The sequence below is a fragment of the Callospermophilus lateralis genome, chromosome 4 (genome assembly GCF_048772815.1).
Source record: "Callospermophilus lateralis isolate mCalLat2 chromosome 4, mCalLat2.hap1, whole genome shotgun sequence".
Classification (NCBI taxonomy): Eukaryota; Metazoa; Chordata; class Mammalia; order Rodentia; family Sciuridae; genus Callospermophilus; species Callospermophilus lateralis.
The window spans coordinates 19,264,854-19,553,211 of record NC_135308.1 but is presented as its reverse complement, the minus strand read 5'-3'; the positions used below and the strand labels follow the sequence as shown (position 1 = coordinate 19,553,211).

The 288,358-nt window shown below is 38.1% G+C and overlaps 1 protein-coding gene and 1 pseudogene across 1 annotated transcript; one reads left to right on the top strand and one right to left on the bottom strand.

The window, feature by feature from the left end:
- Positions 1 to 69,197: 69,197 nt before the first annotated feature.
- LOC143398175 (protein Wnt-8a pseudogene) lies at positions 69,198 to 89,378 on the top strand (annotated as a pseudogene).
- A 60,283-nt stretch (positions 89,379 to 149,661) lies between these two features.
- On the bottom strand, positions 149,662 to 266,463 carry Cpe (carboxypeptidase E). The gene is made up of 9 exons (XM_076853647.1): positions 265,946 to 266,463; positions 174,824 to 175,020; positions 172,357 to 172,524; positions 163,217 to 163,334; positions 161,857 to 162,039; positions 159,387 to 159,526; positions 157,117 to 157,216; positions 153,186 to 153,304; positions 149,662 to 150,457 (listed from the first exon to the last, which is right to left on the bottom strand). The coding sequence occupies exons 1-9, from the start codon at positions 266,250 to 266,252 to the stop codon at positions 150,359 to 150,361; spliced, it is 1,431 nt and encodes a 476-aa protein (XP_076709762.1). The 5' UTR covers positions 266,253 to 266,463; the 3' UTR covers positions 149,662 to 150,358.
- Positions 266,464 to 288,358: the final 21,895 nt, after the last annotated feature.

Here is a 288,358-nt window from a genome sequence, read left to right as displayed (position 1 = left end):
ATATCACCTTCTCCTCTGTGTACCTGTACCTTCTCTTCTGTTTCTTACAAGAACATTTATGAATGGATTTAAGGACCACCCAGATAATTCAGGATAACCTCTCCTTCCACAGTTTGCAATTAAAGGTCAGCAAAGACCCTTTTTCCAATAAGGCAACAATCACAAGTTTCAAGCATTAGGACACAGGCATATCTTTTTGAGGGCTACCGTTTAACCCACTAGAGAGGCAAGAGAATTTTAGAACAAGGTAGATTTTCAACTGTCTGAAATGATTTGGGTCTAGTCTCACTTGAAAAGCAGCAGATCACATTACTTTTCAATGTCATTTCTAACTAGTTTAATTCTATAACTTTATAATCATGTCAGAGTTTGGGTTTCCAAGACCTCAGCTGTAGAAGAGAAAAAAAAATTAAGCAAACTCTATCACAAGTAAAATCAAAGCCAAGCTATTCTATTTTCAAAAGTTTAAAATTCACAAAAATGATTTGAATTGTATTCAACCTGGAAGGTAAACTTTATTCCTTACATAGCCTGATGGCCAACTGATTAGAAGATCCAATGTAATGAGATTCAAACAAGGAACACATCTTAAAAGAAGAAACTTGCAAAATGAGGGGGAGGAGGGGATTAAATACACTTCTACTTCACAGTATTTCTGGGACCCAGCCTTGGAACTTGCTCTCTAATATTTGGAATATACAGCAATATTTCTGATGGGAGGTGCTCAAAAGATAACATTGCAAAATTCTCAGAATTTAGGATTAGAATTAGGAAAACCAAGAAAAAAGCACAAGCACATATAAGCCAGACCCTGTGTTGACACGTCTTTAAAGACTGACTCCATGAAGCACCAATACTGACCAGAAACCAGTCAGGATATGAAAATCTGTAATTTGGCAAACCAAAGTCAATTTACTCTGTGGCCAATTTAACAAAATTTCAAGTGCATCATATATATTTTCTTTCTAATCTCCTAGTTATTAAAATTCATGATCTCTAAAGCAAAGTATATAAGAATGTCTACCAGAGTGAAAAAAGAACATCAGTATATATATATATATATATATATATATATATATATATATATATATATATATTTTATCTTAACACATAAGAAAGAAATCAAAGTTACATTTTAAATTTAGAGTACCATCTTTTTATAATTTATAAATTTAAAATGTATATATTGAGATATATACCATAGTATTTTTACCTGTATGGATGTATATTTTTACTTATGTAGATGTGTCATCAAAAAAATTGGATGCTCTTGATTTAACCAAACTGGAAACAAATTGTCTTTCCTATAGAGAACAGATCCCTGAATTTATAGTTTTCTGTATCTGAAGTCTATATGGATATGAATCATATTCATTTAAATATGAGAATAAATTATATGAAAGGTCTTAGGATACTTCTTTTGGGTCATTGTTGGATAAACTAGGTCTCACATGCTCAAAAAACAACCCATTCATTCTAAGTTAAGGAATTTAGAAAGTTCAGAAAAAGAAAAAAAATACCTAATATTATCAAGTTCAGGGATTCCTTCAGACTTCATAAAAAGTATTTGCTAGTGTTACATATAGGACATTCTGCAATTTAAATTTTGCATGCTATAACACAGGGGTTATTAGATCCCACGTGTGAAATAAATTGCCTTTCCTTTGTTGACATTTCCAAGTCACTAAAAAAGCCTGTGACTTACCTAGAAATTGGTTCTAAGAATTGAACAATGACTTTTATGAGCAAGGACAGTCTTTCACTTGTCTTAAAGCTCACTGAAATAACTATTCTCAGCTGTCGCATCAGGACAAACTAATGAGCCATGTATCACTTACTAAAAGTGCCACAAACATTTTATTTGTAACCGTAGTTCAAGTACAGTAATTGAAGAAATAATCTGTGTTTTCTGTCTCCTACCATCCCTCCTAACTCTTCTAGTAGAAAATCCTTTTTCTCACTTTGTAAATTGTCTCCTACTCTTCTTGAGTTGTTTTCAATTAAAGGACCTGACTACCCCTCCGAGAGGCAGGAGCATGTGACAGGCAGTTCAGAGTACTCCAAATCCCTAGCCACACTGATTAATACAACAATGGAGGATTGGCCAAACAGGGTCACTAGGCCATTCGCAGGACTGAAATAAATATTTCCGGAGGCAGGGGCAAGGGTACTTTCCTTCTGAAATCATTGGTGCCAAGGACAAAATAAACCTGGTGTTACCAGAGCCATTTTTTTTTTGCAACCAAATGGAAATAATGTGCTTGAAATAAAAATGAACAAAGAGGAAAACACAGAGAGAGAGAGAAGAGATGGTGTCCAGTTTTACACCTATATTTTTCTATTACATGGGGCAATAAAGTCCCTTTGGGAATAGATTTCTAACAGATGCAACAGAAAAACAAAAAGGTTGGTATACTAGAATACATTCATTTTACTGCTATAATACTGTCACTTTCTGGATGTATACTAGAATACATTCATGTTACTGCTATAATAATTTCACTTTTTGAGCACCAAAAGGCAAATTTCCAAATAGTCTGAAATCAATTCTATTGTGTCTATAATCCCTATGTCAAACATGAGTTCAATACCTCATTACATGCTTCTTAATTCTTTCTCCCTCCCCTTTCTATCAGAATATTTCCCTACTACAGCTAACAGAGTCCTTCATAGAGCTGTACACTCAATAAGAAAAACAAATAACAACATAATGCTCAAATTTCTTGCAGTAAAATCTACTCATTGAATCACCTACTCATCCTACTTTGGCATTCTTTTATTTTCTTTCTTTATAATTTCTGATTGTCTATATCACTTCTTCTAGACTCTAGATGATTAAAAACCAATGAATTTTTTAATATATTGTGACTTAGTCTTTACAATGCAGAACCTTACAAAATGGAAATTATCATTGATCAAAAAATCAAACATTTGTTCAGGCCCTTAATCAATGTAAGATATTGTGCTAAGTCAACTGAATGAGTACTTCTCTTTGAAGAAAACCAACAAATGGCTTCACCTTTCTTTTAGATTACCTATTATTGGCATTTCTTAAAGAATAAGGCCCAAGGGGAGTTCACCTTTAAAAGTGAAATGGAGTCAAATCCTTTTCACATCTTTCTCAGTAGTAAAAGCTGCTTCTTCTATTAACCTTGGTCTCTCTGCTATGATGTATTATTAAAAATTGAAAGACATTGTTGATGGCATGTATTGTATAATAGCATTGTGGGATACCATTTATTTTATTTTAAGTAGAGTTCATTTCATCTTGGGCCAACTTGGAAAGCTTTTCAGAGGCCATCAGCACACCGGCTTTCTTCATGTTAGATAAAAGCAAGGACATTGATATGGAGTTATTCAAAGACTGAGTTGGGGAAGGGAGAATATCCTTCCTAGGTACAGAGTAACTTTCACATCCTCCATACTGCACATTCAAGAGCTGCAAAGCCCTTTTTAAACCGAGAATGTCAGTAGGAAGATTTCACGTTTTTTTTTTTTTTTTTAGATGTAAACTGGAAATGTGGAGGCAAATTTCATCAGAACAAAAAAAGAAATAAAATAAAAAATAAAGTTTAATGTCAACTTTAAATGTCAATATATTCTAAAAGTGTAAATACTGAAAACCTGGATTTAAATCATACCAGTTACTTGAATATCTTTAATTATTTGTAATTCCTAAGTTGTAGGTTAATATATTCAGCACTGTGTACTTATGGACTACTGAGCATATAGTTCCCAAGAGATAGTTTTCTGGAAAACTTTTTATTTAAATGGACAGATAATAAATATTTTAGGCTCTGTGTTATGTCCAGGCTCTTCTAAATTCTGCCATCATAGTGTGAACACATCCTTAATTGATACATAAACAAATGTGTTTGTTCCAATGAAACCTGACTTACAAACTCAGTGGTGAGCTGGACTTGGCCATCAAGCTGTACTCTACCACCCAACCCAGGCTCTGCATCAACACTAAATGATTCTATGAGTTCATGAGAATTAAATGGTTTATACACTTAATAAATAGAACATTTTCCTAAAAATCAGAAAATAAGTTCTCTTTCTAAATTTCCTAATAACATCAATCTGTGCTTTCTAAAAGCCTACTTGCCTTAGGTGGAGAGAAGAGAGAATTTTGTTTGTTTGTTTGGATTTTTTGGAGTGGAAAAAAGAGGGAATCATCAGTGAGGGAGGCTTCGGGTTCAAGTTTTGATTAAAAGCAGAAGAAAAACAACTATGCATTTGTCTACTTTATATATTTGAGTTGTGCAAAATTTCAAACAGAAGAAAAAGATTCTGCTTGGAAAGACTGGGACACCACTGCTCCAAGTCATTTACGTAAGTGACATCTAGCCCTTGCTTCCCACTTAAGAGCATATATATGTTTTAGGATCACAGAGACAGATGCTTCCAATGTAGGGATTCTTGTGTATAGAAAATAAGTATTTATTTGAGGTGAAATGACAAAGACCCATATATATATACTTATCAAGTGTCTTAACAGAAATTCTAGAGAGCCAACGAATGACAACAGGAGACATGTGCCAGTGATGTCAAGACAAGGACATATTTCACCATGACTTATCATGGCTGGCTTAGTGGGGAGGGGGCTGCACCTTGAGGTGTTGGGAAGCTGCCTCCCACTGATACAGATTTTAATAGGCATCATGTGGCAAAGGAAGCAGCTTTTCAGCAGTGCTCAGATCACATGTGACAGCCATAATTGAGTAAGCAAAGGAGGGGAGCTGAGAAGAGGGTAATGGACCATGCAGACGGAGAGAGAGCTAGGCAAGTACTTAGAGATGATTGTCGCCAACGGCAATGTGAAACCGGTAGGTGTATATTGAGCTCTAAACATCCTTCTAATCCATAGACTGAAGATACCATTATTTTGACAGGTCTGCAATCCATGGCCGTTGTCCAAATGCCATAACGTTCAATGAGACAGAATTTATGATGCAAATTATCCCATTTAGGCACACTAAAAGGATTGATATAGTAGGTAGAATTAGGAGCAAACAAAATATTTGAATTATAAGTGAAATTATTCACATACCAGTCAACCCTGGAACACAGGAATTTGAGGAGAGAATTATAATACTGATTCTCTGAGTAAACATAATTTTATGCTACTTCTGAATTTCCTCCTTCAGGCTCTGTGTTCACCTTTGATTCCAGCATCTCCTCCACAAACCTCATAGAGGTAGGAAAAACAATTCCTAAATCGGCCTTCCTGAAAACAGAATTCTACTCAACTGAATGAGTCTGAGTCAATTTTAAATCTCAAGAACTGAATGAGAAAATCAAAGAAGTGCAGATAGAGCCTCACTCTGAGTCGTGAGAGTGAGGAATGGTCTGTCACTTTGATGCCTAGCACAAGCCATGTGCTTTGTTTGAACTCCACCAAGTGAATAGTATCAATCTAAAAAGTGCACACAGGGCTGGGTATGTGGCTCAAGCAGTAATGTGCTTGCCTGGCATGCGCGGGGCACTGGGTTCGATCCTCAGCACCACATAAAAGTAAAATAAAGATGTTGTATCCACCGAAAACTAAAAATAAATATTAAAATGTTTTTTAAAAAGTGCATACAATCTAAGCATAACAGTTTTCTATAAATGTCATTTACAGATTTAAGGAGGTTATAGTATAATATCCCAAGTTAACAATATTTTTAGAAAAACTAAGCACTTAGAATAAATATATCAATATTAAATGCCATTAACAAAATGTATTTGATAATGAGAGACAGAGAGAGAGAGAGAGAGAGAGAGAGAGAGAGATATCAGTTCATGGTGTCCTTGGGGGTTCAGTAAATTTTTCACAGCACTCTTAGGACAAAAGAAATATCTAGAAATCCCATTTATCAACTACTTGGGAATCAACAAAATCTCTGCTTTATAAAGATAGAACTTCAGCAAAAGAATGCAGAAGGATCTAATGTTGAAACTGTGAACTGCCTTGAGCTTCCCATGGTGACCAGTGGGCCTTGAGCACTGCTATCTTCCCCTTGAAAACACAAAACATCTCACAGCATGCCTCTCAGCCAGTTCAGAAACTCCCGGCTTAGAGCAAACCAAGGCTGTATTCTGTATTTACTCTCCCATTCCAATGGTAGTTACCCAGAATATTCCCTATTCTCAATCTCTGCATTATCTAAAATTGACCATTCCTTAGAGTTTAAAAAGAAAAGCGCCATTTGAAATGGGTTTCACAGTGAGGCTTCAAATAGAACCAGGGGTTCTCTTAGATACTCTCTGTTTAAGATGCTTTTCTTCTTCAGCAGGAGACTCTCAACTGCCTACACACAGCTTATCTAAGAAAGAGTTGCATTCGTCCTTCTAAAGGTCAGAACCGATCATTCTCTTTTTTCCCAAGAAGCAAAAATGAGGAAACAGATGTAGCATATTTTCTCCATTCTGACTACATTACTTCATTAAAAAAAAAGAAAAACTAGATGACTATCCTTGATTGCTCAAGAAATTTCTCAACTAATAACCACCACGCAAGTAGCTTGTCATCCACATGGACTTTTATCACAGGTTCTAACGTATTGTAAGATTTCCACAACCCTCAGGTTCAGAGATAAGTAGTTCCTCCAGCCTTATGTGCCTCATCAACTCAGACTGTTGAAAACAATTTAAATAGAATACATTGAAGAACTTCACTTCTCCAAAAAATATAAGATACATTGAATGATACCCTCTAAGTAGAGAAGAATCCTGGATGCCTAGGAGGAAAAGCTGAGAGAGCAAGAGAAGAAGAGAACACATGTGTGATGCATGTAAAAGAGAAAGATATAGAAGTAAAAAAAAGATTCACATTCCTCAATGCTATGTGAATGTGAACTTGTGCTAATGTGGATTTGATAGAGTGAGTGTAGACAAGGAGGAGGTAGGATGGGCCGGACAATTGTGGGAGGCCAAAAAATTTTCTCAGATCATTGGCAGTGTTCAGACAGATCTGAAGTGATTCTATCAAAACATGTTCACTACCAGTGATAACCAAGGACAAATTACAACATTCCAACAGCAATTGGAGTTGGACTGCATCATCCCTTCCTCCCCACATTCCTTGGAGACCTTATCACAACAGCAACTGCGTGCAAATAAACAGTGCTACCCATCAACTAAGCAATTGGCTTCTTCCCATGCAGTGGTTTGAAGCTACCCTCTGCTCCCACAACTGGTAAGATGTTCCACATTAACTTTAGCACTGCTCTCTTCTGAAGGCAAAGATAGGCTCCTATGGCATTCACAGTTAGCCAAAGTGCTGCAAAGCCCTACTGCGAGCTTAAATTGGTGTGATAGTGTCTCTTGAATAGTTATCAGAACATCGCCCTCGTCTCTAAAACATCCTAGGGCATAAAGATGAACAAATCATGCTGCAAATTGTAAGAGTTCATAGGAAATTAATTATTAGATTATGTGCATTCAAACACAAACTTTAAAAACTGAAATAAACATGGTAAAACCATTAAAATGATATTCATTACACACAGAAAGATGTTTAGAATCAATGTTAAAACATGACTACATTGCCACTTAAATTTCTGAAAAAGAAAGACAGTAACTTAGATTTTAATAAATACCTATATTTAAAAGCCCATAGTTATTGGATATGTAACCTTGAATTAAATGAGACTAATATTTTACCGTGCTTTAAGTAAATGCTAATTAGTTGTCAAAAGCAATTTTTTTCTGAATCTTCTCACAGTTGAGTAACATATGTGTAACATATAGAAAGTGACCCGGGATGGGGTCTGGAAGATGTAGCAACCAAAAATAAAGCCAGATGTGAGTGAAATGATCCCAGTGCGAGCTGTCTGTTTTATTCTCTTGTTATTTCCCTGTTGTTGTGTTATGGGCTCCACATGGAGGGAACCATTATACTTTAACAGAAGGAACAACCTCAAAGAAACATCTTTCCATTTTTATGCTAACCCATTTGGAACTTCCTAGAAATAGTAATAGAAATATGATGAGAAATCTCAGAAGCTATAAGTTGTCAGTAGTCAAGGTAATCCCCCTCTCCATCTGGTGACTCTGAAAGGTATCATTGAAAACTCATGCATATCAGTATCTTTTTAAAGAAATATTTTCAAGGAATTTTCTAACTAGAGAATTATGGACTTTGAAACACCTATTCTTGGTTCGTTTACTACACTGTTTTAATTTCTTTTTCTATAAAATAGAAATAAGAATAATGACAATCTCATAAAATTGTTGCAAAGAGTAACTTAGAACTCACCTATAAACTCAGACACGTTTCTCAAAAATTAGAGGTATTATTTTTAATTTACAGAGATAATATACACATCACCAAGTTATAGAACATATTGCAGTCAAACACAATATTTCTGTAGCGCCTGTAGGATTTACCTTAAGTAGGAAAAACATATTAAATGAACTACAAATTCAAAACTGTCCCTGCAGGGCAGTTTCTGGCACTAAGTGAGTTCAGGTCACATCTGGTCTTGCTGCTAATTGAACATGAAAGAAACTTTTTGGATTTTAGAATTATGGACAAGAAATTGCAGACCTATATACCTGGAATGCCCAGACAGAGAGTATCTGGCATGTAGTAAGAATTAAGCATGTGCTTTCAATTGCTAAATTTTAGTTTATATTATCCAGTTTGGAAATTAAGAAGGATCTTCTTTCCTCCCTCCCTCCTTTCTTTCCTTCTTTCCTTCTTCATCTCTTTCTCCCTCCTCTCTCTTTCAACCAAGAACTAACCGGGATGTTTTACTGTAAAACATCTTTCCATATGATGAGTTAATTTGGGTAGCGATCACATAAAATACAATTTCTTTCCCTGGACTAAAGATCAGTATGATTCTTGAAAATATAACTTTTATTGCCACATAAATTGTTTACTACAAAAAAATTATAGCCTATGACTCAAACTGGCAGCTACAGATTTAACAAATCAATAATTGAGTAAAAGTAGCAAGTAAACAGCCGTCATTCTAGTTGCTACTATAATTGTTGCCATAATCTAACTACCAAGATTTTCTCTGATCACCACTTATTATAGAAAAGAAAAGTTTTAGAGCCTGGAAATTTCTTTAGAGTTAAGCTATTCTTAAAATTAATAACTAAATAATACATATTTAGCATATTTAGACCTCACTTTGATATTTTCCAAAGAATTTCTCCTTCCAATAAAATGAAAGGTTTCCAACCTAATTTCTAATTCAATAACAGGACTGATTTAGAGAGAGAGAGAGAGAGAGAGAGAGAGAGAGAGAGAGAGAGAAAGGGTAATACCCTATACTTATTCAAGGAGTATTGATCAAAGACAAATCCTTGTTAAATAATGTTTTACACTCAAAAGATGAAAATCTTCAAAGCATTCCCCAGTAATTCCATAAGAAAGTTACTTAGGTTTGGTCTAAATCTGAGCAGGGGAAAAAAAAAAAGAAAAAGAAAACCTCTTGGAGCAAAATGCTAGGTATGCCTTTTAACATATTAACAATCAATCACACCCCAGGGTCTCTCTAAATCCAATTCTAATTTCTAAATTTGACAGAACCTTCTACTGAAGGCGTTTTCACTATTTTCCCATTTGTTCAATTACTGTGTTAACATGAATGGGATGTAACTAAAAGACTAACCTTGGGCTTTCATTCTTTTACAGGTTTGCCTATTTTGAATATAATACGCTATAAAATGGGGGAAATTTACCTCCCAGAGTTATTGTGGGAGTGGAATTTAATTTCAACAAACATGTAATTGCAACTTACTACTTGACAATAAATACATACAAAGTGTTGTTCAACCTTCTGAACAATATAACATGGTAATATTCTTTACTGTTAATCTATTGAAAATGAAGAGAAAAAATATATATAAGCTCATTTTTACATATTTCCATTAAACAGTGAACTGTGGTGGATTCATTTTAAAATTCTTTGATGAAAAACTTACAGCCACTTATTAATCATATTCTATATAGTCAGATACAGGCTATTTTGCATGCATTATCTTACTGAGTTCCCCAAGTAACATCAAAAACAAAGTTCTTAAAAGGTATGTACTATCTATTCTTTTCTTAAATAGATGGAAAAGTTTAATAAAAGACACCAAAGCAAAAATTTTCCAAAGCCCCTTCCACTTGCTGAGCAAATGAGAAATGGCAGGCCATAACTGATATATACCCAATGTGGCATTCCTACGTGAGGAGTTCTTGGACTCTATTCCCTCCCTATTGTGAGCACTTAACTTCTCTTCAATTCTCCAGAACCTTCAAGTTGATAAAGGATGCAACCAGCAAGCAGAACCAACAAGCAGAATCATTCCCAGGGTAAATACACTATCCTGTAAAATGTCGCTATATTACTACACATTAGGTCTCATCCTTGAGCACTAGTAATCAATAGATCAAATCATCTCTCACCGGAGAGATCCTAGATCTGGATGTCAGGACATTATGTCTTTCCTGGGTTGCTCCAGTTGAAGCAATATGCTTCCTTGGGAAGACCCAGATTCACCTAAGATCCCAAGGTATCTCTAGAGCAAGGACTGGACTCAGTTCATCACTGGAATTGAATCAATTTTTGTCCTCTGGTAAGGTTAGAATCACCCTCTCCTCTTAGTTTTGCAATTGCACCATTACTGTGGCACATTTCATAAGAGCATAGAATACTGCAGTCGAATGAGCACTACAGAGCAACTTGACAGAGCACATGGGATCCACCCACCCAAAGATGTTGAGAAAAATGGCAGGTTGAAGAATACATACAGTTTTGCAAAGTATGATGTATAGATTAAAAATATGCAAAGAAATTTTTATATTCTATATGCATGTATTTTAATAAAAGTAAAAACATATAAATAAGAATGGTTGTACCTATGGGAAAGAAAGAAAGGGGTGACATCAGGGAAAGAACCCAGGTTTTAGATCAAATCTAAGATATCTTATTTCTTTAATATGAGTTATCTGGTATAAATATGGCAGAATGCTAAGATTTAGTTAAGCTAAGCATGGAGGATCACAAACATATTTTTAATTGTTATAGTTTTATGTTTATGTATTTCATAATTTTAATATAAAAAAAGAATGAATGTGTACATGATAGGGGAAAAAAGTGAAGAAACATGCTATAAAAAAGGCATTTTCTCTTGGAAACACTGGATTGATTACACATCACTGATTTGCTGATAATCTCTTTATCAGTAAAACAATGGCAAAATTTTCTAAAGTCAGGGGGAAAAAAAGGTATTACATGTTAGAGTCTGTAAACAAGTCAGGATGGCGCCTGGCATTTTGCCAGAGGGAGTTGTTTGTGAAGTAATGCCAGCAAGCCATTAAGTGGAGATTGCTTATTGGTTGACTGCTGTATCTATTTTAAGTTAATTAAGATAAGCTGTGTGGAATATATAGATACCCCTCCTGTCCTACAATAAAGGGCTCCCACTCCTGCTGTATCAATGTACACAAGTTGCTTGTCAACCCCCCGATTATTTTGCTGCAGCCGGACTGCGGCAGTTACGTTGAAAGCTAACTGTGACTCAAAGTCCATACTGCATGCTCTAATTTAATCATTCCAAAACTCTTGTGATGTAGTTATTTCCATTTTATAGTAAGGAGATTCAGATGCAAAGTTCTCTGCTAACAGTCATAGAGCCCTAGCAGAGCTGAGACTCCAATTCAGTTTAGTGAGTACTCTTTTGGGCAACCATAAAAATCAGGTAGAAAATCAATTCAAAATACTATCAGAGAAGCAAGTATTTTGAATTGATTGAATGGGAAGCACTGATCGGGCAGATTCATCTAGAAGCCAGTTCAGGTGGAAAAAAAAAATTTTTTTAAAGATGAAGTCTGAGTCATCCCTTAAAGAAAATCTCATTACTGAATTAGAAACAGTGTCAAATGGAATCCAGGTAGGGGAAGTTTAAAAAGGAGTGTGACTTCATGGGAGGAAAGGTTCGTTTCCCTGGAACATGAACGGAGTTAGAGAGTTAGATTTCCACAAAAGAGAAAATAGGCCTAATTTGAAGGAAATGGGAAATTTGAAGGAAAGATTCAAATCAGAAAAGAAACTAAATGATAGAAAGCATACAAAGACTATTAAGATATTAAAATAAGAAAGATTGTAAGAATCAAGCATTAGCTTCTGAAATTTGAATCATGCCAAATTGTTAAGGCAGAAAGAGGAGCTGAATCATCTGATTTCAAAGGTAGGAAAATTGGAACAAATTATTAAATTGTGAAAAAAAATATGGGAGCAGAAGTGTGGTTTGTTTATTTTTTTGGAGGTTAAGTCAAACCTTTTGAAAGATGTATTAAAAGCATCTGATTCCACATAAAGAACTTGGAAAAGTGCGACGGGGAAGGGAATTCTGCTTCTGTTTCCCTGAACCTTCTGTAAACACTTAGGTGGGTGTGTTTGGGTGGAAACATGAGCTTTCTCTTGAACAAGCTCTGATCCTCTCCCCCCAACCTGAAATCCTAAAGCTGTGTTTATGACAACATAATCATTTCTACAGTAACTAAAGAGCTGTCAGCAAAAGAGGATTACTGCTTAAGTTGAGAAATAAGCAACTAAAAAAAACTCTTAAACCACAAAGGACAGGTTCCCATGCCAATACTCAGAGTGACAAAGCCAAAGCAACGTAAATATGGAAAATGTTATGCACAGGGAAACCCCAACTGACCTTCTAGTGACTGGTCTTCAAACTTGTGGAAGGGTTCCCACAGTTAACTCAATTGTGTCAGACTTGGATACAGTTTGTTGACTCCTCACAGACGAATTCATCAATGGGTATCTCAATTCAATATAAGGCATCTGGTTTATATCCCATTTCCACCTCCACACCACCTACCAAATTCCAACTGAGTCATCTGGGCACTTTGAGATAAGAATTGCAAATTCTTTGTGAAGGTTTGAGATTGCCCAAACTCCATCAAAAAAATGAAGAACTCTTGGTTCAATGAATGTGGTCCAGGGGTTGTATGGAAAACGACTGATGTATTACTGTTGTAGGAAAGGTACCAGACCAATGTGGTAGCAGAAAAGATCTTTGACAGTGTATTCCCTTTCTTTCTCTTTGCTAATTTAATTTTGGAGTGCTTCACCCTTCTCTTTTTTCTATTGCTACTGATAAGTGTTGGAGCCGGCCAAAATGGCTATAGTGAGGCTCCCTCACCAGAGCTTCCTGGCAGGCTATGTTATATTTTTAGCATGTAGCCAAAGTCATGAATCAGCTATGTTATGGTTAGTGTGTAGTCAAGGTCATAAACACCCTGATTCAGTGTATATGTTCAAGGTCATAAACATTTTCTTGTGAGTATGTGCTCACTGATGTAACCTGTTGGCAATGTGCCTTCTTTGTCTGGCCTGGATGTTAAAAAGGCCTATGGAAATGTCTTGGGAGCTAAATGGAATGAGTGGGGGCTAAAACTGGAGCTGAGGGCTGGCTAGGGGTTATTGCCACCTCCAAATAAAGCATGTCTACTATCCCAACTTCATCTTGCATCTTCTTCTACTCACTGGGATCCTGAATCTGTTTTCTGGGTCTGAGCCTCCATCCAACAATAAGGAAGAGTTTCATATTTTTTACAACACATTATTTAAATGCTCAATAGGTTATAGATCAAGAAAAAAAAACCCTCATGATAAGTATGTTAACTCATGTCAAAGAAAAAAAGTAATTGGAAAAGATATGACTATCTGTCTTAAAGACAATGAATACTTAATAAAGAAAGCTGCAAATTTCCTACTTTATTTTTTAGCCTTTAAAACATATCATAAAGATTTCAATCTCCCAGACAGGAAGTGATAGGTTGATACAGGAGAGAACTGATAAAATGAAAATAATTTATTATATCACTGGAGAATTGAAATCTTCAAGGGATTTTTTAAAGAATTTTTGTGCTATCACTTACGTGACTATAAAATAAATGTAAAATTTAGGATTTTTTCTAACACTGAATAGATGCATTTAGAGTATGAGCCAAAAAAATATTAGAATTTCCTCCTCCTCAATTTTGGCAACTTAGGAATTGTATTTAATGTCTGCTGAGCCCCTGGGGTACATTTCATTATAGACAAGTTCCTTAGTCATTTAAAGAGAGAAGGATCTTTAAATGCTTCCTTTGAAAGTAATGAGAAAATGTTAGAGGGGTAGTTTTAAGAAAATCTAGAATCTTGTCTAACCTTAGCTACGTTTCCCAGCCAAGTGCTCTTAGTTAAATCAATCAGTACTCGGTTTCTTCATCAGCAAAGAAGGGTCAATATCAGCCCTGCTTCTCTCTCAGAATTGTGAGAATCAAATTAAATAGTCTTAAGTAGATTACCTAACTGCATGTATGTGTACAGTTTGCCTCAAATGTGTGTGTGTGTGTGTGTGTGTGTGTGTGTGTGTGTGTAAAATAACTGTAGACATTGAGGTGACAGTTCCAAATGAAAGGAAAAGCCAAAATATTGTCAGCATGTGGAAATGTACCCCCAAATTATGCAAAACAGTGGCTAGAAAGGAGCAAACAGGCCTGGTAATATGTCAAGAGTTCAAGAACCAAGCCAAGAGAAAGTAAAAGGAGAGCTTTGCAGGTCCTGTTGGGATCACTGGAAACATGAGTTACAGAGGGGAACTGATAGATCAAGAAAGCTCTACAATTCTGAAATTTCAGAGAAATTTCTCCAGTGAGACTTCATAAAAGTGTACACTGTAAACAAAAATCATTAGCATCCTCCCAACTACTTCGTTGGATCCACACAATGACAAATTTCATGGGGCTCTTTATTGTCATTTATCTTAGCATAGCACAACTTAAGGATTATCACATCAACTCACAATTTAATAGAAGCAAATTTTTGGTATATCAAATAAAAATGTGCAGGGCAGATAAACAACTACTGGCTTGCATGAGCATATATTTTAAATGTAACTGTCTAAAGCAGCAGCTCCTAAACATTTTGGTGTCAGGATGCCTTTGCTTTAAAAAGAAAAAAAATTTAGAGTGAGGACTGAATTATAGCAAATTATATACCATGCTTTTGTGATTATGTCAAAATGTATCCTAATGCTATATGTTAATAAAAAGAATTAATAAAAAAATATTCTCTAAAAAAGAAATTATCATGGGCCAAAAAGTCCTTTGTGAAACTGGAAATTCAGTTCCCTGATTGCATTGTTCAAATTTATACTGTGAGGATATACTCATGATACATCTTAATGTTGGGTTCCAGTCTTCATATTCAAATTTATTATCCATGGTTTTTGCAGGGTAGTAAGATGTTTATAATAAATCTGAATTTGATTGGATCCTGAGAGGCCTCTTTCAAACTTCAGTTATTAATGTCTCTCAAAATCAGCAGCCCTCATGTTATTAGTCATTTGGAAAAGGAGTTCTACATTTGCCAAACCCCAAATAGATAATATTGGTTTAAAGCTAAGAGAAATTCTTTGGTAAATGGTAGAGAGGAGACAGAGAATCAAGCACCAGAAACAGAATTCTGTGTGATCTCACACAGCAGTAGGTTGACCTTGGAATCTAGCTTTCTTAAAACTCCCTTATTCTTTTCAGCCCTCAAATTAGCAAATGTAAAAAAAAGTTAGTTATAAAAAATGTTTTTACTAAATTAGTATTCCTCGATTATAGAAAATGAAAAAAAAAATGCTTAAGTGTAAAAACATAATAAAAACTACTGCGTTAGTTTTTAACATTTTGTTACTTATCCTAGATTATGTAGATATATTTGTATAGAAAGAAACAAATATATGCATTGAAACTAGAACTAGATAGTAATAGAAAGATAGGTATATACCATGCTATATTTAGAGTTGTCTATTTTTAATTAAAATTTTATGAGATGCATTTCTTTTTCTGTCAATTCACAACTTTTCCCTTATCATTGGCCATTTGGATTACATGAGAACAATGTAGATCATTACAAGTGTAGAAAAAGTTAACCACAAAAAAGAGGGGAAGTTCAGTAGATTAGACAAAGGAGAATGAATGGAAGGGAGGACAACAAAGACAGTGGAAGGAAGCTAACATAATTCTCTGTGGATATACAAGAAAATACATAAGTGAATCCCACCATCATGTACACCCAAAAGAATGGTGTCCTAATTAGAATAAAATATATTCTATGCTTGCATAATTTTATCAAAATGGATTCTACTGTCATGTATAACTAAAAAGAGCCAATAAATAAAGAAATATAAATTATCATAATAAATATTGTAATGATCACAGAAAGTTGTGTTTGTTTGTTTGTTTTTTGCAATGCTGGGAATTGAGCTGAGGTCCTGCGCATATTGTGCAAGCATTTTACCACTGAGTCACATCCCCAGCCCCATAGAAAGATTTTGATATAACTTGAATATTATCGTTTGCTTTGAAAATGTGGCCACATTTTACATTGACATATGAGTCAATTGGACTTAGTGGAGAGAATAATTTATTTGAAAATAAATGCTTTGACATGTAACTTAAACAAGTCAATGGTTTTCTTAAAAGCCCACTACAGAAAAGCATAACATCTATAGAATAACTTCTCATCTTTTCTCTTACTCAATGTTGTTTCCTAATGAATTTTTCTAAATGGTTTGTCCTGTCTAATTTTATCAATCTAGTAAGAATCCATGCTTCAACTTCCCCTCTGCTCTAGGCTGAAATTCTGTGAGCACGTCACACGCATGAATGAATGGACAAATTGGCGTGGTGGGAGAGACACACAAAAGTGAGATGATGGCTGACCGAGTTCCCTAATTACTGAAGTTTTAATGAGAAGATAAAGGCCTTACTAAGGAGTTCCTAAGTTTTATTAAAGTCAAGAGTCTTTCCATTTGGAAAATAAGGGAGTCCAAGCTGATTCACAAAAGAGCAGTGTTATATTCAGCTTACAGTTGAGGGTCACCGTTGGTGCCAAGTGAAGCCATAATACACAGCACTGCTGAACTGCGAACAAAGCAGAGTTCCACGAAACAAAAGGGTTTAAAAGGGGAAGTGATCTCAGATGGTAAGTATGGAAAAACCATGGAGCCAAAATGGTTGAATCTCACCCTTCATTTAAAATAGTAGCACCCACCCCCACTCACACGGGCATCTAGACCAACAAAAGTTACTGAATTGTGTTAATTCCCTTCTAGCTCTATCAAAGCTCTTCTTACCAACCAGCAAAGATCTTAAGAATATTCATTTTTCTCATCTCACCTACTGTGTTTCACTCAATCTCAAAGAAATCCTCTGTCCCTGCCTGCCTTCCACCTTTACTATTAGTAGTTATTTCTTTCTCCATATTATCTCTAAATAAGGTAATTCCTATGATTTTCCTCTTGGATGTTGCTGTTACATAGCTTTACAATCAAGAATAGTTTTCATCTTTTTCTGACATCCTCAATATTTTTTTTCCAAATCAATGAACCAAGAACAAACAGGAAAACCAGGAAGGCAGCAATGAGTTTCCTTTATTTCTCCATTTTTCAGAATAATTCTTTCTTGGTAACATGGGGCATTTACTGGCTCTTATTTTTGGTTCAAAAGCCATTCTGCAGTGTATTGCAATTCTCTGCCCTGTAGATAAAGTGCAGACAAATATGCTGGCTCAAGAAAATTGAAAATGCTACATTGTTGTATGTTTGGATTTTGTCATCTTCCTTGAGTTTTAAGTTTTGCTCGTCAAGGCAGTGAATTGATTTCAAACTCTGCTTAATTCTTTTAAGGTTTGTTTTCAAACTTTGTTAGGGTGGGCTAGGGTTCCTTCTACTCTAAAGATAGATTAATCTTGTTCCTAAGTGATAGCCTACTTGAAACTCTACTGAAATCCTGAGTGTTTGCTGAGATCTCTTCATTCTGGTTAGTCAGAAATTAGGTATCAACATACCACAAAGTCGTAGTAATAAAAACAGCATGGTAATTTGCATAAAAACAAGCATATTGACAGTGAAATAGAAATAGAAAGTCTAGAAATACATCCATATATCTACAGCCAACTGATTTCCCACAAAAAAAACTATGAATACACATTGGATAAAAGACAGTCTTTTCAATAAATGGTGTTGGGAAAATTGAATATCCACATACAGAAGAGTGGAATCACACCCCTATCTCTCTCCAGTTACAATGATCAACTCAAAATAGATCAAGATTTACATTTAAAACCTGAAACTTGAAAACTATTAAAATAAAAAAAGGGTAAATGCTTTAGGACATTGGAATTGGCAAGGATTTTTTGGACAAGACCCCAAAAAGCACAGGAAACACAAGCAAAAATAGACAAATGGTATGACATAAAACCAAAAACTTCTTCATAGCAAAGGAAACATCCAACAAAGTGAAGAAACAATCTACAGAATGGCAAAATATATAAATTTGCAGTGTATACATCTGACAAGGGCTTGGTATCCAGAATATATAAGGAACTCCAAAACTCAAAGGCAAAACAATACAAAACAAAACAAATAAAATAAATAAATAATTCAACTTTTAAAAAGGACAATGGATTTAAATAGACATTTCTCAAAAGAAGACAAATGGCCAATAAATACATGAAGAAATTCTCAACGTCACTCATCATCAAGGAAATGCAAACCAATGAAATTTTATACCACCAGTAAGAAAGGCTAATATCAAAAAAGATAAAACATAGTAAGTGCTAGGGAGTATGTGAAGAAAAGGAAACCCCTGCACGCCATTAGTGGAATGTAAATTAGTACAGCCTTTATGGAAAACAGTGTAGCATTTCCTCAAAATATTAAAAATAGAACTGCCAAATGATGTAGTAATTCCACTACTGGATATATATATTCAAAGGAAATAAAATTAGTTCATCAAAGAGACATTTGCTGCACTACTCATAATAGCCAAGAAATGGAAACAACCTAAGAATCCATCAGCTGATGAACAGATCAAGAAAATGGAGTACCTATACACCATTTAATGCTATTCAGCCATAAAAAATGAAATCCTGTAATTTGTAACACTATGGTTGGTGAGCACTATGTTAAGTGAAATAAGTTAGGCACAGAAAGACGAGTAGCAAATGATCTCACTCATGTAGAATCTTAAAAGATTGATCTTATAGAAGTTGAGAGAAGAATGGTGGTTGCCAAAGGCTACAGAAAGTAGGTTTGCAGGGGTTGGAGTGGAGTATAAGGATGAGGGAAAGTTAACCAGTGGATACTAAGACAGAGTTAGGAAGGACCATGAAGATCTGGGGTACTATTGCACAATATGGTGACTATAGACAACAATTATATACTACCGATTAGAAGAAAGAATTTCAAAATTTTTCACCACAAAGAAATGATAAGTGTTTGAGGAAATAAATATGTTTAACCTGACTTAAACTTTATGCAATGCATACATGTATTGAACATTACATTTTTCTTTTTATTGTCATTTATGGTAGCTGGCTAGGGTGGGACCAATTTACCTATTTCAGAGAGCACATAAATAATATTTTCTTACAGCTAATTTTATCTAGAATGAATGTATGAAATGACTGGATTTTTTGTTCACCTTTTTGCTTAGCATTTGGTTTCCTCATCTATTTTAGAATTGTTACAGGCTTACTTTGGGTCTGAGAATTTTTATTACTCTGATTTCGCTTTCATTCTCTCCATACTTCTTCCTCCCAGCCCAAGGTGTTTCCAGTTCCAGGTCTCATGATGGTATTTTGTGTCAGCTGTCCTGAAGTGATATCCTAGACACAGAGAAGGAGGGTATCTTGGTTCACTCATGATCACAGGGTCTTAATGAGTCCCCTTGGCGGATAGCTTACTAAAAGTATAGCTGTAGAAAGCTATCAGAAACAATGGTTTTGCTAAGCCTTCTTTCATAAACTTTAGAGTCCTCCTATTTGCAGAATTCAAAGGCTTTCAAGCCCTGGTCCCTGTCCCCATGGGCATTTTAATCCATGTTACCCTATAAGAACAAAAATACTATTGTCATATGTTTGTGTATTTGAAGCCAAATAAATCAGCCTCTTCCATCATTGGTCTATAGTAAGCTTTATCTATTTGATTAGCCCTTCTATAATTTATCTATTGTTGCTATGTGTTTGGGGCAAAGCATACAATTATTGGCCATAAGTATTCAATAAATTCCCATAATTTGAACATGAGGCAAACCAAAGAGTTCTTACTTTATAGAGTAAAATTATTTTATAAAAATAATCAAAAGAATAACTAAATCAGGGCTGGGATTGTGGCTCAGCAATGGAGTGCTCGCCTAGCACAGGCGGGACCTGGGTTCGATCCTCAGCACCACATAAAAAAATAAAGGCATTGTGTTGTGTCCATTTATACCTAAAAAATAAATGTTAAAAAAATATTTAAAAAAATCATAACTAAATCATCAGATAGCATACCTTCATTAGAAATACCTGTATTATAAGAGGAAGAGAATCATCATGTAGATTGTAATCAAAAAGTTTATAAAACTCCAAACTGCTACTGCCTTTGTCTATTAAAATTATCCCCTTCCTTTCTGTGCTTATGATGAACTAACATAAATCTTAAAATAAGGTGGTTTAGATCACCATCATATGATTGGGCACCAACTCTAAAATCCCTCCTTTGCACCCAACACGGTGGTGCACTCCTGTAATCAGAGCAACTGATCAGGCTGAGGCAGGAGGATCATGAGTTCAAAGCCAACTTGGGCAACTTAACAAGACCCTTTCTCAAAATAAAAATAAATAAATAAAAATAAAATCCTTCCTTTGCTATTTATTCCTCTGGTATAAAATATTGAAGTTGAAATAAATCTGTTGTTCCTTGCATCTCTCTTGTTCTTTGTGTAAATCTATTGTCTCGACAGGAAATGTCCATGATGTCATAGGCAACGTTAATTCAGACATAAAAGCAGTATCTTGACAGGCCACAGCTCACTGGGGCAATCACAATCTCTTTGCAAGGATTGGCCTTTGACACAATTCTGGACAAAGAAACCAGGGGGGCTTCTGGGAAAGCTTTCCTCATTAACAGTAGGAGTTTAATAGGAACCATTTAATTCCAATATATTTTTCACCTTCATGTGACTCTCAGCCCCTTGGGATTATGGAGACAGTCAATAAAAAGAAAGCCAAAAGAAAGAGAATGGCAGAACAGAAAGATGGAAAGAACCAGAGAATTTGATGACTCCGGAAAACCACTGAATTAATCAAGCCTGGAATGACACCATCTGGAGCACTCTTGCTATGTAAGACTTTCTTTAATGTTTAAGGCACTGAGGGTTCAATTTTCTGTTAAGTACAGATTTAAAAAAAAAAAAAATCCTTACTGAAACATAAAAATGGCTCCATTTTAATCCTCCCAACACCCTAATATAAAACTCATAAGTTGTAGAGGTATATGATTCAAAGACAATTTTGTCTGACTCTAAAAGCCCTGTATTCTTAAATATCATGCTAAATTGACTTATTAATGATCCATTTGATATACAGAGTTAAAATGTCTTTACTTCCTTTATTTCTGTATGTGGACCACTTGGCTAGCTTTGACAGTCCATTTTCTCATCCTTTTGCTTTGTTTTGTTTTGGTTTGGTTTGGTTTGGGTGTGTTCATTCTTTTGTCTGTGTTCATTGTTACAGTGTTTTCCCACCATCCCCAATCTCTTAGTCTGATCCAAGATCTTCTCTTCTTGTGTTTTGTTTTGTTTTGTTTTGTTTCCTTTAGGTAGTTCTCACTTTCAAATTTTTCATACTAATGAGGCCAGGTAAAAGCATTTAAACCAGTAGGATATGCATACAATGTGCAAAATTATTCACTATTTTTTCCTTTATTAACATATGCACTAACATTTTTTCATTCTGTCTTGGACAAACCACATTACTGATCCTTAATGACCTCATTAACTAGCAGTCACTGGAACAGCTGCAGCTTTTTATTCAATGGGATCTTTTCTCGTATACTAAACATAGCCCAGAGGGGGACACGCCTCCAGGAGAAGGCACTTCCTTAGGAGAAGCCTTCTGTGACATTATTTCAGTTGGCACTTGAATCTTTTCTAAGTGACCTTGAATTCCTTCATTCTTTTTATTTTTTCTTCCCATAATAACCAGCAGGTGAGTCCCGATCAGTTTTTCTTGGGCCCAACATGAATTATCTTCAACTTTAAATGTGAAACTGGTGATGTGCATCCAGGAGATAGCCAACAGTCTTTGCAAACACTTAGCTGAGTCATTTTGAGACATCATGTGAACTTCCAGAAGTCCCAGCACGTGGCTCCTGGGAAACACTCATCCTTAGGACTTGAGTCAGACTGTCAGGATGAATTTGCATTCCATGCAATATTCATTACCCCTTCAACCCCAGAGAGGTGAGAAGGAAAATTCAGCATCTGTGCCAAAGGAGATTTGTCTACAAAGGAGTCACTTGTAGGCCATAGAGGACACATGAAAAGTAGTGGATGAACTGTCACGGTAAAAGAGGTGTCTCTGAAGGAGTTCTCAGGAGAAGAGGGAACTCAACTCAGCACCAGAAGATTCTTAGCTTATGTTATAAAAAAGTAGCTCAGCATGTGCCAGTCAGAGGCATAGAGGGTTATTTAGGAAAACAGGTACCTGTTCAGGCCATCTCAAGAGCAAGAGATGCATTTTGGAAGCTCCTGGTTCTTTTAAAGGAAACTTAGTGAGGGGTGGATACAGGAAGGCATGAAGAAATGATGTCAGTTCTGGTGCTGTGGTTAATCTCTAGATGTTCAGGCTGACATGGCCTTAATTATCTGATCAGTGGATAATGCTGGAAGGTTCCCTAAATTATAGGTTCCTCAAGATATTGTATCTCTCTTTGCTTAATCTATGGTGGTGGGGGGGGGGTGTGCACAAGTAGATTTATAGATTTTCCAGGATTTGGGGAATAACCTTTAAAAGAGACTGATTTAAAGACTGAGAGACCTGGAAAAGTATGTGAAATTTCCGCATTAAAATCTTATTTCCTTGTTCTTCTGTTATGTTTCCTTTCTACATATTTTCTGTTCCTTCTATTCCCATCTCAGTAATATATCTACCTGGAATCCCAACTATCTACACAATAGCAAAGATGGCTGTGGGTGCAGCTTGATGATGGAGCGCAAGCTTAGCATGCTTAAGGCCCTGGATTCAGTCTTATTTACCTTATTTACATCCCCCCATGACTTAGAATAAAAATAAATAGAAAAAATAAATGGAAATCAAGCTTAGCAAAGAATAGACTAATAAGAAAAAAGTTTCCTGAGCAAAAGCACCAAGTGTCTCCATATCACATTTGCTAAAAGCAGACAAACCACTTTCCAAGGAGACCCCGGATTCTTATTCAGAACCCAGACCTCAGGCATTATTATAATGAATTTGACCAATTTTTTCCTAATTCTAACAGGGAAAAAAGAAAAAACAAACTCACAATAAAGAAGGTATACATTGTCTGGAGAAAGAGAAGGAGAATGGTTTAACATGAATATTAAAGGGCAAAAATAGATTAAGAAAAAGGCATAGATACCAATTTGTTACCAGGCTATACATCTCCCTCAGTTCCTGTTTTCTTGAAAGATTTCAGTCAAGAGATATAGGCAGGAAAAACACAAAGGATTTAAGTGAAATGAAAGTATGTTCCAGGGAGAACATGGGGCTGGCTGTTTTTACATGTGGTCTGGAAACTCCCTCCTGTATGCATGTGACTTAGTGTCTCAGTGTTCAGCACAGACTGCAAAGTTGGAAAGTCCCTGAGGCTGGTTACACCCACTTGTTTTCAATTTTAGGAAGGGCGCATCAGGCCCTAAAGGAGGTGGTTTATAGGTGGGGTTTTTCATCATCTGCATGGAATCATCTTTTGTCATTCAAGGTGGAGCACGGGCCTCACTGGCCTATCCCCATAGCCCCTACTCCTGTCTGCCTCTCCATTCTAACAAATTCACAAACCATTCTGGCCTATATTCACTTAGGAAGTACCAACTTTCATGGAGATTTGAAATTTGCACTACTTTATGTCTAGGAATTATAATTAATATTCATAATAAAAACTTGGGATAAAAAGAAAAATTAACATTCAATATACATGATTTTGCTGCTTTGGCAACAATGGTAGGACAAATAGAAATTTATCCCACTACATCCACGTAAAATAACTTAAATAAGAAAATATTCATCATCAAAAAGACCAACAAGTTGTATTCACATATATATCGCTAAACAAATCTAATCATAGATCTATAAAAATATTTTTCAGCAATTAAAAAATATGAAAATAGGACTGGGGTTATAGCTCAGTGGTAGAGTGCTTGCTTAGCATGTGTGATGCACTGAGTTCAATCCTTAGCACCACATATAAATAAATAAAATAAAGGTATTGTGCCCATCTATAACACAAAAAAAAATTAAAAAATATTAAAATAATACAAAATTCCATGTGAAAAAGGCTTTATATAGAAAATATATGATGAAATAGAGAATAAATTTAATTCAAATAGAAATCCACTCAATAAGATTGCCAAGACAAATAATCAAAAGTAGAATCAATAAAACAGAAAATTGATTAAGGGGAAGAGGAGAAATTTTAGAACAGGGATCAAAAACACAAATACATAAAAAATTGGATCAGATATAATGTACTTTGAGACAGAATATTATATTCATATTGCCAATTATAGGAATCTCTAAAGATATCAAAATGAATGGGATAAAATCAACACTTGAGATAATAGCTTTGAGTAATAAGAGCAGTAAAATCAAGCATATTATAAGAAACAGAATATAATGAAAAAAAGTTTCCAAGCATTAAAATCCTTTGTGCAATAAAAACCAAAGAATATTTAGAAATAATACCAGAAAACAGTTGTAAATTGGTTTCAGAAATACCTAGGAATAATATACTATCCATATTAACTGAATGTGGACAAGTTAATCTTTCATCTGTTCACACAAAGGAAATACATTCTCAGGTATAACTAAGTCTTGGAAAATTTATGAATCAAGGAATTTTGTACAAAAATTTAGACTATGCACTCAAGACAACTAATGCCTGAACATTAAAAAGAATACACATCTAAAGATATTACTATTGAAGAGGTGGAAAATAATCACTAAATTGATATCGAATTGAACCTTTGCAGGTATGAGAAAATAGACATTCAAAGGAGAAAGATCACTGTTCAAAAATATATGGACTTTCTACATATTTTGAAAAAGTTATGCCTAAATATTTTTGGTGATCTCTTAGAAGTTGTACTTTCAATTTCCAACAGTTGATGGCTGGTATACAGAAATACCATTGATACTTTTATACTCAACATGTATCCAACAACCTTCCTACACTTACTAATTATAAAAATTCTTTTGCCATTGTCTATTTCTTAGAATAAGATAGATAATTATGTAGATAACTATTCTGTTCATTGCCACTTATTTACTTTTTTGCCATGCTGCCTGGGTCTATCACTACAATGTTGAAGAGGGATGGTAAGACAATGCTTCATTGTCTTGTCACCCATTGTCCATGGAAAAGAATTCAGATTTCACTAACTGCTATCACCAGCAGGGTTTTTTGGTATATTACTTTTTATCAGGTTAAGAAAGTTACTTTCTATTTCTTGTTTGCTGAAAGGTTTATCATGAACAGATGTTGAAGTTTGTCAAATGTTTTCCTGCATTTTTTAAATAATTCTATAATTTGTTTTTTCCTTAGTCTTCTGATTTGAATTTTATTGATTGATATTTTTAATGTTTAACCAATCAAAAAATAGCATGTACATTCTTGATATAAACCCATTGGTCATGCTGTATTATTATTATTTTATATTATTGGATTTTATTTGCTAATATTTTGCTAAAGATCTTTGTGTCAATAACTATGATGGATATTGGTCTTTGTTGTGTTTTTCTTTAAGTATCTTTGTCTGGTTTCAGAATTTCCTCATACAGTAAGTTGGTTGTCTTGTATTTTCCAGAAGAGATTGGGTATTATTGATATTATTTCCTTAAATGTTTGGTAAAATTTTCTATTAAAGCTGTCTAGTTCTGAAACTGTCTTTGTTGGAGATGTTTATGAATTGATTTTCTTTGAACTCGTCTGGTATAATACCAGATTTGTTTTTGTTTTGTTTTTGTTCTGGAGGGAGGTGTTTTGTTTTGGGGGTGTTTTTGTTTGTCTATTTGCTTGTTTATTTGGGTACTAGAAATTTATGCCACGGGTACTTTATTACTGAGCTATATTCCCAGTCCTTCTTTTAAATTTTTTATTGAGACATGGTCTTACTAAATTGCTTAGGGTCTTGTTAAGTTGCTGAGGCTGGCCTTAAATTTGTAATCCTCTTGCCTCAACCTCCCGAGTTACTAGGATTACAGACATGTGCCACCGCTCCTAGCTATAATACTTTTTGTAAAAACTATATTTTTCCACAGAAAGAAGAGATAAGCAACTTAGTATTTCCTCCTCTATGGTTAAGGGAAATTTGTTATATACCAGTGATAGGATGAATAAAACATGAACCTTCAGTCCTGTGATATTCAATTTAGAGTTATAGAATTTTGTCCTATTACATCAGAATTCTGATAAATTTTACAAAATTTTTTAACAGTTTCCATCAAAAAGCATGTTTTTTTTGCAAATACTACTTTATTAACCTACACTTTATATACTTATAAAAATATACTTTATTACACTTGATATTTATGTTTCATTTTTAATAGATGTCATTGAGAACCTATTCATCTATGATACTTCACATGCCTCATGTTTGGAAGCCCAGCTCAAAGCCTCATAAATTACCAACAATTTTTCTATCGTATGCTTGGACCTTCCCATTGTAGAATGTCACACATTAGACCCTGCACATTGATTGTGAATATAAATTTCTCAATTCTAACATTAAAAGGCAAAAGAGACTAAAATACTAAACCCAACAATATTCTGATGATGAGACAAAGATAAGCAAAGGCAGATGTAAAGCTAAATGAGCCACAAAAAAGAGAAACTAGATGTGGCAATATAACCATCAAATGTGTTATGAAAGATAGAATCACTGTGTATGACTTTAGAAGGCATGAAAAATAATAAAGACAAGTACATTAAAATGATACAATATGATAAGTAGTATAGCAAATTGTTAATTATAATCTTGTAGAAAGAAAAGAAGAACATAGAAACATAACTATGTCTATAATTTTGCCCAAGATTAACAAATTTTCACAACCAAACAAAGGACAATAAAAACTCTAATTAATAAAATGTAAAATTAATTTATCCTAAATTTAAACTCTGAACAAAAAATACATCTAATTTTCAAGTGTTTGTGAATCTTTATGAATTGACCATTTACAAAGGTACACAAAATATCAATTCAGATATATATGGTCACGTTAAATCTTACTTTAATGCAGTGATGACAACACATTAATTTATAAGTTTGCATAAAACTCTCTTAATGTCTTCAAATATTTCCTAATAATGTATCTAGACTATTTAGAAAAAGTTGAGAATGCTGAATGTAAATATAATCAGCTAAAGATAAAATGTTTTTACAAGAAAATTTTAAAATTTACATTATTTTGTTATTTAATGAGCCAAAATAATTCATACTCACAAGAGAGATAAGAAAATGTTATAATTTAAAATTAAAAGAATACCATACATAAATTTAATAAATAAAAATAAGAACCAAAAGTTCCTAGTAAATTTTTAATTTGGAGATCTATAAAATTAAACTAGAAACCTTGTAGAGAACTATTTAAGTATTAAAATATAAGTCATGCAAGAAATGCCAAACATAGTTGGGGAAGGAAGGGCAAAAAAATCTTTCAAGCTTTCAAATTGTTGATTTCCTTATAATATATATTATAAAACCTAGGAAAATATTATGAAATTATTTCATGAAACAAATGTGACTTTTCCCACCCAAAGCTGGTTAGGTCATGCCAACACACTCTTGCTTATGAATGTAGGTATGAAAAATCTATTTTTAAAAATGTTATACTAACATAAAGAATTTAGTTACACTTTATAAAAATAACCCTCTGTTACTACTCTTGGTTTATCTCAGAACTACAAAAATTTTCCAACATAAAGAAGTAATTTTAAATAACATTTAAGAAAAATACAATAATTTTAGTAGACGCTGAAAAGATTTAGGAACAGATTATAAGGCTTGACTCCACCCTGTCAAGAAGCCCTGGAGAGCAATAAACTGATAGGAAGTTTCCTAGGGCCATAAAAAGAGGGTTGTTGACCTGTATTAATTTCTGAATCATGGTACCAAGAAGAGGTAGTTGCCAGAATCTGCAAAATAAAGGCAGTTAGTTAGAGCTGGGAGTATAGCCAGCCATAGACTGTACTAAAAGGACTTGGTACCAAAAGGAATCAGAAAATTGGGATTACTATGTTTAAGATAGACAGAATGGAAATTTAGGTGGGCAGACTGAGAGGAACTTGATCTATAACCACAGATCCGGAAGGTTTTTCTTTCATGTGATCTTGGTGAGGAGTTGTTTCCTAAAATGACTGAATTATGTAATAAATTGCAATGCATCATCTGAAATATTCTTTAATATGGTAAAGAATACTTATTTTAAATGCAGAAATAGTATTTTAAAGGCATTTAATTTAGATAAAAACTTTGGGCCAGGGATGTGGCTCAATGGTAGAGCATATACCTGGCAAGCATGAGACCCTGGGTTCAATTCTGGAACCACAAAAAGAAATAATATGTGTATATAGATAGATAGATAGATAGATAGATTGATTGATTCATAATTCAAGATTATGAATTTGTTCTAAAAAATCTGGTTCTATAATAAATAACATAGTTTTAGTTATAGAACAAATGAAATAAACAATATTGGAAATGAGAAAAAAAACAATCATTTTCTATTATAATTATGACATATTAAATTTTTAAAAAATCAAATAAAACAAATTAATAGAATTATTGAAAGAATTTAAACATATCCAGATAAAAAAAAAGAACTGAAATGGATTTTGTGCATGTATGAGTGTCAGGATGAACCCAGCTATTGTGTATAACTACAAGGCTTTAATAATAAATAAATAAATAGATAGATAGATAGATAGATAGATGCACACATACATCAAGCATGAGTAATAGGTTCTAATATATTAAGAAACTATCCAGTTTTATTTAGAAAAATAAAGAATATATATTTCTGAATGTAAACTCTATGTAATAAAATATCAATTATCCTAAGTTAATGTATCCATTTAAGGCAAAAACCAACAAAAATTAGATGTAAAATAAATAGATATAAATACAGATATAACTATGGATACATATTTAGCTAGATAAATGGTTATAGGTATATCTGATTAAAGAAAAGCCAGAAATATCAAATATTATATAAAAGAAAAAATTTAAATATTTTAGCAACTTTTGAAAGCCTAAAGATAGACCTGATTATCTTTAAATATAATGATTTGACATATGATAAATTCACTGCAGAAATAAATAGAAGCAGTAAGGCTTATGCTTTTTTCATGAAATAGAATAACCCAACAAAAGTGTGGGAATTTTTCCCCCATAAAATATGTCATAAAAAAATGCAAATTCTTCTCTCCCCGATCACAAAATCCACACTTCATACTCTTACTCTAGAATGTGCCCTTGAACTCCATCATGGTCCCTGTGGCTCCTGGTCCCTCACCCTGGAATGGTTTGATAGACTTCTCTGTGCTTTTGGAGGTAATGACTTCAAGGCAGCCTGCCCTCAAGGAATAGGCATCATGACCACCCTGTCCATTTCTAATCTTGATTAATTCCAACTGCCAGTTTATTCCAATATGACAGAACACAGGCATATGTATTTTAAACTCTAGATCACTACATAAATGCTACCTATTAATATTATATCTTGATCAAGGTCCCAGGATCCTGAGTATGGCTGGAGATAGTACCAAACCTGAACTGTGAAATCATATTCTTTGAAGTCCAATGGGCACATTGCTACCTAGAACTTATTTCATCCATTTAGTATAGTGCTTTTTGCCGCAGTCTGGCTGGGCACAATTCAGGAGCCACTTGTCAAAAGAAACTAACTTTATTTTTAGAACCACACAAGATAAACAAAACAGCTCCTCAGGAAAAAACCCTCAGAGCCCAACTGCCACCACCGGCTTCCCACAAGCCACACACCCCAACAAACTCTTCCTCCCACAATCCTCCTGCTCTTGAGGCCGATTGGCTGGGTCGCATGGGCGGAGCCAAAAAAGTCCCCCAATGAGCAGCTCCGTGGTCTGAAAGGGCAGGGAAACAGCCCAATGAGCATCACCGCAGAGGAGCCAATCAGCTAGTTGTTGCTGGGGCCGCTGTGAGCCAATCATCAGCTGGCAGTCTGAAAGTTTGCTGGGGCCCCTTCAGCTCATCAGCTGGCAGTCTGAAAGTTTGCTGGGGCCCCTTCGGCTGTGGCTCTCAACAGCTTTTCATCATTTTCCCACAACAGTTGTTGCAAATATTTTCCACTTTCCTTAAATACTCAGGTCCACCCAATATCTTTTATTCCAGGCAGATGTCCTCATTTTCTATTTGACCAAGAACTTGAGGCCATATAAGCAAGGCTCCTTCCACTTTCTCTCACTATGCTTACAAAATCTCATTGGATATTCACCAGTCTGGTGCTTTTTTATACCTGAAGGAGAAAAGAAATATCTTTGTCAAAGTTAATCCACTCCACTCATTTTTAATCCTGTTCTCTACAACCTCCCTTGGGATTTTTTTCATCTCTTTTCTGCTTTCTTTTTTATACAATTTCAGTATCTTCCTTGAACCTGGCTTATTTCCCATACCTAATGTTCTTTTCCCTTCACCTTAAAAATCACCCTTCTTGATCATCAAACTTTTTGCAAGAGTAATCTCTTTTTTACCTTGATTCACATCCACACTGTAAAAACAGTTTACAACCTGCTCTGCTGCCACCGCCTTGCTGAACTCATAGATGAATCCTAAGCACCAAATTCAATTACCTTTTCCCATTGTTTATTCCCTTGGCCTCTTAGCAACATGTTAAACGTGCATTTATTTCCTGAAATACAGTATATTCCTTGTACTCACAAAAGATGCTTTTGTGTTTCCTCCCAGACTCATTTTCCTTTTCATTTCCACGCAAATGCTGATGTTTTCCCCAAGGCTCTGCATTTTTTTCCTCATTCACAGAGGTCATACTCAATGTATTTCAATAAGAACTCATGTTTTCTCAAAAGTCGCCATCACCAGATTTCCAATGCCTTATAAACTCTGTAGGTCATCCTGAAGCCCAATATCCTCAAAATTTAAATCTTCTCTCTCTAACCTGTCAGATTAACTTCAGACCAAATTAATTTTTTCCTTGAAAACACTTGCTAACTGAATGCCTCTGTATCAATTTAATCAAGCAACTCAAGGCCACTTTTCCTGTACTTACACCTGATCTCACATAGCCTAATCTTTTCCAAGTCTAAAGATATTTTTGTTTTACTCTGCTGAATGAATTCAGTAATAGTTCATGTCCTGTGACAGCAAATGAATCACCAGGAAAACTCTTGCTTTTTACTTTTCTTGATGATAAGCACAAGTTTATTTCAATACAATACATTCTACTCATTTCTTTCTTTCTTTTTCTTTTTTTTTTTTATATTCTAATTGTCCATGTGTAAATATCTATCTCCTTCCTATGACTATTGTCCTTTAGATTTGCATCTGCTGTCACCACACTGATAGTGTCTACTATGGCAGTGACAGCTGTGTTCACCAACCTGCTTCTGGGGTCACTATCAGGCGTATATTTAACAATTCCACCTTCTCCCTAATTTACAAAAAGCCCAGAGGAATGATTTACAACACAACTGTGTTAAATAATACTATCATATTATTTTTAAGACTTTATAACAGTACTAACATCAACTATCCAAACTGAAAGTGAAATTTCTCTGCTTTCCCTGGAATTATTCTAAATATATATGTGTTTTAAGATGTTGCCATTAAGAGACATGTTACAAAATAAAATCAAACTACTATGCTATTAGAAATGGGGAGGTTAGAATCTGTTTCTTTGTGGTTTAACATCATGATGCTTAGAAAATCAATTTTGTTTGCTGGTCATTGTTAATGATGATCCTCCAGTATGGTGAAAATGAAATAGAAAGAAATAATGAGCTTGGATACAAACTAGTTCCACATACTTTTGAGTTTGCAATTGCTGGCCCTTAGCAAGAGGTTAACATTAATAGAGTTCTACAAAGCCCAACTAGCCCACACAGAGCTGGTTTCTACAATGGCAGATAGAACAAAACTAGACAGAGGAGTTCAAGGATGCCCAGTGGTGTACAAGAGACAGCTGCAATAGATCCCCTCCAAGTGATTTATTGCCCCTTATGACCAGAATCTGGATTCCAGTATGAGAGATTAAGCAAGCAAATATGTTGCCTGGAGAATAAAGCTTGAACAAAGCCAGTTTCCAGTTCTGTTCCTCAAGAAACCCTATCACTAAGAAATAGTCTGCTATGCCATGCCAGGTGGGCTGTCTGTCTTTTGTGAGACAACATAGGTGCTTTCATTTTCCAAATGTAGAATCTGAGAAATGCAGACTCTGTCTCTTTAGTACTAGAAGAAACCTACCACTGAGACAGCAGAAACTTGAAGCTCAGAATATTTATCTGTGAATTGTCAAACATCACAACTATAAATAGAAGGACTGGGGCAGTAGCTGACATAGATCTAATTTCCTTCCTCCAGCTTTTGAGAACACACCTCATTTCATAAATGTTGTCTTCCTGGAACTTCTCTGGCTGGAAATAAATTGCCTGCATCCTGATCCCACCAGGCCACACCCACTATTAAAACCAAAGCTCTGCTATGGTTTGAATATTTTTTTCTCCTCCAAAATTCATGTTGAAATTAAAGTTCTTTGTGATGGCACTAAGTGAGTCCTTTGGGAAAGTGATAATGTCATTAGGGCTTTATTTCCAAGAACAGATTAGAGTCTTATCAAGGGACAGTGAGAACTAGCTGGGGCTTTTTTTGCCTTTCCATTTCTTCTGCCATGTGAGGACATAGCATCATTCCCTTTTTGTACCCTTCTGCCATGAGAGGATGCAACAAGAAGGTACCATCTTGGAAACAAGAGCAGCCCTCACCAGGCGGCTTGATCTGCTGACGGCTTGGACTTCCCAGCATCCAGAATTGTACACAACAAATTTCTACTGTTTATAAAGTTCTAAGTCTCAGTAATTTTGCTATAGCAGCACAAATGAGATAAGAGACACCTCTACCTGGGGATAATGCCTGACAACCAAGGCTCCAAACTTTGCAAAGCAAAGATTGTGCCACTTGAATGGAAGGTAACTAGCATCTAAAACTCCTAAGGTGTCGGGAGCAGTGAATAAATTATGGCCCTTGAACTGTCCTGTGACAGAGGCCATGCCCCTCTGTAGAACTCCCAATGTGAAGGCACTGATCAAGATAGCCCAGTTGCTATGGTGACCTGTTCAAAGGGAGATTCTGTGCCAGCCCCAGAATTGTTACTAGTTCAAACACTAGCTGCCCAAGGGTAGAGATTTATGGGTACAAACTGATAATTATAATTTAGGCTGCACAGAAATTTCTCCTTCACTTTGAATGCTTTGTAGAAACTTTCTCACAATAAATTCTTTTAATGATATACCCTATATGATTAACACGCTAAGCTGACTCATTGTCATTACACTCTACCAGAGTGTGGTGCTGCTTAGGTACCAGCTTTTTCTCTATTTGTGTGTCTGTTTGTTTTTTCTAATCCCCCATTGCTCCCCATTCATCATGCAGGTCACGACATTTAAGAGCTTTCTCCATAATTATAAAAAGTTCTGACTGTACCCAGGGAGGATCATAACTGTCACACTGCAGAAATGCCATGACACATGAACAACATGTGTCATCTTCAAGTTCATAGCCCAGATGACTGCCCTATAAAGACTCTTTAGCAGGAGTGGGCTATATGTCTCTCAAGTGGTCTTTCTCTCCAGAGAAAATGCCAAGAGAAAGCTGACAAAAGTCACAGAACCCAAAGTATTGGTGCTTTTTCTGAAAGTCTCTAACACTGTCTTCAAGCTAGATAGAGATCTAGTAGCCACATTCCCAAAGCAGAGCTCTCACCAGAACACTGGCTTCTTACTCATTGTTTAAATTTAGGAAATTGAATGAGAAGCTTCCTTTCTTAGAGATTTTGAAATCATCACTATACATTGATTCCCATGTGCTTGAACTGTCTAAAACAATGTTTCTAAACAGTAGTCTTGAAATAATTTATCCATCATCAAGTATTAAAAATGCACACTTGACATAAAACTCTGCTTTTGCTAAGCCCTGTGAAGGACAGCAGAATACATGAAGGACACAGAGCTTACCATCCTCTCTTCAGAGATATAAGAATAAGTAGCAAAGTAATTTGAAAGTCTTATACAAGTTCAAAGAATTATTCCTCAGTAAAGGCCTAAGGAATGGAACATTGAGAAATAATAAATGTACTCAATTCTGATGTCTGAGGAATACTCTGACAATCTGAAAAAATCAAGTAGAAATGATCTGACCTTATGCTCATTCTCACTAAATATCTATGTTTATATATATTTTTTTCTTCAAAATAAAACTTTAATAGATTTCTGTGCTGCTAATTGAACAATTATCAATTTCCTAAATACCATCCATGTGGTCTGTACTAGTTCAGTGAAACCAAAGTAAGCAACGGGTGAGTCAAAAGATAAAAATTTTTAATGAGGGAGAAAGAAAACTCTCAGCTCAAGCATTCCTAGTCTAATTAAGTTTCCAAATAATTTATTTAGACTACACTAACAAATGACAGGAATAAACAACCAATGTTTCTCTGAAAAATACACTCAGGATTTTATACATTATATATTACATCTATAATAAAGAACTGCAAAATATTTTTCAAATATCAACTTAGAAAATATTGATGTGATGTCCAAACTGTATTAGTGAATTTAGAATAGTACATAAGCTCTGTATAAATAATCAGATCTACTTTGATAATTAAGTTGAAAACATTCAGATAGACAGAGGTATAGAAGTTATATTTTACATTGGTCATCCTTTCATTATGTCTATGTCAGTACAGGAAAAGGTTACAAATGCTTCCCTAAAATTAAGCTAAAAATCTATGTGAAGAAGTCCATAGAAAGGAAAATATGTATATGTGATTTCTTTAGGAAAAATTTTTTATTCAGTTTAGAAAATTGGAGCATATATTATTTTATGAAATGTTTGTTTTTAATGTTCTTAATATTTACCCTTTACAGTTGAATTTTTTCCTGAGCATAAGGATCCTTAAGTGTGAGGAGATAAACATTGAGTTTCAGTCCTAAAAGTCTAGATCAACTTTAAAAAATCTATTTTATCTTTTGAAGATTTAATTTTTAATTTCTGTAATGGGTTGAATAATCTCCCCCAAAAAATATCATGTCTATAGAGAACCTCAGAATGCAACCTTATTTGGAAATAGGTCTTTGCAGATATAACCAGTTAAGATTCAAGATGAGGGGCTGGGATTGTGGCTCAGAGGTAGATCTCTTGCCTAGCATGTGTGAGACACTGGGTTTGATTCTCAGCACCACATATAAACAAATAAGTAAATAAAGATTCATCAATAACTAATAAAATTTTTTTAAAAAGATTCAAGATGAGATCACACTGGATTGGGAGTGGGGGGACTATTCCAATGAGACTGTCCTTATGAGAGACATTTCTGTCTATAAGGCCACATAGACCAAGGGAAGAGGGAAGAGGTTATGTGAAGTGGAAGTAGAAACTGTGGTCATGAACCAAGGAGTACTGGTAACCACTGAAAGCTGGAAAACACAAAGGAGGACTCTTTTCTAGAATTTTCAGAAGGAGTGTGGCTCTACTGACACCTTAATTTCAGATTCCAGCCTCCATACTAGAGAGAAAATAAATTCCTATTGTTTTAAGCCACGTTGATAGTAATCTGTTAGAGCAGTCACAGGAAACTAATGCAATGGCATTATCTACTCCAGTGCCTAAGTCCTTCGCTGATTAAGTCTAACTTGTTAGATTTACTGTTAGATTATAACACATTACTAAATTGATTGCAAATAACTTGTAACACTGGTGCCCAAGAATTAATTCTTCTTTCTGACATAACTTTCCTGTGTACATATATGATTATACCACAGTGAATCTATATCATGTACAACCACAAGACTGGGATCCTAATTAGGATAAGATGTACTCCATGTTTGTATATATAAATCAAATTATACTCTACTGTCATATACAACTAAAAAGAACAAAAAATTTAAAAAAAAAATAAGTAATTCTTCTCCTGAAGTTCCTCAGCTTGGGGAAGAGCTAGTTCACTAATAAGATACATGCCAGATCACTCTATCCATCTCTATTTCTTTGTATTTCTTCCTCTTTAAATACTTTTAAGGTTATTTTAAAGTTCAAAGTTAATTTTTACACATGGTAGACTTCATGAATTCATACTTTTCAAAATAGTGCAATTGACAATCCCAACTTTGCCTTCACATTTTACTACTCACGGCTATCCATTTGCTTCCTTTCTTCACTTACGTAAATGGTATTTTCTCTTCTCTTGAAAACCATCAAAGAGTAAAGAGCAAATTCAGCTCTACATTTGCCACAGGCAAGGTGATCTCAGCTGTCACTGTGCAGGTTGTACCTGTGACTTTATTTAATCATCCCTAATATTTTCTGTTTTATATAAAATGAATCAGACAGACTTTGCCATTCTGCATTCTTCCCTGTCCAGAAATCAACAGAGACTAACCCAATCTGAGTTCCCTTGGGATCACCTGCACTGTCAAGAGTGTCAAGTAGAGCAGGACTCCAGCATTGCTTACCCTTCATGATCTATTTTTCCTACTCACTATATTATTATTTTAGGTTGTGATCTAAAGGGCATGTCAGATTCACATCTAATTATTTTTTTATTGACTTTATTTTTTTAAATACACTACAGCAGAATGCATTACAATTCTTATGACACATATAGAGCACAATTTTTCATATCTTTGTAGATAAATTATGTTTACACCAATTCATGTCTTTATACATGTACTTTGTTTTTTTGCATTCCAATTCTTATCACACATATATACCACAATTTTTCATATCTCTGTTTGTATATAAAGTATGTTGACACCCAAGATTTACATCTAATTAGTCCTAAGCCACAGAAGAAAGAGCCTTTTAAAAAAATATCCCTCATGAAATCACAGAGTTGGTTAAAATTTGCTGCCTATAAAAACTACCAGACTGTATTATAAGTTCTATGAAAATCAAAACCAAAGTGATTCTTTTATCCAATTATTTGAGATTGATACAAATAAAAGAAATAAACATGGATTAGAATACTGAAAGCCAGATAAATATCTTGTTCTTCAAAACAGTAACAGGCCAATGACTTTAGAAGGTACTCATTGTTTCTGTGATATGAGTATCTAAAACAACTTTTCAGTTGGAATTTCTTCAATTGTATGAGCACAGGTAGTTCTCATCCTTCCAGAGAACTGGGTGTCTTACTACTGAGCCTCTGAGCACTGATGACTAAACCCAAATGAAAGTGTTCACAGGACCAAGGCCAAGAAAACCCAAAGGGAAATGGCACCCCTGCCTTGGGATCCTACAGTTCTCAGTGCAGAACAAAAACTTTGAGGACAGAATGCTGTCCAGAACAAGTTCTCCACTCCACACCACACTCTCCATCTCCCAAGCATCCCAGGGACCATTTTATGAATAGGAGAAACAGCTGATCCCTCTCCCATGAAATTCAAAGTATATGCCTGGAAATTGAGTACCAGCAGAAATAAATAGCACCCCAAGGGTTCTTTTAATCAACTGATTTTCTTTCTTTTCTCCTATGACTCGTTAGCACTGTCAATTGTTACCACATTTCAGGAGGTTAATCTTACACTCAGTAGAAACCTAGACTATAACCAAACTCCTAATGTAACTTGTATGATCCTTCATAATATGACCCCAATTTTTAGGTTTAATTTTTTCCAACTCCTGCCCTTGACTTCTTGCTCCAGCAAATCCAAAACTCTTTCTAGTTCAGAAGAGTTGTGTTGGGTGTTAGTTTATAGAAGTTGACTGAATCAAACACCATTTCTGTCTCTAAGAAAATAACACGAGTTATAACATATACAACAAGTTATAACATATACAACAAGAGCCACTACATTCACACACAGGACACCTAACCCATTCTAGGAGCCTTCTTGGAGAACCACCCAGAGAACATCCAACAAGCATTGTTTGTGAAGGAGAGAGCCTGTGTACATTCTCAGAGATCAGAAGTTCCTCACAAATACTCCGAACAGTCTTTAGTTTATTCACAGTCTCAATTTGTCCATGGAGTCTAGATGCCAATTATTGTGGGTGAACCTGAGATGAGTTCTCACCATGAATACTGACCACCAGTCCCCCATGCTATGAGCCTCTGAGTGTCACAAGTTTCCTGTGCCCAAATCAGTTATAGGAAAGCAGGATACATACCTATAAAAATTAACGCTCTGACAATATATGCACCATTTTGTGACTTGCTATAACCCGAGGACAATATTCTTCCCTAAACTTCAATGCCCAGCCTCCTATGGCTCTATTAATTGTCTTATTTAACTCACTGTTTGAATCGTTCTCACTCTTCATTAGATTGAAAAGCCTGGATCTTCATAAAAGACAAGTCCTGAGAGCAAACTTGGCTTTGAGCAGCTGTTTCTCTTCTGTAACCTTTTATACTTCATACAATTCAGCTTTATTGGCCTCCCTGACAATATCCTCATTCAAAACAAAGCAAAGCAGAAACAATGTTATCAACCATGCGTGCTAAAAGCATGACATCTCCCTACCTCCATATTGGCCTGACCCCTCTCATTTATCATTCCTTGGCCTCATTCCCAAGTTCTTCTAGTCATCCCCTAAGCTACTAGAAAAATATGTTGGATGAGAACTTAGCAAAATATGGCCCATCTTTAGCTAAATATACATGTGTAATACACATGTGTGTTCAGAATAGAAGGAGGCAGAACTAATTTCACATATACCACAGTGGCACCACATCTGGTCTCCATAAATGTCAGTTCAGGAGGAGAATTAGCTTGGAGTTGGCCCAGGGATGAGAAACTCTCATGTGCTCGATTCTTGGCATTTCTTTTGACTTATAATGTTATGCTTCACAAATATTTTACCCTTTTGGCACTCAATACTCCTTTTCTGTTAAGTGGCAATAATGGTCTCCTGGTCTCCATTCTCTTATTGGACTTCCTGATTACTATAGTTTTCAGTGATTATGAGAGCAGTTCATTTTAAGAGAAAAAGGAGATACAGATACAATTTTTTTTAATAGAGCTTTATCTTGTTCGTAAAACTACCTGATTAAAGTCAGGATAGAGGATACAAACATTGTCCATACAAGTCTATTCTGAGTGCAAAATCTGGTGCTGAAATATGTTCATATTTTACCTTTCATTCATGGTAGTTATTTTACTCTAAATGTTATAATTGTAGAAGTTTTTCAGGAAACATCAACATTCTTCAACTTAATTTTTTAAACAAATTCTTTTTCTAAGGCTCAAAAAAAAGACATGAAAACAGATCAATTGATTTTTTTTTAGTTCCAATTGTACATAAATTCTGATTCTAATTACCTTTCTGTGCTTCCTGATTTTGGAAAAAAAAAAACCTAGAGAAAAAAATTAACATAATTTAAAATGAAAATCTGTAGCAATGTTTTCTTTTGAAGAACTCAAATAAATCTAAAAATACTTCTTCAAGCGTTTGTTTTTCTAATTTTACATCATGCAAGAGTTACAAACAATTGTTTCTTGTAAAATTACTTCCCATACAGAGTTTAGTATCAGCTCTTTTAAGTCATTTCCTATGATTTCTGAATCATTGGAGAATAGTTATGCATCTGTGCGTAACTGAATGACCCAAATTACTTTAACTTCTGATTCATCACGCCCCCTTCCTAGTTTTATATTTAGCTCTATTTTCTCTCTGAATTTCAATGTCAACACAAAGCAAGGTTATTCATAAATAGTCTTCAACCTATAGCTTTATTGTTTCCTTCCCCAAAGAGAGTTTTGCATCTTTTTTTTTCCTGCTGAGTTTCTCTTATTTTAAGTTCTAAGCCATATGGTTACACCAGGTAAATATACAGGATCTTCAAGCTGGATAGACATTTTCAAGCTGACTACTTCAACTTCCTAATTATTGTAAAAATATCTTCTTGGACTCCTAGAAGGTAATCTAGACTTTGAACAGTTTCAGGACACAGAACCCACCAAATCACATTAAAAAAAAACAAAGAATGAAATAAAGAAAGAAAAATTTAATTCAAGAATTTTTACTTGTTTTGCTTATGCATGATAAAAATAACTTTCCTCCAGAGCTTTGCATGGCTACCCCCTAAATACAATGAGGTCTCTGTTCAAAAGTCATCTTCTCAGAGCAATGTTCCAGTCATTCCCTACTCTCCTAACCATCTATTATATCTTCATAATACTCACAATCACCTGACATTACACTATTGGCTTCTTATTAGTTGATTATCTGATACAGCACAGAAATATAAGCTAAAAAATAAAACCCACAGAGACTGAATTTTGCCCCTGAATCCCCAGTTCCTAGAAATACTGGTCACACAGTGAGCACCAGAAATATTTTTTGGTGGATTAAATATTGAAATGAGATGAGCATCCTTATCATTTTCATCCACTGGTCTCAATTCTGTTTTTTAGAATTCCATAACAGCAAACATAATTCCAAACATCCAGCATTCCAATATCTGAAAACAGCTTTTATTTCAGAACTAGAGCACATCAGGCAGTAGAAAGCATTTTCAGGAACATGACCTTCAATCTGGTTCTATGACCTCAAAGCAAATGACCAGAGAAATGAATGAAGAGAACAAGACTTGGGGCTGACAAATAGTAGAAAATATTGTTAAAGGTTAAGTATTGGGTCTTGGTAATGGGGGAAAAACATACTGTTGCTATTTTCCTTATTTAAAGAGTATTATAAATTAAAAATTAATCACTAGGCCAGTACTACAACTCTTTAACAGAGTCATACAGATTTCAACATGTTGTAGGAATAGGCACAGTGCTAATTCTTTGACAATGAAAAGTTTTCCACTCTATTAGGGGAATTAACCTCTAGTCCTTAGTTTCTTCATTTCTAATTTGAGAAGGGAGACAAGACTGTCTTCAAAGTTTCTGACAGCTTTGAAATTATCCTGATAACCAACTTCATGCAGTGAATCAGAGACATTGACAGAACACAAGTGTCCTGCTGAGATTGGAGATGAACAGAGAAACTAAGGATCTGAGGGACATAAAACATTCTCAAACTGACTGAGAGAACTTTAGAGACAATCCAAAAGAGGATGTGAAGAATCCACTGAAGGTGAGGAATAAGAGCCAGCTAAGAGCTGGCTAACAGCTCATAGACTGAGGGCTTTCTCTGCTGAGGTTCTGTGGACCAGAAGGAGGAGGGAAAGCATATTGCATAAGCGGCCAGGTCTGAGGCTGGGCAAAGCAGAGTCCTGAGACTTTACTAGAATCATGAGGGTGAAATTCTGATCGCGAGATACATCTTTTTTTGTGTGTGTGGGATTGGGGATTCAACCCAGGGCCTGTGCATGCTACGCAAGCACTCTACCAATTGAGCTATATCTCCAGCCCATGAGGTACATGTTGAGAGGGGAAATAATACCCAGAAAAGCATTAATGAATTGGTCAAACCAAGAGATATTTTATACACCAACAACAAAAATAATTACAAGAAATTGGAATATGCCTACAACTATATACCACATGAATTCATGTGATATATATTCCCTTATTCTTGCCCTCCATCCTTTTTTTTACCAGTTATGGCTCTCAAAATACTCTTAAAATATCTTAAATTCTTACTCAGAAGATAATCACTTCTAAAGTCTCATTCTTATTTGAAGTGTTATAACTTTTTAATTCTGATTTTTTTAAATTACGTTTGGAAAATTTTATTTCCTATTCAGGTATCAATAAAATATGAGAGTGAATAAAATTGTATGACACCCTGTAGATGTGCTATATATACCTCACCTACTCTGTTTTCAGTATTTCATATATATTTCTTACTAAAGGAATTATAACTAATTTTCGATAAACTACGATAATGGAAGATGAGACTAACATGGATAAACTAGAACTACAAACATCATTTTTAAGCTCCTCTTTGACAGATATTTTATTGGCATTCCTAACAGTAACAAAATTACAAAATTATTTGATTTTCTTTTTTATTTATTTTTCAGCACTGGAAATTTTTGAATCCAGGGATGCTCTACCACTGAGCTATGTCATTCATATATATATATATATATATATATATTTTTTTTTTTTTAATTGGTGTTTCAGTTTCATCTGTTTCCCAGGCAGCCAGGAATGGAGAAAAGTGCAATGTGGATAGCCTATCCTATGTCCTAGGTTCAGGAACAATGTCCACTTGCTCAACTGTGCCCTGCTTTCTTCCCTCCTGAAATACCTCATTCTCTTTCTCCTTCAGAAGAAGACAAGATTCATTAAGCAGGCTTCAGCACGCTGATCAAATTATTTACATTTTTACCTTCTCAATTTTCTCTTTAGATTTATTTCCATAATAATCCAATAGTTCCAGCACTGGTATCTCCAATTTATATGATCGCACACTTTTTTTCCATGTTTCTAATCCTCTTTGCAGATCTCATTTGTCGTTATCATTTTCCTTTTTCCAGAACAATGAGCACTGCTTTAAGGACGAGGCTGTGACACAGACTTCTTCACCTTTCCTTCCTTACAAAGATCCACATCAGGACCCTGTCACCAGAATGTTTACAGATTGCAGCAATTCCTTCCTCCTCAAGTTCCCCTGGAGCCTTCCTCCCCTCTGCCAACACTATCTTCCACCAGATAAAGACATTGTTACCTGGAGGAAACTGGCTTCCTGTCTGCAGTGTGCTGAGTCACATCTTGCTATCAGTCTGCTAGGATCACCCAGCTCTTTTTTTTTATTATTTTTTTTCCTTTTTGCACCAAATCCTACATATAATGAATCTCCTCATTCATTTCTTTGTAGCTTCCTCAGCCAGAACACAAAGTTGAACTTGAACATCTCGATGGTTCTTTCAACTTTCCACTGGCCATGTATCACATCAACATTCTTTTCCCACCTGCTCACCCACTGGCTCCCCTATTATCTTCTCCAGTATGTCTGGGAGCAGCATAAGTAAGCATGACCAGCCCACACAAAACAAAACCAAGGCCCTGACAAGATAATTAAGTTACCTAAGATTATAGACCAGACAAGCATTAATATATTCTAGGTGTTAGTGACTCACTGCAATCGTGAAAGTAACTGATGTTTTCACAACCAAAGCTGTTGGACAACTTCCGGTGAATGCATTTTACCAATAATTTGGTGAACACTTGGCTGACTTTCTACTGATTCCTCCCACATCTGAGCATAGGAGCTTAAATGGCCTTCGCCTCATTGCAAACTGCCCAGGCTAGAGGTGATGAAACTCAAGGCCATCATTGTTTGGCTCCCTTAGTTCTCCTGCCCCAGAATTCAGACATCTAGCCTAGGAGTGAAAATGATCATGTTCCTTGGAGCTGCTTGACATATACTTCTTCCTCATTATTTCACCCTCAACAGATTTCCCCTTAATCTTTTCTTCTCTCTTCCATTAAAAAAGTCTGTAGAAAAGTCAGCAGTGAAGTTTAGTATTCCACTAAGAGATCCCTCTAAAAAGATGGAGCATATCAGGGTATTGCTTTAGAAACCTCTGAGCCATGCCTCTTACTATTCTGCTTGGGTGTTCAGCTCTGTATTTCCTTAAATAAAAAATCATGATGAGTGGCATTTGATTTTAAGTTTTTTAAATAAGAGTCTTAAATTGTCTATATCCTAAAACGTCCAAATATAACCTAGGCAATTTTTAGGATCCATAATAGAACACAGAATCCTAAATCTTGTAAGAATAATTTGTATTTGGTTTTCCATTGCTGCATAACAAATTATCACATACTTATCGGCTTAAAACAGATCAATTATCTCACAGATTCAGGATCCTAGCACATTTCTGCTGAGTTCTCTGTTCATAAGTAGTCTCTCAAAGATGCAGCCAAAGTGTGAATCAGAAGTATAATTTTATCCAAGGCTTATGGTCTTCTTCCAGGCTCCTTGGTTTGGGGAAGAATTCAATTCCTTGTGGTTGTAGGACCAAGGTTCTCAATTTCCTGGTAGCTGCACTGGAAACCTGCTTTCAGTTCCCAGAGGCTACCCCAGTTTCCTACCATGTGGTCCTCTCTACAAATGGAAAATTGCTTTTTCAAGGCTGGCAGAATAGCACCTCTCTCTTTGAATCTCTCCTCGGTCTGCTAAGACAAAACCTTACATAATATAACATAATGGGAGTGACTGGCCTGTCACATTCATGGATCCCACCCACAATCAAATGGAGGGGATTGCATAGGACATGTACAGTTGGGGTAGGGAGGTGGGGGTCAGTTTTCCTGAGGCCATTTTGGAATTCCACCTGCCACAGGGGTTCAGGTTGGAATTGCTTCCAGAACAGACCTGAGTTATCATTTTTCCAAGGTTATCACAGTTGATAACTGAACAGGTTAAGTAAATAACAAATTCAGCAATCACGTTTGTCAATGGTCATTTTCCTAATACAGTGACCCCAGTAGAATACTCAAATTGGTTATAAGAGACCTTAGGAATTATTGGTCACAAATTAAATGCCACTATGGAAGTCCACAGGAGAAAGAAACTTTAATAGTTTATGAATGAGAACTAAGAATTTAATATTTTTTTTACCAAAATCTATTGAAAATTAAAAATCCGTTGCCTTAACCAAAGATTTTGAGCATGAGGAATTCTCTGTGCTGGTTAATTCTTGTTAATCTTTGGGGAGAAAATTCAAAAAATAGAACTCCAAATAGCCTCGTACTCTTAAGACTATTTGGAGCATGAATTATCAATAGTCTCCCATAAACTCTTCTCCACTAAAGTTTTAGGCTGTCTGAGAGATCACAGTATTTGAAAGAAAACCAAATAATAACAGTCTTCCTCACTAGTCTGAAAGTTCAGTCTAGCAAACCTCACAACTACTTAGTGTATAATTGCATACATAAAGATTAATAGAAATATGCCAGGAAAAAAACAATCTAAGTTACAAAGCTAGTGTCACATTAAGTAAAAGGCAGCATTTTTTCTGTTTAACTTTTTTTAGTTATTAAATAAAAGCTTCCACAAGTTCTACTGATAAGAAACAGTTTCTTTCCATAATTTTGGATTTTGAGGTTTAAACATGTATGGTTGGGATAGTGCCAACTAAGTTAATTAAAGCAGCAAGCTAATGTCTCCTTCAGTTGTGAGGTTGTATAACATTAAATGATAATCAACCTTCCCCACAGTACTGACCCTAATTCTTTTTCTACCAACTGCCAATTCATGTGTACCATTCCATGCATAGGCAACTCAGTGGGAAGAGAATGTTTTAGCACAAATCCATGAAACACTACCAGAAAATAACTCAATGAATCTGTTCAGTAGATACCAAAGCAGTAGCTTCATCTTTGAGTATGTCAGCATCACATTGATCTTCACTTTTATTGAAATCTGAAGTCAGGTTTCTTTTCATTAGTATTTCCTAATTTGCATAATTTGTGCCAGTTCAGTAATAACTGAGAATTCTGGCTGCTTCTCTCCTACTCTGCATAGGTTTTGGAAGCTCCTTCGGTACCTTGGAATCCATCATTGTCAAGCATTTCCTTCTAGTCAAGGTCTGTAGGGACTCATGAGCCAGAGATGTTGCTGGTCCTGGTTCCAAGGAGAGCCTGGCTTGCTGGCATTGTTCTTGGCTCTTCAGGAACTTCTCAACCATGTCCAGGTCTCTCTATCATCATCCTAATATATCCAGGCTTCCTGAGGGCTTCTGCAGTCTGTTTGACTGCCTTTCCTCTCTTATCTGCATTATTTAATGTCTTTGGTTTTTTTTGTGTGGTTATAGATCCAAAAATCAGCTTTAGATTACTCCTAGTAATTGTTCAGTTGATGGTAATCTTAAGTGTATATCTTTTGTTTCATACCTGCACAAATCACTACTTCTAAATCTTTATCTCTGGAAATGCATAATCCACATTCAGTTTCAGGAGGATAAGTCACAATACACAGAAGACAACATAAGCCTATTTTTCCAGGCACACAAATATTCTAGAAGGTTATGAAAAAAATAGTTACCAATATCGGCCTTTTGAGAAGAAGACCACAGAACTTAAAATGAAATATAAATTTATATACACTTGTTCCATTTGAATTTGTTTTGTTCCTTCATCTTTTTAAGTATTTGTGGATTTTTTTCAATTAAAAATTAATGAATGCTCAAAGCTCAGTGCTGCTTGGATTTTAAGAGGGGAATAGATAAGTTTCATCAATTTAAATTGACTTCAATTGGGGCTGAAATGGAAAATAACTCTACTTCAGTATCAAGAAGCATTTCTTCTTCATTTGATTAAGCCCCTGCTGATTACTCTTCTGGGTACTATGAAGATTCAAACAAAATACATCCTCATCATTGTTTTCTTCCAGGTAACAGAGATGTGACAGACTCATGAACCAGTGAGTACAAGTTAAAGCAGTTAATGGCTAAAGGCCAGAATCTCATTTTCAGGAACAAATGCATACATAATAAACTCAAACTGCTAAAGATTAAATTGGGTCCCTGCCAAAAAGATATGTTGGTCATAAGGCCTAGTACCTCTGAGCATGACCTTAATTGGAGATAGGTTCTTTACAGTGAAATCAAGTTAAAATGAGGTCCTTAAGCTGAGTCCTAGTCCAATATGATTGATACCCATATAAAAAGGGTAATTTAAACAAAGAGACACATGGGTGAAACAAGACATGAAGATCCAAAAAGAACCTCACTTACAAGCCAAGAACATGTAAGGCTCACAGAAGAGAAGCCTAAAATAAACTCTCCCTCCAGCTCTCAGAAGGAACTAATCCTGGTGATGCCTCAATTTCTGACTTCTATCCTCCAGAATTTTGAGACAAGAAAATTCCTGTTGTTTAAGCCACCTATTTGTGGTGGTTACTGCAACCCTAGGAAAGCAACTAAATTAACTAATGGCTAAAATGAAATTGAATTCATCCTTTCCACCCAACTGCCAAAATAGCCTTGAAAGTAGAATGTTGGTAGACCAAACTGTCATGCCTCCCCCACCCCACCCAGTGCTTCTCAGTCGGAGGAGCTATGCCACTCAGGAGGTGTTTGACAATGTCTGGAGACATTCTTGTTGTTGCAACAGGGAAAGTAATTGCTGGAATCTGGTGGGCCCAGGATTCAGGATTACAGCAGAACACTCCAATGCAAACCCAGTTGCTCACAGCAGAGACTTGTCTGGCCCAGAATATCAAAACCACTAGTTGCTAAAATCTGTTTCTGATGATATCATACAAAATCTTTCTTTATGTATAATCTATTGTTTTCATTCAACAAATTACTAGGTGCCTTCCATAGTTCATGTGCACAGCAAGAGACATTTCCCAAAATATACATTTGTTTAGTGCCATGAATAGGCCATCCAGTGTGGCACACCATCCACTTGGGTGGCACTCCTGTAAATGCCTTGCCCTTTTCTGTCTGCTATATCCAGTTTATTTCATGCATGTGAGGTTCATTACTCTGCTTCAGTTTTGCAATCTGGTTAAAGTAATTTATCACTCCTTCTATGCCATACCTTCTAAATCACCTCTAATAAATTAGCACATGACTGAAGAAAGCAACCACTCAGAAGCTACATTGGGATTCCCTATTATTTAAACCTTATGGGAAGTGACCCAGGCTTAGAGAAAATAAATGAATAGCCAGGCTCCTGCTGTATTCCAATCACTGGGACTAATGCCACATATTCTGTGGTTTCTCTCCTGCTCTTCTACACAGTATTCCTAAGATAGACTGTCTGTCTTACTAGTCCACAAAGGGATTAAGGCTTTTTATTTTCCATTTGAAATATATTTAAGTCCTTTTGTTCAACTGTCAGAAAAGTAAAATACCAAATTTTTCTTTAAAGACTATATATCTTAATAGATTTTTTTTTCCTTTGATGAGTTTGAATTCAGATCCCAACTTGAGGTGGATGGTAAAAAGATGTCTTGTGGTTTCATATAAATGCTCTTTTATCCACATTAACTACTGTATATTTGAACTTGATGGACAGTTTTTCTTAAAAAGAAAAGAGATCAGGCCCTAAATGTCCCATAGATCTGAATGAGACTCACTGATGGCTTTGCTCCATGCATATTAGCATTTGCTCATTTATTTACCATACAATTTCATAAGATATTTGACCAGGAGGAATCTGTCCAAACAGTTCATGCTCCCGATGAAAGGGGCCCTTTTCTTCCACATAAATGTTTTAGAGCCATTGACCTGATTAACAATAACTCTGCTGATGGGTTTAAATATTAAACTTCACAGGCTAATGGTTTATTGAAGACAAAAGAAGTTGGGTGCATTTAGAAACACAATGGAAGAAACAGCAGCAATTATATCAGGTCCAACAAAACTACCACATGAACCGAGATCTTATAACCTCATGTTACATTTCTACTTGCATATGATAGCAATGGAAGATATTATTCTAAGTTGCATGAAAACCTTAACGTTTTCTTGCTTGCAACCCTTGAGGCAGGATGTCCAAGTCTTTTTGTTGCATATGTTTATAATGCTTTTGCTGCAGCCTTGGTATACTATAAATAAAGGAAAAGAGAAATTTAAAATGCCCCTTAGAAAAAAAGCTTGTGTATGCCTGTTGTTTATTCATTTGTTTGCTTGTCTCTTGGAAGCGTGAGTTCCTTGAGGTCTTCTGTCAAAATACCTGTTTAGTTTCCAAAAAGCAGAGCTTCCTCGGGGAAAATAAGTAAATCCTTTCACTAGCACAGAGTCAGAAATAAACTGAAGGATGACAGTGACGTGTGGATGTGTAAGTTTTCATATAAATGTTGTCAGCATAAATTAGGTGTAGTTGGGAAGAGAGAAACCACAGTAGCACCAGAGAGACAGAATTATGTGCAGGTTCAGAACTGAGAGTGGATCAGATGCCGAAAAGACAATAGCTTGCAGTGTAAAGCTCAGAAAGGGCAGCCCATGGGGAAAGAAAATTTGCAAACATTTTATTGTAGTGACGGATTACAGAGCATGAGGGGCTGCAAGAAAAGAAGAGTTTCAAAGGAAAAAAGCCAACCAGAAATAAAACGAAGAGGACAAAGGAGTCCAAGGGTCCTCAGCAAAGACAGAAAGGCCTGAATAGAAATCAAATGCACCTCATCAGGAGTCGGAAAGCACTCTCCAAAACAGAGAAGGCAGCCCCCACAGAGAGAGATTGGCAGGTCACAAAAGCAGCTTTGAAATGCCAGCACTGCCAGCAGGGTTTATTCTGTCAATAACACTGGCTCTAGAACTACTATAAATTCCCTGATGAAAGGTATCAATGATTTTTGCGGGAGCTCAGGCAGAATTCAACCCAGGCCTCCATGCATACTAAAGCATTTGCTTTACCCCTGAGCTACACTCCCAGTCCAAGGGGGTCCATGATTTAAAACTAAACTGACACCTTTATTCAATAGTTCTAACTTATTCGTTTATATTTAAGTGATATCTTCATCAATTTAATTATTGCCAAGTTACCTATTTTATTTTAGTTTAGTTTTTGGTACTGGGGATTGAACCAAAGGGCATTTTACAAACTCTGAGCTACATTCCCACTCTATTTTACTTTTTATTTAGAGACAGGGTCATGCTAAATTGCTGAGGCGGGCCTCGAACTTGCCATCCTCCTGCCTCACCCTCCCAAGTCACTAAGAGTTACTGAGATAACAGGTATGTCCCACCATGCCCAGTGCAGAGTTGGCTCTTTTATATAAAACCATCTTCTAAAAATCTCTAATCAATTTAACATCTAAAGTAGAAATATTTGACCGGAGACTTTTGGCATCAGTGATGCTAGATAACCGTGCTACTTTAATGTTTTTTACACACTTATATAATGACTAAAACTGATAGATGGTAAAATAACTAAAAAATCCCAAAATGAATGACTACACAAAGCTTTGGTTGTTGGTTTTTTGTTTTGTTTTGTTTCACTTGATAACCTCCTTTCTGCAGAAGGTGATGAATTCTCAAGCATTTAGAGGGATGGAGCTGATTTGCTTATTCCCGTTGCACCCTGCTCCAGATTTTCCTTATCTTGTCGATTAGAGTCAAGAATTGCTCAGTGGTAGCTGACAACATGTGTATTATTTCTGGCACAGCACTAAGAACAACATGGAAAAGTTCCATCTGGGTTCTTCATGGCCAGTGGAAGCATTCTTGGGCAAATATTTTATACTCCTTCAGGGCTAGTTTTATAGCAGATAATTATTCATTCACTCATCTCATATTTATTGAGTTAAAATCTATGCTCTGGCACATACAGGGCAGTTTTTTTTTCTGTCCACCTGGGATCTGGACTCACATTTTCAATGCAGCTCCTCTTGGTTTTGAAAACTACTGATAAAGCATAAGCTAAATGCTATTTACATTCAAAGGAAGGAATAATCACTTCTAAATGGAAGTCTAGGAAGAGAGCCCAAAAGGAAAGATGGAATTGGTTGTGCCTCAAAAGACAGAAATGTGAAGAAAACTAATATATTACACATAGAAAGAATATAATATTCAAATTTTAGAGTTTGGAAAGCAAGTGTTTAGGAAGGTGCTACCTACGTTGCCCGAAGGCAGGATACGTGTGGAGAGAACAGAAGAGATAATACTGTCCAGAGTCCTAGGGTACCAAAGAGGCCAAGCCCTCCTCAAAAGAGCCTGAATCTTTTTTTTCTTTTTTTAATACCAAGCAGGCAAGGAAAAGCCAGTGAATGCTCCGAGCAAAGGATTGACTTTAAAAGGATAAAATTTTAACAGTGTTTTGAATGGACTGCACGGTGGTTCCTCCTATACTGTAAAATTCAATTAGTGGACCAGTCTAACAACCCAAGTGTACAGTTTTATTGGAAATGAAAAATGGACAAGTGGATTAAAAGCTGATGATGGCAAGATCATCACTCTTTTTACCCAAGGTATCAGCATATTCTATAAAGTCATAGTATGTCTTGCTAGTAAGCAATCAGTGGTTTAGGAGGTAGACCAGGAACACAGAGAGAACAATGAGAACCCAAGGCCAGTCATGGCTGCTGCTCTGACATCAAGAAGGACCAAGTCTGTGAATGACCACTGGATTTTACCAGTGACAATAAGGGAAAAATAATTAGTGCATAGAAGAAAGAGGAAGGGCAGAGAAAAATTGTTGAAGAAATTTGAAAAAGAAAGGATAAAGAGAGACTCTTTGGTAAAAGGTAGATAATGAATTTCTTAAAGGACACCTACCTGAGAAAGATCTGGCTGGAGGAAGAAAACCTGGTGTTTAGGTACAAAGAAGGCTCCAGCAAGAAAGCAATTAACCAGATCAATTAAATAGATAAAATTCAGTAATGAGTATTTGTTAAGCATCATCATAAGCTGGAAACTCTGCGAAATAATGGAGAAATGCACATGAAAATAAACAGTTCTGTTGCCACAGAATTTATAATCACACAGAGATACACAGGGCTAACACACAGTTAAAATGCAATAATGACTTTAATTAAGTTATTTACCAGTTGTAGTAAGAGCAGAGGAGGAATCAAAGAGTGCCTTGGGGGGGTTCTGGAAGGATCCATTTTCCCTTCTCCCTGTTAAATGAGTTCTTATCACCTTTGCAGAGTCATTCCCACTCCCTCGGGTCCACAAAGTTAGATACAGTTAACCATGATCTTTGGCTGCACATGGCTCTAGGGTAAGACACCCCTGAGAGTAACTGCAACTGATCTGGAAATGGAGACAACCCAGGAGAGGCAAATCAAATCCTTCCCAGAGCTTTTATCTGCTTTTGAAATGGCATCTTTTAAATACATCAGCAGTTTGTTACATGTCAGCACTCAAACTGAAAAGAAAAAGAGGTAGGGAGAGAAAGAGAAAAGAGAGGAGTGAGGAGAGATACAGGGAGGAATAAAGAGAGGGAAGGAGGGGAATTAGCAGGGAAGAAGGATGGAAGAAAAAGAGAAGCTAAGTCTAGTTGTGAGAGCATTTATAATAAAGGCCCCGAGCCCATGGAGAAGAGGATGGGAAGGGGGTATATGATACGGATGCTGATGTTCCTGCTAAAGAGGTCACTGTCCAAGTTTTGGGAAGGGAACGTAGAAGGTTATCTAGTTGGAGAGCTTGAATCTTAAAGAGATTCAATCAGAACAAAAGCCAAGTGGGAAGTCCTAGAAACAACACCACACACCACTCAGGAAAGCTCGCTTCCTTGGAAAACAGAGGAAGGCAGCGGGGAAGGCGAGGGCCTGGAGAGTGTGGTGCAGAGCATTTGAAGGTGTCAAGGAGTGTGGATTCCCAGTGAAGCAAGGAGAGTGTGAGAATACCAGCGGAGGACGCATTTAGAGGGAGAGATGCACAGCAATGCTTGAATCTGCTTCCAGGAAGGACTGTTAACTAGAGAGACTTGAACTTGGAATAGAGGCAAGAAATAAGAGGGTGAAATATCCAAATCAAACACGGGCAAATGATGTCATGATTAAGGGTCCTGTGGAGAATTTAGAAGAGAGCCACCTTGTCCTCTGAGATGGGACTGGTTTGTGTACACAGTGGTTTGTGTAAAAAGACGTTCTGAGTCGCTGAGAGGAGCCTGAAAGACAAGAGGGAATTCAGAAGCTCAGACCCGAGTAACTTAATCTTGTACATGACTTTACCCAGTCTATTCCCTTTTGATTGCCCACTCAACACCTGTTCTCCTTTCTTACAAACAGAACACTGATTTTATTCACGTTTTTCAGCCTCCGGCGAAGGTAATTCTATCTCAAAACCACAGGAAAATCCTGGTTAGTCTCACCATTTGTGGTTATCCCATTATCTTGCCAATGGCTGGCTCAGAGGTAGGCATGTAGCCCAATGTGGGACGCTCAGACAGACATAAGTGAGACGGCAGGACAGAAGGAAACACAAGAAATACCTTCTCATTCCTTAAACTAAGAAATGAGAAAATAGCATTACCTCTTCTTCTCTTCAACCTTGTTCTGTAAGAATACAATGCCTGCAACAAGGTCATCAGATGACCTTGAAAGAGGGGAGCCTAGGCACACATTAACTGAGAATGGCCTAATGGAAAACTAGAAAAAAACATGGATACTTTAATAGCATCGTTGAACCAATGAGTTAACTAAAACTAAAAACACTTCCCTCTCAACATTTTGTTATTGCATTTGCTTGTCTTCATTTGCAGCTTGAGATATCCTAATAGGAATTCCAATTGTATCGTATTTTAAAAAGTGTGACATGAAAAGAAGTTCAAGGTCACCACATTTGTAATATTCATGCACAACATACCCTTACACCACTTGAAAATCTGGTGTTGGCAAGTGACAAAAAAAATTTAAAGGCAATATATTACCTTAAATATTAAAGAGAGATTTCTGGCTCCAGGCATGGCTTAATCCGAGGGTTGAAGTCATCCAGAGACTTGACTTCATCACTGTGCTGTTTTCTTTCTCTCAGGCTCTGTGTTGTTCAAGATTGGGCCAACAGATTGTTTAGGGCACAGGTTGTTTTCCCAGTAGCTCCAACATAAATCCCTGAATTCACTTTAAATGAGCAAATTTGTATGTGTTCATCCCTAGACTGTGGCCATAATAATAGAATTATACTAATTGGTGAAACTTACTTTTATGTAACCACCTCTGGAGGTAGAAGTATGGCTACACCTGAGGTTAGACAGATGGATAGAGGGTGCAGGAGTAATTACCTAAAAGAAGTGTATGGAGCTGTTTATTCAGAAGGATGAATGGGGGGCTGAGCATGCAGACACTAAATATGCATTCTGGCTACCAACACCCCACACATTGTTCATCCATGAGACATCCCAATGGTCGCTAAGGCATTACATTTATGCTGACTCCATGTTCTCAGGTGATAAGTATCCCTCCAAGTCCAGTCTGGATGCAGATCCTTGTGGCCGAACAACCTTCATATTAAGTACAGACCACACCCTCTGTTGGATAGGAAGCATATCATGGGAAGAACTTAGGAGGGACCAGAGAGATAAAGCTGCTGTCTCCTGTTGTATTTTCTTAGTCCCAGTAGATGGAGGCTAAGACCTAGGATGCACATCTAGACTTTAGATAGACTTGTGGTCATTTGTGTGCAGGTGGTAATACAAGCCCCAGGAGTGGTAAGATTGCTCAAGGAAAGTACGAAGAGCGGAAAAAAATGGGATGGCAAGAATGGAGTGTACCAATAATTAGAAAGCCAGGAAACAGAGATCAATGAAAAGGGACAGTCAGGCAGAGGACAAATGAAGGAAGACAGGAAAACTAGGGAAGAAGGGATTTCATGACTATTGCCATTTCTAATATGCTAATAATCGAGAAGGAGATGAAAAGCAAGTTAGAAAATGCTATGATTATAATTTTGTAACTTTATAGATGTAAGTAATTATAAATAAAATTATACCTATATATATAATGTTTACCATTTGCCAGGTAAAGTTCTAATATTTCTCTCATGTAATGTACACTAAAATCCTATGAAAGTTTTATTATTGTTACTTTTTTATTGATAAGGAAACTGAGAAACACAGAGGCTAAGTAACTTGGCCACCATCACGCAGCAGTGCCACACAGTCTGTCCCCAAGTTCATGCTCTTAACCTTGGTGCCCTAATTCCTTTCTTCCTCCATGACAGAACTTACCATTCTAAGACATGTTTATATTTGTGCCTGTTTTCTTCCACGGCTGCACATACACAATAACTGACATGGTACACAGCAGAGATTTGTTGAATTGAATCCGTTGAATGGTCTGTTTAGCTACAACCTTGAAATGAAAGGGAGTCTCTTGTAAAAGAACAAGAGGTGTAAAAGAACATTTGCTCCTTTGCTGAATCCAGGAGGAAATGTTTCTGAGCAGGAAGTGTTTGGGCGAAAAAAGGAAAACCAGAAAGGAGGGAGGAAGAGAGGAAGAAAAGAAGGGAGAACAGGAGGAAGATAGGTTGGGAAGAAGAGAGGGATGAAATGATATATCAAAGCAAACAACTGTAGTAAATATGCATTTCCTATTCCCACTTTGTTAGACACTATCATTTTTTACTGTCTTTAGACATAATTTGGTGACCTTCATTGCTTCGGCTCTGTGATTCAGAAGCCCTGAAATTTTTTTTTCTTGGCTCTGCATTTAATTCATTTTGGAATATTACAAAATCCATCTGTTCCCTAAGTATTCCTCTCTCTCTGTTTTGCACCAAATAGGGGATCAAATGCTGATCCATGACGAAAATACTTGGAGATCCTTGGGGTAAAAAACATTATCTAACCACAAAGGAATATTCCATTGCTATACTTGTAGGCTATTGTTAAATGAACATTCAAAAAAATTAAAGCTGTAAATGGGTTGTGCAGAAAAGGAGCATGCGTTTATATGAAAATTTTGTCAGTCACTAAAAATTCCAGACAATTGGAAGACTCCTCTGTCTCTGTGTGAGAGTTTCCATTCATGAAAGCGTTCTTCAAGCACAGGTAAAAACTCAAAATAGCTAACAAAACTATTTTCACATTATCTACTTCTCTTGATGATATAAGACTTTGACCCTCATTTCCACGGTTCTACAAAATTGGCCCAAATATTAAACAAGCCAATATGAGAACAAATGTCTAGTGATTAAGAAAATATTAGAATATGCTGGGAGCAGTCAATAACTGTTATGTTAACAAAACTATAGGCAAAAAAAAACAGGTTACTTGGCAATTCTGGTCCTGGTTTAAGATGGTTAAAGCAGGAGCGCCCAAAACATTTGTGAAGGCAGAAAGGTACATTTTCCAGCTGCCCCACATCCCAGGAAGCCGTTTGGACATTGCTTCCTCGAGGGAATTACAGGAGAGATCATGGGTCTCCCTTGAGCATCCGTTTCAGTTTTTATTAACTTTGATTTTTGTTGTTGTTGTTGTTGTTGTTGTTTGTTTGTTCAAAGAGACTCATTCTTCCTTATGCTTGTCCTTGGGTCACTAATGAATGCATGGCACTTTTTCCTCTTTCTGATCCCACTCCTTGAGCTCACACAGACACACTAATTTCAACACCACACTCGTGCACATCCTCAGACTTCAGATCTGACCTCTGTCTTGAGCTCCACGATTGTAGGCACGGTATGGCATTTCTCCTTGCATATCTAGCAAGCCCCCATCTTAAACTTGATAGAGTCGTGCTCATATCATTGCATGTAGATGGTACTCCATTAGATTATATTGGGGCTGAAAAATTCCTCCCACAAAGTGACACAAGATCAGAGTGCAAAGCATTATCAGCCTGTGACGACACTACTGTCAACAAACCTACCATACTGCTAGTCATATAAAAGCATGGCACACGAATTATGTATGTTACATAGTACTTGACAATGACTACAAATTACTACTACTGGTTACATATTTACGATTCTATATTTTTTGTCATTTTAAAGTGCATTCCTACTTGCAAAAAGAAAAAAAGCTGTCATAAAACAATACGCCACATTATGCTGGAAGCAGTCTTATGCATCCATGTTTATCTGTCTCCAGATTGCGGTATTTTCTCTTGTGCTTGATTTACTCTCCTGTTGCTTTGTTCATCATGGCCATAGATAAAACCATACATACCAAATAGCCTGCAAGTGTGATAGGGTGTGCCACCTGGGTTTGTGGACGTGTGGTCTACCATGTTCATATGATAAAATTGCTGAGCAGTGTTATTCTCAAAAATGTATCCTTGTCATTAAGCAGTGCATGATTGAATCTTCAGAAGAAATATTTTGCTTTCCTCCTAGAGGACATCACAGCCCCAGTTGTCACCTAGTCACGCTACTAAAAAGTTTTAGAAATAATACTTGATTCTCCATTTTTGCTCCTCCACACCTGAATGATCAGCCCTTGTTTCAACTTCATTCTGAAATATAACCCAAATCGCTCCAGCTTCCATCACCTCTTGCTGTTGCTCTTAGTTCCCAAAGCCCACTGTAACCCATTCTCCAGAGAACAGCTAGAATAAGTTTAAATAGAAGAAATCAGATATTGCCATACTCCCTCTTTAAGCCCTCCAAAAGCCTTACTTAAAGAATAAAGCACAAATTCCTTATCCCAATCTCCTCGGAAAGCATTTAAGATGTACTACCACTTTTTATGTCTTGTGAAGACCTAACTCTCTTTCCTGATTCTGTGACTTTTTTGACCCACCATGTCCTACAATCCATGGATCCTCCCATCTTTCACTGTCTTTCACCTCCATCATCTCCTTGTTCACCTCTATGGTCAGTCTGAAGATCATAATCATTCATTATAAATCACCCTTTGCATGTATCTTCAAATTCTATGCTCCCCTCTTACAACCTCATACTTACTTGACAAACTTCTAATCTTGGTAAAATCCAATTCTCCAGTGTGCCGTACCTGCATCCACACAAATGATTAGGGCCAGAGGAAAGTAAATGCCCAGACCAATATATCCTCTACCCCATCAGAGGTGCCCAGGTGCTGTCTGGTAACTCTCTGATCCTCTGGTCCATTCCCTTTCTCATCTCTCAAGTAAAAAATCAGGCTTTATATTTCTCTTAAAAAAAAAAAAAGCAGAAGCAATCAGAAGACACTCTTCACAAACTTCCATTACGTCTCCCAAGCTATCTGTGTCTGTGTCCCTCTCTCTGCTTCTGTAGTGACTTTGAATAAATTGCCCATGGTCCTATCAAAACCCAAACACTCCATTTATGCATTACATTCTTTTTTCCTCCATTTACTTGAAAGCATTACTTCATGATTCTTCCTTTCTTTCCTGCATCATCAAGTTTTCCTTCTATACAGAATCTTTTCCAATAGTACATAAATATGTTATTATTTCTCCATTTAAACAAGACATTTTACTTGATCTCATATACTTGGCTACCTGCTGTTCCATTTCTCTCCTTCCTTTTAAAACAAAAGTGCTTTTAAGAAATTGATTGTTTTCAATATTCTTCATTTTATTCTCTTGAGCCCCTCTAATCATCCTATTTAACTACCATTCACACAAAACAGCTTTTATCTGGTTCTCATGTTACTTTCAAATTACTAAAATCAATGCTCAACTCTAAAATCAATGCTCAACTCTCCGCTTTTACATGATTTTCAGCATTGCTCAAGACCATTTTTTACTCCCTCCTTGTTAACATTTTATTCACTTCATGTTTGGCAAACTCATCTGCATTTCCTCTTATGTCACTAACTTCTCTTTCTCACTCTTCATTATTAGTCCCTTCTCTTCTCAACCTATTAACATGATGTATTCTGGGGTTGAGTCCCCAAATCATTTCTCTTCTCTTTCTACACTTGCTCCTTTGATGATCTCATCCAGCATTATATATCATCTATATGCTGATAATTCCCAAATTTACAACTAACCTGGACCTCTCCCTTCAACTCCAGATTCATACACCTTAACACCTGCTCTATCACTTTACCTGGATGTCCAGTAGGCCTTTAAAACTGATCTTTTTTCCAGACCTAACATCCTAAACTTCCCTGTCAGCCCTTCTCCTCCTAAAGTCTTCCCCGTTTCAGTACCTACCCACTCCATGGTCCAGAGGCCTAGATTGAACTCTATCATACCACACATCTAACCCATCAGCACTCGGCACAGCTACCACCCACAATACAAATGGGGCTTTCTTTGCTTTACCAACCACCACCATTTGTGTAAATTGTTGCAATAACCTCCTAACAGGTCTCCATGCCCATATATTTGTCCCTTCATCATTTTTTCTCAGTGAAGCAACCAAAGAAACCTTGTTAAAATGTGACCATGAACAAACCCTTTAATAGCATCCCATTTCAGTGAAAGAAAAATAGCAGCACAATTCACAATAGCTAAACCGTGGAGCCAACCTAGATGCCCTTCACTGGATGAATGGATAAAAAAAAAATGTGGCATATATACACAATAGAATTCTACTCAGCAATAAAAGAGAACAAAATCATGGCATTTGCAGTTGGAGAAAATAATGCTAAGTGAAGTTAATAATGCTGAATGTTTTCTCTGATATAAGGAGACTGACTCATAGTGGGGTAGGGAAGGGGAGCATGGGAGGAATAGATGAATTCTAGATAGGGCAGAGGGGTGGGAAGGGAAGAGAGGGGCAGGGGATTAGCAAGGATGGTGAAATGTGATGGACATAATTATCCAAAGTACATGTATGAAGACACAAACTGGTGTCAACATACTTTATATACAACCAGAGATATAAAAAATTGCCCTATATATGTGTAATAAGAATTATAATGCATTCCACTGTTATTTACTTTTTAAAAAAATCAATAAAGAAAAAAAATAACTCATTAAAAGAGGGGGAAAAAGAAGCGCCTGCAAGGCCTTGGAAGACCTGGCTCTCTCTACCACTCTCACAACCTGCTATATCTAGCACCCACCCATCTCACTCCATTCCAGCATATGGGTTTTATTTCTTCTGGAACATGCCAGGCATATTCCCACAAAAGATTTTTGTACTTGTAATTCCTCTTCCTACCTTACACGTTCCCCAGCTATGGCACACAGCTCTTTGGGAATTCTCCTTTGGGAATTTCTTTAATGCCAGTATTTAAAATTATAAAGTCCTCCCCCCACCAGTACTTTCTATTCCCCTTCTCTGCACTGTTTTTCTACATTATTAACTTTGGTCATTTCTAAAGGAACTTCTCTGGAACTTCCTTAGCTCCTAGGTGTGTGTATGTACATATTCAGTCCTCTAATCTAAATACAGACAGAGGGGAGCAGGTCTCTCCTGACTCCCTAGTCAATGGCATGAATTAAAATCTGCAATGTTTATTAATAATACGTATTAATAATAATTGCTTCCACTATTTTTGCAGATGAGACTGTCTCACAGAGACTTTAAGTGATTGACAGATGTTCTTTCAGTTAATAAAGAAGTCTGAATTGGAATTTCAATCTAGGATTTAATGACCCCACAGTTTATACCCATGATCACATTTCTAGCCTTTACTGTCCTAAAACCCTGCCATTTGTATAATCTATAACTTCTGCAGGAAGTCTCTTTTGAAATATACTACTTACTTAAGTTATTTTACCTAAGATTTTGATACATCATGACCTCTTTCTTCTTTATCCATATACATAATACTTTGTAATCATAGCCTGAAAACTCGACCATTCAAGAGAAAACACCGTTATACCTTCAGCACCACAAATGCTTATTTACCTTAACAGCTCACCCAACTCTTGTTGTTCTACTCATTAAACTCATAGTTGCATTTTATTAATTTAGGCTGAAATTTTATCTTTCACAGCCAACCAAGGTCAAATAATAGACACAGATTTGCATCCTGTGGAAATGAACTGTGATTCACACTTTCATCAATTTTTCCAGACTGTATTTGTAGAATAGTTAAAGACATCCAAAGACATTTCCCAAATATATTCCAAACCCCTTAGCTCCCTTCACCCACCACCAGATTGATGGCATTGATCTCTGTTTCTCATGCACTGACAAAGCAATGAAGACTCTTGCTGATACCTCATCTGGGATGCCACAAACCACCTTGAGGAAGACCAGGGCCAGTTCTGTCCCTTCTGATCAGATCTTATCCTTCCCTGCTCTGCATTTGGCACCTGTTCCCCAAGTTTTGGCTAACACTGATATGCTCTTGAATGCAAATGCCTACATACCTTCCATATTCTGGAAAAATAAAACGTTTCAAATGATGGGCGTTCCTGTGGTCTAGAATAAATAACAGTCTCTTTGCAGGTACTGAATTCTCCGTGGTAGCATATGTATATATGCTGAGCTTTAAGAGAAAAGCACTACCTAAATTCTTTGCCTGGAGAAATCTGTAAAATTGCTATTCCTCCCTTTCTTTGATTTTAACATTGAATTCTTTCTGTACTTACGTTTAATGTAAATATTTGTGAGAGAAATAAATGCTTTACTGCTAGTTTATCAGATGTCTTCATGGGACAGAAGTTACAGAGGCTGCAATAGGACATGATAGGGGACAATAATTTATGACTGAAAGGGGTAGAAATGTTGGCCCAGAAAAGGGAAATAGGACATGCAAAACGTAAATATGATTTCCTTCGAAAACCCCCTTCACTGGTTGATTAGATAGAAGAAGGAAGGAAAGAAGGAAAGAAGACCAAAAAGACTAGGGGCGGGGGGCGGGGGGCGGCATGAGGGTAATATAGTTTGAACTAAGTCCAACCCAATTTTAATGAATCTTTTAAAAGTTCTTGTTGTATCTTCTGGCTTCTCTGGTCTCCCCAGCAATGCTGGTGGACACAGTGCTAGCATATAGTCACAGCAATTATGAGATTCACTTTTTCTGTTCCTGAAATGTGCCTGAAGAATTCCTATGCTAGGATACATCTCCTTGGGCTTCCAATAGTCCATTAAGACCCCTCTGGAAGCTCTCAGAGACACACTCAGATCAGGCTCCAGCCGTCTGCACTGCAGCCCTAACTTAGAGCTATCTCCTCCTAGAGGAGCAGCCCTTTGAAAAACTCTCCAGTCACATGTTCTGCTTCTTTTAAGACTCATCTCTGTCACTCAGGAGCCAAGTTTAAGGTGCAACATCCACTAGCAGTCATTTTTCCAGAGTCCTGATATAAGATGACTATAGCTGCTCCTTTTCCTTAGAGTTGTTCATAACATGCTAAATGTGGATAGGAAAATAAGGACACACAAACCCCAAAACTACACTTCTTCATTCTCTCCTCCTTTCCCTTTTTCACTATGATCATGAGCTGGAAGGATGGATTCCCACTCTTTTTATATTCTGTACTTGAATTCTACCTCCTGGCCCACAGAATATTTTCTCTACCCAGTTGGACAACTGTATGAAATAATTTCTCAAGGATTGAATGTTGATGCTCTAAGAGGAAAAAAAAAAGAAATTAAGAAAACCTTCTCAAGAAAATGATCTGATTGGGAAAGAAATTGTCTGACTCTAAGCTATTTTGCATGTCAAAAGCTTAGTGATTTCATGTTCTTTGTTTGCATTCCTATCATAATAAATCTGAATTTCCCTTAGAAGAATAACTATCTGGAGACAATTAGGGCAAAACTCATGTGCTCACATTGGAAAAGACAAGCAGCACATTAATAATTTTCAAAATTATTTCAAATGTAGATAGAATTTCAGAGATAAAGCAAGAGAACTCACCTAATAAATATACCTATGCACATAACTTCTGAAACAATATAAAAGTTGTAGGGAACAAAAGAAAATTTGTGTAATACTTTCATAAACATATAATGAACTCAAAGACTTTTTTCTTGAGTTTTTCAAGAGTTATTTAAGTTTCAAGGCTCAACTGGAACTATTGTTCCAGTCTAGGCGTGATGGCGCACACCTGTAATCCCAGTGGCTTGGGAGGCTGAAACAGGAGAATCACGAGTTCAAAACCAGCCTCAGCAACTGCAAGGCACTAAGCAACTCAGTGAGACCCTGTCTCTAAATAAAATACAAAATAGGGTTGAGGAAATGACTCATTGGTCAAATGCCTCTGAGTTCAATCCCCAGTACCCAACTCCCCAATTTTTTTTCCATTGCTAGTAACTATCCTACCCACTCCATTTCAGACACCCAGGACATGAAAAGTTGGTATTAGGTATCAATTTCCATTCCACACTCACCCCTTCTTGGATTGAACTTCTACAGAAACACTGGCCATTTGCCCAAAGAGAGGTCAGATGCTTTCTACTTCTCCACTGTGCACAGGACATAGCAATAGCTTGAATTCTGGAAATCTAATCTGATTCCCTGACATCAAGGGAATTAGCTCAAAGAGCTTTGTGGAGGTCACATGAGCCTGAGCACTCCCTATGAGAACACTGGGAGAGACTTCAACCATCTTAACCTCGGTTTGCCCAACTCCTATCAGCTCTTTACTCTCACTAAAATTGTCTAAGGATTCACAAGCAGTTGGCTGTAAGGGGAAAAGATCCTATGTAAATACCCATGTTGTTTTTTCTATTTCCTTCTTCCAAGTACATTGGAAAGGACAGGATTTCACACAGGAAACACTTAATGATAATATTTGGAGGAAACCTGCTGACTTTGTAAGACAGAGTTGGCCAAAATTCAGGTCAGAAATACCCAGGGAAGTAAAAAGGCTCCTAGAATTACCAAGATGAGGTTTCTGCAAGTAATGAAGCCCTCTGCAAGGGACAAGCATAATAGCTCTTACAAAGGAGAAGAGGAAACCTTAGAAAGGCTGCAGGCAGCCCATGGGTGTGGTGCACAGGTGTGCCAAGACGCAAAGTGGGACTTTGCAATGAATGGAGGGAATGAGGGCTCTCAGACCTAATGTTAGTGGAAAAAAAGAGACAGGAGGTGGGAAAGGAGAATAAAAGGAAAAGACAGAGATGATGAAGCTGAAGACAAGAAAAATAATAGCCATCCAGAAAAGAATTCAGCAAAATAAGCTCCACATTCTATTGTTATTAGGATGATTCTCTGAGATGCCAGTCAAGAGAATTCTAGATGAAAATGCTTACAAGAGTACTTTTGAGAGTGTTCTTGCAGGAGTCATTAACATTATTGACAATTATAAAGTGCTGAGCCCATGGAGCAAAGTTATCACTTGTTTTGTTTGTGAAGGTATAAGTACTAGGAATGATGTTAATTTATTTCTTCCTAAAAGCATATAAAGAGAAAAATATTTTTTTGCCTATTAAACTCACTGGAGAAAAATTTCCAACTGACTAACATTGAAACATAGAAGGACATGTTAGATGCTTCGGCCATTAATTTTCTTTTTAAGTCAGAACATATCATAAGTATTCTTATGGGCTAAGAAACAAAGGCTAAATAGCAACCCAAGGTCCTATCTAGTTAAATGGAAAGATGAAATTTTCATATCCAAGTATTATGAGTTGTGACAAGTGGCATTATCAAGGTATTAGAGAGGGTGGCAGAGGAAAGCCTATTATTTTCTCAACCCCCTTCTGCAAATGGTGCCAAGTGCTAGGCTGAAGCCCAGGGAAATAAGGTAACGCCTCATGGACTCAGGGGCTAAGAGGAACATGAAACAAACACTGGTAACTAACAAGATCTATGAAGACACTCACGATGGCATGAAAGCATGTAGCTGGGTATCTATTTTGGGGATTCTGAAGGATGGTTATGATAGAACGGGTTTCAAAACAGAAATGGGTTTTGCCTTCCCAGCTCTTCAGGGAAGGCTGAGAGGAAGAAGAGGGAGTGTCCATGGAATATAGAGTGTTCCCGTCTGGACCCAGCAGACCTGTGATCCAGCATTTTAAACTGGCAAGACGCCCAGGCTCACAGCTGACAGGTGTGTGTGTCCAGAAGGGCAAAAGGAAGGCCTTCTCTGTGTGAGATTTCACACGCCTCACTCCTAAAATCCTTTCCCTGATGCAGATTTCAGATGTACAGTCACTGCCTCCGCCAACTCCTTACCAGGAGAATTAATTATACTGGTAACTGTTGGTCACATAGCCAGGATGTGACCTAATAAGCTTACGAAAATCAAAAGGATTCTTTCAAGCCCTTCCTGAGCCGTTAAAGAGTTTCATCTTTAATAATTTTACTAGTGGGGCATTGGGTTTTGTTAAGTGGTGAGGCCTTGGGCCTATTTAGTCCCAATAAGCACTACGAGATGGTCCTAAATGAGAAAAGAGTGGGCCTTTATCTTTCTGAAAATGTGTCAAGAGATTTATATGCATGTTTTGGTTGATATAGAGGAACTAGAATAGAAATCGCTGAAGAGATGAGGCTATGGAACTACTTTTAGTTTTGTATATAGGACAAAATAAATCTATTCTTCCTGGACCTCCTTAGTTCTAAGATACACGTATGGCACCTGAGATATGCTATCATTTTATGTTTGTGTGTATTTACACATGCATATACATGTATGTATATATCATCATAACATAAATGCAATAATTGAATGTGTATGTGTGTGTCTGTGTGTGTCTGTGTGTGTGTGTGTGTGTGTGACCAAGCACCACATGAGAGGGACTAGAATGGAGACAGTGCTTCGAAAAGGTAGAGATGCAGCAATGTGACCCAGTAAATGACAGAGCTGATGATCTCCATGAAGAAGGTGAAAAGGAGGAGATAATGTCTTCTACGTGGTTCTGTCAAAAGTACAATAATACATCTGATGACGTCTCATCAGATGACTTCATACCTGGTCATTTTTGCTGATAGATCATCCCTCAATAGAACTGAGCATCTATTATGTAGGGGGGAAACAAAGCCCAGAACCCAAGGAGAAATATTCACCTTTAGAGTTAAGAAACAAGTCCTAATAGCCCAATTCAGAGACAAGACTTTCACTTGGGAATGGCTTTGTTTGAAAAAGAAAGAATTTGTGTATCCTAAGGAACCAAGATGAAGGTTGGAAAGCAGAGACTGTAAAAGAGAACCAGAGTACATAGAAGGATGCTGGAGAAGACAAGATATCATCTTACTGCCCACTAGGAGGAGGGAAAGCCTTCTTGGATTAGGAAGAGCTGCTAGGGAGAAGCTAGAAAGGCTTGTGACATTAGCATAGGGCCTGTTTCCTTCCTCCATCTTGGGATCAAAATTTCAGAGAGAGGGTAGAGACACCCACATAGTTTCGTGATGCTCAAGCCAGACTATCTGAGATGACATAAAACCCTGCCAAAACTACCAAGGCAGAGCTAAGGCTCAGAAAGGGGAGGACAAAGGAACTCTGAAAAAAAGACTTAGCTACTCTTCAGTTTGGACAGAGCTCTCCACAGAGTCCCACCATCACCATCATATCAGCGGCAGCAGCAGCAGCATCGTTACCCTCTTTTTCTGTCTTCTCTTTCTCTGCCCTGCTTTGAAATATTGACTGATGGAGAGGACATCTATTCTGGTCTCAAGTTTTCATGAAAAGATACTTCACCTAGACCAACACTTGGATATTCTTTCCAGTTCATCCTCCTTCTTCTCCATGGATGAATATTAAATTATTAAATTTAATTATTAAATTATTTCACTGCTGAATTTGAAGAACAAAGCTCTGTATCTCTGGTCTTTCTCTCTGGACACTCTGCCTCTGGGCCAACTTAGGTGACTGTAGAAAAGGGAGGTAATATTCCGTCCATCAATGAGTGAATACACTTTCTTCTCAGTAGCACATGGATCCTTCTTCAAAATAGACCATATGTTATGCCACAAAGCAAGTCTTAGCAAATACAAAAAAAAAAAAAAAAAATAGAGATACTACCCTGCATTCTACCAGACCATAATGGAATAAAATTAGAAATCAATTATGAAATAAAAAATAGAAGCTACTCCAACACCTGGAGACTAAACAGTATGCTACTGAATGATGCATGGATAACAGAAGACATCAGGGAGGAGATAAAAAAAAATTCTTAGAGGTAAATGCGAACTCCGATACAACTTATCAAAATCTCTGTGATGCTATGAAGGCAGTGCTAAGAGGAAAGTTCATTGCATTAAGTTCATTCATTGAAAGAAGAAAAAGTCACCAAATAAACGACCTGACATTACATCTCAAAACCCCAGAAAAAGAAGAACAAACTAACACCAAAAGTAGTAGAAGACAGGAAATAATTAAAATCAAGGCAAAAAACAATGAAATTGAAACAAAAGAATTCAAAAAAACTGACAAGAAAAAAGCTTGCTCTTTGAAAAAATAAATAAAATTGGCAAACCCTTAGCTACCCTAATGAAAAAACTCAAATTACTAAAATTCTGGATGGAAAAGGAAATATCATGACAGACTACTGAAATACAGAAGAGAATTAGAAACTATTTGAAATTTATACTCCAGTAAAGTAGAAAATCTCAAAGACACTGACAAATTTCTAGAGGCATATGATCAACACAAACTGAGTCAAGAGGGTATACACAATTTAAACAGATCAATTTCAAGCAAGGAAATAGAAGCGGTGAGAGATGTATATGAAATTATGTGAATATTCTCCTAGGAGTTAAGAAATAAAATCAAGCTCATCATTTTGTGATGATAATCAGCCTTTTGCTTACACTGAGTCATTTAAAACTTGACACTGCTATCTCTTAAGGGGTCTTCATATTCAGAAACAACCTAGCTTTCTAAGTGTATATGTGTATTTGTTTGTTCATGAAGGCTGTTGCATTTGGATTGTATTGACCAGTGAGTGCACGCTTAAAGATCCTATACATTTAATAACAAACCAAGTGGCATCTGATAAAAGCTGAGTGTGCTGTTCTGTTAATTTGGGAGCACAAAGAGATAGAGACCACATAAAATGAGTGAGAAAGCAGTCTCTAAATTTAGCTTATTACCAAAACTATCAGCACTTTTTCAAGTACATTTTTTAAAACCTGGATTGTGTCCTGATGCTAGTTTTCTATACAGTCAGGAGCATCTACTGTCTATCAGTTAGAATCTGGAAGGTAAGAGGAAACTACAGAAATTACTAAATTTACAGATATTTGTATCAAAGATCTTCTGAGACACAGAATGCTGTAAATTACATGTGCATACAAAACCATTTTTGCTTGTTCTGGAAGAAGAGAACCTGCTATGGTATTCTTAACTTGCCTGTCAAGAAACAATTAAGGAGATATATACCATCTTGAAATTTCCAACTGATAATAGCAGAAGAAACTGAAGACAGATGGTCCAGGTGCAGCACCCTAAAGAGTAGCACAAGTTTCATTGCAATTTAGGAAAATATGACCTCACTGAGTCCCATTTGGAGCTGTGATTTCAGTAAGTCAAAAACCTTAAACATTTGCCCTGGCACACATTTCAATATGAAAATGTCTAGATCTTACACTAAAGGCTTGTCTTTTAAACTACAGGGTTCTTTGAAACAGATCTTTCACTAAAGTTATAGGATTGTCTGACCCACTTCCCAATTTTTCCCAGAAAAAAAAATCCAAAAAACCTAATTCTTGAGATGATGTTTTTCCTGGCATACCCATCTGGCAATGATAGTGAAGATGAGACTTAGAAAACCTCCAATCCAAGTTCAAAGGTTCAGGATTGATGCCATCCTAAAAATATATCGCTGTGGAGTGCTATGGAGAATGAATATATCATGAGCCCCTATAATGGAAGGAGTGAGGTTAAAGGGGCTAATTTAATCATTTAAGGCAAAAGCAAGACCCAATCCCAATCTCTGGCTCTCTAAGGCTCAACTTACACTGGTTGCAAAGTACAAAGGAAATATCAGGGCTATACAATTAATTTTATCTTTGTAGGCAAACAAATTAATTTTTTACTTGTTCAATTTAGACATCCCCAGGTTAAATTAATTGAATGTTGAAGTCGATGTCTACACGAAAGAAACTACTGTACTTAGACCTTAATAATAAAAATAAACTGAAAACATAAGAAATCAGTTAATTCAAAATCTTAAGGTATTTTGTCTATTTATCTTTCTATGTGTTAACTCATTAATTTATTCTTCTTTATTTGATGAAGTAAATAACTGTTTGGGTTTTTTGTTTTTTTTCTTCATCACACTTTGAGGCTCACAGTGTCAACAATATACACGTCACAGCATGAAGCTAGAGATCCGTAGTTGGATTCTTACCTGGACTTTGTGCTAACGATGTGACTCCCTCCTGTCCAGGCCTCATGACTCCACACTCTTCTATTTGTTATTCTTGTCTTCCTCCTCTGGGTATTATTTCTCAAGAGATCAGTTTCTAAGGCGTACGGCCTAGATTCAAATTTTGATTCTGTCATTCAGTTGTGTTTCCGTTTCCCTATTTATACTTCATGTAAGGATTACAGACGTCAATGATTATAAAGAACTTGGAACCACACCTGGCAGGTGCTAGCAATGGATGCTAGCAATTTCCATAATCTACTTCATTATCGATGTCATCTTATTACTATCTGCGTCTGCTTCCTTTGCCGTCATCTTAAGTGTAGGCAATTGGGAAACCATGGAGGCTGGCCTGTGTGTTTTTGTTTCTCTCAGTCCACCCTCACTATTCCCCATGGAAAAAGAGTGTCTTCTTTCATTGGTGAGCTTGGGACAAAGAACTCTCTCCTCTAACCTGTCTGCATACAGAAGATTTGTGCTTTGATTCACTCTCCCTTCCAAACCCAGGGACAAGTGAACATGTCTAGTGAATATAAAAGTTATCTACATCGTTTGACCCTGGAAATGAAGCTGCATTCTCCAATCAGCTTTACCAGTGATGAAGGTAATGTTTCCAATCCTGTCTGACTGCTGTGTCTGGCTCCACATTGGTTCCAAACTCTATGGAGGAAGATCCATGTCTATGCTGGATTTCTAAGGCCTCAGCGTTAGCTTATACCCAAGTTCTATTCTTTCTTCTCTGTGCTTAATCTACCTCTAGTCCCATCTCTCATCTAAGGACACATCTGCATGTTCACATCTGGGCTAGATCTTACCTAGCACTTCAAACTCAGTCTAAAACTGAATTCATACCTTTATCCTGACCACGATCTTCTTTATTCCCAGGCTTAATAACTTCTCCATTCACTGTGTCTCCCAAATCCCAAGAGTTCTCCTTGACATCTCTCTTCTCACTTCACATGTTTAATTCTGTCTCCCTTATATATACCATAGTGTTTTCATATATATGTATATATATAATATATTATATATATAATTTCTCAAAGGAGAAAAATATGATATTTATTATATATGATGTTCATATATAGAAAGAATATAATCTTATTCTTTCTCTTTTGTCCATTTACCTATCTCTTTTTTTTTGTAATTGTAGATAAACATCAACCCTTTATTTTATTTGCTTCATTTTTTTTTTTTTTTTGGTGCTAAGGATTGAACCCAGTACCTCATACATGCTAGGAAAGTGCTTTGCCACTGAGCTACAGCCGCAGTCCTCTAAGCCCTTATTTTGGGCTCTCCTCTATCACATACATAATAATCTCCCACATTTCTACCTTACCGCCAATTTTTCCTCTTTCTCTCCATTCTCTGACTTCTGTTAGGGTGATCTTACAACAGCTACAACCATTTCATCAATGCCACTTCCCTTGAAGGTAAAGTCTGAACCCCTCAGGCCGACAGTTTTCATTATTTGGCCCCTGCCTAACTCTCCAGCCTGATTCCTCGTGGCCAATCTCCCCGACTCTTATGCTCCATGTCTTCTCCATACTACCCCCTTTAAAGAGTGCTGAGGTTTATTCATGTGACTTATTTGAGGCATGAAACAGAAAAATAGCATATGTGATCAAGATAACATTACCATCATCAAAAGTCCTATCCAGCCACATCTGAATAAAAAGACTTCTGAGAATTTCAAATACATATTCAACTTATTTGAATCATTCAAAGGTAACCACAGACAAATCGAATGATAATGTGAAACAATACTTTCCTTTTTATCATATCAGTATTAACTTCTGTAATTATTCAACAACACACAGCATGCTTTTTAAAATAAGTTCAGTACCTTTTACTTTGTTTGGTGTCCTTCAAAAGAGCCTTTTTTAACCACTTTCTTTCCCTCAAACTAATTCCCAGAGCACACCTGACATTACCTTGTTAGGACATTAATTGCCTCTTTACCTCAACTGTATGCTCCCTCCAGTCTCCTTTGGTCAGGTCTTATTGACCTGGGAGTCTGCGACACTTAACATGGTGTTGACACATAGTAGGGGTGTTCAATAACCACACAATAAATAACTAGGGGAGAGTGCTTACATTGTGCTGTGTGTAATAAACACAAAAGATAGAAGAATGAGAGAGGATAGAGGGACATCAAACTAACTAAAAGGTACTGTACTTGCCTTAGAAAGCATATAATTTACTTTGGGGAATAAAATTAAGTGTGAAAGAGCAGTTATTTTAATTTCAACAGTTGTTTTTCAAAATATATTTTAATGCAGCCAAAATGATTTGAATAATTACTTCTATTGACAACAGGGAATCCAAAGAGAAGTCAGTAATTGTGCTTTGACTGTTTATTTCAAAATTGTTTATGGCCTTTAGGGTATTATTTCTCAAGAGATCAGTTTCTAAGGCGTACAGCCTAGATTCAAATTTAGGGCTCCTAAGCCAGCAAAGCACTCTATTTCCTTCAGCAGCCATATCTGTCACTGACTTTATTAAATGTGAGCAATACAAGCTCATTAAAGTTGCTTTTATGTGAAATGGGTTTACATTTAATTAACTTGGACAATAGCTGTTAATAATTTTCCTATGCTCTTAGCAATTCCACTATTGCAAAAACCCACAAATAATGTCACCTTGCCTTGGAACACATGGATTTGTGAACCATGCCATCTCAATGCTAATCATAGGTGATCATAATCCTGTCATTCATTCCAGGTGTTCATGTTTAACAGCTTGATAAAGCTGTGACTTCGAGTCTACCACTGGTTTAGCATATTGTTAGGACAATGCCACTGATTTTATCAGCACCAAAGAGTCAGTGTTGAATCATTTCATTTTTTGAACAGAACATCGTGAGCATTTTCCACCAAAACTTAATTAACCATGTTTTTAATCATTGCCTTGTTAAAACATGCACGGCAGAATGTTCTAGGAAAAACAGTGGGTTAGTCAGCTGGCTAATAAAACTCAATTGGTAAATTGCTGTGTTTACTTCTTGCTGTATGGACATTGAAGTCAGACGTTTCTAGCTCCTTAGACATGACTCAGAGACTGCAAATGTCCAGGTACTCACCAAGGACCACAGAGAATCTTGTTTGTTGTTGTTGTTGTTTCTTTTCTTTTTAACTTAGGGGCTCTGAACAAGTTGTGAAGATTGGGGGAAGTCATTTAGAAGGTCCCTTTCCCAGATGACAGCATGATGGCAGTGTGCTCATTGGGAGCCAGGGAAGGGGAGACCTGGAGTGGCCCACTAGCTCCATGGCCCGTTGAGGTTTATGTCCAGACTTGCAACCAACCTATTAAGTTGATCCAACAGGTTTCATACCTGTTTAAGTTTTCAGAGTACTAAACACAACCAACTCAGAGAAGTAAAATCCAGACAACATCTAAATGTTGCTGACTGATCTTTTTTTTTTTTTTTTTTTTTTTAACTAAGTATGACTCCCGCTTGTGAGAGTTACCAATTGATTTTCTCTCTTCTCAAAGCTTTGAGTCAAGGTAATGTATCTTCTACAAAGACAAGACTAATGTACCAAAAGGTCCCATTGTGCTACCTGGGATGAGAGAGTAAAGAGAGAAGATGATGAGAATCTTCTACATATTTACCAGATTGACACAATCTATAAATCGAAAATACATATATAAAGCTTATGATAATAATTTCCATGAAGACTATTATTATAGAGCTCAGTGGAGAACTGTTCTATGACAGATATTTCCTGTGTTATTTAGAAATAACAAAGTTTCACAAATGTCTCAAAATTTCTCAAATAGTACATGACTCAGATGAATCTGGAGGCAGCTGGGAAAACAGGCAAAGGCAATTAGAAGAAAGGTTATTAGAGTCCAAGTGAAGGGTGCTTTGAGAGTCATGGTTAGGGGTGTAAAAACGTTAGTAAGAGCTCTTTAAAGAAAGAGGTATGTAACTAAAGAACTCAAGCCTTGGGGCTGAGGTTGTGGCTCAATGGTAGAGCGCTCGCCTAGCATACACGAGGCTCTGGGTTCGATCCTCATCACCATGCAAGTGTAAAAAATATATTGTGTCCACCTAAAACTAAAATATAAATTTAAAACAAAAAGAACTCAAGCCTTAAAGATAAAGAGTATCATAAAGGAAGATTTCAGGGAAAGGACCCATGTCATACCTAGTGAAGTGACAGACTGTGTTTCTCAAATAGAGTCAGAAAAGGTCCACTAACTATAATGACCAAATACACAGGGAAAGGGAGGGAATACATAATTATTTAGATTTAGTCTGAATAATCATAACTAAAATTCACTAACATATACACACTTGGTTTTGGTATTATCCTAATGCCCATTCACTGGGGCTTTGCTGCAGAAATGTGTCTTTTTAAACTTTTTGCTGTTATATCCTAGCAGACCCCTGAGTTAAACGGACACAGTTTCTAAAGCCACACACCAAAATACTTCTTTCCTCTGTCCATCCCCGTCCTGCAACACATGGACAATTTCTAGATTTTTAGAAAATTGGTAACACAGGAACAAAATCCACTCCCATTTTAAAATTCAACAATACTGAACATTTTTTAATCCTTTTTCTTAGGATATGACCTTGTACACTGAGTGTTATTTCCTTTTACATAATTGTAAATTGGCATCACAAAGTGAAATGTCTATTTCATTACTGTCTAAATTCTCAACCGGCAATTAAGCATATTCCTTCTACAGCATATCCATAATTGTTTATAATCTGATATATTTGTCTCTCTCCTACTAAACCATCAGCTCAATAAGGGTTAAAAACATAAACTTCTTTGTATTCTTCATGTGCATAATAAAATCGTTTAAAAAAGAACAAACATGACCTGATTATTGTTGATTTAAAAAAAAACATTAAATAACAATAATTGGTTTTGTTCAGAGTCAGAAACAGTCTTCCTAACCAACAGGGACAGAAAAACCTCGAAAATAACAACTGTCTTTACACCTTCATTTTGTATCTTGGCAGAAAAAAGAGAATAGTTTTTAGATCAAAATGGTACCAGAACGTTTTAAAATACTTGTACACTAGTCCCCAAAGCAAATCTAAGAAGATATGTAATGGGGCATAAAGAATCTTGCCTGTTATATGAATGCTATTAAAATCTGATTGTAAAAGTAAAACATTTGGACATCCATATTACCTAAGCAAAGACTTGCTTATGCCAAGAAAATTGCATTAGTTTCCTAATAAATACTTTCCAAAGTTGTATGTGTGTGATTAGTACTCCACTTTAAAGGCATGCCTATGTTTCACAAAGATATGGAAATCACTATTAAGCTTGAATTTAAAAGTAGCCTAGTAATAACAATCAAAATTAGTATTTATTAGAGAATTCACAACATGTCAGGTAAAATTTTACAGGTATTCTAAAATTCTAAAACTTTCAAAGGTAGCTGTCTCTAAGTATCCACAGGGGATCGGTTCTAGGATCCCTATAAATTCCAAAATCCCAGTGTTCAACTACCTTCTATAATAAAATGTAGTATTTACATATAGCCTATGTACATTTTCCCATATACTTTAAATCTTCTCTAGACTACTAATAATACCTAATACAATGTAAATGCTCTGAGACTACTTGTTACATTTTATTATTTAAGGAATTATGACAAGAAAAACAGTTTTTATGTGTCCAATATGGATGCAATTATTTTAAAATATTTTTAATCCTCTGTTGGTTGAATCCACAGCTGCAGAATCTTCAGATACAGAGAGCCAACTATACTAACCCAATGTTACATACAGCAATCTTACAAATCTTTGCTTTATAGACAAGGAAACAGAAGTACTATTTAGGTGACTTGTTCAGGTCATACAGTTGATATGGGAGAGAATGTGACCTAGCCAATCTGACTCCAGCCCTCCCACATAACTACTCCACTATAATGCCTGAAAGAGAAAGGCATGATTTCAGAAAAGAAAGAATTAGCCACTTTACCCAAAATATTATGTAATAATTTCACAACATTCTGATATATGTTGAGATAGATAATGTGATATCTGAAGAAAAAAGGGCAATATGAGAGAAAATACTTAAAATTTGTCCATTAATACAATTTAAAATCATTTATTAAAAGAAACAAAATCAGGGAAAAAAATTCTCTTCTATTACTTTTTTTTGTTTAATAATTAGCAAAGCAATGTAGCTATAGATAGAACAATGTTATAAGAAAAGAAGATAATTCTCAGAGCTGCCTTCTCCTCCCCCACATCTGAGCCCACGCTCATGGGCAACCTCTTGAAAATCATTTAATAGTTCTATTTTTTGCAGTGTTTATCTCTGTGGTACTTTCTACTGGTATTTTGTTATTTTTCCATTCTTGAAACTCTCTACTGACTTTCTACTAATGTGCAGCTTTATCCTTTGTGAGATTCCGGCACCAGTGTTGAGAAGTGTAATGTCATTCTGATTTCTATGCTGCCTCTCCCTCTTTCTCTCTCCCACCTCCCCGTTGGTGCATAAAAGGGAGAGAGTGAAATAAAGTACAAACACAGAAAAGTATGCACATAGTAATTATGATTTTTTAAAAAATCACTTATCTGCCTTTCAACTTAAAGAAGAACATTATTAATGCTCTTTGAAGCTTTCCTTGGAACGTCTCTTTCAGTTACATCCCCCTCTTCTGCTCTGAAGATCATCATTACTTTAATTTTTTTGTGTTAATTATTACCTTGCTTTTCCACATAGCTGCTCCATGTATACTATATATGTGCATCCCTAAATAATGTACTTTTATTGTACTTGATGTTTATCCCTATATAAATGGAATTACACTTATTGTAGTAGAATATATTTTGGTAAGTTTTCAGATTTTTCATGCTATTGCTTTTAGATTAAGCTATTCATTTTTATTACTATATAATTTTCCTGTGTAAATATCACTCAAGTTTATTTATTGTTTACACTGTTAATGGATAATTGAGTTAATCCAGTTTTTACTGCTTTAACTTCTGGTGCGTACATGAAAGAATTTTTCCCAAGGAATTAGACATGAAAGTAGAATTTCTGACAGTTGGATATGTATCTTTAGTTTTACTAGGCAATTCTAGACTGTTTTCCATGTGGCTTCCACCAATTCACATTCCCCTGCTCATTTCCTATGTTCTCTGTTCTCTCCAGTCTTGATACTTTTCTATCTGCCTTGCACCTTCCTAAACTTGGCTGATATCTCTCATTTGTTGTGGGCTCTTTTTCCCTTGGTAGATTTCTACTTTACTTCTTTTGCTTTACTATCATTTTAATGGGCTTTTAGAAGGCAGCAGAAATAAATGAATGCAAAGAGTGTACCCCACTAGTCTTCATCCTTTATTTAAGGAAAATAAAACAACATTGGAAAAGAAAAATAACCTTTTATTTACTCTGTTTCTCTTAGGTAAATTTGAGACATTGAGATCCTCACAAGAGCTATTCAGACCAATGCTTTTAAGATGCAAACTTGACAAATCATTTTAGGGGTCTTGGTTGGGTATGGTCACTTAAAGAAATAAGAATTGCAATGGTTCATCAGCAGCCCACTTTATTTGCTGCTGCCCCAAAATATTGGAAGCAAAAGGTATGCTGTTCATAGAAGTGAATAAATAAATAAGTTTGCTATCTTTTGGTTTATGCTACATGCTTTGTCTTATTTTGAGTAAAATGCGACATGGATTCTTACATCATCCTTCCAAATGTTCCAATAGTAGTTCTGCATATTCTCTTTTATTACTAACCAAACTATTCTTCTGTAACATCTACATTGTATCTCTTTTGTCATATGTGTGTATATATATATATATATGACATACACACATGTATACATGGGTATATATACACACACTCATATACATACATCTTTTCTGTGAAATAGTTAAGTAGACCCTAGAGTAAGTCCCATGATGTTCCAATAAGAAAGAAAATGTATTGGCTCAAGTTAGTAAATGTGCCAGAAATGAGTTCTGACCCAGTGGTTTGAATCATGACAGTGGGAACACAAATGTTCTCGGTCCCTCACTCTTTTTCTGCCATTTTAGCATCATCCTTAGTTTTCTAATCAGTTCTTTTTCTTAGATTCATACTTGGACCAGCTCTTAGAGTAGCTTAATGGCTTCCAGTTCCAGAACTCACATCTGAAACAGAATATTCAGGAGAATACTGATTTTTTTCAGCAAAGTCTCCTTCCACCTCTTTAGCTCTGAATGGGCTCATCTATGAACCAATAAAATACTATGATTATTGTCTAAAGCTGGTAAGAACCCACTGGAGCTGGGATTGGGTGTCACCCAAACCCCATACCTGAGAATGGGGAAGGGAGTTTTCTCAAAGGAAATTCGAAATAGTATTAAGAAGAGGAATGACCCAGCTATTGCCCTTCTCGGACTATTCCCTGAAGACCTTAAAAGAGCGTACTACAGGGACACTGCCACATAGATGTTCATAGCAGCACAATTCACAATAGCTAGACTGTGGAACCAACCCAGATGCCCTTCAATAGATGAGTGGATAAAAAAAAAAAAAATGTGGCATTTATACACAATGGAGTATTATGCAGCACTAAAAAATGACAAAATCATGGAATTTGCAGGGAAATGGATGACATTAGAGCAGATTATGCTAAGTGAAGCTAACCAATCCCTAAAAAACAAATGCCAAATGTCTTCTTTGATATAATGAGAGCAACTAAGAACAGAGCAGGGAGGAAGAGCAAGAGGAAAAGATTAACATTAAACAGAGACATGAGGTGGGAGGGAAAGGGAGAGAAAAGGGAAATTGCATGGAAATGGAAGGAGACCCTCACTGTTATACAAAATTACATAAAAGAGGTTGTGAGGGGAAAAGGAAAAAAATTTAAAAAAAAAAAACAAGGGAGAGAATTAAATTACAGCAGATGGGATAGAGAGAGAAGATGGGAGGGGAGGGGAGGGGAGGGGAGGGGAGGGGGGATAGTAGAGGATAGGAAAGGTAGCAGAATACAACAGTTACTAATATGGTATTATGTAAAAATGTGGATGTGTAACCGATGTGATTCTGCAATCTGTATTTGGGGTAAAAATGGGAGTTCATAATCCACTTGAATCTAATGTATGAAATATGATATGTCAAGAGCTTTGTAATATTTTGAACAACCAATAAAAAAAAAAGAGGAATACTGGAGAGACAAAGAGCAAGAAACGCCTGTTGAAAGGCTGAGTTTGTCTTTTTGCTTAGATATTTGACATAACAAAAAAGTAAAGCCTTCCCAAGATGTTTCCAAATATTATTTTCCATATATCAGGACATCAATGGACTCCTAAGAAGCGGGAGCAATGAAAAAAATCTCACATAGCTAATTTAAAATACTGCCTGATCCACTTGTTGTTTGAGAATTGAGCCAATTTTATAGAACCATCTAAAAATGATTATGTACCTGATAAGTATGGCTTTTTAGGAATTCAAAAGAATGAGATCAATTAGAACACATTTTTCTTTATATATTTCCCTGTGCTAGAATGTCTCTTATCCTTCCAAGTAGCATTCATAAACTTCTTTCATACATTCTAAGATGCATGTCGGCGGTGATGTCTTTATTAAATAGCTGCTTCAGTTTTGGGTGTCCTTGTCAATTAAGTCAGCTCCTCCTTCCAGGTTAGGAGTTATTCCAAAAAGAGTTTCATTTAAAAATAAATTATTTATTATTCTGTCTTTAAAAGGACATTGTGCTGTGTTAAGTAAGCCAACCTCGAAAAGATAAATAGCATATAATTCCATTTATATAAAGCATCTATAGTAGTGAGACTCATAGAGACAGAGGAGAATGGTCGGGGTGGGGAGTGATGAGGAGAGTTTTTCAATGTGTGGAGCTTCCATTTTGCAAGATGAAAAAGTTCTGGAGATTCTTTACACAGCAATGTGAGCATACTTAATATTGTTCAACTGTGCCATTTAAAAAGGTTATAATGGTAAATTTTTATGTATATTTTCCCAGAATTTTTTTAAAAGAAGCTTGCTTCAGTCAAAAATTTTAAATGCTGAGAAATTAAGTGTCCAAGATTGAATGGTAACTAAAATATAATCTTGAAGAAGCAAAACAAGTGTCATCCCTTTCTTTGAACTGCTAGAGCAAGAACACTGGGGGCGGGGAGGGGGGCGGATAAATAGAAGAATCCTGACTTAAAAGATGGGTCAAAATTGCAAATAATGACTTTTAAGGCCCTGAATCTATTGTGAGGTTAGATTCAAGCCAGGATCATGTGCATTTCTTTTGTCATTTGTTTGGATGGCAGGCCTATTCGGAGAGCACCAGGGAGGCAGGAATGCAGACTTAACAGCCTCTTGTGGCAGCCTAGTGTCAAGGCCTTTTGAAGAGGTGGAGGGGAAGAAGTTGGAGAAACCAGAATCCAGCCACTTCACTGCTACCACCATGACTGTAGCCCATGGGGTTACACTCAGATTTCTCAGTGTTTAACTGTTCTCCCTGCTTTGGCTCTCGACCTCCTAAATAATAACCTTAAGAGAGACCAAAAAAGATACTGGTAAAAATGAGTTAGATCAGCTCACTCCTCTGCTCACTGTGCTTCACAGCCTCTGATCTCAGTCAAAATAAAATCCAAAGTCTTGCGATGGCTAAAAATCCCTGTTTTTCAGTCCTTCTTATGTCTCTGACAGGGTCTGCCACTGTCCATCCTGCACAACCACGCTGCCTTCCTCACTAGTTCTTGAATATGAAACAGGAGCGCATCCTACAGCTTCATCACATAAATTATGATGCCTTGGTTTATGGTTGCTTCCAAGACTGGTGTATAATCAGAAAAGGAATAACACCAACAGGGAGATAAGACCTATACACAGATCTTAAAACAGGAGGCTCCGTTTAAAAAATGATATACACAATTCAATTTTTTTTAAGTTTTTACTTTTGTTTCACAGACTAAATAAATGAGAGAACCAAATTTAAAGATGCAAAAATATGCATACACTTTCTTCGACACTTGAAGTTTTTAATTCCACATATCTTGAAAAGTACTAGAAGTTGGGCATAAGAAAGAGGTTTTCACATTTTAACGGGACACATTTATATTGTGTGAAGGAGATAACACATTAAAGAAAGCCTGTAATGCTATTGCAATGGATTTGACAGTACTTAGACACACACACACACACACATACACACTCACACACACACAAATGAAAGAAACTTACGAAGTAAACAATGCAAATTAGGACAACTAAGGGACAAAGCCTACCTGAAGGATTCAAACAACGGACATTTTCAAAGACTTTGCATAGGTAAACAATTTGTGGGAGAAATTATAAAGGTAAAATTGAGGAAAAGCTGATTATTTTAGTTTCCAAAGAGTTATATTGTGTCACTCTAAACCATAACTACTATCAATAATTTCCTAATTTTCCTGTGGGTTTAATTCACCCATCCAAGCACAATATTGTGTCTTATTTCTTCTGTTAAGGTCAAAGGGGACAGTGATCAGGGCAGCTGCAATTTTCTTGGTGATGAAGATTTACGGCTTCAGCGGGCTTTTCTGCCTCAGCTTGTTTGAGACCCGAGGAATACCAAAAGTAATTCCATTTATGTGACCTAACTAAAAATAGACATTTACTCTTCTAATTTTTACTTTCATTTTACTAGGGTAATTTGGACCCTTATTCTTACACACTCTGCTGTATGGCTTGAATCATCGATATGGAACCTGTCATGCCCTTCTTTCCAGAAGATTCCACCAAAGTCAGTACAGCTTCTTTTCTATGTGAACTTTGTCTCAAATCACAAGCATTAGTTCCACTAAAAACTGTGTCGCCCAACTCTCTCATTCTTCCCCTGGAAAAATGAGTGGTCAATTAATTTCTAAAATAAACAACCTGCATTTGTGTTAGCCATGGAGGTCCTCGGCTCTAATCTCCCTTCAAGAAAACACACTGCATGGAGGTAGTAGTTGGGCCTGCTTCCAAGTATGGCACCATCAATTGGCTAGAATGTTTACATGATAATTGGGCAAGGAGATTGGCAAAACTTGAACATTGCTTATCTGCAGTGATTTATAAGCAGTTTTTCTTGATAGACTGAATTTTTTCAGTTAGAGCCCTCAGCTCTACTAGAGCCCAGTTTATTTTAAGAAAATCACAGGCCAGGGTTGCAGCTCCACGGCAGATTATTTGCCTAATATGCACCAGGCCCTGGGAATATGGAAGCACAACCAAAAAAAAGAAAATTAAACCAATGGCTCAAGAGGCTGAGACAGGAGTATCACAAGTTCAAGGCCACCTTCAGCAATTTAGCGAGGCCCTAAGTAACTTAGTGAGAACTTGTCTCAAAATAAAGAATTTTTAAAAGGCTGGGGATGCAGCTCAGTGACTGCCCTGGTGTAAGTCCCCAGTCACAAAAAAAAAAAAAAAAGAAAGAAAGAAAGAAAATTAAAAATATACTTGCAGAGCTCCTACCCCAATATTTGCCCTCCACTCTCCACATTTGTAGCACATTTATCCTTCCTCCTGGGTCCCCCTTTGTAGCAACTCTTCTTCCTCCTTGGAACTCCATCTCCTACTCTATAAATATGTTGCTACCCACAGCCACACTTACAGTCCACTGTTTTTCATATTTTGAATACCCCTTGAGCAGCCTCCAAACACCCTGAATCATCCAGCTCTGTTCCCATTGCCATCTGAGATAGCAATTTTATTGTTTTTTGTTGTTAGTTCCATGGTTAATATTGAATAGGTGTGCATGTTATTGAACTATTATTTTCACCTCCAAACCTGCCTGTGTTTATTTCCTAATGCTGTGTAACAAACGCTCACAAACTCTGTGGCCTAAAACATGACTCATTTAGGGCTGTAGCTCAGTGGTAGAGCCCTTGCCCCTCACATGTGAGGCACTGGGTTTGAGCCTCAGCACCACATAAAATAAAATAAATAAATAAAGGTATTGTGTTCATTAAAATATATATATGCATGTGTGTGTGTGTGTGTGTGTGTGTGTGTGTGTGTGTATGACTCATTTATTGTTTCACATTTTCTAAAGGTCAGGAGTTTGGACAGAGGTTAGGTGAATCCTCTGTCCAGGGGCTCACAGGGTTGCAATCTTGGTGCCAGAGACACCATGGTTCTCACTGGAGCTCAGAGTCCTCTTCCAAGTTCATTCAGGCAAGGGGACAGGTTGTGGTTGTGGGGCTGTTGTCCGTGTTTTCTTACTAGCTGTTGGTGGAGGACCCCTCAGCTCCTACAAACTTCCTACAGGTCTGCAGTATGTGGCTCCCGTGGGCAGTTCAGGATGGAGGTACTTACCTTCTCCCAGGCAACAGGAGCAATGCCTGACTTCTAGTGCCTCTCCAGTTGGCTATATCCCAGTCTTGTACAGTGGTAAGGGAAGCCTCTCTCAGCATTAAGTGCCATGCAATGTCATCTGATGGAGGAAGAGACCGTCCCATTGTACTCACAGGTTCCACGCACACTCGAGGGTGGGAGTTGTATACAAGATGTGCACCAAGAACAGAGACCCTCCGAGGTCCTCTTAGAATTTCGCTGACCACACTACCCTTCTCTACCCTGCTCTGTGATATTGGAGCTAAAACTATGCAAGCCATGTTTCTTGCTTGTCAGCTGGCTCCCTCTGAGGTGCTGGTAGTGGACATAAAGGGAGAGAGAAAGGCTGGGAAGGGTAAGCGTCTCTGCCATTCTGCTTGCCCCCTGTTCCTATCAGCATTGCCTGGTAACAGCCCTTCACTCTGACGGGTACAGTGGGGTTCCATCTTCAATTTCTTCAGCATCCATAACAGGAACTTCAGCCTCCTCCCTCAGAGCTCTGCAGCTGTGTCCTCCCTGGGACATCTTCTCTGAGCTCCTGGAGTACCATCAGAAGTGAGGCAACCCTCGCACTCAAAGGTTACAGGTACCAGCTTCAGCTTCACTTAGCTCCTTCTAGTTTCCAAAAATCTTTTTTTTTTTTTTTTTTGCTTTTTCCCAAAATCTACGATGGGAGACATGTCCTGTTACTCTGTTTGAACCAGCTAGTGTTCTTTTTTTACTTTTTCAAGTACTTTTTTTATTTGTTTGATCAATTGTAACAAATTCTCCCTGGAAAGAGGCTGCATAGTTTCTACATCCATGATGACCCCCACTGATGCCATCGGTTTAGTACAGTCTACCCCACTGCTGTTTCCTAAGTCCTCTTATTTTAGTGAATGACATTGTAAAAAACAGTGTTTTCAGAAATGCATGTATTAGGTTATTGTAAAAATTCTGTAATTTACATTTTTAAAGACTGAAGATTCTTCTGTCATGTGTACATACTATAATTTGTTAATCTAGTCCCTCAAGTTATTTTAAACATTTTGTCATTATATATATAAACCCACAGCAAATACTCATAGATACAAATGTTTGCTTGCATTCCAGCTCAATCCCTACAACGAACTCTCAGAAGTTATGAGACTAAAGAATGAAATTGGTTTTAAGGTTTTGATGCCAAATTTTCCTTCCAAAAGGCTATAAAAAAATAAAACTTTACCACCCATTAATGAAACTAGCTATTCTTCTACACTCTTACCAACACGGTATTTTCTTTATCTGGTAAAATAGTTGACATGTTGATAGATGGAAATGGCAACTCATTTTAACTCATTATTAATGTCAAAATCTTTCCACATGTGCATTGGACATGTTCACGTCTTCCTTTGTGGATAAACTGTCATTGTGCCTTTTCTAATCACTCCAACCAGAAGTGATGTGTGCTCCTCTCAGCCTTAATAATACTTTATTTGTATTTGGTATTTACCATACTCTATTTGAATTTGGAATTTGCCATTTGCATTAGTCCAGCTTTGGTTATAGGACCATTTCTCTGTTTCTTTTCATCTTTATCAGAGTCTATTATTTTCCCCATGGGCTTACTCTTTACATTATTTTTTTCCATTTTACACCCTATATGGAAATAAATCATCATAGCAGAATTTATGCTGTAAAAATGACCCCTTCCTATCTCAGGACAAATGTAGAAATGGACTGATAAGAGCTAGACTACAAAACCCCTTAGATTTCTTCCAGTATTTGTGTTTTATGTCTCTGTCTTACTTCAGTTCCTACTCTAGTAAACTGTACTTTTCCAGCCAATTGACAGGTTATAAATGCAACTTATGCATTACTGTTAGAGATCTTTCTATTTTGATAAGTTAGCATGAGTACTTATAACACTAAGTGTACAGAAGAGGTACACTAAGAGGCTGCAAGAAGAATAAAATTTCAAAGTTGAAAACTTACCACTGATATCCTCTGAAAGCTAAGAAAAGAGATCTTATAAAAAGGGGTTTTCAGAGATTAAAAAGAGAGCTCTTCAATAGTATAACATGATAGAAGAAATTTTAAACACTAGTAGTAGGCTTGGGATCTAAACCTGAAGCGATTTTCCAGAAACAAGATGCAACGGAAATGAGAATTAAAGAATATTCCCAGGATAATATCTAGTCACCATTCTAAAGGTAACCTGTCCACACTAGCTTTAAAGACAGAAATGTTGAAGACTGGATTGTGAGTTCACCAACAAGACAGTTTCTCTCTAATTTGTTATTATTTTAGTCAGCTTTTGCATCACTGTGACCAAAACACCTGACAAGAACAACTTAGAAGTGGAAAAGTTTATCTGGGGCTCAAGGAGAAGTCTCAGTCCATAGAGGACCAACTCCACTGCTCTGGGCCCAAGATGAGGCAGCACATGATGGGGGAAGGACTCAGAAGAGGAAAGCTGCTCAGCTCATGGCACAGGAAGCAAAGAGAGAGGGAGGGGGGAAGACGCAGCCTTCCAGAATTTGTGCCCCCCACCATGACCCACTTCCTCCAGCTATGCCTCACCTGTCTGCGATTGGATTACTTCCCAGTAATTCAAACTAGGATAGACTAGATTAGACTACAGCTCTCACAGTCATTTCATATTCCTGCATTAACACGGGAGCTTTTGGGAGACACCTCGTGTACAAACCAGAACAGGCCTTTACCACGCATTATTTGTGCTTTCCATTTGCATTAGTCCAGCATTGACAATAATCAGGTGAGCCTGACCAATTTTGGTCTGACTTTGACTTGCCTGGACCATGTCCTGATGAAAGTTTTATGCTGCCCTTCATGCTAAGATGTTGATTCAGCTGACAAAACTCATTTCAACCCACAAAAATGCTCAGCTTTGAGCCACTTCTGAGAGCTGAAGGTTAGCCAATGTGAACCTGAAAGAGGGAATTCAGAGAAACTCAAATCCTCAACTAGATTCTCACTAGATGACCAATACCTGACTCATACCACATTTCTACCAAATGCCAGATTTTGGTGAGACCCATTCCCAAAGACCTATTCACTAATTTCTCCAAAAGACATTTTTGCAAACTCTCCAGGAAACTAAAGCCAGCTAATAATGCAGAAATTCTGTCCAGTTAAATGTCTTTGAGTTTTTCTTTCAAAAATTATTATCTTTTTCCACAACTTTGTTTATGCTTTAGTCTCGATTTTTTAACTAATCATTTTTTCACATTTGACTATATTTAAATATTTTTTGATTAATTAAATAATAATTTGGTTAAAAAACATACTAAGTCATAAAAAATATTATCAAGAAAAAGATAGATTCACAAGTTGAACCAAACGGAATGTCTTGAAGTGAAGAAAAAAGATGGAAATTAAAATTGGCAACTACAAATGGAGCAAATTATGTTATGTTTGCATATATGAATATGTTATGATTAATCCAACTATTATGTTTAATTATAATGTACTAATAAAAACATAGTAAAATAATTACTTAAATTTACTGCTACATTGATTAACTAGCAGAAAAGCCTTAGCTTAAAAAAAAAAAAAAGTTTTAGGAACTTCTACTCTCAGAATAATGGAATAAACTGTTAATCAATTGCCTCTCCTGCAGACATCCTGAGAAAACACAAAAACAACAATGACCTGAAGACATTGAAGAGTGAACAGAAGCAGGAATATTGTGGAGGACGACCTCAAAGGACCAGAATGGAGTGAAAATATCAACTTATTTGGCTTTCCACCTGTGAATAGGCTGCAATCTTAAAGCAGCTGAAACCATGAAAGTATACATGATACACAACGTGAGAACCAAAATAAAGATTTGAGGGGAAAAGAGGCACTAGAAAGTGAAGTGGAAAGACAATGGAGAAGAGAGCTAAAGAAGAGGAGCCCTGAATTCTGAGTGTATATATTCTGTCCAAATATATAGCTGCTCCTTGATTCATGTATACTCAAGGAAGACTGTGACAGTCCAGCTAAGGCAGAAAAAAAGTAAAATGATATTTTATCTTATTTCAAAAACCACAGTATGCCCTATTAGTTTGACCAAATTAATTGCCTAATAAAAGAAAAACATCAACATTGTTCAATGGACTATAAGAAAATCAACAATCTTCACATCATAACGTTTATAATTTTAGAATATAATCCAAAATTACTTGAAATATTTAAAAAAAACAGGAAAATATGAATCATTATCAAGGGAAAAGATAATCAGTGAACATCAATCCTGAGACATGGAATCTAGAAATAAGAATTAGAACATTAAGCAACTACTCTAACTATGTTCAACAAAGTAAAGGAAAATGTATGGAATAAAATATAGTAAATCTCAGTTAAAAATAGAAAATGTAAAAGAAAGCAAATGGAAATTATATAGCTGAACTGATATTTTAATATCTGAATTAAATTAGTCTTATGATGGTATGAAGAGAATCATGAAAATGTTAGGAAGTCAATGGCCTTAAGATAAGTCAATAGATACCATCCAATATGATAAATAGAAATAAAAAATGATTATAAATAGAAATTGAACCAGAGCCTCAAGGACTTGTGGGACATTATCAAAAGGTCTAACATACATTATAATTGGATTCACAAAAAGAGAGAAGAGAAACATGGAGAGGAAAAATTTAAAGAAAAAAATTTCCCATTTGAGAGGAGATATAAATTTACAGATAAAGAAGATCAACAAAATCTAATCAGGCCACCTGTGGGGAAAAAAAAACATACTAGATATCTAATAGCCAAATGTTGGAAAACCAAAGACCAAGAGGAAATCTTGGACATTTGTGGAGAAAAACAATATTCCAACTGCAGAGAAATATCACTTCCAATTACTGCTGATTTATCACAAGAAATTATGGGAGCCAGAAGGCAGTGGACCATATCTTTAATGTTTAACAGGGGTGAAGGGGACAGGGTGAGGGGAGTGAAATCCATCACCAATCCAAACACCCACAATCTTTTTAAGACATGCTCATCTCTATCTTGGTTTCTGTGTGAGACTGCTCTTGGGACAATGCTATTTGTTCTATTGTTTATTAGAGGGGATTTATAAAACCCATCCAAACATATTTAAATTATTAAAGGTTCTTTCCTTGGCTTACCTCTCTCTTCTATTTCTTTATTATAGGCAAAGAAAAGCAAGTTTGTACTTTTTATATTCTTCATGAAAATCTCCTCAAGAAGACTTAAGAGTTTTTTGGCTACTGTTTCTATTTCCATGTTATAACAGATGACAGTGAGAACCAACTTTCCATCCATATGTGACAAAGTCCCTAATATTTTTCTCATGTCCTTCAAGCCCTCACTCACAATAGTCTTCTTAAGATCTTTCCAGCTTCACTAACAGTTTTATGGAGACTCTTTTCTGCTTTTACTCACTGCCCAGTTGCAAAGGCAATTGTTTTAAGTTGTTTTTATAATGGTAGACCTAATCCCTATGACCATATTCTATTCCAGCTATTTACTCCTGTATAAATTCCCCTCAAAATTGATGGCTTTAAACAAAAACAACCATGTGATTACATCTCACATTTTTATAAGTCAGGAATTCAGGTAGAACTCACCTTTTATTCTGCATGGCACTGACTTGAAGTCACTCAATGGATTCTAGTTGATGGCGTCACTAAGTTGAGCTGCAGAGTACAAGAACAGATTCAGTTACTTGGCAGGGATGGCTTTAGGGCTGAGCTCAGCTGCACCCCTCTTCTTTCCATTTGGTACTTCAAACAAGACAGTTAGATTTCTAATGGCAACTCAGGCGCCAATACGCCATACTGGAACCTTCCAGTCTCTTAAGGGCAAAGCTTAGAACTAGCTAACGTCACCTTTATTGTATTCTATTGGTCAAACAGTCACAGTACAACTCAGCTTCCCAGGTAGGAGAAATAAGCCCCACCTCTTTGTGGAAGAAGTGTGAAAGAACTGCAGCCATTTTGATGCTATAATCAGAAGAAATTTTTTAAACTAATTTTATTTTATTATTTAATTTTTTAGTACCAGGGATTGAACCCAGGGGTACTTAATCACTGATTCCCATCCTTAGCTCTTTTTATTTTTTATTTTGAGATAGGGTCTCACTAAGTTGCTTAGGGTTCACCAAATTGCTGAGACTGGCTTTGAACTTGTGATCCTCCTGCCTCAGTCTCCTGAGCTACTGGGATTATAAGCATGAGCCACCATGGCCAATCAAAACTAATTTTATAAAAATCCTAAAATCTATGTTGAAAGGTTGGAAACATTTTATTTAAGATCAGGCAAAGCTAAGAGTTACAGTTCTCACCATTCCTACTCATTATTTTACTGGAGTGGAAAATATAGTAAAGTACAAATAAAATTAGAAGTCCCAGGTTGAGCTCACTTCTCTGCACTTGACCCTAACCTGGACATGGTCCCTAGGGGTAGGCAGGGTCATAGGGCACCTTTCTGTGCTGTGGATGGCCATGAGCATATATTGTGCCACGTTTGGTGCCTCTGCCTGCCCATCTCACCCCTACTACCAATGTGGGCTTGGGCACCCAGAGTGGCATTGAGCAGTATAAGTTCCTTTTTTTTTTTTTTTTTGTTATCATTGGAACTGCCCTGAAAACACTCTCCAGCTCACCACCCACAACAGGCTGAGAAGTGCCAACAGAGAGTTTTCTTTCATTCATGCCATCAGCTCTGCCTGAGTCATGTACACCATCACCAAATACTGTAGCATGGGTGACTTTGAAAACTGTGACTGTGATGAGTCAAAAACAGAAAAACAGGAGGCCATAACTGGATCTAGCGAGGCTGCAGGGACAATGTGGAATTTGGGGAAAGGATCTCCAAACTATTTGTGAACAATCTGGAGAAGGGGAAGGATGCCAAAGCCCCGATGAGTCTTCACAACAGGGCCTGCTGGCAGGCAGTAAGAGCCACCGTAAAAAGAATCTGCAAATGCCATGATATCTCAGAGAGCTGCAGCATCCAGACATGCTGGCTGCAGCTGGCTCACTGCTGGGAGATGGGAGACTACCTAAAGGACAAGCATGACCAGTCACTGAAAATTGAGAAGGATAAGCAGCAGCTAAGGGCTGGGAACAACGCTGAGGGTTGCTGAGCTCCCACTGAGGCTCTTCCTCCTAGCATAGAAGCTAAGATAATCATTTTAGAGAAATCTCCAGACTACCATACCTGCAGTCCCAGCCTGGGCATCTATGACACAAAGGGTCAAAAGTGCCTGCAGACCAGCCACAATACATTCAAGTCGGAGCAACACAGCTGTGGGCACCTGTGCACTGAGTGTGAGCTACAGGTGGAAGAGAGGAAGACTGAAGCCAAGAGCAGCTGTAATGGCAAATTTCAATGGGGCTGCATGGTCAAGTACAACCAGCATAGGCATGTGGTGAACAAGGACTACTGCATGCACTCCCCAGACAGTGCCCAGGCCTGATGCAACAGGACAGGCTGATAACACCCCACATGAACCGGTTTGACAGTGAAGGGCAACACCACTTCTCTCTTGGAGAGAGTAGACTGGAAAACAATTGGAAAATCACACGGATAGTTTTATAGTCCTCATGATATTTGCTATAGATGGGGAAATGGAGGCCCAAGACTATCCAAGATATTCCTGGCAGAGTTGATATTGGAACCTGAGCCTCCTGACTTGGGCAGACCCAATCTTTCCTGCGATTTCCTAGTACTTGTGCCTATACTTATTTTGCAGCTTGCTAAAAATTTGGTTTGGTTTGGTTTGGTTTGGGGCATCCACACCCAGAGAAATTCTTAAAAGTATTTGTTCCTTTAAGTTTTAGACCATGTTCAGCCCAGCTGTGCTGCTGGGAATCAGAGAGTAGAAGCAAAAAAATTCGAGTTCTGTTCAGATCCCTGAAGGAGCAATTTTCCACCACTCTGGCTGGGTCCAGAAAAACCAACTGCGAATTCCTGCAGATACATGAAATAGAGACTTTCTAGCTCCTACTGGGAAGATTTTAGAGTATTGAGTTTTTCATCTGAGCATGCACTTTTTAAAAACTCTTCCAACCCTAGTCTAAGGGAATTCAAGAGGGCTTTTTCAGCTCATAAAACCACCTGTGGTATCAAGGAGAGGGAACGGTCACAGTAAGCAGACAGGTGACCAAAGTCCTACAAGACAGACATTCCCCAGACAGCTATAAAGCCTCTGTTTTGTCATTTTCCCAGATTGGAAACTCAACTGCATTTTGTAATAAATGTTTCTAGGATATATCCAGCCGGGACCTTTTATTACTCTTCTTGGTAAACTTAGGGTCAGGAAGGGAATAGGAGCCCTGCTTCTGTGTTCCCATTACCCACCATACTAAGCAGGGGAGGTAGAATATCAAACTCACTTGATTTCAATGTTTGACAGATAATCAAATTGAGATCCAGGCATTGGCCAATAGGAAAAAAAATACAGACTCACGGATTCTACAAGAATTATTTTAATTAATGTTATTTTAATTCAGCCTAAGCAATTTGGGGACTTAAGTCGCCCATATTCACAATGTGTTTGCTCCCTTAACTTGAGCTTCTCGGGTACACTAAGACCTGGGCCCCAGGGAAAGAGACTAGGACAGTCATGGATTCCACTTTCCTCATTTGCATTTTTTACATCTTCTTCCAATGGTAATTTTTGGAGGAAGAGGAATTTCCTATGAAGAGCCCTGGGGGCTCAGCCACTGATTTCCTAAATATAAATATCTCAGACCTGAGAATCTCTCCTGTCTGCATGTGCCTGGTACTCTGCAGGGAATTTGAATAAACAAGTAAAACGACTGAACTCCAACAGTGGGTATTCACACCAAGCTCCTTGTTTTAAATTAGAAAATAATAAAAATTAATTTAAAAATAAAAATTTAAAAAAAACACAAAAAAAATAAAAAATAAATTAGAAAATAATCTAAATGTTTGATAATAATATAAACTATTTAAATAATGTAAATCATGCCCCTATAATGGAATCTTAATCTCTAAAATAATATGCTTGAGAAATATTTAGTAACATGGAAAACACACAGGATATTAACTGAACAAAGTTGATTACTAAATATCATGTTCAGGATGAATCCAATTTTGTTTTTAAAAATGCAAAAATATTTGCCATCATGTAATAAAAAACTTGAAATGTTTGTTTTCCTCTTTCATTTTTCTACTTTGTTTTAAATATATGTGCCTACAATAAACAAATATTTTTGTCATCAAAAAAAGAAAAAAGAAGATGTCTTAGGTTAAAAAATAACCAAAAAAAAAATACTGCCATATAGATAACATGAGAAAAATTAAAAGAATCATGAATAAATTATTAGAATTAAAAAAAAAATGTAGCAATATTTCTGAGTAGAAAGTCATATTGAAAATGTAATTAAAATGTAATCAATTTAATAGTCTAGCAATAGCAAATTAAATAGTATAATTTTTGATTATGCAATCTATAACTACAAATAAAGTATTAAGTCCCTAGGACTTCAAAACATACATATACTTTTTATTTAATAAATTAGGAAATTTTATTGAAAGATATAAAAGAAAATCTAAATAAATAGGGAGCTATACAATGTTCTTGAATAAGAATATTCAATATTCTATGGAATTAAATTTTACCTAAATTCATTTGTAGATTTTATGTAATACTGATTCAAACCTCAACAGGGTTTTCCATGGAATTGAACATCTTGATTCTGAAATTTACCTTAAATAGACCAGAAAGAGCCAAAAAAAAATCTCTGAAAATAACAAGAAGGTAAGGCAACTTGCTCTACCAGATATCCAGTTCTATTATAAAACTTTAATAATTAAAGCCATGTGAGGACAGGCAAACTGACCAAGTTAAAGGAATATTAAGTTTAATTTGTAAGAAAGAATAAATTTTACATAGACACAGATGGACTTTCCATTAAATGGTTTAGATTAATTGGTTATCACATGAGAGAATGAAATGGCATGTGTACTTCCCAGTATATCTAAAAACGTATTCAAGGTAGATTAGAATATCTTGTTTGAAAGACATAACTTTTAGAAGATAATATAGAAACTGTGCATGGGACCTTAGAAGAGCAAATAATTTCTCCCACAAAACAAAACAAAGGCTAACTGTATTCGGACTCTCCAGGGAAACACAATGAATAAGATATATGTTTATACAGAAATTCTCTGTAAGGAATTGACTGACATGATTATGAAAGCTGACAAGACCCAAGGTCTGCAGTCTCCAGGCTGGAGACCCACAGAGCCCATAGTATAATTCCAGTCCAAGTCCAGAGGCTTGAGAATGAGGAAAGCAGATGGTAGAGCTCTCGTCTGAATTCTGGCAGGCCAGAGACTCAGAAGGAGCCCATGTGTGGTGGTTAATTTGGGGTGTCAGGGCAACTGAACTGAGGAATACCTAGAGAATTGGTAAAACACTCCTGGGTGTGTCAGGGAAGGGGTTTCCAGAGAAGACTGGCATGTGGTCAACACACTAAGTGGGGAAGACCCACCCTCAATGGGGGTGGACATCATCCAATGGACTGGGAGACACAGACAAAACAGGAAACAAAGGACGACCTCCCGCCCTCCACTTCTCACTCCTTTAGTGGGCACATTTTCTATAGCTATTGCTGCACTTGGACATCAGACTCCAAGTTCTTCAATCCTTAGGCTCTGAGACTTGCACCAGTGACCCTCTGAAAGTTTGCAAGTCATTGATCTAAGAATGAAATCTACGCTGTCAGTATCCTTGATTTTTGCTGCTTCTGGCTTCTTAGACTAAGTTCCTGTCTCTCCAGTATAAGGGTGGACCATGTGTGGTGGAACTTCTCAACTTTTATGATCATAAGGATTAATTTCCTAATAAATCCCCTCACATATACATTTGGGGAACTCTGGCTCAGAACAGAAAGTCCAAAGGTAAGAAGAATCAATGTCCCACTCAAAGCAGCCAGACAGGAGGACTCCCATCTATTAAGAGGAGGGTCAGGTTTTTTAGTTCTGATCAATTACTCAACTGACTGGATGAGGCCCACTTTTGTTCCTTCTACAGGTTCAAATGTTCATCTCATTCAGAAAAACCCTCACAGACACATCCTCAACTAAATGTCTGGGCTCCCCCTCGCCTTGTCACATCGACTCACAAAACTGACCATCATGCTAACCATAAAGGAAAAGTTTGATGAATTCAACCACATTGAAATTAAGAACTCCTCTTCATCCAGGGATAATAAAAACAATACGGAAAAACAAGCCACAAACTAGGAAAGGACAATGGTAACATAAGGAGCTGTCTTAGTCAGCTTGGGCTGCTGTGACACTATATGACCGACGGGGTGGCTTAAATAGTAAACATTTATTTCTCACAGTGGTAGAAACTGAGGAGCTCAGGATCAATGTGCGGGCAGATCCTGTGCCTGGTGAGGACGTTTTCTACTTGGCAACAGTTTTCTTCTCATTGGTTAGCAGAGAAAGCAAGCTTTAGTCTGTTTCTACTCTTATAAAGACACTAATCCACCGTGGGAGCGCCACTGTCGTGACCTCACCCAACTGAATTAACCACCCAAAGGTCCCACCTCCTGACACCACCCCACTGGGGTTTGAGTTTCAACATGTTAATTTTAGGAGGACATAAACATGGAGCCCATAATAATAACCAAGTAAAGATTAATATCTGGAGTATGTAAACAACTCATAGGCATCAACCACACTCATAATCAAAGAAATGAAATTAAGACCAAGAAGAGATAGTATTTCACACCATGAAATTGGTAAAACAATACCAAGTGTTGGTAAGGACATGGAGCAACCCTTACACATTCTAGTCAGGGGATAAACTGATATAATTACTTTAGAAAATCCTTTGGCATTACCAAGTAAATTTGAATGTGTATATATCCTTTGACCTAGAGATTCTACTCTTACTAATGTATCCTAAAAATCTAAAGCAACTCTTATTCTTGTGCAATGGGACCTGTACAGAAATATTCTTACCAATAATGTTCATAATAGCTAAAATCTGGATCAATCCAAGAGTCCATCAGCATTAAAATGGATAAATCCATTATGGCATGTACCTATAGTGGAATACCATATGGCAGTAACAATAAATAAACTAGTTACCTGCATCAACATAATATGGGTCATAGAGTCACGGGATAATATAATAATAACAGTAAAAATATTATACTAGTTAATACATAAAGTATTTACCAAGCTCTTATCTGATAATGAAGTTGTCTAAGTGCCATGTATAATTTAATTCCATAAGAATCTGACCTAAGAAAATTATCATGAATACGTGAAGAAATAGAAATTATCATTTAGCTATAGAAATTATCATTTGCTAATTAAGTATTTATTGAATGGATTAACTCTAAATGACAGTGAAAAAATAGAAAGTAGCATAAAAATTAATATATGCTAAGTGGAAAATAATTTTTTAAATTTCACATATAACTCTATTACAACATTGTCAGCACGAAATAAAGATTTGAAGGAAGGAAGTCAGAAGGCAAAATAGATGTAAAACATGGTTGGCAAGAATGAATGCCTCAATAATTGCCTAAGTCCATCCTGGTCTGAATGGCTCAAAATAAAGCCTAACTTCTTCAAGATAAGCCACATTCCCATAATGGACATACTATGTAGACGGAGTGATTGGGAATATTCAACTGTCCTTATGTTATGGATAACAGAAGGAGAACAAATTTAATGAGAATGCAGTTTGCATACTGTCCCATCAGGACTTTCTGTGCATGGCTGATACGAGAAACTAAAATGATTAATGGTATTGAAATTAAAATGATCAATGATATCAAATCCAACAGGAAAGCAAAATCTGGAATAGCCAGAGCTCTGTAATCAGAAGTGATCACTCTAGCCAGTCTTCATGAGCCGTGCATTAGCCTTCAGTGACCAATCTAGAACTTTGCAAGGGTAATTCTAAATACTTACATACCTTTTTAAGGGAAAGAAAAGTTTTTCTCACTTCTTCATGGAAATGTAAAAACAGGGAAGAAAGCTAAGAATAATCAGAACTGTGAACCCCTCTCACATAAATTGAAGTATTATGATGGACTAAGAAGGCAAAGACTTTCACATCTGAAGGGCAGAATGGTTGCAGAGGTATGTGTGCTGCAGAATACACAAAAGTCATGAAGAACAGGCATTTGTTGACCATAAACACAGCCACCAAATCCCAAAATACTAAAAGTGAGCCAGAAAGGCAGTAGTTCTGGAACAACTTTACTAAACATATGGAACTCATTTCCCCAATAAATTGTATAAGACAAAAGTGGAATAGTCTGAGAAGGGATTGGTTAGAGTTCTTCTGTCCACGGACTTGATATAAAAAGAGGGTAGTGATGTCTGTTCATGAAGACCATCACAGCAGAATACAGCCAAACTCCTCCAAATAGATGGTTGGGTCACTGACAGTCACCAAATAGACTCTGTGTAATACCATCTCTTGTGTCTTTATCTATGTTGGCACAGTGCCTGGTACACAGTGGGTACTCCAGGCATATTTGTTCAATGACATGGGATACGACCTGTATCTCCTACCTCCTCCAACCCATCATTAATCTTTAATCTGCTGTGTCGTCACTCTTAGAAGAGAAACTGGAAACCAGAGACCCTTATCAGACGTAATCCCCCCAATACTTATTAAAATCAGTAAAATATAAGTGAGGCATTCTCCCTTTATTGAAACAAAAATATGAAGATGGAGTCATTAAAGTATTCTTGAAGAGTAGTAATTCCAAGCAAGTTATTGCATTAAATGAAAGCACACAGCAAATACCCAATTTAAATTTACCCCTTATTTCTAGCTATGATTTTAGTATAAAAACTTTATTTAGTAAAAAATTTCATTGTGCCACACCTTCTTCTCCGAACAACTATTTTGTTAAATTCTGCTATTTATTTACCGGTTTGTCCAAAGGTATGTGATAACTCTAAAGTTCCAACTCAAGTTACATCTTATCCATGGAGAAATAAAATTGGTAAGAAAGTAAACCCTCCTTTCTTTTCTCTCTACCATCTTTGCTTATGTGGAAAGTTCATAAGAATACCCCGTGGAAGTAGTTCAAAATGTGTAACTACCATGTCACAGCCGCCAAAATCTGTCAATAGGAGAGGACAGAATGCTATAAAATGATCTGACATGATGGTTTTAACAGACGTGCATGTAAAAAGTCTCTAGGTATTTCTCTCCTACTCATTCCACAGATATTTCAGGCCTTCCCCTGAACCATAAGGAATGTGCCATGTATTTACTGCATTTCTTCCCTGGCCTTCTGCAACCAACTCTTACAGCTGCAGGGGATAACAAGAACCGAGACCTTCTCAAGGTCCCTTGCTGTCACTTTACATATTAATCAAAGAATGTTGCCAAAAGAAAATGTATCCTATAAATCTAAGCTCACTGTCTCTGCAACATTCTGGTCACCTGCTGGGAAACAGGGAGAGTCTAAAGTCCTCAACAGCTGAACTCCACACAACAGACGAAACTAACAGGTCAAACAAAGCAGAACTTTTCACTTCATGAAATGACAACTAAACAAGGGGACAAGAGGGATCAAAAGTGAACAGTGATGCTCACCTGTAATCCCCAGCGGCTCCAAAGGCTGAGGCAGGAGAATGACAAGCTTAAGGCCAACCTCAGCAACTTAGCAAGACCTTATCTCAAAATTTTTAAAAAAAGGTCTGGAGATGTAGTTCAGTGGTAAAGCACCACTGAGTTCAATCCCCAGTACCAAAAAGGAAAAGTAACTGAAAAAAAAAAAAAAAGATTTTCTCTCTCAAAGACTATCATAAGTGATTTTTTTTATTTTGAAAAAGTTCAAAGTTCAAAAAAATTAGAGAAGAGTACAATGAACATTGCTATACCCCTTGCTTACATGCACCAACTATTAATAATTTTGTTGCACCTGCCCTTTCTCTGGACACAAAAGCTGATATGAACTAACATTTGTGTTCCCCCAACACTTCAATCCTAACCTCCAAGGTGATGGTATTAAGATGTAAGGCCTTTGTGAGGGGATTAGATTGTGGTTTTTGTCAGTTTTTTCATTGCTGTGACTAAAAGACCTGACAAGAACTATTTTAGAGGAGGAAAAATCTATTTAGGACTCACATTTCAGAGGTCTCAGTCCATAGATGGCTGACTCCATTGCTCTGGGCCTAAGGTGAGACAGAACATCATGGCACAGGATGTGGCACTAGGAGACAGAGATTGAGAGACTCTCTCCACCACAGACAGAATATACACCCCAAAGGCAGGCCTGCAATGACCCGCCTCCTCCAGCCACACCCTACCTGCCTACAGTGACCACCCCATTAATTCCTATCGAGGATTACTGCACCGAATAGGTTCAGACTTTCATAACCCAATCCTTTCACACCTAAGTTTGTTACATTGTCTCACCACATGAGCTTTTGGGGGGACACCTCATCTAAGTCATAAGAATCATGGTAGTGAAGCCCTCTTCAATAGGATCAGTGTCATTATTTAAAAAAAAAAAAAAAAATCCGAGGCTGGGGTTGTAGCTCAGCTGTACAACACTTGCCTAGCACGTGTGAGACACTGGTTTCGATTCTTAGCACCACATAAATAAATAAATAATAAAATTATGAACCCCAGCAGATACAATTTTTAAAAAGTGAGACCCCTCACACCTCTTACCCATGAGGACACAGCAAAAAGGTGCTATCTATGAACCAGGAAGCAAGCCGTCACCAGATAGTTGGGTCCTTACAGATGGGTCCTTAGGGGTATATTGGAATCCTACTCCTTTCCTCTTTCTCTTCACTTCCTGGCCACCAGGAGGTGAACAGCTTTGTTACCCGGCACTACCTGCCATCATGTTCTGACACAGACCCAAAGCAATATGGTCAATTGACCAAGAAGCTTCTAAAACCATAAGCCAAAATAAATCATTCTTCCAAGTTGATTATCTCAGGAATTTTGTTACAGTGACAGAAAGCTGAACAACACAACATTGTGGACAACACAACACTCCATCCCAAAATATGTATCTCTCACAAACAAGGACATTCTCCCGCACAACCCAACATCATTACTTGCCACTAAAAATCAATTTAATAATGGCAACCAACATCTAAACCATTTGTCAAATTATCCCATTTGTCTCCCCCCTCCCCCACAAAAAAATTGTCTTTTAGAGCTTTTTTTAAAATTGAAGGTCTGACCAACTCACATGTTAGACTGGCTGTTCTTTTTCTCTAGTCTCCTATCGCCACCCTCTGATCTTCATGACACTGTCCTTTGATAAGTCCAGGCCACTCATTCTGCAGAAAATTTGACATTCTGGATTTGCATGACAATTTCCTTGTAATTAGTTTGCAAAACATTTCTTGTAAGAACCCCACCTCAGTGCCCTGTGTGCCCCCTGCATCACAGCTGGAGGCAAATCAGTCCAACCTGCTGTGACACTGCCACGCTGGACCACTCAGAACAAGGACAACTACTGGATCTCTCCACTATAAAGGCTTATTTTGTCCCATTGCAATTAATATGTGATATGTGGAGTGAATCTTTGTGTAAATAATCTGTTGCTCAACAATCTTGGACTTCATGGTTTTAGCTTGGAGATGCTCCTCACCTGAATCAACTGTTACCCCCCGGGAGTTTGCAAAACAGAGATTTTCCCATTCTGTCATTCCTTCTGCATTTATAAGGTACCGTTCTGCTTTAAAGAAAAGCTTTTCTTTGCTCTCCTTCTGTTTCTCCTTCCTCTCTCTTCCTCATATCCTTATGGACTCTAGGAATTTGAATATTTGTTATATTTTGTTATCATTACTATCATTTTTGAAACTCAAATTATTCCAAATTTGGTTCATAGGATCCCTTTCAAGTCAGTTCCTGAGGTTTTGTGTTGACAGAGATTCATTATCATTTAGGGGGGTTCTTAGTTTCTAGTTAATAAGATATTCCAGGTTAAACTCAGACTCTTCCTCACCACATCCTGGGATCTGCCATTTCTCTAAGCAACCCTGATTCATTTTGATGGGTAATGGACCCTAGCTGTGCTCACACTTATGAGGGGCCTAATTTGAACTAAAAGCACAAAATATTGAATCCAGCCAGGCTATTTAACAACAGCAAAATTCAAAAGAAGGTAATGATTCTGGTCCAAATTTTTGAATAAAATTAACCATGAATTCCCCTTTATTTCCACTACTAATGTGTACAACATGTATACAAAAATGCTCAAAACGTTGTTCAATATCCAAAAAGTATAGATCATTCTTGTTAATATAAACAAATATCAATAATATAAATCAGTGAAATTTAGCCAAACACTGACATAGGGTATGTGGATTGCATTTGGCACTAAATTTATCAGCCAACTACTTTCATTGTGGTTGTTTTGTTTGATGTTGTTGTTGTTATGGCTTAAGCCTATTTTAAAATAAAATTAACCTACCTTCTTGGAGTTCACAAATAAAAGGCAAGGTATACCAGACCCTTATCAAAATACAAGGAAAACCACCTGAAGTTAGGGATCCTCAGTAGGTAATTTTCCAGTGAGTAACCTTTTTTGCTCTCTGTTCTTTATAATTATTCTTTCAACTTTTCTGTGTGTTTAAAATTTTTAACAGTAAAATAAAAATAAGTCCCTAAATATATTTAACCTATTTATTCTCTAAGTCCTTGAAAAACTATCAGCCTTATCTTCGTTCAGACTAATTTTGACTTTGTCACTCTGCTGTTCAAAAATCTTCAGTAGCTCCCCACTAATCTCACAGTGTTGGAAGGGCTGTGTATTATACTGACTAAAAACATGGAGTCTGCAGTCAGATTCTGAGTTCAAATCCCAAAGTTGCTATTATCATCCTCTCTTATCCATAGGAGATATGTTCTAAGATCCCCAGTGGAATTTCAGGTAGTACCAAACCCTACATATGCATCAACAACATTCACCTTGTCACTTAAAGAAAGCACTTTATGGCAGGGGGTGGGGGGTGTTGTCATATTCAAAGTGCTATCATTGCTGCCATTGCACTTTGAGGTCACTATTAAGTACAATTAGGGTTACTTTAACAAAAGCACTATGACACATGACAGTTGGTCTAATAACCAAAATAGCAACTAAGTGACTAACACGTGAATAGTACATACAGGGTGGATCCACTGGATAAAGTCAGTGATGCACATACCAGGCAGGACAGAGTAGGATGGTGCAGGATATCATCATACCCCTCAAAATGGTGCACAATTTAAAACAAATTGTTTATTTCTGAAATTTTCCATTTATTATTTTTAGATCATTGGTTGACTTCAAGTAACTGAAACTTCAGAAAGCAAAACCAGAAAAGGAGGGGGACTACTGTACTGATTAACTTGTAACCCACCATATGTTTCTTAAACCTCCTGGTACCTGAACTTCCACAAGTGAATCAGAATGACAACAGTACCTACTTTACAAAGTGTTGTAAGGATCAAATGAGCAAATACCCAAAACACATGAAGCAGTGCCTAGCACAAACTTACACTACATAACTGCCTCCTTTGTGTAAAACCAACATAGTTCCTTCCATATGATGATTTTCTGTTTTTAAAAAATCCGTGGTCAAATCCTTTGGGAAATGTTGCATTCAGTGAAGTAAAGCAAGAATTTTTGCAGTAGAAATTCTCAGAGCTTTTAATATTCTAACATCCATGGTGAATCTTCAAGAATGTAGATTTCAAACTTGGTACATCTCAGGGAATGAACACTTCAAGATCAGAATTAGGGAAATACTGCCCTAAGGAATAAAACCTACACTCCTTTGCCTGATTCTGAAGGTATTGCACTTAGCCACCCATTAACTTTGCCATCTCTTGCTTTCACTCACTAAAGTGTTGTCTGTCCAAGTTCAAACCCTGCTATCTCATTTCCCCATAAGTGTTGTGCTTTCTGCCTAGGGGGATTGCCTCTCTTCTCATCCATCCAACCAGCTCCAACAGTGTTGTTCTACAAAGGCCTCTCAAATTCCCCCAGGGAGAATTCATTTTGCAATTCTTACTTCCCCTGAGTATTTTATTTTCAATTCTAGTAAAATGTATGATATTCTGTCCCAGGCTATGCATTTTTTTTTTTTTTTTGCTTCTAGTATCCTAAAATAGTTTATTTGAATTATTTGTAATTCTACAAGAAGAAAAAGCACTTTCAAGTTACAGAGAGAATCTTTTGTCTGCCATTGATCTTAATCTTTTTCCCAAAAAGCATTGTTTAAATTGTAGTGACACAGACTGGTGGTATTATATATGTTTTTTAAAAATATCTGCTTCACTCTGGAACTATAAGTCCTAGAGAATAAAATTAAATACTGTTCATTTTTGTATCTCCCATGATAGTTAACAGTACTATCAGGGATAAATGTGAAGGGGAGTTATTATATGTACAGAACTGTACTCACACCCACCTTGACTCATAAGAGGAATAAAAGCGAGTAACCTCAGCAATAATGGATATTGTCTATTTAAAAATTCCTTGATCCATTTTGAACAATGTAAATCAAAGGAATCTATTCCTCTCCACCCTGTGAATTCTATAAAATAAATGAAGACAGGAATCCTGTCAACCAACTGAACATTTTCATTTTAGTAATTGGCGGTAAGCAGGATGCAGGAATCCGAGCTTACGAGGAAGAGACTAGATGTCATTTGGGCAGAAGCTCAGTCCCTGGTTGGCATTAATTCTAGTGGGAAATGGTAATTAGATATATTCAGATTCTGACCATCTGGAACTATAGGAAGCTTCTAAATTTGATTTGTGTTGGAGGAATTGTGGTCAAGAAAGGAACATGCACACAGTGATTTGGATGCACTCCAAAACGTGGCCTTTTTGGACCAAAAAAACCTATGTAATTCTAGAAGAAAAATGCGAACAGAGTAATGCTCCCTTTTGCCCCAGAGCTGTTTCTTGGAAACCTGTCTGGAGAATGCACAGAGTTCACCGATAAGTATCTACCCAGAATTTCTAATCTCATGGTCAATAAACAAAGCGATATTTTATCTTCACATTAGAACACCACAATATTCTACCAAAAAAAAAGTCATGCCTCTGTGAGCTTCATGTGGCTCAGGCATGGGGAGTGCCATAAAGAGAAGTGGCTAGATACTGTGCACACAACAGAACACTCCTCCATGCCAGTGACGTCAGCAGAGCCTAGTTTATGGCAGTTTCCAGAAACACCTGGAAGATGCGGCTTTAGGCTACAGAGGGAGCTAATAACATTTGTAAAAAAAAAAAAGTAAATAAATAACAGAAAAGTCCAACAGAGCTATATACCAAGCCAATTTTTCCAGAATATAAAGCCAATCTTTCCGGAATATAACGATATTAAAGGAGATCCTATTGCTACTATGCAATGCCCCCAAAGTGTAAGAATGACTGAGCTGTGTACATAAGTGGAGCAGAGAAGGAACTATCTGGCTCAGCTTCTCCATCCGTCATGGGACTGGTTAATGGGGCAGCCAGACAGTGTGTCGTCAGCGGGGTTCATGTGTCGTAGGGGTTTGGCTCTCTTTAGACGTCCAGGTGGATACATGAGAACTGCCTAAGTTTTAAAGTCTTTATCAGAGTCAATATGAAAACATAACTACCTTGTTATCTCAAGAAAAAAATTAAAAGAAAGGGAATGGAAGGGGGAAAGGAAAGAATACTAGAAAGCAAGACAGATTGCTAGAAAGGGAGAAAGCAAGCTACAGAGAGGGAGGGAGGGAAGTGTCCAAATTAGCACTTGCAATACAGGCATATGCTCATGCAGATTCTGTTTTCTTGTTCCTCAAAAGTAGATTCTTACGATAAAGGTTTCAGTTAAGGGCAGTACATTTTGACATATAATCTGCTAAAAATTAATAGGTTCTGTGCTAGGAAGATATTGGTTAGAACTTGAAAGATGACAACTTCCTTCAAATTCCGGACCTGCCCACTCGCTATCTTCATATCCTCAGATGAGACTCCAAGCCTCAGTTTCCTGATCTGTAAAACAGGTAAATTCTACTCTCCCCACAGGAGGGTAAAGATTGAGGAAGACGATACACGTGCAAGTGCTTCCCTTGTACTAAGTGCTTGATAAATCTGTGCTATTGTTTTTCAGTCTCACTATTTGAGAGTCTGGAGTCAACTGTGACAAATGGCAAATAGACATTTTATTGTCCAACCTGGTATGCTTTTCTCAACCAGAAATATATCTGACTGCTTCTGGACCCTCCATCTCAAAAAACTAAGCCCATGGTGATTCACAACAGTAAAAAGAGCAATACCTACCATTTATCAAAGCCTCACTGTGTTCTAAGCACTTCGAGTAACTTACCATATCTCCATTTGCTCCTCCTGGCAACACTAGCTTGATGCTTGTTTTTCTTTTTTAAAATATTAGTTTAGTTGTAGATGGACACAATGTCTTTATTTTATTTATTCATTTTTCTATGGTGCTGGGGATTGAACCCAGTGCCTCACACGTGTGAGGCAAGTGCTCTACCGCTGAGCCACAGCCCCAGCCCAGGCTTGTTTTTCTAAGAAAGAAACTGAAGCACAAAATATTTAGACAAACTGCCTAAAGTTACACAGCTGCTAGGTGACAGCCTAGGATCCAACCCCAGGCCTGACTACTCAGTAACTGACACCTACCAAGAAGAGCACACAGGAATTTCCCAGAATGCTTCTGCTCCTGCTGAGGAAGAACATATATGCTCTTGCCAGTTGGTAACAACTGCCCTGAGCCTCTGCTTATCCAACGTGCACGTATCAAAGTCATTTTCCATGATCAAAACCACACCTCATTCTTAAATCAGACTTGAGGAACGCTCAGGAAACAGTCTAGACTGCCACTTACTTTAATGTTGTATTTCAAAGATCACAAAACTGTTAAAAGAAAGCTACCTTCTTACCCCAAGTACCCTTTCCGGCACCTACAATCTCTGCGATTAGACTGCCTCTCCTTGGAACACCTCTGACTGGTGCCATTGAGGGAAGAGAGTTCTTCCTTGAATTCTCCACCCAGCTAATTTGCTTATCCTTCATATCTTTGCTAGAAGGTCACTTCTTCACAGAAAACCTCCTGTTCCTCCTCTCACACACCTCTAAGCCATTCGCTCCCCCAACTTTCAACTTTCAATATCATCTAAATAGTGTCAATTCCCAAATTTATACCTCCAGTCTAGACCACACTCTTGCACTCCAAATGAAACAAAATGTTTTTTCTTTAGATGGATGCTATGGGTTTAAATATGTGGTGTCCCAGAGACCCTGTGTCTACCAGAAGAAATGTAGGCCCAACTTTCCGTCACGTCAGCCTAGGAATTGACTTCCCCAACAAGACTTCTAAAAGCACAAGAAGTAAAATCGGGAATTAATAAACAGGATGGTATCAAACCAAAAAGCTTCTTCACAGCAAAGGAAACAATCAGGAGTGTGAAGAGAGAGCCTACAGAATAGGTGAAAATCTTTGCCACATGCGCCTCAGATAAAGCATTGATCTCCAGGATATATAAAGAACTCAAAAAACTTAACAGCAAAAACACAAATAACCCAATCGATAAATGGGCAAAGGTTACTGGACAGATGCTTTACAGAAGAAGAAATGCAATCATTCAACAAACATATGAAAAAAAAATGTTCAACATCTCTAGCAATTAAATAAATGCAAATCAAAACTACACTGACATTCCATCTCACTCTGGTCAGAACGGCAATTATCAAGCATACAATTAACAACAAATGTTGATGAGGAAGTAGGGGGGAAAGGTACACTCATACATTGCTGGTGGGACTGCAAATAGGTGTAACCACTACGGAAAACTTAGAATAAAACCACCATTTAATTCAGTTATCCCACTCCTTGGTATAAACCCAAAGTATTTAAAATCAGCAAACTACAGTGATGCAGCCTCATAAATGTTTATAGCAGCTCAATTCACAATAGCTAAGCTAGGGAACCAACCTAGGTGACCTTCAACAGATGAATGGATAAACAAAATGAGGCATATATACACAATGAAATATTACTCAGCCATAAATAAAAATGAAATTGTGGCATTTGCCAGTAAATGGATGGAAATGAAGACTCTCATGCTAAGTAAAAGAAGCCAACCCCCTCCCCGCCAAAAAAAAAAAAAAAACAAAGACTGAATATTCTCTCTGATATGTGGATGCTAACCCACAATAAGGACAGTAGGGAAGAATAGAAATTTAGTAGATTAGACAAATAGGAAGGAAGGCAAGGGAGGGGGATGGGAATAGGAAAGAGAATGAATTGAACATAACTTTCCTATGTTCATGTATGAAAACACCACCAGTGAAACCCCACATTATGTGCCACAAGAATGGGATCCCAATTAGAATAAGTCATACTCCATATGTGTGTGTGTGTGTGTATATATGTATTTACATATATATATAATATATATAGATAGATAATATTTACTGTCATATCTAAAAAGAACAAGTAAATAAATAAATAAATATCAGGTGTCCCCCAAAAGTTCATGTGTGATACAATGCAGGAAGGTTCATAGATGAAGTGATTTCCTTATGTGAGCTTTAAACTGATCAGTGGATTAATCCACTGAAAAGGATTAATTGGTTGATAACTATAGACAGATAGGACGTGGCTAGAGGAAATAAGTCACTGGGGGTATGCCTTTGGGGTTTATATTTTGTCCCTGGTGAATTGAGTGTACTTGGGCGTGCATGCACGCTCTCACGCTCATGCTCTCTCTCTCTCTCTTTCTCTCTCCCTTCCCCCCCCCCTTTCTGGTTGTCAGGTCCTGAGGGACCTCCCTTCACCATGCCCTTCCACCATGATGTTCTGCCTCATCTCAGGCTTGGAGCTATGGGTCAGGACCTCTGAACCTCTGAAAATAATGGGCCAAAATAAATTTTTCCTTCTCTAATTGTTCTTGTCAGGTTTTTTGATGACAGTGACACAAAAGCTGGCAAAAACAGTAAGTGACAGTCCTTTAAGTTTAACAGGTCCAACTTGTTCTACCCTCAGTCTTCCCCATCTCAATTAATGGCTTCTCCACCCTTGGGCTGGCGAGGCCAAACATTTTGCAGCCATCCGTGGCTGCTCCCTTTATCTCACAAGTTCCATCCAATCCACCAGGAAATCCTGTTGAGTCTACCTTCAAAATCCATCCTGAATTCCACCACTCCTCAACGCCTCTGCTACGCCGCCCAGGCCCACGCTTCTATTATCTTTCTCCTGGACTGCAGGCCTCTGGCTCCCCTCTGGAACCCCCAACAGCCTGAGGGATCCTCTCACAAAAGAGATGGTGTCCCGTCTCTACTCAAACTCTCCGTGGCTCCTTGGCTCCATCTGAGTAGATATTTCAGTGGCTTTATAAATGTCCTGCATGACACCCAGGACTTCCCTGTCCGAGTGCCCCAGACCTCTGTTCACTCCATGTCAGACACCTTAGTCTTTTTCACACTTCCTTGAATTCACTGGTTCCTACTCCAGGGACTTTGTACATGCTGCTCTCTCTGACCAGAGCAGCCTTTCTCCAATATCTACCTGGCTTTTCCCCCTCCTTACTTTACACTCTCAGCCATGTGTCGCCTTCCCAGTGAGATCCTCTGTGACCACACTGTTTAACATCAGGCTCGTCATGAATGTTACTTCTGCTTTGTGTTTCCCCATATTTGTTGCCTTACGATTTACTATAAAATTAACTTATTTTGTTATAAAATTAACTTATTTTGCTTGTTGTCATCTGTGTCCCTCAACTCAAACTCATCTCCATATGGACAGAAATCATTTTCTGTTTGCTGCACGGTTGAATCTTTAGTGCCTAGAACAGTACCAGGCACAAAGTAGACAGCATTGTTTAGTTAGACTACAAGTAAACCAGGGTCTGAGACTGTCTTCATACGCCTGACTCCCCAACAAGCACCCCATGTCTGTTATTTAGCAGATGAGTATTAACGTTTGTTGAACTAAAAACAAGATCAAGAAGCAGTTAGCATCGGATTCTAGTGCAGGCTCCATATTCCTGACAGGGTGAAAAACAGGCCACTCACTTGAACAAGTGCCCTGATAAGACATCAGAGGATTTCTACATAAATTAGGAAGACTGAAAACCTACATAACAGGTGACAAGGTACCTCAGACAAAGTCACAGGGAGTTGCACCTGAGTACAGGTGAGCAGAGTTGATAATGTGTAGGAGTTGTTCGTTTGGGCTTGGGATGTGTTCTTTTCTTTTTTCTTTCTAGGATTAAAATAAGTGTTATTTTTGTCCACAGGCTTCACTGCATCTGGAAAGTATCAAAACTTCTTCAGGTAATAATAAAAAAAAATGTCATGAGATTATTCTGGTCTATTCCAACTTACAAACCTAAATTGCCTGAGGGCTAAAAGCTGGAGAATCGAGGCAATTTTTCACAAAATTTAGTAATCTGATGGCCTACTTTTAAAAGAAAAGGTTTATATTTTTTTTACTCCTAGTATACAATTACCCATCTCCAGAGATCCTTCTTTAAACTGTCTTAGCATAAAAATTATATTAAACTTGCTTTGAAGTTGGGAGAAATGGGTTTCTCTAGTTTTTTCATTGGTGTTATACTGCCACCTAGTGACCACAAAATGTGTGACTCACCTACACAGCTGCCGGAGGCAATATCCTCAAGAAGCTGATCCCATTTGCCAAGGTCCCTTTCCATTAGTGGAGAGGGAAGCTTGCTAATGCTTGCTCCTTACGTGCCCTACAATTTTTTAAAAAATGAATTTTATACTTGTTATGTACCAAATAGGCAACTTGTATAAGCAAGTCCTTGCTAATAAATCACTTTAATTGGACCTAAAGGAAATATCCTATTTAGGGGATATAGTCCATTAATGTCTCTTCTGCTTCTGACTTCATAGCAATAAGGCAAATGTTTCAGGTCCCATGGCCTCAAACACTTTCCTACTCACTACAATGCAGAGTTTCTGAGATGATCATGGTAAAGGGAAGGCATAAGCAATTTCTTTCCATTTGATGCATGTGAATAAAAGAATTATAATGCATTCCACTGTCATATATATATATAAAACATTTCTGCTTATTTTCTAGCATTGACTATAATCATAAAATGCCTAAACTACGTAACCTTACTTATAATAAATTTACACTATTGGACTTATCTGACTATTTATTTAGTTAGTTAGTTAGTTGTCAATGGACTTTATTTATTTATATTGGTGCCGAGAATCAAACCTAGTGCCTCACACATGCTAGGCAAGCACTCTACCACTGAGCCACAACCCCAGGCCTTATCTGACTCTCAATTCTGTAAAATGGCTATTGAGTTCTTGTGAGTAATAAAAAAAAAAAAGATCATAAGATTATCTTCAGGATTAGAATAGAGACTCCAGCACATCCTACATGACCATAAAAGCTGGCGAGAACTGTTCTCTCTCCCAAATAAGCCCAAACTTCTAGCATGTTACTCTCGTTTCTTACCACACTTACTTTGTATAGTAAAGGTGACTTGTCCTCTGGATTGACATCATCTTTTCTTGCAATAATTCTAACTTTTTTTTTCTAAAGATAATACAGAAAGAAAGACACTGTATGATGCAGACATTGGAATGCATTCATCAGAGTGGAGGGCAGTGCAAGGGATGGGACCCAGGACTTCATGCTAGGCAAGCACTTGAACACTGTACCCCACCCCCAGCCCTGGAACTCATTCACTTAATTACTTATCATAGAAGATGGCCTTGTTGGGTTAATGTCAGGCATGGATAGATGTAGAACACAGGGAGGTCTCCAACTTTAAACCTTCAAGGTAAACCTCCCCAGCAGAATGGAAACACCTTTACAAAATGTAATTGAAAATGGTGGTACAGGACTTACAGGTCTTATAGTCAAGCAATGAGTTTCCATAAAGGAAGCAAGAATTTCTCTGATTCTCTTTATTTAAAGGAATGAAATGTATGTTCTCAAGAACAGGACAATTAGAAGTCGGGGGATTGAATGTGCATCATTTACATTTTAGGCAGGAACAGTGAGAAAGAAGTTTATAGAAACTCAAAAATTATACACTAAGTCTTTGTTTAAAGAAATAATTCTTTAGTAAGTAAAAGTAATTAGATAAATTTATTTTAACTTGTATCTGTAGCAAAAGTTTTGAATAGAAGCGATCTTAAATATTTACTAAAGAGATTATTAATACACCATTAATGTTCATGACTTTTGTTTCAATGTTTGAGTAAAGGATACAATTTTAGAAATTGCTACTTCCATGTGTCACTCCTTCCATGATCAAGACGGTCAGGATGGCTCTTCTGCACACCTGCAACCTGTGTGCTTTCCAGAGCATCTGTTCTTCATCTAACGTGTGTCCTCTACTTGATCAAATGGAAAAAAAATACAAGAATCTTTTTAACAATTCTATGTATAATTTTAAATATTGTGTAATAAAGGAGTAAATACTGCATGCACAAAATAGATTCAGGAAATACAGCACTGGACCGGAAGGCTTTGAGGGCACAATGATCCAGATTGAGGAGGATTCGAAGACCAGGTTAAATAGCAGGAACCTGATCCTCTTGACAGGTGATTTTCAACCCAGTGGTTAATCAGAATAAAATGGCCTTGCCTTTTTTTTCCTTTTTAACATGACATTTATTTTGAAACTTCAATTAATGATAAAGGAAAATATAAGATTTTCATATTTATCAAGGAGGATGTGACCTCTTTAAACTGAGAAACAATGCAGACCCAGGAATAAGCTGCCCTTGAGGTTTTGAAGAGGCGTGTTTCAGCAAGATTACTTTGGCAGCAATAACAGATACAGGACTGAAGTCAGTAAGGCTAATTAGGAGCCAATAAAAAGAAAATCAGATATCAGGGGCAAAGGGGCAGGTCTGAATGGTGGTGGTTAAATGAGAAGAAATAAGTGTGAAAGGCATTTGGGGAACAGATGAAAAGATTTGACCTTCTTTAAATGTGTGTCTTTTGACGAACACCAAACATTTTCAGAAGCCAGCACAGCATGGTTATCTGCAGTAGGCAGATTCTGAAATGGCTCCCAATGGTCCTTGCCTCCTGGTGTTCTTTATCTTATGTAAGCCCCTGGTATGTGAGTGTGTGTGTGTGTGTGTGTGTGTGTGTGTGTGTGTTAGGGTTGGACCTAGTACGTGCTTCTCATGAATAGAATACAGAAAGAGTGATGGAATCTCACCAATATCAAGTGAGGAACTGAGACCCTCAGTCCAACAAACTCTGAGCTGAAAAACTAAATCCTGCAACAGTTGCATGAGTGAGCTCAGAAGCAGACCCTTCACCTGAGCATTCAGGTAGACCAGTAGCCCTGCTGAAAACTTGATTGAAGCCTCCTGAGACAGCCTGAAGCAAAGGACTAAGTTAAGCTGTGGAAAAGTTCTTGGCTGACAAAATCTATGAGATAATAGGAGTGTGGGGTGTTAAGCCCATACGTTTGGGGATGATTTATTATGCAGCAATACATAACTACTATAGTGTCCAATAATTTTAAAAAGCTAATCCTTCGACCAAAATCCAGATGTTCTCTGTGATATGTGGATGCCAACACACAATAAGAGGGGAGAAGGGGGACAATAGAAGTTCTTTGAATTAGACAGAGGGGAGGGAGGGGGAAAGGAATAGGGAAGACAGTAGAATAAATCAGACACACCTTTCCTATGTTCATATATGAATACATGACAAGTGAAACTCCATATCATGTACAACCACAAGAATGGGATCCTAACTAAAATAAGTTACACTCCACGTATGTATAATCTGTCCAAATACACTCTGCTGTCATGTACATCTAAAAAGAACAAATTTTAAAAAGCTAATCATGTTCCACTTTATGGGAAACATAAATCCCTCTTAAAAGGTCATCCATGATAAATTCTTGATGAACTGGGAAATCTTCAGAGACAAAGATGTTTGAACCCTGAACTTACCAATAAGTTATTAGGTATGGCCAAGAATGCTGAACAGACCAGTTCCTCAGAAGACTTTTTCCATTTCATAGGAAAATGGAGTTTCCACATCTCATCTCTATCAGTTTGCACACCAAGCTCTTACCTCTCATCGGTTCCTATCATCTTTGGTAAATTGCACTGCAGTTGTTGCAAAAATGTTCCACACTCACCCATACACATAGTCGCCAATGTGCATAAACACACATACAGAGGCATATTTGCACACCTGCATATATGGCTTCTGATAGCAAAGGGTAGATGTTTGTACCTATGTGCATGTAGTCACTGAAGCAAAGCAGCACACAGAGAACCCTGGTACGGATGCATGGATACACATATAGATGCACACAAGGCCGCATCCTATCCCAAAGGAAAAAGCCAGTTCGTCCCTCCAAATAAGCAGTCCCCAAATTATTCTGAGGATGTTAAGAGATGTTATGTGACAAACAGATACAAGATCAGATAAATTTGAAAAACACTAGTAAAGTGTTAAATAGCTGCCTTTAATCTGTATCTTCAAGCACACTGCTCGGCAACAATTTCCACACAAATGGGAGAGATTTATAAAAATCAAAGTCCTGGTCAAAGATTAAATAAACATTTTACTTTGATTCTTCAGATCCAAATACAAGCAAGGATTCATCCCATTACTGCACTGAGCAGATGTGAGAGATTTCTTCTTTAACCATATCTTTACAGAAATGCTGAAGTTCCCAAGGGCAGAAAAAGTCAGGATAAATTGGGAAGAGGAGCAAGCAGGTAGCCAATTTCTGCACCCACAGAAACGTGACAACACTTGGGCATAGCAAACTTTGCCTCTGACAGTGGAGAACGTAATATCCCTTTCCCTCTTCTTAATGGGGCAGTGGTGGTTCTGCATCCTGGACACAGTTGCTTCCATTAGTGCTTCCACTCTTCCCAAACCCAGTTAGTGGCTCACAGCTCTGGGCTCCCACAGCACTTTACACAAATCCCAGTGAATGAAACTGCTCTCCTATATTGTTCTTAGTTTGGAGCCCAGGTGCCTGTGGTCTCTCTCCTTGAGGCATGGACAGTCTCTTGCCTAGCACTTGGTGATTACCTAATAAATGCTTATGAATAAAAGAAAAAGAGGGAGGTTAAAATCAGCTGAAATGGCTTAGTTTTCACCCAAGAGGACCCTTCTAAGAAAGAAGATTATTAATGCTGTTCTGGTGACGGGGTGAGCTTGTGCAAGGAAGCCTGGTTCTTACACTTAGAATTCAGAATTATTAAAGACCCAGGGGAATGAGTCTAAAACTAAGCATTTAGCAAGCAATAATCGAGTCATTAAACCATGTTGTATTACAGATTGAGCTGCTGGAGACAAAGTCACAACCAGTAGCTATTATTGTAGGTGACAGAATATATTTATGTGTATATGAAGAACTGCACCCATTACCACTGCTACCACTGCTACATCTGCTGTTATCTATTATATTACTACTATTACTAATTGCTACTACTAATTACTAATAACAATAGTAAACCTTTAATCCCTTAGGATGTGCCAGGTATGGTACTACTGGTTCTTCTTGAAATTACTTAATCCTTACAAGACTTCCATTAGGTAGGAAGCCAACACAAAGGGTCATGTTAATGAATCCAACCCGCATGACTCAAAGAATTTACCCAATGTCAAGCTTTACTAAGAATTTAAGGATACAAGCAATCAAGAGCCACAGGCAAAGCAAGGACAAGTCAGAGGCATCTCAAGTGTCCCCCACCCATCTCTCTTCATAGTAGCAGATACTTACTGCCACAGCAAAGTAGGTGAGTTTTCTGATCAGGTTTTCAAATCACCTAATAAAGCAGAAAGCATTTAAGCCACAAAGCATTATTCAACCCAGAGTGCTATGCAGCTTGCATGATGTCACTCGGGGAGCCATGCCTCATCAATCTGTAGATACATTTACCATAAGTAGCCTTAAACCAGAGACAACTCACGCAGAGCATATAGTAAATAAGGGCTAATCCTCTTAGCAAGTATCACCAGTCTATTTGCCTAGCTGTCTAGTATTATGAACTAATTGTTTGTGTCCCCCTCCCAAATTCATATGTTGAGTCCTACCCTCTAGTACTATGATAGGAGGCAGTGAGACTTTAGGAGGTAATTAAATTATGAGGGTGAAGACCACATTACTGAGATTGTGGTCCTATTTTTAAAAAGAAAAAAAAAAGACCCCAGAGACCTCTCTAGCCCTTTTTAGGCCACGTGATAACAAGGCAAAGGAAGACAGCCATCTAGAACCAAGAAGTGGGCTTTTACTAGGTAGTAGATCTTCCCACCCTAGATTTTGAAGTTCTTCACCTCCAGAACTGAGAGAAATAAATGTTTGTTGTTTAAGCCACCAGCTAATACCACCTGTGGTATTCTTTTACAGTAGTCCAAACTGACAGAAATACCTGGAATGATGTTCATAAGAATTTCAGACATGGTGACTCCCTTCTCTTGTTTCTCTGTGTATTTCTTTAGTAAGAAGGAGTAGAAGCACCCATGTGCCAGCTACTCTAACTCTGTCGTCAGCAAGCTACAAACCAATATTTTACATATTGACTTTAGAAAAATAAGCTCATATGATGAATGCAAGATCCAGAGATGATACTGGAGTCCCCAGGACCACTACACCACCTTTCCTTACACAGAACATCCTAGATGTGCTTCAGTCGATCAAACACTGTGAGTAAAGGAGAATAGGGTGTGACCTCTGCCATCAAGCTTAGTCTGGAGAGATAAGAATATAAACAAAAACTGAATAAAGTGTGAGACAGTCGAAGAGAGAGTCAGAAGACTGTGAGAGTACAGAAACACTGAATAATTCAGGAAGCAAAGACATCCAGAGAACTCCAAGTAGAATAACAGAAAGAATCTCTGTTCAAAGAGATAGACAGTAAAGACTCTCTCTCTCTCTCTCTCTCTCTCTCTCTCTCTCTCTCTCTCTCTCTCTCCCTTTCCCTCTCCCTCTCCCTCTCTCCCTCTCTCCCTCTCTCCCTCTCTCCTTCTCTCTGTTTTAAAACATTATGACATTTCTAAACATATTTAAAGGCTTTTAAATGGTTTGTGTGTATTGGGATTGTAACCAAAGCTCACTTTTTATTTGTGGTTAAAGACTCTTTTGGAGTTGCTCTGGACATTAGAGAAAGGAAACCAATAATTCAGGAGGCTCTAATCTTTTTAACTGGAGTTGGTCAAGATTCCTTGCACAAGGCAGCATGGGGCAAGATGAGGATAAATGGACCCATGAGATCTGACGATGAAATAAACTGGAACTGATACGGCAGGAGAATCTAATCGGCAAAAAAATCTTGAGAAAGATTTGGATAAATCGTCTGCTTTTCCAAAATTCCCACTTCCTGTAGGGAACCCTGAGGACAGCACACACTCATTTCTGGAACAATAACAATGAGTTGTTGCTATACATTACACTTAGTATCACAGGTAGAACCTGTCTGTCAATGAAGGGAGGGCAGGAAACTCACCTGTCCCACGTACCCCACTGGAAGTCGTCTGCTGCTCTTGAGAGAGGAATATGGGCAGAAAATCCACCTATCCAACACCCTGATACAAGGCAGTGTTGTCCTGCCCATGGGGAGACCTGGGAAACCCACCTGTACTCCAGACCATGTATTAAGAAGGAAACAGGATGTTTGCTATGGGAAGGATTCTGAATTTTTTTAAAGTCCTATCCCTGAGATTCAGGCATATAAGGAATAAGAAGGAAACTAGAACAGGAAAACCAAGAAACTTTCCTCTCTCCATTGCAAGCCTTATACCTGACACCAAAGAACCATCATCTGTAATTAACAAATGGGCCTGAAGAAAGACCCCCTCCAAGACAGACTTATGGAAGAGCTATTGAAATCTGAGGCAGAACGAAAATACTGAGAGAAAATCTCTTGATTCATGTCTCATATGAAGCACCAGACGGACAGTGGTGGTTATCCCACTTAAAGGAGTTAAAGACTGTTCCACTAAAGCACCCACTAAACCCAATCCCAGCTCAACTGCAAACTAGACTGACTCAGCCTCTCTCCCTCCCACAAATACACACACAGATGGCTTTACAGATGAAGCCCACTTTTTCCTGGGCATCCATATCCCTCACCCATCTTTACTGTTCTTTTACACAATGTCGAGCGTTCAATAAAAAATAGATACATCTCAAAGAAGAAGAAAAAAAGACCCATTGTCAAGAAATAAAAGGAATGTCATGTAGCCAAATGATGAGTTAACAAAATCAGACTCAAAAATGGCATTATCAACAGGGTTCAGTGGTGAACACCTGTAATCCTAGCAGCTCAGGAGGCTGAGACAGGAGGATCTTGAGTTCAAAGCCAGCCTCAGCAATAGTAAGGCACTAAGCAACTCAGTGAGACCCTGTTTCTAAATAAAATACAAAATAGGGCTGGGGATGTGGCTCAGTGGTCGAGTGCCCCTGAGTTCAATCTTGGGTAACCACTCCCCCCAAAAAAAGGCATTATCAGGTTGAGGCTTTAAAATAACTGTATCTAATATGTTGAATGATCTAGCATAGCAGGTATATGGTGTTTAAGTAAATGAAGAACTTCTGCAGCAAGATTGAACCCTTAAAAAAAAAAATGAGCCAAATGGAATTGCAACAAGTGAAAAACAACAAACCAAAAAGGAAGAATTAGAGGTGGGGGATAAGAGGAAGAAAAAAAATTTTTTTTAAAAGATGAAGAATTCCTTTGATGGGCTATTGATAGGAGGAAAAAAATCTGAAAGAAAGAAACTTGAGAATAAGCCAGGAAAAAAAATCATAAAAATTAAAACACAAAGAGGAAAAAAGGAAGAAATTAAAAAGAAAAAGAGTATTTAAGATCTATGGGACAATATTAAATAATCTGGGTGGTCGGAGGACAGGTAATTGGAGCCCCTGAAGAGGACGAGAATATCAGGGCAGCAGAACTATTTGAAAAGATAATGGCCAACAATTTTTCAATATTAGTGAAAGATGGCAGCCACAGAAAAAGCTCAAAGAACTTCAAGCAGGTAATACAAAGGAAATCTCTGTTAAAAGAGATGATGAAGACTCTCCAGAGATATTAAAGACTTCTCTCTCTCTCCCTCTCTCTCTCTCTCTCTCTCTCTCTCTCTCTCTCTCTCTCTCTCTCTCTCTCATAGTTTGCATTTGTTTTAAAACATAGTAATCCTTCCAAACATTCTGAAAAGCTTTTCACTGGCTGATGTGTACTGGGATTATGACCAAAGCTGACTTTTCATTTGTGGTTAAAGACTCTCAGAACCACTCCGGACATCACAGTAAGCAAACTAATAATTCAGGAGCCTCTACTGCTCATCAGACGTCCGGTTACATTCTTGATCCACCTAACCTCTTTCAGTCACCACAAATCATTTTCATTTACTCATTCCATGAATATTTATCAAATGCCTACATTTGTGCCAGGCAAGGCATCTCTGGGAAAGAAATATAAAACTGAAAGTTAAAGGACAAGGAAAACCACCATGAGAAGATGAGAGGTGGGGGGCAGAAGGCAGAGCCTGTAACAAGGGCCTCAGATGTCCTCCAGGGAGAAGGAGCCTAGAATGTTCTAGGAACCAAGAGGGCAGAGTGGCTTCGATGCAATCAGCCAGGTCAAGAAGGACAAAGGGTGAAGCCAGTGCCCTTGCAAAACAGCAAGGTCTTTAGCAGGGACTTGAGGACAGACCCTCCCAACTCCTCGCCTGGTTCTGACTCTCTAGGTAACTGCTAACATTTTTAGAGCTTTATGTTCTCAACACTTCCATACTCCTGTGTTTGAGAGCTCCTCCACTGAATGGTTGATCCGGGGCTCTGGACTCTTTCCCCTGCTAATACCACAGCTTTCCTGCTGAAACCTAAGTACTGATGAGAGCAATAAGCTGAGAAGCCTTCCAACTTTGAACCAAATGCTTCATTGATTAATGTCATGGGTGATAGGGATTTTACAAACCAGTCAGTTGCCTGTGCATGGTGTTTTAACACACCTCTCCCCCCACCCCAAGAAGTTATATGACCAATGGACCCTGAATTAAATGGTTTCCAGTCGTGATGCCATAAAAATTCATTTGCATTTCCCTGTTTCGTCTTCAACAATATTGTGACCACAAAGCCTATTGAGCAATACCATGGAAGCAGCTGCACATCCACAGAGACTCTTATCACTATAAACCATAATATTTATGTTAACCTCAGTAGCCACTGCAGAACAGGTACGATCCCTAGATCCTTAATATTGAAATTATTAAAACTTAGAAAGTTGCAGGAGGGAGCCTGCTGTTGGTAATTACAACTTCCTTCTTCTATTTCTCATTCTGTGAATTTTTTTCCCCCTTAACCACAACTTCTGTTGGTTGGTGATTTAGCTTCTTCGGGGTACTATGAAATTAAAATATACCTTAGACTAGGTCATTTATAAACAACAGAAATATATTTCCCACCGATCTAAAGACTGGGAAGTCCAAGATCAAGGCACTGGCAGATTTGGTGTCTGGCAAGAGTTCCCTTCTTGGTACACAGATGACACCTTCCTGCTGTGTCCTGATGTTGTATAAAACAAGGAAACCGATCCCCTTCACAACAGCTTCACCCCTCCTTTCCTGAATCACTGGTAATTCATATTTGTACATTAAAAGAATCCACCTTACAGAAAGGGAAAAATTAGATACATAGCTCTCAAATCATTCAGAAAGATAGTTAGATTAGTAAAGTTCTTGGGTTGTTTTTTTCCCACGCTTATCCTACCTTAGCACACTGTGATCTGATCATCAAGTTACCTCAGACCCAACCAAGATACATACTCAAGGACAGGAATTTTGAGGATGAAGGGAGTCACTACAACGGAACTCCCCGAGGCAGGATGTGGTCTGTTATGCTCCGAGTCGTAGCTCTGGATCCTGGAGCAGTCTCTGAGACATACAAAAATAGACAAGTGTTTCCATCTCCTGAGGGAAGGACACCCAGGCAGTGGGCATAACTCAGTGAAAGGAAGGGTTAGGTGAGATTGTGAAGTGGGGGTTAAGAGTGCTAAATCTAGCAAGCCAGTCTAGGTTAACAGCTATTACTACATAACCAACATCATAGAGCAGAACCCATCTCCCAGTGAAACCCTGAGCACATTGTAATCTGTTCATATTCGAGAGGAAAGTGCAACACAAATCTGAGTGTAAACTCTGTAACCGACAAAGGAATCACAAGCAAACCACTGCAGTTTATAAATTGGAATCTTTCCTACAAAAAAATGAAACGACATTGATTATAAAATCCCCCAAATATCGATCAAATAACCCATATTTTGTCTAAGGAGAAGGAATGGTTGGACAAATCATATTTAGTCAATACTTATTAAATTTATTTATTTAAGTCCTATGCATTTGAATGATCAGAGAAAAATTGACTTATTAAAAATAAAATACACACACACACACACACACACACACACACCCATAAATCACAAGTAAAGTTTAGATCATATCTCAGAATTTCTTACTTAGATTTTTAAATTAGTAGTGCCCTGAAATAGTGTGATGGTGTAACATATTTCTTAATTACATTTATAATGGATAGATAGTATGGAATAATTGGAAGATCAAGATGTGGTAGCAGAAAGATCTGGACTTCAGTGCTGTCTCTGCCATATTTTTTTATAAACTTGGGCAAATGACTTGATCTCCCTAAGCCACACTTTTGTTATCTGTAAAGCAGGGATAATTATACATACTCTAACAGGCTATTGTGAGTACTAAATACAGCAGGGAAAGTGCAGAGTATGCAGTGGGCACCAATGATATCCCAACCCCCATGACCACACACACAGCCTTTTGATACTTTCCAAACCCCCTTTACCTGCTAATGTAGTCAATTAACACAAATGTTTGCTTTTAACAGAGCAAACATTGGGCTAAACTGACTTTTTTTTTTTTTTTTTTTGTACTGGGAATGGAACACAGTGGTACTTTACCACTGAGCTACATCCAGTCCTTTTTTATTTTTGAGACCGTTCTCGCTAAGTTGCTTAGAACCTCACAAAGTTGCTGAGGCTGACCTCAAACTTGTAATCTTCTTGCCTCAGCCTCCTGAAGCAGGGATTATAGGTGGGCACCTCCTCACCCAGCTAGACTAATTTAGTCAAAATCGTTAAGCTCACAACTTATGAAAAAATTCTTAATGTTAGAGAAGATTTTAGGGAGGATTAAAATTGTTTCTGCTGTTCTCTTTGAAGAGGAGAGTATGGTGTGGCCGAGCACAGATCCTCTCAGTCCTCCTGGGCAATTTGGAATGTGAAACTTGTGGAGAGTGAGTGCTTTGCTGTGCTGTAGCACATGTAACATCAACTTCGAGGTGAGCACTGTTACTACTCTACTCTATTCCTTTTGCTGGAATTTTGAAATTTCATGAGAAAACTAGCAACAATTTAGGGCCCATGGGGAGAGGGTAGGTGTGGCACTTTAATCTCATAATTCATCCCACTGGGTTAGAATCGCCCAGAGACCTATGGATATGGGCGTAATCCAAAGATGGGGTGTCTGATTGCCATTTCTGAACCCAAGAGCTCCTGGAAGAAACTCTAGAGAGGCTGAGGCACTTTGGCTTCCTAAGCTGGGCCTGCCAGCACATGTGTAGGTTACAGCTTGAGAAGCAGTACCCTGCCTGCCACCAAAGGCCAACTGGGCCAATCCCAGGTTCTCCCATGTACTCCTGCTTGGTCCTGCTGCTTTGCCGGCTGGTGGACTGACCCCTCTGCATTTCCTTCCATTGTTTGCATCCTACTTTCTAGGTGCTCCAATTACCTCTGTTTCTCCTGAAAGACGTCTCAGAAAGGTCTGCATAGTTGGGACATTCTTGATACTGTACACTGGAGCAAATGACTAAGTGCATTCTGTGTTATGAATAATATACTTATATGACTGTTATAATCATCCAAGCCCCATTTCTGGCTCTGGCTCTGGCTCCAGTGACTTGGAACAGGTTATTTACCCAAAGTTTGCTAGACTGCAAAATTCAAGGGCACAGTGCTCCAGAATGCCTGGTCTGCTCAGCTCTAACACCAACTGCAAGGGGTTAAAGTCCAATTACAAATCTAAAAGGGAAAGTTCACACTAGATCACCCTCACTTCTGATACCGACTGCAAGTTCATGGGGCTCACAAAACCATGCTCACATTCTCTAATTCATGTACTCACTGAAGGCTATCATACTCATGGTTATAGTTTATTATAAGGCAAGGACACGGAGGGTTCCAAATGTCTCAGGATATGGTACCTTCTCAGTGTTGATATATATGACTATAGAGAGAGAGTATTGCCAACCAGGCAAGTTGAACCAAGTCTCCATGTGCAGAAATTTTATTAGGGTTGCATTAGATAGGCATGACTGATTGATTGCCTCCATAGTAGAAACTCAGCCCCAGGTTGGCAGATATATGATACAAAGTCCCCACCCTAAAATCACATGGTTGGCATTTCTGGTGTGACCAGTTTCTACCCTAAGATTGCCAGGCATGGCCAGGGCCCTCCACAGAGACATTACTATTAAGTATTAACATGAATTAACTTCCAGAAACACAAGCAAACTCTCTTTGGGCAAAGTCAAATTCTTTTTTTTTTTTATTTTAACACCTGTATTTACTTATTTTGGGTCAAATTCTTAACTATACTTCAATTAACATCTCTGAGCCTCAGCTTTTCATCTCTAAAATAAGGTGGTAATCATCCCAGCCTAAGACATTTGAGCTCTAATTCATGAAGAGATGCAGCAATGATCCAGATTCTGAAACTTTCATCTAAGAGGAGACTTTCAGTTTTCTGGCAAAATGGGCTAGTTTCTTCATCATCAGCTAGTTCTGTCTCCAAGTCACTTAACTTCTCTCCTCATGTGGATAATATGTATACCTGTGTGTTCTCACAAGGTAGTGATAAGATCAAATGTCAAAATTAATGTATATGTATATGGAAATGCCCACTCATCCAATTTTATCCTAGATAAGGCTTCATCCCACAGGTGCTGCAACTTCTGTACCCCAGGAGAGTGGCTCTCTAAAGTGCTAAAGAAGTGACTGATGTGACAGTACGAAGTGTCCTTAGGTCACATCCAAATAAATGGAAGAGTTGAAATAGATAATATGGTCTGAATGTGTATGACTCTCCAAAATTCACATTTTGAAAGCTAACATGTGATGAATTAAGAGAAAAGGCTTTGGGAAGTGATATGATTATAAAGCAGAGACCGCGTGATTAAGATTAGTACCTTTAGGAAAGAGATATCCTCAGCCCCTCCATCACATGAGAACATAGCAAGAAGATTCTGCTGTGAGGAAACAAGCCCTCCACAGACACTGAGTATAGGGGCACTTTGATCTTGGAGTTCCCAGTTTCTCCAACAGTGAGAGATAAATTTCCTTTGTTTATAAGCTACCCTGTCTACGGCATTATGTTATAGCCACTCAAAAGGACTAATATGATGAGTAACTGCATATTCTCCTCCAGAATACTCTCCACCAGAGTATTTTTTATATGTTTTCCATTTCTTGGTTAAGTTTCTCTAGCAGCAAATACACCCAGTTGGAAGATACAGTTGGCAAAGATATTTTTAGATTATGCAATACTTGGAGTGCTGAGGTTGGGAATCCATCCTCCTATGTGACTTTTATGCCTTCAGGAACTCAGAGACTCCTTTGTTGATGGAACCTGACTCTAGCCTCATTTACCCTCCCTCACTCCCTGAAACAGCGCACCTCCCACCAGCAGGCCGTGCCTTCCAGCTCTGCTTCCTTTCCTGCTCTGGTGAGCTGGCTGCACACCTGGGAGGGAAGGATTCTCCTGAGCCTTAACAGACAGCTCCTATGTCTTCTCCAACAGGTCCTGACAAGCATGTTATTATCCATAGAGCCAAACAGACTTGAGAAGGAAGAGAGAGGAGAGAGGGTACATTCAAAGGCCCCCAAAGCCTAGGAACTGCCATAAAACCAAAGATTTCACAAATCTACAACCAAAGTTCCACAAGCCCATAAAACTTTAGAAACCACTGCCCCACCATGCTGTCTTCATTCCTGAGGATCTGTAATGTCTTTTCTCCTTCCAGAGTTCTTTTCTCCCAGCCCCATTCCCCCCCCTGTAAAATTATGGAAGATGGGAGAGAAGAAGGAAAGAAGAACATGAATATTTATCATCACTGCTTCTCCATGAGTAAGGTTTTGCTTCTTTAATGCTCCCAGAACTTCTTCTGGGGAGACTCCAGTGAATGGGTCAGTTGTAGCTCCACCCTGGTACCCAAGGAATTCCATCCATTCTTGGAGATCCTGAGGGAGCCCCAGAGCCCCCAATTTGATAATACATTACGATGGAGAGTTGCTTAATGGCACCCTAAGTGCCTAAGATTACTATGGACCTACCCAGAAATGCAAGTTCTTTCCATTTTGTTGAATGATTTATAATCTCTAAATGGTGTGGTTCCAAATGGCAAAGAGGCCAATTTCCTCACCTGTGCTCTGCTGCAGAGGCGGGCAAATAAGATTTCATAAGCAAAACACAAGACAGATGCAAACATGAATTGTTCCTGAAAGGAAAGACTGTTCTCCACACTGTCTGTACACAAAGACCAGTGCTGCTTTACGAAAATCAATCCAAAAGACTAAACAGGAGGAGACTGTGTGTCTCCAATTGATGTGGCCCACAGCCAACCCGTCAGAAACTTCATCTGCTCATTTAAGAGATAGGAAAACTATGAATTTGAAACACAGATTTTTTTTTTCTGTAATTTAAACAGGCAATCACTGACATTATTTCTAAACAAACTTTTGCTGTGTTTAGTATTATAATCCATCAGGGTCTGGCAGAGAAGAGAGGGCAACTGGCTAAGGAGATAGTAACAAAGGGGTGAAAATGCTTGGGAGAAGCCAACAAAGATGGCGCACTGCTATGGCTAACAACAGCAGACCCTGAGCCTGGGGCAAGGGAAGATGGGAAAAGCAGCTATACGAAGGTAGCCACCTGTCAGGAGATGTAGGACCGGATAGAAGAATATGCCAACATGCAAAGACAGGGCAGGAAGTAGCTCAGGGAATAAATACCGTGATCTCAATTCCTGCCTTCCAGTCTACTGTTGATGCATTCCATTGGCATCACCCACTCGTAGGTCTGAGGATAAAGGAGTCATAGATGCAATCCAGACCAGAGAATGAACAATGGAGAGTGGATTTGGAAGTAAAGGGAAAAGGTAGTTTGCACCAGGATCCTTTATATGTTCAATGCTATGTGGGCAACCACCATGGTTTCTGGGTGGTTTTAGCATCTATCACATCTTTTAAGTCTTTAACCCTCCAGGTCTGACCTACATGGCACAAGTGACTCAATAATATTAATGCTAAATAAATAATCAGTCCTGGCTATAAACTGGCCCACCTTTGAGATTTAAATCATTTAATAAATTACTACGCATTTTTTTAAATATTTCTTTTTTGGAAGCTGAGTTTGAATATATATCGTCCTTCTGAACAGGTCATTTTTTGTGTATTTAAACATGCTAAAAATAGAATCTCTTAGTCATGGTAGATTTGCCTAGAATGTTTTTCTTCTTTCTATCCAAGGCCTTGGAAACCCAAACACTGACATGATTACAAAATTATTCAGTTAAATTAATTAGAAATGACTTGAAGAGTTATCTAACTGACTCCACTTCAGACAAAATTGTACCCAACTCATTTCCAACAGATGAAAATCTACCCTGAGACTTTTTCTGTCTTTAAATTCTGTCACCTTTATAGTGGGTTAAATGGTAGCCCTCAAAGGATATGCCCATTTTCTAATCCTCAGATCTGTTAGCTTCCTTGAAAAGTAGATATACTAAAATTAAGGACCTGGGATGAAAAGATTATCCTGGATTAACTGAATGTGCCCTAAATCCCAATGACAGATGGCCTTTTAAGAGATAGGCAAAGAAAAGGTGATACAAAATAAAAGCAACATGGCTTTGTTTCTGCCTCCTAGCATCCTCCTCACATTTATTCAGGCAATAGGTGGAACTGTGTCCCCCCAAAAAGATGTTCAAATACTAATTCCTGGTACCTATGATGTGACCTCATTTGGAAATAGGGTCTACACCGATGTCATTAGGCTACGTAGGGAGCCATACTGGATCAGAGTGTGCCCTAATCCAGGGACTGATGTCCACAGAAGAGAGAAAAGTGGAGACAAACAGACACACATGGGGAGACGCGAGGATATAACTACAGAGGAAGAGATCAAAGGGACATGTCTCAAGCCAAGGAATGACAAAGTTTCTTAGCAACCCCAGAAGCTTGGAAGAACCAAGGAGTGATCTCATCTGAGTCTTTGAAGAGACTCAGCTATGGCTACACCTTGATTTCAGGCTTTAGTCTCCAAATTTTCGAGAGGATAAATTCCTATTGTTTTAAGTCTTCCAGGTTTGTTGCAATTTGTTACTGCAGCCCTAGAGAACTAACGGACCACGTGCACAATGTGTAAGAGTGTTTGTGTCCACGTCAACAAGTGTTACTATTACAAATGAAAAAGTGCCTCCAGATGCCGCGATTTCAGGAGGGAGGACAAAGGATAATGTCGCTAGTGCTCACAAGTTTTATGGCGACCACTATACTAGATCACCAATACTTGGGGTAATACAAGATGATTCTATAATTAATCTGTATGTGACATTTTTGTGATTTGTTTAAAAACTTTTCAACAGGTGCCAAAGCAGCGGTTCTCAGCCAGAGGCTATTTTGCACCTCAGTAACCTTGTCCATGCCTGGGGACATTTTTGGCCATTACAATTGAGAGGTGCTACTGGTGTCTAGTATATTGTGGCCAGGGATGCTACTTGTCATCCACAAACCCAGAACAGTACCCCTTCAACAAAAAAATGATCCATCCCAAGATGTCGATAGCGTCAAGATTGAGAAACCCCACTCTAAAACAGTATTCCAGGAACATGGGGCAGGAGAATAATGTGTAGCTGTAAAAACAATGAGCAAATCCAGATTGACCCTAGTAATGGCTGTTAGTCTAGGGGACACAAGGACACATCTTAGAGGTGCTAGGTGCCTACTGCCCCCTGAGAACCATAGACAAAACCTTCCTGTTCCACCTCTCAGTAGTTAAACAAATATGTTTTCAACTGCGATTCACTTTCCCATTTTGAAATGGGGATTTTAAATAGTACATAGATTATTAGGGAAAAGGAAAGAAGAAAATGTAGCAAATATGCTCAACATGGTCCCGGGGGTCCACAGTAAACCCTTCAGTCATGGTGATTACCATTACCATCCATTGTCACGGGACTGTTATCATGATTGTGACCAACTGACTTGTGGAGGCCACCTCTTCTTCACCTTGAAATATCCCTCTCTTCTCATTTCTGAATTTTCTGTTTTGACATTACCTGATTCCATGTGATCCTTGGAAAAATAAGTTGCTGATTTTGGATAAAATGTCGAAAACCAACCCAAAATTCACCTCACAAAAATATATGGTAATGGAACTAAGTGAAAATAGAAATCTTATTTTATTTGAATTACCAAGTATCATTACCAACACACAAGCTTCTCTTCTCTATTTCTTTATTTTGTAAAGAAAAAGAAAAAAAAAATCCTGATCCTTTATTTGGTTTTCTTTTGGTTTGGCCAGAACGGTGCTGGATTTTTCACTACCCAGCTCTGTGTCTGAGAAATGTTTCAATTATTTTATGTAAATTAAGCTGGTTCCACAGTTCTATAAACATATTTAATTATGTTTAGTTTATCATAGCTCTTTCTAAAAGGCAGATGACTGCTTTCCCTAAATCATGCATCAGCCCAGGAAAAAGACACTGACTGATTTTGTGCACCTGATCTCAAGTAAGTCACATAATGACCAGGCAAGGGAGGTGTCTTTATTTTTGTTTTTAGATTATGAAGCTAAATCGTTGAGGAATTAAACAACATGCCAAACATCACACAGTCTATAAGCAGCTAAGTCCTGGATTTGAACACTGACATGACACACTCCAAAGCCCCCACCCTTCCCGTGACTCATCACACTAGCAACCAGCAATCTGCTCCCTCCAACCTCAGTTTCCATGTGGGAAGAGCAGCTGTTAACCACTCAGGACACACTAAAAGGTCATTGAAGTAATTATTCCTCCATGGGCTCTGGTGGGTCCAGAACAGGGTTCTGCCTAATCCTTTTGTAGCCAAAATCTTATTAAAAAGCAGTCACTCAGCTCATTATATCTGCATCACTAACAATTTTGATGAGTCAGGAGGCTGAGGCAGGAGGATCTCAAGTTTGAGGCTAGCCCCAGCAACTTAACAAGGTCCTAAGCAACTTATGGAGACCCTGCCTCAAAATAAAAAATAAATGGGCTGGGAATGTGGCTCAGTGGTAGAGTGTTCATGGATTCAATTCCCAGTACCAAAAAAAAAAAAAAAAATTCAAATCCTCCCTATCCTTGCCCTGGTGCCAAATCTATATAGCTCCTGTGCCCTTTCCCTTCATGGGCTATTTGATTCTTGGACTTACCCCTACACCTAGTTACTGTTTGTCTTTGAACTCAGAAAGAAAAAAAGTGTCTGCTGGAGAAAATGTACTCTGATTGTCTCCAAAGAAGAGTCCAAAGAAAACCATGCCAACCAAACCCAAGCAGAATGGGGAGGGGAGGGGAGGGGAGGGTAGGGGAATGTTCCTCTGTCCCTGATGCTCTCAGATGGCCACACCTGAATCCATTCCCTTCCTGTTTTACTTCTGGAGTTGTAGCCAAGGCTCATTTTCCTGATGGGTTCTGTAACCCTTTCCTTCGTACATATTATACTTCACTGTTAAAAGGATTCCAAGGTCTGCAATAAACTGGAGACAGACTGCACAGGTAGTATTTGTGGAGCACTTACTGTGACCCAGTCACTTTCCTTAGATCATCAACACATGTCCACATGGAAGAAAGAGGCGAGTTGGAAGGATAGCCTCTGACTTCAGCAAATGTGAAGTGCCAAAAGCTACCTACCATCAGGGGACGCCTGCTGTGGGATGAGGTTTATATTGGCACCCTGCAATATTTAGTCACCGGCTAACCAGCATCCCCTGGCCGAGTTCTTGTCTCCTAAATGTTGGCCTTTAAAGAAAATGAAAACAAGAAAAAAAGAAGACATTCACAAGTTCAGGACAAAGTCTGGCATTTGAAAAGTATCAGAAGTCCATGTAAATGGCAATATTTTGAAACTAAAAGGTTGCGTGATCTCCACGCTGCAGGGAGTTGGAGCATAAGGAATATTTGTGGCTGTGTGTTACCACAAAGCAGCCTGAGGCAGAGCATCTTTTTCTTGCTTATACGCTGGTGCACCCTTGTTTTTGTCTCTGAGCAAAACAACCCAGTCAAGGAAAAAAATTAATAGTCCTTTTAAAATGCAGGAAAAGTCTTTCCCTAAGCAATTATGCACAATTTTTCCCAAAAGCACTTAACTGCTTTGCTGTTACTTGGCACATAAATACATGGAAATACACACATCATAATCTCACAAGTACCAGCAGAGGACTAGCCTTTTCATATAATCTGTTCTTCGACACATTCTGTAAAATAAGAAGAAAACTATTTCCAATACTTCTTAAGTTATGGGGGAAGTTTAAAGACACCTTATTTTGGCTTTCTCTAAGAATCGGTCATTCTTAACAGGAAATTATTTAAAAATGAAAAAAGAAGCAAGTCTACCTAATACAGAAAATTTTAAAGGCAGAGAAGCATCTGCTCTCCCAGTCTCTCCCCTTCTACCTCTGACTCCAGGATCCATTCCTGTCCCCTGTATGTGTGGCTGATAATGTAGGACTGCTACCAGCTGCTGAGCACAGCGGGACACACAGATACACAGGCATGGACGAGATTGATAAAACTCCCATCAAAAGGATATCACTCTAATTTTAGGGGTTTTTTTGTTTTCTTTTCTTTTTGAGGAACCTCCGTACTATTTTCCATATTGACTGTACATTCCCATGAACAGCCTTTAAGAGGTTCCCTTTCTCTCCACATCCTCCCCAGCATTTGCTATTATTATCTTTTTTATTTTAGTTGTTTTAATTAGGGGGAGATGTTATTGTGGTTTTGATTTTCATTTTTTTGATGACTTGTGATGCTGCCTGTTTTTTCATATTGTTGGCTCTTTGTAATCTTTTGAGAAATATCGGATCAGATCATTCACCCTTTTTTAATTGGATTATTTGCGGGGGATTCCCCTCTTCTGTTGAGCTGTTTGGATTCCTTGTGTTTTCTGAATAATAATCCCTTCTCAAATGGATAGTTTGTGAATATTTTCTCCCATTCTACAGGTTCACTCTGCTGATTGTTTCCTTTGCTGTGCAGAAGTTTCCTGGTTTGATGTGATTCCATTTGTCAATTTTTGTTTTTGTTGCCTCTGCTTTCAAGGGTTTTATCTAAAAATATATTGTGGCTGTGTGTTACTACAAAGCAACCTGAGGCAGCTATACCAACATCTTGGAGTCTTTCCCCTATGTATTCTTCTAATAGTCTCATAGTTTCGAGTCTTACACATAGGTCACCATCTATTTGAGTTGTTTTTTATATATGGTGAAAGATAGAGATCTAGTTTCATTCTTTAGCATATGGATATCCAGTTTTCCCAGCACCATTTATCAAAGAGACTATCCTTTCCTACAAAGTGTTTTTTTTTTAATGTTTTTATCAAAAAATCAATTGGTTGCAGGCACATGGCTTTATTTCTAAGTTCTCTATTCTGCTCTCTTGTGTGTCTGTTTTTATGCCAGTTCCATGCTGTTCGGGTTGTTATAGCTTTTCAGTTTGTTTTGAGGACAGGATTGTTTCAGCTATTTATAGTCTTCCCTATGAATTTTAAGATTTTTTTTCTACTTCTGTAAAGAATGTCGGATGCATTCCTAAGGAAATTGAAATCAGTTTGTCAAGGAGACTTGTGGTTTTGATTTTCCTGTGTTTACTGTGGCACTGTTTTCAATAGTCAAGGTATGGAACCAACTGAGATGTGCATCAACAAGTGAACAGATTTTTTAAAAAGCATTGTGTGTGCAATACTATGGAATACTATTCAACCAAAAATATGATCCAGCCATGAAATTCTGTCATTTGTGGCAAAATGGATGGAACTAGAAGACATCATGTTAAGTGAAATAAAGTAGGCACAGGAAGACAAATACTGCATGTTCTCATTCATAGGAAACTAAAAAAGTAGATTTCATAGAAGTAATGAATAGAATAATTGTCACTAGAAGTTGGGAAGGGTAGTGAGGAGGGAGAGAGAGGAAGCTTGGATAAGGGATGCCAAAAAATAGCTACATAGGAGGGAAAAGTTATAATGTTCTACAGCACAATTTAGAAAGTAGTTTACAAAAAAATTATATATATATAATAGAGAGAGAGAGAGAGAGAACTAGAAGAGAGAACTTTGAAACTATCCCACACAATACAATGACAAATGTTTAAGGAGAAGAAATGCTAAGTACCCTGATTTATCATTATACATTTTATATATGTATCAAATTATCACATGATACTCACAAATATGTACAATTATTATGTGTCAATTGTTTTAAAATCAAAAGAAGGAGAGGAGAAGAAGAGGATAATGGGGAGATGGAGGAGGGAGAGAAAGAGGTGGAGGAGGAAGAGGAGAGGAGGAGGAAGAAGAGAGAAGAAGGTGGAGAAGAAGAGAAGGCAGAGGAGATGGAGAAGGAGAAGAGAAGGAAGTGGAGGAGGAGAGAAGGAAGAACACGAGGAGGAGGGAGAAGAAGAGGAGGATATGGAAGAGAAGTTGCAGCAGGAGGAGAGGTGAAAGAAGAGGACTTGTAGGATGGGAAGGAGGAGGAGGAAGGGAGACTCTGGCTGACAGGCTCTGGCTCTCTTGCCATGGGTGCCTTCCACCATGTTATGAGGCAGAAAGGCCCACCATCATGCAGCCCATTAATCCACAGGCTCCAGAAGTATTAGCTGAATATATTTGTATTTTATATAAATATTTTTTAGAAAATATAAAGTTGGATGCTGAACACCATCCCACAACTGGACGTGACCCCAACAGCAGGTTCCCTGTTGGTTCCCTGCCTGTGCCCACCACCTTGCTCCCTCCTGCCCTTGCCCTTGCCCTCTACTATCAGTGCCAGTTTCTCTGGTTCTTCCCCAGAGTTTCTTTTGTATTCCTAAAATTCACTCTGTGTGGGGCATGGCCTTGGGGAGGCCATGTCTGAGGCCTTGACTCTCCGTCTTGCTCAGGGAATCGCCATTACTGATACTTAAGAGTCACACCTTCTTATGGCCAAGTTTTGTGTGTAGTATGACACTATTTCTTTTTTTTATTATTATTGGTTGTTCAAAACATTACAAAGCTCTTGACATATCATATTTCGTATGACACTATTTCTGAGTCATGGTACATTTTAACCCTACTTAACACCACCTCAAAAAGATTGAGAAAAAAAAGAGAGAGAGAATAGCGTTACCTTAGATTAGGTAGAGAGAAATGATGGGAGAGGAGGGGAGGGGTTGGAGGGATAGGAAGGATGGTAGAATGAAACAGACATTATTATTACTGTGTGTATATATGTAAATGCATGACCAAAGTGATTCTGCAACCTGTACACTCAGAAAAATGAGAAATTATATCCCATCTGATTCACTGTATGATATGTCAAGGTCACTGTACTGTCATGTGTAACTAATTAAAACAAATGTAAAAAAAAAAAAATACAAAAAAGGTCAACACATTTCCAATGGTTAAATACAGAATTTTCTGAGTCAAAGGTGGATGTGACCACTATAGTATAAGACTGGCAACAGATGAATGGTTAGTCTTGGCCTGATTGTTTGGGATTCTATGACTTTGGGCAGTATCTTTTTCTCTGTGCCTCTATTTCTTTAGCTGCAAAACAAAACTGTTGAGATGGAAGGAAAAAAAATGATTTTAGTTTGCCTTCCATTTTGATTTTCTCTTATGTTCCACAGGAAATCTCTTTTGGAGACTGACAAGATTATCAGGAAAAGTACTTTAAAGAATATCTTAATAGCAGATCTACTGTCTTCTAGTTAAATTTGTAGAGCTGCCAACCTCCTTTATTAGACAACCTGTAACTGCTGCTCAAGTCTTGTGAGACTAGTCCAGGGCACTTTCTACTCCCCCATACTGCCTGATGCTGAGCACCATCCCACAACTGGATGTTAATTCTTTCCTGCATTCATTTATTGGTTGTAGTTTCACATATTTGTCAATAGTGGGGAAAGCAACCTAACTCTGCTAAGTTTCTGTTTCACTCAGAAAACCTGATTTTATATATACCCGGGGAAAACCCAGAGTTAGGGCCTGGACTCTGGGGGTCAGGACTGTGGTTGGGTAGTATTATGGTTTGGATCTGGAATGTTCACCAAAAACTCACATGTTGAAAACATGCTCCCCAGTGCACCAAGGTTCAGGGGTGGGGCTTTAGGCAATGATTGGATCATGAGGCCTCTGACCTCATCGGTGGATTAATCCATCAAATTGGTAGCTGGATGGAGTATTGAGAGATGGGATCTAGTGGGAGAAAATAGGTCACTGGGAGTGTGCCCTAGAAGGTTTTATCTTCTCCCTCAGCCCCTTCTTCTCTTTCTGTTTCCCAGCTGCCATGAGCTACCCAGCTTTTCTCTTCCATACCCTTCTGCCATGATATTCTGCCTCATCTCAGGTCTGGGGGCAATGGAGCCAGCCAGCCACGGACTGTATCCTCTGAAACCATGAGCTAAAATAAATTGTCCTCCTCTAAGTTGTTCTCGTCGGGTATTTTGGTCACCATGACGAAAAACTGTCTGACACAGGGAGTTGTAAGGGTTGGATGGAAGGCTTGGACGGTTCCCTAGAAAGCAAGCTGCTTTGAGAGAGTCTGGGGCAGAAGATCCTCTTTTTGAAAGGGCCTTTCCAAAGGGCCGGCCTATGGGAAGAAAAATAAATAAATAAGAGAGCTTATGCTGGTTTTCTTCAGACTCTTTCCAAGGCTAAAGTCAGCCATGACAGAGAGAGTCCAGAGAGGCAGAGGCAGTGTGTGAAGGAGGGAAGTCAGATCAAACAGGAGGAAACGAGGAAAGGGAAGGTGTAGAAGCTTGTGACAGATAAAATACACTGAGGGACAGGTGGCTAGGGAAGCGGTGGAAATGCAAACAAAATGGTCACATATCTTATTTTGAAAAAAAATCTCATAAATATAATAGGCGGTAACTTGTCTATGGTTTGAGTGTGTCCTTCCACGTGCTGGAAGCTTAGTCCCTAAGGTGGCAATGTTGAGGTAGTATGGAACCTTCAAGAGGTGGGACTTAATACTAGATAATTAGTGCACTGGCCACATGCCCTCGGGAGGAATTAACACTTTCTTCTGGGAGCCTCCTTAGTTCCTGCCATAGGATTTGTTATAAGAGAGCAATTGTGACCCCATCCCAATCCCCGGCTTCCTATCTTGCCTTGGGATCCCTCTCACAAGCGCTCCTGCCAGGATGCCATTCACCATGCAGTCTTCACCAAAGCCCAGCTGATGCTAGTACCACGATCTTGAACCTCTAAACTGGGAGCTAAATTGTCCTCTTTTTTTCAAAAAAGTAACTAGTCTCGGGAATTTTGTGATAGCCATGAAAACAGACTAATACATAATGCTACTAGATTTGAAAGTGATTCCTGAATGGAAAAAAAAAAAAAAAAGACTTCTGCTTTTCCATTTTGTTGTTTTTGTTATCATTGTTTGGGTACAATCTCAAAGAATCTGGGGTGTCTATACTGGGCACATTCCCCATTCATCTGTGTGGGCTACATAAAGATCATATGGAAGGTCACTCCCTGCTACCCCAGGTAAGAAGTTAAGTGTTCAGAATCTTGTGCTGTGATTATAGGGGCCATACCCCCACTTCTTCATTTGTGAATAAAAGGAAGAAGATATAACAAAACTAAGTTTGTGCAGGCTGAGCCTCCAGGATCATTCACCTAGTAAAAGACTGAACCAACAATCCAGCATCTGATCCTTCCTTTCATACCTGCCCATCAGCTCAGCTTGTGGGCACCTGGACTGACAAAGAACACGTGGTGGTGTGCAGCGGAGGTGCACACGTAAAGCTGGCACTGTCTTCCTTTAATGACACACATTCTTGGTTTCAAAATACTTCTGTGTATTCAATGCACAAGGAAGTGTATTTTAGGTTTTAAGCAATGATGCTGCACCACCTCCTGCTTTAATCCTCTCTGATGAGACCTCGAATCCCACAGCAGGAGCTCATGTAGCCAGGTAAGCCACAGCCACAAATTTATGGAGCTCTCATTAAATACTATTTCCTCATCACCTCTTCAAATTTAAGGTTTAAAATAAACACAAAGGGAAGCTGGAGTGAAGATTCTGGAGGAAAATACGATTACAGACAAATGACTAGTGCCAGCTGATTTTCAGATAGTTCCACTGCAAAGACAAGGAATAGAAATGACCCTGGCTGTGCCAGGCTGATCTCTCAGAAATTTCTAGAATAAGCATTAGTGTCAATGTAAGTAGAAAATACAATGTAGCCAGACAGTTCTAGTTTTGGAAAAGTCGTAAATCATCTAAGCAGGATAATAAGAAGAATGCATTATTACAACATTCACACTCAGAAATTTGACAGACTCAACCACTATCCAAAAAGCTATTCAAAAAAAAAAAAAAAGCCATAGTATCATTTTCTGTGTTGTGTTTTGTTTTGTGGTAATCAACTAGTGGTTTCTTAAGAATTCATTAAATATCCTGCTCATTACAGTTTTCAGTCCATGAATAGTGTTTCTGCTAGATCAATTCTAAGAGCCAGTAATGATTTAATTCTGAAAAATCATGTAGAAAGGAAATATAAGAAAAAAAAATCACATTTCTTCCAGTTCTATAGCAATTGCAGCAGGTAAATTTTAAGTGTCTAAAAAGTAAAAGGGGCAAAGTTGTGGCTACTTCATCAGCACGTTCTTTGCCCAGTAAATTTTCTAAAAGTGTCAGATTGTTTGCTGTTGGGAAGGTTCTGATTTTATCTACAGTTCATGTGGAAGCATTTTTGCTCAGGTGTCCACAGCCCACCTTTCACCTTGTGCCCCCTCCTCCAACAGCACTGGTTCCACAAATATCCACAGGCAGATTCACATTCCAGTCACCCAGAGCAAAAATATCTGGGCAAAGTCCTCTGTCTTCACACAGCATCACCTCCACACAGACACTCGGGGCATGACATTTCAGAAACAAAAACTGTTTCCATCAGCTTTTAACAATGCAGGTGGACACTAATCTCAAAAATCTTCTAGTATAAATGCATTATGGTTTTATTTCTCTTTTTTCTTTTTATCATCGTGGTCTTAACACTATATGGTTGGCCATTAAATAGCAATGAACACAAATAATTATTTTAAGTAATTTTTAACTTATTAAAGAACTACTATGGTTGATACTGAAATTATTACCAAAGAATTCCCTTTGGTATGAAGCCCAGCCAGTGTCCTCACCACATTGTCAATGCTCCCCGTAGAAGGCCACGAACAGATGCAAGTCCAGTGCAGGTCCCTAGACTCACCTTGATCTAAAATAGGGATAATCAGACCCAAAATTTGTTGTAACCTAATTTTATTCCATCCTCTTCTGATAACTAGAGTTTCACCTCACATGTAAGCATTGGTCACAATTGTGGGTCTATAATTGGGTTTCTTCAGGTTCCTAAGTACCAAGTCCTTTAACTTATCTTGTAAACTAGCACTAATAATAAAAATAGTAACATATCTTTGAGTAAGAGCAACACATTTTTGAGTAATAATAATTACACCTCTTTCAAGTAATAATTACAGCAGTAATTGTATTCATGAGCACCTACTTCATGCCAAACAGTTTTTTATTTGTTTGGTTTTAGGTCCTGGGAATTGAACCCAGGGGTGCTTTACCACTGAGCTCCCATCTCAGTTCTTTTTTATTTATTTTGATTGTTTTTATTTTGAGACAGGTTTCACTGAGTGTCCAGAGACAGGATCTTGACCTGTTGATCCTCCTGCCTCAGCCTTCCAAATCCACTGGGATCACAGGCATGTGCCATCATGCCCAGCTCTGCTAGGCAGTTTTTTAAGTGCTTTTTAAAATTCAATTAATAGGTGCCTATGGTGCCCTCCTCACCAGTCTTACATCTGCACTGCCATTGTATGATGGCCAGGAACCTTTGTCCATGAGCAAAAGCCTCCCATTGCATGGACAGCCTCCTTGATGTGAAGGATCTCTGTCTCTTTATTTTCAAGTCTCGTCTACCTTGGCCTTCCAGCTGACCTCAGCACCCCTGATACTTCACTTTGTACCTGCCACTCCACCTTGCCACAGTTTTCCCTGACTCTACCTTCAAGACCCACAGAACTTCAGCAACCAGAACCTGCAGCCAGGCGGCTTCCCAGGAAATCCCTCCCCTCACTGGGAAGTTGGGGGAGAGAGTCGCGCTGGCAAGCCCTGAAACATGTCTCCCCTGCAGCATTAACGTCAAAACCAAGCACAGCCACTGTGCCAAACTTCACAGTATCTACAGGGAACTCGAGCAACATAATTGGATCCACAGTGATTCCATGTGGAAAGAAGATATAAAAGAGGTGTTTATTGCATCTATTTGAGCAACGTTTTAAAATCATCTTCTTTTAGAATAGGTAGTAAGTACTTTCCTGAAACCCAAAATATAGCAGTTAGCATCTGTCAGGTAGTCAGCAGAATATAAAATACAGACACATCTGATCAAGAAGGATCCAGATCTCTCTCTCAGCTGTGCTGAAGAAGGGAGGGAAGGTAGAATTAGGATGGGCTCCAGGTCAGGCAGACATGACTTTTAATCTTGCTCTGCCCTTCCCGGGCTGTGTGAGGTGAGGAATTTAACTCTGAACCTCCTTCTTCATCTGTGGCATAGGAATGCTGCAACACTTCTTACCTTGCAGTGCTGCAATGGGGTCTCAAACTGCCCGAGTTCAAGTGCCGCATCCAGAATGTGGCACACAATAAATGCACAGTAATGGGGAGGGTGACAATGATGCTGTTGATGGAGATTACAGTGACAGTGGTGATGGCCAAAACCCACGGCAGTGTGCTATTCAAATCACTGGTAGAGAACACAGGGTTAGCGTTTAGTCATTGCTGGACAAACCTTCAAAAGAAAAGAATGGAAAAGGAGAAAGGAAATGGGTAAAACTATTAGAGTTAAGATACCCTAACACCAAGAAGAGGGAGAAGAAACCACAGCATCCTGCAAAAACTTACATTAAGCCTCTGTTCTGGGGCAGACCACTCAGAAAACATACCAAGTCCATTTTGTCCGAATTGGAGAGTCTTTATTGAGCCGGCCAGCCAGTGACTGCTCCCAGCAGGACCCATAACTGTCTCTGCAAGGAACAGCCTTGAGCCTGAGCATTTTTTGGGTCTTTAAAGGCAAAAACCGCAAAAAAAGACATCTGGGTTGACATAGCTGCAATCAAGCAGGAGTACAGAAGCTGAATTGTGCAGTTATTGGAACAATGCAATGGGTACATCGGCATTTCCCACAGGACTTTCCAGGTTGGCATAGCAGCAAGCAAGCAGAAGAGAAGTGGGTCAAAATGACCCTAGTTGAGTACGAGTGAGAGAATGCTTACTAAAGCTTAGACAATCAATCTCTGACAGGGTACACTGCCCAAGAAAAATGAAACCAAAGAAAACAATTTTACATTGTATAAGAATTGCCATTTTGTGTTGCCAACATGCTATGCCAAGCAACTATTGATAGGTGCAGAGGTGAGGTGTTCCCATGGAGAAGCATTTCTTAGGTGACATGGAGTCTCTTATGTGACAATGGGGTCTGTTTGGTCATTGCCTGTATATCATGGCCCATAACAGCCTCATCAAGGTAATTTTTCTCTTCTGAGTCATCATTACAGACCATATTTAGTACTAGAGTAGATGGAATTGATGGCCCTTAGCCCAACAAAGCCTCAGCCTCCCACGCTGCTGGGGTTATAAGTATGTACCAACATACCCGGCTTGCCCTGTTTTTGTTTTTGGTTTTAATTTGTTCTTTTTAGATATACATGACAGTAGAGTGTATTCTGACATATTATACATACATGGAGTATGACATCCCATTCCTGTGGCTGCACATGATGTGGAGATACACTGTTCAGGTATTCATATATGAAAATAGGAAAGTTATGCCCAATTCATGCTACTTACTGTCTTTCCTGTTCCATTCTCCCATCCCTTCCCTTCATTCCCTTGTCTAATCCAGCGAACTTCTATTCTCCCCCATCCCTCCATTGTGTGTTAGCATCTGCATATTGGAGAGGATATTTGGCCTTTGGATTTGGGAGATTGACTTATTTCACTTACCATGATAATCTCCAGTCCTACCCATTTACTGGCAAAGGCTATAATTTCATTCTTCTTTCTGTCTCAAAACACTGTTTCTTGGGGAACTTTACAGTGAATTAAATTAATCACATAAAACTAGAATTATGTACTACCCTAGAAACTCAAGTCAAGATTGAGCTGATTTTACAGTCATCCTCTAGCAGGCAGGAAGGAAGAGAGAGAGAGGAGGAAGAAAGGATGGATGGAAGGCAGGAAGGGGAACACAAAGAAAAAGTGTAAAGAATCGGAGCATGGATAAGTACTCAGAATGATGTTTATTTTAATAACAAAACCAGAATGTGATCTATATACAAGGTGAGATGTAAAAGCCTGGGTCTATTCTATCTTGACATTTTTGAGGCAGAAACTCCAAATACCATCCAATCATAACCACAGAAGACAATCCTCATGAGAATGCTGCGAAAGGAAGTTGAGTAATATGCTGGAACAGATGATGGCTTTTTCAGCCTCCCACAACACCAAATCATGGAAAGCTTTCAGAGGTTGTCTGTATAAATAAAATATGAATATCCAAGTTCAGAGTTCCCTTTGTGCAAATAATGTTTATCTTTGTTTATGTGAAGAATTAGCAATCAAAATATGAGTTCAGGTTGGCCATTCCTTCCATACTGTGTCTGGTTTTCTTTGTCAATGAGAGAGAGGGGAAGAAAAAAAAAAAAAAAAAAACACCAAAGTTCAAAATGTGTTATTTCATTAAAATCAGCTACCCAGGCCCCTCCAGTTCATACTTTTGTTGCCTAAAACAATTTGACTCTGCTGTTCATAACCCAGATCTGTTTAACCCTCAGATGCATATCCTGCCTGTCCTGGCCCTTCAGTTACAAAACCACATCAAAAATCTCAATGCAGAGTTTCACTTATGCTAAGTTTATGTGAAGCAACAGTATAACATAACTTCCAACAAATGCTCTATATTAAGAGAAGTACAGTATTCAAATGAGAGAGATGTTGGTCTTTGTTTTTTTTTGGGGGGGGAGGCCACACCTATGATACTAAAGTATTACACCTCTTAAAAAGTTTAAGGATTCAACATAAGCTATCCATTTCTCCTATTCCTATGTTCAGAACCAGTTGAAAAATAAGATTATTCAGAGATCTGAACAGGCAGGTTAAACTGTTCCCTTTATTATGGGTAAATTATTGGAGAAAATGATGTGAGACATCAGCTCCCTTCTCTGTCCCAACACAGACCCAAGTCTACCTCAGCACCCAAGGGAAAGGCTGGAGCTGCCTCTGGGGAGCAAAAGGGGAAGTTTCCACCCCTTCAGCAGATTTGTGGCACCTGATTTGCACCCCTGCCATCACCTGACAAATAGGTACCTGAACTCTCAGCAGGAAGGACTAAGTAAATGAGTGGTAGGCCTAAAGGCCAAGAGTTTTATTCCAATGGAGCTCCTCTAACAAAAGAACATGACACCAGGGAAAAGGAGTTTCTCTCCAATAGCTCCCAGTTGACACCTCGTTAGGTAAAACAGGAGCTCGGTAAGAGTGTGACCAGAGGAACCAAGATGGTGGGCCAGAGAGAGGCAGCATTCTCTGTCGCTCTGATCCAGATCTCACCTAGTCCGAATACTGCGTCTCTGAGAGTGTTGAGGACCCTATACAGCTGATTTCCACAGAAGTCACCAGCAAGTGCTGTGACCCTGTGCAGGGCTCTGGGCCGCAGAGGTCGAGCAGGACTCGGACACCTAGCTCCCGACACCCAAAGCCCAAGTTCCAGCAAATGCAGGGATAGGGAGCGCCTTAGCAGAATCCCCTCTCAGCACCTCTACAGAAGTCCCAGACGTCGCTCCGCTCCCCAACAGGTCACTCTGCTGCTACCTACCCACAGCACAACGCCATCGCCCACCTCCCCCACCTCAGCAGACACCCTGGCACGGGAAGCAGACCACCCCCATCTTGGCTCACTTCCCTTGCCATGTTTGCTGGAGGCAGCTCCCAGATCCGATCTCCAGCTGGCCAGGTACCAGGTTTCCATCTTCCCCCTCTCCCCAGCATGAGTAACCTAACACACTAACTACCCAACTCAAAACAACTCGCAGTTGGACAGGTGTGCAGTGCCACCAGGGCACCGCCCATGGAGCCCTGGTGTGAGAGGTCCCGCAATTGGGAACTGCTAGGGAAGAGGGAGATGGGGCTAAAGTTTAGAGCCTAATAGAGAGACCAGGAACTGGGAAATCTCCAGGCAAGAGAGGGAGATAGTACCAGGTGCTCAAGTCATATGAGTGAGTGGTCCCAAAAAGAGACCCGTGAGGTGCAGTCTCCCTGCAGGGACTAGGGGGTACCACTCCCCACTTCTAGAAGCCCTGCACTAGGACTAGTCTTCCCACCCTGCTTACCTCCACCATCCAGAGGGCAGAGACACCAGCTTACAACAGACAACCCTACCTATTGTATGAGAAGAGAAGCAGGAAATATATGGATCTCTAAAACTAGCAACAACCCTGTTTTTTTCCTTCAAGTTTTTGTTTTTTTCTCTTCTACCCCTCTATCCTCCGGGTCTCACATCCCCAACATATGTGGAATCAAGAACTTTGCATGAAATAGGATTCTGAGGACTGAGTCATGTGAATAAAATAATATAGAGATGTTGTATATGTCCCTTTTTTCTCTCTTTTTTCTTCTTTCATTTTTCTTTCCCCCTCCAAATTTTACTATTTGAACATCCTGTATTTTTCTGAATACACATGTGTGTTTGTTTTATGTACTCTACTGTCTTCCCACGTACTTGCCTACCCTAAATTACTTCCTGTCTATTCTCTTGCTACCAACCCTCTTCATTAGATTTCTCTTTCACATTCCCTAAGATATATTAACTCTACATCCTCACATCCTACCTCTTCAGCATATCGTCCTACACCCCACCCCCAGTTCATGGTCCACTGTCAGAAACTGTAAACCCTTTTATAAAACTACTGATTATATTATAGACAATAATTGAATCCAACATTTCTGTACATTGAAACTAAACTGTAAACGTCTTAATAACAACAAGTTGTTCTTAGGTGGTATACTGTTGATATTGGGATCTGATAACATTCTCTTTCCCCCAAAAGGAGAGGTCTTGGAACCCTACAAGAGCACTACCAACCTACAGGGTAAAAACAATAATACCCCAGACCCACAGAGCTGGAAAGGAAGACCCACAAGCAACAAGAAAAGACAAGGGAAGAAAGTGCCCCAAACAAATCAAGACACCACATTATTAGAATCAGAGGAAGCCACAGCAGGAGAAATAACAGAGAAGGAGTTCAGGATGTACATGGTTAAAATATTCTGTGAACTCAAGGAAGATAGAGCACATACAGGCCGTGAAAGATCACTTCAACAAGGAGCTACATAAACAAATACAGGAAGTAAGAGATCACTTCAACAGGGAGATACAGAGGTTCTTTAAAAAAAAAAAAAAACAGAAACCCTTGAAATGAAAGAAACAATAAACCAGATTAAAGGCTCAAATGAAAGCATCACCAACAGAGTAGACCACTTTAAAAGACAGGACATCAGACAATGAAGACAATATATATAATCTTGAAAAGAATGTAGACCTCACAGTGATAATGGTAAGAAACCACAAACAGAACATTCAAGAAATATGGGATAGCATAAAAAGACCAAATTTAACAGTTATTGGGATAGAGGAAGGCATAGAGGTTCAAACCAAAACAATGGACAATCTATTTAATGAAATAATGTCAGAAAAGTTTCCAAACATGAAGAATGAATTGGAAATCCAAATTCAGGAAGACTACAGGATGCCAAATGTACAAAATCACAACAGATCACAACAATCCATTATAATGAAAATGCCCAACATACACAATAAGGATAGAATTTAAAAGCCACAAGGGAAAGGAATCAGATTACATATAGGGGAAAACCAATTAGGATAACTGCAGATTTTTCAACCCAGACCCTGAAAGCTAGAAGACCCTGGAACAACATATATCAAGCTCTGAAAGAAAATGGTTGCCAACCAAGAATCTTATATCCAGCAAAGTTAAGCTTTAGATTTGATGATGAAATAAAAACCATCCATGATAAACAAAAGTTAAAAGAATTTATAGCTAGAAAACCGGCACTACAAAACGTCCTTGGAAAAATATTCCATAAAGAGGAAACAAAAGACAACAATAAAAATCAGCAGAGGGAGGTAGTACCTTAAAGGAAAAACTAATCAAAGAAGAAAATCAAGTCAAGTTAAATAACAAAAATAAACAAATATGGCTGGGAATACAAACCAAGTCTCAATAGTAACCCTGAATGTTAATAACTTAAACTCACCAATCAAAAGACATAGGCTAGCAGATTGGATTTTAAAAAAGACCCAACAATATGCTACCTCCAGGAGACTCATGTGATAGGTAAAGACATACACAGACTGAACTAATCATACCACTCAAACGGACTGTGGAAGCAAGCAGGGGTTTCCATCCTCATATCAAATAAAGTAGACTTCAAGCCAAAGTTAATCAAAAGGGATAAAGATGGACATTACATACTGCTCAAGGGAACCATACGCTAACAAAACATAACAATCATAAATATGTATGCCCCAAACAATGGAGCAGCTATGTTCATCAAACAAATCCTTCTCAAGTTCAAGAGTCAAATTGGCCACAACACAATAATCTTGCATGACTTTAACACAACCCTCTGACCACTGGGATAGATCTTTCAAACAAAAGTTGAATAAAGAAACTATAGATCTCAGTAATACAATTAATAACTTTGACTTAACTGACATATATAGAATATTTCAACCTGCATCAAGCAGATACACTTTCTTTTCATCAGCACATGGATCCTTCTCTAAAATAGACCATATAATATGCCACAAAGCAACTCTTAGCAAATAAAAAAAAGTAGAGCTACTACCCTGCATTTTATCAGATCATATGGAATGAAATTGGAAATCAATGACAAAATAAAAATTACTCCAACACCTAGAGACTAAACAATATGCTACTGAATGAACAATGAGTTGCAGAAGACATCAAGGAGGAGATTAAAAAATTCCTAGAGGTAAATGAGAACATAGACACAACATATGGAAATCTCTGGAACACTATGAAAGCAGTACTACGAGGAAAGTTCATTGCATGGAGTTCATTCCTTAAAAGAAGAAAAAGTCTGGGCTGGGGATGTGGCTCAAGCAGTAGCATGCTGGCCTGGCATGCATGGGCCACTGGGTTCGATCCTCAGCACCACATAAAAATAAAATAAAGATGTTGTGTCCACCGAAAACTAAAAAATAAATATTAAAAAAATTCTCTCTCTCTCTCTCTCTCTCTCTCTCTCTCTCTCGAAAAAAAAAGAAGAAAAAGTCAACAAATAGCCAAGCTAACATTACATTTCAAAGCCCTAGAAAAAAAGAATCAATCAAAAGCAGTAGAAGACAAGAAATAATCAAAATTAGAAATAAAATTGAAACAAAAGAAACAATTGACAAAACAAAAAGTTGGTTCTTTGAAAAAATAAATAAAATTGACAGACCCTTAGCAATGCTAATGAAGAGAAGGAGAGAGAAAACTCAAATTAGCAGCATACATGATGAAAAAGGTAATATCACAACAGGCACTACAGAAATACAAGGATAGTTAGAAATTATTTTGAAAACTTATACACCAATAAAATAAAAGATATTGAAGGCATATACAAATTTCTTAAGTCATACAATTTGCCCAGATTGAACCAGGGTGATATACACATTTTAAACAGACCAATATCAAGTGATGAAATAGAAAACACCATCAGAAGTCTACCAACCAAGAAAAGCCCAGGACTGGATGGATACACAGCCAAGTTCTACAAGACCTTTAAACAAGAATGAATACCAATACTCTTCAATTTATTTCAGGAAATAGAAAAAGAGGCAGCACTTCCAAACTCATTCTATGAGGCTAATATCACCTTGATTCCAAAACCATGCAAAGACACATCAAAGAAAGAAAACTTCAGACCAATATCTCTAATGAACATAGATGCAAAAATTCTCAATAAAATTCTGGCAAATCAAATACAAAAACATATCAAAAAGATTGTGCACCATGATCAAGTAGGATTCATCCCAGGGATGCAAGGTTGGTTCAACATATGGAAATCGATAAATGTAATTCATCACATTAATAGACTCAAAGATAAGAATCATATGATCATCTCAATGGGTGCAAAAAAAGCATTTGACAAAATACAGCACCTCTTCATGTACAAAACACTAGAAAAACTAGGGATAACAGGAATATATCTCAACATCGTAAAAGCTGTCTACGCTATGCCCCAAGCTAACATCGTTCTAAATGGAGAAAAATTGAAGGCATTCCCTCTAAAAAGTGGAACAAGACAGGGATGCCCTCTTTCACCACTTCTATTTAACATAATTCTTGAAACACTGGCCAGAGCAATTAGACAGATGAAAGAAATTAAAGGGATACACATAGGAAAAGAAGAACTCAAATTGGCACTATTTGCTGATAATATGATTCTATACCTGGAAGACCCTAAAAGTTCTACCAGAAAATTCCTAGAACTAGTAAATGAATTCAGCAAATTAGCAGGATATAAAATAAACACCTATAAATCCAAGGCATTTCTGTATATCAGTGACAAATCCTCTAAGAAGGAAATGAAGAAAACTACTCCATTCTCAGTAGCCTCAAAAAAAAAATAAAAATAAATTAAATACTTGGGAATCAACTTAACAAAAGAGGTGAAATATCTATGCAATGAAAACTATAGAACCCTAAAGAGAAATCAAAGAAGATCTTAGAAGATGGAAAGATCTACCTTGTTCTTGGACAGGCAGAATTAATATTATCAAAATGACCATACTACCAAAAGCGCTATACAGATTTAATGCAATTCTGATCAAAATCCCAATGGTATTCCTCATAGAAATAGAAAAATCAATCATGAAATTCATCTGAAAAAATAAGAGACCCCAGAATAGCTAAAGCAATCCTTAGCAGGAAGAGTAAAGCAGATAGCATCACTATACCAGACGTTAAACTGTACTACAGAGCAATAGCAACAAAAACAGCATGGTATCGGCACCAAAACAGACTGTTAGACCAATGGTACAGAATAGGGAACACAGAGACTAACTCACAAAATTACAACTGTGTTATGTTAGACAAAGGTGCCCTAAACATGCAATGGAGAAAAGATAGCCTCTTCAACAAATGGTGCTGGGAAAACTGGAAATCCATATGCAACAAAATGAAATTAAACCCCTATCTCTCACCATGCACAAAACTCAACTCAAAGTGGATCAAGGACCTAGGAATTAAATCAGAGACCCTACACCTAATAGAAGAAAAAGTAGGCCCTAATCTTCATCATGTGGGATTAGGCACCAACTTCCTTAATAAGACTCCTATAGCACAAGAATCAATAAATGGGATGGATTCGAACTAAAAAGTTTCTTCTCAGCAAAAGAAACAATATGTGAAACAAATAGAGAGTCTACATCTTGGGAGCAAATCTTTACCCCTCACACATCAGATAGAGCTCTAATTTCTAGGGTATATAAAGAACTCAAAAAGCTAAACACCAAAAAAAAAAAAAAAAAAAAAACAAATAACCAAATCAGACACTTCTCAGAAGAGGATATACAATCAATCAACAAATATATGAAAAAATGTTCATCAGATCTAGCAATCAGAGAAATGCAAATCAAAAATACTTTAAGATTTTATTTTCTTTTATTGCTCCAGTCAGAATAGCAGCTATTATGAAGACAAACAATACGTGTTGGCCAGGATGTAGGGAAAAAGGGACACTCATACATTGCTGGTGGGACTGCAAATTGGTGCAACCAATATAGAAAGCAGTATGGAGATATTCTCGAAATCTGGGAATGGAACCACCATTTGACTCAGCTATCCCTCTCCTCAGTCTATACCCAAAGGACTTAAAAACAGCATACTACAGGAACACAGCCACATCAATGTTTACAGCAGCACAATTCACAATAGCTAAACTGTGGAACCAACCTAGATGCCCTTCAGTAGATGAATGGATTAAAAAAATGTGGCATATATACATAATGGAATATTACTCAGCAATAAAAAAATTAAAATCATGGCATTTTCAGGTAAATGGGAAGATAATGCTAAGTCAAGTTAGCCAATCCTAAAAAAACAAATGTTTTATCTGATATAAGACGACTGACTCATAGTGGGGTAGGGAGGGGGAGCATGGGAGGAAAAGATGAACTCTAGATAGGACAGAGGGGTGGGAGGGAAAAGGAGGGAGCAGGGTATTAGCAAGGATGGTGGAATGTGATGGACATTATTATCCAAGGTATATGCATGAAGACACGAATTGGTGTGAACATACTTTATATACAACCAGAGGTATGAAAAATTGTGCTCTGTATGCGCAATAAGAAATGTAACACATTCTGCAGTCATTCATTTTTAAAAAATCATTTAAATTTTTTTTTAAAAAAAAGAGTATGACAAGCAAGTGGTGAGCTTGGAACCCCAATATCATGACAAATGGTTGCAAAGGCAAATCTATGGATCTGATACCTCCTTCTGACGGTAGAATGGGTGGGTAGTCCACTTGGCACTACGGCCTGTGGCAGAGACTCCTGCACTTTTCCTGTATTCTGTTCACTTAGTCAAGGTCGGGTGCATGTGACTAATCATTTTCAGACTCAGGCAATGAAAAGTCCACTCTCTTGTCCCCGCCCCCCCCTCCCCCAGTGACTGAGGGAGGGAGTGCCCCACCTCCCCAGCTCTGCAGGGTGGGGCCTTGATCAACCCTGAGTCCTGAGTGAATGAGAGAGAATTCAAGAGAGTGAAGTGTTGCCCATAGAAAACAATAAGAGAAGGAAGCGTATGCACCTCTTTTTCTTCACCACTTCAAAAGGGAGTACTGCTGGTTTTTGTCTTGATCCTATTCTACCACCATGTGTTTGACGTAAGGAGTACATATAGCCTGTTTAGTTCCTAGGTCTCAGAGGAAAGCGTGGCCACATGCAGACCTGATCTAAAAAGACTACCATGACACCATCACTCAGAGATCCAAAAATCATAATTTGATTTGACTTTAAATTGCCTCCCTTGTGGGATAAATCCTGTATTTGGGAAACAGGAGGAAAGTTGTGTTGGCAACCAGGAATGGGGACCATGGCAGAGATGTTGTGGTTCACCAAACATTATTGTTAAGATGGTGACTAGTTCTGGCCAATAAGCTGTGGGCAGGAATGACCCCTTTCATCTATCCCTGTGACCAAGACAATGGATCATGTGAGACAGACGGCAGAGCCGCAAGGTGGACACATTCTATATCACCAAGCAGGACAAATTTCCTGGAAATCTACATGAACCTATAGAGTTCACAAAATATAAATTATTGTTAAGGTTATATGACACTGAGATTTGGGGGTGCTTCTAAGCATAACAAATATTCTGTCGTATATAAACCACCACGAGAAAAATTTTGAAGTTCTTCAAAGCTCAATCCAGACCCTACTTTTCTTCTCATTTAATGGGCTCCTCCTAGGACATTTTATAGGTTCCCATAGCTTTAAGATCACCCATATGTAAGTGACTATTTCCAGGCATGCCCTGGACAGTTCTAGATAATACCTACTACCACAGCATAATTAAGTGTACCATTTTCATTCTCAAAAGTGCCCCCGTGTGGATGAAAAGGTTATATGGCCACCTTATCTATATGCCAATATATCCAAATCTCTATCCCCAACCCCAAATTTCTTTTTAGAGCTTCACACGTAGCAAACCCAACCATCCACTCAGCACCTCTACACACAGAAAAAGCACCTCAAATTTAGCATTTCCTACACTGAAGCTATTTTCTTCTCACTTCCCCAATCTGGTCCCCCCCACCGCCGCCCCGAAAGCACCCAGTTGCTCAAATTAGAAACACGAAATCATTTTTGACAGCTGCCTCTCCCTCATCCCCCACATCCAGTTCCTCACCAACACTTGTCCATTCTACCTCTGAAATATGTCACAAAATCACCTACTTCTCATCTCTACTATCACAACCTGGTCCAAGCCACCCCTCTTTTAGACGCCAGCAACCCCGCCAGGTCTCTACTCTTTCTTCTACTCTCTACACAGAAGCCAGAATGATCTTTGACACATAAATTAGATCATGTCCCTTCCAAGCTCACAAACCTTCAGTGACTCTAAAACAAAATCCTAAACTCTTAATTCCAGTCTGTCAGACCCTGCATGATTGTGTTCCTATCTACTTCATGGGCCTTCTTTCCCACCTCTCACAACTCTGCCCTCCAAGCATTCTTTATCTAAAAGCCTCCTTTCCTCCCCCAATGCTTTTCTGCCTGCTGTTCCTTCCATCTGGCAGAGACACTTCAATGATCCCCCAAAGTCCACTATCCTCACCTACCCGGAGGCACTGCTAGACTGCACTTCCCACGCTCCCTCGCAGTCCCCTTGGCCAGGAGCCCAAGTCTAAGCAGTGTGATGTGAGCATGGGTAATGTACACCGTTTCCAACCCCACGATGAAAACATCCCCCCCCACTGTCTCTCCCAGGCACTTTCCCCTTTCCCATTGGCTGCAGGGAGATGGCCACCAGCGCCACACTGATGCACACAGGTGGAAGGTGGCCGGTCTTCTGTCAGAATGGGCCCCAGAAGCCAGAGGTGGTGGTGCATGCCTGAAACCCCAACAACTGGGGAGGCTAAGGTTGGAGGACCACTAGCTTGAGTGCAGCCTCAAAGATTTGTCTCAAAATAAAAATAAAAGAGGCTGAGAGTGAGGATCAGTGGTAGAGCACCCCCAGATCCAATCCCCAATTCCCCCCACACACACACACACACAAATAATAATAACATTAATAATAATGATGATAAGAGGTCGCAGACTATATGGAGAAAAGCTACCTCATCTTTGTCTTCTGCCCAGTATAGTTATCTAAACAAAAAACACACTTCAGTGTATCTAAGCCATTATGTATTCAGGGGCTTACTATGACAGCAGTTGACACTATTTTAACAAAACTTTTACCTGGAGCATTGATCAACCATACCAACACACACACACACACACACACACACACACTGTTTTTCACATTTTTTATTGACGCTTACAGGTGTACATAATGACGGCATTGTTGTCACCTATTTGTACATGCACAAAACGTAGCAATACAGTTTGGCCATTGTCACTCCCCAGCACTTCCTCCCTCCTCCTATCCTCCCACACATTGGTCCCTTTCCTGTACTGATCTCCCTTTGATTTTCATGAGCTCCATTCTCATCTTTCTTTTCCTTTTTTCCTCTCTAGATTCTGCATAGGAGAGAACACAAATGACCCTTGACCTTCTGAGTTTGGCTTCCTTCACTTAACATGATGGCCTCTAGTTCATGCATATTCCCGAAAGCGACATATTTCCTTTTTTCTTTATGGCTAAATAAAACTCCATTGTGTGTACATACCACATTTTCTTTACTCATTCATTTGTTGATGGACACCTAGGCTGGTTCCAGAGTTTAGCTATTGTGAATTGTGCTGCTTTAGACACGGGTATGCATGCATCACTGTAGTATGGTGACTTTAATTCTTCAGGACAAATACCGAGAAGTGGTATAGCTGGGCCATATGGCGGCTCCATGCCTAACCTTTTGGGGAGCCTCTGTTAGAGTCTGTAAACAAGTCAGGGTGGGGTCTGGCTGATTTCCACAGTGGTTGTGATAATTTACAGTCCTACCAACAGTGTAAAATTCTTCCTTTTTCTCCACATCCTACTATTTATTATTATTTGTATTCCTCATGGCTGCCATTCTGACGGGTATGAGATGAAATCTGTGTAGTTTGGCTTTGCATTTCCCCAATTGCTAATGATGTTGAACATTTTTTTCATACATTTGTTTCCCATTTGCAGTTCTTCTTTTAAAAGTGTCTGTTTCGTTCATTTTCCATTTAATTGGTTTGGTTCTTTGTCACATACACATTCTTATACTTGGTCACTCTGCACTGCCCTCACCCACTCCCATTTTAGGTCTAGACTTCACACATATTTTTTTTTTTAAAAAGTCCTAACCATCCTCATCCAGTTCAGTTTAAGTCATTCTGTCATCCTTTCTCTCCACATCCTATTCTTTCTTTTCACTTTATTCATCACAGTGCATAATTACATATTAATTTGTTTATATTATTTAAAGTCTGTGTCCACAAGAAGATCCATAGAATCAGAACCTTTCATCCAACACAGCAATGCACAGCCTGCACACTGCCTGGCATATTGCAGTCAATAAATTTTTAAAATGCAGAAGATAAACAAATGAGAAGACATTCTCAAGGGAAAACCGCTTTTCATATGAGACCACAACTTTTGACCAAAAAATCATAGTGAATTAAGATGCACACCTGGAGATGTGTTTTAGCCTTTATTCATTCACAAAGCAATTCTGAGCCAATCTACGACCAAGAGAAAAACTCTAAACTCTGAAGGAGTGTTAACAGGCTGAACAAGAAAAACAATATTGCCCCTACAAGTACAAGCAGAAAGTCAATTTTCATTCTGTTCATAAAACCTCTTGGTAAACATACATTTTCTTTCCATCAAAAATGCATTAATAGGATCATGCTTATATAGCTAGTCAGCACAAGGGACAAATGACAATTTAAACTGAACTATTTAATTCTTGCAATAGAGTGCTCACAACTCCAAGCTTCATCTGTTGACTTTCTCAATGGCATTCATTCTGTGGCATTGCCACCAATTACATTAAAGAAATCACTAATTTTTAAAAGCTAGAACTACCCAAAATGTTCTGAACTGTAAATAACATCTGGAATAGTGCATTTAAGCCTAAAATGGCAAGATTATTTAAATCTCTTCTATAGGCCTTTGTGTAATATACGTAGGGAAATGAATGCTATATATGAGAATGAAATAGATTAGGTTCTTATATTTTTACCTAAGAGTCTATTTAAGTAATATTGATTAATATTTAAATGAGTAAAAAATAAATCAATGTTAAATATTAACTGCACAAAATCTAAAATAAAATGGTCACATTACATACTACATTATATGACAGATTAAAAGCAGCTAGTTTGAAGACTTTTTAAAAGTTTAAAGTTTCTGACATCATTTTCCACCATTCCATCAACTCTTCCTTCTCCTCTTCTTTCCTTTCAGAAAATGACTCCAGTTCAAAATCAACCTAAAGGAGAAAAATTAGTAACATGTTGTTATCAAACTCCATATTTTTAAAAATTGAAATAAAAATAATTAGAGCAGCTTTAGAGTTTATAAAATACACTCAATACAGCCACCTAAATTAAAGTAGACCCTTTAAAAGTTTTATTTAAACAAAATATACTTTCAGAAGATAAAAACAAAAAGCAATTAGGCCTCAATTGATCTAATAGCATTAAGGACAGATATGGTTCAACAAAAATCCCCTCCCCAGCCTCTTCCACTCATAAAAAGATGTAACTATAGTGAATTTTATGCCTTTGACATTTAGGAAGCCCCTTCTGTCTGCAGTGAATTTTCTCCTGATAGGAGGGGAATACAGAACACAGTTCAGCAGGCTGGTATCACAGTCCACCACCAGGTCCTGCTTTCCCGAATTGTGAATGTGTTAGAGAAACTAACAGATGCACACATCTCCACACCACTCTCCCTGGGATGTGGGGGTCTTCCTCAGGTCTGGAGGGAATCCACACACTCCTGAATGAAGGGCAAGTCCAAATGTGCAGCCCCCAAACCAGTCCACCTCAGGCTCCCATCCCAGGAACTAAGAGTTCCTTGATGTGGCCACTGGAACCCTGGAATATTTTGGAATGGGATTATGTACTCACTACCTCCTTGGACGACAGCATATTAGAAAAACTAAGGAGTGTCATAGTTGAACATTTTACAACCTGTTCCTGGTTTATTATTTTTTTCCAGATTTCAGTAGCCCAAATTTACTTCCTGATCTTAATACTCGTATAGCCTAATATACACATAGACACAACCAAAATCAAAACACCAGTTGAAACACTTGAGATATTTTGTTTGCAAAAATAAACCATTTGTACCCCAAAATTCGGGTGCATAAACTAAAATATAATACATGTTTCTCAAGTAAACCTTTTGATTGGAAATCGTATTGGCCACCCTATAGGATTTTGACAGTTGTTAAACCCTGCTCTAGAAATTTGGGCACTATCACCACCACCTTCTTAACAAAATTAATTAGCTCTACTTAAATAAGATACAGTTTTTGACAGTGCTTAGCTCATAGTATGTTTTATTTGTTCTTTTCAGCTGTACATGATAGTAGAGTGTATTTTGACATATTATACATACATGGGGTATAACTTCCCATTCTTGTGCTTGTACATGATGTGGAGTTTCATTGGTCATGTATTCATATATGAACACAGAAAAGTTAAGTCCATTCATTCTACTGTCTTTCCTATTCCCATCCCCCATCCCTTCCCTTCATTCCTCTTTATCTAATCCAATGAATTTCTATTCTTTGCCACCTGCATTTCAGAGCATTAATCTCCAGTATATATAAAGAACTCAAAAACCTTGACACCAAAATAAATAAACCCAATCAATAAGTGGGTAAAGGAACTGAACAGACACTTCATAGAAGAAGAAATATGAATGGTAAACAAATATATGAAAAAAAAATATTTAATATCTCTAGCAATTAGAGAAATGCAAATTAAAACTACACTGAGATTTCTTCTCACTCCAGTCAGAATGTCAGTTATCAAGAATATAAGTAACACTAAATGCTGGCAAGGATGTGGGGGAAAAAGTTCACTCATACATTGCTGGTGGGACAGCAAATTGGTGAAACCACTTTGGACAGTAGTATAAAAATTCCTCAAAAACTTGAAATGGAATCACCATTTGACCCAGTTATCCCACTCCTTGGCATATACCCAAAGGACTTAAAATCAGCTTCTATGGTGACACAGCCATGTCAATGTTTATAGAAGCTCAATTCACAATAGCTAAGCTATGGAACCAGCCTAAATGTCCTTCAACAGATGAATACATAAAGAAAATGTGCTGTATATACACAATGGAATCTTACTCAGCCATTAAGAAAAATGACAGTATGGCATCTGCCAGTAAATAGATGTTCCATGGAGATTATCATGCTAAACGAAAGAAGCCAATCCCAAAAATCAAATTTGAATGTTTTGTCTGATATGTGGATATTAACCCATAATAATATGGTGGTAGGGAATAGAAGCTTGTAGTATGTTCTTTTTTTGTTGGGGAAGTACCAGGGATTGAACTCAGGGGCACTCAACCACTGAGCCACATCCCCAGACCTATTTTGTATTTTATTTGGAGGCAGAGTCTCACTGAGTTGCTTAGTGCCTCACTTTTACTGAGGCTGGCTTTGAACTTGTGATCCTCCTGCCTCAGCCTCCCAATCCCCTGGGATTATAGATGTACACTACCATGCCCAGCCATAGTATGTTCTTAATAAATGTCAGTTACTATCTAAAATTATCTTGCAGCTGTCATATTTTTCAAATACTTATTAAGTAAGGCACTATGCTAGGTGCTAGAGATAAAAAGACAAGGGGAACAGAATTCCATTTAAATTGAAACCTAGGTTAGTAAAAAAAAATTAAATATTTTTAAGTTATTTCATTTGCTTGAGAATCTCTTCAAAAGTTGAGAAACGGTAATAGAGTTTCACACCAAATGGTGTTAAATCATCCAATTAGATCTTGGGCCAATCACTTAACTTTTTTAGGCCTCAGTTTGCTCATCTGTTAAGTGGCTATAACAAGGATGGAAACTACCTCACAGGGATATTATAAAGATTAAATATGTCGCTTAAAATATGCTGGACAATGGTGAGTGCTGAAGTCTTAGTAGCTTAATAATAATTATAGTCCTTAGCTATTATTATGATCACTTACCCCAACAGCAGGGCTATAAGGAACTGCCACTTTCTTTGTTATTGCTAGATAGCCCGGAGCTGAGGCTGTAAGTTTATAGTTCCCAGGTACAAGCAGTCTCCAGTAATCACCATCCTTTGCTGTAGGAAAAACAGAACATCAAACCACTAGGCAGGTGCATAAGCAAAATGCATAATCACGCCATCCCAGGAATCTTCACTACAGCTCAGTTCAACGTCTCTGAGTCCCCATTTCTAAAGCAGACACATGGCAATGTGTGGGCCATGAGATGAAATTCTATGGAAGGAGGTGTGAGGCTCTCCCTCCAGGTCTCATTTCTTAAAACTACTCTACAGACCTTAATGCTAAATTGTCTAATAAATCTTCTAAGATCGTGGATCTTCTACTCATGTCAGGAATCACACAGATGAAAAAAATATACCCAGTCCTCAAAGCAGTGAGGTCAGAGCACCTGGACACCATGATTTGATTCTTTCAGGGGAAGATCAATGTTTCCCAAACTATGGCCCAAAGATCGTCTCATCAGAATCCCCACAGGCACGGTCAGAAATCTAGATTTCTATAGGAGGGAGACCAGTAGAGGAAAGTGAGGGGGTGGGGAGGCACTGAGGAGTGAAATTTACCAAATTATGTTATGTGCATATATAAATATGTCACAATTAATCCCACTGTAATTATAATGTACCCATAAAAATTAATTGATAAAAAAAAACAAAAATAAAAATTATCTATGAAATCAACCTTTACTAAATTTTATGAAAAGTAGAACGAAGCTTAGCTTCTCCCTTCAACAGCGTTTCTCAACATTGGTGCTATGACAATATATCCAAATTGGCTGGATAATTCTGCTTTGGGGGATCTCCTGTATACCACAAAAGTTTTTTTTTTTTACTATTTTTTAAGTTTTGTTTTTTGTTTTTTGGTAGTAAGGATTGAACTCAGGGGCACTTAAACAACTGAACTACATCTCCAGCCATTTTATTTGTAGACAGGGTCTCCTTAAGTTTTTTAGGGCCTCACTAAGTTGCCGAGGCTGGCTTTAAACTTGCAATCCTCCTGCCTCAGCCTCCTGAGCTGCTGGGATGACAGGCATGAGCCACTGCTCCCGGCCAAAAACATTTAGATTTCTAAAGATTCAGAAGAATCTGTTAGCCTGGTGCACTTTCCAGGAAACATGTTATCAACAAGGTCTCCAGAGAATTTTTAAGGAAACCTATGATCTATTCTTCTTTACTCCTCTGGGTTCCTTCCCAACCTATTTTGAGTTCCACGGCCCACCATTATATCACATGCCTTCACCTCACTCACTTTCCTCCCTTGGCCATACACACCTAGCAAATCACCAGCCTTGGACAATTTCCAACTCCCTACCTCCATGTGGCTAGAAACACACACCCGTGGTGATATTTCTCCAATTTCTAGATACCAGACCTAGGTAGTCATGGTATATTTCTTCTTCGCCTCCCTGGCCCATTCAATCTCCCATTTTCCTAAATCACCACTTCTGTAACAGGGATCCACTTCAGGCTTTAAATATAAACCTTGCTGCTCAACCACTGGTAGCTTATTCTGAAGCTGACATTTTATTTCCTTCCTCTTTTTTCCTGTTCCCATCCCTAACTTCAGGGGAAGCAAGACTAACATTCTGCCCATCCTAGGCCAAGTTATCTTTCCTTTGGCTCACTGACCACAGGAATGAAGAAATCTAGACTTGGGAGATGGTACCAGTGGATCAAAGAAATGGCCGTCTCTCAAGGCTACCACTTGGACAGGAATTATGAGTCCTGATAGGCACACCTGGAGTTTAGCCTTTGCAACCCCTCTTTAAAGCCCACTGTTCCCCTGGCAGTGAGAATCTCGATCTCTGAGACAGGAGTCCCCTGCATTTCTCATTTGCTAGCTAACCAGTAAAACCTCTTTTTCCTTTTTTTCAAAACCTTGTCCTCTTTATTGAATCAGCAACAGAGACAAGGACTTAGCTTTTGGTATCAAGACATAGGTGCATCTCAATAACCCAGGAAACCTGACAAAATGCACAATCTGATTCACTAGCTCTGGGATGAGGCACGAGATTCTGTGTTTCTATCCTCCAGAGTGATGCTGAAGCTGCTAATAGAGACCACACTTTGAGTAACAAGATTTTGTGGTCAGTTCATACTTTCTCCTTTTCCCTAAGTCTCTAACACATCCTCATCCTCCTCACTCTTCCTTGGCACTTGACATCTTATTTCATTGGGAAAACAAATACAAACAGAAAAAAAAAATTAAGCCCCCATCCCCACATCTCCCAATCTACTTCTAGATCAATCTCCTTTCAGCTAGTGCAACATTTATCTTCTATGCTCAATGCAAAATTTCTGGAACGATTGTCACTATTCTGTGTCACTAAAAGCTCTCTTTTCTTCTCTCTTGGACCCTCTTGAATCAGGCTCCTACCACTTGCTCTCCTGAAATAGGTTTTGTCAAGATTCTCCATACTGCTAAATCTATTCGTTCACTCTCAAGAATCATCTTACTTGGCACATTTTATTACTCCCTCCCTCCCTCCTGAAACACTTCTAATCTTCCAGGACCACACACTTTATTTCTCTCTTTGACTTCATTGCTAGCTCCTTCTTATTACCCTGCCCTCAAAAAGCTGGAGATTCCTAGAACCCTCAGAAATCATTCCATTCCACCCAGTTATTCTCTCCACTTTTAGATTTTCCTCAACTTTTTAAATCATGGAACACAGAGAAAATGGTATTTACATGGCACTCCTGGGATAACAGAGAGAGGAGGTTTCCGGGAGACAGAGAGTATCCATGCCTCAGTTCCACCCTCCCTGAGGACTAAGAGGATGAAGGGGAAGTAGCATTCTGGCACAGATTCTGGAGCACTGGTTGAGAAGGCAGGCTGGTACTTAGTGCGATGTTGATAAATATTTGTTGGATGAGTGAATAAACGGAGTTTTAGAAAACAAATGTTAAAGGTAAAAAAAAAAAAAAAAAAAAAAATCCAAGCTACAAGTGTGAAAGTTAGGAAAGAAGTAATGATATACAATGCTTTGGAAAATAAATCAATGATTATTTAATTATAAGGTTTGAAAATAGTATTAAAAGTTCATGGCTAGAAAAATATTGTTATTGTTTTTTTAAAAAAATCCCAATAAGTAACAGTTCAACTAAAATGAATGAGTAAGTATTTAACAGCAGGGCTGGGGATGTGGCTCAAATGGTAGTGCGCTCCCCTGGCATGAGCGGGGCGCTGGGTTCTATCCTCAGCACCACATAAAAGAAAAATAAAGACGTTGTGTCCACTGAAAACTAAAAAACAAAAATTTAAAAAAAAAATCCCCTCTCTCTCTCTCTCAAAATAAATAAATAAATAACAGGAGTAGGTAGATCTTCTGGGGAAATACACCATATTCTCCAAACTGCGAAAATGAAGATGATGCTTTAAACCTAGAAATAACTAACATCACAGCCCGATTTTATAATATCCTGTATCATCCTGAATAACTCTAGATTTACTTTAAGGGTTAAACAAAGAAATGTGTGAGACATACAATATGCTGGGAGTTACCTTACCTTCTACTCTTTTCACTCTCTCCCAACTCACAGTTCTTTAGAAAAGCCACTCGTGGCTTAACTCCGGCTAGTTCATTTTCCTCTGAACAACTAACTGCAAACCTCAGGCAGTGGACAGCACCAACTCACAGCTCTGGGTGACAGCTGAGGACAGGGCACCACCTGCTGCACTCAGATTTTTACACGCAGCATAATTTCACTGTGCCTGACCTGCTCCCGCAGCCTACCTAGGTCAAAGCTGGGCAGAGACTGTGTAAAGAGATAGGCATCTCACTGTGTTGCTTATAGTATGAGTTATAATTATGATAATAAAAAAATCATTCTTTTGTACATAATGCTAGATCATGGCAAAGAACACCCACCAGATGTAATATCATGGTCTATTCCTTCCACGGAGATGGTTGCATTGGCAATTGGGTTACCTTGAAGGTCTCGGACAAATCCTTTAACTCCTCGGTGTATCTGTGGAGGTCAAGAACAACCAAAAATCTCATATTAGAAATGGCCTAAAAGATATGTTTTATATTAAGTGTCTTCTTATGTTCCTGCCCTGCAGGGAATATGATTCAATGATAGGTCAGGAAACTTGGGAACCTTAGAAGATTCTGATGTGAGTGCCCAGGAATAATTCTCTGGAGAATTTTGGGAATCTTCTGTGTCCTGCCATTGTAGTTAATTCTGGTAGTTAGTCTTCATTTTTCCTTATGATTAGATATTCATGTTTCTGATCCCACTAATATGAAGCCTTGAGAGGGTGGTCACTAGCCCCAGTGCCTAACATAGTGCCGGGAATATAAAAGTAGCTCAAAACATTTTTGTAGAAAAAATATGTAAGAAAAATGACATTATTTGATATCTAAGAGGAGAACACACCAAATAGCCCCATCTTGCTTCCTCTAACCAAAAGTGCATTTCTTGCTTCCTCTAACCAAAAGTGCATTTCTTCCATTAACTTTGCTCTTGTAGGATCCAGTTAAATACAGCTCTCCTCAAAGAAGAAGTTCTATAGGGAGTCCCACCAAGATTATTCTAGGGTTAACATGGTTAATTATTCTTAGCTTTGTTTGTGGGAAAAACAAAACAAAACAAAACACCAGTATACTAACACACAGCAGGAACCCATTAATTGAAAAAATCCTGTGGAGCAGTTGTCCTTCAATCAGGACCCGTCATCCTATTCCACAGTAGTCCCTTGGTAAGGTATTGTGTATGAATATATGACATGCATAGAACAATTCTGAAGCTAATTTTACTTTAAAATAAAAAAAGAAGTGGTCTTATACATGTGTGTGCATGGCATATATAGCATATATACAATATATATACACAAGAGGTATACAATATAAATACACTATATATGTACATCCACTATATATATATATATGCATTTGTTTTTGACAAATTGGTCTAACAGATTTGTCTGGACTATTTGCTGGCAAGTAAAATCACATCACTCTACTTAACTTTAGGCCTAAGTGGTCACATACAGAATAGAATTTAAAGATGGTCAAGGCATTGCAGGCAATACACTGAGCCTTTAGATCTTTCACCACCACTGCCCCGATGTCAATGCCTACCATACTACAGAGAGGAGGAATTCGGCAAGGGGTGACCAATCTAAGTAGGTGAGATATTTTATTTTGACAGGTTGTGAGATCCCCCAAATTCTACACAGATCCCTCTGGAATGATTACATAGTGACCGTGGTACAGATCTAGGATTAACTCATGAAAGGGGGTACGGCATGGAGATTCCACAACCACACAACCTGGATTCAAATTCTAACTGAATAACTCCAGAAAAGCTGCTGCACCTCTCTGAGCCTCTGATTTCATTTTTTTAAATAATTTTTTATTTGTTTTAATTAGTTACACATGACAGTACAATGATCTTGACATATCATACATTTGAATCAGATGGGCTATAATTTCTCATTTTTCTGAGTGTACAGGTTGCAGAATCACATTGGTCATGCAGTCACGTATATACACACAGCAGTAATTTAATTCCCAGGTGATGATGGTGGTGATAGTGGTGGTCATATAACCTCCTTCTCGGGTTGTCGTGAGGCTAGGCACATAATTACTACATATAAGACATTACATGTATAACAATAATGATACATAGTAAATGCTCAATAAATATGCATTGTTGTTATTATTATTACCTGGCCTCTAGCTGAATCTAGGGTAAGAAAAGTGAGGCACCAGGGCACTGAAGGAGACACTCTCAGGAACTGATCTCACATTTGTGTGACCCTGAGAGTGAATTTTTCCTTACGTTGTGCACCCTAAGTGCCTCCTTTCCTCACTCTTGTCCTGCCCTTCCTGGGGTGCCTCATAGGGCCACTGAGATCAGGTTGGGACATGATCTTAGGACTTCCCTCACCTGCAAGAGTTTGGCTCACTTCTCCACAATTTTCCAGTGTGGTCAGTTCTCAGTGAATAGTCATGAGCCACAAGGTCTATGACAGGTGAAAGGCTAATTGAATCTACTGACACCTGCTTTCCAATGACAGCATCTTCACCAAGGCTCAGACGGACCTCCCTGGACAGGACTCCTCCTGGAAGACTATTACACCACAGGTCTAAGTACTCCTAAATATTCATTTGATGCTGGACACTCTACTTACCTGCTCAAGGTAGCTAATGAGGGAGTTTTTGTTATCCTCCCAGTAGCTCTTCAGAGACTCCTCAGGTGGGAACTTTTCACAGCTAAGCTCCACAGTGATCTCAAAACAGTTGCTGCTCAGGTAATTGAAGTCTTGCATTCCTGCAGAAGCAACAAATGACACGTCAATATATGCATGTGGGGGCTAAAACCCACAGGCGATTCTGCTAAACTGAGCTAAATAAAAATGTACCATCCTGTGCCATCCGAGAGAGCTCCCTGGGAAACCACAGGGAAATCACCTTCCATAGGGGATCTGAAAACATACTTGCAAGATTAATACATTAACTCTACTTCCATAGAGAGGAGGGAATTGTCAAGAGGCTGGCCAGTCTGAGGAGGTGAAGTGTTTTATTTTGGCAGATCATGAAATCTATAAAATTCTATATGGACCCCACTGGAAGGGCTACATAAGTAATTGTTTAACTTAATGCATTGCTGTTGCAAAGTGCAAAAGCAGATGTCAGCCACGGTCCATGTTGCTGTAACAGGCTTCAAAAAAGACAAGGTGAATGACTCGATCCCTACTGACCTAAAAGAAATGCACATCCTTCAAAGCCTTCAACGGAGTGTGAGATGATCTAACATACTACTCTTTCCTTATGTCCAACCAGTACCATAGTGTACACCTGAGGGACTAGGAATCCTGATAATGTACTATATATTAATTCAAAAATCATTCAGTGTCCATATAAAGGTTTTGAAATTTTAATGATACTTCATAACTCACCAAAGATTCTGTATCCAGATAATTTTCATTGAAATTAAATCTAATTCATATTAATAGTGGATACTGTTGGTGCCCACCAGATCACTTTTATGGAGCCAGGGCACCCACCTCAAGCTGCTATAAGTGTGGGCTGTTAGGAGTTCACAAAGGCTACTCCCCTTTCCTGGAGAATGCTTGATAGGAGCCACCTAATTTGGAAGGTTACACTCTCCCATTTCTCACCCTCACTTCTTTCTGGCAGCACACAACCAATGGCTAACTGGTATGCAGTCACCAAAGACTGTACCCTTACCAGAAAAAGATGACCCCTGCCTGTGATTTTTGCTCTGGACCCTTCTCCCAATGGCTTTGGCCAAGGCTACACCTCACCTGAGACATCCTTGTTCAGCTCTATCCTTTCCTTTTCTCTGCTTCCCTAAGGATTTTCTTAAAGTATATTCCCTCAATAAACATCCAAACCACTGTCTCAGCCTCTGCTTCTAGAAAACCTCACCCAAGACATTGATTTTATTCACTATGTAGAGAACTAAAACCATCAAAGCTTCCTTTGACCGTTTGATTACTGTGGAACATAAGCATTAACTAATACCAATATTATTATCATTGCTACTGCAATGCTAATATGATCATCAGTATTTTACTAATATAGTTTATCTGATATTGTATAGACTGTATATATTTGTTCAAAAGTGACTGCACAAGGAATTGCTAAATTTTTATGAAAGCTGATGTATATTTTACTTCCCATCTGATGTATTTGATTTATTCTAAATCCTAAGTCTGACATAGACCTTTGTCCACAAGTTACAAAAGAACAAAGTACTACAACTGGTCTGGTCAAATGCAAACCGTAAATAAAAACAGTATCAACATATACCAGAAAAAAAAAAAAACAACAGGAAGAATATTTTTCTCAGGGCATAATGCAATGAAATTAAACAAATCTAACAAATCCCTGCAGTCATTGAATGCTGCCCTAATTCTCTTTTTGTTTCCAGGTTGGGCCACAGCAAAATTTTCTTAGGCAAAATGAAAAAAAAAAGTATCAATATCTTTACATCTCACCCTCATCCTTGGTCGAGGCTAGTAGCAGCCTACAACTGTTAGTCTTCTGGGTGGTCACAAAAATATGAACTCTGTAAGTTCATCTTGGGACAAGGGAAGCTGCCTTGACGGGCAAAAAGGGATTTCCTTCACAGGTCCTTCTCTCTCTTTGCAGACTAAACCCTACCTGATCTGATAGTGTTTATTACACTAGTGAGTATAAACTACATAATCCATGTCACATAGTCTCTTTAGCCCACCATTTTAAAAAAATTAAAAGATGTATGCACCAAGATGTGCTAAAGGCCACAGGATGCCCTCTAAAATACACATTTATCTATTGTAAAAGCAAGACTCGTTTGTGATAAGGATGCTACCTTATTACCTAAAGCCTGAACTTGAAAAATAGAGTAATTAACAATATTCAAGTTATATTTTCCCACTGAATACTTCAGTTTGTTTTCTTTATTTAGCATCTTGATTTTTTTTTAAATCCACAAGAACAAAATTACATATTATTCATGCATAATTAATGGAGGAATCAGGGGTTCTGCCTACTTCTTAATGACTGAAGAAGACTGAAGAGTCTCTAGGTGGAAATCGCTCTGTAAATCTAAGGAAGTCGATATCATAATCAGAGAACAAAATGGAAACTCACCGCCAGGTACACTGTACCAAGCGCCACCGTTGGTTGTTCCATCTACAAAGCTACTGTCATCGTCATTCTTGCGACAGGGAGGTCTGTTGGAGTCAGACATAGCCGGGTTGAAAGAAGAGTAGGCCCGAGCCACGCTCTGGAAAATGGCATCATCCGGGCAGGAGCTGTACTCATGGGCACTACCTAGAAAATAAATCCAAGAGACGGAAGGATTTGACACAGATCAAAAGGCACCACTTGTTTTCTGAAAAGTAATTTGGTGTTGAGCTATTGCAGATGTATTTTATAGCTACATTGCTACGGGGAAGAGGTGAAGATTTAACTACCAATTACACTTAGTTATGTAATTTCCATTCCTAACACCAAAAAAAAAAAAAATGTAGAAATCAGTTAGACTGAACATGCTACTTATGAACTGAAACTTCACAAGAAAAAGGTGATATGGTTACAGAAGATTGGACCTGGGAGAATAGCAAGATTTCCATTGTTTAAATTTTTCATTTCAAATATGCACCCATATCAACCTAATAGCCACTATGAACCACACATGCTCACACATGCTATTCAGTGTTCGATTTTAATTCTTTTTTTTTAAATCCCCTATATGTGTTGTATGAGCAAATATCAGGTATTTTGATCCCATGTATTCTTACTCCTATATTATAAATATGCCTGGCCTACCAGTTTCCCAGCTATTGACAAATCACAAAATCTCTAAGTATATTTTACAGTGTTTTTTTTAGCCAGGCCTTCTTCAAATCTCAAAGTTTCTAATATCTAAGATCCTGATCCTTTGTTTACAAAGAGCTTACTCTTCAAGGGTTCCTAAGACTAGATCCAAAGCAGGAAATTTCCTGAAGCAAGAAAAATTAAGCTGAAACTGTCTATCTGGTTAAAGGGTGCCTTGCCTGAAGCTTAACTATAACTAGTTAGAAGAAAACAAAGGATCACTTCCCCTTCCTGACACCCTCCAACATGAATCCAATGAAAAAATGCAAGGGATGTGCAAAAAATGTACATGGTCCCTGATGAAGGACCAGAGACTGCTTCCATTTTTAGGCTGGTGCACAAAATTACATGACCTCTGTAATCTCTCCATTTTACCAGGAGCCAGGATTAAACCAAGTTCATGATTTCTGTCTTCTCCCTTTCTCTTCTCTAAGTGTTCTCTTAAGTCCTTTTCTGCCAAGTATACCAGCACTACGTGAAATAGAATCTGTATGTTAAACACATGTATTTCTATCGGCAAAACTACTTAATGACTGGTAGCTTACAAGACTACTCCAGAAGTCATCTTCTAAACCCTTTGTAGGGTAGTAGTAAGCCTTAAACCACTCAGAGAAGCAGGAGGGATACCTACCACTCCGAGTCTCGTCGTATGGATAATTGGCGACAAGGTCTCCTCCATGGAGATTGGCGGAAAGCACAAAAGGAATGTCCATGATCCAGTGAATGACAGCCTTGGTCTCAGGGGCAAGCTGTATTCAAGATTAGAGATTAAAATGAGTATTAATTTGATGATCATTGGTTGATCACTTGACAGAAAAGACAGAAAAGGTGAAAGAAAGAGAAAAAGAAAAGAAAAAAAAACCCTCAAAATTATTCATATTGAGCCACTTTGTGGCTGTTTTCATAGAAAAACTAAAGTTCCCATAAGAGCAGCATTCCCTAGGCCCTTCTCAGACTTGTAAAAAAAGTAGTTCAATCACATTTAAATTTTCTTCAAAGTTCTACTTTTGTGGGATGCCAGTTTTCTCTCTTTGTAGCTTGGAAAACAGCAGGCAAAGCAGGCAAATCACTCGGGGACATCATGTGATCTGTAATGGCTCATGGGTCTTCATGATTAACAGTTAAAAATAAGACAAGGAGAAAAAAAAAATGGTTGGATCACAGAACAAGATTCAACCTCTGTGGTGGTTCAGACGTGTGGGAGATTTTATTTCCAATTTCAATTTTTGCTTACTATTTTTCCAATTTCCTTCAACTACTTCAAATATTGTCCTCCTATTGTACTTGGTTTCTTGCAGAGCCGACTATAAAACATCAGTTTACTTCGGAATGCTCATCTTAAATTTGAAACAAAGGCAACAGTTTCAGGAATTCATGTTGTCTTTTTAATGATTTATAGTCCCTCATAACTTGGAAGCAAAACAAAAGAGGGAAAAAAATTTATACCAAAGAATTAATCTGCAGCCAAAAACTTGATACTTTTATGTGATGAGTTTTTAATAGCAGCAAAAAAGACTATTAAACTCTAAGTACTTCTTTGATAAAAAGAAAAGCTTTTAACAGAGATGTGATCCATACTGTTCTTTTGGACAGAAAAATCTAACAGCAATAGCATTTGATGGCTATAAAAAGATCTTGCATTTGTATGTCTCTGTTCTGTTTAAGAATGGCTTTCACGTGCATTATTTTATGGAGCTTCACAGCATACCCACTTCATAGAGAGGAATTTGATGGTTGGATGTGTTAAACAACATGTCCAAGTTCACATGGCTAAGGATTCAAAATCCAGGCTATGAACTGATAAGCCCCACAATATTTTTAGTGTTACTGTATTAAAACTGTCCTTTTTTCACATAATTATAGGAAAGTGTGATTTAGAATAGGTGTTGTCAACAGATACCAAAATAGAGTTACATAGGAGAATCAGTTCTAATGTTCTACAATAAAGTAGGGTGACTATAGTTCCAATTTATTATATATTTCATAATTAACTAGAAGAGTTTGAAGGACAAAGAAATGACAAATGTTTAAAGAAATGGAAATGCTAATTACCCTAATTTGACCATTATACTTCATTTGCATGTATTGAATGGCCACACTGAACCATATCTATATCTCCCATGTTTACATACACACACACACACACACACACACACACACACATACACACAATTATTTGTCAATCAAAAATAGAATGGGACGTTGGTTTTATCAGTTATTTGGTTGGTGTGTTTTATCCTTGCTACAAATTAATTCTCATTGTAGAAAATGTAGAGAAGACAAATAAGCACAAAGAAGAAAATTAAAGTTACTTCATCAGTTTACCATCTAAAAATAGCCACTGCTAATACTTTCCTATATGTGTTTTTGGTCCTTTTTCAATCCACTTACATAATATTTAAAATGTGATCATTTACATGCCCTTTTATTTACTGTGGTTTTTTTTTTCTGCTCAACAAAAAATAACATACCATTCATATGACTGATTACCTTTCTATAATATATTAACGGCTGAGTAGTAATTATCTGATGCGTGCATCTAGCATTCATAAATAAAATCAATAACATTTTTTAAATAATGTTAAATACTTTTAAAAAATATAAATATTAAACACTTTCTATATGACACATTGAATTCCCACACCCTCCCAAAGAGATAGGGACTACATTTCCCCCGTTTATAAATGAGTAAATTGAAATACTGAGAAGTTAGGGAACAACATGATGTTACTCAACTGGTAATGGTGGAGCCTGGCCTCAAGCCCAGTTTTAGCTGCACAACTACCACTCTAGCACTATTAATCCCTAATTGTTGAGTATTGGGTTGTTTACTATGAAAAATTTTTAAATATTATCAATACCCTTATAGTAACCCTTTGTGCAGACCTACACTTTTCTGGGGGAAATCTCTAGAAATAAAATGACTTGATCAAAAGCTAAACACAATTTTTGCTTAAAAAAAAAAGTTTAAATAAAATTTTATTTTTGACTAACACTGTTTAAATTAAAAAATATTCCAAATTGCCTCCCCATAAGTTACAGCAATGTAATCATCAACATCATATTAAACCTTGCATCTCTAATCACTCTTACCAAGAGCACATTTCTGTTTTTTTTTAAGTTTGGCACTCTGATTAATAACAAAAATTTTAATTAGCCAGAGAAAGTTTTTATGTATTAATTGATAATTTATATTTAGTCTTTCATGACACATTTATATATGTTTTAACTGATTTTTCTAATGAAATGTATACCTTATTAATTTGTAATAGTTATTCAGTAAAAACCTCTACTATATATTACACATATTTTTCAAATTTGCCATGTACCTTACAAATTTTGTAATTAAAATGCAGACCATAAAGAGATTTATGTTATGAATGATAACATGAAATTTACTGACCTTTTCTTTTGGTCTCTTCCTTTGCTTTTGCATTTCATTCATAATTACAAAACAGTAATTTTAGTGACCATCATATGCCTATTTCTACAAAGGGAATTTTAAAAGTTCTGTCCCCTTCAAAAATTACATATCTGTTTTTTGTTTTGTTTTGTTTTGTTTTTGTTTTTGTTTTTTCCTCACATCGTCATACATGTATTCTGTATAACAATGAGGGTCTCCCTCCATCTTTTGTGCAACTCCCCTTCTCCCTCTTTTTCCCTCCTACCTCTCTTCCCTATTTAGTGGTAATCTTCTTCTCATGCTCTTCCTCTCCACCCCATTTTGAGTCACCCCCCTTATATCAGAGAAGACTTTCAGCCTTTGTTTTTTAGGGATTGGCTAACTTCACTTAGCATAATCTGCTCTAATGCCATCCATTTCCCTGCAAATGCCGTGATCTTGTTATTTTTTAGTGCTGAGTAATATTCCACTGTGTATAAATGCCACATTTTTTTTTATCCATTCATCCATTAGATTGGGTAGAGAGAAGTGATGGAAGGGGAGGGGAGTGGAAGGGGGGATAGGAAGGACAGGAGAATAAAATAGACATTATTATTGCTGTAAGTATATACTTGACTGTATGACCAATGTGATTCTGCAACCTGTATACTCAGAGAAATAAGAAATTATACCCCATCTGATTCAAATGTATGATATGTCAAGATCATTGTACTGTCATGTGTAACTAATTAAAACAAATTTTTAAAAAATGAAAAAAATTACATATCTGCCAAAGTTCTTTTTTACTGGTCTACTACACTTTATATTTAAATTATTTAAGTTGAATGCATCTAGGATTTATTTTGACCTCTGCTATTTGTGAGATGGATCTGTCTCGAGTCAATAAAATAATCCTTTCCACATTGATCTGAAATCTGCCCTCATTATATACTAAACTTTTATACATAATTACATCTATTTCTAAAGTTCAAGTAGTTTAAACTAGATCCAGTGTAACTTTTGATTAAAATAATCTAAAAATAACTTTAAAAGAAATTAAATTTAAAATTCTATAATGCACATTTTTATAATGAATTTATATTTTTAAGCTCAGCGCCAACCTGGTATTAGTATTATATGGTATGAATCTAACATAAATTTTTCCATAACATTTTGTTCAAAAGTTTTTATTTTGCTGCTAAATTTGTTTTCGGTCCTCTACCATGTACATCCTTCATTCTCTATTTATTCAAATCCAGTGATTGATCTGACCAATGAGTAAGAAGAGGCAGAAATCACTGAGGTTTGGAGAACTATTGAGGACTTCAGGAAAGGGGTAGAACTTCAGGAAGGAAAAAAATAAGATAGGATTTGGATAGGAGGAGAAGAAAAAAGAAAGAGAGAGAAGTTAAAGTCAAGAAGGAGGGAGGGTAACCTGGCCATCTTTGGGAAGTAAGCAGAATATTCCCTGGGGTGAGGTGTCAGTGTTAACAGGGGCTCAGGTGCAGAGTCACTCTGCAACTGACTATTTTGCTATTCATTATTAACCTGCAAGTGTTCAAAACAGTTTGCACAACATGCTGCCACGTGTTTATAGATCAATAAGCACATAAAAATAATTTTGAAGGACACATACCAAAATATGAATTTTGTAATAATTGTTTTTATTTTTTTTAATATTTTTTAGTTGTAGTTGGACACAATACCTTTATCTTATTTATTTTTATGTGGTGCTAAGGATCAAACCCAGGGTCTCACACGTGCTAGGTGAGCGCTGTACCACTGAGCCACATTCCCAGCCCCACCATAACTTTTTTTAAAAACTTCTTTTTGAAATAAGTTCAAAGATACAGTCCTCAATACACAGTTATATAAAGCTCCTTGGCTTAGTTCATTGTTAGTTCTTGTATCTTACATACACCACTGCTAATATCCATGTTACAAGTATATTCAAAAGTAAGCAAGTCAATTCCACAATTTGATAAATTAAAGATGAGTTTCTCTTTGACTCTGAATAGCCTTTTAGGCTGACTATATACTTACTGTAATTATATGTTTAAGTGATCTACAGAGTGAACCACAGTGGAGCATCCCTAACAGCAAGGCCCTGATAGTCTCTAAAACTATTTGTGACCTATTTTTAAATCTTCCATTTAAAGACTGTAAGTATAGCTCAAATGTTATGCCCTATAATTAGATGGCTTTGACTCTTAAAATATGTTGAAACTATATTTATTCTATTTTCTTCACAACTCCAGCCACTAAAGGTTCCGTGGAATCTTAATAACTTATGAAATGCATTTTAATCCATGCTGTTCTCAAGCAATCAAGGCCAAGGTTCACGTGCTAAGCCCAGATCACAGTAACATGACCAGGCTCACAAGCTCGGGGGCAGATGAGAAATGGCAGCAGGAAGAACTGGGAGGATAGGAGACAGCTTTTATACTCAAAGGTTCAGAAGAGCAGGAGCGCATGAGTCTCAAGCATGTGTCTCGAGAGAGCATCACAGCATCTGAAGAGTATGCCACAAGGTGCAGGTTCCTTCTCACCTCCTCCCCTACAGCACACACAGCCCAGAGAGAGCTCCTGGATCAGCCATCACGGGACTCTGCATTCCTAAGCCATGATTCCTGACATACCCAACAGAATAACCCTCGAACTTTACAAACCTCTACAAGGAATCTAGATATCGGGCTGAGAAGAAGAATTAAGAAAGGGGGAATATATAGCAGCATTAATGAATTGTCTATGTCTCGTACCAAAAGGCTCTAAACACTGTCTCATTTATGATGACAAAAACAGAAAAAAGAGATGAACGGGACATAGGCAATGTGACCTCACAATTGTCAAGCAGATTTACGGGAGACTTGGAACAATGTCAACAGATACTGTTAATGTTCCAAAGAAGGGTCTAAAAAAATAATTTTCATATTTCTCTTTGGTTTACCTTTATCTAGAAAAAAGTAGCAGCACCAAGATCTTTGAAGTAAAAGTTATGATTTAAAAAGACTACATGAACATCTTTTAATCATATTGCTTAAGCTAAAAATATGAAACCACCTCGTATGGAGAAGGTGCAAAGACGACACAGTTTTAACAGGAAGGAGAAGGTCATGCTGTCTGGAAATAACGGCACCTACACAAAGTTGCCAATCAACCATCTTGTCGACATGAGCTCATTCGCAGTTCTTCTGTAGCAGAGGATAGGAATGATTTTCCTCATTTCTTTAACAAAGATGGCATGGACAGGGTAAATGCAAGCAACGGGGAGTTTGTGTGCCCATATCAGGACTCAGCTTCCAGAACAGTTTTTCATTCCTGTTCCAATTGCTCATAGATTATCACTCAGAACTTCCCTCTTTTTCACCCAACCATGGCCTTCGGGCTCTCCCTTCTCCCTGAAGATGGTTGTCAGGAGGAGAATCTGCAAGTGCATCTGAGATGCAGAAGCAGGAAAGTTTTCCTTTTCAAATATTTTGATTTGTTTGCAGGGCTGGATTGTACTTTTTTTTTTTTTTTTTTGGTACCAGGGATTGAACCCAGGAGAGCTTAACAACTCAGACAACAATTGGAATTCCTGCAAGCAAGGGACTGAAAGTGAGAGTCAAAGGGAAAAGCATATGCATAAACAACTACGTATGATATAAACTTATATGTGACAATAAGCACCCTACTGGGAATATATATATATATAAGGAAGGATTAATAGGATCTGTTTTGAAGAGCAGAGGAAGATCTCAGAGATGAGGAGGCATAGACGGACAGAGAAGGGTATTCTTGACAGTTGGAACAGCCACTTACACAAAGACATAAAATTATCAGAAAATTGTACATGTGAGTACAAATAGAAGATATGGGCTATTGGAGCCAAATTCAGGAATGAGTCAAACAGGAGTTTCCAGGGGCCAAGAGACACTTGAATGATCCTGGAACTATAATGAAATGAAGAAATCATACTTCCCAGTCTCTTAATTAGGAAAGGTACTAAAAATAATTGATCCAACGGGGCTGCATGTCTTGGAACAATAAAGAAGGGACTAAGGGCTGCTACCAGCCATCTTCCACCTGTCCTCCATGACGGGCTCAGTTTCTCCACAAATAGTTGAAAGCAATATTGCCTTGACGGTGCACCAGGGGTTTAGTAGATGCGAACTTGTGTCCACCTAGCCCCCAGGTAACTAGCAGGGAATACTGGGAGAGAATGATGTGGCAGTAATAATAGTCCTGGGTCCTGAACTCAAGTACTTTGGCTGCATTAACTTTTTCAATCTTTATAAACATCCTATGAGGCAGACAGTACTATCATCTCCATTTTTCCAGATAAGAAGCTGAAGCACAGAAGAATTAAAGAACTTTCCAAGTTTACACAGCAAGTATGGAGCCAGGATTCGGTCCAAGGTGGCTGCGTCTAGAATCTTCATGCCTAACCTTCATACTATGCTGCCATGCTAAGTTTTCACTTTATCCTCTGGGTAGTGGTGAACTGGTATGATTTTTGAAGCAAAAGAGAAAAATTTGTGTTTGAAGAGATCACTCTGGAGGAAATGAGATGATTATTATAGTTTGAATATGAGGTGTCCCCCTAAAGCTCATGTGTGAGACAATGCAAGAAGGTTTAGAGGAGAAATGATTGGGTTACAAGAGCCTTAACCCAATCGGCGAATGGATCCTGCGATGGCATTAACTAGGGGAAACTGAAGGGGGGTAGGGTATAGCTGGAGGAGGTGGGCACTCGGAGCAGGCCATTGGGGTATATACTTTGTATCTGGTGGGTGAAGTCTCTCTCTGCTGCCTGATCATCCTGGAGCCAATTCCCGGCACCATGCTCTTCCACCATGATGTTAGACCTCACCTTGAGCCCTGAGGAATGGATTTGGCCGTCTGTGAACTGAGACCTCTTGAGCCCCCAAATAACTCTTCCTCCTCTACAATTGTTCTGATGGGGTCTGTTAGTCCCAGCAGCGAGAAAGCTGACTAAAACAAAGACTGAATGGAGTTGGGAGAGGAGGGACACAAAACAAGAATAAAAGGACCCGGGTCCTGAACTAAAGCCGGGGAATGAGTTTTGCAGAGGAAGGGAAGACGGGAGGGAGAGGAGTCAGAGAGGTCAAATAACTGGGAAGTAGGAACCAACTGACAAAGTTGGAAATTCCATGGTCTTGGTGATCAGGATGAGTGAAACAATAGTGGTTCTAAGAGAAAATACCTATTTCTGGACAGTCTGAACCTCAGTCCCAGATACCACCAGATAAAGGGACCCAGTGAGCAAGTAAAAAGAAAATCTATGCTCCTGGGAGATCTAGAAATCTAGAATTAGAGACATGGTCTGGGAGAGCTGGTATAACAGCTAACATTGCAGGTTCAGGAAAGGATGGAAACCTAGTGCAGCACAGAGAGGTATCAGATAGGATCCTGAGGATGGCCAGTATGTAGCCAAGGTAGAAGAAACAGGGAAAGAAACGAAGCAGTGATTTGAAAGTAGGAGAGAAAAGAGTTTTGTAAAGCAAGAAAGGAAAGAAGAAAGTTCTGTAAGAGAAGAATGTCCAACAATGTGGAATGCTGCTGAGTTGCTAATTAGATGCGCTGATAAAGGACCTCTGAGAGGGCCCTGGTGACTTCCCAAGATCTACAACTGGCTTCCTTCCTCCTGTTCCTAGCCCAAACTTCTACTCTACAACCCTCAGTCAATCCTAGGGAGCAAACCTAATATCTAGGCTCACCCTCCTCCAGCCCTGGCTTGTGTAGTGATAGGTAACTGCTACATACCAGCATTTATTACTCCTGCGTCCTTCACTATGATAAAGATACTCAAACTTACTTTCTAGGTAGAGGACAGAAGTGGGTCATTGGTGGCATGCCTTTGGGGTATATATTTTGTACCTGGAGAAAGGACTCTTTCTCTCTGCTGTCTGATCATCATGTGCACCGATTCCCTCCACCATGCTCTTCCACCATGATGCTAGACCTCACCTGGAGCCCTGAGGAATGGATTTGGCTGTCTGTGAACTGAGACCTCTGACACTGTGAGCCCCAAAATAAACTCTTCCTCCTCTACAGTTGTTCTGGTTGGTTCTTTTAGTCACAGCAATGAGAAGGCTGACTAAAACAGTGACTGAATGGATTGGGAGAGGACGGACAAGAGGTCTGAACTAAAGCCAGAAAATGACCCCAAGAAAACTATGCAAGTTCTCTACCTTTGTATTTTTTTTTTTAAAGAGAGAGTGAGAGAGGAGAGAGAGAGAGAGAGAGAGAGAGAGAATTTTAATATTTATTTTTTAGTTATCGGCAGACACAACATCTTTGTCTGCATGTGGTGCTGAGAATCGAACCTGGGCCGCACGCATGCCAGGCGAGCGCACTACCACTTGAGCCACATCCCCAACCCCTACCTTTGTATTTTGATCCACAATTTTCTTCAGATTTTTCAACAGGTGGTTATTTGGACCACCTTCTTTCTCATTAACATAAACTATCCTATCCAGGTCTGGAAAGTTCCGGTTCAGATCTATTCCCTGGGCATTGCTTCGTCCCACAAACCAGTCCTTGAGTTCACCAGGCTAAAAAAAAAAAAAAAAAAAAAAAAAAAAAAATCAGAGAAAAATCAGTCATTTACTATTATTGTCACTATTTAAGGTCTCAATTAATGTTTTTGAAAATAATTTACTAAGATTATTTATTTCAACAATATCCTCCACAATGTCATTCTTACTGTTTTACTGATATAAGCATGAAGGTATCAGATTTAAAGGATATGTTATGGGCATCTTAAAAATATTTTCAATGAATAATATTTTAAATATTAATAATAATATTTAAGAGATATTTATAAGATTACAAAAAAGTCAATACATATTCACTAGTAATAGAAGACCTTCTCAAAGCATGCCACTCTAATTCACTTTTTTTTTTTTTAAAGAGTGAGAGAGAGGAGAGAGAGAGAGAGAGAGAGAGAGAGAGAATTTTTTTGATATTTATTTTTTAGTTATCGGCGGACACAACATCTTTGTTTGTACGTGGTGCTGAGAATCGAACCTGGGCCGCACGCATGCCAGGCGAGCGCGCTACCACTTGAGCCACATCCCCAGCCCCTCTAATTCACTTTTAATAAAATTTTCACTGCCTCTATAAATGACAAGTGGCATATGCTTAAATAATCAAAAGAATAAATAAGATTAGAAGCTTAAAATGAATTAACACAAGTTTTTATATATTAATAATATGTATCCCTCTTGTACTTTTCATCAAAAAATATGAGTTTTATTTCAAACTTTGTAAGAAAGTATTTTGAATGTTTTCACCATATGAAATTATAAATGTTTGAGGAGACAGATATATTTACTCTGATTAAATATTACACAAAATACATGTATATCAAAGCCTCACATCATACCCCATAAATATGTATAATTTTATACTCTAAGTATCAATTGAAAATGAATTCTAATTTTAAATAAATCTTTTAAAAAGTTCTAGAGCTTTGAACAAAAATTCTAGGGTTTTGTCTATGTGGGGGTTTTTTTGTGGAGGGTGGGGAGGGGACCAGGGATTGAACTCAGGGGCACTCAACCACTGAGCCACATCCACAGCCCTATTTTGTATATTATTTAGAGACAGGGTCTCACTAAGTTGCTTAGCACCTCGCCATTGCTGAGGTTGGCTTTGAACTCATCATGCTCCTGCCTCAGCCTCCCAAGCTGCTGGGATTACAGGCGCTGGGTGAGGGCTTTGTGGCTGAGGAATTTCTGTTCAATTTAACCCTTTTGCTAATAGTACAACCGGAACAACTGACGAACTTCTAAGACATTCAATTTTACTTTACAATGTGAATTTTGTTGTTTCACTATTAAATTATGTCAAATCTTTGATATAAACAAAGCAATCATCTTTTAAGCCATGTAAGCTAAGATACCTCAGATGGAGAAATAAAAATCTATATGACAGAAAATAAATAGCAAAACAATCTTTTGCTCACTTACAATTCTGAAACTGACCTCAAATTATTAAATAATTTGATTTTATGTTACTAGAATTTTTCTCTCATAACTTTAGAAATCATATCAATGTTACACTTTATAAAAATTCACTGGGTTTCTGACAATATCAAACTACAGGATTACTGGCTTCACTGTAAAAAACATTATTTAATGTGTCCCAATAAAATAAGAAAATAATTTCAAGCTGTAGACAGCAGCAGATATAATGTTCCCATCCCTTCCTAACCAAAAATGGATGTACAAACCATATTATCTTCTCTTCAAAAGTGGTTAACTTCCAGTCTAAGAGTTAAAATGTAATTTAATAAACTTATTAAAAATTGAAATATAAAATATGAATCAAAATTTATGCCATAAAATTATAATTTAAACTTTATAAATTACTTTCTGTTTTTTTTAAATTTTATTCAACATTCATAAAACTAATGATTAAACATCAGTTGAACATTGATCTGGCCGAAAGTTTTTCTTCTTGATTTCAGTAGAGGGCGCTATGACATCGGCTGATCAGATACAGCCATAGTATTTATTACACTACAGTAGATATTTTCTGAAATTTTTTAGAAGGAAATTTACCAGATCACAAATATAGATACATAAATTATTTATTTAGCAATACAAACAAAACATTATTAAAATATTAACCTATTAACTAAATTTCTCATTTGCAATCTCTGCTGAAAAAACTCTCTTCCCTTCATTCTTAACTTTTTTCTTACCAACAAATTGATCATGTATCACTTACACTCTGCACTGAACTTTCTATAAGCTTTGTGCAAGGGTGTGATGCATGTATAAACACATATGTGCAAACATACAAAGACACAGAAAGCACGCCCAGCCCAACCTGCCTGTCACTCACCTGAGATGCTGCCTTCTCAAAGCCATCCGGGTTCAGGGAAGGCATGATGTGAATTCGGGTGTTATGGATCAAGTTGACAATTGTCTCATTCCCCTTCTGGTACTCGTTACACAGGTACTGGGCTAAGAAAATGAGCAGTTCCCGTCCAACTGCCTCATTACCATGCATATTCCCAATGTATTTAAATTCCGGTTCACCTAAAAGAACAAAAACAGATAATATGAAGACATTTTCTGCAACACCAAAGCAAGGGCACACGGTGCCCGATCTATCATTTATCTACTAATTTTTATGAATAGGCAGCAATTTCTTTTCCCTCTAGAATTGTTGCCTAAGAAAATCTACCTTACACATGAGAATACGCCAAACATCTCTTCCATCTTTCCATCCTGTTCCTCTCTTCCTGCTGCCCACTTGTTATGAAATGAATTGTATCCACACAAAGTACGCGTTTTGGGGGTCTAACACTCAACATGACTGTGTTTGGAAACAGGGCTGTGGGGGAGGTACTCAAGGTCAAATAAGGTCATAGGAGTGGGTCTCCAGTTTAATAGGTCATGTGAGGACACAGCAAGAAGGTAGTCTGCAAGCCAAAAGAGAGGCCTCACCAGAAACCTACTCTGCTGGCACCTTGACCTTGGACTTACAGCCTCCAGAACAGTGCAAAAAGAGACTTTTGCTGTTTAAGCCACTCAGGGTGTGGTATTTTTTATGATAGTCCAACCAGGCTAATACATACCCCAACCCAATAACTAGGAATAATAATATACTTTATGTGCCCTTTATTGGTTAAACATTGTACTTTGCATTTTTTCTTATTTAATCCTCACCAAACATCTAAAAGGCAAGCACTATTAGAAGCCATCTCCATTTTATAGATGGAAAAACTGAAGTTCTGACTGCTTAAGAGACCTGACCAATTCTGAAGTCACAATTCATAGGCTGATCTTCTGCCTTAGTTAAATGTCTATGCTGTTTGTTTCCAACCAGAGGATTAAAAGGATCCAGAATGCAAGGTTCCAACCTTGTAGCCAATTCTTACTGACTAGCCTTGAATAAGTACTTCAGCTCTCTCTGGCTCCGTTTCCCCATCTAAAAAATAGACAGGATAGGTTCTACCTCATACGGAAAGTTATGCTGATAAGAGTTAAGTAGAGCTGAGCACAGGTGTGTACCTGTTATCCCAGCAGTTTAGGAGGCTAAGGCAGAAGGATCGCAAGTACAAAGCCAGCCTCAGCAACTTTGCAAGGCTCTAAGCATTCAGCAAGACCCAGTCTCTAAATATAATATTAAAAAAGGACTGGGGATGTGGCTCAGAGGTTAAGTGCCGCTGGGTTCAATCCCTGCTACAAAAAAAATGATAATTATAATAATAACTAAGTAGAATCGTGAATGTAAAGGTTTAGAACCTGGAAGTAGCGACTCTTCTGTGTGCTTGCTCTAATTATTTTTTAACATTAATATAATTACATCACATTATCATTGTGAGGTGTTTGTACCTGATCTAATCTTTACAACAGCCCACTAAGGTGTGGAGGGAAGATATTTTTATTGTCGTGATGGTACAAATGCAGCCCAAAGAGGATAAGCAGGGCTGAAGGGCTCAGATTGAAATATAAATCAGGCTGCCCAAGGCTGCTGCCTCAGTTGCTTTTGGAGAGGTGCCGGGGGACTGCAGAGAACACAATTCCCATTCATCCTGCTGTTCTGCTGTTTCTGCTTCATCTATCCCACGGGCCCACCTTCTGCCAGGAAAAGCATTCTCCCATTTATAAAATCACTAGAAAAGAAGTTGGACTTATTTTTCTCCTGGAAATGTGTTATCTAACCATTCTTTGCGTGAGATTCCTGCATGTCTGGTTTAATTGACCTCTCAACTGGGCTTATGCTAATCTTAATCTTAGTGGAAGCAGCATCAGGGTATTAATACCCCCCTGTGTTGATACTTTGAAGGACAGTCTCTAATAATAAAATTACCCACCTCAGGTCTTGCCCAAAAAGCATGAGAAGAAGTGTTTTCTTTGTTTCTGGTTTGAAAAGTGACAATACCTTTCCCCTCTCTGTTAAATGCATGCCCTTTAAACCTTCCTTACCGGTTGCATTCATTTGACAGAGGCACAGGGAAAATTGCAACAGCCCATTATTTAAGAGAGGCACAGAGAGAGAGAGAGAAACCAAGCGGGCAGAGGGCTATTAAAAACCTACTTTGTAAAGGTATCTGAGACTACACAGCAAGAGGTTCTCAGGTCCCTACCCCAACACAACTCTGAAGCACCAAGTCACTCAAAAGAGTGAGCATGGCCCACAACACGTAAGAGTAGATAAGCAGAATGGATTCTTTTTAATTACTTATCTCATTTTAAATTTCTAAAAATCATTTAAAGGAGAAATAGCAGCCTCACAGTTACATTGCCAAATTTGGCCCCCAGATGTTTTGATTGGCAGAGTGCATTTTGCTTTTGAATGTGAATATTTGGGGGGAGAGTGTGCCCTCCCCAGTTCGGCCCCAGGCCACACTGCTCCCTATTGCTACTTTACTCATTTATGTATGCAGTTCCAGAATTTCCAGAAAAATTCCAAAATGATTTCTCTTCTTCTTCAACTCTGCAAGAACTTCCTCTCAGAACGAATCTCCCTCAATTTGTCTGTTCTATCTGGGAGGAGATAGTAATAATAATAATGACAATAACCATGTTTTAGGTTGACAAAAACAGCAAAGGTCATTATACCGAAGATACTGATGTCGCAAAATAAGATTCAAGGCACATAGCACTTAGCAAAAGAAAAAACAAGTGTATCCTTGCCTTCTTTTATCCACAGGAATAACAATTCATTGTGAATTCTGGTGGTAACATTATGTAGCCATCACAAGCCTGCTGACACATCTGTGAGATGGAAAAGAGCCACAGCATTTATTCAAAGCATATATACAAATCCCAATGTGAGACACCGCCGGGGGTCAAAGAGCAAATAAGGCAGCATTCCTAACCTCAAGGAATGTCGAATCTGGGAGGAGGACACAGACATGCACATGAACAATGTCAAGAGTGAGGCAACCATGAAGGAATGTTGGATACACAACTATCCAGCTTCGAGGTTCTAAATTAGAATATTCCCTCTGCCTCTTTGGCTTCCTCTCAATCCTGTTCCCTCCCATAGCCAGAGTTATCTTTTTAAAACACCACTCTTGCCAGGTTGTCTCTACCTAAAATCCCACCTATAACTTCCCATTTTTGTGCATGATCCAGACCAAAATTCTCTGCAAAATCCTTAACTTCCACGTGGCCTGCCCTTGACCACCAACTCCCTGCAGATGCCACACTTCCCTCCTGTGTCTCAGCCATGCTTCCTACAGTGACAGGGCTCTTTCCTCTAACGTTATCTCCTTCTTGTGCACATGTTGTGTTCACACCCTTCTAGTTTTGGATAAATACGGCTCCTTCTTTATTCCCAGCCCTGCTCCCTTGTTAGTTTTAATACCTCATTTTGAAAGTATGCATTAATCAGTGGGATTATTTGATTAACCCTCCCACCCCCAGAATGTAAAATCTGTTGGTCCCGAGGTGATTTCAATTTTAGCTCCCTAATGTAGCATCCATGCCCAGCACAGAGTCTGGAGCATAAAAACACAATAAATATTTACTCCATACATTCATGAGGGAGGGATGAATGAACAGTCTTGCTTTTAAATCCCCTCCTCACACTCCCTTGAGATGCAGGTGCAGCTGCAGCCGCCTGAGGAGCTCTCTGGAATCAGGAAGGGAACAAATGAATAACTGAAGGAGACTTGGGGAGCGTCAAGGAGTCTGCAACCCGTGCAGAATACCTAGAAGCTTCTATGGCTTGCTGTTCTACCCAACAGCCCCTGGCAGGAATGGAAACTCTTCTTTGAGAATCAAGGCAGTCATGCTGTGAACAGCTGATTTCCCATGAAGAAGATTAATCTCCATGGTCACCACAAAACCTCTCCAGGCAAGTGCCTCTCTAAGGCTATTTTTGTTGTGCAGTCTAAACAACTGATTCCGAAGAGACTTCAACTTCAGAATCTCGAATGCAGAAATAGAGATACAATGAAAGACTGGATTTTGAATGACCTCTGTGTCAGTTTCCCTTCGATTTTTTTTTTTTTTTTTAATGACAGCTTTTTAGTATCACTTAATTTTCTTCCGCCAGGAAGGTGACGTGCACAACAGGCTGGCTCATGGGTGACATATGCCTTCCTTTGTGCAGTGTTTACATAGAAAAACAAATCCCAGGTGGAACAGGTTGGGACTGCCAGGTACGTCATTGTCATCGCTGGTGGACAGGCTGGTGATGCTCAGGGAGCTGTGTGCTGCTCATCTCTCTCCTAGCAACAAGACGTGAAAGGAAGCAAGAAGCACTCTTCTCAGTATGCTTGGGGACGGTTGTTTATATCCATCTTACCTTCGTCACTTACTACCAAATTCATTTTCCTTTCTAGGCAGTAATCCCAAGTTCACAGTCTTGCAGTTGAAAAATGATCCTATGAGCACAAGTTACATTGCTCACATTAGGAAGTACCATTCTCCTGTTACATCAATTTTCCCACAATTTTGCGTAGCTATCAGTATTCTAGACATTTCATAGGCACATAATTATCAATCAATAGAACATTAAGAGAGAATCATCTCACAAAACTAATCTAACCTGGCTGGGCCAAGTTTCTACCTTTTTTCCATTGGTAACACAAAATACATAACGTACCTGACAAGATTTGCATTCTCAGCAGAACAAGGCAAGAATAATTTCTACCTTTTAAAAATGAGATCCACAATTTTAATGAAGTCAGAAATAACTATAAATCATAAACCAGAGCAGGCAAAGGATTGTAAATCTGTACTTATATTTCTTAATTTGCCCAAATTATGTAATAGTATGATTTGAAATAATTTTAAAAACATGTAAAAAAAAAAAAGAAGAAAGAAAGAAATTCCTATTGCCTCAAAAGTAAAATGTTAACATTTTGTACCCCAGAAATTCATACCTATTAGGCTTGGCTTGTGGGTGACATTTAAAGCACAAGGCGAGGTAGCAATGTTCCCAAAGGAAATTTAAAGGTAAAAGGAATTTATACCTCAAAGTGATCTGAGAGACCCTAGAGCAGCAGTTCAGAGGACCACTCTGTTGAGGATGAAAGAAATGACCAAATAAAAAGGCAAGTAGACAAGACATTGTCTCCCTTTCCTACAAAATAAAATAAAATAAAATAAAAATCACTCCTTTATTTGGCCCAGTGGCCTGTCTCCCTATCTAATAGTTTCTCCTCCTGGAAATAGTAGGCAGACTGACCTCTGGATACAGTAATTGGTTAGATAGCTTGGAAGACCCCTTTCTAATCTTAGAGTCACTGATTCAATGACCTTGATACAGAAAGAAAACAACAGAGGGAAAATAATTAATGGAAAATGATATGAAAACTAATATGAAAGTGGATTGGAAATTGCAAAATTCTAAGCAAGTGTAGCATCATTATTTAGAAAAAATAAGAAACTTATAGGCATTTTAAGAAAACAACCATAGTAACAGAATTCTCCTTTCAACCTGAAAACAGAGATGAATCTATTCTTGCTCCAACATCAAATTTTTGCTAACATATAAGTCCACTGATTCCTTCAGAAGGTACAGTCATCCCTCTGTATCCAAGGGAGATTGGTTCCAGGACCCCATCCCATAAAAGATTCCCAAATTTGAGGATGCTCATGTTCTTATATACATGGTATATAGTTTTTATATATAAAACCTAGCCACTTCCTCTCCCATACTTTAAATCATCTCTAGGTCACTTATAATACCTAGTGCAATGCAAATACTTTTTAAACTGAACTGTTTAAGGAATAATGTCAAGAAGAAATTCTGTATGTGTTCCATAGAGATGATTATATTTTTCAAATATTTTTGATCTGCAGTTGACTAAGTCTGCAAATGCCAAACCCATGCATATGGAAGACTGACCATATATATTTAATTCATTGATTGTATAAGTCTTAGAACTGATAAGAATTTCAAAATATATGTTCCCGGTATATGTCTTATACTAAACATAACAATAATATCCATGAACAAAATTCCATTTCTCAAAGCTATCAGGATAAAATGTACACATAAGCAACAATTTTGAGAAATAAACTGAACCAATCGGATTTACAAACTGCTTTGCAAGCAAGTGGAACATCTTTGGAACAGATGGGCCTTTTAATCAATGAGCTTCCTCCCTCAGTGGTAATCTGGGGTAAAGACATTAGCTACTAATTGTTCCCACTTGTTTGACATTATAACCTATTACATATAGCCTGCAAATCATTCTCACAGAACCCTGTAAACTTCCTAGAATTTGTCAGGAAGAAAGTCATTAATCAACTCATGTTTTAGCACACTTTAGCAGCCTAAAATGCTGAGCATATTCTTAAATGCAAACCTCCAGGGTTCAAATAAATAATAGATGGGTGTGGTTATAAAAATAGACATCTCCTCTACTTAAGAAATGAAAAAAAAAAAGAATGAAGGGAAAGGAACCTGGAAAAGACAAAAGAACAGAAAATGGATGCAAAAGAAGTTGCAGAATTTCTTTTCATGTGATATTCTCTCTTCTTGCTTCTTACTTCTTTGGAGTCCTTGTTTTTTTGTCTGTTTGTTATGCTTTTGTGGTGGTGGTGGTACTAGAAATTGAACGCAGGGGAGTTTTATCACTGAGCTACATCATCAGTGCTTTTTGTTTTTTACTTTGAGACAGGGTTTCAACAAGCTGCTTGGGTCCTCACCAAGTTGCTGAAACTGGCCTTAAATTTGCAATTCTCCTGCCTCAGCCTCCCAAGTCTCTGGGATTATAGGCATGAGCCAATGCACCTTCCTGCAGTCATATTTAAACTAAGTTAACATGACATCTTAAAAATGAAGCCTTGACTTCATCTGATTTTTTTAAATGGATGATCAAAATAGAATACATTACATAATCATCCTGCAGAGATATATTACAGAATCATTGTCTCAAATATTAATTATGTAATACACATAAGTACACTTAAAGTTATCTTAAACATGCCATCTAGAATGTTTCTGGTAAAATCCTAAGTGAAGAAAGAGGTGTGAACAAAAGAACAGATGATATTTTCAGCCTCAGAAGTCTATAACAAGGTCAGAGTTCCAATATTAACAGAAATTACTTCAATTTTTAAAAATGAAAGTATCTGATGCTTTCACAAAAGTATTCAAGAAACTTCACAAATACCCATACACGCTGGTTTGCAGGTAGATGTTCATCAACCAACTTAAGACGCAGTACTGCTTATTTCCATGGCGTAAACACTCTTACCCTGGCCAATTCGAAGCTATGAATGTGAGATCACTTGGTTCACAAATTTCCTAAAATTAAAAATAGGTCTCACAGGCCAGTACAAGCCTACTACAACACACTGCTGCATACAGAGAACTATTTGGAATAAATAGATTCCAGTGTTTCCATAGGTTCTCAAAAAAGTGAACTGAGGTTAAAGAGATCTGAAGACATTTCAGAGTGTGACAGATATTATCAGACTAACCTCTACCCTACTGCTTTTTTTTCTTTCTTTACTAATGTTGAATTTTTTAAATTAGTTATACATGAAAGTAGAATGCATGTATGCACTTTGATATACATAGATGAGGGTATAATTTCTCATTTTTATGATTGTATATGTAGAATCACATTGGTCATACAGTCACATATATACATAAAGCAATAATGTATTTTTCATTGGACTATTCTTCCTATCCTTCCCCATGTTCCTTCCCCTCCCCTCCCTTCATTCCCCTCTACCTAATCTAAGGTAACTCTGTTCTTCCCTAGTACCCCCCCGCCCTTATTGAGAATTAGCATCCACATATTACAGAAAACATTTGGCCTCTGGTTTTTTAGGATTGACTTATTTCACTTAGCATGATATTCTCCAACTCCATCCATTTATCGGCAAGTGCCATAATCTCATTCTTCTTTAAAGCTGATTAATATTCCATTGTGTATATATACCACATTTTCTTTATCCATTCATCTATTGAAGGATACCTAGGTTGGTTCCATAGTTTAGCTATTGTGAATTGAATGGCTATAAACATTGACGTGACTGTATCACTGTAGTATGCTGATTTTAAGTCATTTGGGTGTAAACAGAGAAGTGGGGTAGTCTCACCTTGCACAAAAATCAACACAAAGTGGATCAAAAACTGAGGCACTAGAAAGGAGAGCCTGAGCCTAACAGAAGAAAAAGTAGGCCCAAATCTTCACCATGCCGGCCTAGGATCTGACTTCCTTAATAAGACCCCTAAAGCTCAAGAAGTAAAATCAAGAATCAATAAATGGGATGGATTCAAATTAAAAAGCTTCTTCTCAGTAAAGGAAACAATCAATAATGTGAGGTGAGAACCTACAGATTGGGAGAAAATCTTTACCACATGCAGCTCAGATAAAGCATTAATCTCTAGGATATATAAAGAACTCAAAAAACAACACCAAAAAATAAATACCCCAATCAAAAATGGGCAAAGGAACTGAACAGACACTTCACAGAAGAAGAAATACAATTGATCAACAAACATATGAAAAAGTGTTCAACATCTCTAGCAATTAGAGAAATGCAAATCAAAACTACAGTAAGATTTCATCTCACTCCTGTCAGAATGGCAATCATCAAGAATACAGGCAACAGTAAATGTTGGTGAGGATGTGGGGAAAAAGTTAAACTCATACATTGCTGGTAGGACTGCAAATTGGTGCAACCTACTGCTTTTCTTTAAGTTTTGTTTCATTCTAGAAGAATTAATAGAAGTTTGTTTGGTTTCAAGTTGTTGTTATTGTGAGCCAGGCTCGATGGTGTATGCCTATAATCCCAGTGGCTTGGGAGGCTGAGGCAGGAGGATCAGGAGTTCAAAGCCAGCCTCAAAAAAAAAAAAAAAAAAAAAAAGTAAGGTGCTAAGCAACTCAGAGTGACCCTGTCTATAAATAAAATTAAAAAAAAAAAATAGGGTTGGGGATGTGGCTCAGTGGTTGAGTGCCTGTGACCACCCCCCCAAAAAAAATTAAGTTGTTGTTATTGTTTTGGTTTTTTGTATTGAACCATTATCAATTCAACTTAGGGAGAAGGAAAAGTAAAGAGAACTAGGGAATTATTTTGGACTGAGTTAATGAGTCTAGAAGATGCTAATTCACCAGATTTTATCACCCTTTGCTCTAAAATTAGCCATAATAAACCACTGAAGAAATTTTAACCTAATAAGGAGATTTTTCTAAAGTATCTAACAGTAATAATATCAGATATCCAAAATACCTTCTTGGTCTCCCCATTAACAAGACTATCTTCATAAAGGTAGAGGCAAGAGTAATTTTTATGCCCATTCACAGAAATTCCTAACTTCAAATTCAGAGAAATAAACTACTGAAGATTATTAATGCAAACACTTTATTATTGCTCTGCAAGAAGAAGTTGAATGTCTTTAGATACAGAAAAACAGTAGACTTGTCTAAGGACATCTCACATGAGCAGAAATAAGTTTTAATATGCAAATCAGATAAGACAGAACTTGTCCTACAGACAGAGCCTCATGATTTGAATTCTTCCTGTAGATATCAATCACCAAGAAACACCAAGAAGTATTTATTAAGTACTATAATAATTATAGGGGCTGGGGATGTGGCTCAAGCGGTAGCACGCTCGCCTGGCATGCGTGTGGCCCAGTTCGATCCTCAGCACCACATACAAACAAAGATGTTGTGTCCACAGAAAACTAAAAAAATAAATAAATAAATATTAAAATTCTCTCTCTCTCTCTCTCTCTCTCTCTCTCTCTCTCTTAAAAAAATAATAATTATAGACTTCATCAGAATGTCTCTGTGAACGTATTACTGAAGAGGCTTTTGGGATCTTGTATTTTTTAGCAGTATCAGTTTCTAATTATTTCTGATAATTCTCTTAAGAAGATTCTGCAGTCTTTCATGAGTATGCTTATCAAATCAAATAAGATGTAGAGAAAATTTTATCTAAGAAGTCAAACATGAAACAGTTTAATGACTGGCTCTAGACAGGGCAGAGAGAAAACACAAGTGCACTTGACTTAGGGCAAGTATTATGACCCAGGTCTTCACCGATTTCTCTCACTAATATATTTTGTGTTGGTCTGGATGCCCACTTGTGGAGTCTCATTTCATAGCTTGAGAACTAGAAGTGGCAGTGTCAAGTTCCCAAAGGTTCAAAGTCCCTCAAGGTTGGTTTGTTTGTTTGTTTTTAATATTTTTAGTTGTAGATGAACCCAATACCTTGATTTTATTAATTTAGTTTTATGTGGTGCTGAGATCAAACCCAGTGCCTCACAAACACTCCACCACTGAGCTACCAGCCCAGCCCTCAAGTTTTTGACAGTTGTAATGTGGGGCCAGATTTGATTTCTTCTGCAAAATTCCAGAGACTAAACTAGAGACAGTAACTAGAAGGTTCAGAAACTGAGCATTTAGCACAGCTGAAGAACAAGTTTTCTTTCAGTTAGAGCTGCCCAAAGGCAGAATGGCTGCTGTGAAGCCATTGACTCCCACACAGGCAGAAAGGTATCTAAGAAAAATGCTACAGAGGTTTCAATGATCTCTTAAATCCTAGGATTCTATAAAAGCAGGCTTTATATCTTTAGTTTGACAAACTAGTGGTATTCAAGCTCCCAAAAATGTCCTATACAAGTCATGCTTCTTAATAAATGTGGGTTGACAATTTTGATAGTTCGAACCAAGAGAAAGCCACAGATCATCACAGTGTAAGACACGATTGCAAAATGTAATGGAAAAACACTAGTCCATTGCCACTAATCATCCTGCTTTCCGCTGGTGAATGAACAGCTCATCCATTCAAAGGTAAATAGGCAGGAGATGAGTAAAGGTGATGTCATCAGAGCCTGTGTGGGTGGAAAACGTCAAACGGTTCCAAGAGACATAGATAAATTGAAGAAGAAAAACTTCAATTTGCTAATAAGCAGATAAAAAGGAAGTATAATTAACTACCTAAAATACAATCAATGATTGTAAAAGCTTATTTGAACAATCTCTTCTCAAAAGATCCTCGGAACGTTTTTTTTTTTCAATTCTCTCAGGAAGAAGATAAAATAAAAGTCAAATTGATTTGTCAAAACATCCTTCAGGATATTATTTTTCCAACATGGTAACTAAAGTCTTGCAATGTTGAACATACACCAGTTTGCATACACCAGCACTTGGCTGGCCATGAGCTCCCCATGGTGCTGGGCCTACGCTGGGCCTCTCTCCAAGAGATCATTCCACATCAGGGCAGGCACCACGAAGCATCCTCTTTTGTTCAAAATTTGAAAAGAAAATTGTGCTGACTTGCAGCACTCCAGGTCAGAAGAACTTACGGAGCTACTTACACATGCAGCTTTCCGAGCTCCATTCCCAACGATCAAGTTCAGAAGGTCCCAGAAGGACCCCGAGGATCTGTGTTCTATAAAAGGTCTGCAGGTGATGGTGATGTCCTGCTGGGACTGAAAAGGAATGACTTGGGAGGGAGGCACCAGGAAAGTCTAATAACGGTTGGGTGTGCAGTGACGGCAGCAGACAAGTGGGAGTTCCAACAGCTGAGGGTCACTGGGATATGGGATGAGTTGGGTGATGGTTCAGAACAATTTGTGGGTCATGACCTTTTGTAAAAGTTTGACTTAAACAAAATTATGAATTCTCTCCCCCACAAACACATTTGCAAAAAAAAAAAAATCACAAATTTTGATAAAGATTTTACTTATTTAGGGAACTTTATACTAGACATTTGCAAGGCAGAATCAAGAAAGAGACACATCACAGCCACCATAAATATCAACATACAACTAAGATATAGGCTTGTTTTCTAATTCCAGACAAATGGGAGTCTCCTTTATCCCCTTATTTCCTGCAAGTAGAACAAAGCATCAGGGAAGCACAGACTTCTGTGAGACAGACTTGGCTTCGAATTTCCGCTCTAACATTATATATCTAATCTTGAAAAAGAAACCCTTTCTATTATCCTCGTTTTCTTTTCAACAAATTAATTTATTAAAACCTCTTCTGTTGAATTGTTAAGGGGATTAAATAAGATATAGATGAGACATTCTGCACCATGACCTACAACCAGTGAGTAACCAATCAATGGAAACGATAGTGCCCATGACTCACACTGTGGATAATGATATGGGCCATCTTCCCTACCAGAGACACAAAGAAATAAACTTCCACCGGGAATATGAGGAGTCCCTGGGATCTTTCAAAAAGCTAGCCACCCTAAGTGAGTTTGGAAAACTAATCCTTCCAGGAATATAGACAATAATCTTAGCCTGGTCTTGATCCATCCCATATGGCAGGCCTTCTCCCACTTGGATGTGCACATGAATGCCCTGAAGATCCTATTAAAATGTGGATTCCAATTCAGCAGATGGGGAATGGGGCCTGCAATTCTAATAAGAGCCCAAGGGAACCAGGCTGCTAATCTGTGGACCATAGTATGCTGCAGGCCTGTGGATTGTTCTTGAGTTTAGAAAGGCTATTTGAAAATTCCAAAAATCAAGAGTCGGGGCAAGAGATACTGACTTTTAAACAGTGGTAAACACACAAACTTTAAAAACTCAAGTGCATTTACTTATTTTTGGCTATTCCAACCACTACCCAAAGGTACAATTCTAGAGGTCACTACATGGCCTCAGGTCTAAGACTCACTGCAAGTGCTAACCTCCATAATCAAAAAGTAAGTATCTTTATATATTAAATCCAATATTAGATGCAGTATAGTGCATACTGACATAACCCTATAATGCATCAAAACTATCCACACTACAGGCAAGTGTATTGCTCTTCTCCATTTTAAATTCAATATTTAAATTTTAAATATACATTAAATAATTATGCATGGTTTTACATTTTTAATGTCCTTATGAATAAATCATGAGTGATCATGGATCCTTATAGGAGATAGACTAACATATTTTGTTTATGATTCTCTCAATAAAGTACTTGAAAGGCTTTTACCAATTGCAACTATTCTAATTTTACCTCCCACTCAATCTCATCCATCTTCTGCTTTTCTTTTATTTATTTCTTTGGGGACAACAGTAGGACCCTTAGAGGATTTATTTTCCCAGCAAAGAGGAGTGAATATTAAAACTAAGGACAAAATCCTCTTACAATGTCAAGTAGATAACTAAGCAGATTCATACTTCCCCCAATAAAGACTTGAGATTTGTGGTGCTATAATGTTTTTATTAGTTTGTATTAGCATTTTACCAGTCCCTTTCCTTGGAGATCCTTTAATGTTAAAGATAAATCCTATAAAATATTCAAAACTAAAAATAATATCGAAATGCTTTGCTAACATATAAACCCCTGGCTTCAATGAAGAAAAACAGTTACTAATTATTAACTAATAATCTTTGATTTTATGTTTCCCCCAAGTAAACATTACATACGATCTTAAAACATCAACATAGAATTTTATACTGACCCTCATGATTGTTTTTGCTAATAAGTTCATGATTCTTTTAAAGCTATTTAGGAATCTGTATTTGGATAGTTTGATATCTACATAGATATACTCAGCACACATCTCCACTTAGAGGGTAGGAAATACCGTCATTTTCTTCAGGTCTATCACCCTATTTTCAATGCTCACTTCTCCAGTTTATAGATCTCTTTATCTCCACCACATCCCCAAGATAAAAAGACATGCCTCATAAAGCTACAAAGACAGTCATGGAAATCAACTGGAGTCACAAAAGAATTGGGTCCCTCCTATATCTAACTTGTTATTGCTACTATGCATGTCAGCATTCAAATGTTTCTGAGCCTCTATTTCATCTTACCCTTCTTTAAACTCATGGTGTAAATACATGCAGGTATTACTGCAACAGTGGTGCACAAGGAACAATCTTGACAAAGTAAACCATCGTCTTGGATCTAGACTCTGAGGGCTGGTGTCATAATAATAATGACCTGTGTATACTTGGGCTTACCCTGGGGCAGGCGCTATCCCAAGGGCCTCTATGAGTGAATTCATTACACACACACACACACACACACACACACACACTTCTATGGGTGAGGAACTCTTTTCATCTACATTTTATAAATAAGGAAATAAGGGACACTTAGAGTTTACTGAAAGCGGTCATGGGATTGGACACCCTATGGTTTGGCTGCACAGCCAAAGCACTTAACTGACTTCTTTCTTTGCCTCATTAATTAAGTTTTAAGTGTTCGCCTCATTCCATTCTGGCTTTCCCTGACTATCCAAATTCCAGTTTACAGAAATGCAGAAATCCCCTGACTAGTGCTCTAAAGCTCATCTGCATTCCATCAAATACATCTTGCCAAATCTCAAGCCTTTCCTATCATGTTGTTTTTTTTATTTTTCTTAGTGTTTTATAAAATCTCATTCCATGTTAAGTACTTCGAACTTTTGTTTGTCATGCAGTTTGGCAAATATTTTCTCACTCAAAGCTTTTATATTTTTTACTTTTTCCATGCATTTTTCAACATAGAAATTCATAATTTTTAAAAATTAAAACCATCTGTTTTCTTAAGTAGCATCAAGATTTTTCCTGTTCTGGTTTTTTTTTTTTTTGGGGGGGGGGACTAGGGGTTGAACTCAGGGGCATTAACCACTGAGCCATATCCTCAGCCCTATTTTGTATTTTTTTATTCAGAAATAGGGTCTCGCTCAGTTGCTTAGTGCCTCGCTTTTGCTGAGGCTGGCTTTGAACTCACAATCCTCCTGCCTCAGCCTCCCGAGCTGCTGAGATTACAGGTGTACGCCACTGAGCCTGGCTGTTTTTTAAGAAAAGTTAAATAAATACAATAAAATTTTTCTCCTATTATCTTATATTTTAATTTTTACATTCACATCTTTATTCCATATTCATGCACGTGTGAAGTGGTAGCTTCACTTTGTCTTATTCCGACTGGAAGCCAATTATACCAACATTACGTTTCCTCTAAATTTAAATTCTACCTTTATCATAAATTAGATTTCCATATATACTTTAATCTATTTCTAGACCTTATTCTATTATTATACTTGCTTCTTCCTAAACTTTATACCAGCTATTTTGATAAAAGAATCTTAACAGTACATAGAAATAGCAGGTAGGACTAGTATTCCACTCTAAATACTTCCCCTGAGATTGTCTCTAAAACTGATACAGTTATAAATTTCAAATAAACATGCAATTAATTTTTTCATTTCAAAAAATATAAGACTGGAATTTCATTAAATTAACATAATAATTTTAGAAAAATAATTGCTATTTTCATGATAAGTCCTCCTGTGAATTCAATTTCCATTTATTAAAATTCTGTCAACAAAGTACATCTTCCTTCACATGGGAGTTGCACCTTTTGTGTTAAATCTATTCCTGGGTATACAATTGTGAAAGGAACATTTTCCCACTTCTATATCTAACTTGCTATTGCTACTATTTTTAAAAGCTGCTATTATTCATTTATTTATTTATTTATTTATTTATTCATTTATTTATTTTGGGTCATGACACCTTTTCAAATCCAAAGAAAATACCAAAATCTGCCACAAGAAGGTAGGAGTAGAGATTTTAAAAGCTGAAGGCCCAAATTGACATTTTAAAAACATAAAAAAAAAAAAAAATGTAGAACAAAGGACAAACAACACCAACAAAATAGAAATAACATTAAAATAGAATAGTTCCAATCGTAATTAAGGAGAAAAAATAAAGAGGAAATTAAATGTACATGCTATTAGAGGAATGGAAATGGCATCATAGGAAGAAGTTAAAATAATTTTTTATTCTTTTTATTAAAAGAAAACAAAGTAGAGAAAGCTGCCCAGCTTCCAATAATGAGGACTGGGGTTCTTCGGTTGCTATAGCCTCCTTTATTCAGATGGCCGGGGGAAATGAACCTTGCCATAGCCCAAGGATCACTCACCAGAAGTTTCCTTCTCCAGATAAAACTGGGGAAAGGAAATGAAGATCCGAGAGAGAATACGGCTGAGGTAGCAGGAACTCGGGGGAACTGGAATTGACAAGTGTGACCAACAACAGAAGCCAGTGTCTACAATGGCAGCACCCAGGCTCCTGACCTGGCCATGAGCACCCCAGTGCTCCACCTCAGCATGGCTCTCTTCTTTCCTAATTGGTTCAACCCCACATGGATGGCCAACTTACCAAGATCCAATATCTCATCTAGTGGTTTAAAAATGCAAGCTCTAGGTCACACAGCTTGGATTTCTATTTATGTTCCATCATTTATCAGCTGTGAGACTCTGAGCAAGTTATTTATCATCTGGGCCTCAATTTTATGCTAAGATGTAACTAATAATAATACTTCATAGGTGTTATGAGCTAATTTTGTATTCTCCCAAAATTCATACTTTGAAGAGAGTCTTAGTCTCATTTGGCTGCTATAACAAAATATAAGATACATAGCTTACAAAAAAACGAAATTTGTTTCTCACAGTTCTACGGGCAAACATGTCCAAGAACAAGACACTGGCAGATTCAGCGTTTTGTAAGGACTTCTTTTCTGGTTCAGAGATGGTGCCTTCTAGCTGCCTCCGCACATAGAGGAATAGTCAAGGCAGGTTTCTGGAGTCTCTTTTACAAGGGCACTCATTTCATTTGTGAGGACTTCACCCTCACGATCTAGCCACCTCAAAGGCCCCACCTCCGAATACCATCACGTTGGTAATTCAGTTTTCATCATATGAATTCTGGAAGAACACAGACACTCAGACCACAGTAAATCCTTAATCCTAATACCTAAGGATGTGACTGCATTTGGAGGCAAGTTCTTTGAAAAGGTGAGTGATCTAAAAGGAAACCGATAGGATTGGCCCTAACTCCGTCCTTTTAAGAGGAAAATGAACACAAAAGACACACCAGCAGAGTGTGTGCTCAGGGTGAGACTGTGTGAGGACACCAGGAGAAGGCAGCCTCGAAGGAGAAGGAGAGAGGTCTTGGGAGAAACCAAACCTGCCAACACCTTGACCTTGGACTACCAGCCTCCAGAACTTTAAAAAATAAATTTCTGTCATTTAAGCCACCTAGTCTGTGATGTTTTTTTATGGTAGCCCTAGTGAACCAATACAGTAGAGCTGTTTGGAGGATTAAATAAAATAATATGTTAGAACAACTCAAAAGAGTGGCTAGCATTTAATAAACACCCAATAAAATTAACTATTTGATATGATGTTAGATAAGGGAAGGAAGACAGAGAAGAAGTAAAGCAAACAAAGAAAAAGGAGGAGACACTCAGTGGCCCATTCTGTGTTCTGGCTTCTAGACATAGAAGATATTTCTCATGTTTATTGCTTGCTCCTTCTCATAAGTTCCCGGGAACCCTAAAGAGTTACTCCAAGAGATGCCTTATGTGTTTATAGTTAGGCCCCCTGAACTGTCTTTGCTGAGCTGTTTCACGTATTCATTTACTAAAGTGTTTGTTGAGTGTCTACTTTGTGCCAGGTCCCCAGGTTCTAATGAGGCTGATAAGGTCAAAGACGACTTCGACCTTACTGTCATGAACCTTAGCATCTCCTAGATCTTGGGTCTGAGTACTGGGACAGCTATGCCACTGTGAGATTTCACCGCTCTTCCCAAAAGGAGCACACGGGACATCCCATATTCCTCTGTTGACTAGCACAATCAGGATTAGAGACAGATTAAAGGCCAACTCAACTGCATTTTCCCCAGAGAATAGAAATCATTGTATACAAGGTCTGCCAGTGTCTCAGCACCATGAGTGTCCAGTAGAGCTCTCTGCAGTGGCACCAGTTTCTGGTCTGTGCTCTCTGGTACAGTGCCATTTATGCACTAGATATGTGACTGATGCATTGGAGGAACCAGATTTTTAATTATACATAATTGCAATTGATTTAAATTTAAATCGCTGTATGTGGCTACCACACTGAGTCATGGAGTTCTAACACCTCGTGCTTTTTTGTTCCAATCTGGAAACTGAAAGTTAGTACCTTTGTATAAATTCCCTGTGTGTTGAGTTTATTTACATCTCATGAAGACAAGTTTGAGGGATTTCAGAAGGAAACCTGGAAAGTAGTACCGTGCACATGCTAGTTTGAGCTGCAGTTCTATTGTATAAAAACTCATTGCTTTCCTGTAGGAAGAAACTTTCCCTAATGGGGAAAAATGTTCTGCCAAACCCAAAACACTATTTAAGTAACATGAATTTGCAAAGTATGGAATGTATTCCTACTACCTTTTATACAAAATATGCTATTTTTTATGGAATATGGAATGGATTCCTAAGAAGCATTTACAAAAGTTGCTTTGAGTGCATTTGCATTCACAATCTAGAGCAGCAACAAAACATTTGGAGCAAGTGGTCATTTTGGTTTGGTCAAGATGCCCACATGTCCTCAACCATAACTCACGCCCTCTAGCTAGGGATGAAAATTAAACCCAAAATTTCCAGTGGCCTCAGAACCAAAAGAATTAAAAAAAAAAAAATCTGTAAAGGAAAGCCTAAATATAATGGAACACATAATTGAGAGTAGCTAAAAACAAGATCTTAGGGAAAATACCCCCTCCAAAAGTGAGAATTACTGGTTCTGGGACAACTTGGAAATAGAGTGAGCCTACAGAGACCTGGCTTGACAGAACCCTGAAAAGTCAGGTCCCACTGGGTTCTGCTCCAAAGGTGAATTGCAACAGAACGTTCCAACCATGGCTTCATTCTATGCCAAAATGGAGCTGAGTCACTGTGATGCCCTGTGTCTCAGGAAAACCAGTGTCTGTCAAGTGTGGCTAACCCGGCTTCCTTAGGAGTTGGGGTTCTACGAGAGCCACCCCTTCAAGTTGTTCCAATTCAGATACCCAGTACTGCAAGTTTCTTTATGCTATTGGAGCCATTAAAAACAATTTCATGGGCTGGGGATGTGGCTCAAGCAGTAACGTGCTCGCCTGGCATGCGCGGGGCGCTGGGTTCGATCCTCAGCACCACATAAAATAAAATAAAGATGTTGTGTCCACCGAAAACTGAAAAATAAATATAAAAATCTCTCTCTCTCTCTCTCTCTCTCTCTCTCTCTCTCTCTCTCTCTCTCTCTCTTTTAAAAAAAAATCATTATTCATCAGATTCCCTACCAAGTCAAGCCTTCTGCACAGGAGAGGGTTCTCAATTTTTTTTTCCAGTTATTCCAGAATCTTTTATTGGAAAAATGATTTTTCCACATTGAATTACCTTTACCACTTAGTTACCAACCAATTGTATTATGTCTATTTCTTGACTTTCTATTATGTTTCTTTTTTTTAATTTTTATTGTTGGTTGTTCAAAACATTACATAGTTCTTGATATATCATATTTCACACTTTGATTCAAGTGGGTTATGAACTCCCATTTTTACCCCGTATACAGATTGCAGAATCACATCAGTTACACATCCCTTGATTTACATATTGCCATACTAGTGTCTGTTGTATTCTGCTGCCTTTCCTATCCTCTACTATCCGCCCTCCCCCCCTCCCCTCCCCTCTTCTCTTCTCTCTCTACCCCCTCTACTGTAATTCATTTCTCCCCCTTATATTTTTTTCCCTTTCCCCTCACTTCCTCTTGTATGTAATTTTGTATACCCCTGAGGGTCTCCTTCCATTTCCATGCAATTTCCCTTCTCTCTCCCTTTCCCTCCCACCTCTCATCCCTGTTTAATGTTAATCTTCTTCTCATGCTCTTCGTGCCTGCTCTGTTCTTAGTTCCTCTCCTTATATCAAAGAAGACATTTGGCATTTGTTTTTAAGGGATTGGCTAGCTTCACTTAGCATAATCTGCTCTAATGCCATCCATTTCCCTCCAAATTCTATGATTTTGTCATTTTTTAATGCAGAGTAATACTCTATTGTGTATAAATGCCACATTTTTTTTTTAATCCATTCGTCTATTGAAGGGCATCTAGGTTGGTTCCACAGTCTTGCTATTGTGAATTGTGCTGCTATGAACATGGATGTAGCAGTGTCCCTGTAGTATGCTCTTTTTAGGTCTTTAGGGAATAGACCAAGAAGGGGAATAGCTGGGTCAAATGGTGGTTCCATTCCCAGCTTTCCAAGAAATCTCCATACTGCTTTCCAAGTTGGCCACACCAATTTGCAGTCCCACCAGCAATGTACAAGTGAACCCTTTTCCCCACATCCTCACCAGCACTTGTTGTTGTTGAACTTCCTAATGGCTGCCAATCTTACTGGAGTGAGATGGTATCTTAGGGTGGTTTTGATTTGCATTTCTCTGACTGCTAGAGATGGTGAGCATTTTTTCATGTACTTGTTGATTGATTGTATGTCCTCCTCTGAGAAGTGTCTATTCAGGTCTTTGGCCCATTTGTTGATTGGGTTATTTGTTTTCTTATTGTTTAATTTTTTGAGTTCTTTGTATACTCTGGATATTAGGGCTCTATCTGAAGTGTGAGGAGTAAAAATTTGTTCCCAGGATGTAGGCTCCCTGTTTACCTCTCTTATTGTTTCTCTTGCTGAGAAAAAACTTTTTAGTTTGAGTAAGTCCCATTTGTTGATTCTAGTTATTAACTCTTGTGCTATGGGTGTCCTATTGAGGAATTTGGAGCCCGACCCCACAGTATGTAGATCGTAGCCAACTTTTTCTTCTATCAGATGCCATGTCACTGATTTGATATCAAGTTCCTTGATCCATTTTGAGTTAACTTTTGTGCATGGCGAGAGAAAGGGATTCAGTTTCATTTTGTTGCATATGGATTTCCAGTTTTCCCAGCACCATTTGTTGAAGATGCTATCCTTCCTCCATTGCATGCTTTTAGCCCCTTTATCAAATATAAGGTAGTTGTAGTTTTATGGATTGGTTTCTGTGTCCTCTATTCTGTACCATTGGTCCACCCGCCTGTTTTGGTACCAGTACCATGCTGTTTTTGTTACTATTGCTCTGTAATATAGTTTGAAGTCTGGTATCGCTATACCGCCTGATTCACACTTCCGGCTTAGAGTTGTTTTTGCTATTCTGGGTCTTTTATTTTTCCATATAAATTTCATGATTGCTTTCTCTATTTCTACAATCAAAATCCGTTGGGATTTTGATTGGCATTGCATTAAACCTATAGAGAACTTTTGGTAATATCGGCCATTTTGATGATGTTCTTCCTATCCATGAACAGGGTATATTTTTCCATCTTCTAAGATCTTCTTCTATTTCTCTCTTTAGGGTTCTGTAGTTTTCATTGTATAAGTCTTTCACCTCTTTTGTTAGGTTGATTCCCAAGTATTTTATTTTTTTTTTTTTTGAGGATATTGTGAATGGGGTGGTTGTCCTCATTTCCATTTCAGAGGATTTGTCGCTGATATACAGGAATGCCTTTGATTTATGCGTGTTGATTTTATATCCTGCCACTTTGCTGAATTCATTTATTAGCTCTAATAGTTTCTTTGTAGACCCTTTTGGGTCTGCTAGGTATAGAATCATGTCATCTGCAAATAGTGATAATTTGAGTTCTTCTTTTCCTAAATTTATGCCTTTAATTTCTTTCGTCTGTCCAATTGCTCTGGCCAGTGTTTCGAGAACTATGTTGAACAGAAGTGGTGAGAGAGGGCATCCCTGTCTTGTTCCAGATTTTAGAGGGAATGCCTTCAATTTTTTTCCTTTCAGAATGATGCTAGCCTGAGGCTTAGCATAGATTGCTTTTACAATATTGAGGTATGTTCCTGTTATCCCTAGTTTTTCTAGAGTTTTGAACATAAAGGGATGCTGTACTTTGTCGAATGCTTTTTCTGCATCTATCGAGATGATCATATGGTTCTTATTTTTAAGTCTATTGATGTGGTGAATAACATTTATTGATTTCCGTATATTGAACCAGCCTTGCATCCCAGGGATGAATCCTACCTAATCATGGTGCACAATTTTTTTGATATGTTTTTGTATCCAATTCGCCAGAATTTTATTGAGGATTTTTGCATCTAGGTTCATTAGAGATATTGGTCTGTAGTTTTCTTTCTTTGAAGTGTCTTTGTCTGGTTTAGGAATCAGGGTGATGTTTGCCACGTAGAATGAATTTGGAAGTTCTCCCTCTTTTTCTATTTCCTGAAATAGCTTGAAAAGTATTGGTATTAGTGCCTCTTTAAAGGTTTTGTAAAACTCTGCTGTATACCCATCCGGTCCTGGGCTTTTCTTAGTTGGTAGTCTTTTGATGGTTTCTTCTATTTCCTCAATTGATATTGGTCTGTTTAGGTTGTCTATATCCTCCTGACTCAATCTGGGCAGATCATATGACTTAAGAAATTTATCGATGCCTTCACTATCTCCTATTTTATTGGAGTATAAGGATTCAAAATAATTTCTGATTATCTTCTGTATTTCTGAAGTGTCTGTTGTGATATTGCCTTTTTCTCCCGTATGCTAGTAATTTGAGTTCTCTCTCTTCTTCTCTTCGTTAGCATGGCTAAGGGTCTGTCGATTTTATTAATTTTTTCAAAGAACCAACTTTTAGTTTTGTCAATTTTTTCAATTGTTTCTTTTGTTTCGATTTCATTAATTTCAGCTCTGATTTTAATTATTTCTTGCCTTCTACTTCTTTTGCTGTTGTTTTGCTCTTCTTTTTCTAAGATTTTGAGATGAAGTATTAGATCATTTATTTGTTGGTTTTTTCTTTTTTTAAGGAATGAACTCCAAGCAATGAATTTTCCTCTTAGAACTGCTTTCAATGTGTCCCATAGATTCCGATATGTGGTGTCTGTGTTTTCATTTATCTCTAAGAATTTTTTAATTTCCTCCTTGATGTCTTCTATAACCCATTGATCATTCAGTAACCTATTGTTCATTCTCCAAGTGATGCATGATTTTTCCTTACTTCTTTTATTGTTTATTTTCAGTTTCATTCCATTATAATCAGATAAGATGCATGGTATTATCTCTACTCCTTTATATTGTCTAAGAGTTGCCCTGTGACATAATATATGATCTATTTTTGAGAAGGATCCATGTGCTGCTGAGAAAAAAGTGTAACTGCTTGATGTTGGGTGGTATATTCTATATATGTCAATTAAGTCTAGGTTATTAATTGTGTTATTGAGTTCTATAGTTTCCTTATTCAACTTTTGTTTGGAAGATCTGTCCAGTGGTGAGAGAGGTGTGTTGAAGACTCCCATGATTATTGTATGGTGGTCTATTAGACTCTTGAACTTGAGAAGAGTTTGTTTGATGAACATAGCTGCACCATTGTTTGGGGCATATATATTTATGATTGTTATGTCTTGTTGATGCATGGTTCCCTTGAGCAGTATGTAGTGTCCCTCTTTATCCCTTTTGATTAACTTTGGCTTGAAAGCTATTTTATTTGATATGAGAATGGACACTCCTGCTTGTTTCCGAAGTCCATATAAGTGATATGATTTTTCCCAACCTTTCACCTTCAGTCTATGTATGTCTTTTCCTATCAAATGTGTCTCCTGAAGGCAGCATATTGTTGGGTCTTGTTTTGTGATCCATTCTACTAGCCTGTGTCTCTTAATTGGTGAGTTTAAGCCATTAACATTTAGGGTTATTATTAAGATATAAGTTGTTCTTCCAGCCATATTTGTTTATTTATGTTACTAAAGATGGTTTGTTTTCCTCTTTGATTATTTTCCCCCCTTTACTGTACTACCTCCCGCTGTTGGTTTTCATTGATATTTTCCATTTCCTCTTCCTGTAATATTTTGCCGAGGATGTTTTGAAGAGATGGTTTTCTAGCTGCAAATTCTTTTAACTTTTGTTTATCGTGGAAGGTTTTAATTTCATCTTCCATCCTGAAGCTTAATTTCGCTGGATACACAATTCTTGGTTAGAACCCATTTTCTTTCAGTGTTTGAAATATGTTATTCCAGGATCTTCTAGCTTTCAGAGTCTGTGTTGAAAGATCAGCTGTTATCCTGATTGGTTTACCCCTAAATGTAATCTGCTTCCTTTCTCTTGTAGCTTTTAAATTTCTCTCCTTATTCTGTATATTGGGCATCTTCATTATAATGTGTCTAGGTGTGGATCTCTTATGATTTTGCACATTTGGCATCCTGTAGGCCTCTAGGATTTGGGATTCTGTCTCATTCTTCAAGTCTGGGAAGTTTTCTCATATTATTTCATTGAGTAGATTGCTCATTCCTTTGGTTTGGACCTCTATACCTTCCTGTATCCCAATGACTCTTAAGTTTGGTCTCTTTATGTTATCCCATATTTCTTGGATGTTCTGCTCATGGTTTCTTAACAGTCTTGCTGAGCTGTCTATGTTCTTTTCAAGTTGAAATACTTTGTCTTCATTGTCTGATGTTCTATCTTCTAAGTGTTCTACTCTGCTGGTAGTATTCTCAATTGAGTTTTTAAGTTGGTTTATTGCTTCCTGCATTTCTAGGATTTCCGTTTGTTTGTTTTTTATAACGTCTATCTCCCTGTATAGTTGATCTTTTGCTTCTTGGATTTGTTTATGTAATTCATTGTCAAAGTGATCTTTCATTGTCTGATTTTGCTGTCTAATGTCTTCCTTGAGACTCCAGATCATCTGAAGCATGTAAATCCTGAATTCTTTATCTGAAATTCCATCTGCTGCAGCTATTACCTCTTCTAAAGTTGAGTTGACCTGCATTGCTTGTGGTCCTTTCTTTCCTTGTCTTTTCATACTGCTCGCGTTTCTTTCTGCTTGGTGAAACTGTTGTGTTATTGAATTTTCCCCCTATATATTTATATTGCTCTTGTATAGTTGCAAAGTCTCCCTTGCAGGGGCGGGCGGCGGCTGTGCTCCTCCTCCAATTGGGGTGATCTGTCTACCACGCTGATGGGCCACTGGGCTTGTTCTGCCGGTCGGTCGCAGGTCTGCCTACCTTGCAGGGGCGGGCGGCGGCTCTGCTCTGCCCTTACTCCAATTGGGGTGATGTGTCTACCACACCAGCAGGTCGCTGGGCCTGTTCCGGGCACGGGCGGCGGCTTTGCTCTGCCCCTACTCCAATTGGGGTGACGTGACTCTCAATTTTTTTAAGACTGGGAAATAGTCATAAACTGGGCCATCCTGTGCAAAGTGGCATACGTGGTCACCCAGCAACACAGAGAAAAATGGAGGTCCAGAGTCAAAGTCAGGCGAAGTTACAGCACTCAAGTTCCTCCCACAGTTAGCTTCCCTCCAAATGCACCTTTGTGACGATTCATTTTCCATCCAGGGACATTCTGCAGTTCCTTTGATTTAACAGCATTTTATACTTTTATTATTAAGATTAGGTTGTCAGAGCTGCATTTTTAAGATTTATGTCACACTGACATTTATGGATGCTGTACATGAGAGTGCACTCCAGCTTCTTCAGCAATGGAGAAGTTCCAAATCTCAGAGGAATTTTCGAGTGCTAATTAGCCAGTGCCTATCAAGGACTCAACATGCGTTGAGGAAAATCCCTCAAGGCAAATATTTCCAAACTGGAGGAATAGAGACAGAGGCAGATTCTCCAGCTCATTCCTTGGAATTCTCCCTGCATTGATGCTGTTTATTGGGGGCTGTGGGACCTCAATTGGGAAGGGATGAGGAAGAGGTCCTGTGAAGTGTATTAAGTCTTCAAGCACATAAATTATAGAAGCTTACTCATCCATTCCCATGGTGATTGTATGAATCATAAAATCCCTTTCCAAACTCTGCATATCAGATCCCTGGTCCAGAAACCATAGCTTGGAAGGGGTTCGGCAGTCACAGGGGAGATTCTGCAAAACACGCTTGGTTGTTTCTCGCTGTAAATGACATCTTGGTAGCACTTCCATTTTGCCAGTGTCATTTTGCACTGTAAGAAGGATTCAGCTCAAACTGATCCAACTTCTAGATTAGAGACAGAGTTAGTTTTTTGAGATGCTGAAGTTTAACTGCAAAACCACCATTATTCCTATCTTCCTGATAATGAGTCATTTCTGGCTTCACAGCCTGGGAGACACATTGAAACCTTGGAAAGGACACACAGAGAGTAAAACAGAAAAACAAACACACCTGTCCACAACCGCTTTTAGCAGGGAAAAAACCAAAGGAGGCAAGAAAGGCTGATGTGGAAGTCTTCCATGACACTATACAAAACAGAATGATTGTATTACACAAATGAGCTAAAGTATTAGATCTGAAGACACTCCCGCCTCATTGATCTTATTAGTCTTTGCGCTTAGATAGTAAAATCCAAACATTTCTAGACAGCAGAGAAATAAACTCCACAAATAAGAGAATTGTGTTTTGTTCGTTCACTGGGTTTATGAGCTGATCTGGGGAGCAGTTTGACCCTCTCGCTATTCTACTGGTCCCTGTCACATCAATGTTCTTTTATCTAAAACAATGGTATTTTCTCAGTTTTGCTGTAAGCTACTCTCCTTTTCTGATCATATTAGACTGCCCCAATCTTTTCAGATATAGACATTTTACAGCAGCAACTGTGCATATGTATTCTCTCATTAGGTGCTGTATCTCCTTTTATTATTAGTTTCTCTGAATTTTTTATGAGTTAGAAATGCAGATAAGCCTCCTTTGTCACTCTGAGATATGAGATGTTTGAAAATGAAGTAAATCTTTAGAGTGATATGAGTCACATCCAAAAAACTGCTTCATTGGACTTCTGCTGCAACATATTGTTCCTTTTATAAATTGGCAATCGAGAACACAGATGGCTCTTCCATGAATAATTTATTTCCAACAATTTAACTAGGAAATGAATTTCTGTTGACTTATATATATCAGAATGATAAACAACAAAGACATGGTCTGATATTCTTCCCTCAGTTAATTCTGCTTTTTTTTTTTCCCACATTTTCTTCTACCTTATCTATTTCCCTGTCCCATGATCTTTCTGTTGTCTTACCAAATGTTAAAGTTGGCTCAACCCCAGGCCACCGTTTGGGAATTACCCGATAACTGGTATTTATGCTATTATTATTTTTTGATTTGTTGCTGTTTTGGTTGGGGTTTTTTCAAACGTGAAATGAAACAAAACTCATCCTCAATGAATTTGGCATAGAAGGTGTTTCTATTTCTTTTCTAGGTCAGAACTGTAAAAGCCAGCTTCTCTGAAGGTTTAAGCCTCTTTTTGACTGCAAGTCAGACACTTCTGAAAACAACACTCTTAAAACACCAGGGTGCATATTAATCAGGAGCACTTGCATCGAATCTGCATTAAAGAGACCAATTCTTGCACTAGATTTTAAGAGCTGAGGATCTCTGCTTTGGCCACTGGTGCTCATCCTTTGAGCAAGTACTTCTTGAAAATCCATTACAAACTCTATCCTCCATAAGTTCCAAGAAATCCAAAATTCATCCCATATATTGCCCAGTCACAACTCCTAGCATTAACCTTTGCAATCCTTAACACAGTTTGCCTTGAAGCCAGGAGAGACCTTTCTTCTGCACTAGAACAATTTTATTTTTTAGAAAAACTTTTTTTTTTTAATGGCTTTGGGGACTTGTAACACCCATGATGTTTGAAATTGCGCATTCTGTCTCCTCTGCAAGCCTGTAGGCTGCATGACACCACGAGTTGAGATTGCTGTGTTTCTATGGGGATCTCAGCACAGTGACAAGCATCTAGGAGATGCTCAGTAATCACAGCTGAAGAAATGAACCAAGAGAGGGGTAAGTGTGACCAGCATAACTCTGCCTCAAAGAAAGAAGGGGAAATGCCCAGTTGTTTCCCTACTCCTTCCTCAGGGGTCTCTTGCCCTTTGCTTTGTCTAGATGTGGATGGCCTTCCTAACCTGTGGACTCATCTGGGGAGCCCCTCATCTGTGAAACAACTCCACTTACCAAACTTTGCCTGTTTCATCTGTTCTTTTCTGAACATTCTTCCATACCCTCTCATCTTCTTCACCAGGTCTGTCAAAACAGTCTCCTAATGTGTCTCTCTTCCCACCTCCAGGGATGATTAGGTCCCCCTCCATCCTCCACACAGTCTACAGTCAACACCATGAGTTTTCTGAAATATGCATCCCCTAAGCAATCCCTTCGACGTCTCCTTATTTCTTGTAGGATGAAATCTAAGTCCCTTTGTATCTCAACTTATTCTAAACGCTTGGTGGTTTTGTGTTGATTTCCAACATCTCACCCTTGCCCACCCCTTCTGGATTCACTCTTCACCCCCATGCAATGTTAAATTATTTGCACTTCTGCCTCATCCCCTATGAGGCTCACGATGTTGCTTTGCCAAGGTAACTTGCTCCTCTTTCTTCATCCAGAAACTTCTTCATACTTCGAGATGAGGAGCTCAATCGTGAGCTCCTCCAGGAAACCTTTCCTGAATTCTCTCCACATCCTACACTCTGCTCCCAGATGGGCTGTCTGTCTTCCCTCCCACAGTCCCCAACACATGAAGACAGCCTAGCAAATGGGCTGCTGTCTGGAATTTACAGATTTATATGTCCTTTATGAGACATAATGGCCTCAAGAGCCATGACTATGCCTCTCCCTTCATCTTTATATCTCCAGATCCAGCGGACTGCCTGAATTATTATTTAATAAGTGTTTGATCCAAATGATGCCCATTTAATCCTCCCACTTGGATCCAGGTGCTGGGAGGCCGGCAGAACAGAGCTGATTCAGATAGGATCTAGGTCCTGAGTAAAGATGCCTGAAAATATTACATAAATGGGACCTAAAGTACAGATCTTAAGCTTTTTCTAACCAGAATTAATTCCTTGTGAAGTAAAAGCACCGTGATTTCCTCCACTCAGTTCTTATGACCCCAGGCCTCGCTGACCAGCACCTTCCATCTCTCTGAATACATCTACTCTCTCAGGGACAAACATGTGACTGACACAAGCCAGAATAACAACTCTGAAGTAGGAACTTGTATGAGAACATATCCTTCTTAGAGAAATGCCCCTCTGAGAAAGGAAGTCCTCAGAATCTCACATTCACTCTGGATTCAGCTATGCCTGAAGCTTATTCTGTCCCAGGACTTGTCATTTCTATGATCAGGACATTCCCTTTTTCTCTAGATTTGGTATGTCTGTCACTTGCCACAAGAATTCCAAGACAGTGTCCAATTTAAATTATCACTTGGAATATCCATAACCAATTTTTGAATTCAAAAAGCAGTAAAGAATAATAACTAGTGAAGATTATGACTTCTCCAAAAATAGATGTAGAGTTCTTTTTTCAGATCCCTAAATTCTGTAACTCTACTTTAGTTGAGGTTTAAAAAGGACCATGACATAAATTATTAAAATCTTTTTTTCATTGGACTGTCTCTAAAATAGACTAAATAGGAAATTGGCTGGACTCCGAAAAACTCCGGCCCAATAATAATGTCAAGCTATTCTCTGAATGTGTTTTCATAGGTCACAGACCAAACATCAAGGGGAATTTCAAGCAGAATAAAAGCATCATGCACTGGCCTAAAGAAAAACTGCTTGAGGGCAGAGTTCTAAAGACAGAACGACATACTGGTATGAAATTCCCAAAGGCAAGGTGGACTCTTTCATGAGCCCTGAAAATAGAGGCACCCATGGTGGCTCTAGAGGAACTTTGGTTCAACAGCCTTCCTCCCGGACCTCTATGCACAGATGGACAGGGGGCCTGGGCTGGGAGCAGAGCGTGGCCCTCATCCTCAGCTTAGGAAATGACGATTCTGAGGTCCCATTGGCAGCCAGATGAACAAACTCCAATTGGAGAACAGACCACAGGGGAGCCAGTCAGGTACAGGAGGAGCCCCTCCGGAAGGCAAGGTCAGAAGTCAGCTGTAATGGGGACCAAGTCATCCAGCCCGTGACATGGGACTGACTACCCACACACGACAACAAGGGGCACACCCCTTCCCAAATGCTGTTCACATTGAGCAAAGTAGCTGAATTGGTTTTGTCGGAATTCTCAGGACACTCGTAAACTATAGAGAAATAAAAGATAGTGCATAATTATTGTACATCAAGCCTATAGCACACATAGATTAAAGGAAGTAAATAGAAAAAAATCCATGTAATGCTCTTCAACTTATAGATGGAAAAAAAAAAATGAAACCATGTGGCCAGCAAGTTGCTATCCTAGAATCCACATTTTGATCTTCCTATCCCAAAGTACTGGCCTTACTGTGCCACACCATTGCTCTCAAAAATGTCATGTTTCCACACAACTAAAATGCATCTATTCTGACTCTATACCAAAGCATCCTTTCTATGTATGATAGGCAGATACTAAGTGTAACCAGTTATTTACATAACTACATAACCAAGATGATAAAACCAAAGAACACCGTGGGAATTTAGGATTCAGAAAAAGCCACAGAGCTTATTTTAGTTTGGACAAAAAGAATTTAACAAAAGAACACAAGGGTTTTCCTTCAAGGCAAAAAGCCAGGAGAATGGCTTAATAGTATCCATTATAATATTAAGGGACTCTAAGCAAGATGGAGAACCAGAACTCTTCTCAGTGGACTAACACAGATTAAAGAAATGGGTTTATGCTCTATGTGTTAACAATGTAGAAAACCAAAGGACTGTAAAATTTAGGGCTGATAGGGGTTGGGGTTATGGCTCAAGGGGTAGAGGCTCGCCTAACACATGTGAGGCACTGAGTCCAATCCTCAGCACTACATAAAAATAGAATAAAGATATTGTGTCCATCTAAAACTAAAAAAAAAAAAAAAAAAAAAAAAAAAAATTAGGGCTGATAGTCTGAAAAGGATTATGAAAGCTTTTTCTCTGGTTCCAAAGGTTTATATAAAAGCATAATTTCTATGCCTAAGATGATTCAAGAACCAGTCTTTCAAAAAGTCTTTGGAACATTCTAGAACAGGGTTCAGCATATCTTCATCCATGGGCTGGCCACCCAATTTTTATAAATAAAGTTTTATTGGAACACAGTCGTACAAGAGTATGACCTTTTCAATATTTTACAAAACGTTGTAAAGATCACGAGAGAATCATAGCTTTTCCCCATGGATTATAAAGATCACAGTGCATTTTTCTGCTATGCACAGTCATTTTTATGGTCCACGCTGTCATTCAGTGAAAACTGTGTGTATATTTAGGTATCGTCAGCATGAAAATGGCATCTAAAGCTGTGAGACTATATAAGACCACTTAGAAAAGATGTTTGTTTTTTTTCAACTGCAAATTGTGACCTACTAAGTAGAAAGTGAAATTTCATTTGGCAGATGTGAAGAGGCTTTTTTAATGAAATAGAAAAGGGAAGAGAAGACAAGAAGAAAGGAAAAGGGAAAGGAGGAGGAGATCCAAGTGGATTGTTTGGGGAAGACTAGATTCAGAGTGCCCTGGAAAAGGAATGGTATAAAATATGTTTTTTGTGCACAGAGATCAAAATGAGTTAAAAAGTCACTGAGCTAAATCTTGTACAAACCCCGGAAAGGAGGCGCAAGGACGGAGTCCAGGGTCTGTAAATATTTGAGTTTGTTAAACTGAGGAGAAACTATTAAACAAGGCAAACAGAGAATTAGCCAGGAGAAAACCAAGTCCTGAACAACAAGTAAAAAACATGTTCTATGAAGGAAAGAAATGATCAACAGGGTCAACTGCTAATCCACTCACTACACCTTTAACAAGACGCTCAGGATGTTCTTGATCATCTTTAAAGGAGAAGTAGGGTCAAAAGCCTCACTGAAATTGATTCAAGAGAGGAAGGAAAGTGAAGAACCAAAGGCAAAGGTTTTACATTAACATGCAAAGAGCGATGTCTAAATATACAAGGAACATGAGAATGTGAATAGGTGTCAGTACACATAATACCATACATAGAACACAAAACATGTTCAAATTTGTGTGTGATATTGTTTTTTGTTTGCCTTCTATACCTTTTATGAAATCACAGAACTAAAAAGGCACACAAGAAGTCATGGTCCTCATAATTCTGGCTAAGACTTATACCCAATTTTTATAAGGAAAATTTTCTACTTTATCTTCCAAAAATTTTCAGGGATTGTTAATATTTTAAATCATGTTTATGATTATTTTTTTCGTAGTTAAATAACCCATAACAGGATCCATTAGTAACTTTGTTACATATCTACTCTTAAAACACAAACTTTCTTCCTTCCTTCCTTCTCTTCTCTGGGTTCTTTTCCAGGGTGTTTTCTTCCAGTAGCTTTAAAGTCATTTGCATTTCAAATCCCTGAGAAAGCCATCCCTGTGCAAAATCATGGTCCCTTTTCATTTCACTGAGGCTGTGTGAATTACTTGACGCTGTCACTCTCTACCTTTTTCCTACAGCTTTGGCCAACTAGCTCCAAAGGCTCGGGTTGCCATGCATTCAGCTCCTCTTTCTGACTACTTTACCATTGGCAGCGTCCTCGTTTCTCACTTCCAGCACCTCACAGCCATCAAGAAGTTATTCAATACTCTATTCAATGTAACTTGTGCCAGGTGGGCACGGTGGCCCCCTATTAGTGTTCATCATTCCACCGAGTTCTCTAGATGCTGGAAGTAAGCCACCAACAGAAAGAGTCCATGGTATTCAGAATTGCATTGAAGTGTAATTGAAATAAGAGAAAATAAGTTTCTTTTATCCTCCAAAAAAAAAAAAAGAATTACATTGAAGCGTATGAAACAGCCTTGTTTGCAGGTCAAGACACAATCAAATGGGTTCAACCTAAAAGTTCTTGCAAAATCCGTGTGTTTCCATGGTGTCTAGTTAAATATTACCTCTCTATTTCACCTTCTAGTTGAATACTACATCTCTCTTTCGCCTTGATACAGATTCAAATTTATTTATTTAACAAACAGCTGCTATGTATCTACATATGGGACATTAGATTAGATATTGAATTCAGAGTTTGAAACTCAGGCAGGTCCCTGACCCTGGGAGCTCACAGTCTAGGAAGGAGCTAAATGTTAAACAAATAATCACACCAATATTTATTTAGTTAAAATGCAGATGAACATTATGGGGAAAGTATGAATATAACAAAAAGAACCTAAGTTAGTTGAGAAGGATAGGGAAGATTTCCCTGAGAAAGTGACATTTGGGCTGAGAACAGAAGGTAGAGTGGGAGTTTGGAAAGTAAAGTTTTCCAGGGAGAAGAGAACAGCTTGTGTGAAGGTCCTAAGTCAGGAAGGAACTTTTAAGGATCTGAATGAAATAAGGCCAACAGGACAGGCGCACAGAGAGCGAGAGGGAAAGGCTGGAGATAAGCAGGATAAAGAAGCAAGTCATTGCCAATGTATTTCCTTGAGCAGCTGAGAAGCAATTAATTAGCTTTAAGCAGGGGCTTTGCAAGATCCATGTGCATAGAAGAGGGATCACAAGCTACAGTGAGGATCAGGGCTCCCCAGCAACGACCAGTCCCACTGTGCCTGATTTGTGAACAAAGTGTTCCGGGACACAGCTTGTTTATGCTCCTGCTGTGGTGCTGCCTCCACCCGTGGCAGAGGTGAGAAGCTGAGACTGTATGGTCAGCAACGTCAGAAATGCACACTATCTGGCCCTGTACTCAAAAGGTTTGCTGACGTGCCACGTGGAGAATGCAGGAGGGGACAAGAGGGTCACCAGGAAAAGAAGTCAGTGTGCATTAAGATACTCTTTGCAGGGGATGCCTTTGACCTGCACCAGGAGGGTGGTCAGGGTCATGGACAGCAGCAGGCAGATCTGAGGAAAATTAAGAAGCAGAACTAATGGGGCTTGGTGATGGCTGGTGGGCAGGAGTGGGACACAGCCAGAGAAGCGGCTAGGCAGGGTATGGGTGCCATTTCAGCCCTGTGCAAGTGAAGAGTGGAGGGGTTTAAAGAGACAGATAAGGAACTGGCCCTGGATGTGGAGATAAACAAGAACAATTCATCTGGAACCTCTTCATCAGGGGTAGGGGTCTAGGTGAGAAACCGCACATTTTTACCCCATTTCCTAAATTGTTCTATTGAAAACATTTTCTTAAAGATTCTGCAAAATTTCTGCAGTTCTTTTCTGCTCCTCACGCTGTACCTTCTTGCCGACCACAATGTCCGGAGCCTGGCTGTGCTCACAAAAAACCCTGTGAACAGGACGGGAACAAGCCAGTATTCCTCCACCAGGCCACTTGTGGGTTTTTGCACACCTAAAATATGTCTTGAAAGTGCCCTTGTCTTCCACAACCTTTTTTCTCTTTGGTCTGATAGCTCAACATGGTTTGTCTTACGTTGACTGATTTCATTTGGTAATGATTTTCTTTTTTAATGGGGTTTTAAGGGAAACAGAAAGGGAGGTGTTTTTGCATCAAATACATCCATCTCTCTCGTCTCTGTTACCTCTGCTCTCTATAGCCACTGCAACAGATGGCAGTGTTCCGTTTATTCTGCAAAGCCTTCAATATTATTCTTTCCCTTTGGATCTTTCCTTATATATTTAACCATTCTAATTACTCTCTGGCATCTTTATTACCCTTTACCATATTTTAATGTCTTCGTAGTCAAACAAAAATCTAATCAGCTTTCACACATCACTGCCAAAAATTCTAAGTTCCTTCAGTGTTTAATTTCAGACACCAACATTGCATAATATAGACCAAAAAAAAAAAAAATCTTTCCATTTCACAAGTTGCAAACTTGTGAGGAAGCAGTACGTTGTCGTAGAAAAATCATGTCTTCGTCAGAAATGTTCCTCCTGTTACTAACCAGGCATCCTCATTTAATGGAGATATTAACACCTGCTTCAAAGAGAGCTGTAGTCATTAAAATAAGATTATATGTAGAAAGTACCTGACCTAGTGTTTTTCTTCACTCTTTCACCTTCCTCTTCCCTCTTTCAGCCAAAAAGGTAGTTCTGCCGGGTGCAGTGCAGCACACCTGTAATCCCAGCTACTCTGAAGGCTGAGGCAGGAAGGAGTATCTCAAGTTCCAGCTACTCTGAAGGCTGAGGCAGGAAGGAGTATCACAAGTTCAAGGACAGCTTGGACAACTATTATAGAGACACTATCTTAAAACAAAATAAAAATGGCTGTGTAGTTACTTTAGTGGTAGAGTGCCCCTGGGTTCAGTCTCTAGTACCAGAAGAAAAAAAAATCTGCTTATCACTTTTTGGAAGTAGATTTTGTACTACCAACACACCTGATCCACAGCTAGACTATTATGGAGCAAATGCTGGAACTAACCCAGGTGGTGTTCGTAGGTGTGCACAGTGGAAACCAGGGTATCACATTAGGACAGGGAAGTCCTAACAAGGCAAGAAGCAGTAGGTGTTGAGATAAATCAACACACAGCTTCTGGAGGTCCATAAAACATGGCTTATAGGTCCCATGTGGAGAAGATCTGAGAGGAGAAAGTGGAGAGGCTGGCAGAAGGCAGCAATGGGGTACAGGCTCCGTTCTAGAGTAAACAGGCCCTGCAGGAAGCTGGGGCCAGGAGCTAAAGTACCATCTTTACAGCAATCAAGTCCCCACCTATGTGGGAGTGAGTTATTGGAAAAGGCAAGAGCATAGGGCAGGTCATGAGCCACCAAGGACAGTTTCTTCTATAAGGGCACATGCTGGGTTGGTAACAATGAGATGGCAGTTGAGGCCTTGTGCATACTCCCTTCTATGATTAGTGTCCTTTGAATTGTGCTAGCATCCGTCAATCCTGGTGTTGACCAAATCCAAATATTTAATCATTTTCTGATTGTTCTTTTTGCTTTTTCTAATATACTACCTCAGCCTACTCTCTCAGTAAGTCTGAAAAGTATATATCCCTTTCTTTTGACTTCTGTAGGACAGTTGTTAAATATAAATAAATTTTCATATTATTTTACATTTTTTCCATTCCAACATGAGATGAAAACTACATTTTTTACAATCCCACCATTTCTGCCATACATTATACTGTAAATTTCAGAAAATCTTGCTTTGGTATTTTTACCAGAAATGATGAATGTTGAATATTAATTAAAAACACTTCTAGTCTGTTATCTTCAAAACAGCCCTAAAATGGGATCTTGGAAAATATATCTAAAAATGTCATTCTGAAATCCCACACAAGCACTTACATTTGGAAAGTCAACCTAAAAAAAAAAAAAAAAAAAAAAGTGTTATTTTGTCACATTGTTGTTTTGTACTTACTTTGAAAATTTTTTGTGCAAATTTCCCAAAGTGACATTTTCTCAGAGAACAAGAAAGTTCTGTAGTATGACTAAGATTACTTCTTCCAAAAAATGAATCAACACATGTAATCAATTTAGCCACATATGGGTACTTACAAGCAGTAATTTTTAAGAAATGAATACTGTCTCTAGGCTATGTGATTTTGGTAGCTACTAAAAACTGATTTAAAAAAAAGGCTCCAATCAATTCATTTTAAAGACTACAGTAACGATAACAGTATTATTTCTTTTCTTTTTTATTTTTTGATTTTTGGTATTTTCATTCAGCTGTCAAATAATCAAAAACCCTCTGAGGTTCATGGAAATTACCTGCGGAATGATCCTAACACAATCATGACTGTCTCATGCCAACCAAGGTTCTGCCTTCCTAAGGGATTACTTGTTAGACACACAATATTACGTATCTGTCACTCATGTATACAGCATAAAAAATAACCCAAAACACAAGCACAGCATAAACAAGGACTTAAAATTTCTCATGGTTACTCTTTGCTACTATTCGTGTTTTTCCATTCTACATAAACTTCAAGTGTCTGTATATGACAGAAGTTTAGTAATTTTTAAAATATATTTTTAAAAGAATATGCCCAATGTACTTATTCTGGAAATGTTTTTATATAAATTTGGATTGACAGAAGTATTAAAAAAGGAGAGGCAGAAAGTTGTTAAATTAATTTTCCCCAATGAATCATACCTCTGGAGTCCACACCTTTTGTGGTCCCCTCTGGCCCACTGCTAACACACAACCAAGTGACAACTGGCACCACCAGCCATTCCCAGATGAAGCCCTACAGATAGGACTAGCAGAAGAATCACCTAGCTAAGCCCAGCCCAAATTTCTGACAGAAAGAATTATGGAAAACCTCAAACAACTGCTGTTTTTAAGTCACTGAGTTTGGGGACATAGCTGTCAATAATTTCTCATTGCTTGCGGATGGTTTGTTACGTAGCTATAGGTAAATAATGTAGGATAGAAGAGTGATAAGGTGGGTTAAGAGAAAGAGCAAGCAAATATTGGTGTTATAGGCTGGAAAAAAAAAATGACTCCTCAACAGATATCCATGTCCTATCCCTGCAACCTGTGAATGTCACCTTCTATGACAATCACAAAAGGGTCTTCACAGATGTGATCAAATTCAGGATCTTAAGAGGGGAAGATTATCCTGGATTAACAGGTGAGCCCTAAATGCAACTACCTGTTTCTTTGTGAGAGGGAGCCTACACACATAGGGAGGAAGAAGATAGCAAACCCACAGGTAGAGGCTGGAGTGATGTGACCCCAAGCCAAAATGCACTAGCAGCCACCAGACACTGGAAGAAGGAAGGTAGGGATTATTCCTCAGAGCCTCTGGAGGGGCAGCAGGCCTGAGCACACCTTTATTTTAAACCAATGACACCGACTTCACATTTGGACCTACAGAACTGTAGAAAATAAACTTCGATTGTTTAAAATCATCAGGTTTATGGTTATTTGTTACAGAACATGCAGGAAACCAATAATATGATCAATACATTTATATAGGAGATGGTTCTCTTTATGTTGTGATATCAAGGGGAAAATTATCCTATTACAGGTAAGTCTTGTTTTCCTTTGATCAGCAGATCAATTCTTTGAGTGCTTTCACATTGAAATACTTAAACCTGAACAAAGAGTGTAAGAAAACACAACCTAAACATGCAAAATCTTTAAAAGAATGTAAAGACTAATAAGTAATAAAACATTATTTTTATAATTATAGAATAAAATACAAATGCACATGAATTTTTTTCCAGAAGAAAACTATATCGAAATATCAAATGTTCAAGTTATGGGTACCTTAGACTGAACTACACTCAGATTGATGGAGATTCTAAATCCCTGTCCCCACTGCTAGAGGAAAGCCCATGAAAAATACAAGGAAGTACTGTATCCATTTCTGTGGTGTGACTCATACATCAAAATGCTTCTCACAGCATCCTAGGAGATACAGCATCTTGGACAGGCAGCTCTGTTCAGACTAGAGAAGGCAGCATCTCTTTGGAGGATCGACTGCCCAGAGGGGGAAAAAAATTAAATTTTTGTGTGTTGTTATCCAATGCCCGTGTCACTTTTTTTTTCTTTAATTAAGAAATTGTACTGCACAAAATGATTAAGCAAATCATGGAATATTATGCAACCGTAGATATGTCCTACAAATAATTGGAGAAAATGGTTGAGAAATGTTTATGATACAATGTTTAAAAAGGCAGGACAAGGGTTAGCTGTGGTTAAATTACTTCGACTGAATTTTCTAACATGCTTGTATGTGTATGTACTTCTTGTGTGAATCAGAATTGGCCAACTTCACACAGAAACAAAGGAGTTTTGAACTTGTCTTACTTCTAAAAGAACTTGAGGCAACTTACACAACTTTATATTACATTAAAAAGAGCACTGGGGCTGGGGATGTGGCTCAAGTGGTAGCACGCTCGCCTGGCATGCGTGCGGCCCGGGTTCGATCCTCAGCACCACATACAAACAAAGATGTTGTGCCCGCCGATAACTAAAAAAAAATAAATAAATATTTAAAAAAGTCTCTCTCTCTCTCTCTCTACCTCTCTCTCTCTCTCTCTCTAAAAAAAAAAAAAAGAGCACTGTAACTCAAAAAAGATACATCTCAAATTTTAACATGCATATGAATTACCTGGGGACATTGTTCATGTGCAGATTCTGATTTGATAAGACTGGTCTGGGGTCTAAAAGCCTGCATTTCTAACAAGGTCTACATGTTCCTGTGTTGCTGGTAGAGCAGTAAAGTGGGCATGACCCTTTAGGCAGCAGCAGCAGCAGGACCAAACAACAACAAAACCAGGGCATAGATGTCAGAGAGCACTCAAGATGATTTAATCGCCATAACTGGACCTGGGATTTAGCATCTTCCTGTCTAAACCAAATAAATCACTATACATAGCAAAGGTTAACCTTAAAATGTAATTCAGCAGAAAGAATTGCTTCAATACCTAACCTTCAATTTTACATTTTAAAACACAGAAACGAAGCTTATTCATATCCTTCTTGAAGGAACAGTATTTATAGATTGACATAAGGTTTTGGTTGAGCCACTAAGAATAGAACCTTAAAAGTCCAGGATTGAAAAGCATTTCCCTAGAGAATGTACTCAGCGTGGGAAAAGTATCAGTTATTTTGTTTGGTTTAGACTCTAGATCACAGCTTGTGAGAGCCCTGAGCTCCTGACTACACAGTACAACACAGAAAAATGTATTGCTGAAGTCTTCATCCAGGCTCCGATGGGTGTTGCCTAAACTAAAATAGGCACTAATGATCTTTGGGGCCAGGCCTTCCTTTCTGGTAGGAAATTGCCTGTGCATTTTAGGTGCTTAGCAGTGTCTCTGGCCTCTACCTACTAGGTACCAATAGCATGTCTCTCCACTTGTGATTTCTGCACAGCCACACAAGTTGTGACAACCAAAAACCTCTGCAGACATGGCCAAATGTCCCAAGTAGAAAATACCCTGCAGTTGAGAACCATTAATCTAAAACCTCTTCTTGGACTTTATTTTAGACTAATGATACTGGCCTCACATTTGGACCTATGGAACTGTAGACAATAAATTTCTACATGTTATGTGTGTATGTGGTTTTATGTTTGCTTGGTACTGAGGATTGAACCCGGGGGCGCTTTACTTCTGAACTACATACCCAGTCTTTTTATTATTATTATTTTATTTTGAGAAAGGTCTCACTAAATTGCTGAGGCCTGACTCAAATATTGGATCCCCCTGTTTCGGCCTTCCTAGTCAATGCACCACGGTGTCCAGCATTTTTTTTTTAAAGAATTAAATTGGTGAAAAGTAGTATTTCATATTTTCAAAAGGTACAATAGCCAGCTGAGAAACCCTGAATAATGCAGCAAGAAAATATCTACAACAAAAACCTTTGCAAGAATGAGTAGAAAATAACCAAACACAATTAGAGACCAATCCATCTTCATCTGTTTATCAAGTAGACCAAAGGAAGGATAATGGAGATTTTAAAAAGAAAAATAAAATGAATCAAAACATACCCATTTTAATAATCTAGAAACAGAAAAATCACCTTGTAATGTACATAAGAAATAAAATAGCTAATTAGATAATCAGTCACAGAAATTTTAAAAGGTAAAATTTTACAAATCAGAAAGAATCTAAATCACCTTCTCTAATAACCACATAACAAAACTGAAAATTAATCAAACTTCAAACAGACACATAGAATAGGAAATTTAAAAACTATTTAGAAAGTGAGGTCAAAGAAAAAATTAAAAACAAATCACTCATGTATAAAATATCTATAATAAGGTTACTAAGTAGCAAAACTTTTTTAAAAAACATATTCAGAGATAATGTCATAGCTTTAATTTTTTTTCTTTTTCAATATTAAAAAAAATGACCTAAACAGTGTTTAAATTGTAAAAAGATAGAAATATTTTTAAGTGTAAATAAAAATTAAAATATATGTAAAAAGAAATCAGGAGAAAGAAAACCAATGCCTTGAATAAATAAATTCCAAAGTTCCTTATTTAAAGTAATAATAATGATGGTGAAATAAAGTCGCACTTCTCAAATGGGTGTTAAGGAAAAAAAAAATCAAAATCTATCCCAGAGATAGATTGCTGTGCCAAGAAAAAGTCTTACTCTACACAAGTAAGTTCTTTATTTTAAGTTCTTTTAATCTTTAAGTAGACTTCAAAAGTTTCTCCTTTTACTTTAAAACTTCTTAGATCTTTTCTTATGTTAATATGTACTTTGAATCCTCAAAAAGGGTATTTAGTACAATTTCCCAAGCTTATTTGCCCATTTTTTAGTATTCTGAGGAGAACAGCTTGCAAAATACTGAACTAAACAAACCTCTTGCAAAACTATTACAGAAAAAAAAAAAATCAAGGGAGATCAGCAGAGTAAAGGAAAGGAAATAGGGAGGCTGTTGAGGGGGAGAGGGAAAGGAGAAATACTGGGGAAGGATATTGGCCACATTATATTGGTATATTGTGTACATGCAGGAATATGTAACAACCAATCCCACCATTATGTGCGAGTATAACACACCAATAAAAAATATGAAAAAAATAAAATTTATTTTATTTATTTCCATCTATTAATTCCCAGAAATTAATAGATAGAAATAATGCCTAGAGGAAAACACATTAAAATGGAATGCTATGTACAGTTGCACATGACTTAAAATGGGAGTACATTGAAAAAGCACTACCTATCCAATTATGCTTTCCTGCTTGGATAGCTTGGGTCCTATGTCAGGATATGATATTAACTAGAATTATAAGACAGATGGAAAGGGGAGAACAAGGTGCTTAGCCATAATCAAACAATAGGCAAGCATTCTATAATTGCAACTCAAATGTACTCTTCTGAAAAAGAAGATCCACTAAGGAAGGATGGCAAGGAAACTTCCCAGGTCCTACTGTAAGAGCAGGAAGAACACAGAATTAGGAAATGTGAAGGATTCATTGGGAAAACTTGGAGAAGAACAAAGAATTCACCAATCTGGGAATTAGCTCCATCTGTGTCAATACGACAGTGAGGATGGAAGTTATAAATACCAAGTCCAAGAGATAGAACAGAGGCAGAGGTTATTTTTCCTGATCAACCATACAAAGGACATCAACTAAGATTCAGCTCCCTCCGTCCCCACCGGAGGACAAAGAGCAATGTCCAGGCAGGAAGTCCTGAAAGTACACACATTTCAACATATCTGTCATTCTCTGCCCCGGAGAAACAGTTGCCTAAAAAAACACAGCAATGAAAAGTCTCCAAATCCTAATATAGGGGAGTAAGGACTAAAAGAAAACCCTTCTCATTTCACATCATAAAATTTCCATGATCTGAATCTATAAAACAAACTGTCAATAGAAAGATCAACAGGAGAAAAGACATACCAATTTCTTAATGTGCAAGGAAGCAGGAGTCACACCAAGTATGAAATTCAAAGAAGGGCCAGATGGTTGATGCTTAAATAACATGCTGAGCTACAGAAAGAAGTACAGACTTGGGGTTTCTGGGAATAGGTGGCAACAAGGATTAGGGGCATGGGGCCTCCAGAGATAGACAGGACCCTGGGAGGGTAAGGAGAGGAATTTCTCAGCTAACAAAGGCTCTCTTGTGAGGCAAAGGAATTATCCCAGGTAACAGCCCTCAGAGAAATAGATGGCTGATCAGAGTGAATCTCTCTGCCGTGAAGTGTTAGGCCTTGGCTCTGCTTTTCCTGAGTTTATCTTCCCTGTTTAATGAGATATCAGAGAAGAGGTCCAAGGCACCTGCATTCCATCAGGAGAAACTCCTTTAGTCAGATAAGGGAGTTTCCTAGAGAGCACTTCCCTGCACTTCAGGAAAAAAACAGGATTCAGAGTGGGTAGTCAAATGCCATATTTCGGGGTATCATTTTCTGAGCCCCAACAGGAGGGTTAGAAAAGAAGCAATTTTAAAGTACTTTCTACTGTACTACTATATGCTCAATAGGTTTCTGCCTTAAGATTGAGCTTAATTTAATCAGTCTTAGGCAGTAAAGAGGAAGTAACTAATCATCAGAAAAGTGCTAAGAAGTACAAGTTCCTTGTACAACACAGACCTGACATAACCATTACACTAATTGTATTAGTCAACTTTCTGTCACTACAATGAAATACCTGAGGCAATTAACATATAGAGAAGGGTACTCTATTCAGACTAAACTTGCACTAAATTCAAAGCTCCTTTTAAGAAAAAAAAAAGTATAAAAATTATTTTTAAAAAGAGAAAAGGTTTATTTTGGTTCATGGTTGTGGAAGTTTTAATCCAAGATCCAGGGGCCCCAATGGCTTAGGACCTCTGGCAAAGGCAGCACATCATGGTGGGAGCCTATGGTGGAGCAGAGCACTGCCCTCATGAGCCAGGAAGCAAAGAGGAAGAGGAAGAGGTTGGGTTTAGCTTCACAGCACTAGGGACTCCCACAAGGCCCCATCTCCTAAAGATTCCACCACCTCCTAATATCACCACCCTAACAATGTAACCTTTAACACGCAGTCCTTTGGGGAACCCTTATCCCAACCCATAGCATTAATAAACACATAGACCTCAATGACATGGTTTTCTGAAAACACAATCCAACTCCAATTCCAAATATGACAAAAATTATAAAATTAAAAAGTGCAGGCCAATTTCTTTTATGAACGTAGATATGAAAACCTAAATGAAATAGCAGAAAATAAATTAAAAGAATAACCTGGCTCAGAGTTTATTCTTAGTATCCTTTAAATAAAAATTCATCTTAAAATGGCATTTAATAACAACAAATAAATTATTCCAAATGCTGAAAATATCTATTCCACAAGATCAAGAGTAGTTATTTACATGTTTGAGTGTGCATATGGGCCATCATACGTGACAGAAAAACTAACATCAGGGGAAGGATGCCTACTGGTATTGTCATGTAAAATGCCCTAGAAATTCTGAAATATTAAATTATACATATGAAAATTGATATATACAAAAATTGATAAACTAAATACAAATACTGTGCATAAATTGTGCAATATACTCAGTTATTTAGAGCTGGAATTTAGAGCTCAGCAAATTGGCCAAAAATAAGAGGTTTATATAAAAAAATCAATAGTTCTTGTACAAAAATAATGTAAGATAATTCATCCTCGGTGGCAATAAAAATATTATTTGTACAGGAATGACTATAATGAGAAGTATATTCCCAACATTAACAAAATTGTTGTAATTTTCTGAGAAGCAAAAATATAAAATATTGGGGTTGGGGTTGTGGCTCAATGGTGGAGCACTCGCCTAGCATGTGCAAGGCCCTGAGTTCAATCCCCAGCACTACATAAAAATAAATAAATAAAATAAAGCTACTGTGTCCATCTACAACTAAAAAATAAATACTAAAAAAGATATAAAATATTATCATTTTTCTGAAATTCAAACTTCAGTGCATTTTTCACTCAAAAGAAAAAAGACAAATTTTATTACATAATACAATGATTCTGAAGGCCTCCTACAAAAGAAAAACTGGTGGAAATTTTTTGAAGTTATTAAAGATAAAAACATAAGAATGAGGATGAGGAAAAGCACTATTCCTTTGAGATAGTGATACCCACACATATAGCTATAAAAGTGAAAAAGGTGTAAAAGCACAAGAAATGGGAAACAACTACGTGTGTGTGTGTGTGTGTGTGTGTGTGTGTGTGCGCGTGTGTGTATGTGTGCTACTATATTTTTTAGTAACTAATGAAAAAAACACTCTAAACCTTTGGGCAAAATATATTATTCAGTGAAGGAGGTTGGTTCAATTGGCTAGCAACTTGCGAAAAATAATGTTTAGATCATCACCTACCATCATATAATAAAGACTATAATGGTCAGTTAATTGGTTGGTTGGTTGGTTGGTTGGTTGGTTTTTGAAACTCTGGACAAAGCAGGTCCCAGCTAGAGGTTCAAATCAGAATCTCCCTTGGAACTTTTTTAGTGTATGTATACCTGAGCACCAGCTGGGAACAAGTGCAAAGAACAAGGAGACTAATGGACAATGAGATTAAGTGATGTAATGTGCAAAATCCACTAGGAAGCACTGTCATAATGAGAGCAGCTGGAATTCACAAGAACTCAGTTAAAATCCTAACCCTGTTCCTCAGTAGATGTGGGACTTTAGGAACTTTGTTTACATGATCCTCCAATTTCTCAATTATAAAATGAGAATGATAATAATCATTTTTAAAGGTTATTTTGAGGATTAAATAAAATAACTTGTGTAGAGTGTCCAGATTTCATGATTTTCATTTATTCCAAAATATACTGAGGGCTAGAGTTGTAGCTCAGTGGTAGAACGCTTGCCTTGCACAGGTGAGGCACTGGGTTTGATCCTCAGTAGCACATAAAAATAAATAAATAAACAAAAATAAAGATTTTTTAAGTTAAAAAAAAATATATATATATACACTAATGTGGCTGGGGGTGTTGTTCAGTGGTAGAGCACTTGCCTGGCATGTGTGAGGCACTAGGTTCGATTCTCAGCACCACATAAAAATAAATAAATAAATAATGAGGTCCATCAACCACTAAAAAAAATTAAATTAAAAAAAATGGCTGGAGATATAGCTCAGTTGGGAGCATGCACAAGGCCCTGGGTTCAATCCCCAGCACCACAAAAAAAAAAAAAAAAAATCACACACACACACACACATATATACACATGTATATATATATATATATATATATATCACTGATATGAAAGTTTGCCTCTCCATCTAGAAAACCATGCCTTTAAAAGTGAAACAAATTTCTTTAATGTTTTAAATTATCTTCTCTTCAGTTCTCTCTAGACTGAATAATTCCTTCAATTGTCAAGGTAAAGAGCAGAAACATCACCACACAAACCACCTCCCAGCCTTTTCCTCTAGTCTTTAAAATATAAAACTTATACTTCAGAAAGTGTGACTAAAAATCAAAGAGAAAAACAAAAAAAAAAATAGAGAAGAATCCAGCATATTAAATTACTACTCCTTCTAAAGAAGAATGGAGCATCTAACATTTCCAATGCATTGAAATCAAAGACCCGTGTTGAAGCACATAACTGGAAGGGTTTAATGGGCTAGACCTGGGTTAAAAACCCGAGCCTACCTGACTTCTCAAATTGGACATTGCCATGTACAAATGGAATAAGTAGCTCTGACCTAAAATTTCAGCACAGAAAATTAGGTCCTTTCACTGAAAAACTAATCCCAATTGTGAATGTTCAACCACATCTGTCTCAAACATTTACAATGATTATTTTTCAAATCCTCATCATAACTTTGCAAGTGATCAGTTTTCTCTGCTATAGTTTTTCTCAAATTTCAAATTAAAGTTCTTTAACGCTCAATGCTGTTATTTCTCATTTCCATACGCTATTCCAAAAATCTTTCCAGGAAACAGAGAATGTCTAGTACTTTCTTTCCATTAGGAAAGTATCATTGCTGCTTTAGGAATCTACTAACACTTTTAGTGGAAAACTTCCTTATATCAAAAAATGTGAAAGAAACGGGTCTTATACAAATCCAACTGTTTGATGCAAAAGAAAACACTTTGTTACAATGTCGGTCACAATCTCTAAGTAAACAAAATTTCCATTCTAACGGAAAGACGCATCTCACATTTCTATTATCCTGACCCAAAAACATACTTACTTAATATTCTGTGGCTGTACCATCACCCTTCCTTGCAGCACTAGCCAGGAGTTTACTTTTCCTCTAAACCCAATTACAGATGGAGAACTTCATCGTTTTTGTGATTTGTGGCATCATCACCCCTCACTGAACACTTCCTGTTGCCATCTGCCTCTTTTTAAGGCCAACTAGGACTTTTCTTGGCTTGTTGATTTTTCTCCCAGTCTGTTGTCTGGCATTTCCCTCACCACCTTCTGGCCTTCTGTGATTTTGGAGAGCTGCTCCAATCTGATCGACCCAGCTCTTCCCACTCTCATGTGTCCTGATTTCTCCAACAGGTTTTGAATGTCAATCAGTAGGCTAACTTCTCATTCACACAAAATGCGCTCATCATGGCTGACAGTCGTGTTTTAAAACATTTTGCAAAGCCATGAATCCATGATTCTAAATGACCACCTGCACTGGTGTCCTCCATCTTAGGATAAAGGCTTCAAAGACAAGAAACTCTCAGTTCCCTCAGAATTGATTCCAAGAGTGAGTATAACAGTAATACATGGATTTGATCTTTGAACTTCTTCATAATTCACACTTAGTGAAATTTCCCTTACACAGAATATGACAACAAGGTCATGTTTTTCATAATAAATGGAAATGATTTATGGTCCTCCACTTTCTCATCAACCATAAATTTTGTATTAAGTGCCCGCCATGTTCCAACCACTACTCTAGGGGCTAGGGATTCAGAGGTTTGGGGAAAGAAAATAGACCAGTTGTTAAAGCTGTAATAAAAGTAACCAAACTTAAGACCCTGCACACTTTGGGATGAGTAAAAGGAGGCTTCGCATTTATACCGATATGATCTGCCTACGTTAGTTTTCTTTTCTACATGCCTTCTCTGGGTTAAAAGCATAGTTAGAAGTGAAAAGCAATAATTACCATCAAAACAGACAAAGCAATAATAAAAAACATTTACTAAGCGCTGGGGAGTGATATTAACCAAATTATGTTGTTATATTTTATATTGTGTGCATGCGATGAATACATACCAACAAATCACATCAGCATGTATAACTATAATGCGCCAATTAAAAAAACATGTGGGGGAAAAAGCATTTACTGCCAACAAATATTTGTGGAATGAAAGATGAATAACTATGAGCTCTACTGTTTGCTAGCTTTTTAACTCTAAAGTTAACTAATCCCTCTGAGCTTGTTTCCTTAACTGTAATGGAAGTATAATTCCTACTTCATTACATTGTTGTATTAATGGAGATAATCCTATGAAGGCCTGGGCCTGTAGAAATTGCTCAATAGTGGGTATCCCTAAGTCAAATGTCATTCGACAAGATGAAGGGAATCATTTTTAAGTTAGTTCAAGTAATTTTATAGACCTACTTTGACTTCTAGAAAATTCACTCCCTTCCCCCCCCCAAAAAAGCCCAAACTAAGTAAAATTGGACAAATGTCAATAACCACCAACACCATACCTGCTGCCTGCTGATCCGTCACCCCTTTTACCCTCTCCCTCCTCCACCCCTTAATCAATTTCATATTACTTTCTGACTGAGAAAATGGCCCCATTATCTTCTCCCAATTCCCAGTGGTTGATTTGCATCTTTTCCGAGGAAACTTCCTGGTTTTCTAAATAAAACCCAGCCGTAGTCTTGCAAGGTTACAATGAAGGAAGCATCCCATATGGTGAGGGGAAGCTGAGTGTCAGCATTCTGACTCTTAATCTGTGCCCCCCCGCGCCCCCCCCCCCATCTATTTGCTCATTGATGCATTCATTCATCCTGAAGTATTTATTGAGGGCCCACTGTGTGTCGGGGACTGTCCAAGGTACTGAAAACAAAATAGTGCCACAGAGTGTATGGCTTAACAGGATCAACAAGTGCAAAACAGGAAGATGAGGAGGCATATCTAGGACAACTGTATACCATATAGGGACAAACTCGAAAAGCAGGAAGATGTGACACCCACACAGAAATCTAGTGAGTGAAAATAAAGAGCAGGCAATGCTGGAGAAGACAAGGGAAATAGCATGTACAAAGCCTGGAATGGAAGAGCTGGGGCCACAGCTCAGTTGTCCAGCGTTTGCCTACCATGCACAAGGCCTAAGGTTTGATCCCCAGAACCACAAAGAAAAAAAATTCAGTAAAGCAAAGCCTGGAATCAAACAAGAGTTTGGGGGAACTCTGGAGATCAAGAAAATTGCATTGAAGAACCTAAATTGTCTACTGTATTTTCTCCCCTTGATGGTTTCTATTCTGCTACCCCAAATCCTACAGCACACTTTTGCATAAGTGCTTCACCTTCCTGTGAGCTACACTAAATGCAGAGCATTTAAGAGGAGGAGGGTCCCCACCCCATCCCCAACTATCCTAGGGATGAGAGGTCCCAGCAGGGTAGAGAATGGAGGAAGGGTGGGCAGTCAGGGCCAGAAGCTAGTTAAACCTTTCCCTTGTCCCTTGTCCATCCACTGCCAAGCTTGAAAAATCAGGATTGGCTTTATTAACAAGCTGGAAAGCTCCCTTACACCTTACCTTAAGGTATTGATTCACGCATTTAAAGTCATGGATGAGTTGGCACCGAAGCATGGAAAGGGCTAAGTTGGCAGGAAAGTACAGCACCTAAGTTACCAAAAAAACACACTGATGCCATGCCTAGGACTGGGGAACCAAAGCCAGGTTCCAATTCCCTTTTTTCATTTGGTTTTTACCTTTGGTGGATATAGATCCTAGAGAAAAGTAAACTAAACAAAGAAGATCGGCCTCCTTTGAGGATCAGGTGCAATAACATTACAATGTTTAAATCACTATCCCAGATTACTCAAAAGGAAGATGAAGAGCTATATGCAACAACATGTCTGGTTTCAAAGATTTTCATCCATAGACAACAAACTCCATTCCTTGGAGCTGGAGGTAAGGCAGAACATCATGGTGGAAGAGTGTGGCAGAGGGAAGCAGCTCACATGATGATCAGAAAGCAGAAGGTGGTACATTAATTCTGATCTATACAGTTATATATAATTTAAGTTATATACTTTAGAGTCATGAAATAATTAGGCAATGGCAGAGAATAAGAGAGACACAATAATTAGAAGTGTTTCACCAAAAGTCTTATTCATGGTGAAAATTGAAGTATTAGTCATTACTAATTGTCCCATATATATACATGGGTGCCTTGATTTTGTTTCTGATTTAATTAAATTTTATTTAGCATTCCTACAAAAATATACAAAAGCCACAAATAACTGAGTCTAACAAACCATGTATGTATGTTTTCCATAGAAAGGCCGAGAGAGAAGACAAAAATATCATGAGTCTTCAGAACTTATGAATGAAGTAAATGGTTTTCTCAAACAATCTAGCTAAGCGCAATTCCCAAATTCATTTTGGGAACCCTATCAAGATTCTACTAGTCCAGATGTAATCAACAAGTCAAGATCTCCTCCTTGGTATACATATACTTCCTCATTTGGTACAGGAGTCACAGACTTACAAAGTTCTACAGGACTCTGGCCTACAATTTCCCAGTTTACTCTTACTGAAGAGGCAAAGGCAGGTGTATATTATTACGGCTTCAGTATGTCTTGCTTTATATATTCTCTGAAGATATCAAATAAAATCCTTTTAATAGTTTCTATTTCTTCATAGCAACATTTCTTATTTCAGGATTTCCTTCTGGATGTTTTCAAGGTAATTGGCTTGCTACAGTATGGACATTCACCAAAGATGATTTTAAAACTCTGTCTGCTAGCGAATAGTCCTCTCAATCACTCCTGTAAACATATTTCATGGAAAGTCTGTCCACACTGGGGATTAATGCACACTTGATCAGGAAAGGTAACACCAAGTTTATAGGCATAACAAATTCCACAATCCATAGTAAAATCAGATTTTTCCAGGATACTAGGAGCTGGAAAATCAATTTCTAAAACATCTTTCAAATTTTGTAATAGACTGTTTTCTGGATCCCTAATGTAATTCTGTATACTGTTGCACTCCATGTATGGTTTTCTGACTCAAGTACTACCCAAGTCTTCTCATCAATTTCATCCATAACATCTCAGAATGCCTTCAGTGATTCTAACGCTGCCAAAACTGACTATGAATGCTTTAAGGAGCTGGTTTCATAGATCTTCATCGGTAGACAGCAGGCTCCATTCCTTGGGGCTGGAGGTAAGGCAGAACATCATGGTGGAAGAATGTGGCAGAGGGAAGCAGCTCACATGATGATCAGAGAGCAGAAGGTGGTGCGATAATTCTGATCTATACATTTCTATATAACTTAAGTTATACACTTTAGAGTTATGAAATAATTAGGCAATGGCAGTGAATAAGAGAGACACATGAAATAGAAATGTTTCACCAAAAGTCTTATTCATGCTGAAAATTGAAGTATTGGTCAATACTAATTGTCCCAAAACATACAATAAGATAAAATATTCAAAAAGTATTAAAGATTATGGTGACAGATCCTCTGAACAAGTTCCTCTGCTTTCATTTTGCTGTACTTAGTCCAAATGATAAAAGAATTTATGAAAATTACACTCTATGTGACAGTAATATTAAAAGATAATCCAAAACAGTTCTTATACAATAGTTCCCTAGAGAACAACAATAGATCCTACAAAATGACAGGGAAAAACACACCTGTCTGCTGCCCCCATATTAAGAGAAGAAAGAGATTAATTCACTGTCTTGGCAACCTGTAAAGAGCTTTCTCCAGAGGTCTTTCCACCAATCAGAAAGTCAGTGATCCAGAGATAGTTTCAGGATGGGCACTATGAATGTTTTCATTAAGGCTGAGGATGAAATAAATCAAAGATTCAAAACCAAGGTCTCATTCAAGCATACCCAATTGGAATTAATTCATAGCAATGAGGTAATTATAAGACACATTCTTCTAGTGTTAAATATATTTTGTTTTTTAATAAGTCCTACTCTCTCAATGTGGCACTTTGCAAAGTCACTATAACTCACTTCACAATGTAAATTCCTGCTAAGATGATAACCAGCTGTCCCTGCAGTCATGTGAGATGTTATTTTTCGAGTTCAATTCTATTTCTACATGCATTCTTCTTTTGAATTTATATATTACCTATATTTTGTTCAGAATTTCTTCAAATCGTGTGAATCAGTCACCAAATTACCTTAGTAATGAAGCCAGGTAGAAGCCAGGTACCTTACAAAGAAAGACTGCTCAGGCTGTTAAAACACACACACACACACACACACACACACACACACACACAGACACACACACACAGACACACACACACACACACACACACACACAATTTATGCAAGAAAATATTCTTAGCTTCCTGGTTGCATCATTGTTTTTATTTTTTATATATAGAAACTATTCTTAGAAGCATAACAAATTTTGTTTTGTAGGAAAGAATGTCTGACTTTAGGGTAGGTACAAATATACTTTGACTAAACTCTCATTTTTTTTTTAAAGCAGGTCATCCTATTCATTGTAAGATTCCTAAAAATTTATTCCTTTGTTTTTCCCCTCTGTTTTTGTTATTTAAAAAAAAAATCCTTTCTTTGGAATAAAATAGATTTTTATCCAAAGACACAGACCTATGTTCAAGATAACTTCAATATGAACAACCTGATAAGGGCCCTCTTCAAATGGTAATTGCACAAATAATTTTAGTAATTCATGAAGCAGTCAAGATGTAAAACAAGAATCACAGAGGTTTTTCTAAATTCTTTGTGGATTTTATTTTTGCTATTATGTTGCAGGAGAAAAACAGGTAAATTTGCTATTTTTGAGAAAAAAAGCAAAACCAAGATTTTTTTTTTCCAGTTCATTATAAGCAAACTCAGGAAATGCTTCAAACTGAACATTCTTCTTGTCCATAGTTAAATAGAATATTGCTCAAAGGCTATTAATAATTGAACTCAGAATAGAATCATAAATATGAATGAATGGAAGATCACTAGCTCTATCCTTAGTTCAGAAGGACCTTGGACTACGGATTTCCAGAAAGATCAACACCTGCCCAACTCTCAGGTCTCTCCAGGGACATCTATGCCAGCAGCTCTGAGGAGACAAAGGAGAGGCCTCAGTGACATCTCCTCTGACCCCTGGAGCTTCTTGGCTGCCTCCTCCTCTGTGTTCCCACTGCACTCTGTTCATGCCTGCGTCCTAATACCCAGCATGTGCCACAACTATCTATTTCCGTGTCCATTTCCTCCACAAAACTTTCCAGGACATTTTAGTGAGCCCCACTTTTTATATGAGAAAGCAAGCTCAGTAAAGTTACATAACTTATTTAATGTCTCACAGGTAAAATGTGATATCTGATTCCAAAGCCCCTTGAATTCTCCACTATACAACATCCCCCTCTATCTGTGAGGGATTGGTTTCAAGACCCCCTCCCCATAGATACCAAAATCCCTTCTAATGACATAGTGTTTGCACATAATCTATACACATTCACCATATACTTTAATAAATCATTCTAGGTTACTTAACAGTGCTTAGTGTAATGTAAATGCTATGAAAATAGTTTTTACACTATATTGTTTAGGAAACAATGAGAAAAAAAAGAGCCTGACATGTTCAGTATAGATGCAAAAATTCTGCACATATTTTCAATCTGCACTTGGTTGAATCTGGGGATATGGAGTCTATGGATACACAAGGGCTACTGCCCTAGCTTCTGCCCACACCTAGCATTGCAGCTGACAAAGTTTGACAATGAGCTGCTCGAACGATGCTGCTCATTGATTAAATGTCCTGGCACATCCCCTTCCTGTGTGCTACAGAGGACTGTGTGATGAGATCCCCATTCTATATCCCACTACTCTCCCTTCTGTCCCACCATCCTGGGGTTTCCAGTGGAACGAAGTCAGGGATGAACAGGCAACTACAACACATAGTGGAGAGGCAGCCTCTTGGTGGAAACTGAGAAAAGAAACAGGAGTGGCATGCATGCCTGTAATCCCAGCAACTCCGGAGGCTGAGGCAGGAAGACTGCAAGTTGGAGGCCAGCCTCAGCAACTAAGACCCTAAGCAGCTTAGCAATACCCTGTCTTGAAAGGAAGGAAGGAAGGAACCACTATGCAAGAAAGAAGGGGCCAGAAGTGGTGGCACATGCCTGTAATACCAGCAGCTCAGGAGGCCAAAACAGGAGATCAGGAGTTCAAAGCCAGCCTCAGCAAAAGCAAAGTGCTGAGCAACTCAGTGAGACCCTGTCTCTAAATAAAATGTAAAATAGGGCTGAGGATGTGGCTCAGTGGTCTAGTACCCCTGAGTTCAATTCCCGGTACCTCTCCCCAAAAAAACAAAGAAAGAAGGTACAAGTAAGAGAGGAGAAGGAAGGGAAGAAAAGAACACGTGAGGCAGAGGGAAGAGCATCTATAACATGCGAAAGGGAAGAAAGAGAATGTCTTGCTAAAATGAGAAGAGTCACCAGGTACAGTAGTGTGCATTCATGATCCAGCAACACAGGAGGCTGAAGCAGGAGGATTATAAGTTAGAGACTAGCCTCAGAAAATTAGTGAGAGGTTGTCTCAAAATAAAAAACAAACACACATTTTTTAAGAAAAGATTTTTAATATCAATAAAAAATAAAATACAATAGAAAAGATTTTTAGTATCAATAAAAAATAAAATACAATAGAAAAAGCTGGGGATGTAGATCAGTGGTAGAGTGTCCCTAGGTTCAAGTCCCCAGTACCACAAAAAGTAATGATAAAAATGAGAAAAGTCCAAGTAGGACCAGAACTCAGAGGGGAAGAAGATGCACGTAGTAAATTCAGTGCAGGGGTGAGCAAGGACCCATGAAGGGTCTCACAGGCATGCTAAGAAGTTTGGGTTTAGCTCAAAGTATACAAGTAAATAACAGGTTTTAAGCAGAACAACAACATAGATTTTAGGTTTAAGAAAAATCATTCAGATTATAAGGGTGAGGTTGAGATGCCAGTGAATGAAGCATTAATCAAGGCAAGAGGTGAGGGAGATGAATCTAGAACTTCTTCACAACATACAGCTTTAACCAAGGCAATTTAAAATTTTCAAAATATTTTTGTATTTGCTAATGCAAAGGGAACAACCCAATAAGCTTTCTTTGCAGTGTTAATCTTAAAATGAAGTCTGCAGTGACAGAGCTGACTGAATGAGATGGCCAGGCAGTGGTTACAAGCACAGGATCAGATTAAAAACAATCTGAGTTTGAATCCTGACTCCCCCATTCCCTGACTATGAACCTTTGGGCAAGTGAGAGAGCTTCTCTCTGCCTCAGTCTCCTAATCTGTAAAAGAAAGATAATAACAGTACGTGGGCAGGGCGTGGTGGTGCACATGTATAATCCCAGCAGCTTGGGAGGCCAAGGAAGGAGGATTTCGAGTTCAAAGCCAGCCTCAGCAATTTAGCAAGTCCCTAAGCAACTCAGCAAGACCCTGTCTCTAAATAAAATGCAAAAAAGGGTTGAGGAAGTGGCTCAGTGGTTAAGTGCCCGTGGATTCAATTCCCCAGTACCAAAACAACAACAACAAAAGTAGCTGATTCATAGGGTTTATTGGGAGGATGTAATTAAATAATGCATGTTTTATTTATTCTCTTATCCAGCATCTAGCATTGTACCTGATGTATACTAAGCGCTTACTAATATTAGTATTTATTGAAAAAATATAAAGTACCATGTAAACATAAGGTGTAAATATAACAGGCATTTAATATCACAATTTTTTCACCACCAAGAAAACTGTATTTTCTAAAATCCATAGTCCACATAACTGTTCTTCTAAACATCAAGATAAGTTTACCTCTTTCTCTTTTGTTTCTTCTTCAACTTTTCCATAGTGTGCTTCACTCTTTCAAACAAAACCTCTTTTGTTTAACACATTTATAAACCCTAGCTTTCAGGCTGGCTGAGGTCCAAATGCTCTCTAAAAATACCTAATTCTGTGCTGCTTATAGACAGAGGCTGTTCCACTATAAAAGTTGTCTCTTGGGGGTAAGTGTGACGCTTTTGAAAAACATCTTAGCTCAGCCAACTTGGTAGCAGCTCAGCAGCTGTTTACTGTGGCCAAAACAGTTACCAATGATTACAGAAAAGATGGTGCCCTTGTGGATGGGAGTGCTTTCAGTTTCAAGAGATGGTTTCAAAAATTTTAAAAATGACTATATAGGCACTACAGTATATATGTAAGTATAATTTTTTGTTCTCAAGCAATTACCTTGATTTGGGGGATGATATCAAAGATGTTTGCATTTATCCAAATTCATCAATTTATACACATTAAATGTAGGCAATTTTTTGTATATAAAATTTACCTCAGTAAAACTTTAAAAAAAAAATGGTTTCAATCTCTTGGAGGGATTAGACTCCAGCCCCCAGTTTTTCCCCATACTACTCTTCTGCCCACTCTTTCTGGTATAGGAAAGTTTTCTCCCTGAACCACCAGCAGCGGGTGTAGCATTTCATTTAGCAGAATTAGAATAGTAATAAGAACACGTTTTTCTTTTTATTGCATTAATCATTTGAGTAAATTAATAAAAGTAGTTTGCATAGACCCTATATCCTGATCCATATCTAAAAACTCATGACAAAACACCCTCAAGCACAACATAGGGTTTTCATATGTACTAGAAAGAGTTAGCAGGCTGGGATTGTGGCTCAGTGGTACAGCACTTGCCTCATATGTGTGAGGCACTGGGTTTGATCCTCAGCACCAATAAAAAATAAATAAATAAAATAAAGACATTGTGTCCATCTACAACTAAAAAATAAAAATTAAAATTTTTAAAAAAAATAGTTAGACTTAAAGTGGCCATGCCCCAAAGAACAGGGGAAGCTATTTCTCATTTCTCATTCAGTGGAGAATTTGAAGATGCATCCATTGATCAAAGTTGTTCTTGGCCAACCATTTAGCAATTTACATGGTACTGATTCAGCAATCGTGTACAATGTCAATTGTACCAGATGGTTGACAGTGAGCTCTGCAGAATAAGATAAACTAAATAAAACAAGGGTTCAGGGAAAGAGGGAAGGGAAAGAGTGGAAGAAGGGAAGATTGTAACAGAGAGAAGAGAGAGGGAGAAAGAAAGAGAAGGAGAAATGAAGGGAAAAATTCACAAAAAAAAAAGTCCATTTTTAAGTAAACAAGCCCAGATAGTTCCTGTCCTGCTACTGAAAACTCCTTTTCCAATAATGCATTTTTGTTTTAATAATTTCTTTCCTCAGAGGAGAAAGAAAGGGGAAAAAAATTCTCTTTGGAGAAGAGAAAGAGGCCAACTTTCAGAAACAATGGGCTAGATTTTTATCTTAAGTTAAGACTGTGGTGGAAATCTCCTAGATAGTATTGAAATAATCACTTCCCGGCTTCCTTTGGGATTGGAAAGAGATGCAGTATCCTCCATTCACCTCTCTCTGGCGCTCTTATCTGTAAGTGCAGCCAGGAAATTACCACTGACGTTCCCTGATCCAGCCTGCTGCTGAATGTTGTCCTTAAGCCTCCTGTTTTGAAGTAGCCACAGCAAAGAAACCCCAAAGGGCATGAGCACGCGTGCATACACACACACACACACACACACACACACACACACACACACACATCCTCCCTCCCTCACTAAAATCAAGAGGCACAGTGACATCATAAGGGAAAAGAAAATTAATTTTGAGCGAGAAGTTCTCATTCTCTAAGCTAACTTCAGGTTCTCAATTAGATCTTTGAAATATCTTCTCATAGATTATTCTACCTTCCATTTTTGGAAAAGAACAAACACAAAAACAAATATGGTTCCCTCTCTTTGTTATCCTTACTTTCTTTTTTTTTTTTTTTTAGATAAGCTAAAGTCTTATAAGTTTGCAGTTATTAAATGAAGTACTAATGAGTTTCCATTTCAAGACCTTCTTGCATGACAAGATTCTAAATGTGTAACAGAAATACATCACCATTAATAGCTGGTTCTTTGACAACAGAGAGACCTCTGGTCTCTCATTTACTCACCCAGCGTGACTATGATTTTTCTGCTTTGAACAAGCTGTGAATAGAACCATTAATAATAAGGCTGTATGCAAGAGGAATCTGTTCAAAGCTCTGCAAGTCAATGATTTAGTTTTTGACCTTGACCTTTTAAATTGAAATTGTTCTTCTCAGTAAGTCATTCATATAGTTTAAGACTAGCCCACTGGGCTGGGTTGAGGCTCAGCAGTAGAGCGCTCCAGGGCCTGGGTTTGATCCTCAGCACCACATAAAAATAATAAATAAAATAAAAGTATTGCATCCAACTACAACTAAAAAATAAAAATATTTTTAAAAAAAGACTAGCACAGTAAGATCTCTGATGGGGAAGGGGAGGGGGTATTGACAGATAAAATGACTTCAGAAAGAGAACCAACCAGTTCACAATCTTAGATTCCATAAATTCAGTTAATTTAGGACCTGAAATGAAATTTTACAGAATTCAACAATATGAAGGTCCCTGGGTAAACACAGCGTACAAATAAACTATACTGTAAAATACTTAATAAAAACTGGCCCACCCACTTTTGTTCCAGGATGAGATCACCACAGTACTTAATAGTTTCTCAGAAAAGCATTAATATCCTGCTGTTATTGATATTTTCTTTATCAAGATTTCATATAGTAGATTGAAAGACTCGGAGTTTAAAATAAATTATCAATTAAGCCCATTCAGTAATTTTATTCTCTCCACATAAATGGCATCATTTCACTGGAGTTGACTATAGGATATAAGGGTAGCTAGAAGATTCTAACACTTCACTCATATTACTTTCCTGCATTTGGAGTAACAATCTGGCTGTCCTCTCTGTACTTCTCACACTAGCCATTCTAGGATTACTAGTCACTGAAAAACAGCTGCTTAAACATATTTGTAACAAACAAAAGAAGGGACAGTTGCTCTTTTGTGATTTCATCATTCAGAGGAAAAGATATTATTCATAAACCAATTCATTTCCATCATGTCTCCTGCAGGAATATTTTCCCAGTCTATGTATACTTCACCCCTTTGTAACTATTACTGACTTTACATTGTTTCCTCTACCACAACTGGAAGCTCTTTGAATATCATGAATGACACACACGGGAAACATCTCAGTGTGCTACAGTGGCTCCAAGTGTGGTCCCTGAGCCAGCAGCATAAGCATCTCTGGGAACAGAACTTAGAAATGCAAAATCTCAGGACCCACCACAAATCTGAATCAAAAACTCTGGTGGTAGGGTGCCATCAATGTTTGTTTTAACAGCCCTAGAAGGCAGGGTCTCAAGATTGAGAACCACTGGTATATTGCAACAAGTCTAGATATTGGAAGGAGATCTTTGGTTTTCAAGTTCCTGTTGCACCACTTTTTAGCTGATGATGTTAAGAAAGCCATTTTCTGTCTCTGAGTTGTCTCCCCTCACCTATGAAGTGGAGAGAAAACTAAAAAATGACTGACAATGAATAAATCCTCAATAAATGCTACTGTCTTTATATCTTTAATCCCTGGTATCTAGCTAACAATCTGAAAATACTTTACCTTCCATACCTGTTCACTTAAGTCAGCCAGTTGAACTGAATGGAATGAGAATAGACAAAACCCTCTGAAACCAAACTTTGAACTCATCTGAAAACACTATCGCTGCTAGACACAGGTAATGGGTACAGAGGAATCGCATATAAAATAATGAGGGAATATGCTAGGTCAATAATCCTGTCTGCTTTGTCACATGGTGACCCTCCCATCATCTCTAAATTCCTGCCATATCTTTGTCACAATGGGAATTCCACTCTGTTACAAATAAATTACCTCATCCATCTCCAAAATTCTGCCATACTCATTGGGAATAAGTATGGTACCCATTTAAACTTTAAACAGGGAGGGAGTTTGCATAAATCAAATTATCTGATAAGGGACTGGTTCCAGAATATATAGGCAACACTTACAACTCAATGATAATAAGACAAATGGCCTCATTAATAATGAAGACATCTCTCCTAAGAAGGTAAACACAGGCCAGTAATCACATGAAATGATATTCAATATCTTTAGCCATCAAGGAAATGCAGATCAAAACAATGAAATATCACCTCACACCCCGCTGGATGACTATAATCAAACTCACAGCAAATACCAAGCTGGTAAGGACATAGAGAAATTTGAACCTTCATACATTTTTGTTTTGTTCTTTTTTTCTAAGCTTAGGTCAAGTGTAAAAATTTTCATAGTTACTTTATATACTGTTGATAGGAATATAAATGGTGTGGTCACTTTGAAAATAGTCTCACAGTTCTTGAAAATGCTAAACAAAGAGTTACAATATAACCCAACAATTCAACTACTAGGTATATGCCAAAAAAGAAACAAAAACATATCCACACAAAACTTAACTCAAGAATGTTCCCAGCAGTATCATTTATAATAAATAGTTAAAAAGTAGAAACAATCCAGATGTCCATCAACTGATGAATAAATAAATAGAATGTAGTATTTCCATATACTGGAATATTACTGGGCAATAGGAATGAAGTTCTAATACATGTTACAACATGGATGAACCTAGAAAACATTATGCTAAATCCAAGAAGCCAGATAAAAAAGACGACATAGTGTACGATTCCGTTCTCATGAAATGTCTAGAATGGCACATCTATTAAGACAGAAAGTACTTTGGTTGCCTAAAGTTGATGGAGGAGGGTTGGGAGAATATAGAGCAATAATTAGTGACTGCAGTTTGGAATGGGGCTTCTTTTTAAGGCCATAAAAAAAAATGTTCTAAAATTGGGGTGATGGTTGCACAATTCTGTGTATATACTCAAGAGCACTTAATTTTTAATCCTCTTTGTGAATTGTTTTGCTGTGAATTCTTATCTTGATAAAGTTGTAAAATTTAATAATAATAGGCTGGGGTTGTGGCTCAATGGTAGAGCACTTGCCTAGCATGTGTAAGGCACTGGGTTCGATCCCCAGAACCACATTAAAAAAACTAAATAAACAAAAGAAAGGTATTGTGTCCATCTACAACTAAAAATATTTAAAAAAATAATAATAATAACAGGAGGAATTCTTTTTTCCAGCCATTAAAATAAAAGAGGCAAGTTTTAGGATGGAGATTGAGACAGTCCGACTCTGAAATCTCAGAGAAAACCATGAAGTCAGTTCAATTATATTGTCCTGGATTATAATGAAATCCCAAAAGAGGAGAAACAAAAGATGAGAACTAAATTAAAAACATGAATAACAAGAGGCTTTCCACTTCCTCTTTTAATGTTGTTAGCAAGCCAGCGAAGCACATTCCCCATGGCATATGCTGCAATTTAAATTTGGTACAACAATTAAATCATTGTCACGTTAATAGTAGTGGCAGGATTTTACAGCTGGACCTTAATGAGCATCGATTCCAGTTTCCAGATTTTACAAAAACAGATTTCTTGAACGTTTTTCATGCCACTCCACAGTATTTCCTCATCAGCATGTACATATTAGTTTTTATTTAATACAATGCTCATAAATTGTCTTCTGGAAGATGTACTTCATTCCCTCAAGAGTGATTCTTCTATTTTGAATTTCTTACTCTGCTTTCTTTTCACACAGCCAGGCTTTCTTTGTTTTAATAGGAGATGGTGGTGGTTTTCCTACAATATACACACATCATAAACCAGACACCCTTCAGCTATTTCCTTTTAATAGCTTTCTCAGAGCTATAAAAGAACCAAGTAGCAAGCAAAATACTCTTCAGGATCACCATGAACTTTCATCAATTCCCAGCATTGACTTCTTTAATCTGAGCTCAAACTTGGTGTGCCCACACTTGAGTACAGGACCAAATACCTCCCAGTGGCTGTTGGTTTCAAAGTGAGAAAAGGGGAACAAGAATGTGGCCTTTCACTTTCCAGATTTCAAAACAATAATCTTATTCCAAAGGAAAAAAAATCTTAAGTATTATAAAAACGAAAATGGTTTTCCCCTTTCCATTTTTCAACTTGCCAGAGTCTTAGGTTTTTGTACTGATTCTTCTTAGAAGGAGAACAAATCTTTCTGTGAGATATTTAAAGTTTATATTTTAACTCACATGAGCCAGAGTCATCTGAAGCACAAACATCCTTCAAGAGTGAATGATGCATCTCAAGAATTCTCTGTAACTCTGAGAATCACGAGGTGTTACAGATGGGACCAGTTGTTTTACAAAATTCATTCAAAGACCTAAAGAGGTAAAGGTCTAAATAAAAACTGAGCAAATCGGGCTGAAAATATGCTCATAATAACGTCATGATGTTGACGTTATTATGAGCATATTATCCTTTTCTATCACGAATATACTGACTCAAACTAATAGTGGCGCCTGATCCATAGTAGAAAGAATTGACACAAAAAGTAAAATAATCTATACATTTACTGATTTTTGTCTGTCTTTTCCATCGTTTCCTCTTCTTTCCATTGTTACCACTCTTCCAAGTCCTGATTGAATTATTCCAGCATTGCTTTAACAGCCTCTTGGCTACCTCCCTGCCCCAACTTTTAATACATTTGGCTTAATATTCAAATAAATAATTTTACTCTAAGACCACTTTCCACAGAACCATTGGTACTTAGGAGCCCACAGAAGGCCCAATTGCAGACCATTATGTCTACACTCCTCTCCGGGTTTTGGGGGGTTCATACAGGGTACCACCAAGTCCTTTCAAGAGTATTTTGTGGGGCTGGGGTTGTGGCTCAGTGGTAGAGCGCTTGCCTAGCATGTGTGAGGCACTGGGTTCGAACCTCAGCACCACATATAAATAAATAAAAAATAAAGGTCCATCAACAACTAAAAAATATTTTTTAAAAAAGAGTATTTTGTGTTCCCCTAAACAAACACTTTCTTCCACTCATATAGGCAAGTGTTCCACAGCTCATCAATACAGGGAGTCACGGGAAGGTGTTACAGTTAATAATAATCCCTTTTATTTATCAAGGGCACATTGTGTGCTATGAAATGTGAAAGGCACATTACATAGACTATTTTATCCCCACATGAACCTTATGGGACAGGTTTTATGATATGATAGGATAGAAATTAAGCCACATAGAGAAGAGATTAGATCTTCTCCAAGACCTTTAGCTATTAAATGGCAGAGATGGCAACTTTTGTCTAAGAGTGGATGAAGACAGCTATAACCTCATCCATCCATTAATCCATTTGATGAATTAATAGTTTGATGGACTACTGGGTGGTAACTGTAGGCAGGTGGGGTGTGACTGGAGGAAGTCACTGGGGATCTGCCCTTGGGCCCTCTCCTCTCCCCTCCCCTCCTCTTCTCTCTCTCTCTCTCCATTTCTGACTGCCATGAACTGAGCGTCTTTCCTTCACCAGCACCTTCCACCATGCTGTTCTTCCTCATCTCAGGCCTAGAACCGTGAAGCTGGCCACCCATGGACTGACCTCTAAAACTGAGCCCAAGATAGACTTTTCCTCCTCTAAACTATTCTTGTCAGGTATTTTGATCACAGTAACAAAAAGCTGACACATCATCCAAACTAGGGCAGTTTTTTTGTTTATTTGGTTTTTGCGATTCTGGGGATTGAACCCAGGACCCTCTATATGCTAGGTAAGTGCTCTACCACTGAGTTACATCCCAGCCCTTCAAACCAGGATAGTTTGAGAGCTAAAGAGTATTCCATTTATTCCTTATCTCCATGTCTCACTCTTTCCTCTTAACCCTCCTGAAGCTGCTTTACCACATGTCCTCAGTGACCGCAAACCAGCCCTGGAGTGAGTGACTTGTACCCATTCCTCCACTTCTTCAGTTTCCATGGTTTCTGGCATTGTCCTAGGCCCACAGTTCTGCCTTGAGACTCTCTCTTTTTCCATGATTTCTGTGGCACTGGTTTACATCACTGTCACTTTTTGTCTACTTCTTTGTGTCTTTTCATGCTTCTCTAATCAAAAAAAAAAAAAAAAAATGCTGGTGCCTTCTAAGGATCTTCCCGGAGACACCTTCTCCCCCTATCTCCCTACCATGGCAGTCTCATCCACAATCACCACTTTCACCTTCACCAGTCATGCAAATGACTCCTAAATATTTTCCTCCATCTTTAAACTCTCCCCTGGAATGAATCTTCATTTCAAACCAAGGACCATACAGTGTCCTCCAGATGGGCAGTATACTACATCTCCTTAAACTTGCCAAAGGCATGCATTACCTTTTTTACAAATTAGTGACTCATCTTAACCCTTAGTCTAGCATTTAAGGACACCCATGATGTAACCAAAGTCTGTTTAAATTGTTTTTCCTCTACCTGCACAGCAAGCTCTATGCTCAAGGCATTCCAGTATTATTTTCTAAACATTATCTTAGGACCACTCTTGGAAAGGATGGGCTTCTATTACTGATGAATATTGTTGCTTCTCATAGAATCCCCCTCTCTCTTCCACTGGCCAAGGCTCAGGCCAATCAGAGACCACTCTTCCACAGAGGCTTCTAGCTGTCATTTTTAGGTATATCCTCCTCCATTCTTTAATCTCAGACTTCACTTTGTATTTCTTGGTTTTATGGTACTCACCATCTTCTAGCTCAGTCACTACATGCATGTGTCTGTCTTAACCTCCCTACATATTGGAAGCTCCTTAAAAAAATGAGTGTCTTTCAATCAAAGCACAACAGATATTTATTGTTCAAAATAATAGTTTCATTATTATAATAGGTACATTTCTCACCTTCATATATCCTTCTGATAATCCATAATTTTTATCACTCTCAAATGTAAAGACTGACTACTATTCATGCTCTGACATATTAAGCATTTTCAATAATCACTGTTTTTAAAAATTTAAACATTATTTAAACATTACACAGTGTATACATGTACCAAAATACCTCATGTCACCTGTTGTAGCCAGGTTCTTCACTGCTGTGACCAAAAGTCTTGACAAGAATATTCTCAAAGGAAGAAAAGTTTATTGGGAGCTCAGTCTCAGAGGTCTCAGTCCATAGATTCCCAACTCCATTGCTCTGGGCCAGAAGTGAGGAAGACTATTGTGGCAGAAGAGCATGGCAAAGGAAAGCAGTTCAGAACATTGCCCCCAGGAAGCAGAAAGAGAACTGTGCTCACCAGGGATGTCCCTCAATGACTCACCTCCTCCAGCCACATCCTACCTGCCTACAGTTACCACCCACTTAATCCCTCTAAGGGGATGAATGAACTGATTAGGTTAAGACTCTCATAACTCCATCATTTTCCCTCTAGACCTTCTTGCATTGTCTCACACATGAGTTTTCGGAGACACCTCATATCTAAACCATAACATTACCATAATATAGCCATAACATTTATATAATAATTATATAATCTTTATGTTTTATGTATCCATTAAAAATAAATTCAAATATACACTTATACATATAACAATTTGGTTTATGGATATCTAATGTGAGAGAACAATTTATCAAGTGAAATAATCTGCAAGTATATCAAGATTAACAATGATGATGTAGGGCCATGGAAGACCTTGGTCGAGGCCAGAAAGAGGGGAGAGAGAGAGGCAGGGCAAGAGAAAGGAAGGGGAGGGGAAGCATCTCTCTAGCGTATTTAGTCAATTAAATTTTGTAACATAAGGCTGGGGCTGTGGCTCAGTGGTAGAGCACTTGCCTAGCATGCATGAGGCTCTGGGTTCAATTTCCAGCACCATATAAAAAAACTAAACAAAATTTTGTAACATAAATAAACTCAATAGTAAAGTCCTTTAATTCCTAATGTCAAAGCCTAGAATCGTGAATTAATTGGCTATAATTATGATTTTAAGTGGAATTTCTTAGTCATTGCTTGGTTAAAACATCTAATGCCTGCAAAAGCTATGTTTGACACCTTAATGTTACCTGGCATTCTAACAGAACTGTACCTTTAAATGCAGCTGATGACAGATGGTCTGCTCAATTAAAAAAAAAAAAAAGCAGGAGGCAACATATAAATTCAACAAGCAAGTCCACAGATACTCAACCAATGAAATCAATCGGCAGTTGCTAAGCTGTTTTATCACCATGGCAACACTACTTCAGAAGAAATATTGAATTTTCAAGACAAATGAGCCACCCCTCTTAAAATTTCAGATCACTCAAGCTATAATGATCAGGTACTTTACGTGAAATAACTGCTTATATTTTTTTCACTGACCTCAAATTAGGGATATCTTAAAAAGCCATTTGCCCTTCCAGTCCCACTTTCTAGTTTTCTTGATTTCCTAAGCATATTCTATTTAAAGATGTGTCTGTATTTGTATCTGCAGATACTTGTAAGCTAGTAGTCCTAAATATAAAGCCAAATATAAATGTCTTAGAAATTTTCACTGATACATACTCTGATTTTTTCCTAATATTACATCTGATTTGAATGAGCAATCAATGAAATAAATAATACACAAAGTGTAGAATCATATTGTTACCAGCCTCCAAGCTACTAATAAAAATGTTCATAATAACAATTAAATATTATTTGTAATACAGCTTCATTTATTTGTTGACAAGATAATTTGTCCCATAAAAGAATAATGATCTTGTTTTACCTGATGAAGATGCAGAGAACCTGAGAAATACTGCTTGGAAATATATTACAGAATCAAGATAACGTGGGAGATTGATCAAGGGTATTAAGTTACAGTTAGAATTAAGAAATTCTGGTACACTAATGAACAGTAGGGTGACTACACATAGCAATAATGTACATTTAAACAGCAGAATAAAGGATTTTGAATGACTTCACCATAAAATGATAAGTAGTTGAGAAGATAGATTTAACTTGATTGAAACATTACACAATGTATTCATGAACCAAAACATCACATGGTACCCCATAATATCTACAGTTTCATGTTTTTATGTATGTTAAACTTTTAATTTAAAACCAAAGGCAAGCCAGGCACCGTGGTACACACCTATAATCCCAGCAGCTCGGGAGGCTGAGGCAGGAGGATCATGAGTTCAAAGCCAGCCTCCACAGAAGCAAGTTGCTAAGCAACTCAGCGAGACTCTGTCTCTAAATAAAATATAAAACAGGGCTGGGGATGTGCCTCAGTAGTTAAGTGCCCCTGAGTTCAGTCCCCAGTACCAAAAAAAAAAAAAAAAAAAAAGTCAAGATGGTTTGGTAGAAAGGATGTTGACTTTAAAAGCATAGAGAGAGGCTGTCTAGGAAGACAGGAGCAGCGTCCCCTCAAGTCACATGTCATGAAGGAAAATTTCCCTGAAAGGGGAAGGGAAACAGAAGTGTTTTAGACAACGTTTTTGCTGCTGTGACTAAAGGACCTGACCAGAACAACTGTAGAGGAGGAAAAGTTTATTTGAGGGCTCACAGTTTCAGAGGTCTCAATCCACAGACAGCAGCTCCATTCCTCAGGGCTCCAGGTGAGAGTACACCTCACGGCAGAAGAGGGTGGTGGAGGGAAGCGGTTCATGATGATCAGAAAGCAGGGAAAGAGAGACTCCACTTGCCAGATACAAATATATACACGCCCCCTATGCCCCACCTCCTCCAGCACACCCCACCTGCCTTCAGTCCCCACTCAATTAATCCCTTCGGGTACTTAATTACTGATGGGGTTAAGGCTCTCACAACCCAATCCTTTCCCCTCTGAACCTCTCACGTTGTCTCACACTTGAGCTTTTGGGGACCCCTCACATGCAAACCATAAGAAGTGTTAGGTGCAGGACAGGCTGAACGAATGTTAGCTGCAGGATAACCCACGCACTCAAACCCACCTCGGTCTGGTCCTTTATCACCTGTTTGCATCAAGTCTGAACTCAACCCACTCAAGGCTGAACACTCCACCCCCCACTCAAGGCTGAACACTTAACTCCCCTTGTGCCAACAAGGCAGCTTGCAGACCCAGAGACCCCATTAGATTTGGGCTATAAAAGCTCCCTCCTGCAGAGCCCTCTCTCTTGCTCTCTCTTGCTCTTGCTCTCGGTCTCCCTCTCTTGCTTTCACTCTCCCTTCCTCTTTCTTCTCTCCCTCTCTCTCTCTCTCTCTTTCTCTCTCTCTTTTCTCCTCTGTTGCACTACTGCAATAAAGATTTCTTTGTTGCTCTGAGTGTTGTGGTCACTTTCCTTTCATTGGTGCCGAAACCTGGGAAGAGGGTTAAAACCCACTTTGGGGTCCCTCTTCCTTTGGAAGTGCCGCTTACCGGACCCATTTTCTCAACCGCCAGAACTCCATCCACCACCGGCCTCGATTGATGAGTTTCTCCTTCCTGGAGCCCTAAACCCAATGGTGGTGTCAGGAGGATTTGACTGTCGATTGTCCGGCAAACCTCTTTGCCCACCTGCGGGGAGGAAAGCACCCCACCACAGCCCTCAAGACCACGGTGGCCCTCAGGGACTCCTTCCTAGGGCAGAATAGACTCCTGGGTTCAAAATTATTCCCTTCCCTTCCCAGATGGTAGTTTCCCAGCATAGGCTTTGTAGGTCTCCCTCGGAGGACTGTGTAACCTCCGGGGACACATAACAGAGAACTGAACACCACCCCACCCAGACCTTCACGGTCTTGGTGGCTCACAGTCCTAGTCCTGGCACCTTCAAGACTCGGCCGCTAGAGACACGCTTCCCCTCCCCTTCCTCCCTCTTCCCCTGCCTCTCTCTCTCTCTCCCCTCTTTCTGGCCCTGAGAGTCTCCAGCCTCTCCAGGAGAGGCCTCGACCAAGGTCTCCCATGGCTCCGGCCCCATCCAGGATGGGAGGCTCGGCTGTCAGGATTCGGTGACGACCAATCTCTGCAGCTCGAACCTGCCACTAGGCACTCCTGATTTTTGGCTCTAGCGGGGACGCCCCTTTTGCCAATAAATCAGTTTCCTCCTTCTCTCTTATACTGTCTTTATGTCTCCTTCCCTCTCCCTTATACCGCGTTTGCGACATGGGTAATGTGTCCTCTCTGCCGGCCGACTCTCCCCTACAATGCCTCTTGGATAACCTCAAAACCCTCTCCTTGCCACCAGACATCAAACCCCCAAAACTGATCAAATACAGCACCCAGGTCTGGCCCACTTATCCCCTAGACAACCAAAGCAAATGGCCCCCTTTTGGGTCTCTGAATCCCCCCATTCTAAGGGATCTCTACAACTACTGTGAGCATTTGAAAAAAATGGGTAAACATCCCTTATGTCCCAGCTTTCTTCTTGCTTGTGCTCTCTGCACCTCTTGCAAACCTCTACAAATTTTTCTAGCTTGCAAACCAACCCCCACAACCACCGATCCCCAATCTCCTCCTCCTCCAGATTCATCCACTACTTTTGACCCTGCTGATGAACCTCCACCCTATCGCCAGGCTCCAATAAGTCCTCACCCTCAACCTTCTGCCCCAGCCCCTCCACTGTCTCACCCACCTCAATAACCTGCTTTCTCCCCTCCAATTACTAGATCAAAAACCCAAACCAAAAAAATTAAAAAATAATTAATTAATTAATTAATTAAAAAAAAAAAAAAAAAAAAAAACCAAACCACTGCCCTTCCTCAAACTATTGCCCCCTTGCTGAGGTAGCAGGTACTGATGTATCCCTCCACCCACTCACTCCTCTCTTCTCCTGCCAGTACCCACACCGGGTCCTACCAGGTCCTCTTACCAGCTAACCCAAAGGTCAAATGAACTGAGGAGAGCCCTCAGACCCCTATCCAAGATCTGGTGAAAATGGCCTTTAAAGTTGCTTTGTCATCACTGAAAACAGGTTACTAAGAATTAAAGTCCCTTACAGGCTTTTGGGGGATATTCACTCCCGTCCTCCCCTCTGCTCTACCTGTTCTGCTGCTCGAGTTTTCCTTGCTAGGGAAAATCCCAAACCCCTTTCCCATTATTCTTTTACATCTTCTTCCTCATTCTCAGCTCCACCGGAGCTGCTCTCAGCCCCGCCTTCCCGTCTTCCCCCTCCCTACCTGGCCCACAGAAAAGTCTTCTCCAGAATTCTTCACCATGGCTAATTTTAGGACTGTCAGCAAAGAGTCCCTACAGAAAAGTTTAATGTAGATAAACTTCCTATTTTCATGTTGCCCTGTTTTACTTGGTCACTTGCTGGAAAAATCAGCACTCCAAAAGCTAGACACCCCCTTACTAGTTTTTCACAAAATATGTAGACAAGGCCTCTGGCCTGGAGCTGGGCTTCACAGTGATAACTACATTTCTAAGATAAAGAAGTTACCAATTGGGCTCCATGGTAACAGCTGGCAGGGGGAGGGAAGAAAAAGCTCTCCCCTTCTCAGGTGTCCTTGAAGGGTTAACTGGCCCAGAACAGAGAAAAAAAAAAAAACTGTTTTTTGTGAACTTCTGCAGACTGTGAACTTCTGAGCCCCACCCCTTACATGCTGGGTGCAAAATTCTGAAACTACCTAAACTTGGAGTTCAGGGGATTAATTGATTACAGCAGAAGCTGTGCCCTTTGAATCTGCAACCAAATAAAACTGTTTCCCTACCTTCAGTGCTATCTTAGGTGCCTTGCCTTGTCCGTCCCTACAACAGTATAATTCTATACACTTAAACATTGTTTATGTATATAGAAATGGTAAACAGATGTGATTAATTGTGTACTGCAAATAACAAAATATCTCTTATTAAAATGGAATAACTTGCCTAAATTCAGAAATTTACAAGGATTGTTTCAAAATGTGAATAAAGAAAGAGTTAACAGATGGGAAAGAGAAATTAGAAGGTTCTAAGTATGGATTTAATAGAAGAAAAATGTGTTTCTGGATAAGAGAGTCTATGTGATTAAGTAAATAAGAGGGTTTAAGCAAGTGATAAAGAAGGTCTGTGTACATTGGCTATATAGGTTTAAGTAAGTGATAAAGAAGGTCTGTGTAATTTGATTATATATGTAAGTTTTTTGAGCAAGTATCTTGAAGGAATTAAGCATTATACAACTATGGTTGAACAACAACTGTTATTTTGCAATATTGTAATATGTTATTCTTTAAGAGCTAAACTTGATTAATATAAAAACATCAATGTAAAGGTGGTACTATTACTCTTCTTTATATATTAAATGTGTTCATATTTTCCAGGTATAAAAGTCATTAAGATAGAAGTTTTAAAAAAAACATTATATCAAGTTGGTGTTCTCCAAAAGGTTGCATGGTAATTTTAGGCTAATAAAAATAACATATTGGAGATTTATTTATGTCATTTAATGTTCTATAACTGGATCTGTTATCAATAAGACTAACATAAAGTTCTATAAACTGGGGTACAATTTAAATATAATATCATATTGTGTTAGCTAGTATTCATGTGTCATCAAGCAATAATATATGTAAAATTTATAAAATGATATTTAAGAAACAAAGATCAGCTTCAATACTAGAACACTTTACCTAAGATTCATAAAGAGCTCCGCCTTACCTGAGATAAGGCTATGCCTCCCATCTTACTACATGTCAGAATGACTCCAAAGTAGGCCAGACTTCAGCTAAAGCTCAGTACTTTTAATTTAAGGTGAAACTGACTTTGCTGGATGTTCAAGATCAAGACATAAATTTAAATTAAAATGGCCAAGAAAACCAATATTTGGCTCTGGCCCCCTGAGCCAGTCTGAATCCAGGGAACAGGGAACTTCTCTAAAGAGCTTTGCAACTCTGGGCCACATAACCTCCTGATCAGGGAGATTAATGAGACCATTGGAGAATGAAAAGCCAATCAGTGCACTTGCTGTGAATAGGAGGGTCACTGGAGACAGGGGACATCCCTGATGCTTCCAAGGGAAGCCACAAGGTCAAGCAAGACCTGGACCCATCCTAACGCAAATGGCACTAGCAGAACTAAGAAGATGCTCTCAAGTTCCCCCGAGAGTGACCCCTATGGGAACTCAGCTGACTCTTAACAATAGATAGAAACAAAGTCAATTTTGACCAGCTTTATCTTAAACACCTACCAAAAACAGTTAAGCCAAAACACAGTCATTCCTGGGAGTAATAAAGGACAAGAACAGCTAGAAAAGAGGAGACAGCAACTAGGCCAACAGTCTCCATGGGGAATGTTCAGTCAAGTATGGCCTTGGCTCCTCCCCCTCGAAGGACCACTGTTAGTCCTCTTTATGTTTCTCCTAATAGGACCACGTCTGTTAAATTGCCTACAGAAGTTCCTGCAAGATCAGATACACAAATTCACCAACCAGTCAGTCAATCAACTACTTCTTTTTTTTTTTTTTTTTAAAGAGAGAGTGAGAGAGAGAGGGGGGAAGAGAGAGAGAGAGAATATTTTTTTTTTAATATTTATTTTTTAGTTTTCGGCAGACACAACATCTTTGTTTGTATGTGGTGCTGAGGATCGAACCCGGGCCGCATGCATGCCAGGCCAGCGCGCTACCGCTTGAGCCACATCCCCAGCCCAATCAACTACTTCTTTAAGACTACCAGCCCCTGATGCCCAAGACACGCCCAAGGAGTTGACTCATGATCAACTCCTCCAGCTCCAGAGACTCTGCCCCCACATGAAACCCTCTCTAACGTCTTTTCCAGATTTTACAACCCCTCTTTCATTTCCTAGGAATGAGAACTACTCTCCAGCAGATCCACTCTGCTTGCTCTGTCTGCTCTACAGTATCCCCACAAGGAAGCATCAAACCTAAACTCCCCACACCTCAGATGAGGAGCCACCAGCCAGACGAAGACTGGTAGATCAACTTCACTCACATGCCTAGGCACAAAAGGCTTCGCTACCTACTTACTTTGGTTGATACTTTTCAGGTTGGATAGATGCCTTCCCCACATCCAGGGAAACTGCTGACACCGTTGCCTCCATCCTCATGGTGGGGATCATTCCCAGGTTCGAAATTCCCGCCTCCATCCAGTCAGACAACAGTCTGGCCTTCACTTCTCAGGTTGTTCAACTAGTCTCCAAAGGCCTCAACATCACTTGGAGGCTCCCCATCCCCCACCAACCCCAATCCTCGGGTAAGGTTGAGAGGCCTAATGGCATTCTCAAGGATCATCTCACTAAACTTGCTATTGAACTTAGGCTCTCCTGACCCAATCTCCTGCTGTTGGCCCTCACCTGAATTCAGGCAGCCCCAAGGGCCCCCTCAGGCCTTAGCCCCTTTGAGCAACTCTAGGGGTGCCCTTTCTTAATCAACAAAGCTTTCCAATCACTCCTCCTCCCCTTGTGTCCCACCTGCCTAATCTCACACTTCTACGCAAACTCCTAAGGGAACATGCAGACGGGTGCCTTCCTGTACCATTCATTGCCTCAATCCCAGCATAACCACAAACTGAACTGGACTATCTTCAACTGAGTAACTCAGTCTTACTTCAGGAACTGCATCCTCAATCGTTGGAACCTCACTGGACGGGACCCCATACAGTCATACTTACTACCCCATTGGTGACCAAGCATTTAGCACTCCCCCTGGTACCATGTCTCCTGCCTTAAAAAGGCACCTGTTCCAAATGTCCATTCCTGGACTTTCACCATGCCCACCAAACTCAAAATTTCTCACCAACCCTCTTCTTTTACTAATCATTAATCTCTCTCAAGTTTCTATCCCACCACAGATGGTGCTTTAACATCCAAGCAACTTGGCACCAGGATGGCACCACTCACTCTCAGTTTATGGGTTAAGGCAATTACCCTTCCACTGGCTGCAATTGGGCTGTCACCCTTAACATTATTGAATTCAACCAAGCCACCTCCGATACTTCCTAGAGTCCCTACGACAGGACCAATGGCTGATACCAATGATCTCCTCTGCTCAGAAATGGTTTGATGCCATTGACAACGTATGGGTTCAAGGAACCTTTATGGACTTTGCCCCTTCCAAAATAACTGTCAATAGCCACTGGGTGTTATTTCTGGCTGCCCTGGTGTTCACAGACCTGTCCCCCCACATTCCTCCACTTTCCCTCCTAGGTCCCACGCCGCCCACCATCAAGCAGGAAGTAGCCAGACAATTTTACACCACCCCCATGTCACCTAGAAAAACAAAAAAGGAGGAATGTTAGGTGCAGGACAGGCTGAACTAAATTGTCTGCAGGGCAGGCTGAACAAATGTTAGCTGCAGGATAACCCACGCGCTCAAACTCCCCTCTGTCTGGTCCTTTATCACCTGTGTGCATCAAGTCTGAACACTCAACCCACTCAAGGCTGAGCACTCAACCCCTGGCTCAAGGCTGAACACTTAACCCCTCTTGTGCCAACAAGGCAGCTTGCAGACCCAGAGACCCCATTAGATTTGGGCTATAAAAGCTCCCTCCTGCCGAGCCCCTCTCTCTTGCTCTTGCTCTCTCTGTCTCCCTCTCTTGCTTTCGCTCTCCGTTGCTCTCTCTTTCTTCTCTCGCTCTCTCTCTTTCTCTCTCTCTTTTCTCCTCTTTTGCACTGCTGCAATAAAGATCTCTTGGTTGCTCCGAGTGTTGTGGTCACTTTCAAGAAGGAAGAGAGGAGCCAACCTCAGAGGCAGGAAGAGAGAGCAAGGAGGTGTCTAACATACTGATCCCATGAATTTACTTAAGTGTAGCTATGTATCCACATATTCCACTCTTGGCTTGGCCACTTGGTTTGTCCACAGGTTCACCCATCTGTGATTTCAAACAAATCAACCTTTCTGTGCTTCAGATTCTCAATATTTTTTAAATGGGGATAATAGTCAGGGTTATGAGGCTGAGTTAAGATTTTAAAGAGTGCTTGGTATACAGTAAGCATTATCTAAGTAAAAACAAAAATATGAAGTGACTTCATATTTGCTTTGCAACATTACATGACTGTTTTATGTTGAAGCTTTATTTTCTTTGTTTTCTAGCTTACACTGTGTTTTAATGATTTTGTTTCCAGTTGGTTTCATTTTCTCCTTTTATTTCAAATGTTTTATTTTGGTCTGCCATAATCTTTTTTAGCCAGCTTCATTATGTTACTTTCTTAACTGATATTTACAAAATTCAATAGGTCACTTTTTAAGAGCTTTCTCAGATCCAGGTTGTAGGAGATACACAGAGACTCCAGGCCACAAACCACAGTGGGTCTGAAACCAGCAAGAACTTGTTCAGGGATGTGGTGCAATGTATTTCCAAGGGACCAACAGCCCTACTGTGCCAAGAACAAATTTGATGATCTGAATTGCATTTTTTCATAAAAAGTCTGCTAAACTTGAAATTTCCAAGTTTCACAGCACACACAGTTTCTCCTTTGGAGGAAGGAAAAAAAAAAAGCAAATGGAACATCTTTAGGGAAACCCCTTTTTGTAAGAAAAAAAGTTGCAGCAGTGGTCTTAACTGCATGGATAGAAGTCAGTCTAGTTTTCATTTACTTCAGAGAAGGGAAGTCGGGTATGGTGGCACATGCCTATAATTAGTGCTACTCAGGAGGCTGACACAGGAGAATCCCAAGTTCAGTCCAGCCTGGGAAATTTAGTGAGACTCCTGTCTCAAAGTAAAAAAACAAAAAAGGCTGAGGATATAGCTCAGTGATGGTAGAGCTGGTGTTCCATGCCCAGTACCAAAAGGAACAAAGAGAAGGGAAGATTCTTCATTTTAGAATTAGCATAGCTTCACCCCATAGGTGCAAGATTGGGTTCAAAACCATTTCAATGTAAGTTTATTAAATAATCCCACTTCTGAAGTATTTGGGGCATCTACAAGTCTTACATGTAGCCAGTGAGCATGCTCTGAAGGTTAAAAAAAAAAAAATTACCAACAGTCCTATACAATTCTCTACATGTGAGTTAACATATAAACACCTTTGAACTACTTATAATGCACAGAATTTCTAATTTCAAGTTTTACCCTATGCTGACTTTAGTTTCTGGGCTGAATATAGATTTAATAGGAAGCAAGAAACAAGATCAAAGGTAGTCCACATTCCTTTCATTCTAATCAAGTTTTATGAGAATGTGGAGGTGGACCCTAAAATGTTATTTTTTTATTAGTGTGTCAAAGAAATAGCTGCTAATAAAATGGACCAACCAAGTCATGACCAGTGTTGTTCATTGACCCTCAATGTACACAGAACTCTCCCCCACCTTTTCTTTCTAATCCCACGTGTGATTAGGCTCTTGTTATGACTATACACAGATCAAATGAGGGGGGTAAAGCAACAGTGCAAGGGATCCAGACCAATACTCCCACCAGAAATAATATGATAATCAAAAAGAAAGTTATTTCATCCCAAATCAGCTGTAAAATTGTCTCAAGTTTTTTCATTGCCTTATTAGCTCCTTGCCTGATAATAGGTGTACACGCCCTCTCACCAAAACATCAGCCCAAATACATTGGGATATTCTACTTACTCATATATTGACTATAAATTTCCAACAGAATTTATCATCTAATCCATCTGGTAAAATTTCTCACGGGGCAAAAATCAAAACAAAAATTTCACTTATGTGTATTTCATATGTATTCTTAAATGCTTACAATAATGCATACTATTTCTGTACAATAATTTAAGGAGAGCCTTTATTCCAAATATAGTTCTTATCTTAATATGTGCCATTTATTAAATATACAATATATCAATAATTCTTATAGCATTTTCATGTGTTTTATATAACAGTCTCAAATATAAAGAATAACATCCTTTGAGAAACTGTGTGCTGATTTTTGGCTTGGAAAATATTCTCAACAAATACACGACTCCCTATTTAGCACAAATGACTTTCTACACATTAACATTTATGGAGACGTAGGAACAGGTCAGCACAGGTACTATTTTTTTATAAGGAAACCTCACCCAATTTTGGTTATTTATATTCTCCGCTCTAACCTCCAACCACACAACCCATGATTCATTCTTCATGATGCACACAAACCTGGAGTTACCCTTACAAACCACAATGCCCTCCTCAGAGGGCCTCTCCCAGTGTTCATATTCTCCCCGGGGCGAGGATTCCAGGTTGGAATACATAACAGGAACCTTCACTTAGAGTTAAGTCAGATGGGAGATGCCTGGCTTCTATCCTCCCACCCTGAATTACTTTCATATAATTCTTTCTAGAATCTACTGTGGCATAGTGGGAATCTGATCCCCATTAATAAGTTCTCATAATTGTATGGTAATTTCTGGCCTCCCATGGACAGTCTTAGCTTTTGCCCATGACTATCTTTCTCTTTTCATTTTTGTTTTTGTTTTTTATTGGAGATGGAGCCAGGGTCTTGTGCATGCTAAGCACATGCTCAGCCACCAAGCCACAACCCCAGCCCTTACCAGTCCTATTCTGAAGCAAGATTGAGTCCTTCATCCTACACCACCACCACCCCTCACCCTGTAATCTTCTCCAGTAAACATGATGGAGCCTGGTAAATTCTGCTGATGCTCCCATCCAACATTTCTGTTATCCCACAGTTTCTCTTGAGTCACCATCCCTTATGTCTTTCTCTTCCTCTGTGACTCCCCACAGCCTCTCTTTTTATTCTATTTAGCTAATTCCTTAGCCCTGAAGGCCCAGCCCTCCAAAGAGTTCAGCAGAGCAATCTTCCAACAAAAGCTTGTTTCTTCCTAGAGAGTCGATTTTGCTGCCAAGAAAAATAACATTTTCTTCGGGTGCTTATGGTATGCGAGAGTGATTTATTTCCATCCTTTCCTGACTTTTCACTACCCCAGGCCCTGGTCCATCCCACTCTGGCACAACCGTCGCCGTTCACAGCACACAGGTCAGGAAGCTCTGCTCTAAGGAATGGAAAACATACTGATAAGTTACATTCCAGTAAACTCTCTACGACGGGTCCACACAAACAGTTCACAGCCACGTCAGAAACATTTGGGTTCACTCCCCTCTGTGTACATTATGGTAGGACATGCTCTAAAAACAATACCCAACCAAACACCAGGAAAGGAGTTCCAGGGACCCTAGGCTTCCCAACCTTGTACAGGTCATTGAATCTCTCTCTGAAGCTCAGTTTAATCATCTATAAAATGAGAGTATTCCTTCCAGCTAGGAAAAAAAAAATCTATAATTCTAATGTTTCACAATTCTATGGAACACTAATGAAGATTGGTTTCGACATTAGGAGTGATTCAAAATAAATTTACCCTAATCAAAAACCTATAATTGGAAAAATTAGTTAAATACTAAATATTTCCACATAGTGAATTTCTCTCCCCAAAGCATCTGACAAACTATATGATCATTATTCAAGTGATAGACAAATGCAGCTGGATGGATGCTCTAAAGCAGCTGCCAATTCGCAGAGAAAAGCTGTGGGACTGGATTTTCCTCCAGAAACTCAACTACATCACTTTCATCGTTGTTCTTTTTGTTTGTTTGTTTGTTTGGGTTGTCGTTGTTGTTTTGTGTTTGTTGCTATGTTATTCAGACTGGCCTTGAACTTCTGGGCCCAAGTGATCTTCCTTACCTCAGCCTTCCAAGCCACAGCACCCAGCACCCAGCACTAAACATGGTGCTTTAATTGCATAGTCGAAACAGAGCACAAATTGAGCATCTTTTTACTCCGTGACTTACTAAGGAGTCTTCAATAATAACTAACTCGGAAATAATATTGATAACCAATTATTGCTTACTATACTACAATATATATTTAATATAATTATGTTTATAATTATATACTATAATATAGAAAAATAATATGTAATATAATCATATTATAGTATGCCCTTTATTTGAATATGTATACGTAAAATATTGATATACTCTCTATCACAAATAGTTTTACTATCCCGATGAGGGAAATTGACCTCCAAAGGACAATAACCCCAACATTTTATTCTACATGAATGGAATATAATTAGCTGGTATAATATGTTTTGAACACTTATATGTCACCACGTTGAGGACAATGAAGAAAAACACACAAGAAGCATTAATGGTCTTTTACTGACAGAATGAAGTTCTCTTTTACTTTACAGATTTTATTCACCTTTAAAGTCCTACTCAAATCCCCAGCTCCTTTTGAAAGACCTACTTTCTCTCTCCCTCTCCCTCTCCCACTCCCTCTCCCTCTTCCTCTCTCTCTCCCTCTCCTCTCCCTCTCAACTCCAGTAGAAAAAGATTCAATATCTCCCTACTAGGTACTTGGTAAAACACTGTTTCTCCTTTTTGAAACATGTCTTCAATTTATAGAATGGCACTCATGTGGTAAGCACTTAGTTATTATTCTTAAGTAAGAACGTCAGAACTACAAATATAATAACACATTCAGAAATGAAAGACACAGTATTTTATTTACTGCCCTCTACTACTCAGAGTTTGATTTACAAATGTGAACTAGTATTTCCAAACATCAGGTAAATGAATGTCTTTATATTTTTCTTGGTGATCTGTCCAATTAGGGTGATTTATACCTATGAGTTGTTAAAAGGGCCCTTCTTATAATAAAGAATTCTTACGACCCTGGTCTAAGAACTAAGAACATCATGGAAAATGTGGCATGGTTTAAAAACGAGAGCCTTCTTGGCTTTTTGGAAAAGTTGGCCAAAGTGTGAATGTTTTCCTTATGCTACTGTCTTCATAGAGTCTATAAAAACATTACCTGCATCCAATGAATTTTTGAGAAAATACCAGTAACTCTCAGCCTTCTGTACATTCATTCAAGAAAAATATTCCCACTTATTCCCTCTCCCTGTCTACAAAGGTCACAGAATTGTAGCAACCAACACGTTCAGCTTCAGCATTAAAACAGCAATAGCAACAAAAATACAAGTTTTTAAATACTTATGAAAAATATCTTCAAATTCACACTAAATTGATGCTCCTTAAAGCTACATGTAATTTTTTAAGATATAATTTGTGAAAACTGAAATAGAATTGAAGCAGAAAGGAAAATGTTAAACTATTACAAAGTGCCTCCAACTCCCATCTATTCAACAGTCTGAATCAACCATAAAGAATGTACCCAGAAGTCTAGAAATAATGGAAAAGGGGTCTCAAAAATGCTACAAATAATTATTACATAGTTCATGGTTTGTACTGTTAGAGTAAAGCCCAGGGCTGTCCTTAATCTACAACACGCTAATTTAGACACAAATACATTTCATAGAGTCTTTTAATGATGTGTCTCCTAATGGTCCATAGTGACCAGGGGAGAGCAAATTAGGAGCTGCAATGAGTTTAAGAAGTGCATAAAACTGGATTTAACTCATAAAAACATTAAGCTCAATTAATCCCAGATACTACAATAGACAGCAGAACACTGGAACCAACCAAAGACATGTTATGTGCTTTAAGGAAACACTTCCAAGAAACATTTAACCCAGATGCTATTCTAAGTTGAAAAAAGCTTATGTGAGGAAAGCTTGTACAACCCTTTTCTACATTGACATACAGAAGGATGCATTTTTATAGGATATTTTGCATGTTTAACACCACCAAAATTTTCTGCAACTCATGCATTTAAAATCAAGAAATAGCAAAAAAAAAAAAAAAATTTTCAGAAGAAACCTCCCTACTTTAAGAATTGAGCTTTGAGGGCTGGAGATGTAGCTCATTGGTAGAGTGCTTGCTTAACTTGCTCAAAATCTTAGGTTCAATCCCTAGCAACATTTAAAAAAAAAAAAAAGAAAAGAAAAGAAAAAGAAAAAGACTTGCGCTCTGAATCACAGGATGCAGAAACCAATGTTCAATGCAAGTTTTTGTGATGTCCTGAAGAGTGACTTATGTGACTATTGAGAATTGTAAATTAATTTGTTTTTTTTTAAAAATAATACTCAACGTATTGGGTTGTAAATAGTAAACTCAAAATCCTAGTTATTCCATACGCAGTTAAGTTCTGTTTACAACTCTTAATACTCTATGAAGAAATCTGGCAGATTCTCTATTCACCTTAAAAGGAGATTTCCTTCTCAGTTAATCAAATTGTTTTAAATGTTTTAAATTCAATGCACTCAATTCTATTAAACATGACATGGTTTAAAAGTACTTAAAATTCTAACTACATACATGTTATTTCTAAATTTCCTTGAAGTTAAAGATTTTTTTCCCCAAAAGGAAAACAACATGTCAGGCTACACAGTTTTAGAACTACCTGTCCAAGGATAATGGAGGGCTGGGAGTGGGGAGGAAAGCTGGTACTATTACTATGTTCTATCACCATTTCATTTTCAAATTGAATTAGAACCAGAAATTCCCTCCCAGGTGACTATATGGTTAACTTTAATTTGCATTTTTTTGGCTCTTAAAATATTTATTTTTTAGTTATAGGTGGACACAATGTCTTTATTTTACTTTATGTGGTGCTGAGGATCGAACCCTGTGCCTCACTCATGCTAGGTGCGTGTTCTACCTCTGAGCCACAACTCCAACCCATTAAAACGATTATTTTCCATCTCATTCAAAAAATTTTTTTTCTTCCTTTTCATTTTCATCCTCTTTGCTAGGACTACACAAGTCTTACAAATATTAAGATGATATTCGATAAATGTCATTAAAAGTCACTTCATGGCCTTGACCCTTCCTTTACAACTTCCAGGTTTGTCCTCCTGATAACTGGAAGCCCTTAGTACCTTGGTTCTCTTACAAGAAAGCAGCCAGAATGATGTGGCTCAGCACAGAACAAGGACCCATGTCTTAATAAGAAGCAGATCCGGAGGCAACACAGAGCCATGGTTCTATGTAGAAAGTACCAGAATAAGAAACAGGACCAGCCTAGGGTAGAGTGTTAACAGAGGACCCTGTTGGGAACCAAATATGAGAGTCAGGCACTGTGGCAGAGATGACCCACTTCTCTTCCAGCTCCCAGGAAAGGAGAACAGGACTGTTCACTGATATACTATTTGGCCTGCAGGTGCAAGAAGAGGTATGCTTGCTCACCCTCAGTTAAAGGTATGGCAGAGTATCTGCATATCCAACAAGTGCATCATTCATTCTGAAGTGCCTATTTGTTCATTCATCAATTCATGGAGAGCTTACTACAGACTCAGCAGATACACTGGATAATACACAGCAAAATGTGTAGTCAGTATCTAGGTTCCAGGAGAGGGCAGACAGGTTAGGACATTTCCTCTTAAGAAATGGGAGGAGAGGCTGGGATTGTAGCTCAATAGTAGAGCGCTTGCCTAGCATGTTTGAGAGGCTTTGGGTTCGATTCTCAACACAACATATAAATAAATAAAATCAAAGTCTATCAACAACTTAAAAGTTAAAAAAAAAAAAAAAAGAAACAGGAAGACACATCACTTTATCATTTGGCAACTTGGAAAATGAATCACCGATGTTACAAAAAAATATGTCCTGAATTTGATTTTAAGTCTGATTTTCACTAGATATTTGGACTTGCTCGTGTATTCCTTTAATGACATTTGAAGAAAGTTTATTTGCCAGGTGTTTTTAGAAAATTTAATCCATAAATGATTATAAGTTCCACAATCTTGCAGAAGTTTTAGTATGTTTGGCTAAGAAATTAGCAAGAAGGATGGTCCTCCAGAGAGAAGGAAAACTCCAGCACAGCAATATTCAAATCATGAACTGTGAATGAATTTACACCATGTTTTTGAAGCCTCATTTCACAATTATGATTTTGTCAGAAATGAATATGAAAGTGTTAAGGACATCAACTAGAAGAAATGAGGCTCTTTTAGGTACGGATAGCCTGTCCCTGTCTGATACCAAGATGTGCCTATATTAAGACTTGTTTCTTCTGGAGCTCCATAGAACCTCTTGAAAATAACCCCCTTAAAAAAAAAAAAACAAGCTCCTTGAGTAACCTCTCTCAGAGTGTAACTATCCTTAGTACACCTACTAAATAACAAAAATTCATGTGCATGTTTGTATGGAGAAATTAAGATCATCCTGACAAGATCATCTTTTCAAAAGAAAGAAATTTACGTGTTTGACCTTTGCTGGTTTGTTTGTTGCAGTGCTGGTAATTGGACATTGGGCCTTGCATGTGCTAGGCAAGTGACCTTCCACTGAGCTACATCCTCAGTCCTTGTTTGTTTGTTGTTGTTGTTTTTTAAGTGCTTCCACAAAAGAATAGTTCTACGTGCATCAAGTTCTTATAAATATACATATATACATATATATATATATAAAATCTATATACATATGTAATATAATTCCTTACACATGACAGATACAGAGCTACTGTTAATATAGGACCAAACTGGAGGATGTTTCTAGAGATGAACAGCTATGGATAAAAGGTTGGCAGTAAATGTGTTGAACACATCCCATGTGCTTATAACCCAAGTTCTTCAGACAAAAGCCTGCCAATTAGTACACAGAGCCACTCTTCCTTCATTATCTTAATAACCACAAAAGAGTAGGAAAGCTACAGGGAGGGAAGAGAAAAAAAAAAAAAAAAACATGGGACCACTTTAATATTCACTACACTCTCCATACCTACTCCAGAGGGTACCCAGTAAGCATCTTCACAAAAACAAAGGCAATTCAAGCCCAACTGCTTAAAATCCTGGTAGAATATCTGACCAAATTTGGAGAAGACAATAATAGACAAAAAAACAAAAACAAAAAACTTCCTGAAAGAAGAGCACTTTGAGAAAGAACTTTTTAGAAATAATGAGCTGGGTTCGATCCTCAGAACCACGTAAAAATAAAATAAAGATGTTGTGTCCACCGAAAACTGAAAAATAAATATTAAAAAATTCTCTATCTCTCTCTCTCTTCTCTCTATCTTTAAAAAAAAAAATCCTTATATGTATAATGATACAGGCCTTGTAATTCCAGGGACTTAGGAGGCTGTTTCAGGAGGACTGCTAGCCTGAGGCCAACCTCGGCAATTTAGCAGTACCCTGTCTCAAAATTAAAAATAAAAAAGGCTGGGATGTAGCTCAGTGGTAGAGCACTCCTGGGTCCAATCTCCAGGAGAAAGAAAGAAAGAGAGAGAGAGAGAAGGAGGGAGGGAGGGAGGGAGAGAGAGACAGAAAGGGAGGGAGGGAGGGAGGGGGAGAGAGAGAGAGAGAAAGAAAGAAAGAAAGAGAAAGAAAGGGCATACATATAATGTGTATTCATTAAACATTCTCTAAATTAATTCGGAAGTATTACTCATATTAACAAAGGCCAACATTATCTTTTTACCCCTAAAAGCTGATTTCAATGTGGAATGCCACATAGCAATATTTTACAATGGTTACTATAAAAGGTTGTCTTAGAAATTACTCCTTGGCTAGATAAAAGAAACAGAAAACTGTTATTAAAATACTGGTTGAGTAACAACCCCAAATTTATCATTTTATTATTGAAATTTTTCATGGTCAAGGGTTATGATTTAAGAAAGTTGTTGAACTTTGCTCTAGATATAGTTCTTGGGGAAAAACATTACACAACTGCAGTGAATAACAGCTGCATAGCCAAGGAAAGATTTTCTGGATTTAAATATTTAGATGATATAGGGAAAGAAACTAGGTTACGTCCAACTAAAAAGCCTCACTTCAGGATCAGAACACATGAGGAGCTGCCTGCAGTGAGCAAATAAATGAAGTAATCATTTCTCCCAATTACCTGACATGCATAACCTCAGCAAGGGAATTTTAGCAACCTGAATTTAAGTTAAAAGTTTTCTTTAGGCTCATTTTAAAAAATAAATGATCTACATCCATTTTTAAAATAACCAGTCTTGTTTGGAATGTCTTAAGATGAAGGGTTTTATTTATTTTATTTATTTATTTGATATAGTGATTAAACCCAGGGACACTTAACCACTGAGCAACATCCCTAGCCCTTTTTCTATTTTATTTAAAGACAGAATTTCACTAAGTTGCTGAGGTTGCTTTGAACTTGCAATCCTCCTACCTCAGCCTCCAAAGCCGCTGGATATACAAGTATGCACCACCATGCCTGGTGGTTTTTTATTATTGTTACAGAACTATGATGCTTAATAGTGTTTTATAGTTAAACAGGTTCCTGTAAAAAGCAAAATATTTACTAGCAGTGGAAAATTGTTCCAGGGTGTATTATCACAATTAACAAGTTTATTTTTGTTTAAGAGTTGGTCAGTGATACTCTACATATGCCACCTTATCCTGCAAAGATTACTTATTTGGCCATAGGTAGATCATTTGAAATAATAAAATGTACTGGAAACATAAATGGGCTGTCCTCTTTGCCCACGTTTTATTAGAAAGAGCTGGCTGTTATTAGAAAGAGCTTGCAAAACACCATATCATAAATTTTAAAAGAAACATTTGCAGAGCAATGAACCCAAGGCAATTCCTGTAATTAATGGGAAGAGAAGGAAGGAGCACATTTAAACATGTTGTGGATTTAGGGGTGTTTGGTCCATTGGTTTGAATACCAATTTGAATACCATTTCATGAGGAAAAGGAAACTTAAGACCTGGAGACACATGACTTCAGTGTTAAAAACAAGCACACATGGGCTGGGTTGTGGCTCAGTGGGTAAGCACTTGCCTCACATGTGTGATGCACTGGGTTTGATTCTCAGCACCACATACAGATAAATGAATAAAATAAAGGCCCATCAACAACTAAAACATTTTTTAAAAAAGAAAACAAGCACACAATTTTTAGCATGCAACACTAAAAACTCAGACAGATTTTTTTTTTTCCAGTACTAGGGATCAAACTCAGTGCATCTTACCCCTAAGAAACAACCCTAGTTCTTTTTTATTTTTTATTGAGACAGAGTCTCCTTAAGTTGCTGAGGGTCTTGCTAAATCGCTGAGGCTGGCTTTGAACTAGCCCTGTTCCTTCATCAACCTCTGAGTCTGGGATTATAGGTGGGTGCCACCAACCCAGCCTCAGGAAGATTCTTTAAAGATTGAATTTCAATAAATAAATTTTGATTGATTATCTTTAAAACTTGGATTTAACATTTAAGAAAGAGCTTAACTGTCTAAAATGTGTGAAGAATGAGGAGGCCAAGAGGTAGTGTCTCCTACTGGTGAAGTTATTACAGATAACAAAGAAGTGCATCCCTGAAACTTGAGAAGACAGTAGTTGGTGCATTTCTCCTTTATGCAAACCTAGATTGAACACAATTAGGTATAAGCATACACATCCGGAAAATACCACTTATCTCCTTTTTTGTTATCACACTTCTGGCAGGCTAACACGGATAATGTCAACATCGACTTTCACCATGGCTCTGTTTTACCATATGCACTTTTATTCAATAAATATTCACTGAGTGACAACTATGTCCTAAGCATAGTATCACATTTGTGATAAAGAAACAAAATGCAATCCTTTAGCACAAACTTATAATCTACTGAAGGAACACACACACCAAGAGTGGAAAGGGCCAGATAGAGGTAATACTAACTGCTACCACCCACTGAATTAAAAATTTCATATTTAACACCTCATTTAATTACCACATCATACTCTTTCCATAGATGATACACTTAGGACTTACGAGAGAAATCGACTTTTCCAAGAGCTCTCAATTGAAAAATAAGAACCAGGATTTAAACTTATGGCCCCTGACATCAAAGTCTATACTGTATGCCTTTACCTTATGGCGCTCCAAAGAACATACAAACAAACAAACAAAAAACCCAAAGGAAAAACCCCACTTAATCAGTATCTAAGCACTTTCATTATAAAAATTTTTTAGGAAAATAAGTTAGATTGCCAATAAAAATGTTCAAATCATCCTAGATCTATTTAACCACCTAAAGTAACAACCAGAAAGACATTCTCAGATAATGATGAACACTTGGTTCCTATGAAGCAAAATAGGATGTCAAAGAGGAAGAAGAGAAGGAATTTCCCACATTTTTAAAATTGGTAAAAGACAAACATTTTGTGCAAGAAAATAGTATTAGCAGGGAAGAACACTTTTAGAGTTGTCAACTAGGTCTGTGCAATACCATCCTAAAAGGTGAGCAGATGCCTTAGGATGACATCAGCAACAGCTCCTAGTCTAAATAAAAGCCCATGGAGCACATTTTGCAGAGCAACTGAAGGGAAGAAAACTTGTTACAAATTAGCCCATCTTATTAATAATTAGATGCAAGCAACTTCATTAGATTCTTTTATATATCCTGCATTACTTGGGCCTCACAGCAATCCTGTGAGGTATAGATGGGAGAAAATGGTAAACAGGATTTAAAATCAGGAAGCCACTTAATAAGAATAGAATTGGAATGCATTTGTCTAACTTTAATCTTGTCAATCAAATTGTTTGTCCTTGCCTCATCGCCTCAGAATCATGCTCTGAATTAAATGCATATATCTTAGAGTCTACTGTACATAAATCACATTCTAGCTGTTTTTAGGTGGAGGAAGAGGAGGAGGAGGAGGAAGAGGAGAAAAGACATTCTTTGTCCTCCTGAAGAGCCTGTTAGAGAATTGCCAAATGAATCCTTAATAACATGATGATCAATAACAATGGGTTAATCCTGTATCTCAAGGTAGGATGATATTAGTTTCATGATAAGCTCCTTTAAAAAAGAAAGAAAAGATTTTATTGTCAAAGAAAATTGGAAAGCACTGCATTATATGCATCTAACATGGAAATTTGGAAATGTCTGTTAGCATATTTTTTTAAATATTTTTATTATTTCTTGATGGATCTTTATTTTATTTACTTATTTATTTATATGTGGTACTGAGGATCGAACCCAGCACCTCACACATGCTAGGCAAGAGCCTACTACTGAGCCACAACTCCAGCCCCATGTCTGTTAGCATATTAAGGGCTATAATGAATTTTGTAAAATATAATGTTTAACTTCATTTATCTTTGTTTACCTAATACTTACCAAATCATACTAAACTAATGTTCTATCGAATACACTCCAGAAAAACTAGGTTAATGTGTCACCCCTTACAGGGTTCTTTTGTATTTCTTTAATAATGCCTTTTCCTAAAGGTGGGGATTTCACCCCTCATTGTAAACCAATATGGCAGATGATTCACTGACCACCTTTTGTCTGAGCCCAGGATATAATGATAGGGACCAATCTAGTTTCTCCTCTCTTCCATTAGCCAATCACAAGTCAATCAAGAATGTTACTTCTGGCAACACTGTGGTGACTCATTCAGATCTAAAAATATAACTCTTGACCATGTGAGGTTTGATCCAGATTCTCCTTCAGAATCTAATATCTATCTTCACATACTGTAAAATGTTACTTAGTTATAATATTTCACATGAATACATCCTAATCTGTTAGGAAAAGAGGCCATACAAATAATTAAAATTTCCATTTCTTTTTTTCAAGTTGTATAGAAATTTTTCCAGCATTAAATGTTCCATCACAATATCTGGCAAATATATACTGGCATTCACACGCTTTAAATTTTAACAGATTTTGGGGGGGAATGGGTCCAAAATAATCATTCCAATCTTTGAGAAAGGAAAATCCATGCTCTAAAGAATGTGTTTAAGATAGCATTTCAGCTATAAATCAGATTTACTTCCAAGAAGCAATCTTGAACTACATGTGAAAGAATCAATGTTTTAAACAAAGGAGTCTTAACTTGTATTTAACTCTGATAGGAAAGTTCTGGAAATACAGATTTCATTACTTAGACAGAAATTGATAGATGTTTCTTTTATGAGTATTTCAGTCAAACATCAAGCTGACTCCTATGGTGTTGAGACAATAGGTATAGATATTCCTCCCTCATTCATTAAAAAGGGAATTTTCTTTCCCTTTTGATGACTTCAAATGTTGAGTATCTGAGAGAATCATTTTCAGAAGATAAGTTCAAGTTCACCGCACAGCGTATACCAAATAAAGAGATCATTTCTTTCAACTAAGGAAGATAACTGGTGGTTTTAACAAACATCTGGCCATAAATTGCTAATCTCACCAAGTGAACCTCTTGCAGGTTTGATTGCAGGGAGAGGCACTCCAAGTTTATGTTGTTTTGTTTTGTTTTGTTAGAGTTCTTCTACTATTCTACCTAAATCCTTTGAAAATAGCTAGGTTCTTCTCCTTCTCCTCCTTCTTCTTTTCTTTATTTTTTTTTTCTTGCCATTCTAGGCAAGTGCTCCACCACTGAGCCACATTTCCAGCTCACTACTTTTTTTTATGAATTCCGAAAAAGAATTTAGATTAAGAAAACTAACAAACTCTACACTTCTCTCTTGCTAGAAAATAAAGTATAACAACTTCATCAGAGTTTTAGTCAAGTAAATGAAATGAAGTTAAACACTATTTCCTAAAACTGAATCAAAAATGTTATTTTGAACAAACCAAAGGGGGGGGGGCACCTATAAGGGAATAATAGTAGTTAAGGCAGTTGCTGTCTTTCCAGAGCTATCTGAGCAACACTGGGTTTTAGAAATTTCAGTAATCTGCACCCTTCTGGCCTTCTGTTCATACACTCTTCAAAAACCCAGTCCCAGCCTAGTATCCCTAAACTGCTTTCTCCAGTCTTCTCTCAGCTCTTCTTACACCCTACACACCTTTATGTTGTCAAACCCCCAATTCTCCATTCTCACAAGGCCAAGCACTATCTTCTAGACAATCCATGGAACTTGACTCACCTTGAGTACACATTGTGCTTAAAAAAAAAAAAAAAAACACCGAATGTGTTGAGCATGGTGGCACAGTGCTTATAATCCCAGTGATTTGGGAGACTGAAGCAGGAGGATCCAAAGTTCAAGGCATTTTGTATAGACATTTTGTATTCTATTAGTAAAGTAATACCTGAACTTCAATTCATTTAGTGAGACCCTGTCTCAAAATAAGAAATAAAAAGAACTGGGGATGTGGCTCCATGATAAAGCATCCCTGAGTTCAATCCCCAGTACCAAAAAACAAAACAAAACAAAAAAAAAAAACACTAAATATTTTTGTATCCTCCTATCTTAGACTAAATACGGATACTTCTTTTTTATTTCTTAAACTAGATCAATCTAAAAGGAATTTGAAGGCCATTTAAGAATGATGGATGTTTTTCTTTATCCAAAACTTCCTAAAAAGTTAATTCACAAAAGTACTATCAAAGTTTTATACCAATCAGATCTCTACATTTACTAGTAGCCTAAAGATTTCTAGCTTACTTACCCTCATGAAGGGGTAGCAGAGGGGCAAATCACCCTGTAGTGTTTTAGTGTTAGTTCATAAGTTTTTTTATTTTTAAAAATGCAATGGACATTTTGTATTCTATTAGTAAAGTAATACCTGAACTTAAAATTAAGTTTCCTGCATTTAATAAGGAATTGCAAAGCACATATTATACAACATTCTGAGTATCTTTGTAAATGAAATGAGAAATAAAACTTTTTTAAACACTATGTTACCCAGATATTGACTGATCATTTTTCTTTTTTATTTGTTCTTTTTAGTTATACATCATTGATCATTTTTCTATGATAATGTTGAATATTTTTCCATAATGTGTATTATTTCTAATGTATATTCAGTCCCACTGTATGCCATACCCTAACTGGGTGCTGGAGACAGACTCTACCTCACAGAGCTTGCAATCTACAAGAAAGATCTGCAAATCTTGCTGGACTATCTATTCATTCCAGATATTCAAGCAAAAGAACCATTATATTCATTTTCAAAAGCATATTATCTCCTTACAGCATTATCAGTTATAAATCTTATTTCTAATTTTGAAACAAGACAAGATAAATATTAACTTTCACATAATCTCTTTGAAATAATAATGTATCAAACTCTAAGAAGCAATTTACAAAAAAAGTAAAATAACAAAGGGTTCTAATTAAGTAGGAAGCTGGAGAATAAAAAATATTTAGATTAGCTTTAGTTGTCTGGGATGTCTTGGCTTTGATTATTTGACTTAGGTGAAAGTGAGTCATCACATTTATTTTTTTCTTTGTGTTCAGATAGCAGTATCAAACTAATTTTCCAAATTTCCAATTCTACATGCTGGATTCTTCCAAAGTACATTGTATTTAATGTTTTCTGGGACCTCATTTCAGGATTGTCAGAACAAATTTATTCAGGAATTATTTAAAGGTAGGAAATATTTTTTGTTTACATTATTTGAAGGTAAGAAGTCTTTTCTAAAGATTTATTTTTGATTAAGCCATATGCTACACAAAATCAAAATGTTTCTATTGGTCACAAATTTCAATCCCTTAGTTTGGTTCTCATGTATCATTATAAAACTATTCTGACACTGCTCTAAGAATGGTTAGCCTATTTTTCTTGCTTTCTTTGTCATTAAAAAATAATAAAGCATTGAGTGCTGATATCATTGGTTCAGATTACCTTTACTCTCAGAAGGAAGATCAGGCCTCCGTCATTTCCCCAAAAGCAGAAACATTTTTCAAAGCCCCAACACATTTTAAATACCTCTTCACTAATACTAAATGAACGTCATTTAACATAAATTAAAATATGCTTTAACCTACTCTGAAGGAAGGTGCATACGATCAGTATCTGGAAACAACATCTGGAATAAAATCCAGTCACAAACTATTCATTTCAACGTGGTTAAAGCAGAGAAAACGGACTACTCCTTTTTCCTTAAGTCATGTGCAGTTTCAAAAATCTGAAAGCTTGTCAGAGACCACTTTTCCACCCTGGTAGGAAGAGCTGCGTGTCTGAACAACCATGGCCCCAGACTGGCAATATCCTTCAAATTCCTGAGCATCCAAAGCAGTGAGTGTGCCCAACACGGCGCGTACAGGTAGGGATGGAGACGCCGAGCCCACAGCACCCAATAAACTGATGTTCTGGAAATTAGGCAACAAATGATAAATGACTTTTCCCGGTTTTCTCTAAAACCCCGCCCTCTGCACCCGATCTTTCCACTCCTGTGGGTAAGGACGGGCGGCCGCCTTCCTGAGGACTCGCAACCATTCCTTGGGGTGCTTGATACGGCTGTAGGAGGGGCCGCCGGGTTGGCGCGCTCGGGGATTTGCTGGCTGGGTACTCTGGTCCCCCACCCTCTCCAGCCTCTCTCGCTGGGGCTCACACAACAGGGGCCGAAAGGGCTGTGGTGGTGGCTTGGGGCTGGGGGGATGGGCGAGGGGGGACAGAGACCAGGCTCCCGGCCATCCGCCGCGGTCTAGGTCCGATTCTTCCCCATTTCCAGCCGCCTTCCGCTTGCCACCTAGGCTAGGCACCCCTTACCAGGAGGCACCCCGGGGCCCACCTTGCCCTCCGTCCCCCACCGCCGCCCTCCGGGACGCCTCCAGGGCTGGCAGGGGGCATCGCCCTTACCAGGCTCATGGACCCCAGGGTTGTCGGACAGCTCGATGACCAGGAGCTCCCGACCCTCGAAACTGCGCCCCACCGTGTAGATCCTGCTGATGGCGGTGCACTGCAGCCACACGGACACCAGCGCCTCGCGCAGCTCGGGGTAGCGGTGGTACTCGAAGGAGATGCCGTCTTCCTGCTGCAGCCTCCGGCGCCGCCTCATGCCCGCCGCGGGCGCCCCGGGCTCCTGGGCTTCGGCACCCAGCAGCCACCCGCCGGCGGCCAGTGCCACGCTCAGCGCCAGCAGCGCCCTGCCTCCGCGCCCGACCATCGCTGCGCTCCGCCGCCGGCCGTGCCTTCCTGCCCTGGCGGCCTCTTTTGTCTGCCCGGCTCCGGGTTCAGCTGGCCGGCGCTGCGCGAGCGGCGACAAGTTCCGCACCAGCCTCGCGTCGCCTCACCTTCTGCGCTGAATGAGTGTCACCGCGCGCTGGGGCCGCCCAGAGGAGAGGGGCGACGCGGCGGCTCTGCGGGCTGCACTACTGGCCGCCGAACCCAGGGGAGCTGCAGGAGAAACCACTGCAGTCGGGGGGGCCGGCCGAGAGCGCTGCAGCCGGCGCGCGTCGGGGAGGGCAGCGGGCGCTGTCTGTTGGCTCCAAACCTCGGCCAAAGCCGAATGGAGCCTGGGGCAACCCAGGTGACGCGAGAGCGCAGGTCTGGGCTCCCGGACGTTGCTGTCATTGAGAAAACCGTGACCCGTGACACTGCACGTGGAATATAATTCTTGGATTGTTAGTGGAACCTTTTAAAGAAACATCTATTCCAAGCAGAACGGGGTTTCCATCTTGATGCATTAGAGAATTAGAGAGTATTCCAGGAAGAAAAAGAACAGAAAGGAAGTGTTAGGAGCCACTTGCCTTCTCTTCCTGAAGCATCACTGTATCAGTAATCGAAATACAAACCCAAGGGTGGGGATTTCATTTATAGCAAGGCCTGGCTAGAAACCAGAACATCGTGCACTTCGATTTAGAGATTTAGAAGAATAGAAATGCTTTCTACCAATTTGCAGCCACTGTCTTTAATTGTGTTTATGCACATTCTCGCAGAGGGGGAAAATGAGACAATGTCGTTTGGCAGTGCCTGTAAGAACATCGTCTATAAACACCCCTTGGGAAAACAAAATACAGCTCTGCTGGTGGCTTAGACAAAAGATTTAGTTTGGCATTAAGCTTACATCCTGATATAGCGAAAACTGATTATGACTTGCCACCTCCAATCCTTTCACAAATTGTAAAAATGTAAAAATCATTTACAGCTTTAAATATCCAGTCTTAGGTAGGATTTATATTCATGGACCATGTCTGGAACAGATGTTACCCTGCAGAGGTTGCCTTTTATATTTAAGAACAGCACAAACCCGAATAAATAAATAATCCATTGGCAATTGCAACCGAGAAGAAAAACTGGACCCTAGATGGGTAATTTTTTACCTTAAGACATTTTTTTCTAAGCTTCCTCTTTCTTCATCTGTCTAGTAATGCATTGCACTAAATAAAAACTTTTTCCCGTGTGTTACCTTTTTCATCACTATGACAAAATACCTGAGAAAGTCAACTTAAAGGAGGAAAGATTTATTATGGCTCATGGTTTCTCAGGTTTCAGTCCATGGTAGACTGGTTCAACTTTGCTGGGGGGACCTGTGGGAGACAAAAACATCATGGCAGAAGGGTATGATCAAGCCAAGCTGCTTATCTTAAGGCAGTCAACAAGCAAAGAGATAGGAAGGGGCTGGGGACAGCCTGCCCACCAAGCACTCACACCCCTCTACTAGGTCCCACCACATACAGTTTACACACACACACACACACACACACACACACAGAGCATTCAAATTATGACTCCATCACTGGATTAATTCAATGGTGAGGTTAGACCTCTCATGTTCCAATCATTTCCTAAAAGCCTCACCTCTGAACATTGCTACATTGGAGACCAACCTTCAACACATGAATCTTTGAAGGGAACCTTCCCCAAACCATAACAATCTATAAAAGGATCCAGATATTTAAATGATTTTATTGGATCAAAAAATTAAAAGCTCAGACATGGTTGGTAATGTGCCACTGGAGAGGCAAGCTTCAAAGCCTCCTGACTTTCTTCATTTCCTACAGTAGCATAGATCTTCTTTGGGCCTTGAGTGGAAGCTGCCACTTTATAAAATCTCTCTAAACAACTGCTTAGTTGAACTGATTTGGGTCCACCCATTTTCCCTGTCTATGTAAGCAGAGCTAAAAACTATATTTTCCACTATGACTAGTCTGTGTTTGATTACGTGGTCCAGAAGTTTGAAACCAGAGTTATAATTACATTTCTAAAACCATGCCCAAAGAAGCAACCTTGTAAATCTAGAAAAAATAAAATAGAGTAGCTAAAACCCATAACTTCAGAAGTGGGAGGTTAAGATTTTCATGTTAGTGATTTAAAATAACCACACTAATTTGTGGTGAGGTGGGCATATTGAATAGTAACTGCACATATAAACAACGTATTTTCAATGAGGTCCTGTGTTGCTCCTTAACTGTCTCTTTAAACAAAGAATGTTTTTCTATTTTCTCCCAAAATGCCAATTTTATAGGTTATGAGTTTTTTGTTTGGTTGGTTTTTACTTTTCTTTAGTAGATGGGATTGTATCTGCTACATGGTCTCACTTGTAAAGACTTCCTTACATTTTAGATGCTTGTTTCCCTAATGTATAAAATGAGAGATTTGAATCAGATTATTAGTCTTCTAATGTTTATATGCAACAGAATCATCTGGATAATTTATAAAAATATGCAAATTTTCAAGCCCCAACAATTCATTGAGTCTAAGGTGAGTTTCAGGTTTTAATGAGATTCTACATGTTAGCAAGAAAACCAGTTCTTTCTGATTTTAATATTTGATTGGCAAACATACTTTGATAAATAATGACCTATATGTTTTGTAAGGTCTCGTTCCAATTGAAAATGCTATGATGCTGGAAGTTTTCCTTTTGAAATAAATTTCTACAAGCCAAATGAATGGTAATGCTTCTCAAACATTGTAAGGCATACAACATACACCAAGGCATCAGTTCAAAGAAACTAAAACTTGGTGTTTGGATTTCTGAGCTATTTTTGGTGAAGGTCAGCTGTCCCAACTTCACTAGAGTATATATTATTTGTGGCTTCATAGATAATTATGCAGTTGCCCATCTTGATTAAAAAAAAAATCTTGCATGCCAAATCTTTAATGTGTTTGTGTTCCCATAGTTAAGTCCAGTGTGCAATTCCCATCTCAAATTGTGTGTAGACGTGCACATACAAGAAAAAGAAAGAGATGGAGCTCCATTTTTTCATGTCACATCTGGACCTCTGGGTGGGTCTATTTAAGCTCCCCAAGCCTCCACTTTCAGCTTCACCTCTGTCATCAAATCCAGAAACCATCCCTTCTTCTATTCATAACCTTGTCTTCTGTTCTTTCAAAGCCCTAAAAATCATCTACTCCACAAAAATTCTGTGAACATATAATTCTACATCCATCCAGTCATGTGTTGGTGAATGTTAAACTGTCAGCTCTCTAGTAGGGAAAAAAAAAAAAAAAAAAAACACTTGACTTACAGTGTTTGCTGATTCACATAGTGTAAATATTCCCACCATGGCCAGTTTCAAATTTACCAACGTGACATTCCTGAACACTGCATTAGGAAGAGATATGCAGTAGCATAAAATAATATAGTATAGCAATGGGTACAAATTTTTTATACTCCTCCCTTTCAAGAGTTGGAATTACTTCCTTTCTATATGTACATAGACAGGACTTAGTGACTCACTATAATGCACATAATACAGCAGAAATCATAAGATGTTTCTTCTAAAGTTACATTATTAAAAAAAAAAAAAAAACCTGCAGCTTCCATCTCAATTGCCTTCAATATTTCCCTGCCCCCATCATTAATCCCAGGGAAGTTGGCTGCCTGTTATGGAGAGGTCCACATATCGAGGAACTGAGACCTCTGGAAAACAGCCTGAGAACAACTGACATCCTCAGTCAATAGTCAGTAAAGAGCTGAGCCTTGTCAACCACCAATCATGTGAGCAGACTTGGAAGCAGATCCTCAGCCCAGCTGATCCTTGAGAGGATTCCATCTCTGACATCTACCACCTCTAAGGTTTGCTACAACCTCCTTAAAGACCTGGAGCCAGAACCTCTCAGCTTTGCAGCTCCCAATTCCCTAACCCATAGAAACTGCTAGACAATAAATGTATGCTGTTTTAAGTCTATGAAATTGGGGTAATTTCTTATGCAGCAGTGGATAACTAATTCATAGAGCATCCCCCCGATTCAGATATCCTCAAGCAAAGGGTAGAGTGTGTCAGCAAGATAGCAGAGTAGAATATCCCATTCCTCATTCTCCCACAGAAACACAGATTTAACGATGGGAAAAGTAACCAAATTCCTTTGTGAGAAGTCTGGAATCGAGTTAGAAAGTTGCAGTACCCCAGACAAGCTCAAAATCAAGGTCAGTCATACTGAAACAGGTAAGAAGAATTATTTCACTTTACCTATAGCAGTCCCTACCCCAGACTAGCACAACTCAGCATCCAGAAGATTACAACTACCCCCTGGGGTGGAAGGGGGGAGAAGTGAGCCTTTCAGTACACCACCCAAGGGGCCAGCTTCTGTCTTGCTTCATGTGGAGTGATCAAAGAAGTGGTACATTGTAGATGCCTGGGGGGGCGGGGGGGTGGGGGGAGGCTGGAGAAAGGGCACACCTTCTATAGCTGGCAAGGCCCTGTGAGACTTGGAACGGGGACTTGTCCTCCAAGAAAGGAGTTGATCGTAGCTGTAATGTCCCCAACTTTCAGTGGACTCCTTTAGATGCTAGTTACTATCTCACCTCTTGTGGACACAGAAAAAACTAATATCATCAGACACCATAGGGAGCAGAGACCTTGAATCTTGGCTTGGTTGACAAGTGGATGTCTTTCCCAATCAAAGTCAGTGCTTACAGACTGGAGAAGGAGAGGGGGCTGTTTCTTCAAATGCGCAGACATCGATGCAAAGATGCAAGGCATGTGAGCCATCAGAAAAACAAAAATCATGCTCAAAAAAATAAAAGAAATCTCCATAACTGGCCCTAAAGTAATGAAGCTCCATGAGCTATCTGCCAAAGAACTTGAAATTATTACCTTAAAAAAAGCTCAGTAAGCTACAAGAGAATAGAGATGAGACAACTAAACAAAACAAAGTATTACAAAGAGAAACAAAAAGAAGTTTTTTCTAATTTTAAAGTTGTTGAATACAATAACAGAGCCAAGAATACTAGAGGAGGGCTGGGGATGTGGCTCAGTGGTTTAAAGCACTTACTTAGCATGTGTGAAGCCCTGAGTTCAATCCCCAGCACCACAAAAAGAAAGAGAAAAAATATCAGAGGGATTCAACAATAGATTTGATCAATAAAATGAAAGAATTAGTGAACTCAAAGACAGGTCATTTGAAATTATCCAAAAGGTAAAATAATGAAAAAAGTGAAAAAAAGAATAAGGAAATCATGAGACAGCATCATGCCGACCAATATAAGCAATATGGAGAAGGAGAAAACAAAGGGGGGGGGGGCACATTTAATTGAAGAAATAATGGCTAAAAAATTGCCAAATCTGAGGAAGGAAACACATGTCCAAACAAGAAATAATTCCTGAATTCAAAAGGGTCCCAAATAGGACAAATTCTGAGATATATCATAATCAAATTATGAAAAATCAAGGATAAAGAGAATTTTTAAAAGCAATAAGAGAAAAGTGACTGGTCACATACAAGAGAATTTTCAGAAGATTCATAATAGATTTCTCAGCAGAAACCTTGCAGGACAAAAAGAAGCATGTGACATATTGAAAGAGCTGAGGGCTAGGGAAGCAGCTCAGTGGCAGAGCACATGTCTGGCATTTGCAAGATTCAATCCCTGTACTATTATTAAAAAAAAAAAAAAAAAAGTTGAAAAAAGAAAACTACTACCAAGACTATGTTATTTAACTGAAGGAGAAAAAAACACTTTTTAAACAAAGAAATGTTGAAGGAATTCATCACCAATAGAACTTTCTCCAAAAAATGCTGACATGATTCCTTCAAGTTGTCATGAAAACAGGATGAACTACATCATGAACACATATGAAAGCAAATAACAAAGCCAGGTGGCTTTCATATGCAATTGAAGTTAAGTTTCTACCAACTTAAAATGGTCTACTATATGAGACTTTACATAAACCTTGGGGAACCATTCACAAATACCCATAATAGGTACAGAAAAGAAAAAAAAAGGAATTAAAGCATATCACTGTGAAAATGAGCAAATCACAAAGGAAGACAGCAAGAGTGGAGAAAAATGGGACAAGAGAACTACATAAAGCAGATAAAAAACATTAACAAAATATCTACAGTAAATTCTTACTATCAATAATTTAAACATAAACGTAAATGTAATAGACTCTCCAATAAAAAGACATAGAGTGATTGAATGGTAAGAAACCCAATGATGTGCTGTCTATAAAAAATATACTGTTTTTGTTATTTGAGATCAGATTTCACTCTGTTACCCAACCTGGCCCCAAACTCATGATCCTCTCGAGTAGCTGAGATCGAGAGGTAGGTACCACCACACCCAGCCTATAGACATACTTTAAAATCAAAGGTACACATAGGATGTGAATGCTAACCAAAAGAAAGCAAGGATGACTATAATCACATCAGACAAAATAGACTTTATGTAAAAAAAACTGTCACAAGGGACAAAGAGAGCATTATTTAATGATAAAAAGGACAATTCATCAGGAGGACATGACAAATATAAATATATATGCACCCAACATCATAGAACCAAAATAAATAAAGCAAACATTGCCAGATTTGAAGAATAGATCTCAATACAATAACAGTAAGAGATTTTAATACTTGATTTCCAATAAAGAGTAGAACTCCCAGACATAAAATTAATATGGAAACAGCAGACTCAAACAATGCTACAGATTAAAGGACCTAACAGATATATGTAGAACTTTCCACCCTACGGCAGCAGAATACACATTCTTCTCAAGTGCACCCAGGACATTTCCAGGCATAGATCAAATCTGAAATCACAAAAGAAGTCTCAACAAATTTTAAGATGATTGAAATCATACCACGTATCTTTCCCCCAATGCAGTGAAACTAAAAACCAATAACAGAAGGGAAACAAAAAATTCACAAATATGTGAAAGTTACACAACAGTCTTAAAAATAACCATTGGGTCAAAGAAAAAAATTTTTAAAGGAAATTTGAAAATATCTGAAGAAAAATGAAAATACATCATACCAAAACTTATGGGATGCAGAAGAAGTAGTACTACGAAGGGGGTATTATCGATAAGCAACTACATTGAAAAGGAGGAAGGATTTCAAATTACCTATCTGACATTACACCTAAGAAATTAAAGACCAACCAAACTCAAAGCTGGCAGAAGGAAGAGAATTATTAGAGTAGAAATAAATGAAATACAGAACATAAAAACAAGGAAAAAAAAATCAACAAAACGAGGAGTTCTTTTAAAGGATAAATAAAATTAACAAAACTTTTAATAGAATAACTTAAAAAAAAAAAAGAGGATAGCCAACTCAAATTGTAAAAGTGGAAGGGGAGAAATCATAGCGGTTGCACAAAGATTAAAAAAAAATCATAAAATAATTACAAACAACTATGTATGTCCAACAAGTTGGATAATCACAAAGAAATGGATAAATTCCTAGAAACATGCATCCTAACAAAACTGAATCAAGAAGAAACAGAAAACTTAAACAGATCAATAGAAACAAGGCAATTGAATCAACAACTAAAAACCTCCCAACAAAGAAAAATCCATGAGCAGATGGTTTTGCCAGTGAATTCTACCAAACACTTAAAGAATTAACATCAATTTTTCTGAAACTCTTTCCCCAAATTAGCAAGAGATACTTCCAACATCATTTTATGAGACTGGCATTGTTCTGATACCAAAGCCAGACAAAAGCAATGCAAAAAAAAAGGGGGGGGGGACTACATTCAGTAAATATGTAAGGAAAAATTCTCAATAAAATACTAGCAAAACATATTTGATAGCACATTAAAAGTCTCAGTCATCACAATCAAGTGGGACTTAAACTTGGGATGCAAGAATGCTTCAACACATGTAAATCTATGGATGTAATATGCCACATTAACAGACTGAAGAATAAAATCACATGATCATTTTAATAGACACAGAAAAAGGTTTTGACAAATTCAACACCTTACCATAATTAAAAAAAAAATCATTACAAACTAGGTACAGAAAGAATTTACATCAACACAATAAAGACCTCTATGAAAAGTCATAGCTAACTTCACATTCAACAGTAAACAATTGAAAGTCTTTCCTCTAAGATCTGAAGTAAGCCTGGGATGCTTACTCTATCACTTGTATTTAACATAGCACTAGAAGTCCTAGCCAGAGCAATTGAGCAAGAGAAAGAAACAAAAGGCATCCAGATAGGAAAAGAAGTTAAAGGCCTCTCTTTGCAGATCTCATGATTTTATACATAGACAATCTCAAACATTCAACATAAAAAATGTTAGAACGACTAGGGATTTAAATCAGTTGGTAGAGTGCTTGCCTAGCCTGCATAAGGCCCTAAGCTCAATCCCTAGTACCCCAAAATAACAATAGAAATAAATTCCTAAAATTCATAAGGAATTACAAATGGCTTCAAATAGCCAAAGCAAACTTGAGCAGAGAGAGCAAAGCTGGAGGCATCACACATTGCAAAGGTATAGTAACTAGAGTGTATAGAAGTAGCATAAAAACAGACATACAGACCAACAGGACAGAACAAAGAGCCCAGAAACAAATCCACACGTATAAAGCCAACTGATCTTCATCACAGAGGTCAAGAGTATACAGTGGGGAAGAGATAGTCTCTTCAGGCGGGAGTTGGGGCTCAGTGACAGAGCATATGCCTAGCATTTGATCCTCAGCACCATATACAAATAAGCAGGTAAAAAATGTTGTGCTCCTCTACAACTAAAAAATATATACTTTTAAAAAATATAGTCTCTTCAAACAATGTTGGGGAAACTCAAGATCTACATGCAAAAGAATGAAATCAGATCCTTGTTTTATACCATATTAAAAAAATTCAGTGAAAATGGGCCTCAGATTTAAGTGTAAGACCTAGAACTGTAAAATTCCTGGAAGAAAACGTAGAGAAAAAGCTTCACGGCATTGGAATGGGCAATGATTTCTTGGATATGACGTCAAAAGCACAAACAAAAGAAAAATTAGAGAAGTGAGACTGCATCCAACTAAAACTTTCTACACTGCCCAGGAAACAGCAGAATGAGGGGACAACTTACAGCTTGAAAGAAAAGGTTTGCAAAATATTTATCTGACAAAAAAATTGATATCCAGAATATATAAGCATCCCAAACAACGCACAAATCAAATAATACAATTAAAAATGGACAAATGGTCTAAATAGACATACATAAATGTCCAACAGGCTCGACCACTAGTCATCAGGAAAATGCAAACTAAAGCCACACTGAGGAATCATCTCCCTGCAGTTAGAATGGGCATTACCAAAAAGACTGAAAAATCAACAAAATTCAAAAGTTGAATGCATAAAAGAAATGTGTATACACACCCAATGGAATATTATTCATCCATATAAAATGATAGAATTCCATCATTTGCAGCAACATGGGTAGAACTGGAGGACATTAGCTAAAGTGAAATAAGTCTGGCACAGAAAGACAAAGACCAAATATTCTCACTTATATGTGGAAGCTAAAAAGTCGATCTCATATGAGCAGAGAATAGAATAGTGGCTACCAGAGCCTGGGAAGGGCAGGGATGGAGAATGGGTAACACATACAAAGACAGGAGAAATAACTTACAAGGTTATGTAACACAGTTGGATAGCTACGGTTGACAACAATTAACTAAATATTTCAAATAAGCTAGTAGAGGATTTTGTGTTTTCCCAACACAAAGATTTCAGTGTGTGAGGTGACAAATATGTCAATTAACCCTGATTACACATTGTATATGGGTATTGAAATGTCACACTGTATCTCATGAATTTGTGCAATCACTACATGTGAAATCAGAGTTAAAAAAAATGTTTAAAATTGTTTTATTGCGAATTCTCCTAAACTTCAGTTTTTTGTTTGTTTTTTTCTAGCACCTTGCCTCAGCAAATTAATGCTTTGACTCCTTGACTATTGTTGTGGTTTAGATATGACGTGTCCCTTAAAAGCTCATGTGTCAGACAATACAAGACTTTTCAGAGGTGAAATGATAAGATTATAAGATCTTTAACCTAATCAGGGGATTAATCCATTGATGTGGATGAACTGGCTGGTAACCATAGGTAGATAGGGTATGGCTGGGAGAAGCAGTTCACTAGAGGCTATCTTTGGAAGCTCTCTCTGCTTCCTGGTGGCCATGTCCCGAACTACTTTCCTGCCCCAAGCCCTTCCACACACCAAGTGCTGGTCTGCCTCACCTGAGGCCCAGAGACCTATGGAGCTGGCCAACTATGGACTGAATCTGTGAGCCCAAATAAACTCTCCTCCTCTAAATTGTTCTTTCTGGGTATTTTGGTCGCTGACTAAAACAACTATGTTTATATTTTATTGAATACTTACAGAAACCCTAACAACCTGATGACTGTCCCTTCTCTAATCTAGTTTTACCTTTTCCTGGGAACTAGTCTGTTACCGCCTCATCTTATGCAGGCTGCTTCCCAATACCTCCGTGATTCAATTAGTCATTTTATTCTTCCTGCTCTAGACACATATGACGAAACCATGCGTGGCTGAGCAGCCAACAAGGTGCTGGGACAACAGAAAGGCTCAGTTAGAACTTTGGACTGGTCAGATTTGAAGGAGATGAAACAGTGCAGCTGGTGAGGCTTAGTCACACGTGCTCTGGTGGAAGACAAGCCACCAAACCCCACAGTTAACACTTCACTAGAGTTTGCCTCTGTGCATGACCTAAGGCTACCTTAAACACTTCAGAATGGGAGGGCTGGGGCTGGAGCCCAGTGGTAGAGCACCTGCCTCACATGTGCAAGGCACTGGGTTCAATCCTCAGCACCACATATAAATAAACAAAGATAGTGTGTCCATCTACAACTAAAAAAAAAAAAAAGAATTTTTTTAAATACTTCAGAATGGAACTCCAAAGAACATCATGATCTAGAAACAACAGGTTGTCTGACCATCTCCCCAGTCCCTCTAATCGTCCTGACCTTCTTTCATTATCCGCCCACCTCCATTTCTAGGTAGCTTATAGTTGACATTCAGGTCTCACATTACACATCACTTTCTGTGGGAACCTTCTCTGAGAGCCTCCACCAACTAAGAAATGTCCTGCAGCTATAGAATTCCAAAACTTCTGTTCCTCTCTCCCCTTTCAGTGATTTTAAATAAACAATTAACTACAAGCTCCCTTATATCCTCAATTGTGAGGACAGGAATCATGCCTCTCATGCCCCCTAGTGTACCCTTCTGCTTAGTAGAGTTCGATACATGATTGGAATTAGGTAAACATTTATGGACTAAATGAATATCTAAATTCTTGCAGTGATCAAGCCTCGGTCCTCTGCTACTCTGACATTTAATTGGAGCTTCCACAATTCAAAAATAATTCGCTCAAAAAATCTACATTCACAAGCTTCTGCCTCTTCCATACTTACAGAAGCAACTGATGGCTGTGCAAATATGCAGGCCTGAGAAAGGTATCGTTATGAACTTCAGGAAGAGCCCAGCATGCCACCCACTTCTGCCAGTTCACATGGAAATGCATGTTGTCACCAAGGAGAACCCTCAGTGCTACTGACTTTGAAGTCCTAACTGGGTGAACTAGTCAGGACTTGCTTTGTTGCAATTGAAATAAACTGAATTCAAATAGATTAAGTAAATAAAGGAAGGAAAGAGGGAAGGGAGAGGGGAAAGGAGAAGAAGAGAGGGAGGAAGACTGACTCGCTATCTCAATAAAGGCCAAGAAATGCTTTGTGACTTCTTTCTAAAATGCTCTTATTTCTGGAAGAGAGTCTCTACTGACGTTCCTTGGCCAGGAATAGATGTTCATTGCTGCCAAGTTTCCAGTCTGCAACTCTTCAGGCTGTAAACAATTAATGCTGCAAAGCAGGCATGCTGCCATATTAAAAGAGAATACATCTTAATAGTGGGGTCTCAGAATACTGCTGCTGTCCTGTTGCCTGCCTCACCACCCAGGTTTAATGCTTTGGAGAACAATTCTCAGTCAATCTTCTGTCTTGTCTAAGGAATGCTTTCTGATGTATGAACTTAGTGCAGTAATCAAGGGATAGCTAGAGGAAACTATTTAAAATGATAAAAATAAACAAAAATTTTTTAACATGAAAAGGTTATTCATCTGGGTAAACCAAATCGAAGGGGGAAATAGTCACCTGGACTATCTAGTTTCAAAGTTGTTTTACTCTTTCTATACAGCGTAGCACTCTGCACAACAGGAAAATCACTTTGATTTTGGTGGTGTAAAAAGAGTTGTTACATTAGAAAGGGTGAGTGAGAAGGAATGTTACAAAATAAGACATGATTCATTTGGACTACAGTGAGAAGACTAATAAAATGAGGAACATCATTTTTATTGGGAAATTTCTAATAAAGTTGGAAACAAACTCGACAAGTATTTGTTGTTGATAAGACTATGAAGTTATATCTTATGGACTTAATAGATCTCTTAAGTTCAAACGTATACTTGTTAGTTACATCAGATTATTTTAATGTATTGAATATGTCTACCCATCACATGTTCCATGAAACAATTTACAAAAGCTATAAATATTTGTAGGTGTGTCCATGGCAAAGTGATAGTATACAATGAAAAGAACCAGAAGTGGTTCTTCAATTTTCCAATATCTTGGATCTAATTGGTTGGCAGCTCATTTGAAAAATGTTATGAAAGTAATTTATAAAATCAAACCTCAGTTGCTCTCTTTAATTTGCCTGTTGTTGCTTTCAGTGTTTCTATTCCGAGTTGGATATCTTGCTGATTTTTTTTTTTTTTTTTTTTTTTTGGGTATAGTTAACTGTGTTTACTTCTTCAGATTCTGCAAGCTACGCGTGATTATTTCCATTTGACGTACAAGGAAACAGAAACTCAGTCCAACAACTTGTCTAAGGCGATGATAGGCAATTTAGGCAAAATTGGCAGAGTCTGGCTCCAAATTGAGGTCTGTGCAGTTCTTCAGCCCTCTCCTTGAGACCCACAGGTTCAGGCAAAATCCTGTTACCAGTGGGCAAGCACATACTGCCCGATGGTGAGGTTGCTTTCCAAGTTGTAGCCCTGCATCCTTTTTTTTTTTTTTTTTTTTTTTTTTTTGCCACAGCAAGGAGATTCAAACCCTGTGAAGGTAACTAAACCGAATGACTTTTACAATCATCGAGGACATAGAAGCATGGTGAAATGTTTTCACCAATCCCAGAGAAAGTCACTTCCGTCCAAGTGAGTATTCAAGCAAACAAGAGGTAGAAAAATAGCTTCCTCTGTATTACAGTCTTTAAAACGGAACATGATAAGCTATTTTTTTAAGTAAGGACTGTTCTAGCATCAATTCCTAATTGTCTACTCAGAATTAAGAAAATAAATTTGCTAATGTCTCTTGCAGATTGAATTTTGTCCCCCAAAAGAATGTTGAAGCCTTAACTCCCACTACCTATGATCATGACCTTATATGTAAAGAGGATCTTTGCAAATGTTCAAAGTGAGTTAAGTCATAAGGGTGGACCATAACCCAATACCATTTGACTCATGTTCTTACAAAAGGGGAAATTTAGACACACACTCACACACGGAATGTCATGTGAACATTCACTTTCACAGACACTGGAGTCATACCTCTGCAGGCCAAGGAAGCCAATGATTACCAGCAAACTATGAGCAACAAGGAAAGAAGCAAGAACAGATTTTTCCCTCCGAGACCTCAGAAGAAGCCAGACCTACCAACACTCTCATCTCAGGCTGGAAATCTCCAGAACAGTGAGGGAACACATTTCTCTTGTTTAAACTACCTAGTTTGTGGTGCTTTGCTATGGAACTCTGGCAAGCTAATACACTATTAACTGGTTTAAACAACAACAAAATAGCTTTATTGAGATATGATTCCCATACTCTACCACTCACAATCCATTGTCCTTCAAACATATTCATGAAGTCGTGTCATCCCCATGACCAAATTTGGGAGCATTTTCATCTTCCCTAATAGAAACTCCATAGCCACCAGCAGGCAATCCCTGTTTCTCCTGCTAACCCCCCACCCTCACCCTAAGCAACCACCAATTCACTTTCTATCTCTATAAATGTGCCTCTTTTGGATCTTTCATATAAATGGAATCATACAGTGTGTGGACTTTCGTGACTGTTTTCTTTTACTCAGCATCACATTCTCAAGGGTCATTCATGCTATAGCCCGGGTCAGGGCTGGATTCATTTTTATGGCTGAAAGTGTTCCTTTGTATGGATTGTCCGTGTTTTGTCCATTCATCAGTGAGTGCGCTTTGGGGTTGTTTCCTCTTTTGGTCTAGTATGAATGATGTTGCTATGGACATTCATGTATGAATTTTTGTGTTTACATCCACTTTTAATTCTCTGGGGTACATACCTAGGAATGGAATTGCTGGGTCACATGGTAACTTTCTGTGTGATATTTTGAGGAACCAACAAATTCTTTTCAAAGCAGTTGCACAATCTGACATTCTCACCAGCAATTTGGGGAGATTCCTCTCCACATCCTTTCCAACACTTGTCACTGTCTGTCTTTATTAGAGCCATCCTGGGACTATGAAGCAACATTTTGTGGTGGTTGGGCTTCCCTTTTTCTCATGAATAATGTGAAGCATCTTTTTATGTTTATTGATTGTTTTTTTAATCTACTTTGAGGAAATGACTGTTCAAATTGTTTGTCCAGTTTTGTCCATATTATCAAATCATTTGTCCAGTTTTGTCCCCACATTATCTCTTGTTCTTTTTATTATTAATATGGAGTTTAAGTTCTTTGTATAATTGGATACAAGACCTTTATCAAATCTAAAATGTGCCCATTCTGTGGATTTTTTTCATTTTCTGGATGGTATTATTTGCAGTGCAAATATTTTTTAGTCTAGTCATAGACTAATTCATCCATTTTTAAATTTTGTTGCCTGTACTTTTGGAGTTCTAACTATTAAGAATCATTGCTTAACCCAAGACTAATTCTTAAATTTTCTCCTAATAGTTTTAGCATTTGGGTTTTACAGTTAGTGCTATGATCTATTTTGAGTTAAATTTGTGTATGGAAAGAGATAGGGGTCTACTGTCATCCTTTATCGGTGGACATCTAGGTGCTCCTACACCCTTTGTAGAAGAATATTCTTTACAGCTTGAATTCTCTCCATACCCTTATCAAAATTAGTTGACCATCAACATGAGGGTTTCCAGCTGAATTTCAATCCTATTCCCTTTATCTATGCATATCTCCTTAGGTCTGTATTACACTGTCTTGAAATGCTATAATTTTGTAGTAAGTTTTAAAACTGGGATATATGAGTCTTTCAACTTTGTTCTTCTTGTCTAGATCATGTTGACTGTTCTGTCTCCCAAACTTCCATATAAATTTTCAGATCAACTTGTCAGTTTCTATAATAGGGTATAGCTGGGATTTTTCATAGGGATTGCACTGAATCTGTCAATAAATTTGGGAAGTATTATTATCTGAGCAATATTAAGTCTTCTGATCTAAAAATATGTAATATCTGCATTTCTTTCCATCTAATTTATTGAAGCAATGTTTTGTAGTTTCCAGTATATAATTTCCTTACTATATTTGTTACATAGGTATCAAAAATATCTCATGGTTTTAAATGCTCTTGGAAATGCAGTGTTTTCTTAACTATATTTGTTGAAATGTTAATAGTTATTGTCTAAAAATACAATTTATCATTTGTATATTGATTTTGTATTCTGCAAGCTTGCTGAATCAATTTATTTATTCATCCTAACAGATTTTTTTTTAGTGAATTCCTTCGGGTTTTTTAAATATAAACAATTGTGTGATCTGTAAACAGGGATCATTTTACCTCTTCCTTTCAGTCTAGATACCTTTTATTTCCTCTTTTCATTCAATTGCACTAGAACCTCCGTTAATGTGATAAGTAAAAGTGAGCAGAATGAAAATCCTTGCTTTTTTTTTTCTTGATCTGATGGATAAAAACATTCAATTTTTCTTACAGTTAAATGTTACCTGTGTGTTTTTAGAACTCTTCATCCGTTTCCCTGATATTCCTAGCTTATTGATTATTTTCATCATGATAGATTTGGATTTCATCAAATGCTTCTTTCTCCATCTATTGAGACGATCATGTAGTTTTGTCTTTTATTCTATTAATATGGTTATTACATTACTTGACTTTTGGATATTAAACTAACCTTACAGTTTGTGGATAAACTCCATTTGGTAATAGCATATATTCTTTTTTATGTTATCGATTTGGTTCACTAATATTTTGTTGTGGATTTTCGCATCCACACTTCTGAGGAACATTGGTCTGCAGTTTTCCTCTCTTGTGCCTTATCATCAGGTTTTGATGTTAGAGTAAGTCTGGTCTCATAGAATGAGTGTTAACTGAATTTCAAACAGCTGCTATGCTTTCTCTCCCTACGTCTCTGCTGAATTTCAGCAAAGGCAGTTATTGTGTAAAGACTGAGGATGCTCCATGAATAAGATGGTCACCGTGACAATTCCTGTAAAGTTTAGTCTAGGTGGGGGATACACACAGATCCCCTGGCCTCTGTAGTCCAGTGTGCTACACACAGTGACTGGGAAGTAAACAGTGTAGTGACAGACAGCAGAGAAGTACCCAGACCAGGCTTGGAGAGAAGACATTGGAAAATGACCACAGGGGTGATATCTGAGCCGAGAAAGCACCCGGGGGAATTAATCGGATAAAGGGGGCAGAAGTGCATGGACAGCTCTAGGCTTCATGAAGATAAATCGGAAATGCTGAGAAATGCTGAGAACATGAATTTTTGCAGAATTCAAAAGCAGCTGAGTGTGGATTATGATAGAGCAGTGCAAATAGCACCCATTAAACAAAACCGTGTCGTGCTATTAACAAATTAACTAATTTGTTAATGTGTACATTAGAACCACAGAGCTGAAAGTATCATTTGACATAACCTAGTTCAAACTCATCCTTACTACAGGGGCTTCTTCCTTTATGTACTGATTAAGATCCTACAGATGCTGCCTAAACCATCAATGAAGGAGCAGATAACCAGCTCTAATTGTAAGAAAATTCTTCCAATAGTTGGTACACACCTTCTGTAACTTTATTTTCTGGTGAAGTTCTTCTTTCTATGACAATAAAGAATGTCCACCGTGAGGCTTGGGGTATATGTAGCTCAGTGGTAGATGCTTCCCAGCAATGGGTGAGACCCTGGGTTCCATTTCCAGCGTTGAAAGGGGGAGGGAGGAAAAAGGGGAAAAGAAAGATAGAAAGAAAAAATACCCACCCTCCCTTCTTTTACACAACACCATTTCAGGTATTTGAAGGTTATTTTAGTCAGCTTTTTGCTGCTTGACCAAAAGGCCTGACAAGAACAATATAGAAGAGGAAAAGTTTATTTGGGGGCTCACGATTTCAGAGGACTCAGTCCAGAGACAGCTGGCTCCATTCCTCTGGGCTTGAGAGTGAGGCAGAACATTGTGCCAGAAGAGTATAATGGAGGAAGGTGGTCCACATAACGACCAGGAAGCAGAGAGAGGGACTCCACTCACCAGATACAAAATATATACCCCAAAGGCCTGCTCCCAGGGACCCACCTCCTTCAACCAGACCCTACCACCTGCAGTTACTTACTCCTCATTTAATCCCTATCAGGGATTAATTAATTCACTGATTGGGTTAAGGCTCTCATAACTCAATCATTTTACCTCTGAATGTTCTTACATTGTCTCACACATGAGCTTTGGGGGGACACTTCACATCCAAACCATAACAAAGGCACTGTTAATATTTCTAATTAGGCCTATTTTCTTCTAGCCAGTTCTGTGTGATAGAACTTCCTGCAATATGTCAGTGACCACCTTGGTTAATGATTACTGTACTTGAGACAGCTGTTCTAGACTATCCCTCTAAGTTTTCCTTCAAATCTTTTGTGGCATTATTGCTAAATCATCAACAATCTCTGATTACTCTTCTTTTGAACATTAGTTGAGATAGGATGCAGGAAACCTAAGATGCTCATCCACGTATGGCTAATCAAAGCAGAGTCAAAAGAAAAGGTTGCCTTCTCTGTAATTTAGACTTCCCCTAGCAATTCAGTTTAAAATTGTCTTAAAAAGTTGGGGTGAGCATGGAGTTAGCACTTGCAGTCTGCAAAAATCCATAAAGCTTTCAGGTTTATATTGCTATTGATCCTGGTCTATAACTTCCATCCTCCATCTGTGCAGCTGAACTTCAAATCAAGGCAAGTATTTCTTGGGGGGTCTAGATTCTGTCAGGCAGAATGAAGTTCAAGCTTCCTTTCCCTCCATCTCAGTCATCAATTTGACAACTGTGCCTTAGTGGCCTCATCCAAATCAGCAATATGTCTAATAGGACAGGACTATAGGGAAAGCTTCAAGTTACAACACCAGATACCCTCGCTGGTCAAGATAATTTGGATTCAGTTGTCCAGCCAGCTAAGAATCTCAACTGTATTTCTGGCCACAAACAGAAAATTGATAAAAGAGGTAGTCAAGCCCTTGATCAGGGTAGTGATGAAAGAGATATGATCACCCATCAAGCTGTGGGATGTTATTCTGTTTGCATGAGGGACATCAAATAAAAATCTAGTACCATGGTTTTGTGAAATATTAAATAGCAGCATTTCAATCTTTGCACAATATTCTTACAAACCTTTAGGCCCAAGGTTCCTTCTGCAACTCTATAGAGCCACCCTTTTAGAGAGAGCAGGTGCATTCTTTGGAGAAACTCAAGAAATTCAGGACTCTCTGGACACTGAGGAACCTTTGGATGTGGTGAGCCTGTGTCTGAGAACACAGAGATTCTGTGACAGGGAACGCAGTGACTATGGGATCCTCAGCCTCTTTCCCACATTTGATGCCCAGAATGGCTTCTGAGCATTTTCTATTCCATGAAGAGATTGGAAGATGGTTCTCTGAAGAAACTGAAAGCAACACACAGAAAAAGACTCACTTGCTGTCTGGTCACCTAAAATGGTTTCACAATCAATTTGCAAATTCTTTTCCTGATGAAAATAATTTTTTTCTGAACTCAGAGACTCCAATGATCACTTAAAGGTATTGGGCACTTTATTAAAATATTTCCTCCTCCATACTGGAATTCAGTTCCCTCCTGACAGAACCACTTTGCTTTCCTTTTCCAACTTGAAGATTATTTTCCTGTGATAGAGTAATAATCAAGTAGTTCAGATCCCGCTCCATTATACTATCAGTGTACCATCTACTCCTGAGTAGATATTCCTTGATTTTCTTCCTTTATGCCCTCATGGTACTTCATTATTATCAGATGAATTACTTTATAGCAAAAGAAAGCTCAGAGAATCATGGAATACAGAACTCCGATTTAAACTTGCCAAAAGACTCGACAGTTATATATTTTCTTTATAGGGTAGACAGTCTTTTTTATGCTAAATGGACATAAGTGCTTTCTAATATATAATCTGTTCCCTTAAAGAATATATCAAACTGGATGTTTCATAAGAACCTGAACCAATGAAATCAAACTTTAAGATGCCAAAGCTGTAAGATGAGTCAGACTTTAATTGAGGCAGGCAGCCTTCATGCATGGTTCTAGCTTGGCATGTACTTCAGGAATCCCCTTCTTGTGGGAATGGTGACTCATGCTTTTAATCCCAGTGGCTTGGGAGGCTGAGGCAGGAGGATCCCAAGTTCAAAGCCAAGAGGGCTAAGGATATAACTCGGTGGTAGAGAAAGACAGAGAAGGGTGAGGAGGTAGGGAGGGAGGGGGGAGAGAGAAAGAGAGAGGAAGGAAGGAAGGAAGGAAGGAAGGAAGGAAGGAAGGAAGGAAGGAAGGAAGGAAGGAAAGCAGGCTTTTCTCTCCGTGCCCTTTCTTTCCTCTACTATATTCTGTTATTACTTAAAACTTTCTGAATTGGTTATTAAGCTGGCAGCTTAACTGCCACCATGACATTAAGTTGGCTATTATGTTCTCTTAGTTTTAATCACAGACGTTATTGAACGCCTACCGTGCATGCACAAGGCACTACGCCAGATGTACAGGGGACAGAAGGGAGAGAACACGGAGTGAGAAATCCCAGCTTTGCCACTCGCTACCTTTGACCATGTTAATAACCCTCAGTGGCTGAGGGATAAGCCTGAGCAAAGGTACAGAAGGGTGAAAGTACAAAGTGTGCAAGAGACGGCTTTGGCTAAAGATAACAACACAAGGTGGTGCATGCCCAGGAGCAATAAAGGTGTCACTGAACTCTGAGTGAGGGAGTGGAATTTCAGTCATCTGAAGTAAGAATAAGACCTCGGTTAGAAAAGTAAAAAATAAATAAAAAGGCAGCAGTGGTGGAGTGAACCTGTTGCCCCTCCTTAAAGGGAATTTAAAGTAACAGCTATCATTTATTACATCCCACACTCACAGGAAGGGTCCTTCTTATTCCCCAAACTCCCTAGGAAGTGCTATTCTCATTCCATAGATGAGGAAACAGGTTGGGGCTAGAGGGGAAAGGTTTTGGGAAGTGGACCTATCACCAGCAGCAGAGGAGTGAGGCCTGCTGTCAGCGAATGCAGCTTTGTCCCCTGACATTATCCCTACGTGTAGGTATGAGTCTGCTGCAAGCACTGGCATGGTTATCATATGCTCTTATTCTATTGTGGTCCCTTTCCTCTGTGAATGCAGTGAACCCACATGTGGTCCAGGAGACAAATTGCTTATCTTCTTAAGTTAGAAGTCACTATTTCCTGTATCAGTTTGCAGCCTCACTCTTTTCAGAACTCAGCGGTGCTCTAAGTGTATACCTTAAAGACACAGGAAGGCCTCCTGGGGATTCAACCTAAGAAAGACAGCCTTTGTCAGTCACCTGCCAGAGAGCATTCATTAGACCAAGGGCACATCCTTCTTCTGAATATTAGCTGAAAATTCCCTTTTGGAAGAACGTATTAGAAACTAAATCTTCAGAGATGAGGGGTTCACTCTTTGTGAAGAACATAGGTACTATCTTACCCAGCTGTGGAGAGAGAATGTGAATATGGAATTTAAATGCCCTAGGTTTCTCGGGTCTGTGATATTAATAAGAGATTGTTAGCCCATATCCCAATGAGGGAGGAGGATCCCAAGTTCCAGGCCAGCTCCCAGTCATTTGGGAGTTGAGCTAACAGCCTGTTATTAAATATCACGGGCCTCATCTTGTCCAAAGGTCTAAATAATTAGCTAGTATTTTTAGTCTTCTACATATATATGAACATAGCCTACTACTTGTTTTTAATTATGTTAACTGTAAAATTTCAAACTGCTACTTGAAGTCTATTTTGCAGTAACATGCTTGGATCTGAGTCTTGGTGCTTCCTGGCTGGTTACTGCAAGGAACTGTCTTCCTTTTTTGAATACCACTCTCCTTAAAAAGTATCCTGATATTTTTACCCATCTCTGGAGTGACCATAGCCACAAATGCAGCTTCTAAAGTCAGAAAAGACGACCTATGACCTTGCCCTCTCAGCCAATTCTCTTACCTTTTAGAGAAAATGGCACCTAAGAGATTAAATGAGAACATGCATTAGAAGCCCATACAACAGTTCAGGGTATACAAAAAGGCTTGAGAAGCTCTAATTAGTATGAAGAATGGGCTGGGGGTGTAGCTCAGTGGTCGTGTGCATGCTTGGCCTGCACAAGGCTTTCTTTCAATCCCCAGCAATAACAAAAAGGTGAACTGGAAAGCACCAAGTTTTTAAAGAATGTTAAGCACCATTTCTAGCAGTAGAGGTCACTCTCTCCCCAATTGCCGAAAGGGAATCACCATTTATTGCTAATTCAGATGTATGTGTTGCATTTATATTGGGGGTGAAAGGCAGATTTTAAAAATATTACAACAGCACCAATTTAAACACAGATCCAAAATTGATTTGAGAATTAAGAGCTCACAAATTTGTACATGCCTGCACACATAGGTAGAGGGGCATGTACAAATTATATAACATGGCCTAGAAAATGACCATAGTTTAAAAACAGTAACTATAACCACCACCATATACTAAGAATTTCCAACTCTCCATTTGATACATGAGAATCTAGAATCTTGAGATTTTTATCAGTCCTAGAAAGTTTAGCTTCATTCATCCATCTGCATGAAAAACATG

Excerpts from the sequence above, each read along its gene's own strand:
- Cpe (XM_076853647.1), bottom strand. The coding sequence starts at position 266,252 with ATGGTCGGGCGCGGAGGCAGGGCGCTGCTGGCGCTGAGCGTGGCACTG. Across the intron at positions 175,021-265,945 it reads CCCTGGGGTCCATGAGCCTG|GTGAACCGGAATTTAAATAC; the intron begins GTAAGGGCGATG and ends TTGTTCTTTTAG. Across the intron at positions 153,305-157,116 it reads AGACCATGATATTACATCTG|CAAAGGATGGTGATTACTGG; the intron begins GTGGGTGTTCTT and ends TTTTTCCTACAG.